This window comes from Electrona antarctica, assembly GCF_951216825.1.
Source record: "Electrona antarctica genome assembly, chromosome: 17".
NCBI classification, from domain to species: Eukaryota; Metazoa; Chordata; class Actinopteri; order Myctophiformes; family Myctophidae; genus Electrona; species Electrona antarctica.
Window position 1 is genome coordinate 14,676,758 of NC_136798.1, and position 243,793 is coordinate 14,920,550.

At 41.4% G+C, this 243,793-nt stretch overlaps 12 protein-coding genes across 20 annotated transcripts in view; 9 read left to right on the forward strand and 3 right to left on the reverse strand.

Annotated features, from left to right (window-relative positions):
- Window positions 1-13,586, forward strand: part of LOC306940988 (uncharacterized protein) — a gene marked incomplete at both ends in the record, with an annotated part of 15,199 nt that extends 1,613 nt beyond the window's left edge. Inside the window, 3 exons of the mRNA XM_079526289.1 lie at window positions 4,866-5,849; window positions 7,081-7,191; window positions 13,510-13,586. Coding sequence (XP_079382415.1) covers window positions 4,866-5,849; window positions 7,081-7,191; window positions 13,510-13,586 — 1,172 coding nt within the window. The remainder of the gene's footprint in view (window positions 1-4,865; window positions 5,850-7,080; window positions 7,192-13,509) is intronic.
- Window positions 13,587-20,532: 6,946 nt separating this feature from the next.
- Window positions 20,533-22,056, reverse strand: LOC306940989 (voltage-gated potassium channel regulatory subunit KCNF1-like; the record flags this gene model as incomplete). Its single annotated transcript, XM_079526290.1, has 1 exon — window positions 20,533-22,056. One exon carries the CDS (start codon window positions 22,054-22,056, stop codon window positions 20,533-20,535), a length of 1,524 nt encoding a protein of 507 aa, XP_079382416.1.
- A 3,000-nt stretch (window positions 22,057-25,056) lies between these two features.
- Window positions 25,057-33,578, forward strand: pdia6 (protein disulfide isomerase family A, member 6). Its single transcript, XM_079526899.1, has 13 exons — window positions 25,057-25,180; window positions 25,562-25,703; window positions 26,257-26,314; window positions 26,427-26,553; window positions 26,752-26,858; window positions 27,176-27,315; window positions 28,330-28,444; window positions 29,554-29,694; window positions 29,868-29,952; window positions 30,369-30,441; window positions 31,017-31,175; window positions 31,295-31,391; window positions 32,580-33,578. Exons 1-13 carry the CDS (start codon window positions 25,123-25,125, stop codon window positions 32,655-32,657), a joined length of 1,380 nt encoding a protein of 459 aa, XP_079383025.1. The 5' UTR covers window positions 25,057-25,122; the 3' UTR covers window positions 32,658-33,578.
- Window positions 33,038-45,887, reverse strand: hpcal1 (hippocalcin-like 1). Its single transcript, XM_079526900.1, has 4 exons — window positions 45,576-45,887; window positions 39,301-39,805; window positions 36,876-36,981; window positions 33,038-34,270 (listed from the first exon to the last, which is right to left on the reverse strand). Exons 2-4 carry the CDS (start codon window positions 39,676-39,678, stop codon window positions 34,173-34,175), a joined length of 582 nt encoding a protein of 193 aa, XP_079383026.1. The 5' UTR covers window positions 39,679-39,805; window positions 45,576-45,887; the 3' UTR covers window positions 33,038-34,172.
- Window positions 35,510-76,639, forward strand: apobb.1 (apolipoprotein Bb, tandem duplicate 1). The gene is made up of 31 exons (XM_079526898.1): window positions 35,510-35,749; window positions 46,587-46,670; window positions 60,013-60,186; window positions 60,926-60,958; window positions 61,366-61,478; window positions 61,609-61,757; window positions 61,900-62,047; window positions 62,211-62,363; window positions 62,452-62,570; window positions 62,668-62,753; window positions 62,848-63,295; window positions 63,526-63,640; window positions 63,731-63,877; window positions 63,987-64,198; window positions 64,324-64,519; window positions 64,612-64,791; window positions 64,910-65,113; window positions 65,231-65,398; window positions 65,497-65,702; window positions 65,787-65,969; window positions 66,319-66,449; window positions 66,781-66,994; window positions 67,148-67,320; window positions 67,671-67,834; window positions 67,920-68,029; window positions 68,131-68,498; window positions 68,677-74,673; window positions 74,769-74,880; window positions 74,975-74,998; window positions 75,142-75,328; window positions 75,438-76,639. Exons 3-31 carry the CDS (start codon window positions 60,132-60,134, stop codon window positions 76,431-76,433), a joined length of 11,391 nt encoding a protein of 3,796 aa, XP_079383024.1. The 5' UTR covers window positions 35,510-35,749; window positions 46,587-46,670; window positions 60,013-60,131; the 3' UTR covers window positions 76,434-76,639.
- An 11,873-nt stretch (window positions 76,640-88,512) lies between these two features.
- Window positions 88,513-104,506, forward strand: LOC306940990 (apolipoprotein B-100-like; the record flags this gene model as incomplete). Its single annotated transcript, XM_079526291.1, has 31 exons — window positions 88,513-88,564; window positions 88,799-89,060; window positions 89,386-89,451; window positions 89,604-89,629; window positions 89,877-89,903; window positions 90,176-90,288; window positions 90,399-90,544; window positions 90,702-90,849; window positions 91,001-91,153; window positions 91,250-91,374; window positions 91,470-91,555; window positions 91,665-92,112; window positions 92,232-92,340; window positions 92,556-92,702; window positions 92,798-93,009; window positions 93,117-93,312; window positions 93,420-93,599; window positions 93,699-93,902; window positions 94,294-94,461; window positions 94,569-94,774; window positions 94,868-95,047; window positions 95,162-95,280; window positions 95,694-95,898; window positions 96,029-96,201; window positions 96,390-96,553; window positions 96,636-96,745; window positions 96,852-97,216; window positions 97,305-102,683; window positions 102,795-102,906; window positions 103,123-103,309; window positions 103,535-104,506. 31 exons carry the CDS (start codon window positions 88,513-88,515, stop codon window positions 104,504-104,506), a joined length of 11,040 nt encoding a protein of 3,679 aa, XP_079382417.1.
- A 12,396-nt stretch (window positions 104,507-116,902) lies between these two features.
- LOC306940991 (apolipoprotein B-100-like) lies at window positions 116,903-132,061 on the forward strand (the record flags this gene model as incomplete). The annotated part of the gene is made up of 28 exons (XM_079526292.1): window positions 116,903-116,954; window positions 117,424-117,536; window positions 117,667-117,809; window positions 117,960-118,107; window positions 118,217-118,369; window positions 118,486-118,610; window positions 118,734-118,819; window positions 118,911-119,358; window positions 119,476-119,584; window positions 119,687-119,833; window positions 119,934-120,145; window positions 120,259-120,454; window positions 120,590-120,769; window positions 120,867-121,070; window positions 121,480-121,647; window positions 121,755-121,960; window positions 122,052-122,231; window positions 122,342-122,463; window positions 122,899-123,103; window positions 123,325-123,497; window positions 123,680-123,843; window positions 123,941-124,050; window positions 124,164-124,528; window positions 124,636-130,014; window positions 130,144-130,255; window positions 130,379-130,405; window positions 130,493-130,679; window positions 130,919-132,061. 28 exons carry the CDS (start codon window positions 116,903-116,905, stop codon window positions 132,059-132,061), a joined length of 10,857 nt encoding a protein of 3,618 aa, XP_079382418.1.
- Window positions 132,062-143,297: 11,236 nt separating this feature from the next.
- LOC306940993 (apolipoprotein B-100-like) lies at window positions 143,298-158,936 on the forward strand (the record flags this gene model as incomplete). Its single annotated transcript, XM_079526297.1, has 29 exons — window positions 143,298-143,349; window positions 143,630-143,656; window positions 144,082-144,194; window positions 144,354-144,499; window positions 144,661-144,808; window positions 144,974-145,126; window positions 145,253-145,377; window positions 145,473-145,558; window positions 145,668-146,115; window positions 146,235-146,343; window positions 146,559-146,705; window positions 146,801-147,012; window positions 147,120-147,315; window positions 147,423-147,602; window positions 147,703-147,906; window positions 148,366-148,533; window positions 148,641-148,846; window positions 148,940-149,119; window positions 149,234-149,352; window positions 149,752-149,956; window positions 150,087-150,259; window positions 150,489-150,652; window positions 150,741-150,850; window positions 150,969-151,333; window positions 151,441-156,828; window positions 156,936-157,050; window positions 157,161-157,184; window positions 157,267-157,453; window positions 157,704-158,936. 29 exons carry the CDS (start codon window positions 143,298-143,300, stop codon window positions 158,862-158,864), a joined length of 10,911 nt encoding a protein of 3,636 aa, XP_079382423.1. The 3' UTR covers window positions 158,865-158,936.
- Window positions 158,937-167,011: 8,075 nt separating this feature from the next.
- On the forward strand, window positions 167,012-185,792 carry LOC306940994 (apolipoprotein B-100-like; the record flags this gene model as incomplete). Its single annotated transcript, XM_079526298.1, has 26 exons — window positions 167,012-167,069; window positions 168,229-168,273; window positions 168,549-168,661; window positions 168,763-168,908; window positions 169,101-169,248; window positions 169,937-170,089; window positions 171,250-171,374; window positions 172,566-172,651; window positions 172,760-173,210; window positions 173,352-173,469; window positions 173,569-173,715; window positions 173,808-174,019; window positions 174,202-174,427; window positions 174,725-174,904; window positions 175,028-175,231; window positions 175,323-175,490; window positions 175,733-175,938; window positions 176,207-176,392; window positions 176,938-177,074; window positions 177,171-177,357; window positions 177,491-177,663; window positions 177,774-177,949; window positions 178,039-178,154; window positions 178,344-178,717; window positions 178,943-183,588; window positions 184,659-185,792. 26 exons carry the CDS (start codon window positions 167,012-167,014, stop codon window positions 185,790-185,792), a joined length of 9,915 nt encoding a protein of 3,304 aa, XP_079382424.1.
- A 2,531-nt stretch (window positions 185,793-188,323) lies between these two features.
- Window positions 188,324-189,825, reverse strand: LOC306941291 (rho-related GTP-binding protein RhoB). Its single transcript, XM_079526670.1, has one exon. The coding sequence runs from the start codon at window positions 189,628-189,630 to the stop codon at window positions 189,037-189,039; it is 594 nt and encodes a 197-aa protein (XP_079382796.1). The 5' UTR covers window positions 189,631-189,825; the 3' UTR covers window positions 188,324-189,036.
- A 115-nt stretch (window positions 189,826-189,940) lies between these two features.
- Window positions 189,941-216,455, forward strand: pum2 (pumilio RNA-binding family member 2). Of its 7 annotated transcripts, none has more exons than XM_079526624.1 (23): window positions 189,941-190,078; window positions 192,901-193,264; window positions 197,195-197,263; window positions 198,033-198,138; window positions 199,603-199,790; window positions 199,884-200,056; window positions 200,485-200,845; window positions 200,944-201,049; window positions 201,190-201,297; window positions 202,106-202,251; window positions 203,999-204,119; window positions 205,691-205,831; window positions 206,310-206,612; window positions 206,765-206,992; window positions 207,484-207,751; window positions 208,099-208,228; window positions 208,664-208,798; window positions 209,994-210,131; window positions 210,230-210,355; window positions 210,682-210,753; window positions 211,792-211,913; window positions 212,237-212,429; window positions 213,862-216,455. In XM_079526624.1, exons 2-23 carry the CDS (start codon window positions 192,914-192,916, stop codon window positions 213,991-213,993), a joined length of 3,717 nt encoding a protein of 1,238 aa, XP_079382750.1. In that variant the 5' UTR covers window positions 189,941-190,078; window positions 192,901-192,913; the 3' UTR covers window positions 213,994-216,455. The 7 variants fall into 7 exon arrangements, with proteins under 7 accessions (XP_079382750.1, XP_079382749.1, XP_079382751.1 ...); XM_079526623.1 differs by lacking the exon at window positions 189,941-190,078 and adding an exon at window positions 191,049-191,277; XM_079526625.1 differs by lacking the exon at window positions 189,941-190,078 and adding an exon at window positions 191,049-191,277 and having other exon boundaries at window positions 208,664-208,792.
- Window positions 216,456-217,800: 1,345 nt separating this feature from the next.
- LOC306941361 (scaffold attachment factor B1-like) lies at window positions 217,801-242,278 on the forward strand. Of its 3 annotated transcripts, XR_013792126.1 has the most exons (26): window positions 217,801-218,109; window positions 220,878-220,956; window positions 222,634-222,698; window positions 222,789-222,998; window positions 224,136-224,195; window positions 224,285-224,327; window positions 226,526-226,937; window positions 227,146-227,192; window positions 227,935-228,044; window positions 228,627-228,773; window positions 229,162-229,211; window positions 229,639-229,667; window positions 229,749-229,789; window positions 230,593-230,696; window positions 230,801-231,058; window positions 231,533-231,680; window positions 233,150-233,223; window positions 233,533-233,591; window positions 234,503-234,836; window positions 236,536-236,665; window positions 237,109-237,243; window positions 238,114-238,293; window positions 239,625-239,746; window positions 240,263-240,455; window positions 241,527-241,711; window positions 242,055-242,278. XR_013792126.1 is itself a non-coding variant. In XM_079526791.1 (25 exons), the coding sequence occupies exons 1-25, from the start codon at window positions 217,957-217,959 to the stop codon at window positions 241,596-241,598; spliced, it is 3,255 nt and encodes a 1,084-aa protein (XP_079382917.1). In that variant the 5' UTR covers window positions 217,801-217,956; the 3' UTR covers window positions 241,599-242,278. The 3 variants fall into 3 exon arrangements, 2 of the variants coding, with proteins under 2 accessions (XP_079382917.1, XP_079382918.1); XM_079526791.1 differs by having other exon boundaries at window positions 241,527-242,278; XM_079526792.1 differs by having other exon boundaries at window positions 241,533-242,278.
- The last annotated feature ends 1,515 nt before the right edge of the window (window positions 242,279-243,793 follow it).

The window sequence follows — 243,793 nt, forward strand, 5'->3', positions numbered from 1 at the left end:
TACATATATGTATACATAGGGGCATTACCTTTAATCCACCCGACACTGAAACATTACATCATTACGTCACCATCGATAACCAATTATACCCTGGCATTGGTACATATCTTCATCACGTCATATGCTCATATGCTGCTACGGGACATACGCATCGTAGCACCTGACGAAAAACATTACTTGCACACTCTGCAATTATTGCCAGATTTTCTCTTCTCATAATGACATTCCTTAACACTTAGTAGTAGTAGTAGTAGTAGTAATTATTGTATTTCTTTGGGGAAGGTCCTTCAGAAAGCTTACCATGGCCATATCAATGATCCATCCCTGGAATGTCAGTAGTTTCAGTCCGCCTACAAACCTGGAGGAAATATTTAAAGGCTACAACAGAGTCTGTAAATGTTAACACATTGATGCGATTAATTATGAGCTAGTAGCTAGTAGATTTTTGTAGTAGATTTTCACAATTTTTGCTTCTTTTTTTAATCTTTGAAAATATTCGCCTACAGCATATAAGACATGCCCAAATAGAGACAAAGTAGATAAATGGAGCAGAGGATACAGTACACTGTAGATTAGGCCCGTTCTTAAGCTTCCATTGTAGTTGAGGATGAGAAACAGCATTATGGTGTCTGAAACAAATAGAAGAGGCCTAAGTTTAATTTAGCACACTCGAGCTGTTGTAAGAACACTAGCATCACAGTATATGATATTGCTCAGATGTCAAAGCACACATAATACAGACATGAAAATACTCATGGTAGGCTACCTTGCAAAATGAGTGCTGGGAATTCCGCATATGAGGAGATTGGAGTGTCATGGTACAGCTGATAGGTAGTAAACACAATGTATCTGCAATGACAATAGAATTACACCTGGTGGAATTATTATTACAATATCCTACTACAGTAATTTAATTTAAAGTTAATTGCAAATGTTTTGTTAATTGACATTTCTTGTTACATTACACAGTAAACTCCTTCGTTTTAATTTAACACTGATTTAAGTCTCTTCTGACTTTAAAAAAAAATTAATAACTGGTATTTTATCCTTGCATGGTCTCTTTGAAAGGGGCTGATATGGCAGCCTGACTGCAATAACCAACCAACCAATTTAGTGATGCTCTTGAATGTTGTGACCATCTCCTTTCTTTTATAAGAATGGTTGCTAATGGATTGCCTTAAGCTTATTATTACCAGACCGTATAAATCTAGACTCAATAGAGCGTCGCAGTCCCACCCCCCGGCGACAGGCCCGGAAGAGAATTCCCCAGTTCATTTTTCCCATAGACATTTCAAAAAGTATTTATTTAAAGACCTTTTAAGCATCGGACAAAGCCAATTCTTGTTGTGACAAATCATGACAATAAACACAATGTTTTGTGAGGATCAAAGAATTATAAGAAAAAAAAGTGCAGGTGTTTTTCTTCTTTCTAATTATTTGATCGGCCCAAAACATTGTGTTTATTGTCATGATTTGTCACAACCAGAGTTAGCTTTGTCCGAGGGTTAAATGTCTTTAAATAAATACTTTTTGAAACATCTATGGGAAAAATGAATGGGGAATTCTCTTCCGGGCCTGTCGTCGTCATGAAAGGGGGCGGGACTGCAACGCTCTATAGGGGGGAAATTCAGGTCCAGTACAGTGCATGCAACATCTCATCTCTAACAGACTGGTACTGTACATACAGTTAGAGTCAGACGTCCTTTGAGGATTGCACAAGGCCGTCATCTGAAGCCTATACTGTCCAATCACTCTTCATCTCTCCTGCCACTTCACCACTCAGACAGTCCATAGTTACAGTATGCTGACCTTTACTGCTCCAGCATATGGAAATGTCAGAGTTACAGGACCCCACAGCTGCTGGGCTATACTGAGAGCAGTATAGATATATAGATTTTGACTTTTCCCTACCCGCAGTCTTTTGATGTACATATACTGCAGTATAGTGTCAAATAGCTACGTTCTGTGACATCCCAAATCATGTAAACAACCTGACAATAAAAAAACTAAGCAAAAACATTTAGAAAATGCTATTTGGTTTTTTTACATTTACAAGGCAAGGCATTTACAAGGCAATAACAGGTTGAATCAACTCACAGAAGAAACAATGAAAGGTAACTGAAATTCTTTGAGGTACCATTACAGCTGTTGAATGATTAAGGTCAGCCATTTGCTACACTGATAGTATGACACCGGTTAGTTACACCTGTTGTTTTTTAAATTGTAAAAAAACAAAACGAGGCTAATCATTGCCTATTATTTTCAAGTATACAACAGTTCAAAAACACATTAGACAGATGATCGTGCGACAACAGGCTATTCAGCATTGATATCTGAGAAGAAGATGAATTGATCTGGTCTCCCTTACCCTGCCAGCTCCAGTAGTAAGCCCCTCAAGCTGAGACCCTCGGATGACTTCGCTCTTGTCAGAATAAGTATCTGTGGGAGTTTGTTTATCAAACAAATAAAGAATGTGCTATAATTGGCAAAGCTTAAAAAAATACTCAGTCCATCCATTTTTTCAAATATGGGAAAGCGCCTTGAGGAGAAGGGTCCGCTTGACGAGCGACAGCTTAGTTCCAGAAGGGACTCGGGCATACTGTCAGACTCCTGACAGGCGACGGGAATCCTCAGAAACATGAGAACTAAGATGCTAGGGGGTCAGTCTTGGAGAAAGTGTGATATAAGCCATCCAGTTTAAGGAAAATGAAACCGGCTTTTCAGGAATAGAAAGCCTGCAGTTTCTATTAGCTTGGATTCCCCATCGATGATGTCACTGGTAGACTGAACTGACCACAGCCCTCCCATGAGACAGAGTAGAAAAAAATTGTGGCATTTTATCATGAACATTAGTGAGGACCAATTATATGAAGGTACAGTAGGTTGAAAAGTGGTCCTTTAAGCTTAGTTCTCTATATATTAAATAATTAGCAGTTGGTAGTTTGTTTTCAAAGCCTCTTCTTTCTCAAGACTAAGGAAAGTGAGTGGGCTCAAGTGCAATAATGTACACCTTTTAAAATGGCCTGAAGCAAATTGGCACTCACCATACCTAAAGGTTATGGCCCATGAATCATAATTCACTTTAATATTCTACATAATGTTTTGGTAACATACTTGCCCTAGTTAGGCCTAGTACATTGTGAAAGTAGAATATATAGCAACCCACTACGACAGTGTATAGACCCGAACTTAACTTGGAAACAATTTTCTAAAGTGATTTAATTGGTACAAACTCATCTCAGTATCTGCACACACACACACACACAACAGGTATAATAGCCTAATCTTAATTCTTAGTTGTCACAAGTAGTTAATATCTATCAAGAATATAGGCTAGGATACTGTCTTCGTCTCATGCCACCATAAGCAGTATGATAGGTTGTCATGCTGTGGGACATGGGCCATAGTATTGAGAACTTGGCTTGTAGAATGTGTCCTAGATGTGGTGCTGATCTGTTCAGAGGTTTGTGAGATGAGCCCCAGACATTGATTGATTGACTGAATATTTTATTGATTTTTAAAGTACAGCAGTACACAGAGTTAAAACGCCCAAATGGATGAGATACAAAAAAAGCCAAAGAATTGTTTCCATTGTCGTCCATATTATAAACATGGACCACAAACAACTGTGAATACAGTGCCACAATTGATACAGACAATAAATATCAACTCAAGATATATAGTTTTAAAACAATTCATGAAAATAATATAAAAAGGTGGTTTGGGGCCAGAGATACGAATGTGTAGGATGCTACTCACAAGTCACAAGAGATATTATTGCCTGCATGTCCTGCAAAGCCATGCATGACATAATCTGATCCAGAACACAGAGACTGACTGGTGTCAGTGAATCATTCCACAGTATGCAAACCAGGCTTTTATCATCATAAGATAACTCATCATAATTGCATGTACCCCTTGGCTTGTTCTGTTCTTGTTTGATGTGCCATTTCAGATTGGATATAGATCTCTTGTTGAATGATTCATGACAGGATTTGAGTTGGATTTCATAGACTCTGTGGCAAAATATTTGCTCTACTGATAGAGGCCACATCATGCTGCATGACAACTAATCACTAATCCCAGTTTTACAAAAACAGACATAAAGTTAAAACGTCTCCGCTTGTTATAAAATGTCAATGCACATATCGAAAACGATTCAAATACCCTGCTGATTCAGTTATTACATTAGGCTCTCTCTCTCTCTGCCCCTTATTTCCCTCATTATGTTAGCAAGAAAATCCAAAGTACAAAGCAAGGTAAACACATAGCTTATCATAAGCGAGTAAACAAATAACATTAGACATTAATTTAACTTCCAAAAGTCTAGACTTCAACCCATTTCAGAAGCAAGCAGTATTTCATTGCATCATATCTTAGCATCACAACTTTTGTTAGTCAGTAAAGCACAGTAGCAAAACATAGATTACCAAATGATGGACTTTCCCTGCAGGAAAGTGGCATAAGTATGTGTTCTGGAACTGTTTGTCCTTGACTGTGTGATGACTCATCTTTGTTTATTCATTAAACAGTTACTAAATTTGAGGAAACCTGCTCCCAAAAAAGGACAAAGCATTTGTCAGTTAGGACTACAGGGATTGAATATAAGGATTCATTTATGATCAACTCATTCAGTTTTTACCTTTGAAACGACAGTAAGTTGCAGTTTATTACTCACTTTATTGACTCTGCATGAGCTGAAAATATTATCAGTCAACGTTTGTTTAATTTCTTGTCAATTATATTTGCATGAATGTAGATTGTACCATGGAAAAAAATTCAGTCAAATCATGTTGAATGTCAAGTGTTTTGATGTATTTTTTCCTCACATTGAATATTTCAAATTTCTTTTCTGTTTCTTCTAGTAATGACAGTCTGGTTCACCCTCGCTCTCACTCTACTCTGCTTGGCATGCTGTTGCCATGGCACCATGTCTTGTCCAACACTTTGCAAATGCTACCCCAGAAGAGCTGAGGTGGTCTGTAGCGAGGTTCCCCTCACGCAATTCCCATCGGAGGGTCTCCCGGAGAACACGACTCTCCTGACAATACAATACACGAACATCACCTCCATCACTGAGGAAGACCTCAAGGCCATACCCCTCCTGGAAGGTCTACACTTATACAGTAACAACTTGAAGAATCTTTCCTCTGATCTTCTCAGAGGTGTTCCTCGACTGAACACCCTGGATCTCACGGGTAACAAATTGGCCTATCTGCCTCCGAATGTCTTCAGCCACGCTCCCCTTCAGACTCTGGTGCTGAAAAACAATATGTTCGAAAAGGTGCACGGAGAGTGGTTTTCTCACAGCAGCAACCTGACCTGGTTGGACATATCGGGGAATCGTTTAACTACAGTCCCTTCAGCCCTGCTTCAGAAAGTGCCCCATCTGGAGAATCTAGACCTCGCCCACAATCGTCTGGAGAAGATCTCCCTTAATTCACTGGACGGCTTGACCAAACTTGAAAGACTTAATCTGCAGAACAACAAGCTAAGCAGCTTGGATGCCTCTATATTCAACAACAACCGTAACTTAACTTATCTCTTTGTCTCTGAAAACCAGTTGGAAAAGCTCCCTGCAACCATTTTACGGGGCCTTACTAAACTCCAAGGTGTGAGTCTGGACGACAACAAGCTGACCCATATCCCCCCAGGTCTGCTAGACCAGCTGCCATCCTTACACGACGAAGGACTGGACCTGACCACCAACCCCTGGCTGTGTGATGGGAAGGTAGAGTATCTCTGGAGATGGCTTCAGAAGAACAAGGCCAAGGCTTTCACAGCCGAGAACATTGTATGTGCTAAACCACTGTCTCTACAGGGACGCTCAGTGTTGGCACTGAAAGAGGGTGAACTCAAATCTTAGTCTTATATTCTATTGTTCCTTTAATTATGGTGAAAAGATATACTGACATTTGTCAGTCTGCCTTCCTTCTTTAGTTGCTTGTTAAGTGCTTAATTATTTTCATAACACAATACAGTGTTGTAGTTTTGTTCCTACTATGTAGATGTGATTAAATAAACATGATTTCCTCAATGTCAAATGTTTGCAAAAAGTACTACATTGAAGTTGTTTGTGCACACAATCAAGGACTTTCATATCATATCATATCACCCTTTTAAAAATAAAATTACTCGAAAGAGACACAGCCTGTCCTCAAATGATTAGCTTAGGAATGCGACAAAACAATCCATGAATTCAATGTGGTGAGTAATTGATAGAAGACAAGTATTTTTGGGGGATGAAATGCCGTATTGTGCCGAATATAAGACGACTCTGATTAAAAGATGCCCCCCATTTTTGTGGAAAAAGAAAATGTAATGTAAAATAGTCTAGTCCCTGATTATAATACGACCCCGTTTGTTAGGATATTTCAATTGGAAAAAAACGTAGTCTTATATTCAGGCCAATAGGGTACTCCTTTAATGATGTTGGAACTTGTGTGTGGGACAAAGGGGGGGGGGGGGAGAGAAAAGATAGTACAGTGTTATAATCATTCACTGATGGACAAGCTGGTGTGTTTGCTTGGTTTTGTTTATCATTTTGCAACATTTCTGATTACCAAAACCACACAGGGATAATCTAAAAAAGGAGGCACACACACACACATGACACAAGTCACAACTTGACAAGTCACAATCAAGGTACAAAGTAACAGGGAACACTGCTGTGTGTGTGTGTGTGTGTGTGTGTGTGTGTGTGTGTGTGTGTGTGTGTGTGTGTGTGTGTGTGTGTGTGTGTGTGTGTGTGTGTGTGTGTGTGTGTGTGTGTGTGTGTGTGTGTGTGTGTGTGTGTGTGTGTGTGTGTGTGTGTGTGTGTGTGTGTGTGTGTGTGTCAGTCAACCAGACACACTGAGGAGTCTCAACGTTCACAAACGCCCACAAACTGTTCCTGCAGGAAAATCTGTTATGTGAACTTCCTCCAACACTTCTGCAAATTAGCCTTCAGCTCTTGTTACTCCCATCATAACCAGCTTCAGCACCCCATGCATGCCTTCTGGACTACTGGATACCATCCACCAGGGGGGACAGGAGCTCCTTCTGTGAGGTAGTCTTAACCCTAGGGTGTGTGACGTGAAGAGACAGAGTACTTTTGGAGGTGGCTAATGCATCCCCAGAATGTGCTCTTTCTGGAGGAGGTGCCGTGTGCCAGCCCTGAGGTTCTTAAAAACCAACAGGTGGTGTCTTTAAGTAAGAATGTGCTAGGTCTTCGAAAATGAAACGAGGCTTAAAATAATTGAGATACTAACCCAAACCCTGTTTGGGTCTGGAACTGCTGTGATTACATTTGTTACATTTGTGCTTATATGAAATTAATACAATTCACCTCTTTATTCCTCTCTTCATCTTCTTTTGGATATCGTCCAGTCCACAGGGTGCTGAGGGTGGTGTACCATGCATGCTTGTTAAATGTTCAAAGTAGGAAACTGAATAGACTGATTCTCATTGTAAAATGGTCTTGCATAGGTAGGCTACTACTTACAACCACGGCTGTGATTTGTGCAAATTTTGTAATTCATCCAAATATCTTTTTTTCTTATGTGGACTCAATAGATCTTATCTTATTTGTTATATTGCATACGCATTATCTAGCCATCTCATAAAATATCAGGATACAAAAAACACATTTTATTACCATCTCAGAGTTTTACTTTTCAGAATGGTCATGATTTTACACAGTAAAAATAAAACACCATTATGATAAATAAACATAATGGTATAGCTAAAAACTATATAAACTACATTCATTCGTATTAGATGCAGGTTACATTACGTTTCAGTGTTCCCATCTGGCTTTTAATAATTTGTGCGTGGGCAGTAGGCCTACTGTACACTTGTTGAATTTTGCCACCAAATGTGTGTGCGTGAACGTGCATACTCGCGATGCCCACAGACTTTATCCTCAGGAATCCTTTATCACTGTGAGTGCGATGAAATGTATGACCCTTTTAAAACGTAAAACATCACTGCCTCCAGTTACTTATGAAAATTAAACCTTGTTCATAAATACTTTCCAAATAATAAAAGACCTCAGACACTGTCTGTTGTGGAGGACATTCTATTATCTCATGAGTCATGACCTCAAGTCTACAGCAGGGGTGTTTTCAACTGATTGTGAACCAGCTAGGGACCACCACCCTGACTAAGAATCAACCTGGGGACCATTGTGTGTTGGGAGGGGCTGAGATTGGTGCTTTAGCACTAATCTTATTAAACTCACTTTAACTTAACTGATATATTGATTTGTATCTTATGTATGAGTGAGCAGACAGCCAGACACATGTGATTATATGGGCACATTTCCTAATAATGATGACGCAATGATGCAATTTGGTATTGATTGATTGAAATATTTATTAACAGTTTGCAGAATTACAGTACATTTCAAGCACAAACTCAATACAAAGACTGTTAACTGTGAGTGGACGACCCAATTAAGCATTACACTTGTTTACAAGAGGGTCCACCTTGTTCAATTTATCAAAACATTTAGAGACGTACAAATAGACACTTCTATATAGTCAAAGAACAGAACAGGAATTCATCATAAGGGAGGTAAAAAGGGAAAAGAAACATATACAGTGAGGGGAAAGGGGTACACTTCCCCTTCTTGAGATTTTAACTCCCATTTCTGTGGAATGTCTTGACTTCTGACTTTCCAGTAACTGACAACATTGACGCATTACTATAATTACTTGAAAGTGAATAAAGTGAGGGGCCTAGAATCAGGCCAATGAGAGAACAACTGCCATGCACCACATGAAAGTTTAGAACCACCACAAACCGACACAGATTGTTTACACCTTCTCCTTTGAACAGGGGCATAGTTTCTAGGCTAGACAGCATTCAGAGGGTGGCTTCCTGGACCGTGGCAAGGGCATGCATGGGAAGAGGAGCTGGCAATTGAATTCAAGGTTTTACAGATGACATACAGTTGGGTGCCACCGATATTGTCCCTTATCATTTGACCCATTTAGGCCTGACCTCAAAATTTAAAAAAATCCTTCTAAATCCTCCAGTTTTCTGAAATAAATATTTTCACGATTTTTCAAAAATAGCAGACCTACAAGCTCGTAGCGCGCCACTCGGTGGCGCGCTATGAGCTTGTAGATCTGCTATTTTTCAATAGCTAAATTATAACATAATGTTTAAAACACCAAAAGGGGTTCCCGCCCAAAATGGGTTAACTGTCCTTTTGCGCAGATCACGCAAACCTCAGCAAAAAGAAAAGGACAATATCGATGGCCTCCAACTGTATAGCCTATCTCTGAGTAGACTAGACACATTTTATCCAGACTCAGATCCAGCCTGCAGTGTCAGGTGTGATCAGGAAACAGCTATGCTTAGCCACATGTTTTGGACAGTGCCCCAGACTGAATGCATTTTAGATGGAGATATTTAATACCTTTTCATATATTTGTAACTCAACTATAGACCCCAATCCAATGACGCCGTTGTTTGGTGCTTTCCCAGAGGGAATAATATACCGACTCATCAGGCTGAAGCTATAGCATTCTCCTCTTTACTTGCTAGATGCCTGATATTGTTTAGTTGGAAAAAAGCAGCACTGCCATCTCACAAACGCTGGGTGGAGGAATGTTACTGTACTGTATGTAACATATCAAACTTAAATATACAATCAGGGGCTCCACCCAGAAATATATTAATGTTTGGCTGTTTCTATCCTACTTGGGGTAGTATTTTCTACTTAACCATTGGCCATCCCCCCCCCTCTTTTTCCCTGATCCTCCCCGCCCCCCTTTTTATCTCAGTTATAGTTGATTTTCTTTATCATCTATTCTACAGTTTTTGGTTTTTGACATTACATTTTATTTGTGTATGTACTGGAGTACTGGAGACTGTTGTTTTGTAGCTGTTGTCTGTCTCTGTTTTTCTATATTTTCTTGTGGAAAATTTCAATACAAATATTTGAATAATAATTCGCCTTCTCCTTGAGGCACCAGCCACACCATAAACATGCCTGGAAGTCTGCCAAGGTTGATATTTCCTGTACAAAAGTGCACAATGTTGGCCCAAAGCAAAGAACAAAAATATAAAGCCCAGTTAGATTATATAAATAAAACGAGCATTTAAACAAGCAAACATAGGCCTATACTTAATGTACTCATGCACAAATGTGTAATATTATATTCATATAACTAACCCTAAGAAATGTTAGCCAAGTGCCCCTGCCCCCCAGAGAAAGAAAGGATGAAGGATATCTAGCCTATTCAGAATATCTTCATAATATAATTAATAATAATTATTCCATCATTCATTTAAAGGTAGTGTAAGTGATTTTCTTTAGTTAAAATAAGTGTTAAAAAGCTCTATATAGTGTTTGTTGCAGTAACAGGAGTCTCCATGTTTATCCAGTTTTTTTTTAACACCCTGCGAGACCCGGATATATTTCTACTTGCAAAAAAGAGATTTCAACCTTACTATACTACTTTGTACTACTAGTACTTTGCAGAGGAAAATATAATGTTTAAGAAAAAAGCTTTATGCAAAGTTTATACACATTTATAATAATTATTAAAATAATAATAATAAATTAATCATTTACATTTGGGGGATATCTTTCACAATAATAAATGTAAATGTTCTAGACATTCTAATGATCACAGAAAATATATATTACAGGTGTTTTACTTACTTTCTTCAGGGAGTCCAGAGATTTTTAAGTAATTCCTGCCTCTGTCGGGGGTATTTATATGCAAATATCATGACCAATGGCATTGTAAGACTAAACAATGAACATAAGGATGATGTTTAGGTGAATTTATTTTATTTAAACTCTGATTTTGATAAAATATAAATTTGTAATAGTACAACCGTGGGTCTTGCAAAGAAATACATTTTCAGAAACCGAAACTGAAACTGGGATACAAATTTTATCCAATCAGGATAGAGAACGCAAACCAGTGGAATTGTAAGTGATGACATCCTAGAAATGAGCAGACAAAATTGGAACTGGAACACTATAAAAAATTAAGCTCATAAATAGCTACTCTCTCCTGATTGGCTGAAAATGTGTCACCAATAGAGCGTCGCAGCCCGCCCCCTCGAGAGACCCGGAAAATAAATCCTGTTCATTTTCCTCATAGATTTTTCAGAAAGTATTTATTTAAAGACGTTTACGCCACGGACAAAGCCAACTCTTGTTGTGACAAATCATGACAATAAACACAATGTTTTGGGCCAAACAAAGATTTAGAAAGTAGAACAAAAACGGCAGTTTACAACACTTTTTTTGTTGTTTTTCTTCTTTGTAATTATTTGTTTGGTTGTCATGATTTGTCACAACTCGAGTTGGCTTCGTACGGCGCTTAAAAGGTCTTTTAAATACTTTTTGAAATGTCTATGGGAAAAATGCATTGGGATTCATTTCCTGGGCCTGGCGTCGTCATGAAAGGGGGCGGGACTGCGACGCTCCATACTGTACCTGAAAATATATTGTCTGTTTATTAAAGAGATGGAGAGACAGTTCACTCACACTCACCTTCTGTCTATTGGATCAGTTGGAAGTAAAGACGGAAGAATGTCAGACTCATTAAATTTAAAACCCTACCTCCAGCTGGGTGAGATGAGTCAGAGAGAGGCCTTCAGTGGCTCTGAGGCATTATCATGCATAGAGTTAACGACAGACAGCAGAGCCCTCACTGCGGTCCACCCACACTTCCTGGCCCGGGACTGAGATGCCACACACACACACACACACACACACACACACACACACACACACACACACACACCGGTGTACGATGGAGCATCAATTTGGCCACATGATGTTGTTTACAGCAGTGGCTCTCAAACATGTTCACGTCAGGTACCCACACATTGAATTAATTAATATGTATTTGGCTGCAGACCCACATTTGAAAATATGTTGTGCCAGGAACTTTTTATTTTCTTTCATCAGAGACAGTAGACCGTGACTCCCACAGAGTTCTTAAGCTACTCATTTTCAGCTGTAGTCTCTGAAAGGTGCAATAGAATACATTATTTAAAGTATTAATGCATGCAACTGCCTGCAACACCCTGCAGTTATATGCCCCTATGATGGCTATCTATCTCCTTCAAACAATAACAGTGTTTTGGAAATGTGTTTTTGTCGTCGTAGTGTCTGATCTCATTATTGGCGAGAAGTGAGGGCAGGCCGCTTCCCCATGTGATTGGTTGGTTTTGGTAAATGACCTCCTATGCTCCCTGGGGGAATGAGCTAATAGCTCTTCCATGATGGACGTTGTTAACAATGTGCCTCAACAACTAAACTGTTATTCCCTATAAAAGCTTTAATGGACAACAGCCTCAGAGATATATAGGCCTACATTGACATGAACACATTAACTCTATACAAATACCTGTAACAGCTATTCATCCTACTTGCTGGCTGCCCCCAACAGTCAACACGCACACACGCACACACGCTTTGGAAAGTATGCTTTGGAAAATGATCTGAAATAATAATGTATACTTGATTTGTATACCATTATCAGACCAAATTATTTTACATTCTTTTTTTATTTTGGGTTGCAAATAGCCAATTTAACATCGAGGAGTCCACCACTCTTCTGGTTATCTGCTGGTTATCTTCTTACAGACAGACAGACAGACAGACAGACAGACGGGTGATCGCTTGATTTATCATTAATAGTGTTAAATTGTGGGAAGCTAATGCCACACATTATTTCCATTAGCTTTCTCACAGGAAACAGAACTTAATCACCATTAGCCAACCCACGAGAAACACATGACTGCTGATCAAGTAACAGAAAAGTAAAGCCCTTGCTCTCGCTCCCTTTCTCTCTCTCTTGTCCGTTGGTATCCTGAAAGCTGAACCAGGAATGACTGGCTCATCATCCCTAACCTTGAACAGGATGCTATAGGAATTAAACACAAGCAACAACTGCCAAAGAAGATAGACAGGTCTCACCTTTCTGTCTGAGAAGTGCTGCAGGTGCATTTGACCTTTCAGGTGACCTACAGGAAATAGAACGGCATGACTCACAATTACAGAAAACAAACCCAAACTACTGTTCTCTCTCACACACATTGACATCTGCAGAGCAGGAGCAAGTTATTAGTAAACCTGTTCTTCCTTCCTAACCTCAGCCATTCCAATTAGAGCAGACATTGTGCCACAGGTCTTTTCTCCAGTAGGCCTATATCTGTTCTCTTCTTGCAATGGTTGTATAAAGTCTACACTGCAGAGCCCCATCTTTTATATCATCACAGTCAGGCAGAAATCTCTTATCTGCATATTCTAACTCTAACTATTTTTTTTTTTTTTTTTAAATTAACGCCCTGCTTGATCATACTACAGGCGGGTCACACAAAATAATCAAAAGTAGCAGATCTGCAAGCTTAAAACGTAATGCAGTGTCACGTTTTGTGGTTGTAGATCTGCTACTTTTGTGTTTTTCAATTTGAATCCAAAAGTTTTGGTCGGACATATGCCATGTTGCCAATATTCGCCTTTGTGTCTCTAATTTCTTTTCTTCACAGGACCATCAATCGTCGTCCTTGTTCCTCCATGGGGATCACGAAGGCAGATTGATTTCCACATTGGCGTCCATCTGTAATCACCCACACAGGGACGAGGCACAAGGTTGAGGCAGTTTAATTACTTCACAGCACAAAAGCAAGGACACTGTGCAGTGCGCACTCTAGTAACCGTGAGGACTAAATCCTTCCTATGACTTCTCATTTCAATTGGAGGCTTCTCTTCTAAATCTGTTTGGTATCTGTTTGGTACTGTTTGGTTCTCTGGCCGATGTCAACTCGCTCTGGTCTCACATGAGACCATCATCCTCTGGGATCTCTGCAAAATTCATCTGGCTCCAATTTTCCTGGAGGGCTTTATATGGCTGCTGTTAATGGGCCTCTCAGCTGTTGTTACTTAGCATGGTCAATGTAGTGCCCAGTCTGCCCACTAGGCTTTCAAATGGGCTTTAGAAAGCCTGTTAGAAGGCAGGCGCAAGATCAAGGTTATGCAGGATACAGGATCCTGTATCACTGGCAGTAAGAAAGGCTAGTTGTTCCTGAGGGCGAGGTGAGATAGTATGATGAAGAGGAACTTGTCTGAGACATCTTTCTTGGGCCGAGGCAGTCATCATTTGTTGACATTAGTCCCTCAGATGTCTATACTAGGGGCTCCATTTTCGTCACCGCTAAACCCCTTTATCTCTAAACTTATTTGCCTTTTTTTACTATTTTGCAAAACATTTTTGAATAGTTAAAATGGCCATGCAGTCGACAAGCTCACAACGTGTCAATGTAGATTGGCTAGTTGAACTATTCAAAAATGTTTTTCAAGATAGTAAAAAAGGCAAAGAAGTTTAGGGATAAGGGGTTTAGCGGTGACGAAAATGGAGCCCTATACCTCCTACCCTTTTCCCTCTTCACCAAAACAGCGCCAGGAATCAATTGCAGAGTAGCAGTCACACTTTTCCAATGATTTATTGTTCATTTTTAAATGAAACTCTTCACTTGGGAGTGTTGCATTAGCCCATGGCAAAAGCCTGGCACGGCCCATTTTAATAATGCAGAGCTGTCATACTTTGACATATTGTAAAGGCATGTTTGGAAAATTCTGACATGAATAAATGTCCCCATAGATGAATAAACTAGATGACAATATTGTTTTTATGACCTCACTCCACTCCCTAAATTAATTGCAATTATTGTAGCACTGTAGCCACTGTAGGAGAAGGATGTTCCACTCCATGAAATATAATTGTTTTTGGATGAGATAATCAGCCGTGGCAAGATCATCGACAACCAGAGGAGATGTCTTTCAAGGCCAATTGCCTCAATTAGATGTCCATACATTTATCAGCAGTGTTGCAACTCTCAAGGCCAATATAACATGTCTAGTGCAGTTAAATGTGTGTATTTTTTCTGTGTGGTATAATAATGGTAATAATCGCTAATTTGAAATTAACTTTGTTTTTAACTAAATAATTAACTAAGGCTTTAACTAAGTTATATGAATTACTGAGAGAAGAAAGAAAGAAAGAAAGAAAGAAAGAAATGCAGCTGCAAACATATTTGCTACTTGAGCTGACTACATAATTAACTCAAGCATGGCCATTTCCATATGTCTTTATCATATCAATCATTATAAATCCTTGAATAATGGACAAAATATTCAATATTGAATTTTTATTTAGAAAACATACATTATGGTACAATCAGACACAATTACATGACTCAATTATGCACTTGAGTGCTTGAGGAAATGTTGGACTGAATATAATTAGTTTGTTCAATTTACGCTGTATGAGTCTGCGACTGCCTGGAGGGCGAAGCTGAAACTCCTGGAGTGCATTGGAATAAAGTGAAATGGTTCTCCTGTCCTGTGTAAAGATGGTCTCTTCAAACATGGACTAAAGAGAAAGGTGCTGACTCACACCTGTGACCTTTGGAACTGTATATACCAGACACACTTTGTAAGTGTAAGTGTGGTTGCTGAAATGGAAATGCTATATCCACCCCCAAGATTTATTTTCTTAATTTCACAGAAAACATGCTGCCACCTCAATACACCCACAGTTGTTCTTCTCCCTCACTTATCTGTATGCAGCAACAAATGCATGGCACCGTTAATCCCTGATCTAAACTGCCAAATAACAAATAAATAATTAGTGATAGCTATTTTCCAATTACAAACACCATAGATTTTCTCTCAGTGGTAGTTTATGTGGCATCAATATCTGCAGTCCTAAAATGTTCATGAGCATATAACAGTATAACACTATCAGCAGAGGAATGCTAAGGTCCAGAGAACAGCCTTACCTGCATTCTGGTTTTTTTTTGAGTGGTGCAACCACTCCTATAGACAGCTATGTGTGTCCCTGGGTCCCTGGTTGGGTCCGTCCCTGGCTGGCTGTATCCGGGGACCCCCTGGGGACCCCCACACATTAACTCTATCATTTCTCAACCGTTTCGGGCGTGGAGCAGCTCGCCGGAACCGGCCCGGCCCCCTGTGGGTCTGGAACTTCCGGGGACCCCCTGGGGACCCCCATACGGAGTTGCACCACTCACTTCACACGGGTGTGATTTTTTCTTATCGCCAGGATTTGACAAGTTTCCCATAGGGTTGCAGTCAGTGTCATACAGTATGTTATTTCATGTGTAGCCTACATTGCTATTAAGTGTCACTATTGTATTTTAAAATCACCAGCTCTGCTCAGCTCAGTTGATACTGTACATAATGGATAAAATTACTGTTCGGAAAGGTCTAGCCCCTCCTATATACAGGTTTAATGTTTGTTTTTAGTTCAATGTTTGTTTTAAAAATGCCATAATGAAGAGAAAATGTACGTCATCTTGTCCCTAACACAAACATTAAATGCCATTAACAATAAAGAGAATTTAATGTTTGTTTTGTCACCGTTTGTTTTACATGGCCATTACATTACCTAATCACACATTAATCATGTTACCAAGATTGCTTTTTTTCACCTTAGAAATATTGCACGAATCAGAGCCTATTTGTCATTGGACGATGCAAAAACGCTAATCCACGCCTTTGTTTTTTCTCGGCTTGATTACTGCAATGCACTTTTTTCTGGACTGCCTAAGAAAACAACTGACAGATTACAACTTGTCCAAAATGCAGCAGCCAGAGTTTTAACTAGAACTAAGATGAGAGAACATATTACTCCAGTTTTGGCTTCACTGCACTGGCTTCCGGTTGTTTTTAGGATTGATTTTTAAATTATTTTACTTGTTTATAAAGCTCTCAATGGTCTCGCACCTTCCTACCTACATGACTGCCTGCCTAAATATGTCCCAAACCGACCCCTAAGGTCTTCCACTGCGGGCCTGCTCGCTTTGCCTAAAGAAATGGCAACTAAAAAATACGGGGAAGCAGCGTTTTGCTTCTACGGGCCGACGGCGTGGAACAAACTCCCACTGTACCTTCGACAGGCAGCCTCTGTAGACTGTAGACATTTTTAAAGCGCAGCTCAAGACTCACTTCTACACTCTTGCTTTTAATTGATCTTTTAATTTTTTTGTTATTCATGTCCTCACTGTATTGCATTACTGCACTTTTTAATGTTTATGCCTTGCTCTTCCTTTTTTTTCTCCGTTGCTCTGTAAAGCACTTTGAGCTGCATTTCATGTCATGAAAGGTGCTATACAAATAAAGTTGTATTATTATTATTATTAATCAACATGAGTTAGACTTTAATATATTAGCGTCCCTCACTTCACACGGGTGTGATTTTTCTTCTACTAATGCAAAGACATTCCAAAAGAAAGCATATTAAAATGGTAGGGAAACGGTTTCCCTGTGAGATGAGTGCATCAGACTATTCGGCTATTTTCTAGAAGGTCATATTTAATGTGTGTAATTGTCATGCCATTACATTACATGCAGCTCTATTGGCAGAGTAAAATTGCTCCAGCTTGGTGCACCTTCACACAGGCTTTTACATTTTCATGTCGGGAGGAATAAGAAAGATTCTGCACATTATAATGTAGCACTCTAGCACTATACAGTATTACCTATATTTCTAAATATGCCATTATAGAGGAAGGGATTACTTTTCCCATTCGTGCAGCTGAGAATATCTATCAAACAGAGATATGGGGATGAACAGCTATAGGCACAATAGCATTTTAAGCGTTGGAATTCTTATTTAAATTAATGCAAGTGACCATCTTCAGTTCAATTTGAATCCCCCATTAAAATAGATGATCTGAGGTCAATACACAGAGACATACTCAACTACGTTATATCTGCTAGCTGAGTGCCTTATTTTGTATTTGTTTGTTTTGTTTTAAATAGTTCTGGTTTTGATTGTGTGCACTTCACACGATGCAGTGATCTAAATGCATATTCATACTCCAGTTTAGGTGATAAGGTGACCACAGAAACGGTGGTTAGTAAAAACAGATTGATGTGTTCGGGTGAGCGGTGAGTCGCTTATCACCGCTACGTGACATCATGTTGTAGTTTTCCCAACCACCGCGGTGGTCACCTTTTCACCTAAACTGGAGTATGAATAGGCCTTAAAGGTCTAAAGATCTAAATCATATTAATACAAATCTGGGAATCCAAAACAAATATTGCCCTGCAAATCTCGAGCTCCTCAATGGTCAACAGTAAACAATTAAGAACAGTACTCTGATTTATATCCTCAGACCAGCAGTGATACTTTGACTCTCTCATAACAACTATACCACTGTGGTAGCCTTGGTTCCAGGCTTACTCATCTGCGAAGAGAAAAGCCTGGTCACAACCTAAGGCATAGACGGTATTGGCGGAAGTGTCGTCCGGAACATCCGTCAGATGCATTTTCTCCGGATACGATATTCTTTCGACCTAACACTTGTTTCATAGACAGAGAATGTAAACTGATTTGTAAAGCGTCGACGTCATTTCCTTGAGTGGTACTTCCACCGAAATTCCGCAACTTCCGCCCAAAACAAATGATACTGTCTACAGCGTAGGTCTTTCCCAGCGTGCCACTGTGGTGAGTCAGGAACTTGTCCTTCAACCCTGCCAGTCGAACTGCTCAGTGGTCAACAGATGTCTGTGATTGTACTGGGTTTCAATATGTACAAAATAAAAAACAATCTATTTACACGTATTTACATAGCATATATTTCAAACTTGGTTCTCAAAATGGGAACTTCGGGGTCCCCAGCAAAAGTATAGTTAAACATAACATTGTGAATAATTTTAAGATGACCTTTTCAGATGGGGGTCTGCGGACTGATACATTTGCAGGTCCTTGAAATGAAACAGTTTGAGAAGCACTGCACAGGTCATCATCAGGACATACCCATGTTCAATTAATGGTTGTGGGCTGTCCATCCACCTACTGTATGTTTTTTAAGGAAAACATATGTTTTCTTTGTTTTCCAAACTATAATTTTGTATACAGGATGAATATGGATGCCCTATTTTTAGGAAAGTCCCCGCCCCCCACCCGTCTGTTGCATGCTGCTGTCATCAAAATGGTTTGGGTAACTCAATACTGATGTATGCATCTGTGTCACAAGGAAACAATCAGTACAAGTCAGCAGGTTGGAACACGTGAATTACTCCTCACTAGATCCATGTGCCTTCACCTGTTTCTGGGTGCACTGCATACGATATCAAACACAGAGGAATAAATCTGCATTGTAAATAAATTGTTCACCCACCCTAGCAGTGTATGTGCACTGCGGAATGGTAGGCTGAATCTGAAAACATTTGTCACTGACAGAGACTGCAAACAACGGATGAATAATAAATAATCCATATGGATTTGTCACCGGTAAATATTGGATTAGTCATAAACTGTTTGATATCAGTAAGAGGTGATATCATGGGGAGTGACAATGTCTGAAATAGATACTGGGGATAAATGAGAAACATACCAAAAGGTTCATATGACAAACAATTGGAACATCTGCCCCTTTGTTCAACAGTTCGTCTATTGAACTATTGCCCTATATTATAACATAACATGGACATTGCAGTGTACATGACAAAGTCAACCTAGATAGTTCCATCAACCACACAAATTTAGTTTGTGTTTAGGCAACTTTTATCAACTACTACTAGGTAACACAACCAAGATTGTAAGAGAAGAATTGTCTATTCATACAGAGATTGTAGCGACAATATGTACAAAATGGATGAATGGCTCAGATCACTTCCAGTTTTTTGGGTGTAAGGATTAGGAGGCTTTACTGTAAATAATAATAATAATAATAATAATAAACTTTGAATGAAATGCCTGTTGGGCAACGGGTAAGAAATTGTTGGCGCAGAAGAGGTGTGTGTGTGTGTGTGTGTGTGTGTGTGTGTGTGTGTGTGTGTGTGTGTGTGTGTGTGTGTGTGTGCGCGCGCAGTGTGTGTGTGTGTGTGTGTGTGTGTGTGTGAGTGAGTGTTTGTGAGCATGAGTGGGTGGTGCATGGTATTTGTATAAGCCTGTGTGCGCGCCCTTGCAAATCTAGATTTGCATTGAGCAAGCCAGAGAAACATTGTTCCGCAGCACAATGTGCGCCTTTTACATTCCAGCTCCACCTGTTGGGTTGGACAAAAGGCTTCCCCTTGGCTTTGACATGTGTGAGTCTGTTGCTGGGGCCTGTCCGGAGAGATAGCAGGAAGATGCGTGGGACGTGTGTGGGTGGACAGCCTGACCTGTTGCTAACCCTCCATCACAGCCTCCCTTATCCTCGCCTATGCAAGCCCAAGTCAGTGGTCAAGTATGCCACACCATCTCTTTAGGGGAATATCATGTTGCAGCCAATGCAATTTCTTTGGCAGGCAACTCTGAGTTTCTGGTTACTGAGGCCTAAGTTATTGCACATTATTATTTCTAAATTTGTATATGTACAATTACCAATTTCTACAATTATCCATTCTGAGCAGTTTTATAGTTTAATATAAACCCACTATAGTGGGTCAAACATAGCAACATTAGGTATTTAGATGCGAACAGTCGAACACTTAAAGTAAATATTCTTGTTAATATTTTTACCTCAGTTATGTGGTGGTTCACATAACTGAGGTTCCGTGGTTCATTTACAAGATAATATGCTATGTTCAGTGACCTCCTCTAAACGTGTCTCCATGGGGCTCTGTATGCCTGCACTTATTGAGGGGGTCTTCAGAAGAGGCATGAAAGCGTCACTGTCAGAAGGGCAGGCGTTGTCCCAAACCCCAGCTCCACCAGCAGCAGCAGCAGCAGCAGCACACCTGTGAGAGTCCGGCGAAGTCATCCTCAAGTTGTCATCATCACTTGAGCGCAGGGCCATCAGCTCGATCTCGTGCTTGGCCGCGGTCTCTAGCACCTGCTGCTTGTTATAAAAAATGACAAAATTGTTGATGATGGGATGTATCGGCAGGGCGATGGCGATCACTCCGCAGAGAAAGCTAACGGCCGCGTTGCATCGACCCAAAGTGGTCTTGGGGTAGACGTCTCCGTAGCCCACCGTCGTCATGGTGATGACTGCCCACCAGAAGGACTGCGGGATGCTGGTGAACAACGTCTCCGGGTGGTTCTGCTCCATGGTGTAGCCCAGCGCGGAGAACAGGAACACTCCCACGCCCATGTACATCAGCAGCAGACCCAGCTCCTTCAAGCTGCTCGTTAAGGCTGATGTGAGAGTCTGCAGACCCGCGGAGTGGCGTGCCAGTTTGAAAATGCGCGCAATGCGCATGATGCGCAAAGCCTGCACCGCCTGCTGCACATTAGCCAGCTCCATCATCGCTGCGCCGAGGAATGTCAAAGTCAGCACCACGTAAAAGGGCATAATTGCCATGAAGTCGATAATGTTCATGAAAGATAGGATAAATTGTACCTTGTTCGGGGAGGATATCAGACGCAAGACATATTCCATCGTAAACCATCCGATGCATACGGTCTCGATTACCTCCAGAGTCGGATGCTCTGAAAGGTTACCTTCTGAGTCTTTCACTTGCAGTTCTGGAATAGTCCCTATGCACATCACCACAGAGGAGAGGAGAATGAAGAGGAACGAAGTGATGGCAACGGTGCGCGCAGGGAGCGAGGACTCCGGCTTCTCCATAAATCTCCACAGATGCATCTGGAATCGCTGAAACCCCCTAGCCGACGGATCCCCTTCTCGGTCCACCAAAATAGTTTTCACTTTCTCGGCAATCTCTTCGAGCTCAATCTCCACCTCATTCAGGTTGATTTTGCAACATTCGTCAAGGAGTTCTGGGTCGATTTTCCAGTACTCCATTTCCTTCATGAAACAAATTGGACAAATTCCTCTCTTCATATGTACCTCTCCATAATAATACAACTCCAATATACATTTAAATGCTTCAGGGTCTCTGTCAAAATAAAACTCCCCTGTGTCGGGGTCATAGTCGTCACAAAGTGACGGCAGGTCCTCCGAAGTTGCCGATGAGCATTTTAGCAGTTCTGCTAAACGTGTCTCAGGGTAACGATTCAAAATGTCTCCATACAGCAATTGCTTTACGCCTCCAATATTAACAACAATCTCTGTCTCTGTCTCTGCACTTGCTTCAGAACCATTGCAATCCGCATATCTTGTCCTTGGAAAACCCCACATTCTGTTCCGGACCGAGGTTCACTAATGCTAGTCAGTGAAATTGATATTGTTGCAAAAGTTCATACACAGCGGTAGATATAAGTTAGATCTCCAACGCTCTCTCTCTCTCTCTCTCTGGTGCCTATTTAGTCAAAACAAAACATCTTTGCTTGACGATCACTCAGACTCAGACTCGTTTGGTATTCCTCGCTGCAATGACTTGTCTTCTCTGCGCGCGTCTTTTTGGCAGTGCATGGTGCGTGCTCTGAAAGTTGGCGTTGAAGTACGCGCAGCGTCGCGGGACGCGCACGAGAACAAATCTGCACGGCATTGGACGAACTAGCAAGCAAACAACATGGGTGGATGAAAAACAGAAACGCGTGGGGAGGGAGAGGCGAATTACAACGGATCAGGCCCGGGCATCTTCTTTATGTTATCGATCACAGAATAATAACACCAGTAGCCTACAAAGCAACCAAAAATAATGGATGTCTTGGTAAAAAGGGGGAGAAGAAGGCAAACTTGTTTCTTTTGAAATTGTTTAGCCTACATGTAACGATGTATACATTCACATTGTAACATAATAATGTACATGAAGTAGATAGCAATGTGCAGCCAGTGTGCGTTTATAGAATTGGGAACACATCTTTTTTGATTATGGCATATACATGTCTCCACCTAGCGATGATAAGCAAACATTGCAGCCAAGGAATTTCTGAGATTTTGTCTCACACGCACGCACGCGCGCGCGCACACACACACACACACACACACACACACACACACACACACACACACACACACACACACACACACACACACACACACACACACACACACACACACGCTCCCATACATTTATGGGATACATTTATCAGTCACCTGGGGCACTTTGTGCGATATTACATACATTACACAGCGGGAGTGACTGATATTTCCAGCACCATGGACAGTTCCAGGCCGCACAACAAATTAGGCTAATGAATTGAGACAGTTAATTTTGTTTGTTTTGTACACAACAGTACACTATACATGAATTATTCATTTAATGATTCATTTAATTCACAATTAGAAGATTTAGTATGAAAAGGAAGTAAAACGTCCTGAGAACAGTATTAGCCTATATATTTAATTGAAACCCATCATCCAGAATGATGGATTTAATTGTAGACCTGTATAACAATGTATTTTAATTAGTCTTGGTTAATTCATTTGGAAATGTATATATTTATAATAGGCCGCCGCCTATATGAATAACGTGTATACCGGTATATATATTTATTTGTAAAACGTATAATTAAAATGTTGTTGGGATATCTATAGCCTACTTCTGCAGACTCTGAACCCCTGTTGGCCCTACTCGATGCATCGTAGTCATAGGGCCAAGGGAGTGTTACTGCCCTGCTGTCACTGACCTTTCAGGCTGACACTGCCACCCCCAGGTTTTCTTGAGGAGCTATAGGCCTCCGTGGTGGTAGGCAGGGCATATTCTGGCAAGGCAAGTTAGGCAACCACCGCTTCCCACTGCCAAACATGCCCGGATATGCGACCTGGTGCTCACAGACTAACTGTAACTGAGGAGCAGGTCCCAGGATGGATTGTGCAGTCCGGGTAGGGAATGAGGCATTACCCCAGGTGAAGGAGTTCAAGTATCTCGGGGTCTTGTTCACGAGTGAGGGGAGGACGGAGAAGGAGATCAGCCGGAGAATCGGAGCGGCAGGGGCGGTATTGCAGTCGCTGTACCGCACTGTTGTGACGAAAAGAGAGTTGAGCCAGAAGGCAAAGCTCTCTGTCTACCGAGCAATCTTCGTTCCTATACTCTCACCTATGGTCATGAAGTGTGGGTCATGACCGAAAGAATAAGGTCGCGAATACAAGCGGCCGAAATTAGTTTTCTTCGACGGGAGAAAACTAGGGAGGTCCTCGACGCACGTCCCACTGGGAGGAGACCCCGGGGCAGACCAAGGCGCAGTTGGAGGAAATACATCGACTCACTGGCCTTGGAACGTCTCGGAATCCCCCAGGAGGAAGTCACTAATGTTGCTCTGGAGAGGGAAGTCTGGAGCTCTCTGGTGGAGCTGTTGCCCCCGCGACCTGACTACGGATAAGCGGTTGAAGATGGATGGATGGATGGATGGATGGGTCCCCATAGCGGTGGCCTGTAAGACTTTGCACCATTTAGGTCTGGCTGGCTAACATCCAAGATATAGATGACCCCTACATGGGGAGCCACTGTGGATGTAATCAGGGCCTGCTACTAGTTGGCTCAGAAAATGTAACCCTCCAGCATCACTGAGAGAGAAGACCTGTGCCAATATTCAGCTTTGGGCACAGTAGTCGGTGTTCCCATTCCATTCCTGTCAGCTGCAGCCAGAGAGAACACTTCTATATGGCCCGGCCTAGCACTCATGAACACTCATCTTTTACTTTCTCTAATAACAACCTAAAACATGAAACTTTGTTGGGAAAAAAAAAGTTGTCCTTTAAAGTCAGCCCTGGGAATCCGATTTTAGCTTTCCTTTGTGCAGCAGTTACACTATAATTGGTGACCTGTCTAATTCTGAATTCGAGGTCGTTGTGAAAACAATGTTTGGTGATTTTTATTTTTTTATTGTTTTTTTGGGGGGGCATTTTGTTTATTTGTTTGTCTCTTGTTGACATTTAGGGCATACAAAAATAAATACATAAAGTATGTTTATAAACTATATAAAAGTTTGAAATTGCCTACCCTTTTCAGTGCTAAAATATCCAGACGTTTTCATTGTTTAAAACGTGTTAATATGATGTCATGCTGCACTATAAATCCCGAACATTTATCTTGGAAAAGTTAATGAAAATGAATGAAATGCTTAGTATGAAATGCTAAATGCTGGAGTCACAGAATTCAATAGGTCACCAATGTCGGTGGAACATCTGTTTCCCACCCTGCGTTGGTCAGTGATCTACACGGCGCACGGTGATTGGTCAGTGATCTACACGGCGCACGGTGATTGGACGAGGCACAACGTTGTCACCAGGCCACCAATCAACGTGGGCCACGGTAAGATTTTGCTGTGTACTTTTTTAAGCGGCGCGCTGCGTCAGTCAATGTGTGTGTATTGGAAGCGGATGAGACCTGAAGTAGCGATGGGACCGATTTTACTAGGTAAATGTATTACAATTTGATCTTTCTGTGATTCTGTCCATTATGTACAATGCCAGTAGGCTGTTAATCGCAATAATGCATTCCGTTAAAAATAAATCCGGATAGCTAATGGCTATACGTGTGTATAGTCAGTGGCAAAGCACTCACATGGGCCTCTGATAGTTGAATGGGTTGATGATAGTTTTATATTCATTGTTCATAGTTAAAAAACATGTCCTAATGTTGTTTTGCTCGCTTATTCCTTTGTGCATTTGAGCTGCATCTATACGTCTTTTGTTGGGTATCCTTGTTGTTTTTCTGTAAACAGAGACGACCCAAGACAAGAGGCCCAGATTGAAGTTAATTTATTTGTGATGATTTGTGATTTGTTATGTATTCTAGGTGTGTTGGTCTGTTCCCTGGTCCTGGCAGTCCAAGGGTTCTACTCGGCTAGTGATGATGTTGTTGAGCTCAATCCCTCCAATTTCCAGCGGGAGGTGATCCAGAGTGACAGCCTGTGGCTAGTTGAGTTCTATGCGCCATGGTGAGTGGATCATCTGCCGTGGGAAAAGTTGATTATGAGACCCAGACACACGATAAGCACACATGCAACATTGCATACAATATCTTAACTTCAGTGAATACAGACTTGATTTGTATTTGTGTTTTTGCATTTGCTTAATACTTTTATTTTAAAAAGTGCCTGATCGGTCTGAACCATATGGACAATAATCAGTTATTTAGAAAGAAGTTGACTTGTGTATGACTTTCAGAAGTTGACTTTTCATTTTAAAGGTGTGGTGTTACCTATTTGATGAGGTCTGAAGTATGTTTTAATAGCTTTAAAAAAAAAAAAAAGTTGTATTTGACATTAGTCTTCTTTACCTGTACCTTAAATGACACATTTACCCTATGCTTCTCAACTGTTTATCCATTGTTTTTTGGGGTTTTATTTTTTTTATAACTACAACATTTTTAAGCTTTTGAGATAGTTGGGTATTTGTGGGCTTTAATTTCTACATGTATATATTTTGCATGTCAATATGAATGCAGTATGTCACTAAACTACACATACCGCCACTGTTTAATCTTCACAGGTGTGGCCACTGTCAAAGCCTGACTGCTGATTGGAAGAAAACAGCCACAGCCCTGAAGGTAAATTCGATGCAAACATCAGTAATTGTACGATACTCACTATAAGGTGTGAAGCGTTTCTATAGATTATGGAAAATACTCTGCTCCAGTCACATGTTGTGTGATTCGACAGGGTATTGTCAAGGTTGGTGCCGTAGACGCAGACCAGCACAAGTCCTTGGGTGGACAGTATGGTGTCAGGGGCTTCCCCACCATCAAGATCTTTGGAGCTAACAAGAACAAGCCAGATGATTTCCAAGGTAACGTTAAAATCCTTTGCTCTGAAAAGCCAGACCTAGCTAGTTAGCGTCTGCCACTGCATCGTCATTGATGGTGCATTATTATTGAATTCTGGAACTGTGCATTTTTATTGAATTCTGGAACTGACCGCAGTGAGAGATCCTGCTGCTTGGTTAAATATACGGTAAGGTAACCCTTGCAATCCTTTCCTCCATCAGGTGGACGCACTAGCCAGGCTATTGTGGATGGAGCCCTGAATGCTGTCCGCGCACTGGTTAAGGACAGGCTCAGTGGCAGATCTGGAGGCTCTGACTACAGCAAACAAGTACACAAACTATTCAACCTCAGCATTGCCTTGTTTGACAAGGACCTATAGCTAAGCCCCTCCCCAAACTGCTATGGTCCATACAGCTAAGCATAACATGGGTTAGAGTAGACCAACCTCTCCACCAATAGTTTTCCTATATGATAAAACATTGTTTAAAAAAACAATGTTCCAAAAATGAACCAGTATTTAATGTGTAAAATCCATGAGATTTACATTGGAATGAATGAGCCCGGCTGGAAAGTGTCAAAGTGGGAGAGGGTGGGGCTTAGCTAAAGGTGAATTAACACTGCTGGGTGACTTATGTATTTTTCCAGAGTGGTGGTGGTGGTGGTGGCGGTGGCAGCAAGGACGCTGTTGTGGAGCTCACCGATGACAACTTTGACAAAATGGTGCTTGATAGCGGTGACGTGTGGCTGGTGGAGTTCTTTGCGCCCTGGTGTGGACATTGCAAGAAGTGAGTTTCACATGATGTAACTGTGTGTAGTGTAGTTCAGTGTTAAGATGTGAATCGCATCATAACATTGAACTACAGTGTAGTTCAACACTGATCCACATATCACACATCTAGATTCTACCCGCTCACAAAATAACAGGTTATGAGGTTTCCTTCCATATAGCCGCAATTTGCAACTCTAGATGTTTTTATAATGGGATGAATCTAGAGTTGCAATACCCTCCATTGACTCCCTACTCATCCAAATTGCGTTTGCGATCTGCTTGTATTAAACAACGTTAAACTCACCATCATTGCAGCTCTAGGCCAAGCTTGAATTATGCTCTTTCAATCTGCCAAGCTTTTGTTTCATAAAAATCCACCGTAGACATGTTATGAGCTACTTTCTGTCAAGACATTCTAAGCATGTGATTCTTTTTCTAAGTGTTGCAGTTTGGAAGCACTCGTTTTTATTAACGGGTCGCGCTGCTGCCTCCTGCATTATGTGTAAATTCGAAACAGTTGGTACACAGGGCCGTCCAGTGACTTACGACGAGTGCTTCCAAACTCCAGCCCTTAGAAAAAGAATCACCTGCACAGAATTTCTTGACAGGATTTTTATGAAACAAAAGCACGGCAGATTGAAAGAGGATAATTCAAGCTTGGCCTAGAGCTGCAATGATGGTGAGTTTAACGTTGTTTAATACAAGCAGATCGCAAACGCAATTTGGATGAGTAGGGAGTCAATGGAGGGTATTGCAACTCTAGATTCATCCCATTATAAAAACATCTAGAGTTGCAAATTGCGGTTACCTTCCATAGTACTGCTTTTTCGTGTTTAGAACATTAGTACTATTTGCTGTATACTCAACTCAACATAATATTTATCTTTTGCAAACAAAGGACATCAGTTTGTTAATTGATTTGTAACTGTACTAGTAACCATACTAGTCTTTTCTTTCAAATAATGAGCATTTCATTTTGTTAACGTCCATGTCCATTTTCTGATCATCAAATCATGTCTTTTGTCATTAGCCTTGAGCCTGAGTGGGCAGCTGCAGCCTCAACTGTAAAGGATCAGACTAAAGGCAAAATTCACCTGGGAGCTGTGGATGCTACCGTTCACCAGGGCCTTGCTAGCCGCTATGGGGTAAGCAAGAATCTTTTTGAACGCCTATTGTGGGAATTTATAGGAACCAGCAGTGCAGCATAAGTCTAACATAGAGATGTACTACATATAGATGGACTAGAACAGGGATCTTCAATGTTTTTCAGGCCAAGGACCCCTTAGCTGAGAGAGAGATGAAGCAGGGACCCCCTACATATTGTGTTAATATGTATTTTTTTTTTTAGACATTTAACAATACGTGACCTTTTGGTCAGTACTTGGTCTGCTCTTTTCTTCCAATGTGCAGTGTACTGTACACCAAAACCCTTTGCCGAAAGTAGCCGATCTACAAGCTCAAAACGGGTTGCATTGTGAGCTTGTAGATCTGCAATGTTTCAGCTAATGTTACCCCCAGCATAGGGATACGAGGGACAAGGGTTTAAGTGGTTATTGTAAAAAATAAAATTCCCTATTACAGTCCCTATCACATAATGATTTAGCAGCCCCCATACAGGACCCCTTGTTGAAGACTCCTGGACTAACAGGTGTAACACAGCAGGAGTCTGTATAGGACAAGGTATATTGATATTCTATTGCCCATTCCACAAAGTGCAAGTGTTTAACATCAACATGCTACATTGAGATGGCATGTGTTCATGGAAATTCCTCTACCAAGCACCAGTAAAGTATTTTGCCAGATGGAAGCATAACTGATTTCATCTCCCTGTGTGGTTGGCCAAATTAATGTAAAACCTGTAACACCTGTGCAACCCTACTGCAGACAGCCCTATGTTTATTATCTTAATATCTCAATTATCTTGTCTTTTGATCAGACAGCTGGGCTTTCTGAGTTTTCTTTTACTCAGTCTGGACTCTGAAGTCATTTCTTTAGCAGGAAGCTGCAGCATTTTAGTAGGTTAGTGCAATATGTCAGGACTGAAGATATGTAGCGAGCTGGCTGTTATAGTAACTCATTTTACTGTTGGTAAGCATCTTTGTACAAATACAAGACAGACATAGTGGAGTTAAACTTGACAGCAGCAAAGATCCAAATGCTGATTAGATTTTAGCGATGGCTGCTTCAAAAGGCTACTGTGTAATTGTCAGTTTGATTAAAATGTTTAATTCTTGAATAACCGTTCTGTGTCCAGATCCGTGGATTCCCCTCCATCAAGATCTTCCGTAAAGGGGAGGCGCCTCAGGACTACCAAGGCGGCCGGACCCGTTCTGACATTGTTGCTGCGGCAATGGATCTATTCACTGACAATGCTCCCCCCCCTGAGCTGCTGGAGGTTAGTGCTGCTGTGTACACAGTAACACTACAGGACAGATTATTTGTGCACACTAAGGAATACAAATAAAAACTACAACCCGGCATCAAATAATAATTTCACCATGTTAAGGAATAGCTGGTCCATTGCTTTATTGTGTGTTCTCTCATAAAATGTCTTTGTGTGTGTCTCAGATCCTTAATGGAGACGTCTTGAAGAACACTTGTGAAGACAGCCCGCTATGTGTCATTTCTGTACTTCCCCACATCCTGGACACTGGTGAGGTCACACTCTTGGGCTCTGTGGTGTGGGTGATGGCTGATTTGGGTAGTCACACCTGGCCTAGGTCAAACTGAGCTGGTATGACTACTACACATCCATTAGAATGGATCTAATCGATGCATGCAGGATAATAGTACGGTCACACGTGCACGTCTGAAGCAGTCATATCCTGTTAACCCATTCAGGACGGGAACCCCTTTTGGTGTTTTAAGCATTGTTATGCTTTAGCTGTTGAAAAATATCAGATCTACAAGCTCATAGCGTGGCAGCAAGTACCGTGCTACGAGCCTTTTCTACAGGGTCCAAAAAGCCTCCCCTCTAGTCGAAGTGTAGAGAACCACTTGTCACTTGGAGATTTAAAGGGAGACTAGTCAAAGCTTTCAATCCTTCATCCTTGTATTTTGAACCAACAGGTGCTGCTGGTAGAAATGGCTACCTGGAGGTCTTGATGAAGATGGCTGAGAAGAACAAGAAGATGATGTGGGGGTAAGAGTTCTATTTGTGAGGGATGATTATGATCAGAGACTGAGTAAATAAAATGTGTACTGTGAGGCCTAGTTCACACGTACACAACAAATGTTCGGTCCGTGTGTGATGTCTGATTGCTGTTTGATTGCTGCTCCAATTCATTTTCAATGGGAGTCACATGGTTTGACCAAACATTTTTGTTTGATGAGGGGGGAGCAATCAGCAATCAGCGATCAAACACAAATGTTTGATCAAACCATGTGACTCCCATTGGAAAAGCATTGTGGTGGCCCAAAAAAACGACCAAACACCAATCAAGCAATGTTTGGTTGTTTTTTTGTTTTTTTGGGCCACCGCAATGCTTTTCCAATGGGAGTCACATGGTTTGATCAAACATTTGTGTTTGATCGCTGATTGCTGATTGCTCCCCCCTCATCAAACAAATGTTTGGTCAAACCATGTGACTCCCATTGAAAATGAATTGGAGCAGCAATCAAAAAGCAATCAGGCATCACACACGGACCGAACATTTGTTGTGTAGGTGTGAACTAGGCCCGAGTAATCTCCCAACTTCTTTCAACATTGATTCTCAGGTGGCTGTGGACAGAGGCTGGAGCCCAGATGGATCTGGAGACCTCTCTGGGTATTGGTGGGTTTGGCTACCCTGCTATGGCCGCCATCAACACCCGCAAGATGAAGTTTGCTCTTCTCCGAGGCTCCTTCAGCGAGACCGGCATTAATGACTTCCTCAGGTAGAGGGCGATACCTAAATGTTGTTATAAATGAAATTGGTATAACGGGGTGTCACTGGGTACACACATTGTGATATGTGTCTGATCTTATTGAATGCTATTGTGGCTCCCATTTATAGGGATTTGTCTGTGGGCCGCGGCTCTACAGCTACAATTGGAGGTGGCGCCTTCCCCAAGATCAGCAAAGTAGACGCCTGGGATGGGAAAGATGGAGAGGTAGGTTGGAAGACTGTAATAAGTTAAAGATGGAGTGTCGTGATTTTTGTACTTTTTCTGTTTTGTATGCGTCTATGGAGTTAACATTGCTCTAATAGCTAGACCCCCAGGTGTGGTTAGAATATTTAAATGTCTTCCCTGTGTATTTTTGGTTTCTTCCTGAAAGCCTTTGAGTCAAAAGGCCCAATCAAAATACACCACGTTAGTGACATCACAATATCAACTCCTCCCCCTTATCATACAACAGCTGTGGGTGTGGCTTCAGTTCAGGTGGATCGCCACGTGTGGTCACGGCATTCCATCTTTAGAGGGAGTGCTGTGATTTCTTTCCACCCTAAAACATGATCATCAGGTATTATTATATAAGGAGGACGATTTTGTTTAAAAAAAAGTGTACGGTATTTGTTAAAATTACATTTTTATGTGGACATGCCCACCAGTTCATTAAGTATGGGTAGTGATCCACCTGAACTGAAGCCGCACCCACGACTGTTGTTTGTTAAAGGGGGGAGGGGTTATGGGAGGAGATGATATTGTAATGTCACCATATCACTGTTTCTTTTTTCATTGGCATGTTTGACTGTCAAGGTTTCAGCCTCTAGGAAGAAACCTTAAATACAAAGGGAATACGTCATTTTAAGTACTGTCACCTCATAAAAAGCATGGAAAAACTGGACAAAATACAAAAATCATGGCACTCCATGTTTAAAGTGTTGGCTGGTGTCTAGAGACCCTGCCATGAACATAAGGTTCACAGATTAGATCCCAGCCACGTCCAGTGTGTCTTAAGTTAAACCGTACCTTAACTACTTAAAAAAAAAAATATATATATATATATATATATATATATATACACACATACTCTGTCAAGAATGGGATGTTCTCCAATATTTTGTCTTCATTTAAGAAGAGTCCTGTTTCTGGCATACAGTATGAGCACTGTAAATTATTTAAAGTCATATCTATATAGTCTGTATGTCTTAATGCCAGTTGGCTGTACTATATTTACAGTAAATATTATGTTTTGTCTTGACTGTAGATACTAGCCATATATGTAGACTTAAAATGTTCAAAATCTTTTTGCTAATCTAAAAATGTTTTTTGACAAGAATCTATGAGCAGGGAAGTGTGTATGCTACCCTTATTTGTGTATCTGTAGTTTCATCTTGTGCCATTTGTCCTTCACAGCTTCCTGTTGAGGAGGACTACGACCTCAGCGACGTGGACCTCGACGACGATGAACTTGGCGGCAGGATTGAATTATGAGCCAAAACGGGGGCTGGGGCTGATCCAGACTGGCCTGGTTTGTTCCGGTCTGGACCGGCCAGACCCTGTGTGCAACGTGCCTCTCCTCTCCTGTGGATGAATGGGAGGCCAGGTCGCTCAGTTACTGAAATACTCCAGAAGAGTCAACCTGAAGAGTCTTAACATCTTTCTTGTCAGTCAGAGGGGGGGGTTGGGGGGTTGTGGCCTCCAGAGAACTCTGCTCACAGACCTGCTGAATGTTAGATGCTGCACAGTTCTACTGGTCCCCGCCCTCTGGGGGAGAGAGGGGGTGGGAGGAGTTCAGTTGAAGTTGTTTTCAGACATCGTTCTCTGTTTTCTCGTTTAGCCTTCCCCCGTGTCGGCCAGCTTTATTGTGGTCATTTTCAGTAAGGCTGCACAATTAACTGAAAAGTAACAGATTTTTTTTTATTATATATATATATATATATATATATATATATATATATATATAAACAACATATTTGACACACACAGCCTTGTGCAACCCATCTCCCCATCCTTCAGGCAAAATGAAATCTCAACCAATTGTCCAAAGAGATACAGTATGGCACTGATGGGCACAATAAGCTACAAAGGTATTAGGAAAATTATTTAAAAATATATATATTATCGTTAATCATTAAAAAATTACGCAAACTAATCAAGAGCCATAGCCCAATTGTGCAGCCTTAATGTTCAGAAACTCTTAACATGCCCAACCTGATGTGACTTATGTAATGTTTATAATTCAATTGTTTGGTTTTTAATTCAGTGGTTGGTGGTTTTGCAGCGTGACTGTCCAGGACAAGGGGAGAGAATACAGTTTGGAGTTTTTGTGTAGATTTTTCTTACACAACTTTATTTCAATTGCGTGAAAACAATGACATTTTTGTTACAAAAAATAAAAAGGAATAAAAATAATCACTGCCTTCTTATTCATGTAAACTGTGTTACAATATCAGAAATATAAAGATTACGGAGTGCATGCGATACGAAAGGCATATTGAGAGTACTTTTATAGAATTTTTACCAAGTAACATTTAAGTTTATTTTCTCTTAGAGTGACATAGTACAAAGATAACACCTGCAAATATAATGCTATTGGTACAAATATGGCACTTGACAAAGTAAAAACACTTTAAAGTATATACAGAATGGCTTAATTGAAGAACATCATCCACTGGGCAGTGACAGGAGGGAGCCATATCCATGCAACATGGAGAACTTTGATAATGTAAACATTACGACATTTAGTGAATATGAAAACACCAAGTTGTCAGGCGTGATGAACAGAACCATGGTCAAGTTAACACCATTAGCTGTATGCATGCAGGTGTGGGTTTTGTCTGTATTTGGATGAATGATTTAACAAGATGACAATTAACCATGCTTAGTTGACTGGAACCCCCTAGTATAGGGCTCTAAACTATCAATGGAATGAATAGATGCATACTTGGGGGGAGAGAGATAGCGATAATGTCTATTTCAGCATCCATCTGTCCCGGTCTTTTATTCTTAGAACTGACGAGATGTGCCCTGGTCAGATTGCAGTAGCCTGACAATGGAGGGGTCACTTTTGGCACCTCTAATGAACTCTTCCAGTGACAGCCTGCCTGTGGAAGAAGAACACATTACATATACATCTGGTGGAGTCATGGCTTAAGCCAGCAGGTGATGCTGTTGCATCAATTTAACTTCTTAGCCAAGAATTCAAGTGCTAGATTATGGTCTTTTGACTCTTTCCTAGGTGACACCCATTAGTAATAGTATACTGTATAAACCATACTATACACCATTTGATGGCGGTCCCCAGCAAAATGAGGAACAGTTTAAACAGTTCAAACACTATTTTTTCAGCTATTTGAAAATAGCCGATCTACATGTTCACAACGCATTGTGATTCTTTTATGAGCTTGTGTAGATTGAAAAATGCTGATAAATCTTCTCTTATGGAGATCCCTGCCACACAATCTTTTCAAATGGAGGTCTGACATCTGATTTTAGGGTCCTTAACATCAACGTGTTTGAGAACACTTCATACACAAATAAATCAGTTTGGGGTTGAAAGTTTCAAGCGCATTGCACTTCTGACCACTATGACCCCGCCCTCTCTCTCTCTCTCTCTCTCTCTCTCTTGTGCTTTCATGTGAAATGTACCCATTGTGCAAACTGTTAATACATACTTCAATCAATCAATCAATGCCTAATCGTATTAGTCAATTTTTAAAACATTTTAAAATAATGAAAATCGGCGATCTACAAGCACACGTGCCGGTGCAAATCGCCTATTTTCACCATTTTAAAAATGTTTCTCAAAATAATAAAAAATACTTTATATGATTAGGCGTAAGGGATAAGGCACCAGTTGCCACTATAGTTGCTGAATAGGCAACTGTGTTTCCTCTTAGCAGAATTGTCATAAGTTGAAGGTGACATTGAAGTGTTTATTCCAGAAATGTGAATAAACACTAACACTAAATTAGATCTGTTATTTTGTTATTTTCAATAAATTGAAATATTTTGAATATGTTTTGCACAAAATATTTTCAGATGGATATCCGTTGACAATTACATATTAATCTGGGGGTCCTTGACGTGACACATTTGGGAACAAAAGCACTGGTTTAAACAACATAACAACAAGCCCAAATAAGCAACTACACTTTAGAAACAAGCCCAAACACAACCAGCAACTACCAATATTTACAATATATTATCGCTTATAATAAGCAGACATGGCAACACTGACTGTGACAACTGAATAGGAAGTGTCAGTGTGGAAGAAGTGAAGCAAAAGCACACATTCACTTCCTGTTGTCCCCCCCCCCCCCCCCCCAGTAAGCTCCTTGGGAAACAGGTGAATTACACTGGGTCTACTTCTGGGCAGTTAATGTGAGCGCCTAATGTGTACACTGTAAACAGCCATGACTACAGTAGCTGAAAACTTCCCCCAGATACCCCATCCAGGGTGGATTGATGAGAAAGTGTTCAAAACTAGCTGGAGAATCAAGCAAGAGAGGAGTCACAAATTGAAGAGCATCTCTCCATGGTGGCAGAAGAGCACCAAAGCTGCATGACTTCAGCTAATTCAGGTTAGTTCATGGGTGTTTGGCTCTGGCTGGCAGGTGTAACATCTTCAAATTACAATCTAGCCTAGTTTGGATGGATGTTTCCTGTTTATGCTGTGTATTTGTTCTGCTTGTCTGTTCCCTGGTTGCTGTGGAAACTAGTTAGCGCTCACTCCTAGCCTCAATTTGCAACACTAGGTTGTTTTATAATGTGATGAATCTAGAGTTGCAATACGCTACATTCTTCCCTACACTCTCCCAAAAATGGTGTTTTGCGGTTCTTCAGTGGTTCTTTGGGATAGCAGAGGACGTGCTTAGCCGCAATTTGCAACTCTAGATTTTTTTATAATGGGATGAATCTAGAGTTGCAATACCCTCCATTGACTCCCCACTCATCCAATTTGGTTTGCGATCTGCTTGTCTTAAACAACGTTAAACTCACCAACATTGCAGCTGTAGTCCAAGCTTGAATTATCCTCTTTCAATCTGCCGAGCTTGTTTTTCATAAAAATCCACCGTAGAGATGTTATGAGATACTTTCTGTCAAGACATCCTCTGCAGGTGATTCTTTTTCTAAGTGTTGCAGTTTGGAAGCACTCGTTTTTGTTAACGGGTCGCGCTGCTGCCTCCTGCATTATGTGCAAATTCGAAACAGGTGGTACGCAGGGCCGTTCGGTGACATACGACGAGTGCTTCCAAACTCCAGCACTTAGAAAAAGAATCACCTGCACAGAATTTCTTGACAGAAAGTAGCTCATAACATGTCTACAGTGGATCTTTATGAAAAACAAGCTCGGCAGATTGAAAGAGGATAATTCAAGCGTGGACTACAGCTGCAATGTTGGTGAGTTTAACGTTGTTTAAGACAAGCAGATCGCAAACCAAATTGGATGAGTGGGGAGTCAATGGAGGGTATTGCAACTCTAGATTCATCCCATTATAAAAAAATCTAGAGTTGCAAATTGCGGCTAAGGACGTGCTGTATAGCACCTGAGTCTTCAGTGGTTCTTTGGGATAGCAGAGGACGTGCTGTATAGCACCTGAGTCTTCAGTGGTTATTTGGGATGGTTCTGGTGCTATATACTGTAGCACCTCAGGGTATTTCAGTGGTTTCACAATGACTACAAACATTTAGATGCGTGTCTCTTACCATCATTGTCAATATCCATCTGTCTGAAGATCTTGTCTGTCCTTTTCTCTGGTGTTGATTCATCTTCAGGCATCTTCATCACTGATGACACCATCTTGTATATTGCCTGTAGAGGATGGGGGATAAGTGAGCATGTATAGCAGGGGTCTTCAATGTCTTTCAGGCCCCTTTAGCTGAGAGATTAAGCAGGGAGTGGGACCACCTCCCCTACTATTCTACTCTACTATTTCATAGATAGCTTCATAGACTTGTAACAGGTCGTCATTTGGCTTGCTGGGAGTGCAAACAAGTCACTTGATCAATATTGTAAAAAATATTGTTCTTCAGTTTTCAGATTCTATTAATATGTTGTGATTAATATGATTCATCTTAATGCGTATTGTCAGACATTTAACCACTTAAACCTTCAATTCAACCCTAAAAACTTTAGTAGACCTTAATTGGCTCTGTACTTAGTCTGCTCTCTTTTCCCTCAGCACCAAATCGAAGAGGTATTAATAGCAGTGCATTCTTTAACCAGGGTAGATCACATTTTTATCTCTTTTTCAAGTGGGCAATGCTTCATACACATGTTACTTGTACACACATTCACACCTGGAAGCTGGCCATTTACAAACACACTGTTTACGCTTATAAGCGACTTGGGCTTGTTTGTAGTTCCTTCCTAATGTTGTTTATATCAGTGGTTATATAAGTGTGTGTGTGTGGGGATAGAAGGATCATCATCATCATCATAGACTTAGGTGTCTTGCTCAAGGGCAGTTTTAATGTTGCATATACAATTTCAGAAGGATTATGTTGCTAGTGCTAATGCTAAAAATGATTTTCTCTCCTGTTTTTTCAGTTAAAAGTAGATTATAATGTTCAATGTTTTGTTATGCTACAAAAATTGCAAATGGTATATAATGCATAGTAAGGAGTATTACATAAATAATAATAAAAGCATCTAGTCAGGGCTACTTTGACCACGGGGGGATGTGTTTTTTTGACATTCATTTTTGTGTCCTCCCAAACCTAGTGGACTGAGCTAATATTGATATGGCCCAGGCAGCCGTTCAGTTAACCATGTCGGAAGAGTAAATATAGCCACTTTGATAAGAGGAATATAAATAGAAATGGCAGCCTGTATCCACAATGAAAATATCATGACTTTAGATTTAGAAAAGGAACAATAAACAGCTATAGAAACCAATAAGAAACCTTATATATTGTTAATGTTTATTATTGACATATTAGGAGGCGGTGGCGCACAGCCAAGTACTGTAGAAAATGAAGAATATGAATGTCTCTCCACAAGAAGAGAGAGGGAAAGACATCTTCATGCAGCTGATAAAATATTCTCAGATAGCCTATTACCGTATTTACTACCTCTCATAACTTAACGTAGGGCCTAACGCAGTAACGGCCATGCACTGCGTTTGGACACCTTGTTTCAATGTTTAGGAGAGTTTTTGTTTCAGCCACGTCTCCTGATATGATTATATCACATTATCAATAATGCTCCCAATAGATTTTAAGCTTGTGTGTTTTCACTTTATGCACGAGGACATTGGTTTTGTTGCTAGAAACTTATTCTGCACGTCTTCCACTCCAGATAGGAATGCACCTCATGCCAGGGGCGCACTTTTCACCATAGGCTGGTCAATCTAAGGTTTGACCCAAAATAAATTGCAATAGTAATCGTTCAAGGTTTTTTATGATCCTTAGGGTCATCCAAATTATATATTAAAAATCGTTGTATTGGAAAATTGTGGATCATGGTAAAATCTGGGATTGAAGGTTGGGGTACACATTTGGGCGTGGCTATATGGCTGAATTTAGTGAGTGTGAGCTGAGTGTTTTTCATGCAAAACTAATGCTTGGAATGGATTCAGAATCATGCAAACCCCCTAGTTTGGCACGTCACATGCTACTTAAAGCATAATTCAATTTTGAAATTTTTGCTTTATAGATTTTTAATGGTACCAAAGTTCAACCCCTGAATTTACCATGATCCACACTTTTTCAAAACATCAATTTTTAATATAATTTGGATGACCCTATGGATTATAAAAAACCTTGAACGATTACTATTCCAATTTATTTTGGGTCACGCCCCTTTTTAGCTTAGATTGACTGGCCTACCAGGGGCACAAGCTGGTTCTTAAAGGTGATGGCACCTGACACTCTGGTTTAATTAATGTAACACCCCAAACACACCATGACTAATTCATGGCCCTTTTACGCTGATCGCAGACACATGGCACCCACGTTTAGCATCCTCTGACTACAATTGCACTGGACACACCCCCACGGCAGAAATTAAGACCATGCAGCATTAAAATAGTTAATAATTTAACTCCAAATCGTGTTTTTGGTTTCATTTTTCACTCTTTAGAGTTACAGTAAATTAACAACGTTATTGAAAAACACAACATTTCCCCACCTGCACGATCTCCAGCATCTCTGCACGGCTGATGTATCCATTACCATCCAGGTCATACATGCTGAAGGCCCAGCGCAGCTTCTGTTCCAGGCCGCCCCGAGATGTCACACTCAATGCAATGATGAATTCCCGGAAGTCTATGGTGGCATCGCCGTTGGTGTCAAAGGTGCGGAAGACGTGCTCTGCAAACTTTGATGCGTCTCCGTATGGGAAAAAGTTAGCATAAATCTTCTTGAATTCCTCAACGGTGAGGTGCCCCGTAGGGCAATCCTTGAGGAAGCCGCGGTACCACTCCTGCAGCTCATGGTCCGAGAATTCAGTGTTTTCCCTCAGGTCGGTCAGGACCTCAGGACGGAGTTTGCTGTTTTGTTTTCCCATGATGCAATGCTCTTTCACAGACAGACAGACCTGGTCCCCCTACAATACTTCTCTACTCTATGGACCTGGTCCCCTACAATGTCTGCTCTACTCCCCGACGTCCCCGGCTGCCTGTTTTCCTCCGATCCTGTGGGAGAGATGAACAATTTTCTCATTAGTATCCTTGTGTGAATTACATAAATGATTAATTGGCTCAATAACTCCTCACCGTATGCAGTGTTTTATAATAAAACTTGTGTGAAAGATTAATTGTGGTGCCAAGTGGTGATTTCAACTGAGGGGCATTTTATATGAAGCAAAAGGATAAGATTAAAGACTACAATATATCCCAATGCCCATCTCTGAGAACTGGTCTCTGTATGGTTGCAGTTTTAATCGTCTGGCATTGATAATTTATCGACCATTCACAGCATGGTGGATGGATGTATGTCTTAAACTAGCATAGCAAGTCTCAGAAAAGATAGTTTCTCAAAGGTCAGAGGGATACAGGTGACCGTTACTCTATGAGCTACATTGATTAAACGTAAGGAGATCAGCACATGTACATACTAAAATGTGTAGTCAAGTTTTGATGAATTGAACAAGGTGGACCCTCTTGTAAACAAGTGTAATGCTTTATTGGGTCGTCCACTCACAGTTAACAGTCTTTGTATTGAGTTGTGCTTGAAATGTACTGTAATTCTGCAAACTGTTAATAAATATTTCAATCAATCAATCAATCAATGGTGACTTCAACTTGGTATGTGAAGGCTATCATTCATCAAGAAATACAAAGGGGATATGGTCATGATGTGTGGAATCTTGTAGACAATGTATTCCTTTTGCCTTTGGTTTATGTGGCTTATGTAAATTCTGTCTCCATGGTAACATTTCGAAAATTGTGTTTATTTGTGTATACAGATACATTCAGGATTGGGACTTGAGGGTGCACATAAACAGCTTATCCTGAAGAAGAAACATAACCAGGATATTAACTGTTGGGTAGAAAATCACTGTGCATGCATCACACTCATTGAAGTGCAGGTGTGTGTGTGTCTGGGGTGGGTGTGTGCACGCTGTGCTTTCGGTTGGAATTTCTCATGGGAGTAGTGGCAGTGGGAAGATTAACCATTTTTCCAGCCAATTTTCCTCAATGAGCAATAGCGACAGCCAGAGGGATTGATACTGTGAAATATCGCATTAGTAGGAGCCATTAAAAATAACATCAGAGCTGTGCAGGCGCAGCTGCAGTAATTTGAAGCCATGGTGAACAACATGGAGGTAATGCCACCCAGAATCAGGTTTATTCGTCACATCACAGGTTTACAGGTGTAAATAATGTGTACTGTGATAATTGGTATATACAGTATATGGTGTGTAGGACATTGGCATCATAATGACTTACAGCCCAAAGCAAAGCGTTTAGCCTATTGCTTATTTTCCCTTTCCCTTTCCTTTCCCTTTCTCCTCTCCCCAAGGCAGCATTCTTTAAAGATGTGTGCTGGAACTGGGTGGGACAATAAAGAGAGACGTGGGAGTACGAATGATGGAGTAATAGTACTGGAAATCGTTCCTGGTTATACTAAACCGGCTGCTCTTCCCTTTTGCACACAGAGTTTAATGACATATTGATCCAATCTGAATAACTTCTTCTATCTCACTTATCTCTGTTACCATAGGTCAGGCGCTCATTGGAGAGAGATAGTCTCTCTTTTCGTCTTTTGTTACTGTTCCAATTATTGAAAAGCTATTGGCACCAGAATGAGCTACCAAAGATGGAGTCTTTTATGTGCACCTCATTTCTCATACAGCCGTGTGGATGTAATTTCCGGCAATTTCATTAATCAGAATTGTAGCATGCTGTGGAGATTAGAGGGATGGGCAGGTTTAGGAGAACATTGACTGATTCAAATCCTGGACAATTTTCTCTAAGGCTTTCAATCATTGAAAGCAATGCCCCCCCCCCCCCCCCCCCCCCCACAACCCACCCCCACACACATACACACACAAGGGACGTTAATAGTTAATCAATTAATCGCTGTTAAGAAATGATTCAATTAAACTTAAAGGACCACTCCACCACTTTTCAACCTATCTTCATATACAGTAATTGGTACCCACTAATGATCATGATAAAATAGTAAAAATACCACAATTTTTTCCTACTCAGTCTGTGTCTCATAGGAGGGCTGTGGACAGTTCAGAAACCAGTGACATCGATGGGGAACCCAAGCTAATAGAAACTGCAGGCTTTCTATTCCTGAAAAGTTGCATTACGAAAATGGAAGCCATCGTTCTCACGGCAATAGAAATCTAAATATATATTTTAAAATACTGTTAAAAAAATACTGTTCTATGATCCTTCTATCCACACACACACACACACACACACACACACACACACACACACACACACACATACACAATTTAACCATTTATTTATGTCCACACAAAGGACACAAATATTGTGTGTGTGTGTGTGTGTGTGTGTGTGTGTGTGTGTGTGTGTGTGTGTGTGTGTGTGTGTGTGTGTGTGTGTGTGTGTGTGTGTGTGTGTGTGTGTGTGTGTGTGTGTGTGTGTGTGTGTGTGTGTGTGTGTGTGTGTGTGTGTGTGTGTGTGTGTGCGCGCGCGCAGTACACATACTATTTACCCAGGGTGTGCGTGTGTCTACGATGTGTAGCCATCCATTACTACATGATGTGAAGGGCACAATACTGGGTTTAAAAACACAGCGGAAACATGAAGTGGAGGCTGTCTTGCAATTTCCTTCTTCCCATTGCACTGCAACATAGCTAGGCTGAGCCGCCCAAAGGGCGGCGAAATTCTAGTATATGACGGCTGCCAAGCAGACACCACAATACTTTGCCAGCCTTTTTGCCTCCTTTTTGGGCATCCCAAATTGTTGGAACCCTCTAACAACCAGTCTGTGCGTATGCCCTAGGCTGCCAAATATAAAGAGTCTGCACAAATAGTCTGCACCTATAGCCCAGCTCTGAGATGTTATGTAGAAGTGGTTGGTATTTTATGACCTTAGTTATAAAGGCTTCCTCTAGGCTATGGTCAACACACACACACACACACACACACACACCTCTCTTCCGTCCTAGCATGCAACAGGATGTGGAGTAGGCAGTGTGACCCCCTCCACAGGACGGGGTCACATGGACTTTTCCAGGACAGCTCACTGCGCTGCTGGCAGAGCTGGACCAGACATAAATACAGGCGTTGCTATTTATTGCACACAAAACCACATGAAGCACTACAAAAAAAATCCATGCTGGAAGACTGAAAAGTGCTGTGTTGATGTTGTACTGGGCCTGTGTCATGTTCCCAAAAGGACATAGTATAAATAGTTGTTCTTACAAAACTGAAAAATATAATCAAATGGATAAACTATCACTTCTCCGTGGGTTGACTAAACATACTGGATCTTTTCAAGTAATGTCTTCCCTCCCCCAGAATGTTTTCATATTATTTTGTGAATTGTGCGTTTCAGGAGTACACTATATGATAAAGAGATGGGAGGATAGTTATGGCAGTCATTCACATGGTGGACGTTTAGGCAGGTCTAATGGATAATGGTTGCCTCCACATTGCTAATTACATAACACGGCACATATAGCTGCCAGGAAAATAATATTGATATAATTATCCTTACACACACACACACACACACACACACACACACACACGTGTGGTTGTGTTTGCAGGGCAGAATAACATTTTACGAGTGTTTCCACAGCTGGGGTATTTATAGGCGAATGTTGAGCTTCCATGTGAATTGTGTGCGTGTGGTTAGAAAGAGAGAGGTGCGTGTGTGTGTGTGTGTGTGCATTAACCCATGCATTGAATATGTGACATTGTCAAGTGTGCACAGACTTGGAGCGCTGCTCGACGTACAACAGCCCATTGGGAATTATCCAACACCAAGTTGAGTCTTTGCAGTTCTCCACAATTACACAGCAACAGGCTCTCCCTTGTCACTCTGGTCACTATACGCTGCCTTGCTGCAACCCCCCACAACCTCCATGCATGGCTGCACGTTCCACTTCTTCCACTGGGCCCCAGCCCGCTTTATACTGTTAAGGATGAAGCATCCCTTAGCTAATGAGACTGTTTCACATGGGCTTCGAGCTCATGCCTCCCTTCACTCTCACATGTGGTAGTGTGTGTGTGTGTGTGTGTGTGTGGTGGTGGTGTGTGTGTGGGGGGAGATCTCATCCTTTGGTCCATTCTTTCCCCTATACTGGATAGCTGATCACTATAAAAGCAACTGCAGCCCGTTTTAACCATTTGGACAATTCCCAGTCTCCTCCCAGAATAGAATTGGCAGGGCATCTTGTGTCACAGGGTCACAATTTCCCATCACTGAGAAAATATTATTCTGTCCGTCTGTATTGCAGCTCCTTTTTGATAGGAACGCAAATTGAATAAACTGACATGCTCATGGTGGTTGGAGTGGAAACAGACATTCATTTCACGTGTCAGGGAGGCACATTGTGCACAGGATGAGCCACGCTGCATGTGCTGCAGTCAGCCCAGCTCGGTGCTCGTCTGTCTGCCGGTGCAAATCCATAGTAGCGTGGGTAAAGAGTTTGGTCTGATGTAGGGCTGTTGTCCCGATCCTGATCGGAATTCGTGGCCGAACACGTCATTTTCAAATGATCGGAATCGGATCGGGAGCAAAAAAACGTGATCGTGATCGGGACATCCCTAGTATCAATATTATATCCATTATGATATTAGACTGGATATTGTCTGTGGTTTTAGATATTGTACTATTGTGATATGGCATAAGTGTTCTATAAAAATATAAATATCTGATCGGGAAAAATCGGTATCGGCAGATACTCAAAATCTGCAAAAACCCCTGATCGGGACATCCCTATATAGTCTGTGTATACTATACATGCAGGAGAAAGGGCGAGAAAATGAGCTTTCCAGGCATTCTCGCTTTGGCAAGTTTTTCATAGCAGTCTTTCTCTGAACTGCTGTATGCCATACATACTACATGCATAGTGTAAGGATTGAGTCCCTTGGCACACCAGTAGCCAAGGCAACAGGGTAGTAGTGCTATAAGGCTCAAGAGAGAGGGAGGCGGTGTAACTAGTGATCACAGGACAGGAGCTGTGTGCAGACCAACATGAATACTGTACATGTTGTCTTGACTCTTGTGTATTAATAACCAATCATAATAATCATTATATTATCTACAAACAGGATCCTGGTACATATTTGTGAATAAAACAATGTTATGTATTGTTTTTGTCTCTCGGAATGAAGTAGCAATTAAAAATCCACAAATTATTTTGAATGTGCAAATGTTAACCACCCAAGACCTATTTAATATGTCATACTTGTACAAGATATTTAAGCTCACAGATCTTTCTCTCTTTTTTTGAAAATAAATACATAAATTAAAATTATGAAAAATTAGGAAACCTCAAGTCAGGTGAAACTGGTCAACTGAATAATAGGCATAGATAGCCTATAGACTACTGCACTTTGTATAGGCCTATCTGAGAACATTTTGGTTGAAAATGACGAATTATGACAAGAAAGTAGCTTTTTTGTATTTTTTTTCCGCGCATCACTTTGTGACTTATGTTTAGAAAAGTGATCAATGAATAAAGTTAATATAAAGAACATGTCCCATAGGCAAATTAGTTACCCTGCCTGGCTGGCCGCACCTTGTCCTTTAAGTTATTTACCAATAGGTTTCTCCAAATAATATGTATATCACTTCAGCATGACAGCATCTCTTCCATATGAAGTCTAAGCCCCTGCAGCAGTTTTGCGCGAATGGAGGCTAATAAAGAAAGTTTACTGTCTTTTCTTGTGGTCTACCACCGTATAAGTATTAGAAGTAGAACACATTTGTTTAGGGGGAAAAGCGAAAAATGTTAATGGAACTTACCGTTTTACGAACTGTATGAGCGTCGGTGGATGGTCTGGTAAGCCCACTCCTCGGCTTTAGAAATTGACTCACGATTAAGTTCGCTTCACGTCTACTCATGAAACTCAAATACAAAAACACTTTCAGATGGTCGAGTAGGCTAGTTGCCTCAGGCTGCCGCTACACAGAGAGTGTCAGAGTTGCTTTAAACAGGTTTTGGTTTGTTTAATAAGATACGTTTTCTTTTTAAATAGGCTATAACATATAATGTATGTTAAATCGTTAAAGATTAGGCCTATAATTGCTAGGGCTGGGGCAGCGGCAAGTTGTATCATTTTGTAGGATGTGGCATAGATGTTTTCATTCGACTCGCCCAATTTCATGTGGGGGTTTTACATTTCGAGTAAATGTTATTATACACTTTGGTGTATAATGTATTTTGATTTCCCGGCATAATTTGGTTATGAAAGCGTAGCCTGTATTGAAATGCCTGAATAAATGCAGCCGTATTAGTTAAATGCATTTTCTACTTTGTGGCAAACAATCCTCTGATCCCCTACACACGCAGAGTAGAACATTCCATAGCCTATTCGCTCCCGAGATCCGCTCATAGGATCCGCTCCTCCTCGTAACTTCGCGTGTCATGGAAATGTGGAAAACGAAACGATTTATTCATCTTACCGTTACCGTAACATCTTTAGGCACAGTCAGATATCTCTATCATCTTCCCCACATTTACACCATTCAAAAAAAATCATGCTGTTTTTTTATTTTGTTTTTCATGCTAGCAGGCCATAGGGCAGGCAGTCAGCTATAATAACTGAATAGTATTAGTCAGTCATAAACATTGCCTAATTAAATTATAGCAATATTGCAAAAATATAGGCTACTTTTATGTCAGTGGAAGATAAGAAACAAATAGGCTATTATTACACAAACATTTCTGTGTGGATTGTGGATGGACTTTCCAAAGCAAATGGATTAATCAGAATTTCTTTCTTTCTTTTTTCTTTTTCCCCCTAAATTTCCCAGGACGGAGAGGGTTATCGAGTGTTCAATTGAGGATATCAGTGACAGAATGACTTCCCATGGCGAAGTGACGTTGCAGACAGGGTGGTATGTATGTCAGCACTTGTAGAGCGTTGATAAATAATTAACTCTCTCTCTCTCTCTCTCTCTCTCTCTCTCTCTCTCTGACTCTCTGAAGCCTGACACCTGTGTTTTTAACACATGGAGTGGAGTGTTTATGTCCTCCGAATAGCTAGTGAGCACAACAGCTTTGGAGGGGGAGGGAGTATTCCTGACACTAATATAACACTCACCAACACTATTGATTGACAGCTGTGACCGTCTACTAAAATCAGTTTCTCGTGTGCTGTAGGCCTATAGCCTAGCTGTATTATAATGTTGCTTTATTATTATGCTCCATTGTACCAGAGTACATTTGAAGAAAAAAGGGAATAGAATAGATAATAAAAACTACTATTTAATATTTAATTTAGTCTTCAACAGATTGGTAGCCTACATCATTTGCACTAGCATGATGTGGCAGCTCTTGTTCTTTCTCAGAATCCTAATTATCCACTGGAGGGCACTAAAGCAAATCCACTCTCATTGTACAATATAGGTTTGACCACGGCCATAGATGTTGTATTGATGATGTATTCAAAAATAAACAATCTTTTACAAACACATGTTAACCAAAGATATTTGGTGTGTAGAGGGACAAAGCTAGGGGCCCGCTATAGAGCCCTGGGGGACTCACTCCGGTCAGGGAAGTTTAGAGTTAGAGTTTGGGTGAGAAATTGATAAAGCACAGAGTAGTGGGTCTGGAAAACTTTATCTGGAAGAAGACGGGTTTGGTCAAGAATCATTTCTGAGGATTTAGCTCTGAATCCCTTCAGAGCTTTTGGACAAAGGAACCTGCTGTGGCCTCCTGACTTGAAGGTTGGGTGAAGAATATATTTTTTCACGTTTTGAGCAATGCATTTCCTTTGTATTTTTCTGACTATGGATTACTTGATTTTTACTCGTAAAATAGAAGATCTACAATGTTTGGTTTGATTACCTTTGGATTACTTTCGGGATTACTTTTTGATACTTGACTCAATTGGAGACATTTAAAGGAACTTTGCGTTGCGGGACTTAACATTTTGATTGTTCATTTGATTCGAATTATTATTTTGTTTGATCGGTTGATCCAGTTTAAGACAGCTATAGATATTGCAATTTAATTTCAAAAGCAAAAACTGTTTTTCTTTTGGTCTGCAATACAGTTGGGTTACAGTATAAATAATGATAATAATGATGATTTCTTGTTATTGTTATTCTGCTGTCAGGTAATTTTTTCTCACTAAAGAGTTTGAAAACAAAAGCAATGGGCATTTCACAGAAACGAACCCTCACCTCATAACATTGATGGCTCGATCTGACCAGTTCATTTGTAAACAGTAGTAGGGGTGTTCATTGGCACAATCCCTGGCCAGCCAATTATTGACGAGGTTGTTCCTTCGTACGATTTACAGAGTGTTATGTTCGGTCAGTTATTCTTTCAGCTTGTTTTTCTTTAGGTTTTGTTTGCCACACGCGCGCGCACCACACACACACACACACACACACGCACGCACGCACGCACGCACGCACGCACGCACGCACGCACGCGCGCGCGCACGCGCGCGCGCGCGCGCACACACACACGACGCATCAGTGCAGATTTAATTTCTTCCATTATTTTCAACCCATGTTGTCCTCCCAGTATACTACTTGCAAGAAACATGCCAGCAGGATCAATATTTATCCTACGCTTCTTATGATCCTTCATTGATGCATTTTAATTTTCAATTTTATTTTCATCTGTTCTCTTGCCATCTGAAGCTATATAACAAGTTTTATTAGTATGCTTTTGGAGTCAATAGTCATGTTTTCAGATTGACAAAAAGCAAACAACTTAACTGGTCACCTCTTGTGAGGTCAGGCTCTGTTCAGACTGGCAGGCCGATTCTTGGCATATCCAGATCAAGCTCAAAATACATCACATCGCGGGTTCGACTCCCAATCCCGACGACTTTAGCTGCGTGTCACTCCCCATCTCTCTCCCCGAATTTCCTGTCAGCTTACTGTAGGCCTACACTATCAAATAAAGGCAGAAAAAGCCTGTCCACTGAATAATAATGTGTGCATAGTCAGTCCATAATATTAATAAACTTTATTTATATAGTTTATTAAAAAATATCAGATTTGAGAAACACATTGGATATGCCTGCAGTCTCAACAAAAGCATCCTGCAGTGGATGCCTTTGTGCATTGCTCCTTACCATATAATAGCTACTCTATTTAATTTAGTTGACCCTGTGGAAATGTAAACCTTAACCCTGATAATTGTCTTTACTCATGATACAGTGGACCACTATTTACACTGCCTGTTTGGTTATGTAGCCTACTGTATGTGTCTATGTGTATGTGTATTTGTGTTATATGACCTTCTGTACTATATTATAATTGTGAAATATGCACTCTTGAGAAATAGTGTGTAAATGCTATTATGACCTCTGCTCTGCAACCACACTGGTTCACATAACATACACACTAACATTTAGTACTGTATATAGATCCAACCCGGTCTCAACCAACACAGTGAAATAGCACGGATTGGCAATTCCGTACATACACTCCTAGAAAACCCCAAAATCTGTATATATTACAATGAAATCCTCCCCATAGACCATGACGGAGGGGTGCCGTCTCTACCAAATTTGAGCCACGAGAGACACCGACATGTCGAACGTTGCGAAGTTCGGTAGAGCCGACTCAGCCCCGTCCGAGTTATAACCCAATAGCATAGAATCGTAAATGTCAAACCCGATCTCACCCAAACACGGTGAAATAGCACGGATTGGCAACTCCGTACATACACTACTAGCTAAAGTCCGGTCAAAACAGTAGTAGTATAGAGCACCAAAGTCCCGACGTCACTGCCCTCTACTGTCAGTAGAGGGCGTCAGTCCACAGGTTCATGTACTTTTTATTTGCATTGTAATCTCCATAGGGGGATTTTAGATCGCCTCATATAAGAACTGTGTTTGAAAAATAAACCGATCACCCAGGCCTTTTCACTCATAGGGATATGAAGCATCGACTGAAGGTGGAAATGTACAAATATACCCAAAGAGTGACAAAATAAGCGTTAGAAACGAGTCAAACAACCCAGAGACTACATTTCCGGGTATGCGGGTGGCTGCACCGTCGCACAACAGAAACTGAATGTCAATTACGTTTATTTTTATTTTATTGATATTTAATGTTTCAGTCACCACCAGCTGAGCTTACGTCAACGAGGAATCTCAGGAACGCAATGTGTTGACAGCTGGGCGTGACGTATATTAGCAGCGACATTGCCTTCATATGTAGTTTCAAGGCTTTTGCGGCCACATTAATTCCATTTTCTCCAGAAACTGAATGGACATCATTAACGACGCACAGCCACTCCCCTGACAGAAAGGCCGGGGTGGTCGGTTTATTTTTCAAACACAGTTCTTATATGAAGCGACCTAAAATCGCCCTATGGAGATTTCAATGCAAATAAAAAAAGACATGAACCTGTGTGTTGGTGCCCTCTACTGAAAGTGACGTCAGACTTCGGTGCTCTATAATATATACGGATTTGGAGGTTTTCTAGGCGGGTATGACCACAAGCTCAGTGGGCTTGTGGTAGACTGTCATATAAGTCTATAAAAGTCTATAGTCTATAAAAATGGGACCCAATGCTCCCCTTCTTAGCATGCAGTATCAACTGTTGGATTAGGGATAAGTCCCAGTGACATAGTAGTGTCATGTCCTGCCGGGGAATGTACTTGTACATCAAGCCGCCTCATGCTTCAGAAACCATATGGCCATGTGGCCACATGGCTTAGGAACTGTTGGTTTCCAATACTACAGTACATAGACAGTGGTATGTGACATGCACTCATAGCAGCAGGATGCACACATCTAATATTGATCTCTCTGTCTATGCCTTAAACAGACATGTGGGGCAATGTTCTCACATAGTGTCCTATAGCCCTGTCAATATTTAGGAACACATGGCATTGAAATCAAGGTTTAACTTTAGATAGTGGTGCATGTCTCTTTATTTTCAACATGTGCAATTTGCACACATGCAGCATTTCCTAATAGGAGCAATGGAATGGAATTAACACTCATGCTCCCCCAAAAGCAGTGAAAAGGTTTATATAATTATAATATATTCAACTGCACCGCCATGCAGATATGCTGATACATATCTCATGAAATGTGAGTGAGTAGGCTAAAAATAGTCATCACGGTCCATCATCAGGCATGACCCCTAATCCCCTATATGTTCTGTTGTTGGGATGACTGACTCTTACTTGACTGCTTGATATTCAGTTCTACATTAATTGTGGATACTTTATATACTGTAGGCTACAGTCCTTGTATTCAGTGTTGATAGATTGTACATTATCCAGATATTCACTGTTGAAAGGTCTGCTGTGCTAATTAGTGCTTTTAACATTCGTTTAAACAGGGAATGAGGGCGGTGAATACCGGTATGTGACTGGTGTGTTGCGCAAACGACTTCCAAAACGTATACCCTTGTATAAAAGGCACTAATGAGCTAATCAGTGAAAGAACAAAGGTTGGATCCAACACAAATGTGCTGATCAATGTCCAGAGAGAGAGAGAGAGAGACCCCATGGCATGGGTTATTGTACTGTAGTGTATTATTATTATTAAGTTAAGAAATCACGTAGCATTTGTTTTCATCAAACAGAGATGAGTTCACACCATAGAGGAGGATCTCATCAGAGAAGAAGTTTCATGCAGAATGGAGAACCATGTAGAATTGTAGATAGACCTGCTGATCAATAAGATGTGTGTATGTGTGCGAGTGTGTGTGCGCATGGCCGCATGCCTATGTATGTCCGTGCATAACAAAGTAGCTGCTGTACGTGTTTCTACAAATTATTACGAGAGTATCTCTGCACATATACAGTACAGTACATTCTGTACACAGACATCATCCTGCATCCTGTTAAAGGTAGGGTAAGTGATATTTTGTTTTGTTAAAACAAGTGTTAAATAGCTCTGTATTCTGATAGTACTACTCATTGCTATAGAGTGTTTGTTCAGTAACAGGGGTCTCCATGTCTCTTTATTAAGCAGAAAATGCTTTTTCTGATCAGGATACCAATTTGAAACAATCAGGATAGAGAACTCACACAGATACAGATTAAAGAAGTGAATTTGGAAGTGGTGACACGAATAAATGAGCAGACAAAATTGGAACTGGAATACTGTAAAATTGAAGCTGATGAATGGGTACTCTCTCCTGATTGGCTGGAATTCTGTATGTGAAAATGTATGTTCTGTTTATTAAAGAGCCGGGGAGACCGGGAGACTCCTGTTACTGAACAAATGCTCTAGTCTATAACAATGATTACTATCAGAATATAGTGCTTTAACCTTTTAACAAAAAACTTTTGTTTTAACCAAAGAATATCACTTACCCTACCTTTAATCAATGTCATGAGTATACTACACACTCAAGCTTTTACACCTGGGGATGAATGCGTACATAAATGTGATGCGTGAGAAACCTTGATGTGCCTTTATTAGTGAAGTATGATCATTTTTGATACAAATTGCAATCTCATTCCTTTGATAATGGCAGTGGACCAATCATATACTGGGAATGGACACACACTGGTTTACGACACACTGTCACACACTGACATACTTTTTGAAAACCCTTTCCCTATCAGATTGGTTATTATAGGTCAGTAATCAGTGGGCGAAGATATTATATGGTTTTAAAGAGTGTTACTACATTATTATGTACAGTAAAGGTTATTGGGAAAGAGCACTTACTTTTTGTAAGCAGGCCCCACTGCGCCAGTCATTTTGTTGTTTGTTACGTACTGTGTCAGTTTTGGAAGTTATAATTAGGAAGTTATAATTAGAAAGCTCTCAATCCATTGTTTCTGGAAAAATATACAGTAAGTCCTTCATGCTTAAAAGTCCATAAACTAAACCAATGAAATGGTAAACTATGCATTTGCAGTATATAGCGCCTTTAAATGTGCATTACATTCACCCATGCATACACACGCACGCACAAACGGCGAAGGGAACCATTCAAGGCACCCATCTGCTCTTCGGGAACAGTGAGGACTTATATATGTCTTTGTTCATGGATACTTTGACATGAAGCAAGGCGGGGCTAGGGATCGACCTGATTGCAAGATGGCCACACATTAAATACCACATAAAATAAAAACAAATGTTTAGCTGTCATATAATGTTTGCTCCTAGGTCAATAGCAAAGTCGATCAGTGTGAAAGTGGCTTATCTCTCACAAAACAAGGTCAGTCAGTAGATAGATGATAGTGGCTGCATATTCAATCATCTAAATGAGTTTTTATCTTCAGTTTGTTTTTCTTTTCTTTTTTTCCCTAAGAATACTATATATTGTGCTTTTACAGATGTGATAGTTTCTTGGTAGCATATCGTCATTTTCATACCTGTAATTAATTTAAAACAAGACCATTTCAAAATTATATGATGGCTGGCTGCTATTCAGTGATTTCACTTAGTTCAAATATCACTTCTTTTTTTGTTTTGTTGTGATAATCCTCCCTACTATAGAGTTAACCCCTGGGGTAAAAAAACCTAGTTTTTGGCTAGGTGGCCCAGCCGTCATCCAATCATGATAGAAAGGGGCCTTCCGGCAAATATGATCGAGCGGGGGCGGGCCTTGGTGTGCGTGCTGTTGGCCTTTTGCGTGTCCCCCCACTGTAGTGCGTGCATATGCACATCTTGTTACCGGGGGGGGGACCAGGGTTTTTTCCAAATGACCCAAATCACTGAATGCTCCTTTAATTATGCATGAAACAAAACTGAACTCTATCGCATTTATTTTTTACAACTGTCTGTCTGTCATAACTCGGTGCTGTCTGACAGTTTGGCTTCATACTTGCCGTGTGTTACAGATAACACCTGAGGATATGCAGTGATTAAGTCATTGCGTAAGATTAATACAGTAGAATGAGGATGAAATGTTCTTTTCTTTTTAAAAGTTAGCTCAAATAAATAATATGCAGAATATGAGTATTTTGTCAACATTGAGTATAGCATGTAATCTTCCACACATGGTCATTTTTACCTGCTAAGAGTTAAATGAACTCTTTGTACTGTATGTTACTGTGTATGTTTGAATCTTGCACAAGATGCATGATTTTATCAGTTGGCAGTTTGCATGAATTTCAAACTTTAGGCCTTTTGACCCCAAACCCACTGAACTGTCTGGCATCCCTGTCACCACCAAGGTATATGAAAAAGAAGGTAAAGACACTGACGTCATTTTTGCTATCGAGCAATTCCAGGCGGCAGATTTGTCACACCGCATGGGAGCCAAACTACACCCGGACGTTTGGTGGAATGCATTGGAGTCGATGAGAGCCCAGTGACCAGCTCATGAACAAACACTATTCGCTTCTGGAAAATAACAGAAGACATAACACATTATTGTCTGCCATGTGTTGCTTTTCGATGTGTATACTGTGACATTTTCTAGAGGTATAAGAGCACAAAGTACGTTTCTGAACGTACCAAGTATTGCGAGACTGTCCACCGTTTTCTGTCTGGCAGCCAAATCCTGCGATACCTCCAAGACAGAAATGATACCTGCCGCTGTTTAGATCCTCAAATTAAATTATGTACTGTGCACGTCGAAAAGCAAGTGATTAGAAAACAACCTGTGATATGTCTTCTTTTATATTCCTGAACCGATTAAATTACAAAGGTCGCAATTGTTCAGAAATAATGTTTGTTCACGAGCTGGTCCAGCCGGCTCCATTCACTGCCATGTGTTCATGAAACTTCCGGTGTGAGGTTTGCCACCCATGAAAATGGACAATTACAAGCTCACAACATGTTGCAATGCATCTGCTATTTTTTAAACATTTTGGAATGTCTTCTATTCTGGGGGTCCCTGGCACTAAATATTTGCAGATGTAGGTCCTCAGCTAAAAGCCAAATGCCTATCATCAGAGTTTATACAGAACTATCATATGTGACTATCGCCAGGATAAGTAATCAAATTTGTATTACGTTATAAGGAATGTGTCTAAGATTTTGAGCTGTTCCTGCTAAATTAAACGCTTTTAAATATTAAAACATCACATGTAGCCTACTGTATCAACAATTATACTAGTGTGATACCTGTCAGCTTGATTAATAGAGATGGTATTATTGATTGAATGTTAAAGTAGGAGCATTCAAAGGTCCGCTGATAACATAGTCGATGCCTGCAGAGTTTGAGTAATTCTCAGCATGACCATATTGACTAGTAGACTACATGACCATACTAGAAAGTCATGTCTGGACTGGCAAATATATATTATTTTCTTTTACTTATTTGCACAATAATATGAGAATAATGATTGTTCTCAGGTTATTGTGCAAATACCGGTAAGTTAACCCACATAAGCCCAATTTTATACTTAGTCGTACGATGTTGTCATATGAAAATAGCCGGTCTATGTGAAGCATTTTGACTGAACTTGTGAAAATAGAAACACCATAGGCCTAATGTTGTGCACACCGCAAAGGTGATGGGCTTCTCAAAAGATTGAGGATATCATGAGACATCTCAAATTATTATACGAAACTGCTCCATGCTTACATAATTGATCTTCTCTTTCCTCTGCTATACGACAACTGAATTTCCCTGGTGGGATCAATAAAGGTCTATCTATAGCGCAACCGATACACCGGCTGGCCTTTACCCTTTCGCCTTGTTGATGAAGCAAGAGTGCCTAAAAGCTCCACTGGGGGAGACTAGACATATCTGTTTGCTCCTGTGTGCAGCATGCACTTCACACACTCTTATGGGCCTCATTATGTCATGTTCTTCTAGCAATAATGCCTGTGGATAAAAAGGGCAGTAAGTTATATGTTATCCACATGATCACATCCCACAGCAACTGTCACATTGTCTTCTTGACAAAAGTAAATATGGAAAGAATAATAAACCTTTGTCAGAATAAAGTGGAAGATGTTTTGGTCACACTGTTGAATTTTGACGATCAAAATGTTAATAAGCTACACCAAAATGTTGACTGATTTCCCCATGCACAATAGCAAAGTGGTCTAAAATCTTTCAATTGTTGCTTTTGCTTGCCAAAGTAGACAATAAATTAGGCAATGGAATAATTCTATTATGTTTGTGGAAGAAAGTAAAGATGGCTTCCCACAATTATGTTGCTTGTAGTAGATCAAAGTGCAAATCGCTGTAAAAGCAACAGTGGTACATTTATGAAAGAATAATGCATTGCACTAAACAGGAATCAAGTGCAGTACATTTGTACATCATTGCTAAACCTTTATCCTTTTGTAACCCTTTCTTTCAAAGTCACTCCTTCCACCCCCACACACAATTTATCATTTGCTCTATAGGTTGTCTATGAGATCAATGACCATTCTCCAAGAGTGTACAGATCATACATTGATCTAATTTGAACCTTGGACGCAAGTGCTGTGGGTCTTAGGATCATCAAGTGGACATAGCCTTCCACATGTACACAGTAAAATCCTCAATGTTAACCACTTTTCCAATTTGTCATGCTTGCTGTGAAAACTGGTCTACACGCTCATGATTGCAGCATCACAACAGTTTGTGAACATGTATACGCTATTTTTGGATTACATTTCCAGTGGTTCCCAAACCTTTTAGCTCAAGACCCAAAAGAGAAATTTGTTTGCCTGGGACCCAAACTGGTGAAAATAGCAGATCTACAAGATTGTAGAATTACTGAAAATTACTGTACAGATTAGTGAAAAAAATAATAGACATCTGTTTTTTTAGATAGGTTTCATAGGTTTTTAAATAATAATTAAAAATCACACCTGTGTGAAGTGAGGGGCACTCATTTCATCTTACATCATCGAGGAGGGAATTCGGTATAGATTGGAGCAGCTATAAATGTTACTTTATTCAAAGTATGTTGCTATGATTAGGTGATGTAATGAAGGGTGTCAAAACAATTCTCTTTATTGTTAATGGCATTTAATGTTTGTGTTAGGGACAAGATGACAAAGTTTCCCTTGGCGTTTTTAAATGATTGAACTAAACACAAACATTACACCTGTATATAGGAGGGGCTAGCGCCCCTCAAAAACGAAATGTAAGAAACAAAAATTGAAGGGCGCTCGTATCATACATCATCCAATAAAAAAATGAATATACTATTGGAATATACTATTACAAAAAAATGGGTCAGTTAAGAGGAAGATATAGGCATATACTGCATATACTGAAGACATCAGAGCTCTCAATCCCAATCTTCCGCCATAGTCTGAAAACCCACCTCTTCAGACTCCATTTTAGCCTGTAGCACTTGCCCTAGCCTCGACGACCTTACAGGCATATGCAAGGGCTCAACTTATGTAACGTAGATGCATAGTTTCATAGATATTCCACTGTTAGGTTCTTAGCTTATGGTATGATTCATGATGACTATTTTTATGTATATCGATGTATTACCATGTTTTTGTTCTTGCTTACTGTAAGTGACTCTGGATTAAGAGCGTCTGCTAAATGCCTACATTGTAAATCTCCAAATTCAGTATATGCCCATATCGACTTTTAAACCGACAGATATGCGACAGATATGCCCATATGGTATATGGGCAAATATATCTTCAAATTGAGTGCGTGCATCAGCGAGGACTTGAGGGAGCCAGTGCCTGCTGTCGAGCCGTTTGGGTACATATACAGATGACATATAAAGAGATCTCCATATATGGGCACAAAAGGGACACAGACAGATGGAGACGGGTACAACGGGTACTCTCTGACAATTGGTTCAAGAGGTATTGCATAAGGTGAGGCATGCATTCTTAATTACCATCGTTCCCGAGTAGATCGGTGCCCCAGTCTAGTGTATTCTAACTACTGCATGATTAAATACTACATTTTGTTTCATCACACAACCCTTTTGCTACACAAACATGAAATGTGTAGTTCTTTCTTTCTCATTGAAATGGCGAATCAACGGTATACAATACATGCCAAAGTTTCAGCTATTAATGTCAAAAATGTTAATTCAATTCAAAATCTAACTACTGCCATGATGTAACCACTGACGGACAAGGTTCAAGACCCCTTTGGACTGACACTGTGCATGTGCTTGTTTGCAAGGGCTATGCAGTAAGCACAACATTGAGTGCTAATCTAGACACTGGTGATATCATTTTGAGTTCAGGGCACTGAACTGGTAATGTATATCTTGTATATCTTGTATATCTTTACAGGAGAAGGTTTGTTGGGTCATTATTACACAACATGAACTATATAACAGGGGTGTTAGCTCTGAGTGTAAAGAAAGAAAGGTCAATCTCATAAAATTAAGTAAATAGACATACTGTAATGTTACTCTTTAGTGATGAAAAAGTCTTTCATCAAAATCTTATAGGAGAATACATGTAGCAAGCAAATACATAAATAAAGTCACTGAGAGGTTACCAACTGTATTTATGTATTGCTCTTGAATCACAAATTACAGCATTTATGAAGCAAAGCAAAGCAAAGTTACTATATTTACCCAAGGTAACTGGACTAAGCATCAGATACTTGTTTACAGCCAGGCCCTGCTCATAGAACATTTCATGGTAGTGGTTCAATGCCTTGCTCAAGGGCACTTGAAACTTTGTATTGTCCACAATATTAAATTGACACACACATTCATACACCGATGGCGGAAGTAACCATGCAAGACACCAACCACATCAAGAGCAATTAGGGTTTCAGAGTCTTGCTCAAGGACACTTCGGCACGGACTCTGGGGGAGCCAGGGATCCACCTGGGAACCTCGCGGTACCCATCCGGCCGCTCTACCGGCCACTCTACCCCTGAGCCACTGCCCCCCCCCCCCCCCCAAAATAAACATACATACAGTACATACGTACATACTACACACACACACACACACACACACACACACACACACACACACACACACACACACACACACACACACACACACATACACATACATACAGCAACGAACCATGTACAACCCAGATTCGGCACAAACAAGGGACTAAATTATTTTCGCTCCTATGCCACCAAAATGTGGAACGCCCTACCAACAGTCATTAAGACATGCGAATCCCTTGACTCCTTCAAAACCGCTCTCAAAGGGCACCTACGGATGGCTGCAATTCGAAACTGGCCCCCGTAAAATCTGAATCCCCCCCCACCGCCCCCCCCCCCCTTTTTCCCTCACTGTATATGTTTCTTTTCCCTTTTTACCTCCATTATGATGAATTCCTGTTCTGTCCCTTGTCTATATAGAAGTGTCTATTTGTACGTCTCTAAATGTTTTTGATGAATTGAACATGGTGGACCCTATTGGAAACAAGTGTAATGCTTAATTGGGTCGTCCACTCACAGTTAACAGCCTTTGTATTGAGTTTGTGCTTGAAATGTACTGTAATTCTGCAAACTGTTAATAAATATTTCAATCAATCAAGCAATGGTACATGTCTAAGATTCTTTTTTTACCATTATACTAAATGTCTAAATCAACATTCAGTTTTTCATTCTGACCATAACTGACCTCAGATCAAAATTCTAGTATATGCCTACATTTTGAAACATACATACGTTTACTTTTACATTGCTATACATTGTTGGATTGTTTGCTGGGCATGGTGAAAGAAGGAAACATTGTTAGTGTCAGTGACTCCAGCAGCAAGGACTTTGTCTTTGGAGCAGCCCTTGATCACCCAGCACTCATTAGGAACCATAATACTTACTGTACTTACAGTATGAATGACCTGGTTTAAACCATTGGTTGTAAAATTACCCCGGAATGAGAATATTACAATATTACAACTCCCTAGAACTGTGAGATGTAAATTAATAGCTGTTCATCTGGCATCAATATTGTAATTGGTGATCATGTAAAATACAAGCAATATTTATTTGAATATATGTAAAATAGACTGCCAACATTATAGGGTATGACTATAAAGTCTAACTATTGCCATTTTCTATCACATCACTTACTCTAATTATTATTATCATATCAAAATCTCAACAAAGGGGCCTTTATATAGGGCTTATAACTTATATAACGTAAATGTAAAGTTGGCTAATGGGGAACTCAAACAGTCGTTAGTGAAATATGTGTTTGAAAAGAATATTTGAATTATGTCTTTTTGATGTTTGAAATATTTTTTAAACAAAGTGCACACATTTCCCTTAATGCTACCTCAAGGGAAGAAACCTGTACCTACTTATATGTAGAACAGCATTGGCTAGTTTGGTAACTGTGTGTGGTCCATGCATAGCCTCTCTAAACCCTTTGCCTTTGGCCCTCCACTTGGGAGGGTAGAGTGGACTTTGAGACTTTAAAGTACTGTCTGTGCTGTCCAGTCCCTCTGCAGGAGCCCAACTGGGGGTATAAAAGTCCCGTACAAAGACCAAAGGCCTTAGTCTCGTCGTTCGTCGGAGTACTCGCCAACCACAAAGGAGAGAGCTTCAAAGAACCCATCATGGGTGTCTCAAAGCTCTGCCTGTTCTTGCTCCTAAGCACTTTTGCTTTAGCTTGTGAGTACATCTTACACATTGTTCTGCTGAGTTTATTTTGGTTATTTGTGTTTCGTTTAACCTATAGTGAAGTTATCGATTGAGGAATATTATATTTAAAGTTGTATTAATTGACTTTTCTTTTGTAAAAAACAAAGTGTTAAATAGCTCTTTACTCTGATTCAGAACAACCCTAACCCTGCTAGTTTGTTCAGTATCCGGGGTCTCCTTGTCTCTCTAATTCTTTAGTAACCAGAAAAATGCATTTTCAGGCTCGGATAACAATTTAATCTAATCAGGAAAGATAACTCATACAGTATACACAGAATAAACAATTTCAATTGGAAGATATGACACAAAGACATGAGCAGGTCAAATTGGAATTGGAAAAATATAACATTGAAGCTGATTTTCTGTCTATTAAAGAGCTGGATCGAGAATAGAAATCAGAATACAAGCTTTACCTTTAACAATAAACAAACGTTTTTGTTTTAACCAGAATATATCACTTAGAACTGTAAACTACTACTTTGTAGTCTTGAACAATAGTTTTAAAAGTTGCAGATTGACATTTCTTTGTTAAATGACATCAAAAATCAATCAAATGAATCACTCAAATCAAGAATCAAAATGTTATCAATAAAAAGTGAGAGGAAATGTCTTCAGTTTCAGTTTGATCTTAATATTAGAATAAAAGGTTATTAAATGTGACGTTCATTTATTTTCCTGGATAATACTGAATACGTATTTGTTTTGACAGTTGCGCAAGATGAAGAAGAGCCAACATGTTTGTGTAAGTTTCAAGTCAATATTTACTTATGCATCACATGCTGTTTGTCACTGAACAAAGCAATGTCCTATTCCTTGTCAAAAAATCACACCCGTGTGAACTGAGTGGTGTAATGTCTTATATAGACTGATCAGCTGTGGTCTGACGTAATGTCTGACGTAATGAAATCACACCCGTGTGAACTGGGTGACCATAGCAACCATGCTCATTTTTTGGTACGAACAGACAGACAGACAGACAAACTAACAAAGCCAGTTGTAGGAGTGGTTTACACCACTCAAAAAGTAAAATACATTGCAATTTTATTATAGTAGACTTTAATAAGATTAGCTTCTGGCTTTGTGGTCTTAGGGTTAGGACAAATTTGATCACTACTAGACCCCTTACTGGTGTTTGTTTTTCTATTCTAGTGGCAAAAAGGTACAAGGCCCTACACAAGTATGAATACCTATATGAAGCTGAGTCCATGAATTCCATCAATGGTGCCTCAACGATGACAAATGGACCCAAGGGCTCTTGCAAGGTATAAGCCAAGATATTTCAACACCGTCTTTACCTGATCAACATTTATGGCTGTCACAAACAACATTTTAGTTGATGATGAATTAGTCATTCAAATACTTGTGAATAAACATTTGCCTTCTGTCTTACAGGTCGAGATTGAAGTGCCTCAGTCTTGCAGCTTTGTCATCCGCACCAGGGAATGTACCCTGAGCGAGGTGGCCAGCTTTGACTTTGAGGAGGACACCCCTGTCTTTAGACCTGCAGTCGGCTCTGAGGCCTTTGCTTCTGAAATGGAGAAGTACGTTGCACTGTCAGAATCATTTAAAATCAATCCATCTCAATATTATGTGATTTACATCGCTGAGCTCATAAATTCATATTCATAAAACTAAGAGGAAAAAACACACCCTGAAAATGCCCCCTCTATGCTGTTTCCTTAGATATCCTCTGAAGGTTGTGGTTGAGGGTGAGTACGATGTCAAACTGTACCCTGAGGAGGGTGAGACGACAACAATCTTGAACTTCAAGAGAGGTATCATCTCTGCCCTGGCCGTGCCTCTGCTGGAGGAGGAAAATAACAAGAACATGGTACATTAAACTGCTCTTTAATTTATACAGTACCTACACTGCAGGCATCCACATGTGTATTCTTGTATTTACCAGTAAAGTATGATGAAAATGTTAATTCTGAAATTTGAGGAAAAGGTTAAACTTATGATGAATATGAATAGTGATTTATCTTCCATTTCAGCCCACCATCCATGGCAAATGCAGGACCTCCTACTCTGTTGACGTAAGAGAGGACATTGCTACTGACGTCAGCCTCACCAGGGATCTGTCCAAATGTGACAAGTTTGTCCCTATGAGAGACCACACCAGCCCCCTGGCTCTGATCTCTGGCATGGTAAGACATCCAAATGATACTGTTAAATAATGCCAAATAATCATGAGTAACAAACGACAACAAATAACAAATAATTATCTACTTGCAGCCTCTTGCCCAGCTGGTCAGGAGCTCCCAGACCTGCAACTACAAGTTTGACAATGAGAACATGCACATGACCTCTGGTGCCTGCACTGAGAACCACATCCTGATACCTTTCTCTCACAAGTAAGTCAAAACTTGTACTCTTATCTTGTAATATCTTTGATTCTATGAAGTCAATGTATCCATCTATTGTCTTAACCAAAATGTTGTCTGCCCATAGGGGAGAATATGGTGTTACCAATGTTGGCAAGCAGTCTCTGACTTTGCTGGAGGTTTCTGCTCACAACGACAGAGTCTTTGAATTTAGTAAGGAGTTCTTTGCATTTGTCATTTTCTTCCAAGCATGTTTTTATGTTGTCATTGACAATACCATTTTAACTGTTTACTCTGCTTATTATAGATGAAGCCAATGTCAAGGGTCTGAACATGGATACTCCTGCTGACAAGAATGTTATCCAGGATAAGGATGCTGGTCTGGCTCTCCTGGGAGAACTGGTTAATCTGCCTGAGAACGAAGGCGAGAGGAGGGCCCACCTCTTCCATAAGCTGGTGAACATGGTCCGTGGAATGAAGACAGAGACCCTGAGCAATTCAGTTGCTGAGGCTCTTGTGGTGTCCCCTGCCCTGACCTACCAGGTTCTGGCCCAGTGCGGTACCCCCGAGTGTAGCAGTGCCATCATGCAGATCCTGAGGACCTTTGACAGTTCCTCTCTTGAAGTTGATGCCACTGTCTTTGCTTTGGGACTAGTGTCCAACCCCTCTCCCCTTCTGATCAGGGACATGCTGCAGATGGCTCAGTACAAGCCCAGCAAGCCCATCATGTATGCCCTCAGCAATGTTGTCAAAAGGTGAGCAAACTGTATTCCTCCTTGCAGAGTCTGTGTGTGTGTGGGTGTCAACCACATCTAACATATCTTGAATAATACATTTCTACAAAAAGGCAAGAATAGTAAAACCACAACCTTTATTCTTTATATGGTATTTTATTCAATGTTATTTATCCTTAAATTAATTTGTATGCCTTACATAAATCACTTGTGAAATTCACTATACCAATACATTTCCTTTGCCCTAAAAGGTTCTACAAGACTGAAGGTGAACTCATCCCTGAGATCTACGATGTTGCAGAGTTCATGGCTACCCAGCTGGGTGACTGCAGTGGAGACAAGGACACCACTTTCATGACTTTGAGGGTGAGTATGTTATTCCGAAATCTTGGGAAATCAAAGGATTTTCAAGGTTGGAAAGAAGAAAAATAATCGTCTTCTCTGCTGTGACATTAGGTTATTGGAAACATGGGTGCAGTCATGGGCGCTGCCAGTCCTGCCCTGAAGAGTGCTGTGATCCTGTGTGTGAACCAGCCTGCTGCTTCCCCCATTGTTCAGCAAGCTGCCATCCAGGCTTTCAGGCTGACCCCTGTCCCTGAGGAGGCAAGTCAACTGATTTTATTGTTACTTCTTAGATGTTAAGAGAAATTATCCAGAGAGGGATTGCTTTGTTTATCTTTTTCTTAATGATGGTTGTATTTCTCTGTCACAGGGCAGAGAGATTCTCATGCAGGTGATTCTGGACAGTGCCAGCCCCCTGCAGAAGCGCGTTGCTGCCTACCTGGTGCTGATGAAAGACCCCCAGCCAAGTGAACTCGCCCAGCTGGCTGCTGCCCTGCCTAATGAACCTGACCAGCAAGCCAAGAGCTTTGTCATCTCATATATTACCAACATCTTGTCTTCAACTCAGCCAGAAACCCAAGAGTAAGTGAAGAATGTAAAGGTGACATAAATTACATGTTTAGATTATAATATATTATAAGTAATATGGTGAATATGCATAACTCTTAATGGTATTTTCTTGTAATAACTATCTGCGTTTCAAACAGGCTCAGAGAGAAGATCCTCGATGCCCTGCAAGGTAATGAGATTGGCACTGTCATGGACCCAACCAAATTCTCCCGCAACTACAAGATGGGATCCGTGGAGGGCAACATGATCTTTGAAGGTACCAGCTACCTGCCCAAGGAGGTCATGCTTGAGATGACCCTGAAGGCTTTTGGCTTGGACATCGACATGATGGAGGTAAAAGCCATTTTCTTTAGTCAGAAAACAGATTTGTATCCGTGTTTTTCGTATAGATAACAATCATTTCAATTTGCTCCATTACCATTAAGATCGGCATGGAGGGGAAAGGACTTGAGCCTACTGTTGAAGCCCTGTTTGGAGAGAACGGATTCTTCCCTGACACCACTCTGAGGACAATGTACTTCATCTCCGACAACATGCCAACCGGGATCAGTAACCTCTTGAAGACCATGCTGCCAACTCTGAGGAATGATAGGAGGAAGAGACAGGTATTCAATGATACAAATTGTTGTGCTTTTGTTCATTATTTGAAGATGCTTGTAATGGTGTGGATTAATTTGAGCATTATGTAGAATGTTATATTAAGACAAGTGTGGTTATCAACAGGCTTCACATAGCCTGCTGAAGGAAATTGGACGTAACTTCAATAAACTGGCGAGAGATCTAACGGCCCAAGAGTCTCCTGAGGCAATGGTTTACCTGAGACTGCTAGGTAACGAGCTTGGATACCTCAGAACCAATGACATGGAGGAGATGGCCTACTCTGCTGCCATGATGATTGACAGCATGCTCAAAATGTTCCCTGTGGACGTAAGTACACAGACGAATCTACTCACACATTTCACTAGCAGACAACATTATTTAATGAAAATGAACATGCATTTGTACCACTTGTGCATACATATGTGTATCTTTCATCTACCACAGGTTATGAAGGGATTGATGACTAAAGCTGACAACAAAATCTTCGCCCACTACATCTTTATGGACAATGAGTTCTTCCTGCCCACTGCTACTGGTGTGCCTCTGAGGATTGCCCTGTCTGGTACCTTCACTCCTGGTATCAAGGGTGGACTCAACATTGCTCGTGACATGGTAAAAACTTCTTCTAATTTTCACAAAGATGCAAAATGTTGAAATGTGCCATTCCGTAATGGTATCTCTCTCTTATCTCATCCACTGTTTCCCCATAGAGCGAGATTGCCTTCATGCCCTCTGCTGGCATTGAGTTTACGACTCAGATTGGCTCTTTCATTCCCGAATACGTCAACTCTGGACTGGAGATGCACACCAACCTCTTCCATGAGAGTGGACTGAGTGCCAAGATCTCCATGGAAAGCGACCAAATCAAACTCACCATCCCTGCACCTAAGAACCCCACCAAGCTCATCAGCATTACGTAAGCTCAGGAGCACCTCTCATATCTAATGGATTGAATATCTGTAATGGCATTCATCTTAATTTTCATCCATCTCACTTGCAGCAATAACCTGGTGGCAGTGATTGGCACAGAGACACACACCATCCCCTCTAGAGGTCTGGACAGGGTTGATAACAATGAGTGCACTCCCTTCTTCACTGGAATGACCTATTGCACGACCCTGATGTACACTGATGCTTACAATGAGGAGACTCTCCCCTACTTCCCCTTCACTGGAGACAGCAAGTAAGTGCAAAACCTTCTAAACCACTTTCAAAGTGGGGTCCGGGAACCCCCAGGCCAGGGCTCCTTGAGGGGGTTCCAGGGGGGTCACCAGCAAAACATATAATAATTAAGAACCAAATGGACCCTTAAGTGCCTGTAACTCAAGAAGTGGACTAATGGAACTGGTCCATTTGGTTTCATTTGTACATTGTGAGAGTTAAGTTTGGATTTTATTGTGTAAATCGGGATCCCAGCGATAAAGAAAATATATTACATATATATTAACTGTGATAAACCACACACCTTCTAGTATTTGTAATGGTATAAAAATGCAATTAAAAACATTGATGAAAATCAATTGGTTTACTAGGTTTATTGTGGAGCTCCGTCCCACTGGTGAAGTCACAGAGTACACTGCCGCTATTGCCTATGAACTTCTCAAGGAGGGTGAAGAGGGCCGTCAGAAGGTTGACTCTGTGAAGATGATCCTGAGTGCTGAAGGTAATCCCAGGTTATGATATATATTTTAAGGAACATGACAGTACAGTATCACTCGATAAAAGTGATGTATTTTCAATTGCTTATTTTAATTTAATCAATTATCAAATTTGAACTAATTAAGCTCTATTTTATAGTGTCGTGCAGCGGAAATAGTCGATCTACAAGCTCACGATGCTATGCCTTGTGAGCTTGTAGCTTGGCTATTTTTGGATTTTTTTTGCCTATAAAGACATGCCCAAAATAGGGACACCAGTTAGACAGTGGTTAAATTAGCTGTCAAAAACAGAATGGATCTTGTGGAGACTTTAAGTTGTATTTGTTATTTCAACAGGGGAGGACCTGAGGACTGAGGCCGTTGCGACTGTGAAGTACAACAGGAAAAAGCACGTCCTCACTACTGACCTCCAGATCCCTGACTTTGACGTGGATGCTGGATTCAGGCTGGGTGTCGTCGATGGCAACACCAAGGGCAAGGGAACTCACTCCATCTCCCTTGACCTGATCAACAAGAACGTCCCTCAGCTCTCCCTGGTTGGCCGTGCCAAGTAAGAAATCAAACAAATCACATCCACAAGAAATCAAAATAAATACTACCATAACATTTACCTCATTCAAGAAAAAGTAAGAAAACTCTAAGAAAAGTTCACAAAGAAATGTCTCTTCCACTTTAGATACACTAATAGCTTTCCTCCTCACAGGGTGGCTGCTATGAACGATGCTACTCTGCAGCTCCAGCTTCTTGTCCCCTTCTTTGACCTTGATTCCTCCGTCACAGCCAACCTAAAGCGTGGCGAGGACTTGGAAGTTGAACTTGAGAGTAACATCAAACTCCCAGTGATCACCTCTGAGCATAAAATCGCACTGAAATATGGTAACATACTAATTACCGTATTTACTCTTTTCACAGTTAAAACATTTGTGGCTTGTCATTTAACACATTCTTCATTGTATGTCAAATAGCGGAAATAGCTGATTTACAAGCTCACAACGTGTCACAACAGACTCACATGAGCTTGTAGATTGCAATGCAACGTGTTGTGAGCTTGCCTTGCAGATCGGCTATTTTTGCAGAATGTTTGCCTATTATGACTATGACTATTATGACTGAATAGGGATGCTATGAAATGCTATCAAATCAGATGTTTATGAAATCAAGTCAATATTTTCTCTTTAAAATTGCTCACTCCACTGCACCTCATATCTTTCATATTTTTGTAATAGATGGCAGCAAGATAGAGGCAGAGGTTAAGTCTGACACAGACTCTAAGATCATGGAATATCTTCCTCAACACGATATGATTGAAAAATATGGGAATGATCTTCTTGACATGGAAGTGGGAGAGCATGGCATGAAAGTCCGTCACATACTCACCAAATCCGTGGAGGTATGTCATTTTTTCTCCATCATCTAAACAAACAGATTCCCCTTTGAATTATGCAAAACATATAAACAATGTATTTGTTCCCCAGGCAGCAAATGACTACATGGAGAAGTATGCAGCTGATATTCCTTACATTCATAACTTCAGAGTCCCTGATATGCCTGAGATTTCACTGCCAGAGAAACTCTTCCTGAATGCGTAAGTTTCACAACTACAGGAAATATATAATTTGAGGAAATTTCTTTTCTTTTCTTATTAAAAGGAAATAATAATGGCAATTTCCATTTTCTTTTCTTCAGTGAAGCAAAGGTGGCCTACTACTTCAACGATGAGCGCTTCACCATTGTTGTCCCTATCCCAATGGGAGGAAAGTCAACAGAGGAGCTAAATTTCCCACCTGCCTTGACCACCCCACACATGCATCTGCTTGGGCTAGAGATTGTCTCCATCGAGATTCCAATCCCTGAGCTTTTTGTTCCTGAGAGCGTGACACTATCTGTGCCTCTTTTCGGTAAAGCTGAGGTTTCAGCTGAGGTGAAGTGTAACCTCTATGACTTGGAGATCTCAGGAGCAGCTGGAAAAGATGTTGTGGAGACACCTAGCTACTCAGCCAAGTTTGATATGATTGGAACATCCCCATTGGATATCCTTTCCTTCAAGATTGAAGGTATATTGATAGAGCATAGAAAGAGAGAGAACAAACCTGTTGAATTTGCCAAATAAGTTGTATTGTTTGATTTGACTAGTATGTTAATTTCTCACATCTGGAATCTGGAATATAGAGATTATGTGTGCATTACTTTAGTTTACTATCAATTAAGTTTTATTCTTCTATTTTCACACAGGCTCTGGATTGCTGGCCAGCTCTGATTCTGCTAAGGCAGAATTGAAAAGCTCTTTGGTCCATAAGTTCCTTGAAGCCAGTTTAAACATCATTGAAGATGTAACCATCACAGACAAAATAAGTGTAAAATCCAGCAGCAAGATTGACGCAACAAGTCCCCTTGGACTCAATATTGCACTTCAGCACACTGGCATGGTTGACTTCAAATTTGAAGAAATCTCTGTTGATAGCAATCTTGAAGGAACAGTCAAAGCAGGGCCCATCTATGGTAACACCATCTGTACCCAGTCTTTTGTCATTTTACCATTCAAACCAGAAGCAAAGATTGATTCTTCTCTAAAGATTGACTCCACCATTCTTCAGGCTCAAAACACAATTGCAGCCACTTTTGCCAATGGTGAGCTCAGTGTTGTGTCAAACAGTAATGCTTTTGAGGACATCCTGATCCAAGCTGCAGAGCTTTCCTTCAAGGAAAACAAACTGGCCCTGAAATGCGATACCAGTAGCATACTTATCCTAGGCATGAAGGTCCGTAACCTGGCTGAGGCCTCTGCTGGTGCCGGTGAAGTCATCATCAAGATAGAAACCAATGCTGAGCACTCTGAAAACCGTGTCTACTCCTTACTTAGTGCCAATCTTGATGTCAATGGCCTGGCTCTAAACAGTGATGCCACTGTGAAATTCCTTGAGAACGAGGCTGTTCACAAAGCTACTCTGACAATGAACAAGGATGGTTTGGCCACAAGTGGATCAACCACCCTCCAGAGCCCCCTGAACCTGCAGAACACCTTCAGTGCTGAACTTGATGCATCCAAGGCTATACTGTCCATTAACAACAAGGCTGGACTGCTTGACATCAAGGTTGATAATGCCAACACTCTGACCATCACTCTCTCTAGCCTTGACTTCAACACTAAGGCCGAGGCCATCGTCAGTGAGCATGCCACTTATACCCATGACATCACCATTGACCTGAAACCCTACACCGCTTCTGCAAATGTGAATAACAACCTGAAACTGCTGGCAGCCGACATCATCAATGAGGCTCAGTTGAAGGCAGAGCTTTACAAGATGGACCTGACTGGAAGCCTGAAAGCCACCTATGGTGAAGAGGAGATCAAGCACACTTATGAGGTGAATTATGCTGACATGACTGCCAATGCTAAGTGCAGCACTACTGGAAAAGTATTTGGAACCCACATGAGCCAGAACACCGAGCTTGAAGTTCTTGGTCTTGCCGCAAGGATCACCAATGATGCCCGCTTCAACTCTCAGCCCGTGCGCTATGATCACGCCATCCGTTCTAGCATCATTCCTTTCGACTTCAACCTTGATGCCATGTTCAATGCTGATGGTGACCTGACCCTGTATGGAAAGCAGAGCGGCCAGCTCTATGGCAAATTCCTTCTTAGAGCACAGCCCCTGGCTCTCGCCACATCACATGAATGCAGAGCCTCTGTGACCCAGCAGCTGAACAACGGACTGTCCATTGAGACCACTGTTGACAACAAAATGGACACTGTTCTGTCTCCTGTGGAACAAAAGATTAGTCTTAGGATGAAGTCCAAAATGAATGACCATACCTTCAATCAGGACATGAGTGCTTACAACACAGCTGAGAAAATGGGAATGGAGGTTTCCAGCACCATCTTCACAAATATGCTCAACATTGACTCACCAGATAATCAGGAATTCACAATTGCTAGCTTCCTAAAGTATGATAAGAACACAAACAGTCGTATGATTCAACTCCCTCTATTTGGAAATGTGCACGCCCTCCTGGAAAGTATTAAGGTGGTTATTGTGAACATTGCGGAGATCCTGCAGAACTACATTAATGATGAGCAAGTTAGGGCCAGGCTTGAGGCACTTCCACAGCAAGTCAATGACTTTATTGTTCAACTCAACATTGAAGACAAAGCCAGTCAGCTGAAGCAATTCCTAACCGACTTTACCCAAGAATATACTATCACTGCTGAAGAACTGGAAGCCTATCTGTTGAAAGTGAAGGTTGCTGTTGAGAAACTGCTGGAAGATATCACTATTTACATCCAAGGCTATGTTGATATAATGAGGGTTATGATTTCTGATGGCACACTGTTTGAAACTGTCACTCAGAAGATCTCTGAAGTACTCAATGCCATCAATGAGGATTATAATATCAAGAACATGATTGTTGCTGTGATTGATACAATAAGAGAGCTGATCAAGCAGATTGACCTGGAAAGCCTAAAGGACAGCAGCCTTGCTTTTCTACATGATATTGATGCCAACTTGCCAGCTAAAGTTGAGATGATTTTGACTTACTTGAGAGAGGTAATTGAGAACTTTGACTTTGCCCTATTTGTTGCAAACTTGAAGAGCTACATTCCATCAATTGTGAACTTGGAAGATTACATCAAGGAACTCATGGCTCAGATTCCCACAGACTTCAGCAAACCAATTGAGTTTGTTCAGGAAATGATCCAGGATCTCAACATCGTTGAAAACTTTAATACATTCAGTGGTAAACTGAGAGAATTGTTGGTCCATTTTGAGGTTGATAGAAAAATTGAGGTCATTCTGGGGAGCTTTGTGGAACTAATCAAACGGTTCAGAATTGATGACACCATCCAAGCTGTAGTGAACAGACTGAAGGAAATTGACATCCCTGCCAAGGTTATGCAAGTCATGGAAGGAACTGTCAGCTACTTGAAAACAACTGAGATTAAGCAGATTATTGAGGATCTGAGTGTATATATTGACACTATTGTCCAGAGCCTGAAGTCATTGGATTATAACGCCTTTGTAGATCAGGTCAATCAAATGATTGCAGAGTACACTGCCTCTGTGAATGAGCTGGTCAGAGCACTTGAAATTCCTCAGAAACTTGAGGCCACAAGAGATTTTGTCAATTTTATTTTCTCATCGTTTAAGAGCGTCTTCGACCAACTAAGAGAAATCAAAGTTGCAGAGATGATCAACAATGTGAAGGAAATTGTTAACCATAACATACTTAATGAACTGGAGGGATATCTGGGAGTTGATGTCAAAGCTGCGATTGCAACATATCTGGGACTGGCAAGCAAATATTACACCAAGCTTGTGACAATCATCACAGATATTTTCACCAATGTGGTTGAAGTAATCCAGAAGGTAGTTCCTGAACAAAAGATCTTTGAAGAGATTAAGCAGATCCTTGAGGGGCTCACCACTGGACTGAAGACAGCAGAGCTGGACATTCCATCATTCACCTTCCCTCTCACTGACTTGGTCATACCTTCAATGAAGATCAGTATGGACAGCCTACAGGAGCTTGAAATCCCAACACAACTTGATATTCCAGAGTTTACCATTTTGGGCTTCCACACTGTGCCAGCCTTTACCATCTCCTTTGATGACATTAAGCAGAGAATCGTTGAATTAATTGATTTCATTCATTCGATCAAGATGCTTGACATGGAGGCTTTCTTTGGAGACCTTACGTTGAACTACCTTCCTCCTATGCCTGAGATAACCTTCCCTGTGTTTGCCCTTTCAGATATTTCACTCCCTACCATACCCCAGGTCCCCATTGAGAAGCTTGTTGAGACACTCCAGATACCTGATTTTAAGCTGCCAACTATCCCTACTGAAATTATGATCCCCAGTTTTGGCAAGCTGTATGGTGAGATCAAATTAATTTCTCCCATCTACACCATCAAGACAACTGTTGAGTTCCAAAATTCTACTGAAAATGAAATGACGCCTCAATTCACTGGATTCCTGACTTCAAGGACCACATCTACTACTTTTGAGATGCTTACTTACAATCTGGATGCTACAGCTCGCGTTGCTATCCCCAAGATGAACCGTGTTGTCTTTGCAGAGACCTTGAAGTTTAATACTCCTGCTCTTGGAGTTGAACATCAAGCATCTTTAACCTTTTACGGTCAAGCAGCCCAGGCCCAAGCCAAGACTACAATGAAAGTCATCACTGAACCCTACACTGCTGATATTGCGAACACAGCATTTATTGCTATTGGGGGTGGAATGACTTCCTCTCTGGAAACAACTTACAATCACAGAGTAAACCTCCCTATCGTCAGTTTCACTAGTGATGCCACTCTATCCCAGAAAGCTGTTGTTCGCCAGGATGGCCTTGCCCTCACCGTAACAGCTGACAATATAGGTAAAGCCAAATTCAATGATGATGAGACCAATCACAAGAGCAACTTGCTTTTCAACCTCAATCCCAGCGAGGCCAAGCTAACTTTCACAGGTGACACAGACTCTGGAATTCTGAACATGAAACAGCAAATTACTGCTGAATCTGCCTTATTTAGCTACGTCAAGTTCAATGCCCGCTGCGACTCAGAGGGCCCTGCAATTAAGAACAGTGTTATTGTAGCATCAGGACAAGCTAACCTTTATGATATGAAGCTTGAGTTGAAGGTAAACCATGACACAGAGCTGGTTGGTACAGTCAGTGGAGACCTGTCCAATTTGGTCAATGTTGTTATTCGACCCACTGAGGTTGTCTTTGACTTCCAGAACAAGGGAAACACCAGGATGAATGTCTTTGAATCTCTGACTGCTAAGATTGATCTCCAGAATGATTACTCTGTCATCATCAAGCCTGACACCCAACAGATCAACACAGTGGCTCTGGCACGTCTCAATCAGTACAAGGTCTCCTACAACTTCACCATTGACAACAATAAGAATGAAGCTGGTATCTTTGTCGCTGTAGATGGTGAGGCTAATCTTGACTTCCTGACTAGCCCCATCAGTATCCCTGAGTTTGACTTGCCTTTTGTTGACTTCCGCACCCCAGGCATCAGTGATCTGAATTTATATGAGACCTTCAGGTTGGAGCAAATCCTGACCACCCCTGAGCAGAATGTCGATGTAAATGCCAAGATTGTTTACCAGAAGAACAAAGGTACCCCCCTTGTTGATGTGATGGGTCTGGTCCAGATTCCCTCTGTGGGTAACCTGATCACAGAGCTGTCCTTTAAGTCTGCCATTATCAACCTGAGTCTTAATGCTGGACTGTACAATGAGGATGATATTGTGTTCCGTCTGGGAGCAACAACCGCCTCTGTGTTTGAGAGCCTGAAGACTAAGCTTGATGGCACCACCAGCCTGACCACCAGAAGAGGAATTAAGCTGGCCAACTCCCTGTCCCTTGAGAACCCCCATATTGAGGGTACCCATGACAGCACCATCAGTCTGAGTACTGAGACTTTTGAAGCTGGCATCTCTGTAGCTACTATTGCAAAGATTTCCCTGCCCATCCTCAACCTGGAAGCCAACCAGAACCTGGTTGTAGACACCAAGACCAAGGCAAATGCTGTCTCCAACTTGAAGCTGAAGGGTAATTTCAATGTGCCCATCATTAAGGCTGTTGGAGAAGCAGAGGCAGACCATAGCCTGAAGTTGGAGGGAACATTTGAATATGCTTCTATGGAGACAACCACCAAAGCAAACATTGAAGGCACAGTACTTGAGCAGTATGCTCTTTTGGGAATTTTGGACAATGAGGCCACTCTGTACTTCAATGTTGATGGCCTACGTACCACATCCAAAGTAACTGCTGATGCCAAACTCACCAATGGGGAAACCAAAGTCCTTACCATGGATGTGAATGAGAACCTGGCTGTTGAGGCCTCCCTCAGTCGTGTGTATGCAGTGCTGAAGTTTGCCTTTAACAACGAAGCAAATGTGATGAACTTTAATACCAAGGGAAGTCATGTTGTCCAGGCAACTATAGATCTAGCCCCAATGTCTTCCTTGACTGCTGATATTGAGATCAATATGTCTCAGCCAAGTGACCTCGGCGACCTCAACCTCTTTGAGAAGGCTATTGTTGAGTTGACAGTGCCAACGCAGAAGATCTCTGTCAATGCCAAGGTTGTGACTCCAGTGTACACCACTGGCATGGTAGTTGAAGTGGAAGGACAAGTCCCTGTCTTCAAGGTCATTCTTAAGTCATCTGCTACCTCTGCCATTGTCTTCCTGGAGTATGACTTGGATGGTGAGTTTAGCATCTCCCAGAAATATACTGTATGAACATTATTGAGCATCGTTTTACAGAATGCATAAATAATTACATGAATATTCTCTCAATAGCTTCTACCACGGCAGACTTGGGAAATGACGCTCTGAGCATGATCAGCAAGGCTGTCTTGACTCATACTGACCTGACCTTGGACATCCACCACATTATTTCCCAGGCTTTAAGGTAACATATCTTGTACACCATGTTTCACATGCAATTTTTCATAATATATATTTTTTAAGCTTTAATGTAACTATTCCTCATTTTTATATTTAAGGAGGAAACGGCAGGTGGACGACAGGTAAATATTGAATACATTTTATACAATTATACATTCTTGTTTCCCTGCAAAGTGTTATACAATGTCCGTCAGAATGTTTCATATTGAACAGGTTAAGAATGCGTTTACAGTGATTTCTCATCTACAATTTCATTACTTTCCAGCATATCTCGTCATACCCTCAATGTGGACATCATCAGCCCTACTTTCACTGATGTGAACTTCCGCTATGCTGCTCGTAGAGATGGAATCAGTGCATCTGTCTCCACCCCATCAACTGGCTTCCTAGGTCTCCAGTTCCAGGCCAGGGCCCCATCTCAGATGAATGCTAGGCTCTATAGCCGTTATGTTGTGAGTATTGTTAGTGTTTCTGAATTAATATGGTGCCTCCATAAGACTAGTAAAGGAAAATCTCTCTGATCTAAAAACTAAATACATTTATTTTTCCTCTGTCCAACAGTCTGCTCCTGAGGAGGATGTTGATATCCTAGTCGTCAGAGCTTCTGCTAAGGATACAGATAAGATGAACCTTCAGATTGCCTACAACATGGAAGCACCCAGAGATATGCTCCTTGGACTCAAGGAGAGACTCCCTTCCATTACCTCCACACTGACCATGTTTGCTGATAAGTACCTAATAACATCCCTTGTGGAGGATCTGAAGAGTGCACTTGTGAAATTTGTCGATGAGGTCTATAATGCTCCCATGCACTTTGATGAGCAAATGGGCCAGCTCTCCCTCCTCTTCAGAATCACAGTTGTCCAGTACCAGAAGGCTGTCCAGGTCTTCCTGGATTCCGCTGTCAAGTTCCTGAGGGAGACCCAGTTCAAACTGCCTGGCTCTGACGAGGTGACCACTATCCCTGAGGTCCTCAAGCAGCTGACTAGCAGCATCGGTGCTATGCTTGAGAAGGCCCTTGAGATTATCTCTGAGAGTACAGCGGTCTATGGTAACTTTATACTTGACCAATTAAGCAGTGTTAAAATCAGCATGCCAGTCGGTGATGGAATTACTGTAAGTCAAATGTATGATGACTTGAAGGTAACTTTGAAGTACATCTATGATGAAGCTGTGGACCTTGTGCAAAAGATGGAGAGCATTGACATGATGCTAGAGAAGCTGGGTGAGACCCTGAAGGCCATTGTTGAGAAAACACAGGAATTAGTTGACTCTCTTGACTCTACCTACTTGGACGCAGTGCTCGTCAATTTCAATGTCCTCTACAGCAACGTTTTAACTGCCATTAAGAATGTCTTGAATGAGACGCCTACACTAAATATGGAGCAGCTGCAGAATGCTGCCGAATACATTATGGACATGTTCGTCACTGCGATTAACCAGTTCAACACCACTGTTTCTGATTTTCTGCAACAAGCTTCTGAGGAGGTCCACGAGTACATGAAAGTTAGCACAGGAAAGCTTGAGATCAACCTCCCCTTCCCCTTCCAGCAGTGAGAGGCTTTCACAGAGTCTATACACTACCATCTGTCTAAAAACAGCATAGGAAGAAACATGGATGTTTAGTGTTTTAGAATATATTTATAGCTGTCTGTTTAACACAAAGACCTTGTTAAATAGATGTTGTTTTATTATTTTAATTTAAATGACTTATTGTTTACCCACATTGAAATGGAAATTTATTGATTCTCATGCCCTTTTGTTTTTGACTCAGTATTTACTGTAAAGAGAGAAGAGTATCAATAAAGACCAGTTATACAAAACTGTATCATTGAAATGCCTTATTTATTATATTAGGATATACATAATCACATCATGATTAATATAAAAAATTGTGACAGCTTTAGAGGGATATCTTTCCAGTTTTTTATACCCTTATTAACATGGGACTGGAAAAATATGCTAGCTTTATGCAAAAGTATGTTTATTTATTATTGGAAAACAATTAACAAATAGCTGAAAGCAGCTGACCGGATGAAGCCCCAAATGAAAAAAGCTATATGCAATATACACAATGATCTATATTATAAGTAATACAGAGAGGTGTGTAATACAGAGCAGTGGCGTATCCAGGAATTACGTTTTGGGCAGGCAAGATCATGTGTTAATTGTCGTCTCCCCGCGCACAATCGTAGTACTAAAGGTTTTCAAAGAGATATACCTGCCAGACGAGTAGGATACAAAGGCTGAAAGGCATGCATTTACATTCCAATGGGTGATTGAGGGTCGCGCTCTACCGCAACGGCCAATCAGCTGTCCATTAATAGTTCTCAGGTCTTGTTTTTGTCTTCTTTTTTTTCCTCTTGTTCCATTGTATGGATTTTGGCCAGGCCAGAAATGGATTTGGACAGGCGGACGCCTGCCCTCGCCTTATTGTAGATACGCCTCTGATACAGAGAGGCGTGATGTCATCCAAAGACGTCATACTATCGTCTTACAAATGAGGCATTTCTGCCTGTTTTTTTTAAAAGAATATATAGATTAATTAAACATAAAGGCGTTCTACATTAAATAACGAACAATATGGGATTTGTAGCTGTTCTTGGGTTTGTGATGTGTCCCCGACAGCATGGCCATGCTGAAAGCGACAATCAGTTCTGGGCTAGTGTCAGCTTTTTTTGTTATGCTGATTGGCTGAAGAGGTTGTCGTGTCAATGCTGTAGTCCCGTAACCAAGAGTCAAGACTCCATCCGTGTGAATGGAAATGCGATTTCAAGGGGAGTGGTTACCAAGGCCACGAAATTCTTTGACGTCGCTTTTTTGACGTCCGAAAAAACTGCCAAAACTGCTAAAAATTCTTGCTGAAACAATAAGGGGTCTATGCCCTCTGGGCTTGACCCCTAAATATTCTCCAGAAACCATCAAATGCCATTGGCATAAAAGCATGCTGAAGCAGATGGGTAAAATTATCTGCAAAATTTACTTAGTAATTAGTAGGTCTACTATAGTGACTGTAGTGTCCATCTTTATGCTTATAAAGGTTCGCTAAAATATATATGCCTATATTTTGTACAGTAACACTAAATGATGGACCTCATAGAGGATTCTACAAAATAAAACAAAAATAAATTGAGCAGAGGGCATTTAGCAGCCTTTTGAAAGTAACTGAATTTGAATTCAGTAACTGATTATGACCATGGAAATCCACAACACATACCAGCAAAACATAAGGAGCAGGCTTAACCTTTGAATGGTCAAGGTACAATCGAGTTTGTAGCAGCTACTGTATATATGAACAGTCTGATTCAAAGTTTGCTTTCACTTGCATTGCAAAATACAGGGTGGAATGGATGGAGAATAATGTTGGGAGTGATTTGTGACAGAAGGTGCCAGCAATAAAGGCAGAAGATGGTATGGTAGTGAGACCAGCTATGCTGTATGGCTTGGAAACTGTGGCACTGACAAAAGAGACAGGAGACGTAGCTAGAAGAGACAGAACTGAAGAAGCTACAATTCTCATTAGGAGTGACAAGGAGGGACAAGATCAGGAATGACCATTAGACGGACAGCCCAGGTTAGAAGGTTTGGGGATAAAGTAATAGATGCGAGTTTGCGTGTGCGTGTGTGTCCACCCAGTCATCATGTATTTGATTGGTCCCTTTGTTCCCTTTAGGATTCTCAAGATTCCCCTCTTCCTCACCTTTGTGTGTGCTTAGTGCCTGTACAAATAATTGAGGTTGATGGAGGCCAACCTCACTTTGTAAAATTGTACGTTCGTCTGTGCCAGTGCCTCTCTCATTGTAACCCCATTTTGATAAACTATTGATGAAAACGTCTAGGGCAGAGTTTTCTTTTAGGAAGGGGGGTGTTACATCGTCCAGCCGTATTAGTATTTGTTTGTTTGTGTTTAGCTATAAGGTTTGTATTTGTGTTCTGTTAGTTGGATTAGGTTTTCCTTTGTTTGTATTTTTTGTGTATTTTTGTCACTATTCCTAATTTTGGTGTAATAAATATTCATTTTTAATTGCCAATTGTCCTTTTTTATTGTATGTTGCTTCCCCTAACTCTAGACATGTGTGTGTATAGGCTTCCACTAGGTTTCCTTCCTAAGATGAAACCTATAGTGGAAAGCTGCCTGAACAGTCACTCCCGTGGCTTCGGTGTGTGAGGTTGGACTGGCCAGCATGATCTGGGCTTCTGGGCTGAAGTTACCTTGGAGTGGGTAGGGTCTAGAGGTTGTGGCTGTCTCAGAGGATGTTAAATCTGACACCAGCATCTCTGTGAGAGATATGACTAGTGTGCAGGGACTAATTATTTTCATGATCCTCATGGGGGCCCGTTCACCCCCCGCAGCCCCTGGTTTCCAAGCTCTCATCCTCATCACTGAATACATCATTGTCTTGAACAAATAGCTGAAACCATGTCCCACATCTTAAATGGTTGCCATATACTGTAAAGGGGCCTCTATATAAGTAGACAATGGTAATGACAGAATAGTGGATTTGATATTAAAAGATATCTCTAAATATCTTCAGGTCCTCCATCATGCTGTATAAGCATTATACTGTGAAGCCGAACATGTTTAGCCTGTGTAATGACTTGATCTGTTCTCCAAAATTACATTATAGGAAGCTGCTCAATTTGGAGGAGGAGCTGTTTCCTTTATATCCATGATTAATGTCTGCTGTGTCTGACAATGATGTCTACTGTTAGCCTAATTTATCCTCTGTACTTCCAGATCCTCAGGTCGTTTCCTGGTTTAACCACATCCACGGCCACAGGTATTCAGTGGGAGCCAAGCTATATTGAGTTTGACAGTTTTGGTATTTTATTCTATTTTAGTCATTTTGCTATATTTTGTATAATGTAATGAATTTGTATTGAGAGGTAACCAGATGTATTATGTGATCTACTAGGAGGACAACTAACCTACAACCTTTCACTGTTTTCCCACCGTGCCATATCATATTTGATTTGAGACTGGGCTTTGTCAGTTTGTTGGGCCATGTGCCATAGTGGTGTTGGACATGGGCAATTGGGCATATACTGAGCTGAGATTATTTTAAATACTTTATTTACTTTATTTGCTTGCAAATTTATATAGATTTGATTTGTTTATTTGCTGTGTATGATTAGTTTTTGAGGACCCAGTTGGCCCTGAAACCTTCACCCTATATTACCTTCCCTTGGTTGGGCTCAGTCCCACTTTAAGCATCATGATTTCCCAGCTATAACCCCAATTGCTTTACCTTGTTCAGTTACATTGTCCAATGCTAATGTGTTTGTAGGATATCCCTCTCCTATTTTGTTAGGGTGGTGTAGTCATTTCATAACATAGCTCTGCTACATACGGTAACAATGTTCTGTCCTATTTGAATGAATTGAATGAATGGTTTATTTCGATCTATTCAGTTAGACATTACAAAAACATTTTCTTTTTTTAACGCGATCGAAAAGGAATAGGCAGAAGCTTATAGCTTCTGCCTATTCCTATTGTCTGACTGCTTTGGCAACGTTTTGTCCTTTGTAGGCCTACAAGGCAAACACATCCCACTCACAGGCACCATACTTTATAAAGGCACAGTGCGCTATGACTATTATAGTTTACTTTTTCCTTGTTCAATTATTGTCTCCACCAGGCCAAAGGCATGGGTAGAGACTAGAGAGTAGATGTTTTGCACTCCGTCCGTCCGTGTGTCCGTCCGTTTTGCACTCCGTCCGTCTGTCCGTCCGTCCGTCTGTGGACAGCTAATGTCTGGCACCGTTGGCTTGCTCACAGCCAAACTCTGCACACACACTCCCTGGATGTCAGAGCTGAACCTCTGCCTCACATTTTCCACATGGGCCTATTATAGCGCCACCAGGAGGCCGACTATTGCAAAACACATTTTTTGACAGTACACCTACAGATTCTGTCCAAACATCACGCAAATTGGTACACAGTCTCTCTATAACCATGAAACGAGTCTTTCAGAATTTTCATACTCCATCTTGATTGGCTAAGATTGTCTTCCAAAGTTTGCAGGTGTGCTCCGTTTTGAACAAAATGCCGCAAATCATGAACACATCGTGTGATTTACGTGAAATCTTGCACGCACATTCCCACTAGGCCGAGGAAGAAATGCCACTTGAACATTTTCAAATCAGCCTCATGGTGGCGCTATAACTTAATTGGCCTATTTGTGTTTTACCTGTAACTGCACCGATCTGTATAAAACTTTGTATGCACACTCCCTAGAAAAACCTTTGCCCCGCATCTTTCACATGTGCCCTTTATAGCGCCACCAGAATGCCAACTTTTGTAAAACATTTTCTTTTTAATTACTCCTTCAGATTTTGTCCAAAATTCACACGAATCGGTACACTACTACACATGATCTCTATAATCATGTGAACAAGACGAGTCTGTTTGATTTCTCATATTCCATCCTGATTGACTATAGATTGACTTCCACATTTTCAGGAGTGGCCCGTTTTGTACAAAATGCCGCAAAAAAAATCTGTGAAACTGTGCATGCATATTCCAACTATTGCTGTTCTTTTTCATTTATCTTTTTACTACAATTAAATGTTGAGGAGCTGAAACCAATTAATTTGAATCCTGTTCGCCATGGGTTATAACAAATACAATCTTGAATTTTGAACACCAAATAACAATTATAATAGCCGTTAGCCTAGCATCGCCCATGTCATATTTTGGTCTCGAACCAGTGAAGACAAGGTGCAGAAAGAGTTCAGAGGGTGTCACATGGCCATCAATGTTTAATCTATTCAAAATATATAACAGTTTGGCAATTTCCTTCGGAAGGGAGTATATATATAGTGCTTATGTGCAGAGCACTCTTTAAGAGAAAGGCATAATTCACCTTTTGTCAAGTCCCGCCCGTGGTTCTGCCCCTCTTCGCACAAATTGGTTGCCGTTTCGTGGTTGGACAAAAATCCTTTCTTTCCATCCACTACCATTGAAATTATGTGTTTTTCAGTTGCTTTGTATTGATAGTCTGTGCATTCAATTCTTATTTTAAAGTTGGTGTCAGTAAAAAGGAACATCAGCATGGTGACTACATGGGCATATCATGTTTTTTTTATTTTTTCCCCCCAAAAATTATGTTTTTAGCTCAACATAAACAAGGCGGAACAAGGCAGAAAGAGCCTGCTGGTTAGTCAGTCAGGGTCCAATATATGTAACCCCCAGCTTGGAGCTGGCCTAAAATGTAACTAGAAGATGAAAGAGTAATGCTAAACATGAATTTAAATGGTGGTAACATAACCAGATATACAGCAAGTGACTTAACTTACACTTTGGCATTCCGTTCAGTGTTGCTCTTTGCACTTGTTGTCCTGATGTCAAATCTCATTCATTGTGGCTTTGAATTGGTAGTAGATTTTGATTCCCTATTGTGTCCCTGTGGTAAAGACAGAGACTGCTTTTCCCACATATATTTTCAGTTATGTTTTGTTTTTCTTTCCTGTTTATTATGGCATATACTGATGACATCAGGCCCAGGGAACTCCTTATGAGCATAAAGGGATATTGGCACATATAGAGATCTCCATATGGGCATAAAAGGGACATACAGTATCTTTCTTGGCCATTTCTCATCTTGCTAACTGGCAGTGTGGATATTGTACCCTTATTGGGGAGCAAGTGTAACCCTAGCCTCGGTACCCAGGCTTCTATTTCCGTTTGCGTTCGGCTAGTGTACTGTGTACCCAATAAAGCTCTGTTACAAATTCAGTCCCACATTCTTCTTCTTTTTTTCCCCCTTCTTTTTTTAAACTTGACCTACTTCTCTTCCTCTTTGCTTATTCTTCTCTGTTTTAAGTATTGTGTGTCTGATAATTGATGATTGTACACCCACATCTATTATGACTGCATTTGCATTATGACAATCATCAAAAGGTCCACATGTAATTTTCTGGATTTTTGTTAGTAATATCGATGTGTTTCCATACAGTATGTATTTTCTTAAAATTAAAATGTGTCCTGGGGAAAAACAAATGTGAAAACCCAGCTATAATAAAGCATCAATTAATCAAATACACAAGCAGAATTAACGGTAACGCAATATCAATGCCAGTGTAAGTAGGTCTATATTGCCCTGTTGATATATAAAATACACTCCTGTTTGCTACCTGGTCTCTATCTGGGGATTGCCATCTGGTGGTGAAAGGAAATATGTCAGATATGAATAATTCTATATTACCATCCATGCTTGTATTGACATTGTCTGCTGAATTTCCAGAGTGGGATCAATAAAGGTTAAAGGACAACTTTAGTTTTTTTCAACCAAGGTTCATGTTTTAGGTTGTTAGAGAAAGTACTGTATAAGATGAGTGTTCTTTTTTTTCGAACATTTCGAACATGCATTTCCAACATTTCAACACTAAATATGTATTTTTTTTACAAAGTTTTATAGCGATTTATTATTTACTATAGTCCAACTAGACCCCAGGAAATTACATCTGGCCACAAAAGATCACTGAATGTGAAGGGGTGACAAACTGACCTGTTGAGTCATGAACAACAACACGCAGCCCCCTATAGTACCCCCTTCACATTCAGTAGATCCTGTGATCCCATGGCCAGATGTAATTTCCTGGGGTCTAGTAGGACTATAGTAAATAATAAAAAAAGAAATCGCTATACAATTTTGTAAAAAAATACATATTTAGCCCCATGTTCGAATGCCCCCACCCCCTGTCAAAAATAGCTAAAATCGCTAAAACGAAAGAAAGCAGCAAATGAAAAAAACTAAAGTTGCCCTTTATTAAGGTCCAATTAACAATGAAAAAAGAAGAAAAGGCTGCACACTCATAGCCACGATGCTGGAAGTTTATTAACAGAAACCAACGTTTCGACCTGTAAGGGTCCAATTAAGGTCCATTTAACAAAATGGTACACTATGAGTAGGCCTATATGCATGTCATCCAGTTTAGGGTTTACCTGTCTTTTGAAGACTATCCATTTCTTCAACTTTTAGTCCAGTACTATCTTTGAATACCCCACTTTAAAAAAAATAAAAAGTTATGTTTATTCCCAGTATATAATAAAAATTGCCTTTTTAAAATTGGTTCCAGTTGTGACAACTGTTGGTCTTCCCGCAGACATAGTCAAAGTCATGGAGCAATTAAGTCCTCTCAATTTACAATTTAGGCATTTAGCAGACTCTTAATCCAGATTCCAGAGCGACTCTCAGTACATGGTCACATCAGCCTCTGCTCCAGCCTCTGGGTTTGTCAAGGCTTTTACAATCTGCTTTGCCTCCACCTACCAGCAGATTTATCATAAGAACACTAGTTAATTTGTCACTGGCCCTGTCTCTCTAGGTCGTCCTCAGACGACTGTGATGCATAGACCTATACATCTTGGGACTAAAGTGTATATAAATCCCAATAAAAGAAAAAATATTTCATGTTAAGCAAACAGTTTTCAATTTCATGAGGTATATAGACCATTGTAGTTTAGAGATTGATCATTCTAATGGTGTAAGAGTTCTATTAAAATGCTACATGTAGGCTTATGTAAACTGTATACATAAACTATTAATTAGGAAATAAATCAATGCCCAAATTTCATCATCTAATATTTCTCAGATATATAGTTGTGCCATACTCAATTTTTCTGAAAACCAGAAATCACTGCTATCCTTTAAATTGCCATAATGTTGATTATTTGTAAGCTATGTTTACGACAATTTATTTGTATAAATGGTTGTCACTTTTTCAAACACTGGTTATTTGATTTAGTTCAACCTCTTAAATATAAATTTGAAACTGACTTGGGAAGGCCTACTGTACCATATAAATTCATCCAAGAGCACCAAGTGCTTCTATGAAAAAAGCAATGGCTAATGGAAGGTATGATTCAAGCCATATCAGCCATGCATCTCAAACATTTTTTGCAATAAAAGAGTCTGATCAATAATTTATTGCTACACGACACGTGCCATGTCAAAGAACATGTAAAAAAAACCTCAATGTAAGCACGTTCATGTGTACACAAGGATAGAGACTGTAGTCCAATTGATGATAACGAGCAGACTTGTGAGGACAACCCAGAGAGAGATGTAATTACTCCCTATCAATGCCCAGGGACAAAAGTCCCAGTTCATGTGTCGCAAATGTATGCCATACAAAGCCAAAGTGCAGTAACTACTGGGGAAAATGGACTGATAAAAAGTGTTTCAACTGATCAGCTCAATGAGATATCTAATAGCTAATTTTAACTTTTGATACATACACAAATAAGTCTGTGTGTCTTATCTTTATATGATTAATTTCATAGTCTGCTTTTACTAGATGGTTCTGAACATCACCAATATAATGTATAATGTGTTGAATATTCAACTTTATGCTCAATCCTTTTGTTGTGTTATACTTGCCAATGAACCTTATTCCAGACACATACCTTTCGCTTACGGCTTAAATATTCAGCGTACAATCATCTTGCGCAGACGACCATTACTATAGAAGCCTAGATTTTAATAAAGCCTGCGTGTGTAATAAATTCACCAAAGTGTTCTCACAAATTGTTTAGCTCCCTTGTGATGTACAGACCTATATATCCATGTTAATTTTAATTTGACTATAATGTCAGTTATTTGAAAGGCAAGATAGCACATTTCTATTGATTAAAAAGAAGAAGAAACCGTATTTACAAAGATGCTTTAAAAAGAAAAAATGGCATATTAGACACATTTTAAATATAATATATTGTCGCTGTTTTTTAAAAAAAATAAATCAATGATATTGAACAGGCTTTACATCTGTTGGTTGTTCATTGGTTAAAAAAATATTGAACCAATGAATTGAACCATTAAGAAGTGCTTCGGACAAAACCTCTTAACTCCTTTTAATACTTTTCATTGGTTCAATATATTTTTAACCAACACACAGATATAAAGGGTGTTCAATAGCACTGATTTATTTAAAAAAAAAAAGATGGCTAAACGGGTGGAGTTAGGTGGTTTGGCAGATACTTTGAGGATCCAATGGAGTTAGGTGGTTTTCGCCAAAGCACTTTTTAATACTTTCCATTGGTTCAATATTTTCGAAACAACACAGACATGTTCAGACAGACAGTAGCATTGATCTATGCCAACAAACCCACAACCATGACCCTTTAGCTGTTGCTACATGCCTTGACTTGCCTTGACTGCACAAATGGATATTGAATTGTTTCAGCACCCTTATTGAAAGCTACTCCCCAATGTGTCATTTGAAAATAGAACTAAATATTATTGCATTATGAAACAGATTTGTGGTGTATAAAACCTACATATGACCTTATCAGCCATCTTTTAAGGAAAAGGGGGTGTTTGATAACTAAGTTTAATGTAATTACTCCTTATCAATGCCATTGGACAAAAACCTCATAGTTTCTTGGTTGTGTCTGATTTTACTGCAGTATATGGATAATGGATATGAACATTTACCAAGTAAAGTGGGGATTCTACTGTAGCTGTTTTTTGGTAATTTGTTGAATATTCCACTTAATGCAACATAGACATTCTATACACAGACTCGCATACATCACTATATACTTTGGCTTTTGGTTTAACATCAATATATAAGTACAATAATCTCGCTTTGCCCATACATAAAGTGCCCAGATTTTAATACAGCTTGTTTAATGCACCAAAAGATCCTCACAAATTGTTCATCACCATTGTGATGTATGCGCATGCATAAAGTGAGTGTCAAAGTGAGTTTAACATCGTTTAATGCAATCAATCAGTATTTTTTTCCCACTCAGTATTAGGCGTTCCCGCATAACTTCCGGGTATGATGATGATGTCGCATACCCTCTATTGATGTCAATTTACATTACTGTGTGACATGCAACTAGTAACTGCAATGTTGTGAATTTGATTATTAAAGGGATGTTTCACTAGAACATTTCTGGCATAAATATAACATTTCTGTTTGTGTGCAGGAGTAGAGTAGAAGTGGAGTCGGAGTAGAGTCGCTACTTCTTCGCTTGGAAAGGAGCCAGCTTAAGTGGTTCCTGCATCTGGTTAGGATGCCTCTTGGGCGTCTCTCTAGGGAGGTCCTCGAGGCATGTCCCACTGGGAGGAGACCGGGGCAGACCAAGGCGCAGTTGGAGGAATCGCATCAACTCACTGGCCTTGGAACACATCGGGATCCCTCAGGAGGAAGTTACTAAATGTTGCTCTGGAGAGGGAAGTCTGGAGCTCTCTGGTGGAGCCGTTGCCCCCGCGTCCCGACTACGTATAAGCAGTTGAAGATGGATGGATGAATATCTTTGTGAGCAGAATGTGCACCAATGTTTTGGGCCCCCCATAGCTCGTGTGCGTGCAGATTTCGTGTTTTTATCAAATTTTTTACCTAAATTTAACAAAATCGATAGCCAATAAAGGTCCCCATGAGCTCTTGTCAGGTGCTCAAACCCCACTGGCCACAGCCCCACTGGCCCAATGGCTAATTTGGCCCTGCTTTTAATGGGTGAGGGCAATATAAGTCACCAGAACCTGGGATATGTACTGTTTTCAATGAGTCTAACATGGTTAAAATTGAGTTTTAAGTTCAATGGGTTTATATAGTATATTATAGGAGGGGAGTGTGTCTGTTAAAATGAATATCAAATACTGAATCAATTAACTTAAAAACTGTCTGGGATGCACAAAAAGCCAGAGTAGACATTAAAATGACCCCAAAAACGTTTAAAATGAAATATCCCTTTCACCCATTCAGGATGGGAACCCCTTTGGGGTTTTTACCCTTCAAGACAGGAAGGAACCCCTTATGAGGTTCTTGTTGCTATGTACAGTATGTAGCAACATAACATTTTTGTCATTTTTGACTAAATAGGCCTACTTGAAATTTCTCAGAACACTTAGGTCGGGATTTAGAAGGTGTTTTTAGAAACGGCCTCAGTCCTAAACGGGTTAAGCCAGTTATTTGCATATAAGATTACACATGAGTAAATATATAAATAAATACATAAATAAGATAAATTAAATACTTTGTGTATTAGTCAGAATTTAAACATACAGTTTGACATAACCTATGCAGATCTGAACTGAACTCAATGACCTAGCTGGTAGCTGTTGCTATACTGTAGATGCATTGACTATGAGCAATGGTATGAATCATAAACTTGAACCAACAGGAGAGATCCCCTTACTAAATTTGAATGAAATATTATGTATTACATTATGAAAGTAGACCAGATTTATGCAATAAGACCAAAGCAGGTCATGGGCCTTAATAATACGTTATGTTTTCTCATCACTGCCATAATGTTCAACATAGTGACTTAACCACTCAAACAGGCATTGTAATATTACCGTGTGTATCAGAATTATTATTTCATGTTAAAATGGTATATAAACATAGTCTTAGCGGTCAAGTGCTGTCTACACAATGCTGAACATATATGTGCAGGCTTGATCAGCCTAAAATGAAACTTATGAAACTTTGCCTTTGTCCCTCCAGAGTCCACACGTATGGAGGGGACTTTGGAGCTGGAACAGCACTGTCTGTACAGCGACTCCCACGTTCCCTTCATATGGAAAACCATGGGTATAAAAGACCTCTGCTGAGACCAAGGCTTCAGTCTCAGTCTCGAGTACTCAGCATCTCATAAGGAGAGAGCTTCAACGATCTCATCATGGGGAACTCAAAGCTCTGCCTGGTGCTTTTAACCACACTTGCCTTGGCTTGTAAGTATTTTTGTAATTGCATTAAATATTGCAGTTAATGCCAAATTGATTCACTGATTGTACTAGTAAAACTAGAAGTTAAAAGTTTAATTTTGAGTTCAAACTTCATCAAATCAACAGATTTTCTTGAGGTAACTATATAGGCCTACTGTAAATGATGGAAATGGAAAATTGTAACAAATTCTAAATCTTTAAAAGAAAAAAAAACATACAAATGTATCGTCCGCACCACAGGCTGTAGCCTGAGTGAGGTGGTCGACATGGATGCCGATGGCCATGCTGAGGTGGTCGACATGGCTGCCGAGGGCCATGCTGAGGTGGTCGACATGGCTGCCGAGGGCCATGCTGAGGTGGTCGACATGGCTGCCGAGGGCCATGCTGAGGTGGTCGACATGGCTGCCGAGGGCAATGCTGAGGTGGTCGACATGGATGCCGAGGGCAATGCTGCGGTCGTCCCTGCACCCAGCTCTGAGGCCTTTTCTGCTGAAATGGAGAAGTAAGTTATGCCACCAGCACATACATGTTTTTATGTGACTGAACACATGATTGCGTTATGAACGATGTTAAACTCAAAGTGAGTTTAACATTGTTTAATGCAATCAATCAGATAGGACTTTTCTGTTTGGATGTACAGTATGGGCTGTCAAGGCCAGAAAGTATTTTTTTCCACTCAGTATTAGGCGTTCCCACATAACTTCCGGGTATGATGATGATGTTGCATACCCTCTATTGATTCAATCAGTCAATGATGATTCAATTCAGTCAATTTACATTACTGTGTGACAATGCAACTAGTAACTGTAATGTTGTGAATTTGATAGCCTGAGTGAGGTGGTCGACATGGATGCCGATGGCCATGCTGCGGTTGTCCCTGCACCCAGCTCTGAGTAAGTTATGCCACTGCACATGTTTTTATGTGACTGAACACATGATTGCAATTAAAATAAGAACTGTGGTACAACACTTTTAAAGCAATACAATTGTTTTCAAGTTATTCTTGATAGTAAGTCCTCTTGTATGTTTTTCTTTTCTTTCTTAGATATCCTCTGAAGGTTGTGGTTGAGGGTGAGTACGATGTCAAACTGTAAACTAGTAAAACTAGAAGTTAAAAGTTTAATTTTGAGTTCAAACTTCATCAAATCAACAGATTTTCTTGAGGTAACTATATACTGTAAATGATGGAAATGGAAAATTGTAACAAATTCTAAATCTTTAAAAGAAAAAAAACATAAATGTACTTAGTTATTTTACTTAATTGTGTTAAACTTTATTCATTCATTATTCATTTAAACTTCTTGTGTTTTCCTTATAGATGCCCAAGAGGAGGGATCATGCCTGTGTACGTTCCTATATTTATTAAACATATTCCACATAGATTTCACACATAGATTTTTATAGACATATTGTTGACTTAACAATAAAACCAGGACCCCCTTGAAAATGAGATTCTACATCGTAAAGGGCCTATCCATTCGGACAAATTAATTCTGACAAATGACATCTGCGAATAATTTAACCAGTCATACAACTATGACCCTATTGAATTGCTGAAAATACTTGTACGTACAGTAATTAATATTATATAATAATAAAATAATCTATTTTTAACAGTGAACAAAAGGTACAAAGCATTCAACAAATATGAATACCTCTATGAAGCCGAATCCTTGAACGCCATCAACGGTGCTTCAAATCTTCGCAATGGACCCAAGGGCTCTTGCAAGGTACACGATGCATATATATATAGTAAATATTACTTAAGCATAAGTACACATTTTTGTTCATGTATATCTTTCCTCGTAATATCCTGAAAGCTAAAATGACACCTGCACAGGTGGAGATTGAAGTGCCCCAGATGTGCAAGTTCATCGTCCGCACCACAGGCTGTAGCCTGAGTGAGGTGGTCGACATGGATGCCGATGGCAATGCTGTAGTCGTCCCTGCACCCAGCTCTGAGGCCTTTGCTGCTGAAATGGAGAAGTAAGTTATGCCACCAGCACATACTGTACATGTTTTTATGTGACTGAATACATGATTGCAATTAAAATAAGTCGTACAACACTTTTAAAGCAATACAATTGTTTTCAAGTTATTCTTGATAGTAAGTCCTCTTGTATGTTTTTCTTTTTTTTCTTAGATATCCTCTGAAGGTTGTGGTTGAGGGTGAGTACGATGTCAAACTGTACCCTGAGGAGGGTGAGACGTCCACAATCTTGAACATCAAGAGAGGTATCATCTCTGCCCTGGCCGTGCCTCTGCTGGAAGAGGAAAAGAACAAGAACATGGTACATTAAACTGCTCTTTAATTTATACCTCACTGCTGGCATCCACATGTGTATTCTTGTATAGCCTACACTACCAGCATGAAGAATTCTTTTTATACTTTATATTTGAGGGAAGAATTATCAAATTTGTATTTCTCTGCATTCTTCCTAGCCCACCATCCATGGCAAATGCAGTACCTCTTACTCTGTCAATGAAAGAGAGGACATTGCTACTGATATCAGCCTCACCAGGGATCTGTCCAAATGTGACAAGTTTGTCCCCATGAGAGACCACACCAGCCCCCTGGCTCTGATCTCTGGCATGGTAAGACATCCAAGCAATGTGGTTGTTTGCTTGTTTGTAAAATGCCATACTGTGAGTCTGAGAAATAGGCTAATACAAATAACTATCTACTTGCAGCACTACCCTCTTGCCCAGCTGGTCAGAAGCTCCCAGACCTGTAACTACAAGTTTGACAATGAGAACATGCACATGACCTCTGGTGCCTGCACTGAGAACCACATCCTGATTCCTTTCTCTCACAAGTAAGTCAACCATATACACGGTTATCTCACAGTATACATGATTTCGCATGCATCTATTATGTAATAGATCTTAACTACGTGTTGTTTGCCCATAGGGGAGAATATGGTGTTACCAATGTTGGCAAGCAGTCTCTGACTTTGCTGGAGGTTTCTGCTTACAACGACAGAGTCTTTGACTTTGGTAAGGAGATCTTTGCATTTATCTTTTTTCCTATGGATGTTCTTTGTTTTCTTTGACTTTCTTTTTTTCATCAATTCATTTTCAACTGTTTACTCTCTGTTTACTATAGATGCAGCCACTGTCAAGGGTCTGAACATGGAGACTCCTGTTGACAAGAGTGTTATCCAGGATAAGGATGCTGGTCTGGTTCTCCTGAGAGAACTGGCTCATCTGCCTGAGACCGAGGGTCAGAGGAGGGCCCATCTCTTCCACGTGCTGGTTGATGTGGTCCGTGAAATGAAGATGGAGACCCTGAGCGCTGCCCTTCCCGAGGCTCTTGAGGTGTCCCGTTCACTCAGCTACCAGGTTCTGGCTCAGTGTGGTACTCCTGAGTGTAGCAGTGCCATCATGCAGATCCTGAGGACCTACGACAGCTCCGCTGTTGAGGTTGATGCCACCGTGTTTGGTCTAGGACTGGTGTCCAACCCCTCTCCCCTCCTGATCAATGACATGCTGGAGATGGCTCAGTACAAGCCCAGCAAAACCATCATGTATGCCCTCAGCAATGTTGTCAAGAGGTGAGGAAACAAGTCTTGAACTTACTTACTAGTACTGTTAGTACTAGCTTATTTTGTGTTACACAATAGATAACTCAACTGCCACATTCATGTTCAATTCAATGTTATTTCCTTAATAGGTTCTACAAAGCTGAAGGCAAACTAACCCCTGAAATCCATGCTGTTGCTCATTTCATGGGCTCCCAGCTGGGTGACTGCACTGGTGACAATGCCTTCATGACTCTGAGGGTGAGTGGTTATCTCTAACAGACTTATACTTAATAATAATAATCGTTATTATCCCAAAGGATATTCGTCTTCACAGTCTGTTCAAACAACCACTTAAAAAAACAACACATAGGCCTAGTACATTTGTTTAATGTTGCGTTGGCTGAGGGAACAAAACTTTACTTCACAAGGTAGTAGATAACAGAACAAACTCATCAATGGTTTCATGACTTTAGGTTATTGGAAACATGGCTGCAGCCATGGGCGCTGCCGGCCCTGCCCTGAGGACTGCTGTGATCGAGTGTGTGAACCAGCCTGCTGCATCCCTTGCTGTTCAGCAAGCTGCCATCCAGGCCTTCAGGCTGACCCCTGTCCCTGAGGAGGCAAGTCATACATACATTATCACGGTTATTAAGACTTTACAGAAGTAATAGAGATTATTTTTTATTTCAATGATGGATGTATTTCTCTGTCACAGGGCAGAGAGATTCTCATGCAGGTGCTTCTGGACAGCGCCAGCCCCCTGCAGAAGCGTGTTGCTGCCTACCTGGTGCTAATGAAAGACCCCCAGCCAAGTGAACTCGCCCAGCTGGCTGCTGCCCTGCCTATTGAACCTGACCAGCAAGCCAGGAGCTTTGTCATCTCCCATATTACCAACATCTTGTCTTCAACTGAGCCCGAGACAGAAGAGTAAGTAAAGCCTTTTAATATTAAATATGCATCATGAGCTGTGGGTAAGAGGATTTCATCTTTCATTTAATGCTTAACTCTAATTAGTATATCTAACTTTCTTATAGGCTGAGACAGAAGATCCTCGATGCCCTGCAAGGTAATGAGATTGGAACTGTCATGGACCCAACCAAGTTCTCCCGCAACTACAAGGTTGGATCTGTGGAGGGCAACATGATCTTTGAGGGTGCCAGCTATCTGCCCAAGGAGGTCATGCTTGAGATGACCCTGAAAGCCTTTGGCTATGACATTGACATGATGGAGGTAAATAAAACCGATTGTTTCCTTGTAAGATGTAATAATGGATTGCTCAGTTATTCAAACTCACCTTTCAATTGTCACACTAACAACGAACATTCATACATTTCCAGTTCGGCATGGAGGGCACCGGACTTGAGCCAACTGTTGAGGCCCTGTTTGGAGAGCACGGATTCTTCCCAGACACAGTGCTGAAGACAATGTACTTTGTCTCTGACAAAATGCCCCAGGAGGTCAGCCTGGTCCTGAAGAACCTGCTCCCCGCTCTAAGGAACGACAGACGAAAGAGACAGGTAAGTTACAAAGGTGTTTGGATGTTAATTTACTACTTACATACTTTATTATAATTTCTATACTCATAAGTCATCATCTCATTATTTGTATATATTTAGGCCACCCAGAACATCATGAGAGAAATCGGACGCAACCTTAACAAACTGGTGACTGAACTGAAAGCCCAGCAGACCCCTGAGGCTATGGTTTACCTGAGACTTTTGGGAAATGAGCTGGGATATCTCAAGACCAGTGACATGGAGGAGATGGCCTACTCTGCTGCCATGATGATTGATAACATGCTCAAGATGCTCCCCATGGATGTAAGTAAACTTACATCCATGTAGACTTCGCTGCTACATGACGAGGTGGCAGCCAAGTATATGAACTTTTAATGTTTGTTTTAAACATGCCTACCCGGGGCGTCATGTGTGGGGTGGCGTGCCCCCCAGGCATTCTTGGCGTTTTTTCGGGGCATGAATAAGATCCTAGCTTGTTTCTTGTATGAAACAAAATTAGTTACAAGAGGTATTTATATCGACCACAATGTCTTACGTTCACATTTAAAAACAAACATTAAACAAACCCTAAACAAACATTAAAGTCCATAGACTTGGCTGGCAAACGATTTACATCATAAGTGCTCTAAATTAAAAAATCCCATATGACGTATTCTTCAAAAGCCATGCTGAACTGACTTCTATTTCCTGACAGTTGATGAAGGGATTGATGACTAAAGCTGACAATGAAGTCTTCGCTCACTACATCTTCATGGACAATGAGTTCTTCCTGCCCACTGCTACTGGTGTGCCTCTGAGGATTGCCCTGTCTGGTACCTTCACTCCTGGTATCAAGGGTGGACTCAACATTGCCCGTGACATGGTAAAAATATTCTCATTTTCACAAAGATGAATAATATTGAGATGTACCATTACATATGGTATCTCTCTCATAACCCATCGCTGGCTGACCACTTTTTTCCCCCCTAGAGCGAGATTGCCTTCATGCCCTCTGCTGGCATTGAGTTTACGACTCGGATCGGCTCTTTCATTCCTGAGTACATCAACACTGGACTGGAGATGCACACCAACCTCTTCCATGAGAGCGGACTGAGCGCGAAGATCTCCATGGGAAGTAGTGAAATTAAGTTCACCATGCCTGCTCCTAAGAATCCTACCAAGCTCATCAGCATTACGTAAGCCTCAACTGACTATGTACGCAAACTGTCTATATGGAATCTAATTCCTGTAAATGCAACAATCCAAACTTTCTTCTTTCTCAATTACAGAAACACATTTGTAGCAGTGAATGGTGCTGAGATTAAAACTATCCCCCCTATGGTGGAGGACAAGGTTGATGTCAGTGAGTGCACTCCCTTCTTCGCTGGAATGAAGTACTGCACTTCCCTGATGTACACTGATGCTTACAATTATGAAACCCCCTACTTCCCCTTCACCGGAGACAGCAAGTAAGTGAAAGCCCTGAAACTTGTAAAATGCTAGAACAGCATTCGTGAATGGAATGCCTTTTAAATTGTATTGTATTTAAGTCAAATTAATCGTAAAATGGATCTATCTCTCAGGTTGGCTGTGGAGCTCCATCCTACTGGCGAGGTGACTGAATACTCTGCTACCATCACTTATGAGCTCGTCACAGAGGATGAGAAGGTTGACATCGTGAAAATGGTCTTGACGGCGGAAGGTAACAAGATTCAGCAAATAATGATTTCAAAGCTATAAAACAGCTTATTAATAAGTGGAGGTAATGGCATTTCTCTTACATTGGAGCTGTTCTTATTGTCACATTTATTATACACAAACATGTTTGTTTGTGGGGGCTTACACTGCAGGCACAGTTTTGAACTGGAACAAAACTCATATAGAAAAGAATATTCCACTAGGATTTCCCTTACTATTACGTCAACATAGTTTTGTTACAGTAATATACCTTTAGTCAACATAGTCAAACCTAAAACAAGCAATTTGCTACTATGGTAGTCTTTGCAACTGATATTGAATTATGGTCGTTAGGTAAATACTCCACACATTTTGTCATGAACTTATTTATGACTGCATAATAGTGTAAACAGCTGAAGGCATTTTTTCCTTTACCAGGTGCAGGTGAGGCTACAGCAACTGTGAAGTACAACAGGGCGAAGAATGTCCTCACTACTGACTTCCAGATCCCTGACTACGACCTGGAGGCTGGATTCAGGCTGGGTGTCGTTGACGCCAACACCAAGGGCAATGGAGCTTACGCAGTCTCCCTTGACCTGATCAACAAGAACATCCCTCAGCTCTCCCTGGTTGCCCGTGCCAAGTATGAAATCAATCAAAACATGAGTAAATATTAGAAACAAATATCAGTATACTTGTATACTGTATTTGTATCTGTATACTTCATCAATGTTTGGTATGAGACCATTAACTCATAGATTTCCCCTTCTTAGGGTGGCAACGGTGGAGGAAGCTATGCTGCAGCTCCAGTTGCTGGTTCCCTTGATGAAGGCTGATGCCAGCTTCACGGCCAACCTGAAGCGTGGTGAGACACTGGAATTAGAGCTCACAAGTGACATCAAGCTCCCAGAAACCACCTCACTGCAGAAGATTGCCTTGAAATATGGTATGATATAAATAATATTCCCCTTATCTTTTACACAACATTATTGCACCCAGTCCCCATTCATCACATCAGTTAGCTTGGGTACATAAAAAAAATACCCCCAATTATTAAAGATTAATTCATCACTTTACTGCAAAAGGATACTTGCATATATTCTATGTGGAACTAACATAAATAACTTTTTGTAGATGACAGCAAGATTGAGGCTGAGGTCAAGTCTGAGATGAACTCTCAGATCCAGAAACTGCTCCCCAATGCTGAGGCATATGAAAGGATTATCAATGAAGTTCTTGATATACAGGTTGGACAGACTGACATGAAGGTCCGTCAAATCATCACCATGTCTGTGGAGGTAAAACCATACCCATATGTCACTTTATGCTTCACTTCATCATGAATGGATATCTAAAAACTGTACTAATGTGTCCTTTTAGGCAACCAACAACTACATGGACAAATATGTTTCTGATATCCCATACATGACCTACATGAGGATACCTGCCATGCCTGAAATTACAATGCCAGAAAAACTTTTCTTCAATGCGTAAGTAAAATGTTTTGGGCAAAAAATTGCTAGCCATGAGGGTAGGAATAAAGAGTATTACAAAATATGTGTTCCTATAATGTTATTTATTATATTATTTTGGCAGCGAGGCAAAGGCTGCTTACAACTTCAACAATGAACGCTTCCTCATCACTCTGCCTTTTGGAGGAAAGTCAACAACAGCAGACCTGAACTTCCCACCTGCCTTGGCCACCCCAAGCCTGTCACTGCCCCAGTTTGGCCTGGAGGTTGCCTCCATTGAAATTCCCCTCCCAGAGCTGTTTGTCCCTGAGACCATTTCTGTTCCTGTCTTTGGAAAGGCTGAGGTTATAGCTAAAGCAAGCACCAACCTGTATGAATTAGAGGTTTCTGCAGCTCTCGGCAAAGACGCTGCTGATACGCCAACCTACTCAGCCAAGTTTGAAATGGAGGGAACTTCCCCAGTAGACATCTTGTCCCTCAAGATTGAAGGTAACATTTTCTGCAGCAGTAACAGTAATCAATTAAAGATTTTCAGTTTTGTCTAAAACTCACAAATGCACTGTATTCCCTGTTTCAGGCTCTGGATTGCTGGTTGGCACTCCATCTGATTCTCTCAAGGCAGACATGAAAGCTACTGTGACCCATAAACTTCTTGAAGCCAGTGTGAGCATCATGGAACTTGGAACCTTCACTGATACGATCAGTGTCAAGTCCAGCAGCAAGATTGTAGCAACAAGTCCTCTTGGCCTGCTAATTGAGCTATTACACACTGGCACGGTTGGCTTCAATGCTGAAGAACTTTCTGCTGATAGCAACCTTGAGGGATCCATCAAAGCTGGACCCATCTATGGCAACACCATTTCTACCCAAGCTTTTGCAGTTTTCCCATTCAAACCAGAAGCAAAGATCGACTCCTCTCTGAAGATTGACTCCACCATTCTTAAGGCTCAGAACACCATTGCAGCCACATTTATCAATGGTGAGCTCCATGTTGCCTCAAACACTAATGCTTTTGAGGACATGCTGACCCAAGCTGCAGAGCTTTCCTTCAAGGAGAACAAACTTGCCCTGACATGCGATACAAATACTATTGTATTTGGCATGAAGGTACGTAACCAGGCTGAGGTCTCTGCTGCCACAGATGAAGTCATCATCAAGATGGAAACCAATGCTGACCAATCTGAAAGCCGCATCTTCTCCTTGCTTACTTCCACTCTTGATGTCAATGGTCTGGTTCTAAGCAGTGATGCTGCTGTGAAAATTAGTGAAAATGAGGCTGTTCAGAAAACAACTCTAAAAATAAACAAGGAGGGTTTGGCTGAGCTGTCCATTATCAACAAGGCTGAAGTGAGTGACATCAAGGTTGATAATGCCAACACTCTGACCATCACTCTCTCTAGCCTTGACTTCGACACCAAGGCTGAGGCCATCGTCAGTGAGTATGCCACTTATACCCATGACATCACCATTGCCCTGAAGCCCTACACCGCTTCTGCAAATGTGAATAACAACCTGAAAATGCTGGCTGCCAACATCATCAATGAGGCTGAGTTGAAGGCAGAGCTTTACAAGATTGACCTGACTGGAAGCCTGAAAGCCACCTATGGTGAAGAGGAGATCAAGCACACTTATGAGATCAATTATGCTGACGTGACTGCCAGTGCTAAGTGCAGCACTACTGGAAAGGTCTTTGGAACCAATATGAACCAGAACACCGAACTTGAAGTTGTTGGACTTGCTGCCAGGCTCACCAATGATGCCCGCTTCAACTCTCAGCCCATGCGCTATGATCACACCGTCCGCACTAGCATCATTCCTTTCGACTTCAACCTTGATGCCATGTTCAATGCTGATGGCGACCTGACCCTTTATGGCAAGCAGAGCGGCCAGCTCTATGGCAAGTTCCTCCTTAGAGCACAGCCCCTGGCCCTTGTCACCTCAAATGAATGCAGAGCCTCAGTGACCCAGCAGCTGGATGATGGTTTCTCCATTGAGACCACTGTTGACAACAAGATGGAAGCATTGCTGACTCCTCAGGAACAGAAGGCCACAATGATGCTGAAATCTAAGATGAACAACCATGTGATGAGCCAGGAAGTTAATGCCTACAACAATGCTGAGAGGCTTGGACTGGAGATGTCCAACACCCTCATTACTAGCCTTCTCAACACTGATTCCAGTGAAAACCAGGAGTTTTCCATCTCTGGCTTCCTTAAATATGATAAGAGCACTGAGAGCCACATGATTATGTTGCCTTTCATTGAGAATTTCCCAGCTCTCCTTGAAAACATCAAGGTCGTGTTTGTGAGCATGGCAGAAGCACTGCAAAACTACATCAACAATGAAGACATAAAGGCTAAGATCGAGGCTATTCCTCAGTATGTGAGTGACTTTGTTTCTCAACTGAATATTGAAGGCAAAGCAGTGCAGCTCAAGCAGACCCTGATTGATTTCACACAGGAATATGTTATCACCATTGAAGAACTGGAGGCCTCCCTGATGAACCTGAAGGATGTTCTTGAGAAAATGCTTACAGAAATTGCTTCCCGCATGCAGGAAATTATTTCTTATACCAAGGAAATGATTGCAAGTGGCACCTTGTCTGAGAATGTCATCAATAGACTGAACCAGGAGCTGAATACTTTCCTTGACGAGTATAATATCAGGGATATGATTGTTGCCATGGTTGATGCCATTGAAGAGGTCATCAAACAGATTGACTTGCAGAAGCTAAGTGAAAGTAGCCTTTCCTTCCTTCGTGATCTGGATGTTCAGTTTGATGTCAAGGCTAAGCTAGAAATGGTTGTCAGCAAGTTGAAGGAGTTCATTGCCAGCTTTGACATTACTGTGTTTGCTGAACAGCTGAAAACCTACATTTCATCCCTCAACCTGGATGCCTACATTCAAGAACTGATGGCACAGTTTCCAACAAACCTCTTTGGTACAACAGTTGAAACTCTCAAAGAATTGATCCAACAGTTTGACATCATTGGAAAATTAAACACAATTGTTGCTAAACTCAGAGAGTTGATCGTCAAGTTTGAAGTTGAACAGAAGGTAGAGGCTATCTTAGAAAAGGTTGTGGAGCTCATCAAGCAGTTCAAGATTGATGAAACTGTCCAAGTTCTAGCTAACAACCTGAAGGCCATTGACATGCCTGTTATGATCATGCAGGTACTGGAAAATGCCATCAACTATCTGAAAGCCACAGAAATTAAACAAGTGGTTGAGCAAATTAATGAGTACCTTGACAACATTGTACAGTACCTTAAATCTTTCAACTACAATGCTTTTGCTGATGAGGTCAACCAGATGATTTCTGCTTATTCCGCTAAAGTAAATGAGCTGATCAAGGCACTCGAAATCCCCCAGAAACTTGAAGCCATCAGAGAGTTTGTCAACTTTGTCATGAACTACCTGGAGCAGCTGAACATGCACTACCTGCCTGTGATTTCACTCCCTGAGATCACCCTTCCAGAGATTTCATTCCCTGTCATCCCTGCAGTCCCCTTTGAGAAGCTCATTGAGACTCTCCAGATGCCTGAGTTCAAGCTGCCAAACATCCCTACTGAATTCATGGTGCCAGCATTTGGAAAACTGTATGGTGAGATCAGAATCAACTCCCCCATCTACACTATCAGAAATGTTGCTGAGCTGCAGAGTTCCGTTGATGGTGAGAATGCTCCTCAGGTGACAGCATTTGTGACCTCCCAGGCAACATCTCCCAGCTTTGACATCCTCAATTTCAACCTGGATTCTACAGCCCGCATTGCTGTCCCTGAGGCGCATAATGTGATTGTTGCTGAGACCCTTAAGTTTACTCACTCTGTCCTTGAGCTTGAGCACCAGGCATCTGTAACTCTTAAAGACCTCTCAGCCCAGGCCTCAGCTAAGACCACAGTGAAGGCCACCACTTCACCTTACACTGCAGAGCTTGTGAATGAAGCCTTCTTTGCCACTGCAGGTGGCCTGTCTGTCACAATTGACACCACATACTCTCACATGCTTAACATCCCAATCATTGCCATCACCAGTGAAACTTCTCTGACCCAAAAGGTTGTTGCACGCCAGGAGGGGACCACCGTTACCCTGACTGTTGGAAATGGAGGCACTGCCAAGTTCAACTCTCATGATGGAGTCCACAAGAGTGACCTGCTCTTCACCATCAATCCCAACATTGCCAAGCTGACTTTCACTAGTGATACAGACACAGCTCTTCTGAAGATGAAACAGACCCTGAACGCTGACTCTGTCATCTTCAGCTATTTCAAGTTTGATGCCCGCTCTGAGGCAGAGGGCCCAGCTGTCAAGAACAGCCTTCTGGTAGCATCTGGAAATGTCAACCTTTATGATTCGAAGATTGAGTTGAAGGCAACCCACGACACAGAGCTGGTTGGCACACTCAGCGGAGTTCTCTCTAATGCAGTCAACATTGTCATCCGTCCCATTGAAGTTGTCCTTGATTTCCAGAACAAGGGGAACACAGTGTTAAGCTTCACTGATAGTCTGATTGCCAAACTGGATCTCCAGAATGATTACTCAGCTCATTTCAAACCTGACACCCAACAGATCAACACTGTTGCTCTGGCACGTCTCAATCAGTACAAATTGTTCTACAATGTCACCATTAACAACAATGAGAAGGAGTTTGGTATCTTCGCTGATGTAGATGGTGAGGGTAATCTTGACATCCTGGCGACCCCCATCAGCATACCTGAGCTTAATCTGCCATTTGTTGACATCCGCACCCCAGCCATCAGTGATCTGAACTTATATGAACTTACAGGCCTGAAGAACATCTTGACTACCACAGAGCATAATGTTGCTGTAGCAACCAAGATTGTGTACCAGAAGAGCAAGTATGCCCCTCTTGTTGATGTGATGGGTATGATTCAGATTCCCTCTGTGGGTAACCTGATCACAGAGCTGTCCTTTAAGTCTGCCATTATCAACCTCAAACTTAAAGCTGGACTGTACAATGAGGATGATATTGTGTTCCGTCTGGGAGCAACAACCGCCTCTGTGTTTGAGAGCCTGAAGGCTAAGCTTGATGGCACCACCAGCCTGACGACCAGAAGAGGAATCAAGCTGGCCAACTCTCTGTCCCTTGAGAACCTCCATATTGAGGGTACCCATGAGAGTACAATCACTGTGAATCCCGAGACCTTCGAAGCTGCTGTCTCTGTAGCCACTGTTGGCAAATTAGCCCTACCCATTCTCAACCTGGAAGCCAACCAGAACCTGGTTGCGGACATCAAGACCAAGGCAAATGCCGTCTCCACCTTGAAGCTGAAGGGTGATTTAAATTTGCCCATTATCAAGGCTGTTGGAAAGGCAGAGGCAGACCTCAGTCTGAAGCTGGAGGGAACATTTGAGGATGTTTCTGTGGAGACAACCAACATGGTAAATATTGAGGGCACAGTGTTTGAAGAATATCCACTTTTGGCAGCTCTTAATAATGAGGCTAATCTGTACCTGAACGCTGATGGCCTGCGCTCCACAATCAAGGTTCTTGCTAACACCAGACTCAACCAGGGTGAAATCAAGCTCCTGGAGATGGATCTGGATCAAAGCCTGGCTATTGAGGCCTCCCTTAGCCGTGTGTATGCAGTGCTGAAGATTGCTAGCAACAACGAGGCAAATGTCATGGACTTCAACACCAATGGAAAGCATATTATCCAGGCTACAATGGACCTTGCACCTACCTCTTCCTTGACCGCTGATATTGAGATTGATATGTCTCAGCCAAGCAGCCTGGGTGAACTCACCATCTTTGAGAAGACCATTGTTGAGCTGACAGCCCCAAAGCAAAAGATCTCTGCCAATGCCAAGATTGTAACTCCAGTGTACACCACAAGCCTAGTAGCTGAGTTGGAGGGTGATGCCCCTGTCTTCAAAGTGACATTCAAGTCCACTGCTACCTCAGTCTTTGTCATCTTGGATTATGACCTTGATTGTGAGTGCCTATTTTGTCTTCATAAAACTAAATGCCACTGCTGTCTTCTATTAAATACATACATAATATTTCAAATGTAGTTATTCATTTTAAAACAATTTGCTTCCATAGCTGCCGTCACTGTAAGCCTTGAAAATGCTGCCCTGTCCCTGACTGGCAAGGCTGTATTGACCCATGCTGACCTTACCATGGACATTCAGCACGTTCTGTCCCAGTCTATGAGGTACCCACTTTTGTCTGAAGCATCCCAACTGATTTAGTTTTTATATTGACCATTTCCGGTGTTCTTAGGCAATTCAGACACTGACATTCCTGTTTTTTTCTCCATATCAGGAAGAGACGCGAAACTGACGGAAGGTAAATATTACTTGTAAAAAAGTAATTATCTATCCATATGGATAATCTTGTGTTAGTTTCTAATGGTTATTTCTCTATTCAGTGACGGCCGCCTCACCTTGAACATGGACATCACCAGTCCCACCTTCACCGATGTGAGCTTCCGCTATGCTGCCAGCAGAGATGGTGTCACTGCTTCTCTCTCCACCCCATCAACTGGCGTCCTTGGTCTTCAGGTCCAGGGCAGGGTGCTATCTCAGATGAATGGCAGACTTTATGGACGTTATGCTGTGAGTATTTTACATTCATATTTTGTCTAAACAATTTACAATGTAAGCATTTAGCAGGCTCTCATCCAGAGTGATTAAGGGAATAAGCTACTAAATAAACTTAAAATAAACTAGGATACCAGGTAAACAACAAACTTTGAAATGTATTATTTTAAACTACAAATGTGATCATCAAATTATGATGATTAAAGACCGCTCAATTTGTTCTTCTGTTCTTTTTACCAGTCTGCGCCAGAGGATGATGTGGACATCTTCATCATTAGAGCTTCTGCAAAGGAAGGCGATAAGATGAATCTGTATGTTGCCTTCAACATGGAGGCCCCTGAAATTGTGATCAACGGACTAAAGGAGAGGCTCCCCGCCATCGTCTCTACCCTGAACGACTTTGGTGAGAAGTATCAGCTCATTGGACACGTCACCGGACTTAAGAGTGCCATCGTCAATCTGGTTGAGGAGACTTACACCACCGTCAACAACCAGGCTGCAGAGCTCAGCCAGCTTTCCATTCTCTTCAGAAACACCGTCGTTCAGTACCAGAAGATTGCCCAGGTCTTCCTGGATGCTGCTGTGAAATTCCTGAGGGAAACCCAGTTCAAGCTGCCTGGCTCTGATGAGATGACCACTCTCCCAGAGGTCCTCAAGAAACTGACCGGTACCATTGCCGCTGTACTAGATAAGGCCATCCAGATGATGCTTGTTAATGCTGAGCTCACTTTCAACACCATGGTTGACATGTTGAGCAACGTTCAAGTCACCATGCCCATCGGAGATGTCATGTCCGGAGCTCAGATGATTGATCGACTAAGAGATACAGTGAAGGCCATCCTTAACCAGGTTGTGGATCTTGTTAAGAACGTGGAAAGCCTGGACATGATCTTGGAGAAGCTGGGCGAGACCTTGAAGGTCATTGTTGACAAAGCTCAGGACTTTGTTGATAACACCCTGAAGTCTGACATCCTTGATGCCGTTGCCATTTACATCAATGCTTTCTATGGCAACCTTGTCACTCTTCTGAAGAATGTCATGGATCAGGCCAACACTGTTGTGGATATGGAGTATTTGAATACCACCATTGATTACATCATGGAGGTTGTTAGATCTGTGGTGGGCCTGTTAAGCAACGTCGAGTTCCAGGAGTACGTGAAGGTTGAGGGTGGAAGGCTTGAGATTGACCTTCCATTCTACCTCCGCCAGTGAGCGATTGTCAAGGACTAAAACACTACCTTCTAATAACAATTTCGGACATTCAGCTATATTTATATATGTATCAACAGATATGGTATTCTATCCTACTTATCTACCTTTCTGCAATATTAGTATGAAATAAAACCAGTTTACTATTTAATTTTGTATGGCTCTTTTATTATTATCCAAATGTGTCAAGTAATTATTGAATCAGAACTTTACATTTTGCCTAACGTAGGTTTCGCTATATGCAGGCAGGTTGCACTTTCCTGGGTTTCTCTACCTCTGCCAACACATATGCCTGCATACACGTACTGCTTACAGCAGTGGTTCCCAAAGTGGGGTCCGGGGACCCCCAGGGGTCCTTGAGGGAGTTCCAGGGGGTCCCCAGCTAAATGATAGTTTGGAACCAAATGAATACTTATGGGTCTGTAACTCTGAGAGTGTACAAATGGAACCAAATGGACCCTAACGGGTGCATTTGGTTCCATTTGTACACTCTCAGAGTTAAATTTACATTGATTTTACAATATAAATTGGGGTCCCAGAGATAGAATTGGCATTAAATGGGGGTCTGTAGATTAATATGTCAAACTGGAGGTCCTTGAAATGAAACTGGTTGAGAATCACTGCTAGAGCCGTAAAAATATTCTCTCTGGCATATCTTTTCAAATGGGGGTCCGTGGGATAATTGGTGTCAATTTGGGGGTCCTGGGCGTGAAAAAGTTTGGGAACCACTGGTTTACAGTATGCTGAGAGCAAGTCTTTTCCTGGTTTAAATTGTAATGTGTAGCCTATCTATCATATTTATAATGTTAATTCCCTAACATTATTGCACTTCTCATTTCAGTACTTAACATGTTGGTTGTTTTCAGTAGCCTACTTCGAACAACTGGCAGTGTGCGGGATCACCCACCTACCTATTGTTTATATGAATGTGTAGTTGAGAAAACTGTGACACAAGCTAGGTCATTCTGGCACTATTTGATTGACCATAATTATAATGGTATTCAGACTTTCTTGGCTTGAATTCAGAGATGTTTTGTTGTATTCCTCTTCTAATATTCCAATCTTATTAAGAGCAAGATAGTTGTTTTGGAGTTTATACATTACTCTTTATATTGTTTTACCATGGCCTATTTACTTAAATTAATCAAATATTGTAATATTGAATCAGGAATGCGACAAAAACCAAAAAGTCTGTTAATTCAAGGCTTCACACTGTGATTAATTGATAGAAAAAAATGTTTTTGGGGGTGAACTACCCTGGTGAACTACTGTCTGTCTGTCTGCACAGACAGACAGGTTAGTGCAGGGGCCAACACTGATATTTTCTGGTACCAACTACCAGTAAGGTGACTGTACATTTTTTTGAGTGGTGTAAACCACTCCTACAACTGGCTTTGTTAGTTTACGTGTCTGTTCGTACCAAAAAAAATCACACCCGTGTGAACTGAGTGGTGTAAGGTCTCATATAGCCTCATCAGCTGTGGTCTGACGTAATGTCTGACGTAATGAAATCACACCCGGGTGAACTGGGTGACCGTAGCAACCATGCTCATTTTTTGAGCACAGACAGACAGACAGACACGTAAACTAACAAAGCCAGTCGTAGGAGTGGTTTACACCACTAAAAAATGACCATAGCATGCGGGTTGCTATGGTCACCCAGTTCACACGGGTGTGATTTCATTACGTCAGACATGATTTCATTACGTCAGACAGGCTATATTACACCACTCAGTTCACACGGGTGTGATTTTTTGTATAATGTTTGTCTTTAGTTCAATGTTTGTTTTGTAAACACCATTGACAATGAAGGGAACATTTACATCATAATGTGCCTCATTACATCATATTGTCTCTTTATTGTTAATGGCGTTTAATGTTTGTGTTTGCACTGTTTGTTGTACATGATCTAAACATGAGTTAGACTTTAATATATTAGCGCCCCTCACTTCACAAGGGTGTGATTTTTGTATTCCTTTCCTACATGTCGCTAGTTTATATTTTGGTATGATACAGAGATACATCTTTCAATTCAGTAGCTTAATGCCAGTTATCGCCAGTTATATGTGACCATATATACCATTAACAATCTATAGGCCTATAAGGCAAAAACATCTGACTAGGGGACGTGTCAAACTAGGGGGTTCAGGGGGCACGGTGGCACAGTCGGTAGTGCTGTCGCCTCACAGCTAGAAGGTCCTGGGTTCGATTCCCGCTGGGGATGCTGTGGGCGCTGGGGGCGTGCTCCCTCCCCCGCGTCATCAGTGCCCACACCCGAGGCGGGGTTGGCAAAAGGGCCTCTCTGTGTGGAGTTTGCATGTTCTCCCCATGTCCCCTAGGGTAGGTACCCTCACAAAAACATGCAGTAATCCTGGTCTCCAAACTACCTCCCCCTGGCCAGCCGGGGCGCCTGATGGAGGGGAAAGGAACTGGTCGGAATAACGTGTTCCTTCCACGTGCTACGTCCAGCCGGGGAAACTCTCCCCTGTCAGGTGAAAAGAAGCAGCTTGGACTCCTCATGCATAGAAGGAGGCATGAGGTCAGTCCGCTGCCCCCCCAGGTTGGCAGAGGAAGTGTAGCGCCCATGATTACATTAGATACTTGACACTGGGTGAAAAGAATGGGTTAAAAAATCATGGGATAAAAATTTAGAAAAAAACAAACAAACTAGGGGGTCCATGAATCCATTCCAAGCATTAGTTTTGCACGAAAAACACTCCTTGGGCTAAATTTTGCCATAACCTGGAACAGGGCTAGACTGAGACAAAAAGATACTCTTTTCGGGTCGTGGCCCATACAAATACTTGAAATACAAGCCCTTAACACCACCACATTTACAATACATCAATGATACACAACCAACAGACAAGTAATTTAACATTTGGCCCAGACCGGCCCACCAGAGGGTCGGCTCACCGGGCATATGCGTGGTCCTGTGGCCAATCCACCCCTGGCCTGGAAGCCCAAATGTGATGACCTCATAACATTTGGATGGCTATGGCTGTTTTTAGCCCAAGGATTGTTTTTCATGCAAAACTAATGCTTGCAAAGTTGCAATGGATTCAGAATCATGAAAACCCCCTAGTTTGACCCCCCTAGTTTGACATGCTACTTAAAGCATAATGAAAATTGTATTTATTTATTTATATATAGGTTGTTAATGGTATGGTCACATATAACTGGCGATAACTAGCAGTAAGCTACTGAATTGGTGTAAACTAGAGACATGTAGGAATACAAAAATCACACCTGTGTGAAGTGAGGGGCGCTAATATATTAAAGTCTAACTCATGTTGATTAGGTGATGTAATGGTGATGTAAAACAAACGGTGCCAACACAAACATTAAATTATCTTTATTGTTAATGGCATTTAATGTTTGTGTTAGTTACAAGATGATGTAAATTTTCCCTTCATTGTCAATGGCATTTTTAAAACAAACATTGAACTAAAACATTAAACCTGTATATAGGAGGGGCTAGCGCCCCTCAAAAATACAAATATGTTATGGTCACCTTACGTGGTACCAAAATCTGGCTAAGTGGCGTAACGTTCCCCAGCACACTGCACACACAAGGACTGACATTTAGGGTACTGCATTTCCAGCACACAGACAGACAGGTGGGATACTTTGTCCACATCTTGTTGGGAAAGGGAAACTGCATGGTTGCAGCGGCTTTCTAAAGTTTTCAAAGGAACTGTTCCTTGATGATTTTAAATAAGCTCCAACAAACGCCAATAGCAGTGATGTAAATAGGTTTTCAATGTAATGGGTCCAGCTGTATTCGTCTACATAACCACAAGGTATAGCAATCTATTTGTTTTCAGCACATTTTCTTCATGGATACAAACATTTCATTGTCTCACCTAAGCCAGGTAGTCCGGCAGCTGACAGGCTTCTGTGGGAAATTTGGTACAGTATATAGTATTTTTTATTGGCCTACAATATTGTCTTTATACATACATTTACTTGCTGACCAGCTGTCGGCATTGAGCTTTTTTTTTTTAATAGGGGTTTATATGTGACCATACAATTAACATCCTATTTTTCATGATTCTGAATCCATTTCAAGCACAAAAAACACTCCTTGGTCTAAAAACGCCCATAGCCACTTGCCCAAATGTGCTTACATTTCCCAAAATGTGCTGACATCATCACATTTTGTGATGATTGCAATGGCCGTTTTTAGCACAAGGAGTGTTTTGTGCAAAACAAATTGGAATGGATTCATAATCATGAAAAAAACCCTAGTTTGACATGTCACATGCTCTGTGTTTTTATTTTCTTTATTGCACAGCTTGCTCTCAACTTGTAGTCTTTTGTATTGTTCTTAATGAACTTTTAATCTGCTTAATCAATGACACCTTCCATACAGGAAAGGATTCCAAATAAGCCAGCTGGCTTCTTCCTTTCCTTGCATTGTATGTTTGTTCTTTGATATTTAAGTGGTCTATTTTAAGTGGTGCAACCACTTCCTTAAGTGACTATGTATGTGGGTGGGTGGCTGGCTGGGTGGGTGGCTGGCTGGGTGCGTCTGAGCACGAAAACAGCATGGTTGTTTTTCAGCACCTGTGCGTAACCTAACACACACACAAACACACACGCACATATTAACTGTACTTAAAGCATAAGGAAAGTTTGTCATTTTTGACATTTTTGCCTTGTAGGATGTCAATGGTAAAAATAATTGCTCAATACCGACAGCCGGTCAGCAAGTGGATTCATGAAGGTATAGTTACAATATTTTAGGCCAATAGAAACTATTGGCCTAAAATACTATACTAAATTTCCCACCCCACAACCCTGGCTGCTGGACTAACGTCATAATTTCCCCACTCAAACACATTTAAGATAGCTGCTCTAATTCTTTGTCATCCTGAAAATGTTGCAAACGCAGTGTAAATAAGTTAAACCTCTATTTTGTTGTATATAATCAAGAAGGCCTATATGATAAATTATCAATTAAAAAAACAACAACAAAAAAGATGACACTCTTAGCCCCCGGAGGCTTTTTACCCCTTTGTTCTAAAATTCAGGTTTTAAGACTGAAATACTTTAAATGGCCAATATAACACAAATAAAACCATTTTTACCCCAAAATGTGGAATTTGGGTCAAATTTATCATGGGGGGCTTTTTGCCCCATAGAGGGGGGCCATTTTATTTATTTGTATTTTTGTACTATAACATCAAATGTATCTACTGTTTCAACATGGTGCCCATGTGTATTTGGCAAAGCATTGCTAACATGCAGAATTTATATCATACAATAGACGATATCCTTATGGGGAGCCTTTTCCCCCACTGTACAAAAAGCAGGATGTTTATACTGTAGCGACTCTTCCTGCACTTTACTTAAAATGAGGGTAATTTAATCCTACAAGGGAAATGTTCTCACACTCAACAACATGTATAAATGTACCCGTTTATTTGTACCAGCTAGGTTGCTTGTTACGCCAGCAGATGTCAGTGTTACTCAACTTTAGTTTAGCCATCTTACATGAAGTCCACTAGCTGTGCTTCTCGAAGAAGTATGCCATTAAACAATAATGTCTTGCCATGTAATATTAAAAATCCTTCTGCCAACATAATTTGAGACATTCAAACCGTGAATGAAGCCTGTATACCGCTTATGTATTCATAAAACCTTAATCCTTGTCAGGTAATTGTCCACCAGGCCGAAGGCATTGGTAGAGAGTATGTTTTGCACTCTGTTTTTTTTTTTAATTGAAATATTTATTAACAGTTTGCAGAATTACAGTACATTTCAAGCACAACTCAATAGAAAGACTGTTAACTGTGAGTGGACGACCCAATAAAGCATTACACTTGTTTACAAGAGGGTCCACCTTCATCAAAACATTTAGAGACATACAGATAGACACTTCTATATAGCCAAAGAACAGAACAGGAATTCATCATAAAAGAGGTAAAAAGGGAAAAGAAAGGGATTTGCATGTCTTAATGACTGTTGGTAGGGCGTTCCACATTTTGGTGGCATAGGAGCGAAAATAATTTAGTCCCTTGTTTGTACCGAATCTGGGTTGCACATGGTTTGTTGCACTCCCTCTGGTGTTGTAGGTGTGGACTTTGTTAACATAGGGGAATACCACTCATTTTCAACATTTTACCATGTCAATACCTTAGAGGTGTTGTGTGGAAACAATAAAAAAAAGTCCCCCCCCATTCTGTGTTTCCTAGAAAAATCATTAACAAAAAAATCATTAACATGGTGAATCACATCTTGATGACATCATCAAGATGTGATTCACCATGTTAATGATTTTTTTCAGACCTCCAGTTCTAGGAAACACAGAATGGGGGGGACTTTTTTATTATTTCTACACAACAGCTCTAAGGTATATTAATGACATAGTAAAATGTTGAAAATGAGTGGAATGCCCCTTTAAGGGAGTATTTAGACAGGTACATGGGTATCTTGGTGGTGTATCGAATCTTGTGGACCAGACCCATTGCAAGATGCTGTACTCGACCCTAAGCCATTCCAGCCTGTCAAAGCGGGCAGGTCATCCCTGCCCGGTGGGTTCGGGGGGTGAGGCCGAGTAGGAGCCTGACCGGTTTGTTTTGGGAAGTCTGGAGCCTTGTTTTAAGGGCCTTTGAGGTGCTGTGGTACCAAGAGGTGGCCTCATTCACACGTATCAAACACAGATCAATCAAATGTTTGGTAATTTTTTAGGCCACTACAATGCTTTTACAATGGCAGTCACATGGTTTGACCAAACATTTTTGTTTGATGGGGGGAGGGGTAGAAAACCACCAGAAATCAAACACAAATGTTTGGTCAAACCATGTGACTCCCATTGGAAAAGCATTGTGGTGGCCTAAAAAAACAAAAGAAATGACCAAACATTTGTTTGATAGGTGTGAATGAGGCCTGTGTGTGTGTGTGTGTGTGTGTGTGTGTGTGTGTGTGTGTGTGTGTGTGTGTGTGTGTGTGTGTGTTTAGGAAGCCGCTCAATTTGGAGGAGGCGTTGTTTCCTTTATCCATGATTTATGTCTGCTGCCCTGTGTCCGACATGTCAGCTGTACTGTATGTAACGATGCTTTGCCGTCCATGCACGTTGTAACTGGCTGCTCTCCCACTGTCAAACTGCACTGGCAGTGTTTATGTCCTTTGTACAAGGTATTCCTGTGCGTGCGTGCGTCCGTCCGTCCGTCCGTCCGTCCGTCCGTCCGTCCGTCCGCTACCAGCTAATCTCCGGCACCGTTAACCCGGTCGGTGCCACATTTTGCCAACGATGAACTCATCTGCTCCAAATTGTCCAGAATGGCCTGTTCTGCACCACCTGGATGCCGACTTTTGAAGAAGAAAAAAAATTGAGTGGTGCAAACCACTCCAACAACCAGCTTTGTCTGTATCTATGTGTCTATGTGTCTATGTATGTGTGTACCTGTATGTGGGGCCCAAAAAAATGAGCATGGTTACTATGGTCACTGACATTACGTCAGACCACAGCTGATCAGGCTATATAAGACCTTGCACCACTCAGTTCACACGGGTGTGATTTTTTATATTAGGCCTACTCCTCCAGATCCTCCAGCAAGGGTCAAAAAATCCCGCAAATCGTTACACACTATCTCTATAGTCATTTGTTCAAGACGGATCTGTCCACTATTTCATATTCTATCCTAATTGGCTTAACATTGGCTTTCAAAGTTTGCAGGATTGGCCCGTTTTGAACAAAAAGCCTCAAATCATGAACGCAGCGTGCAATCTACGTGAAATCTTTCATGGACTTTCCTACTAGGCTGAGGAATATATTCCACCCTTTTCACATTGGCCTGTTATAGCGCCACCAACAGGTGGATTTTTGCAAAACACATTTTTGGAAGAAAATGTCTCAAATCATCCAATTGCCATCCAAGGCGTAAGAAGAAATGGTATCCTTTTCACATTGTCCTTTTTTAGCGTCACCAGGAGGCCACAACCTGACCTGCCCTGGTGTAGACCTGTGCCCTGAGGGGCACTTTATCTAGTTGTTTTTTTTTTAACCACAGTTTTAATTTAATGTTCTATATCAGGTAGACTATATATTTGACCTTTAATTGTTCAAATGGCATCAACATTTGACCCTCATACAAATCCCCCAAATAAACAATTCCTAATTTAACCCGTGTCCATGAATGGTTTCTTACATATGTCGGTTATTCTCTTAAACCAGATAGAACCTTTAAGTGTTAATCCCAGGTCAAGTTTTGTAAAAATATGTGTTATGCTCCATGATTCCATTGAAAACTCCAGAAAGGGATTTTTCAGTGGTGCAACCATGCACTCCTATACGGAGCTTTGTGTGTCCCTGACTGTGTCCCTGGGTCCCTGGCTGGCTGTGTCCGTCCCTGGCTGGCTGTGTCCGAACACGAAAATAGTGTTTGGTTGGTTTTCATCACCAAGTGTCACTCTTGTGCAGCCTAATACACACACACATATTAACTGTATAGTGACAGTACAGTACAGTACAGTACAGTACAGTACAGTACAGTACAGTACAGTACAGTACAGTACAGTACAGTACAGTACAGTACAGGGACCCCGTGGGGACCCCCACACGGTAACTTCTGAGTCATTTCTCAACCGTTTTGGATGCGGGGTGGCTCACCGGAACCGTCCCGACCCCCTGGGCACGTTTCTGGGGGTCTGGATGTTCCGGGGACCCCCCCGAGGGCCCCGGGGACCCCCGCGCAGTAACTGTCATTTCTCGACCGTTTGGAACCGGGCCGGCACCCTGGGCTCATTCCTGTGGGTATGGAAGTTCCGGGGACCCCCTGGGGACCCCCACACGGAGTTGCACCACTCACTTCACACAGGTGTGATTTTCAAATTATACTTACACAACCAGATTGTGTTAAAAAGGCCTCAAGTGGGAATGGTGTTTATTTGGTCCTCCACTATGCTATCCCACACACAGGTGCTGGTCAGAGGTCAAATTCAACTTATAGACAGTGGGAGAGTGAGAATTGAGAAAGCACAATGATACCAGTCTATTTTTTCGCAGGAGTGCTCAGTCTCAAACAAAATGCTGCAAATCATGAATTTCCGTGAAATTGTGCACGCACATTCCCACTAGGCCGAGGAAGAAATGCCACATGAACATTTTCAACTCAGCCTCATGGTGGCGCTATAACTGGCCAAAAAGTGTTTTACCTCTAACTGCACGGATATGTGGATAACTTTGTATGCCAACTCCCTAGAGGCCAAGGAAAAACCTCTGCTCTTTATAGCGCCACCAGGAGGCCGACATATGTAAAACACATTTTCTGATATTAATATTAAATTTCACGCAAATCGGTACACATGCTCTTCAGTCATGTGATCAAGACGGGTTTGTTTGATTTCTCATAATCCACCCTCATTGGCTACGATTGGCTTCTGAACTTTTCAGGAGTAGCCCGCTTAGTACCCGTTTTGTACAACGCCACAACTACTCAACGCAGCGTCCGAGTGTGGTGAAACTGTGCATGCATATTCCCACTAGGCTTTGGAAGAAATGCCACTTGACAGTTTTCAAATCAGCCTCATGGTGGCGCTACAACAGGCCAAGCCGCGTCACACACACACGTTTATATTGCTCCTAAAGATTTTGCCAAACATCACACATACACTCCTATCCTCCTGGTGGAGACCTGTGCCCAGAAGGGCACTTTTTCTAGTTTGCACTCCGTCCGTCCGTCCGTCCGTGTGTGTGTGTGTGTCCGTCCGTCTGTCCGTCCGTCCGTCTGTGAACAGCTAATCTCCGGCACCGTTAACCCGGTCGATGTCAAATTTTGCACACACACTCCCTGGATGCCAACGATGAACCTCTGCCCCAGAATTTCCAGAACGGCCTGTTATAGCGCCACCAGGAGGCCGCTTTGTGCAAAACAAGTTTTTGGACAGTACACCTACATTGTGTGATTTCCGTGAAATTGTGCATGCACATTCCCACTAGGCAGAGGAAGAAATGCCACGTGAACATTTTCAACTCAGCCTCATGGTGGCGCTATAACTCGCCGAAAAGTGTTTTTACCTCTAACTGCACAGATCTGTGGATAACTTTGTATGCCAACTCCTAGAGGCCAAGGAAAAACCTTTGCCTGGAATTTTTCACATCTGCTCTTTATAGCGCCACCAGGAGGCCGACATATGTAAAACACATTTTCTAATATTACTCCTTATGTCACGCAAATCCGTACACATGCTCTCCATAGTCATGTGATCAAGACGCATTTGTTTGATTTCTCATAATCCACCTTCATTGCCTACGATTGGCTTCTAAACCTTTCAGGAGTATCCCGCTTTGTACCCGTTTTGTACAAATTTCCACAACTACTCAACGCAGCGTCCGATTGCGGTGAAACTGTGCATGCATATTCCCACTAGGCTGAGGAAGAAATGCCACTTGACAGTTTTCAAATCAGCCTCATGGTGGCGCTACAACAGTCCAAGCCGCGTCTCACACACACACACACACACACAGACACACACACACACACACACACACACACACACACACACACACACACACACAAAACATGATTATATTACTCTTAAACATTTTGCCAAACATCACACACAGTACTCCTATCCTCCTGGTGGAGACCTGTGCCCAGAAGGGCACTTTTTCTAGTTCAAGTCTGCTGCAGCCAAAACAATCTGGAAAACACAATCAAACCTCAAAATGGAAGATTTTATTCCAAATTCAGTTGCTTTGCCTGTATTGTCTTAGTGCTTGTTTTATTGTTGTATTACCTGATGTCTGCTAGCTACATGCCCGATGATTGTGTGCTAGATTGCCTGTGATTTATGTAACGCTTGTCACATGTAATGCTTGCACTGTTATGTTTATGGGTGTGGTGGAAATGTGTGTGTGTATATATATATATATATATATATATATATATATATATATATATATATACATACACACGTGTATATATATATACACACATGTGTGTGTGTGTGTGTGTGTGTGTGTGTGTGTGTGTGTGTGTGTGTGTGTGTGTGCTAGGGTTATCAAGAGTTTGCTTTAATCCCAAATGACACATGACAATGCTAATAATAATTCATGCTGCACGTGCTATGTCAAAGAACATGAAAAAGAACTTGATGTAAGCAAGATCATGCATACACAGAGACTGTAGTCCAATAGTCCTGATGATAACAAAAATACGTTCAATGTAATTACACCTTATCAATGCCCTGCAGGGGGAATAGACCCACAGTTTCTGGGTTGCTAATTCATATACATTTAATTTATACCAGGTAAAGTCCCCACTTTACTTGGTACTGGTTTTAAGGGATTGGTAATTTGTTGAATGTATGCAACAGAATAATTTTATGGTCTTTATCCTTGCCCATGGACCTTATGTACAGACGCCACATACATCATAGGGTTTGGCCTTTGGATGAGGCCATATACTGTATATTCAAAGTACATACATCTTGCGTTGCCCATTCCTAGAAGCTGCCTAGATACAACCCGTGCAATAAATGAAATGCACCAATACTTTCTCACAAATTGTTAATCTCCCGAGTGAAGACCAATGCATATTGTATGTAGGCCTATCATTTATTGACAAAAATCACTTGGGACTCCTTTGACAAAAAGCCAGGAAGATTAAACCCAAACAGCCGCTATAGGCCCAAAACAGTAAACACGCTTGCTAACCTAACCTCGGTAAAACAAAAACAAGAATACAAGGGCCGCTGGTGGCGAGCGGTCTTTGAAATAAATGGGGGCGAGTGTGTTTTGAGGCGAGGTTTCCGGTTACCCATCCTGAGCCACTGCCACCCTACTACTCATTGCATGTAGCTGTCTTCAGGCTGGGAATGTTAGGAGGAGTTTGCATGTGTAAGTAAGTATGACGCCAGTAAAATTGCACAAATTCATAATAGCTGACTTCCTGTTTGGGTTATCACTAAGGCTGTGTTTTTGTTTGTTGTTTAAGTCAGGGAAGGATACATGTGTCTACTATACATCTAGGTTAAATGCAAGTCTGGGGCTTACATACTACAGGGCCTTTGCATCATCGACTTCGGTGCTTGAATGTTCCCATGCCATTTGTGCATTATACTATGATTGATTATACCTTCTGCAATTGTGTCATTTAAAAATGGAAGCCTACAGTATATACATTTTAGTCCTAGATGTACACAATAATGCTGTTTGAACATAATTATTATGTGCAGCTTTCACAGAAAAATGAAACTTATGAAACTCCTTGCCTTTGTCCCTCCACATATGGAGAGGACTTTGGAGCTGTAACAGTACTGTCTGTACAGTAACTTTCCACCTCCTCTTCGTATGGAACAACATGGGTATAAAAGACCTCTGCTGAGACCAAGGCCTCAGTCTCACTGAGTACTCAGCAATCCCTAAAGGAGAGCTTCAACGAACCCATCATGGGGGACTCAAAGCTCTGTCTGCTGCTTTTAAGCACACTTGCCTTGGCTTGTAAGTATTTTTGTAATATTGCTTCCATCAATGCAGTCAAATGTATTAATTGTTAAATGTTAACATTAATTAATACAATACAATTAAATCAATTAGATATGGATTTTAGTTCTAGATGTAGATTTTTTAATATTAAAAACATGTATTTAATAGATATTTGACTGATTCTAATGTACCATTTTTCTTATAGATGCCCAAGAAGAGGGATCATGCCTGTGTAAGTTCCAATATTTTCTAATATAACAATTCAATACACATAGATTTTATTACATTGTTGAGTGAGTTTAGAACAGTAAAAAGAATGTGTAATGCCAATCACACAACCATGTATAGCCACATTATATAATTTCTTATATTTTTTCCCAACATGTTTGACCAAATCTATTGCTGTACTTTGAACATATTGATCAAAGTCCAGCAATAGCAATTACTGTAACTGTTATTTGAAACCATAATCTTTTTTTAACAGTAAATCAAAGGTACAAAGCCTTCAACAAATATGAATACCTCTATGAAGCCGAATCCCTGAATGCCATCAACGGTGCCTCAAATCTTCGCAATGGACCCAAGGCCTCTTGCAAGGTACATTGCATGCCACACCAATAGCAAATAATACTAACTTATATTTTCCAATGTGTTTTTAGTTTTCATGTAAATACAGTATTTCAGTAATCAGTATAATATCCTAAAAGATAAAATGACACCTGTACAGGTCGAGATTGAAGTGCCCCAGATGTGCCACTTCATCGTCCGCACCACAGGCTGTAGCCTGAGTGTGGTCGACATGGATGCAGATGGCAATGTTGTGGTTGTCCCTGCACCGAGCTCTGAGGCCTTTTCTGCTGAAATGGAGAAGTAGGTTATGCCACCAGCACATCCTTTCTTTTTTTTCTTTTTTTTTTTACATACCATAAGTGAAAACCTGTTCAGGTTACATTAAAACAAGACAAAACCTTTAGTATTTTTCAAGTTAGACTTGATAGCAAGTTCCTCTTTTCTTTTTAGATATCCTCTGAAGGTTGTGGTTGAGGGTGAGTACGATGTCAAACTGTACCCTGAGGAGGATGAGACGTCCACAATCTTGAACATCAAGAGAGGTATCATCTCTGCCCTGGCCGTGCCTCTGCTGGAGGAGGAGAAGAACAAGATCATGGTACATTTTTATACAGCAGTATGTAACTGGTGAAAGTATTACTTCTGAAAGCAGAGGAAAATTATACACTTGTGATGACTGAATTTTGCTCTAAAATCATGCATTTCAGCCCACCATCCATGGCAAATGCAGCACCTCCTACTCTGTCAACGCAAGAGAGGACATTGCTACTGACATCAGCCTCACCAGGGATCTGTCCAAATGTGACAAATTCATCCCCATGAGAGACCAGACCAGCCCCCTGGCTCTGATCTCTGGCATGGTAAGACACCTAAGCAACGTGGTTGTTGGCTTGATTATTAAATGCAGTGCTCGCATGCACTGTGGATTTCAAACAATACCATACTGTGAGTCTGATAAATTACTATCTACTTGCAGCATTACCCTCTTGCCCAGCTGATCAGGAGCTCCCAGACCTGCAACTACAAGTTTGACAATGAGAACATGCACATGACCTCTGGTGCCTGCACTGAGAACCACATCCTGATTCCTTTCTCTCACAAGTAAGTAAAACCATCTACACACAGTTATCTCATAATATACTGTACATGATTTTGTATGCGACTATGCGTATGGAAATTATATATATCTTTATTAGGTCTTATTCAATTGTTGTCTGCCCATAGGGGAGAATATGGTGTTACCAATGTGGGCAAGCAGTCTCTGACTTTGCTGGGAGTTTCTGCTCTGGAAGAAGGAGTTTTTGAGTTTGGTAAGGAGCTCTTTGAATTTCCTTTTATATAGCAATGTTATTTTATTTTAATTGACAATGACATTTTTACTGTTTACTCTGCTTATTATAGATGCAGCCAATGTCAAGGGTCTGAACATGGAGACTCCTGTTGACAAGAATGTTATCCAGGATAAGGATGTTGGTCTGGGTCTCCTAAGAGAACTGGCTAATCTGCCTGAGACCGAGGGTCAGAGGAGGGCCCACCTCTTCCACGTGCTGGTGGATGTGGTCCGTGAAATGAAGATGGAGACCCTAAGCGCTGCCCTTCCCGAGGCTCTTGAGGTGTCCCGATCACTCAGCTACCAGGTTCTGGCCCAGTGTGGTACCCCTGAGTGTAGCAGTGCCATCATGCAGATCCTGAGGACCTACGACAGCTCCGCTGTTGAGGTTGATGCCACCGTGTTTGGTCTGGGACTGGTGTCCAACCCCTCTCCCCTCCTGATCCATGACATGCTGGAGATGGCTCAGTACAAGCCCAGCAAGCCCATCATGTATGCCCTCAGCAATGTTGTCAAGAGGTGAGCAACTGCAACTTGAATATTTACTCTGCTCTAGATATCTAGAAGCCTAAGTGTTACACGGTTGACGACTCAACTGCCACATTAATATTCACTACGATGTGATTTCCTTAATAGGTTCTACAAAGCTGAAGGCAAACTGGCCCCTGAAATCCATGCTGTTGCTCGTTTCATGGGCTCCCAGCTGGGTGACTGCACTGGTGACAATGCCTTCATGACTCTGAGGGTGAGGGGTTATCTCTAACAGACTTAATACTTTACAAGATAGTAGATACTTTACAAGATAGTAGATAACAGATCAAACTCATCAATGGTTTTACGACTTTAGGTTATTGGAAACATGGCTGCAGCCATGGGCGCTGCCAGCCCTGCCCTGAGGACTGCTGTGATCGAGTGTGTGAACCAGCCTGCTGCATCCCTTGCTGTTCAGCAAGCTGCCATCCAGGCCTTCAGGCTGACCCCTGTCCCTGAGGAGGCAAGTCAAACTGTTATCAAAATACTTTTTTAAGACTTTACAGAAGTAATCGAAACAATTATTTTTTTAATTCAATGATGGATGTATTTCTCTGTCACAGGGCAGAGAGATTCTCATGCAGGTGCTTCTGGACAGCTCCAGCCCCCTGCAGAAGCGCGTTGCTGCCTACCTGGTGCTAATGAAAGACCCCCAGCCAAGTGAACTCGACCAGCTGGCTGCTGCCCTGCCTAATGAACCTGACCAGCAAGCCAAGAGCTTTGTCATCTCCCATATTACCAACATCTTGTCTTCAACTGAGCCCAAGACAGAAGAGTAAGTTAAGCCTTTAATTATTAGTATGCACTGTGCAGCATGAGCTGTGGATAAAAGGATTTCACCTTTCATTTAATGCTTATCTCTAATTAGTACATCTAACTTTCTTATAGGCTGAGACAGAAGATCCTCGATGCCCTGCAAGGTAATGAGATTGGAACTGTCATGGACCCAACCAAGTTCTCCCGCAACTACAAGGTTGGATCTGTGGAGAGCAACATGATCTTTGAGGGTGCCAGCTATCTGCCCAAGGAGGTCATGCTTGAGATGACCCTGAAAGCCTTTGGCTATGACATTGACATGATGGAGGTAAATATAACGTGTGTGTATATATATATATATATATATATATATATATATTGTAAGATATAAAAATGGATTGCTCAGTTATTCAAACTCACCTTTCAATTGTCACACTAACAACGAACATTCATACATTTTCAGATCGGCATGGAGGGCACCGGACTTGAGCCAACTGTTGAGGCCCTGTTTGGAGAGCACGGATTCTTCCCAGACACAGTGCTGAAGACAATGTACTTTGTCTCTGACAAAATGCCCCAGGAGGTCAGCCTGGTCCTGAAGAACCTGCTCCCCGCTCTAAGGAACGACAGACGAAAGAGACAGGTAAGTTACAAAGGTGTTTGGATGTTAATTTACTACTTACATAATAATTTCTACAAAGTACTCATAAGTCATCATCTCATTATTTGTATATATTTAGGCCACCCAGAACATCATGAGAGAAATCGGACGCAACCTTAACAAACTGGTGACTGAACTGAAAGCCCAGCAGACCCCTGAGGCTATGGTTTACCTGAGACTTTTGGGAAATGAGCTGGGATATCTCAAGACCAGTGACATGGAGGAGATGGCCTACTCTGCTGCCATGATGATTGATAACATGCTCAAGATGCTCCCCATGGATGTAAGTAAAAAATAATCAGACTTTGGTTTTTTGGGGGGTCCATAGACTTTGCTGCTACATGACGAGGTGGCAGCCAAGTATATGAACTTTTAATGTTTGTTTTAAGCATGCCTACCCGGGGCGTCATGTGTGGGGTGGCGTGCCCCCCAGCCATTCTGATCCTAGCTTGTTTGTTGTATGAAACAAAATTAGTTACAAGAGGTATTTATATGTCTTACATTCACATCTAGTGCCCTAAACAAACATTAAAGTCCATAGACTTGGCTGGCAAACGATTTACATCATAAGTGCTCTAAATTTAAAAATCCCATACACTTGGCTGCCATATGACGTATTCTTCAAAAGCTATAAAGAATTGTCATTTACTTACTGATTTTTGACAGTTGAACTGACTTCTATTTCCTGACAGTTGATGAAGGGACTGATGACTAAAGCTGACAATGAAGTCTTCGCTCACTACATCTTCATGGACAATGAGTTCTTCCTGCCCACTGCTACTGGTGTGCCTCTGAGGATTGCCTTGTCTGGTACCTTCACTCCTGGTATCAAGGGTGGACTCAACATTGCCCGTGACATGGTAAAAATCTTCTCATTTTCACAAAGATACAAAATAATAAAATATGTACCATTCAATTATGGTATCTCATCATAACCCATCGCTGGCTCTCCACTTTTTCCCCCTAGAGCGAGATTGCCTTCATGCCCTCTGCTGGCATTGAGTTCACGACTCAGATTGGCTCTTTCATTCCTGAGTATGTCAACACTAGACTGGAGATGCACAACAACCTCTTCCATGAGAGCGGACTGAGTGCCAAGATCTCCATGGGAAGTAGTGAAATGAAGTTCACCATGCCTGCTCCTAAGAATCCTACCAAGCTCATCAGCATTACGTAAGCCTCAACTGACTATGTATGCAAATAGTCTTTGGAATGTAATATCTATAAATGCAACAATAAAAACTTTCTTCTTTGTCAATTGCAGAAACACCTTTGTGGCAGTGAATGGTGCTGAGGTTAAAACTATCCCCCCTATGGTGGAGGAGAAGGTTGATGTCAGCGAGTGCACTCCCTTATTCGCTGGAATGAAGTACTGCACTTCCCTGGTGTACACTGATGCTTACAATTATGAGACCCCCTACTTCCCTTTCACTGGAGACAGCAAGTAAGTGAAAGCCCTGAAACTTGTGCTAGGACAGCATTCATGAATGGAATGCCTTTTAAATTGTATTGTATTTAAGTCAAATCTAATCGTAAAATGGATCTACCTCTCAGGTTGGCTGTGGAGCTCCATCCTACTGGCGAGGTGACTGAATACTCTGCTACCATCACCTATGAGCTCGTCACAGAGGAGGAGGAGAAGGTTGACACCGTGAAAATGATCCTGACGGCGGAAGGTAACAAGATTTAGCAAATAATTATTTCAAAGCTACATTACAAAGTCGATATGGAATTTCTCTGACATTGGAGATGGCAGAGAATTGGTATTGTACTGTTGTCACATACATTTATACACAAACATGTTTGTTGGGGCTAAAATGTGGGGCTTACAGCAATCTGTAATAACACTGAGAATATTCATAGAAAACAAACAAACTATTACGTCAATGTCAACATAGTTTTGTTAGTGCAGTTTATCTTTAGTCTTCATCGACATAGTCAAACCTAAAACAAGAAATGTATTACTTCTTTGCTACTACCGCAATCATTGCAATTGATATTGAATGTTGATTGTTAGGTACATATACAGTAATCTATACATTTTATCATGAACTTAATTCTAACTGCATAATACTAGTGTAAACAGCTGAAGTCATTTTTTCCTTTACCAGGTGCTGGTGAGGCCACAGCAACTGTGAAGTACAACAGGGCGAAGAATGTCCTCACTACTGACTTCCAGATCCCTGACTATGACCTGGAGGCTGGATTCAGGCTGGGTGTCGTTGACGCCAACACCAAGGGCAATGGAGCTTACTCAGTCTCCCTTGACCTGATCAACAAGAACATCCCTCAGCTCTCCCTGGTTGCCCATGCCAAGTATGAAATAAATCAAAACATGAGCTTGTTGAAATCAAACAAAACGTATCATGTTCACTGTTCAGAAATGTAAATTGTTAGACACATTTACCCCTTTGGTCTCCAAATATTAGATATAATATTAGAAACAAATATCAGTGTACTTGTATACTGTATTTGTATCAGTACACTGTATCTATGTTTGGTATGAGACCATTAACTCATAGGTTTCCCCTTCATAGGGTGGCAACAATGGAGGAAGCTATGCTGCAGCTCCAGTTGCTGGTTCCCTTGATGAAGGCTGATGCCAGCCTCACGGCCAACCTAAAGCGTGGTGAGACACTGGAATTAGAGCTCACAAGTGACATCAAGCTCCCAGAGACCACCTCACTGCAGAAGATTGCCTTGAAATATGGTAGGATATGAATGTTTAATTTATTTCCCTCCTTTATGTGCCACCATGGCACCCAAATATATTTCCAATCCTCATTCACACACCCCAAATATAAATATATTATTATCTGCAAAATTAATTTTGCATCTTCTTTTTAACAACTGACATTATTCTGTGAAACTAACATAGACAACTTTTTGTAGATGACAGCAAGATTGAGGCTGAGGTTAAGTCTGAGATGAATTCTCAGATCCAGAAACTGCTCCACAATGCTGAGGCAGTTGAAAGGATTATCAATGAAGTTCTTGATATGCATGTTGGACAGACTGACATGAAGGTCCGTCAAATCATCACCATGTCTGTGGAGGTAAAACCATACACATATGTCACTTTATGCTTCACTTCAACATGAATGGAAATTTATTGTACTAACATTACAATTAACATTGTACTAATCATTTTAGGCAACTAACAACTACATGGACAAATATGTTTCTGGTATCCCTTACATCACTTACATGAGGATACCTGCCATGCCTGAAATTACAATGCCAGAGAAACTTTTCTTCAATGCGTAAGTAAAATGTTTTTGGCAAAACATACACATTGCTACATTATAATAGCCAGCCAGGAGGGTATGAATAAAGATGTGTTCATATAATGTTAAATATAATTTTATTTTGGCAGTGAGGCAAAGGCTGCTTACAACTTCAACAATGAACGCTTCCTCATCTCTCTGCCTCTTGGAGGAAAGTCAACAACAGCAGACCTGCACTTCCCACTTGCCTTGGCCACCCCAAGCCTGTCACTGCCCCAGTTTGGCCTGGAGGTTGCCTCCATTGAAATTCCCCTCCCAGAGCTGGTTGTCCCTGAGACCATTTCTGTTCCTCTCTTTGGAAAGGCTGAGGTTGTAGCTAAAGCAAGCACTAACCTGTACGAATTAGAGGTATCTGCGGCTCTGGGAAAAGACGCTGCGGATGCACCAAGCTACTCAGCCAAGTTTGAAATGGAGGGAACTTCCCCGGTAGACATCTTGGCCCTCAAGATTGAAGGTAAAATGTTCTTTAAAAAGTATTACAATCAGCAATAAAACATAACTTAAAGCTTTATTTTCAAGTGTTGACTGAACCTCACAAATGCACTGTATTCCCTGTTTCAGGCTCTGGATTGCTGGTTGGCACTCCATCTGATTCTCTCAAGGCCCACGTGAAAGCTGCTGTGACCCATAAACTTCTTGAAGCCAGTGTGAGCATCATGGAGGTTGGAACCTTCACTGACACAATCAGTGTCAAGTCCAGCAGCAAGATTGTAGCAACAAGTCCTCTTGGCCTGCTAATTGAGCTAGAACACACCGGCACGGTTGGCTTCAATGCTGAAGAACTTTCTGCTGATAGCAACCTTGAGGGATCCATCAAAGCAGGACCCATCTATGGCAACACCATTTCTACCCAGGCTTTCGCCATCTTCCCATTCAGGCCAGAAGCAAAGATTGACTCCTCTCTGAAGATTGATACCACCATTCTTAAGGCTCAGAACACCATTGCCGCCACATTTGTCAATGGTGAGCTCCATGTTGTGTCAAACACTAATGCTTTTGACGACCACCTGACCCATGCTGCGGAGCTTTCCTTCAAGGAGAACAAACTGGCCCTGACATTCGATACAAATGCTATGGTATTTGGCATGAAGGTACATAACCAGGCTGAGGCCTCTGCTGCCACCGATGAAGTCATCATCAAGATGGAGACCAGTGCTGACCATTCTGAAAACCGCATCTCCTCCTTGCTTACTGCCACTCTTGATGTCAATGGTCTGGCTCTAAGCAGTGATGCTGCTGTGAAGCTCCTTGAGAATGAGGCTGTTCAGAAAACAACTCTGAAAATAAACAAGGAGGGTTTGGCTGAGCTGTCCATTATCAACAAGGCTGAAGTGCGTGACATCAAGGTTGATAATGCCAACATTCTGACCATCACTCTCTATAGCCTTGACTTCGACACCAAGGCTGAGGCCATCGTCAGTGAGTATGCCACTTATACCCATGACATCACCATTGCCCTGAAGCCCTACACAGCTTCTGCACATGTGAATAACAACCTGAAACTGCTGGCAGCCAACATCATCAATGAGGCTCAGTTGAAGGCAGAGCTTTACAAGATTGACCTGACTGGAAGCCTGAAAGCCACCTATGGTGAAGAGGAGATCAAGCACACTTATGAGATCAATTATGCTGACGTGACTGCCAGTGCTAAGTGCAGCACTACTGGAAAGGTCTTTGGAACCAATATGAACCAGAACACCGAACTTGAAGTTGTTGGACTTGCTGCCAGGCTCACCAATGATGCCCGCTTCAACTCTCAGCCCATGCGCTATGATCACACCGTCCGCACTAGCATCATTCCTTTCGACTTCAACCTTGATGCCATGTTCAATGCTGATGGCGACCTGACCCTGTATGGCAAGCAGAGCGGCCAGCTCTATGGCAAGTTCCTTCTTAGAGCACAGCCCCTGGCCGTTGTCACCTCAAATGAATGGAGAGCTTCAATAACCCAGCAGCTTAATGATGGTTTCTCCCTTGAGACCACTGTTGACAACAAGATGGAAGCATTGCTGACTCCTCAGGAACAGAAGGCCACAATGATGCTGAAATCTAAGATGAACAACCACATGTTGAGCCAGGAAGTTAATGCCTACAACAATGCTGAGAGGCTTGGACTGGAGATGTCCAACACCCTCCTTACTAGCCTTCTCAACACTGATTCCAGTGAAAACCAGGAGTTTTCCATCTCTGGCTTCCTTAAATATGATAAGAGCACTGAGAGCCACATGATTATGTTGCCTTTCATTGAGAATTTCCCAGCTCTCCTTGAAAACATCAAGGTCGTGTTTGTGAGCATGGCAGAAGCACTGCAAAACTACATCAACAATGAAGACATAAAGGCTAAGATCGAGGCTATTCCTCAGTATGTGAGTGACTTTGTTTCTCAACTGAATATTGAAGGCAAAGCAGTGCAGCTCAAGCAGACCCTGATTGATTTCACACAGGAATATGTTATCACCATTGAAGAACTGGAGGCCTCCCTGATGAACCTGAAGGATGTTCTTGAGAAAATGCTTACAGAAATTGCTTCCCGCATGCAGGAAATTATTTCTTATACCAAGGAAATGATTGCAAGTGGCACCTTGTCTGAGAATGTCATCAATAGACTGAACCAGGAGCTGAATACTTTCCTTGACGAGTATAATATCAGGGATATGATTGTTGCCATGGTTGATGCCATTGAAGAGGTCATCAAACAGATTGACTTGCAGAAGCTAAGTGAAAGTAGCCTTTCCTTCCTTCGTGATCTGGATGTTCAGTTTGATGTCAAGGCTAAGCTAGAAATGGTTGTCAGCAAGTTGAAGGAGTTCATTGCCAGCTTTGACATTACTGTGTTTGCTGAACAGCTGAAAACCTACATTTCATCCCTCAACCTGGATGCCTACATTCAAGAACTGATGGCACAGTTTCCAACAAACCTCTTTGGTACAACAGTTGAAACTCTCAAAGAATTGATCCAACAGTTTGACATCATTGGAAAATTCAACACAATTGTTGCTAAACTCAGAGAGTTGATCGTCAAGTTTGAAGTTGACCAGAAGGTAGAGGCCATCTTGGAAAAGGTTGTGGAGCTCATCAAGCAGTTCAAGATTGATGAAACTGTCCAAGTTCTAGCTAACAACCTGAAAGCCATTCACATGCCTGTTAAGATCATGCAGGTACTGGAAAATGCCATCAACTATCTGAAAGCCACAGAAATTAAACAAGTGGTTGAGCAAATTAATGAGTACCTTGACAACATTGTACAGTACCTTAAATCTTTCAACTACAATGCTTTTGCTGATGAGGTCAACCAGATGATTTCTGCTTATTCCGCTCAAGTAAATGAGCTGATCAAGGCACTCGAAATCCCCCAGAAACTCGAAGCCATCAGAGAGTTTGTCAACTTTGCTCTTTCTACTGTCATGAACTACCTGGAGCAGCTGAACATGAACTACCTGCCTGTGATTTCACTCCCTGAGATCACCCTTCCAGAGATTTCATTCCCTGTCATCCCTGCAGTTCCCGTTGAGAAGCTCATTGAGACTCTCCAGATCCCTGCGTTCAAGCTGCCAAACATCCCTACTGAATTCATGGTGCCAGCATTTGGAAAACTGTATGGTGAGATCAGAATCAACTCCCCCATCTACACTATCAGAAATGTTGCTGAGCTGCAGAGTTCTGTTGATGGTGAGAATGCTCCTCAGGTGACAGCATTCGTGACCTCCCAGGCAATATCTCCCAGCTTTGAGATCCTCAATTTCAACCTGGATTCTACAGCCCGCATTGCTGTCCCTGAGGCGCATAATGTGATTGTTGCTGAGACCCTTAAGTTTACTCACTCTGTTCTTGAGCTTGAGCACCAGGCATCTGTAACTCTTAAAGACCTCTCAGCCCAGGCCTCAGCTAAGACCACAGTGAAGGCCACCACTTCACCTTACACTGCAGAGCTTGTGAATGAAGCCTTCTTTGCCACTGCAGGTGGCCTGTCTGTCACAATTGACACCACATACTCTCACATGCTTAACATCCCAATCATTGGCATCACCAGTGAAACGTCTCTGACCCAAAAGGCTGTTGCACGCCAGGAGGGGAAAACCGTTACCCTGACTGTTGGAAATGAAGGCACTGCCAAGTTCAACTCTCATGATGGAGTCCACAAGAGTGACCTGCTCTTCACCATCAATCCCAACATTGCCAAGCTGACTTTCACTAGCGATACAGACACAGCTCTTCTGAAGATGAAACAGACCCTGAACGCTGACTCTGTCACTCTCAGCTATTTCAAGTTTGATGCTCGCTCTGAGGCAGAGGGCCCAGCTGTCAAGAACAGCCTTCTGGTAGCATCTGGAAAGGTCAACCTTTATGATATGAAGATTGAGCTGAAGGCGACCCACGACACAGAGCTGGTTGGCACACTCAGTGGAGTTCTGTCTAATGCAGTCAACATTGTCATCCGTCCAGTTGAGGTTGTCTTTGATTTCCAAAACAAGGGAAACACTGTGCTGGGATCGATTGCCAAAATTGATCTCCAGAATGATTACTCAGCTACCTTCAAACCTGAAACCCAAAAGATCAACACTGTTGCTCTGGCACGTCTCAATCAGTACAAACTGTCCTACCATGTCACCATTAACAACAATGAGAAGGAGTTTGGTGTCTTTGCTGATGTAGATGGTGAGGCTAATCTTGACATCCTTGCAACCCCCATCAGCATACCTGAGCTTAATCTGCCATTTGTTGAAATCCGCATCCCAGCCATCAGTGGACTGAATTTATATGAACTTACTGGTCTGAAGAACATCTTGACCACCACAGAGCAGAATGTTGCTGTAGCAACCAAGATTGTGTACCAGAAGAGTATGTATGCCCCTCTTGTTGATGTGATGGGTCTGATCCAGATTCCCTCTGTGGGTAACCTGATCACAGAGCTGTCCTTTAAGTCTGCCATTATCAACCTGAATCTTAATGCTGGACTGTACAATGAGGATGATATTGTGTTCCGTCTGGGAGCAACAACCGCCTCTGTCTTTGAGAGCCTGAAGGCTAAGCTTGATGGCACCACCAGCCTGACCACCAGAAGAGGAATCAAGCTGGCCAACTCCCTGTCCCTTGAGAACCCCCATATTGAGGGTACCCATGACAGCACCATCAGTGTGAATCCTGAGACCTTCGAAGCTGCTGTCTCTGTAGCTACTGTAGGCAAGATTGCCCTGCCCATCCTCCATCTGGAAGCCAACCAGAACCTGGTTGCAGACACCAAGACCAAGGCACATGCCGTCTCTACCTTGAAGCTGAAGGGTGAATTCAATGTGCCCATCATCAAGGCTGTTGGAAAGGCAGAAGCAGAGCAGAGCCTGAAGCTGGAGGCAACATTTGAGGATGCTTCTCTGGAAACAACCACAATGGCAAATATTGAAGGCACAGTGTTGGAAGAATATCCACTTTTGGCAGCTCTTAACAATGAGGCAAATCTGTACCTGAACGCTGATGGCCTGCGCTCCACAATCAAGGTTCTTGCTAACACCAGACTCAACCAGGGTGACATCAAGCTCCTGGAGATGGATCTGGATCAAAGCCTGGCTATTGAGGCCTCCCTTAGCCGTGTGTATGCAGTGCTGAAGATTGCCAGCAACAACGAGGCAAATGTCATGGACTTCAACACCCATGGAAAGCATATTATCCAGGCTACAATGGACCTTGCACCTACCTCTTCCTTGACCGCTGATATTGAGATTGATATGTCTCAGCCAAGCAGCCTGGGTGAACTCACCATCTTTGAGAAGACCATTGTTGAGCTGACAGCCCCAAAGCAAAAAATATCTGCCACTGCCAAGATTGTAACTCCAGTGTACACCACAAGCCTAGCAGCTGAGTTGGAGGGTGATGCCCCTGTCTTCAAAGTGACATTCAAGTCCACTGCTACCTCAGTCTTTGTCATCTTGGATTATGACCTTGATTGTGAGTGCCTATTTTGTCTTCATAAAACTAGATGCCACTGCATGCATTGTGTTGTATTAAATACACTGTTGTATAAATACATATTATTTCAAATTGAGTTGTTAATTTTAAAACAATTTCCTTCCATAGCTGCCATCACTGTAAGCCTTGAAAATGCTGCCCTGTCCCTGACTGGCAAGGCTGTATTGACCCATGCTGACCTTACCATGGACATTCAGCATGTTCTGTCCCAGTCTATGAGGTACCCACTTTTGTCTGAAGCATCCCATCTGATTTAGTTTATATAATTAAGTAATTGACAACTTCCAGTGTTCTTTGACAATTCAGACACTGACTTTCATGTTTTCTTTGTTCCGCATATCAGGAAGAGACGCGAAACTGCAGACGCAAGGTAAATATTATATACTTGGAAAAAAAGTAATTATCTATCCATATGGATAATCTTGTGTTAGTTTCTAATGGTTATTTCTCTATTCAGTGACGGCCGCCTCACCTTGAACATGGACATCACCAGTCCCACCTTCACCGATGTGAGCTTCCGCTATGCTGCCAGCAGAGATGGTGTCACTGCTTCTCTCTCCACCCCATCAACTGGCTTCCTTGGTCTTCAGGTCCAGGGCAGGATGCTATCTCAGTTGAATGGCAGACTTTATGGACGTTATGCTGTGAGTATTTTACATTCATATTTTGTCTATTAAACAATAATTAAACAATTTACAATTTAGGCATTTAACAGACAATACAACAAACTTAGCATCTGTCTAAACAACATAACTTTGAAATGTATTATTTGAAACTATAAATACAATCATCAAATTGTGATTATTGCCTCGCTTAACTCTGCATATTAAGGGTATAAGTCAATGAGAAAGCACTCAATTTGTTCTTCTGTTCTTTTTGCCAGTCTGCGCCAGAGGATAATGTGGACATCTTCATCATTAGAGCTTCTGCAAAGGATCTGAATGTTGCCTTCAACATGGAGGCCCCTGAAATCATGATCAACGGACTAAAGGAGAGGCTCCCAGCCATCGTCTCTACCCTGAACGACTTTGGTGAGAAGTATCAGCTCATTGGATACGCCACCGGATTTAAGAGTGCCATCGTCAATCTGGTTGAGGAGACTTACACCACCATCAACAACGAGGCTCCAGAGCTCAGCCAGCTTTCCATTCTCTTCAGAAACACTGTTGTTCAGTACCAGAAGATTGTTCAGGTCTTCCTGGATACTGCTGTGAAATTCCTGAGGGAAACCCAGTTCAAGCTGCCTGGCTCTGATGAGATGACCACTCTCCCAAAGGTCCTCAAGAAACTGACCGGCACCATTGCCACTGTACTAGAGAAGGCCATCCAGATGATGCTTCTTAATGCTGAGCTCACTTTCAACGCCATGGTTGACATGCTGAGCAACATTCAGGTCACCATGCCCATCGGAGATGTCATGTCCGGAGCTCAGATGATTGATCGACTAAGAGATACAGTGAAGGGCTTCCTTAACCAGGTTGTGGATCTTGTTAAGCATCTGGAGAGCCTGGACATGATCTTGGAGAAGCTGGGCGAGACCTTGAAGGTCATTGTTGACAAAGCTCAGGAGTTTGTCGATAAGAGCCTGAAGTCTGACACCCTTGATGCCGTTGCCATTTACATCAATGCTTTCTATGGCAACCTTGTCACTCTGCTGAAGAATGTCATGGATCAGGCCAACACTGTTGTGGATATGGAGTATTTGAATACCAAAATTGATTACATCATGGAGGTTGTTAGATCTGTGGTGAGCCTGTTAAGCAATACCATCTCTGAATTAATGCAGAAGGCTCCCGCTGAGTTCCAGGAGTACGTGAAGGTTGAGGGAGGAAGGCTTGACATCAACCTTCCATTCTTCCCCCGCCAGACTACAATGGACCTTGCACCTACCTCTCCCTTGGCCGCTGAAATTGAGATTGCACCTACCTCTCCCTTGGCCGCTGAAATTGAGATTGCACCTACCTCTCCCTTGGCCGCTGAAATTGAGATTGATATGTCTCAGCCAAGTAGCCTGGGTGAAGAGTAAAACACTTCATTCTAGCAAGAATGTTGGACATTTACAGTAGCTGTATTTAAGCATTATACATTCCACTTGTATGTCAATTTAACAACCTGTACTGTATATAACATCAACAGTTCCACTTATCTACCTTTCTGCAATATGAGTGAAATAAAATCTGTTTACTATTTAATATTGTGTGGTTCTTTTACTGACATCCAAAGGTCTTCAGTATTGAATCTGACTACTGGTATTTACATTTTGTGTAGGTTCAGCTATCAAGCCAGATGTATCTTTCTTGGTTTTCTATCAACACTATGCTTGTCTAAACACAATTACATTTGAACATAATCAAATGTATACCCTATATTGTGTATCTATCTAACATTTGAATTCAAGGGAGCTTTATTGGCATGATAATACATACGTTTACATTACAAAGCAAGTGTCAAAATATAATAAAAACTGTTGAAAATGGGGAAAGTGTATACAGTTCGACAGGGTAGCGTTGTGTAAACAGAGCTATGTCACATTGCGTCCTTGTTATACAGGGTATAAAGCTTTTTTGAAACAAACAGCATTTTTTTGCAGTCACATTGGGACAAATAGCAGAATTTGACTATTTAAATAGTAAATAGTTTAATGTGTTTAAAGGTAGCAGCTCTGTTTACATGTGCAGTAGGTCTAGCGGTCTACTCGATATAGATTGTACTTCCATTGGCTAACCTTCTGACAGTAACAATTTAAGTCTTTTTAATACCTAAAAATCACACCCGTGTGAAGTGAGGGGCGCTCTTGTCGTTGTCAATGGCAAATGTGAGACGTGACGGGACAAACAGCTGTATAATGTAATAATAACATATTAACATATTATAACAATGTTTAATTGATGTTAGATTTCGGGGGAAGACACTTCATCATTTCATCATTTCACCATGATGATGTAAGATGTGAGATTCCCCTAAAAAAAAGTCATCTTTTCACCATGAACAACTGCATTTATGTGATTGGTTAGCCAATTTGCTCTTCTATGACATTGTCAATGGCATTTAATGGTTGTGTTGCCACAAATCTACGTCATATTTCTTTGTCAATGGCAAATGTGAGACGTGAAGGGGATGGAAGCTAGGAGGGGCTAGCACCCCTCAAAAAAAAGAGAAAGAAAAGAAAAAAATCACACCCGTGTGAACTGAGGGGCGATGTTTTCATCGTACATCATCATACATCATCTCATTCCGGCCAAGCAGAATTTGCGTCCTCACCTTCGTCTTCAATGTTTGTGTTATGCAATGTTTGTGTTTACACTAACTCAAAATTGTCCATTCATTTTCATTGTCAATGGGATTTAATGTTTGTGTAGGACAAAGCCCCAATACCATTACTGCATCAAAAGTAATCAACAAACATTCAAACAATGCTATAAAGATTACACTCGTAATCACATTCCGTGCTCAGCCAATCAAATCGTTATGTGGTACACACATTTGCTCAGCCAATCAAATCATTGCTATGGGGTACACACAGACACACAAAGCTGCATGGGCATATAGGGGGCGCCCCTAAAAAACAGTCAAACATTGGCCAAATTGTCAAATTATATAAGAAAGGCAAAAAAAAAGAAAATAGCTGATTTACAAGCTCTATATTTATCTGTAGGAACTGAGTCAAACTAAATGCAATGCCTCAACTCCTACAATTCAAAGTGCCTGTCAGGGTGGGATCCCCAGTTAAAATATGATTACGGTATTTTGGGGGGTCACCAGTTCAAATATGTGGGTCCCGGCCGGGGGTCACGGCCTGAAAAGGTTGTGAACCAGCTGGTTTACACAATAGGGGCAGGATCAACCACCTATAGCGTGGGACCCATAGAAGAAGTTGAAGAAGGGTGGTTGTCATGTTGAATTTCTTTTCTGGTGACTTTTAGAAGCCCTTATATATTTGAATGCTCATTTCACGCTATGTAAGAAGGTAGCAGGTAGACCTGTTACTATGGCAGCATCAGCCAGGTGCTCCTTGTTTCAAATTAAGGGTGGGTTTATTGGCAGACAGGGTTTAAAAGGGCTGGGCTGCATTGATTCAGGGGATCCCCTAGCTTGCTGTAAGGTTGGCGTATCTGAGGAGGACAAGAGTTTGAAGGCATGGCTTTCCTAAATGTATCAGCATACTGGCTGCCTGGTGAATTAGTATGTAGAAATGCCCTTATTCCATGCTGCTGTGCTCCTCCTCCGGTGCACCAGCCAAATGTATGGTACAGACCTATGTCTTGGTTGTTTATATGATGTTGAGTTGTAATATGAGTATTTTAAAAGAATAACTACTTTGTGTACAAAAGGAAAAGAGAATAAAATGCCTTGTTTGAAATCTCTGTCTTATTTCCATGCTCAACCTTGGTCACACAAACCTGTGCTTTCTATTGTTAAAGAGGACCTTCCCTCTAGAAAAAGGTGGCGTACAAAGGCATTAAGTATATTTTATTATTATTCCCTCAAAAGTCCCTGCTGCTACATTTGGCATAGTCAGCAGGACCAAGGGCCCGAGCATGGAAATTGAGTGTTAAAAAAAAAAAAAAAGTTTGTGTAGAGTAAACGTATGATAGGCCTATTGATGTATTTTTGGATCTGATTACGTTTATTTGATACTGTCAATGGAGTGGTTCTGTCCTAGAGTGATTGAGGAGCCAAGCATCTGGGACTGCGTCATGGGACCGTGGGAGCTCGAGAGTGCGTTTGCTGTCATGGCTGCATTCTTCACTACTGCTGCTGCTTCCCCTCAGAGGAACTGTATGAAGAGCATGTGTGGAGGTCCAGAGCTGAAGGTCAATCTATGGAGTGTGGGCATATCGGAGGCTGCACTCCTGTCAACCTCGATCAGCTACCATCTTGTGTGAATTGCTGAGGAGCCGTGCCAAAGGTCCCCTCCTGGGCCTCAGTACTGTGCTGTGTAACGTGTCAACGGAATGACTGACTACTGTGTGTGTGTGTGTATACTCCTGAGGTGGACTGTCTAGCATGATTCCCAAATGGTGATGTCCCATGATGTGTCTGCACCCACCAGATTGATGAGAGAGCCCTGACTGGGGGGGCCAGGATGACAGACCTATGGACATGGCTGAGGGAAGTAGGGGTGCTGGGGGGGCTGTAGCACCCCCAACCCCCAGGCACAGCCCCCCCTCGAACAGGAGGGGAAGAAGAAAAAAAAGAATAAAATATGCTGTATCACAGTATTGGCACCTTATCCTGGTTAATTGCCTGTGTCAGTTCGTTCATATAACTTGCGTGTGGAGAGGGAAAGTAAAGGCCACGTTTGCGCGTGAAAATGCGCGTGCATGATTTTTGCGGCGCGCGCTACGCGCGCGCACCCCCTACTAGACGCTCAGCCCCTGCGAGTGTAAAGTACTTCCCGCGGGCCTGCCTATGGACTGGTGATGACCCCCACATGTTTTAGTGTGGTTTAGTCACCTCACTGAATTGAATGTTTTTGTTTCATTGAGTTTAATAGCTTTTTGTGTTTTTTTTGTTTTGCAATATGTGAGGACACATTTTAAAACTTTGTGGGGAGATATGTAACCAGGTAGACCTGTTACTATGGCAGCATCAGCCAGGTGCTCCTTGTTTCAAATTAAGGGTGGCGTATCTGAGGAGGACAAGAGTTTGAAGGCATGGCTTTCCTAAATGTATCAGCATACTGGCTGCCTGGTGAATTAGTATGTAGAAATGCCCTTATTCCACACTACTTTGTGTACAAAAGGAAAAGAGAATAAAATGCCTTGTTTGAAATCTCAATATGTATTCTTTCCATGCTCAACCTTGGTCACACGAACCTGTGCTTTCTATTGTTAAAGAGGACCTTCCCTCTAGAAAAAGGTGGTGTAGGGGCATTCCACTCATTTTCAACATTTTACTATGTCATTAATATACCTTAGCGCTGTTGTGTAGAAATAATAAAAAGGTCCCCCTATTCTGTTTCCTAGAACTGGAGGTCTGTACAAAATCATTATGTTAATGATTTTTTTTGTTAATGATTTTTCTAGGAAACACAGAATGGGGGGGACCTTTTTATTGTTTCCACACAACACCTCTAAGGTATATTAATGACATGGTAAAATGTTGAAAATGAGTGGTATTCCCCTTAAGTATATTTTATTATTCCCTCAAAAGTCCCTGCTGATTATTCTTTACTTTGAAATGTATTTTTGGTATTTTATATTACATTTCATAGATATATATGGACAGTTAATTCTGAATGTTGTTGTAATAGATTTGCAAATATTATGGTCAAAGTTACATTTCAAGCAACTTTAGATGCCTGAAAGTATACAAATTATACAATGCAAAACATACATCACACTAAAAGGGATAACATACAGCAGGTCTAAGACAAGACTGAAAATAAGAACATTCACAACAGTCAATTTGTTCTTCTAAATAAACAAAACAATACACACTGAACATAACTCTCAATAATAATGTGGCTAACTTGACGGCCAGAGTCACATTTGACTAGTCTTAATTGACTAATAATTAACCGGCCATCACTACTTAACGATGATTGGCCTGGCAATCTCCTGAGTCCCTGCTCAGGAATGAAGTTGCCACAGGTGTGTCACACACTAGAAGTTTCAGTTTGTGTATGCTGGCAGCAGCTCTCAAGGACAGTATTGTCCAGCTCTCTACTCCTCATTCTGTCCCTGATGTTTTTTTAAGTTATCATCTAATGGCTTGTGTTGGAGAAAGTTAGCTAAACAAACTATATAGTTCACTAACTGTGGAAGCAGGCCTGCAGATTGTCAAGCTCCACTGTGTTTGTAATCCAGGGAGAATTGGAGCTGAGAAGTGAATCTTTGGAGCAGGAGTTGTCCTTCAGGATTTTCTTGGATTTCCTTGTGTTTGAAGTTAACCATATACACGACACCTAAGGAACACAGGTACCCAATGGGAGGTTGGTGAGGGGTGCGTTAAGACGACCGGATTTTTTTTTCTTTTAATAATTTTATCCCATAATTTTGTAACCCATTTTCACAGGGCTGTGTCAATTATCTAATGTGATCCTGGGCTCTACACACCCTCCGCCAACCTGAGGAGAGCAACGGACATGAACTCATGCTTCCTAATTCCATATGGAATCTACTTGACTGAGAGCAAGTGGAGTAATTTCTTTCCATTTCTAAAACAGCAAGAAGATATTTTCCATTAACTTTGAGCATTGAAGGGGATCTCTTATTTGTTTTATTTGAATTGAACTTTGATTTATTTGAAAAAGACTAACTTTGCTTTATTTTTCAAAAGGTTGAATTTGAAGGTTGAAGGTTTTGAGTTGATTTAAAACGTATATTTTGTTTTAGGGGTTTATTGTTTTAAGTGAATTGCAACTGAATTTGAATAGGCTACTATTTACATTGGTTGATGCTTTTTGTTATTTTCAGTGAATTCAAATATTATGTTGTAACCAAACCCACCGCTGGTTCTAACTTCAATACAAAGACTGTTCCAAGACATTTAAGGGTTCTTTATCTTGAGTCCTTTCGTTTTCCTTGACACCACCTGGCTACACAAAGAGGAGAGTTCCTCTCTGGTAGGTACACGCCTGCCTGGCAGGCTGGCACCCCAAATAAGCTACTGAGGAAACCGTTACAAACTGTACATGGGTATTATCGTAACAGTAATGGGAATATGTGTAATCAGTAAATAAGAAGCACGCTGCAGTCTGGTAAGGTCAAATCATTTGAAAACTAATAAAATGTATGTAATAACAGTGAAATGTAAAGTATATAACGTATGTGTACTTAACACAACTGTCAGTTCCACTAGAGAGGCACTACTCACTAAGGTGTATGTCAAATGAGTTTTTGCACCAAGCTCCACGGGCACATCCACATGCTCCACTGCAGTAAATCCTTTTCGACAGAGACAATGCCTGCTACTGCAGTAACTGCACTGGTTTCCACTTTCCTTGCATCAACAGATTGTCAGTTACAAGCCTCTGGCCTGTAGAGGTTCTTCAGTTGAAAGCTTGAGGACCAACCTGCCTTCTACCATGTGCCATCCACAATTGATTGATGAGGGTAGCTGTGGATGGGTCACTAGTGACTGTTTCCAAACCCTTGTTTGATATTGGGCCCTAATTATGCGCAGGGCATCACTTGTTGGTCCCCGGCCTCCTCACTGTGTGGCATTAGTTCTGTAATGGGTGATTCTGTGATTATACATGTGATTTATGGATTGTACTATATGTGGTAGTTCTGTTATGGGTATCTGTGATTATAGTGTGTTTTATGGATTGTATTATGATCATGTGATATGTTCAGTATCTATGTGCTGTATCTATGTACATGGAATCAATGCATTGAAAGTTATGTTGTTGATGTAATGTATGTTACAGTATGCTCTGCTCTGTGGTTTGTTGTCGATATCAGAGCTGTGTCTCGGTGCACAGATAATCTGAGATATCAAATGTGATATGATATCAGATGATATGATATCACATGAGCAGAGCCACACCGCCATACTAAATGCAATAGCTTTGCAATAAGTGGTTAATGGTCATTCTGAGCTGAAGTGTTTCAATGAATTATATTGTCTGTGCCATGTAATGGTAGCTCTGGGACTCTTTCACATATAAAAAAAATATAAAGTTAATCAAGTCTCTACAGTCCCCTCATAAAAGACTGGTGGATATTCCGCTGTGAAACAATCTTTAAATCAGTGTTTTGATAGCCTGCGTTGAATATAACATGGAAGCGCGTACCTGGTCTGCTGCTGAGGGGGAGGTCACAGATCTAGGTTCAAGGATCTTTACTTAAATCTTAAATCGTGTGTACAGGTACAATAGAGGCATGTCGGACATTGCACCAGCAGCGCATAGTAGTAACATGATAAACAGCAATAGTGGTATAGGAAAACAGAAGAATAAACAAGCAGTAAATACTACTACTGTACATACAATAGTCAATGTTTTAATGTATTGGTAATATTTAAAATTACAATAATAAATTAGACATTTAGCACTTTTCACTTTAAGTATATTGATCTAGTTATACTGTATATTGCAAATTACAATTAGTTTAGACATTTTGCAGAAGCTGTCATGGACAAATGTCCATGGTTGGACTATTAAGCTTGCATTAATGCCTGTTTGACACATTTGAGTCCAGGGGCCAGGCCCTCAGGAGGTTTTACAGCTACCTTTTTTTTTCGCTATTATTTCCTGTTTGCCTATACCTGGGACCATCACAAGTTGATACTGAACACCCCCAAGTTGGTACTGAACACTCCCAACTCAGGGCCGTTTCAAAACGGAATCTATGAAAACGTAGCCTATAAGGTTTACCCATTAACTCTGAAGGGATTTTGTGTTAATTGATGGCACACAAGGTTTGTAGGTGTACTGAACTAATCTCTGCTATATACAAACACTCGACACTCGACACCCCCAAGTTGATAATGAATACCCCCAACTATGGTCCGTTTCAAAACTGAATGTATTAAAATGTAAGGGTTCCCTGTTAACCCAGAAGGCTAATTGTGTTAATTGATCACACGGGGGTACTGAAACTGAACTAATCTCTGCTGTAGTGTAGGCCATTGACCATATGCACATGGTGGCCATTTTGTCATATAAGTTAATGGCAGGGTGGTGGTAACTAGGTGCAATTTCCCATTGACAGCCCATACGTCCAAACAGAAAAGTCCTATCTGATTCGGTCGCAGATACTATAACTTTAAACCTTGCGTTTTTGTCACTCACAACAATCCCCGTCACTAAGTGTCACCTAACTCAAATCCCTGTCGCTCACCCCAGGCAAGCCCCCAGGTCATCGTGACATCAGCCCCCTGGTCACCCCAGGCAAGCCCCCAGGTGCCCAGGTCATCGTGACATCATCATGACATCAACGACCATATAAGATAGCTCGAACCAGTGCTGGTTGTCTCGTTAGATCCCGCTGCAGTGGTGTCCGATTTGAACTTAACCGGGATGCAGACATTTCTAACCCAACAATATCCGGTTTGTAAAGCCAGATATCATATCACTGAGGACATTTGGGTTGTAAGGCCAAATATCCTGTCTCGTCCGGAAGGCAATGGAGTCTTGTGAGGAGCATAGCAAATGCTGCTAGCTCCCTAAACCTCGGATTCTTCTTATATATGGTTCACTAGATGCATGTCATGATGACTATGCCAGCCAACTGAGTATCACCATGATGATGCCAGGCGTGTATATCCATATATGAGGTTTCTAGTCTGATGTCAGCGCTGGATATCACTGTTGTCTCCATACATGGAGCTATAGGTTGTCTCCATATATGGAGCTCTAGGTGAAATAACGAAGGCTTTCACCTTGAGCTCCATATATGGAGACAACCTCTATCTATAGCTGATGCCCCCCATGCCAAAGCGCCAGCGCTCACCCAGCAGTCTGCCGTCAACGAGGCGGATGCGTGCACGCAAACTCGCCCAAAGGGCCCCAGAGCGTTTTTTTTTATTTTTAATTCCACATCTTTGCAGTGACACATTGCATAATACATACATAGGTACATGGTACATATATATATATATTTACCAGTAGGTGCGTTTCATGGTAGTCATTGCATGTATGTGGATTTTTCTCTTAAAAAAAAAGAAAAGAAAACCCCACCAGTATTCCCCCTACTCCCAAGTACCCCCCCCCCCCTCCCACCCATAGAAAGAAGAGTAGCCGATAGAGGGAAAAAGAGAAGAAGAATTAAAAAAAGAAAAAAGAGGGCGTCTTACTGGTATTAAACAACGTCAAACTCTCCAACATCGCAGCTGTACGAAAAACTTTAATTTATCCTCTTTCTATCGGCGTGTGTTTGATTCATAAATCCACTGTAGACAATCACATGTCATGAGCTACTTTTTGTCCTTTTCTAAGTGTTGGGGTTTGGAAGTACTCGTTGGATATATCACTCAACGGCACATGCGTACAACCTGTTTTGAATTTGCGCATAATGCAGCAGGCAGCAGGACGATGCTTTACTGAAAACGAGTGCTTCCAAACTCTGATGGCAAGATGGCCACGGTCTGCAAATGGTCAATACATGCAAACACATATTTGAAAAACAAAGTGAGGAAACTACAACCTGTTTCTGGATCTTATTTGGTGTCAAATTGTCCATCACTAAAGACGCATTTTAGCAATAAGTAGGATATATGAGTTTCAAGCTGTCTCTTCATAAATAGTTAGATCAGAATATGGTATTGGATTCCCCATATATATAAATCTACAACAGCACATTTAATGTGACTAAACAAAAGTATTGTTTGACCCAGTATTTGTATTTTGCATTCAAATACTTTTCAATGAATTTTCGTCCGTCTCTGAGACAAAGTAAACAGTAACTCCAGCACCTGAACTACATCATGAAGTGTGAGTGCGTGCGTGTTGCTTCCATAGGAACATATAGCATTTTACAACCTCATTGCTCGATTTAGGTCTGGTGGTTATGAGATTTTAGCTAATTTAAAAAATCCTCTATGCAGAATATCAATGTGTTTTAGTTCTGAGAACTCACGTGACTGTGAGTGTGTGTGCGTGCGTGCATGCAAGTGTGTGTGCGTTGAGTGTGTGCATGCACTTGAATTAAGTTGTCTATTGTCAAAACTGGTAAAAACACTACTATAGTGTAGATCTCACAAGCCTCAGCCATAAATCTGAGACGCTGATCCATTTACATAATACAGTATATGGCCTGCTGCAAGTTCTTAGCATTATCTGGTCTTTGCCCCTTTACCCCAAATGACACATGCTGATAAGATAGTCAAAGGGGCTTTGCCCTCAATGCCCTCATACCTGACTAATTGCTTCTCCAAAGTGAGTGTGACACCCACAGCCACATCCACCAAAATGTGGAATACCCTGACCCCATCCCTTATATAATGTAGATCACTGGCTTCTTTCAAAACGGGCCTAAAAATCCATCTTTCAGGAGACCACAATGGCATTCAAGTACATAAATTGTTTCTTGTTTCCCTATTTTTTTGTACATATAGTGTTTAATATTTGTTGATATGTATCTTTTTGTGTTAATGCTATACTATGTTGATGAATTAAATACATAGGACCACAAGTCCCCGGGACCTTTGTGTGTTGTCCTTTTAGCCCAAATGTCTGACTGTACATCGTGCTATTTACATTTCTGTCTATCAGTGACAATGTAAGTTCACGTACACAAAGAACAGCTGAGACATGTGTCCTCAGAGAGGACACATGTTCAATGTAATTACTCTCCTTATCAATGCCCAGCAACAAAAGCCCAACGGTTTCTTGGCTGCTAATGTATATATCTTGAAATAACAATTTTCACAGTCTGATTTTGCTAGATGGTTCTGAACATATCCATATACCAAGTAAAGTTTGGATATATGATTTGGAGAGATTATAGCTGTTCTTGCCAATTTGTTGAAAATGTCTCTTTATGCAACAAAATCATTTTATGGTCCTTGACTCCTTGCCTATGGACCTTCTGTACACTGATTGCACATACATCACTGTGTTTTGGCCTTTGGTTTATGCCGTCACTATTCAAAGTGCAATCATCTTGTTCTATTCCTGTCTTGAACAAAAATGTTCTCATTATTGTTTATCTTGTGTGAATTTCAATCAATTTATATGACTTTATGAAAATTCAACTAAAGTCAGTTTCTTGCTAACAAAGATTTACATTTTCAATTGATAAACAAAATGAAGCATTCCACTACATAGATTATTGACAAACATCAAGTAGATATTGCTGTTTTTAGCAAATAAGATTACGGCTGTACTCCATGACCTGTTTTCTGTTGCCATATGCTTTGATTACATCAATGGTGACAATCATAATCTTAAACCAACTGGACAGAATCCAGTGCTGCACAGATTTAATTGAGTTAATAGTTCAACGTAGTAATCATTGCTATTTAAAGTGTTTGTTCAGTAACAGGGGTCTCCCTGTCTCTCTTCTCTCTTTGAAGTTTATATAAAACTTCAAAATAATTTCTTCTCCCACAATAAAATAACAGATTATGGTCAAAAGTGTGCGTGCGTGCGTGCGTGCACGCACGTGTGTGTGTGTGTGTGTGAGAGAGAGAATAATGTACTCATTGCCCCTCCACATATACGTATAGCGTGGACTTTGGAGCTGGAACAGTATGTAACTCCCTTCACTTCATATGGAAAACCATGGGTATAAAAGACCTCTGCTGAGACCAAGGCCTCAGTCTCGTAGAGTACTCGGCAATCCCTAAAGGAGAGCTTCAACGAACCCATCATGGGGGACTCAAAGCTCTGTCTGCTGCTTTTAAGCACACTTGCCTTGGCTTGTAAGTATTTTTGTAATTTCTTCAAACACTGCAGTAAATGTCACTTTTATTCATAGTGAATTGTTAAGAGTTTCATTTTGAGTTTTCATAGTTCAAAATACTATTATATCAACAAATCCTCTTCTCTTCTTTAAATTGGTTTTCTATATGTTAACAGATGTTTTTGTTCTTAAAAATAACAATATCTTCGATTGTTTTCTTCTAAAAGGGATATATTAATTCAAATACTCATTTGACTTATGCCACATTATCAATTAAACTTTTTTTGTTTTCCTTATAGATGCCCAAGATGAGGGATCATGCGTGTGTAAGTTCCAATATTTTCAACAAGATTCACATAGATTTACCCACTTATACCCTTTACAATTGACATGAGTCCTGCCGGAGTCTATACTTGGCTCCCTCCTTTTTCCAAAATAGCTGATCTACAAGCTCACAATGCATCATTGTGATCTTGAAGATCTGCTATTTTTGCAGAATGTTTGACCCAGAATAGGGCACAAAGGTTCATGTGATTGACTATGTGTAAATTTAAAATGGTACAAAATGTGCCATGTAATCTGTTTCAACTGGTGAACTATACAACCATGTGAAGCCCTGTAATATGATTTCTTTTCAGTCTGCATTCTTTCAACATGTCTGAAGAAACCTCTTACTGCACATTGAATATATATGATTACTGAAATGTATTGCCAGTGCTCTAGACTGTTTTTTATCGTAATCTTTTAACAGTAAACCAAAGGTACAAAGCCTTCAACAAATATGAATACCTGTATGAAGCTGAATCCCTGAATGCCATCAACGGCGCCTCAAATCTTCGCAATGGACCCAAGGGCTCTTGCAAGGTACATTACATGCCGAAAGCAAATTAATACTCACTTTTATTTATGCAATAATGTTTAAGTTTCTCCAAGTAACCATTTTAGTGTTCATGTTGTAGTTTCCATGTAGCTAATTAGTGTATTTCAGCATAATATACTAAAAGCTAAATCACACCTGCACAGGTGGAGATTGAAGTGCCCCAGATGTGCAACTTCATCGTCCGCACCACAGGCTGTACCCTGAGTGAGGTGGTCGACATGGATGCCGATGGCAATGCTGTGGTTGTCCCTGCACCCAGCTCTGAGGCCTTTGCTGCTGAAATGGAGAAGTAGGTTATGTCAGCAGCACATACTTTTTTACGTGAATGAAAACTTGATTGTTATTCAAGTTAAATTAAGAGACTATGTGATACAAAACTTGTAAAGAGCTAGTTTTTCAAGTTTTCAAGTTAGACATCATAGCTGATTTCTTTTTTTTAATCTTTCTTAGATATGCTCTGAAGGTTGTGGTTGAGGGTGAGTACGATGTCAAACTGTACCCTGAGGAGGATGAGACGTCGACAATCTTGAACTTCAAGAGAGGTATCATCTCTGCCCTGGCCGTGCCTCTGCTGGAGGAGGAGAAGAACAAGAACATGGTACATTAAACTGCTCTTTAATTTATACCTACACTGCAGGCATCCACATGTGTTTTTCTTTTGTATACATTATGTCACTGGTGAAAGTATTACTTTTGAAAAAAAGGAAAATTATAAACTTATGATGAATGAATATAAATATTTCTCTACAATCATTCATTTCAGCCCACCATCCACGGAAAATGCAGCACCTCCTACTCTGTCAACGCACGAGAGGACATTGCTACTGACATCAGCCTCACCAGGGATCTGTCCAAATGTGACAAATTCATCCCCATGAGAGACCAGACCAGCCCCCTGGCTCTGATCTCCGGCATGGTAAGACATCCAGGCAATGTGGTTTGGTGGCTTGTTTATAAAATGCATGGATGGCATGCACCTTGAATTTCAAACAATAGCATACTGTGAGTCTGAGAAGTAACACAAATAACTATCTACTTGCAGCACTACCCTCTTGCCCAGCTGGTCAGAAGCTCCCAGACCTGTAACTACAAGTTTGACAATGAGAACATGCACATGACCTCTGGTGCCTGCACTGAGAACCACATCCTGATTCCTTTCTCTCACAAGTAAGTCAACCATATACACGGTTATCTCACAGTATACATGATTTCGCATGCATCTATTATGTAATAGATCTTAACTACGTGTTGTTGGCCCATAGGGGAGAATATGGTGTTACCAATGTTGGCAAGCAGTCTCTGACTTTGCTGGAGGTTTCTGCTTACAACGACAGAGTCTTTGACTTTGGTAAGGAGATCTTTGCATTTATCTTTTTTCCTATGGATGTTCTTTGTTTTCTTTGACTTTCTTTTTTTCATCAATTCATTTTCAACTGTTTACTCTCTGTTTACTATAGATGCAGCCACTGTCAAGGGTCTGAACATGGAGACTCCTGTTGACAAGAGTGTTATCCAGGATAAGGATGCTGGTCTGGTTCTCCTGAGAGAACTGGCTCATCTGCCTGAGACCGAGGGTCAGAGGAGGGCCCATCTCTTCCACGTGCTGGTTGATGTGGTCCGTGAAATGAAGATGGAGACGCTGAGCGCTGCCCTTCCCGAGGCTCTTGAGGTGTCCCGTTCACTCAGCTACCAGGTTCTGGCCCAGTGTGGTACTCCTGAGTGTAGCAGTGCCATCATGCAGATCCTGAGGACCTACGACAGCTCCGCTGTTGAGGTTGATGCCACCGTGTTTGGTCTAGGACTGGTGTCCAACCCCTCTCCCCTCCTGATCAATGACATGCTGGAGATGGCTCAGTACAAGCCCAGCAAAACCATCATGTATGCCCTCAGCAATGTTGTCAAGAGGTGAGGAAACAAGTCTTGAACTTACTTACTAGTACTGTTAGTACTAGCTTATTTTGTGTTACACAATAGATAACTCAACTGCCACATTCATGTTCAATTCAATGTTATTTCCTTAATAGGTTCTACAAAGCTGAAGGCAAACTGACCCCTGAAATCCATGCTGTTGCTCGTTTCATGGGCTCCCAGCTGGGTGACTGCACTGGTGACAATGCCTTCATGACTCTGAGGGTGAGTGGTTATCTCTAACAGACTTATACTTAATAATAATAATCGTTATTATCCCGAAGGATATTCGTCTTCACAGTCTGTTCAAACAACCACTTAAAAAAACAACACATAGGCCTAGTACATTTGTTTAATGTTGCGTTGGCTGAGGGAACAAAACTTTACTTCACAAGGTAGTAGATAACAGATCAAACTCATCAATGGTTTCATGATTTTAGGTTATTGGAAACATGGCTGCAGCCATGGGCGCTGCCGGCCCTGCCCTGAGGACTGCTGTGATCGAGTGTGTGAACCAGCCTGCTGCATCTCTTGCTGTTCAGCAAGCTGCCATCCAGGCCTTCAGGCTGACCCCTGTCCCTGAGGAGGCAAGTCATACATACATTATCACAGTTATTAAGACTTTACAGAAGTAATAGAGATTATTTTTTAATTCAATGATGGATGTATTTCTCTGTCACAGGGCAGAGAGATTCTCATGCAGGTGCTTCTGGACAGCGCCAGCCCCCTGCAGAAGCGTGTTGCTGCCTACCTGGTGCTAATGAAAGACCCCCAGCCAAGTGAACTCGCCCAGCTGGCTGCTGCCCTGCCTATTGAACCTGACCAGCAAGCCAGGAGCTTTGTCATCTCCCATATTACCAACATCTTGTCTTCAACTGAGCCCGAGACAGAAGAGTAAGTAAAGCCTTTTAATATTAAATATGCATCATGAGCTGTGGGTAAGAGGATTTCATATTTCATTCAATGCTTAACTCTAATTAGTACATCTAACTTTCTTATAGGCTGAGACAGAAGATCCTCGATGCCCTGCAAGGTAATGAGATTGGAACTGTCATGGACCCAACCAAGTTCTCCCGCAACTACAAGGTTGGATCTGTGGAGGGCAACATGATCTTTGAGGGTGCCAGCTATCTGCCCAAAGAGGTCATGCTTGAGATGACCCTGAAAGCCTTTGGCTATGACATTGACATGATGGAGGTAAATAAAACCGATTGTTTCCTTGTAAGATGTAATAATGAATTGCTCAGTTATTCAAACTCACCTTTCAATTGTCACACTAACAACGAACATTCATACATTTCCAGTTTGGCATGGAGGGCACCGGACTTGAGCCAACTGTTGAGGCCCTGTTTGGAGAGCACGGATTCTTCCCAGACACAGTGCTGAAGACAATGTACTTTGTCTCTGACAAAATGCCCCAGGAGGTCAGCCTGGTCCTGAAGAACCTGCTCCCCGCTCTAAGGAACGACAGACGAAAGAGACAGGTAAGTTACAAAGGTGTTTGGATGTTAATTTACTACTTACTTTATTATAATTTCTACAAAGTACTCATAAGTCATCATCTCATTATTTGTATATATTTAGGCCACCCAGAACATCATGAGGGAAATCGGACGCAACCTTAACAAACTGGTGACTGAACTGAAAGCCCAGCAGACCCCTGAGGCTATGGTCTACCTGAGACTTTTGGGAAATGAGCTGGGATATCTCAAGACCAGTGACATGGAGGAGATGGCCTACTCTGCTGCCATGATGATTGATAACATGCTCAAGATGCTCCCCATGGATGTAAGTAAAAATAATCAAACTTTAGTTTTTTGCTTTTGTACACCACGGGGGTCCATAGACTTCGCTGCTACATGGCGAGGTGGCAGCCAAGTATATGAACTTTTAATGTTTGTTTTAATGCCTACCCGGGGCGTCATGTGTGAGGTGGCGTGCCCCCCAGCCATTCATGGTGTTTTTTCGGGGCATGAATAAGATCCTAGCTTGTTTCTTGTATGAAACAAAATGAGTTACAAGAAGTATTTATATCGACCACAATGTCTTATGTTCACATTTAGAGCCCTAAACAAACATTAAAGTCCATAGACTTGGCTGGCAAACGATTTACATCATAAGTGCTCTAAATTAAAAAATCCCATAGACTTGGCTGCCATATGACGTATTCTTCAAAAGCCATGCCAAAAAATGCTATAAAGAATTGTCATTTTTGACACAGTTGAACTGACTTCTATTTCCTGACAGTTGATGAAGGGATTGATGACTAAAGCTGACAATGAAGTCTTCGCTCACTACATCTTCATGGACAATGAGTTCTTCCTGCCCACTGCTACTGGTGTGCCTCTGAGGATTGCCTTGTCTGGTACCTTCACTCCTGGTATCAAGGGTGGACTCAACATTGCCCGTGACATGGTAAAAATCTTCTCATTTTCACAAAGATGAATAATATTGAGATGTACCATTACATATGGTATCTCTCTCATAACTCATCGCTGGCTGACCACTTTTTTCCCCCCTAGAGCGAGATTGCCTTCATGCCCTCTGCTGGCATTGAGTTTACGACTCAGATCGGCTCTTTCATTCCTGAGTACATCAACACTGGACTGGAGATGCACACCAACCTCTTCCATGAGAGCGGACTGAGCGCGAAGATCTCCATGGGAAGTAGTGAAATTAAGTTCACCATGCCTGCTCCTAAGAATCCTACCAAGCTCATCAGCATTACGTAAGCCTCAACTGACTATGTACGCAAACTGTCTATATGGAATCTAATTCCTGTAAATGCAACAATCCAAACTTTCTTCTTTCTCAATTACAGAAACACATTTATAGCAGTGAATGGTGCTGAGATTAAAACTATCCCCCCTATGGTGGAGGACAAGGTTGATGTCAGTGAGTGTAATGCCTTATTCGCTGGAATGAAGTACTGCACTTCCCTGGTGTACACTGATGCTTACAATTATGAGACCCCCTACTTCCCCTTCACCGGAGACAGCAAGTAAGTGAAAGCCCTGAAACTTGTAAGATGCTAGAACAGAATTCGTGAATGGAATGCCTTTTAAATTGTATTGTATTTAAGTCAAATCAATCGTAAAATGGATCTATCTCTCAGGTTGGCTGTGGAGCTCCATCCTACTGGCGAGGTGACTGAATACTCTGCTACCATCACTTATGAGCTCGTCACAGAGGATGAGAAGGTTGACATCGTGAAAATGGTCCTGACGGCGGAAGGTAACAAGATTCAGCAAATAATTATTTCAAAGCTACATTACGGAGGTGATGGAATTTCTCTTACATTGGAGCTGATCTTATTATCACATTTATTATACACAAACATGTGTGTTTGTGGGGGCTTACACTGCAGGCACAGTTTTGAATTGGAACAAAACTCATATAGAAAATAATATTTCACCCAGGTTTTCCCTTACTATTACGTCAACATAGTTTTGTTAGAGTAATATACCTTTAGTCAACATAGTCAAACCTAAAACAAGCAATTTGCTACTATGGTAGTCTTTGCAACTGATATTGAATTCTGGTCGTTAGGTACATACTCCACATATTTTGTCATTAACTTATTTATGACTGCATAATAGTGTAAACAGCTGAAGGCATTTTTTCCTTTACCAGGTGCTGGTGAGGCTACAGCAACTGTGAAGTACAACAGGGCGAAGAATGTCCTCACTACTGACTTCCAGATCCCTGACTACGACCTGGAGGCTGGATTCAGGCTGGGTGTCGTTGACGCCAACACCAAGGGCAATGGAGCTTACGTAGTCTCCCTTGACCTGATCAACAAGCACATCCCTCAGCTCTCCCTGGTTGCCCATGCCAAGTATGAAATCAATCAAAACATGAGTAAATATTAGAAACAAATATCAGTATACTTGTATACTGTATTTGTATCTGTATACTTCATCAATGTTTGGTATGAGACCATTAACTCATAGATTTCCCCTTCTTAGGGTGGCAACGATGGAGGAAGCTATGCTGCAGCTCCAGTTGCTGGTTCCCTTGATGAAGGCTGATGCCAGCCTCACGGCCAACCTGAAGCGTGGTGAGACACTGGAATTAGAGCTCACAAGTGACATCAAGCTCCCAGAGACCCACTCACTGCAGAAGATTGCCTTGAAATATGGTAGGATATGAATATTACATTCCCCTGTGTTATAGAACCCTCCATTATGTGCTACTATTGCATCCAAATACATTTCCCATTAATCACAGCAGTTAGCTTGATTTTACCAATTTGGCATTCCTCATTCACACAGCCCCATTTTTAAATGTATTATTATCTGCGGAATTCATCTTGCATCTTACAACATTATTTATTATTCTGTGAAACTAACATAAATAACTTTTTGTAGATGACAGCAAGATTGAGGCTGAGGTCAAGTCTGAGATGAACTCTCAGATCCAGAAACTGCTCCCCAATGCTGAGGCAGTTGAAAGGATTATCAATGAAGTTCTTGATATGCATGTTGGACAGACTGACATGAAGGTCCGTCAAATCATCACCATGTCTGTGGAGGTAAAACCATACCCATATGTCACTTTATGCTTCACTTCATCATGAATGGATCATTCAGTCTAAAAACTGTACTAATTTGTCCTTTAAGGCAACCAACAACTACATGGACAAATATGTTTCTGATATCCCATACATCACTTACATGAGGTTACCTGCCATGCCTGAAATTACAATGCCGGAGAAACTTTTCTTCAATGCGTAAGTTAAATGTTTTGGTCAAAACATACACATTGCTAAATAGCCAGCCAGGAGGATATGTGATATGTGTAAAGAATAAAGATGTGTTCATATATTGTTAAATATATTTTTTTGGCAGTGAGGCAAAGGCTGCTTACAACTTCAACAATGAACGCTTCCTCATCACTCTGCCTCTTGGAGGAAAGTCAACAACAGCAGACCTGAACTTCCCACCTGCCTTGGCCACCCCAAGCCTGTCACTGCCCCAGTTTGGCCTGGAGGTTGCCTCCATTGAAATTCCCCTCCCAGAGCTGGTTGTCCCTGAGACCATTTCTGTTCCTCTCTTTGGAAAGGCAGAGGTTGTAGCTAAAGCAAGCACTAACCTGTACGAATTAGAGGTATCTGCGGCTCTGGGAAAAGATGCTGCGGATGCACCAAGCTACTCAGCCAAGTTTGAAATGGAGGGAACTTCCCCGGTAGACATCTTGGCCCTCAAGATTGAAGGTAAAATGTTCTTTAAAAAGTATTACAATCAGCAATAAAACATAACTTAAAGCTTTATTTTCAAGTGTTGACTGAACCTCACAAATGCACTGTATTCCCTGTTTCAGGCTCTGGATTGCTGGTTGGCACTCCATCTGATTCTCTCAAGGCCCACGTGAAAGCTGCTGTGACCCATAAACTTCTTGAAGCCAGTGTGAGCATCATGGAGGTTGGAACCTTCACTGACACAATCAGTGTCAAGTCCAGCAGCAAGATTGTAGCAACAAGTCCTCTTGGCCTGCTAATTGAGCTAGAACACACCGGCACGGTTGGCTTCAATGCTGAAGAACTTTCTGCTGATAGCAACCTTGAGGGATCCATCAAAGCAGGACCCATCTATGGCAACACCATTTCTACCCAGGCTTTCGCCATCTTCCCATTCAGGCCAGAAGCAAAGATTGACTCCTCTCTGAAGATTGATACCACCATTCTTAAGGCTCAGAACACCATTGCCGCCACATTTGTCAATGGTGAGCTCCATGTTGTGTCAAACACTAATGCTTTTGACGACCACCTGACCCATGCTGCGGAGCTTTCCTTCAAGGAGAACAAACTGGCCCTGACATTCGATACAAATGCTATGGTATTTGGCATGAAGGTACATAACCAGGCTGAGGCCTCTGCTGCCACCGATGAAGTCATCATCAAGATGGAGACCAATGCTGACCACTCTGAAAACCGCATCTACTCATTGCTTACTGCCACTCTTGATGTCAATGGCCTGGCTCTAAGCAGTGATGCTACTTTGAAACTCCATGAAAATGAGGCTGTTCAGAAAACTACTCTGAAAATAAACAAAGAGGGTTTGGCTGAGCTGTCCATTATCAACAAGGCTGAAGTGCGTGACATCAAGGTTGATAATGCCAACACTCTGACCATCACTCTCTCTAGTCTTGACTTCGACACCAAGGCTGAGGCCATCGTCAGTGAGTATGCTACTTATTCTCATGACATCACCATTGCCCTGAAGCCCTACACCGCTTCTGCACATGTGAATAACAACCTGAAACTGCTGGCAGCCAACATCATCAATGAGGCTCAGTTGAAGGCAGAGCTTTACAAAATGGACCTGACTGGAAGCCTGAAAGCCACCTATGGTGAAGAGGAATTCAAGCACACTTATGAGATCAATTATGCTGATGTGACTGCCAGTGCTAAGTGCAGCACTACTGGAAAGGTCTTTGGAACCCACATGAGCCAGAACAGTGAACTTGAAGTTGTTGGTCTTGCCGCCAGGATCACCAATGATGCCCGCTTCAACTCTCAGCCCATGCGCTATGACCACTCCATCCGCACTAGCTTCATTCCTTTCGACTTCAACCTTGATGCCATGTTCAATGCTGATGGTGACCTCACCCTGTACGGCAAGCAGAGCGGCCAGCTCTATGGCAAGTTCCTCCTTAGAGCACAGCCCCTGGCTCTTGTAACCTCACATGAATGCAGAGCCTCAGTTACCCAGCAGCTGGACAATGGATTCTCCCTTGAGACCACTGTTGACAACAAGGTGGATGCATTGCTGACTCCTCAGGAACAGAAGGCCACAATGATGCTGAAATCTAAGATGAACAACCATGTGTTGAGCCAGGAAGTTAATGCCTACAACAATGCTGAGAGGCTTGGACTAGAGATGTCTAACACCCTCCTAACTAGCCTTCTCAACACTGATTCCAGTGAAAACCAGGAGTTTTCCATCTCTGGCTTCCTTAAATATGATAAGAGCACTGAGAGCCACATGATTATGTTGCCTTTCATTGAGAATTTCCCAGCTCTCCTTGAAAACATCAAAGTTGTGTTTGTGAGCATGGCAGAAGCACTGCAAAACTACATCAACAATGAAGACATAAAGGCTAAGATCGAGGCTATTCCTCAGTATGTGAGTGACTTTGTTTCCCACCTGAATATTGAAGGCAAAGCAGCGCAGCTCAAGCAGACCCTGATTGATTTCACCCAGGAATATGTTATCACCATTGAAGAACTGGAGGCCTCCCTGATGAACCTGAAGGATGTTCTTGAGAAAATGCTTACCGAAATTGCTTCCCGCATGCAGGAAATTATTTCTTCTTTCAAGGAAATGATTGCAAGTGGCACCTTGTCTGAGAATGTCATCAATAGACTGAACCAGGAGCTGAATACCTTCCTTGACGAGTATAATATCAGGGATATGATTGTTGCCATTGTTGATGCCATTGAAGAGGTCATCAAACAGATTGACTTGCAGAAGCTAAGTGAAAGTAGCCTTTCCTTCCTTCGTGATCTGGATGTTCAGTTTGATGTCAAGGCTAAGCTAGAAATGGTTGTCAGCAAGTTGAAGGAGTTCATTGCCAGCTTTGACATTACTGAGTTTGCTGAACAGCTGAAAACGTATATTTCATCCCTCAACTTGGATGCCTACATTCAAGAACTGATGGCACAGTTTCCAACAAACCTCTTTGGTACAACAGTTGAAAATCTCAAAGAATTGATCCAACAGTTTGACATCATTGGAAAATTCAACACAATTGTTGCTAAACTCAGAGAGTTGATTGTCAAGTTTGAAGTTGAGCAGAAGGTAGAGGCTATCTTAGAAAAGGTTGTGGAGCTCATCAAGCAGTTCAAGATTGATGAAACTGTACAAGTTCTAGCTAACAACCTGAAAGCCATTGACATGCCTGTTAAGATCATGCAAGTACTGGAAAATTCCATCAACTATCTGAAGGCCACAGAAATTAAACAGGTGATTGAGCAAATAAATGTCTACCTTGACAACATTGTAAAGCAGCTAAAATCTTTCGACTACAATGCTTTCGCTGATGAGGTCAACCAGATGATTGCTGCTTATTCTGCTCAAGTAAATGAGCTGATCAAGGCACTCGAAATCCCCCAGAAACTTGAAGCCATCAGAGAGTTTGTCAACTTTGCTCTTTCTACTGTCATGAACTACCTGGAGCAGCTGAACCTGAACTACCTCCCTATCCTACCTGTGATTTCATTCCCTGAGATCACCCTCCCAGAGATTTCATTCCCTGTCATTCCTGCAGTTCCCGTTGAGAAGCTCATTGAGACTCTCCAGATCCCTGAGTTCAAGTTGCCAAACATCCCTACTGAGTTCATGGTGCCAGCATTTGGAAAACTCTATGGTGAGATGAGAGTCAACTCTCCCATCTACAGTATCAGACATGTTGCTGAGCTGCAGAGTTCTGTTGATGCTGAGAATGCTCCTCAGGTGACAGCGGTTGTGACCTCTCAGGCAACATCTCCCAGCTTTGAGATACTCAACTTCAAACTGGATTCTACAGCCCGTATTGCTGTCCCTGAGGCGCACAATGTGATTGTTGCTGAGACCCTTAAGTTTACTCACTCTGTCCTTGAGCTTGAGCACCAGGCATCTGTAACTCTTAAAGACCTCTCAGCCCAGGCCACAGCTAAGACCACAGTGAAGGCCACCACTTCACCTTACACTGCAGAGCTTGTGAATGAAGCCTTCTTTGCCACTGCAGGTGGCTTGTCTGGCACTATTGACACCACATACTCTCACATGCTTAACTTCCCAATCATTGGCATCACCAGTGAAACGTCTCTGACCCAAAAAGCTGTTGCACGCCAGGAGGGAACCACCATTACCCTGACTGTTGGAAATGAAGGCACTGCCAAGTTCAACTCTCATGATGGAGTCCACAAGAGTGACCTGCTCTTCACCATCAATCCCAACATTGCTAAGCTGACTTTCACTAGCGATACAGACACAGCTCTTCTGAAGATGAAACAGGCCCTGAATGCTGACTCTGTCACTCTCAGCTATTTCAAGTTTGATGCCCGCTCTGAGGCAGAGGGCCCAGCTGTCAAGAACAGTCTTCTGGTAGCATCTGGAAATGTCAACCTTTATGATACGAAGATTGAGCTGAAGGCAACCCACGACACAGAGCTGGTTGGCACACTCAGTGGAGTTCTGTCTAATGCAGTCAACATTGTCATCCGTCCCGTTGAGGTTTTCTTTGATTTCCACAACAAAGGAAACACTGTGCTGGGATCGATTGCCAAAATTGATCTCCAGAATGATTACTCAGCTACCTTCAAACCTGACACCCAAAAGATCAACACTGTTGCTCTGGCACGTCTCAATCAGTACAAACTGTTCTACAACGTCACCATTAACCACAATGAGAAGGAGTTTGGTATCTTCGCTGATGTAGATGGTGAGGCTAATCTTGACATCCTTGCAACCCCCATCAGCATACCTGAGCTTAATCTGCCATTTGTTGAAATCCGCACCCCAGCCATCAGTGATCTGAACTTATATGAACTTACTGGTCTGAAGAACATCTTGACCACCACGGAGCAGCATGTTGCTGTAGCAACCAAGATTGTGTACCAGAAGAGCATGTATGCCCCTCTTGTTGATGTGATGGATCTGATCCAGATTCCCTCTGTAGGTAACCTGATCACAGAGCTGTCCTTTAAGTCTTCCATTATCAACCTGAATCTTAATGCTGGACTGTACAATGAGGATGATATTGTGTTCCGTCTGGGAGCAACAACCGCCTCTGTGTTTGAGAGCCTGAAGGCTAAGCTTGATGGCACCACCAGCCTGACCACCAGAAGAGGAATCAAGTTGGCCAACTCCCTGTCCCTTGAGAACCCCCATATTGAGGGTACCCATGAGAGCACCATCAGTGTGTATCCTGAGACCTTCGAAGCAGCTGTTTCTGTAGCTACTGTAGGCAAGATTTCCCTGCCCATCCTCCATCTGGAAGCCAACCAGAACCTGGTTGCAGACACCAAGACCAAGGCAAATGCTGTCTCTACCTTGAAGCTGAAGGGTGAATTCAATGTGCCCATCATCAAGGCTGTTGGAAAGGCAGAAGCAGAGCAGAGCCTGAAGCTGGAGGCAACATTTGAGGATGCTTCTCTGGAAACAACCACAATGGCAAATATTGAAGGCACAGTGTTGGAAGAATATCCACTTTTGGCAGCTCTTAACAATGAGGCAAATCTGTACCTGAATGCTGATGGCCTGCGCTCCACAATCAAGGTTCTTGCTAACACCAGACTCAACCAGGGTGACATCAAGCTCCTGGAGATGGATCTGGATCAAAGCCTGGCTATTGAGGCCTCCCTTAGCCGTGTGTATGCAGTGCTGAAGATTGCCAGCAACAACGAGGCAAATGTCATGGACTTCAACACCCATGGAAAGCATATTATCCAGGCTACAATGGACCTTGCACCTACCTCTTCCTTGACCGCTGATATTGAGATTGATATGTCTCAGCCAAGCAGCCTGGGTGAACTCACCATCTTTGAGAAGACCATTGTTGAGCTGACAGCCCCAAAGCAAAAAATGTCTGCCAATGCCAAGATTGTAACTCCAGTGTACACCACAAGCCTAGCAGCTGAGTTGGAGGGTGATGCCCCTGTCTTCAAAGTGACATTCAAGTCCACTGCTACCTCAGTCTTTGTCATCTTGGATTATGACCTTGATTGTGAGTGCCTATTTTGTCTTCATAAAACTAAATGCCACTGCTGTGTTCTATTAAATACATAATATTTAAAATGTAGTTATTCATTTTAAAACAATTTGCTTCCATAGCTGCCATCACTGTAGGCCTTGAAAATGATGCCCTGTCCCTGACTGGCAAGGCTGTATTGACCCATGCTGACCTTACCATGGACATTCAGCATGTTCTGACGTCCCAGTCTATGAGGTACCCACTTTTGTCTGAAGCATCCCAACTGATTTAGTTTTTATATTGACCATTTCCGGTGTTCTTAGGCAATTCAGACACTGACATTCCTGTTTTTTTCTCCATATCAGGAAGAGACGCGAAACTGACGGAAGGTAAATATTACTTGTAAAAAAGTAATTATCTATCCATATGGATAATCTTGTGTTAGTTTCTAATGGTTATTTCTCTATTCAGTGACGGCCGCCTCACCTTGAACATGGACATCACCAGTCCCACCTTCACCGATGTGAGCTTCCGCTATGCTGCCAGCAGAGATGGTGTCACTGCTTCTCTCTCCACCCCATCAACTGGCTTCCTTGGTCTTCAGGTCCAGGGCAGGGTGCTATCTCAGATGAATGGCAGACTTTATGGACATTATGCTGTGAGTATTTTACATTCATATTTTGTCTAACCAATTTTCAATGTAGGCATTTAGCAGGCTCTCATCCAGAGTGATTAGGGGAATAAGCTACTAAATAAATTTAAGATAAACTAGGATACCAGGTAAACAACAAAATTAACATCTGTCTAAACAACATCACTTTGAAATGTATTATTTTAAACTACAAATGTGATCATCAAATGATGATGATTAAAGACCGCTCAATTTGTTCTTCTGTTCTTTTTACCAGTCTGGTTCATCAGAGGATGATGTGGACATCTTCATCATTAGAGCTTCTGCAAAGGAAGGCGATAAGATGAATCTGCATGTTGCCTTCAACATGGAGGCCCCTGAAATCATGATCAACGGACTAAAGGAGAGGCTCCCCGCCATCGTCTCTACCCTGAACGACTTTGGTGAGAAGTATCAGCTCATTGGACACGTCACCGGACTTAAGAGTGCCATCGTCAATCTGGTTGAGGAGACTTACACCACCGTCAACAACCAGGCTGCAGAGCTCAGCCAGCTTTCCATTCTCTTCAGAAACACCGTCGTTCAGTACCAGAAGATTGCCCAGGTCTTCCTGGATGCTGCTGTGAAATTCCTGAGGGAAACCCAGTTCAAGCTGCCTGGCTCTGATGAGATGACCACTCTCCCAGAGGTCCTCAAGAAACTGACCGGTACCATTGCCGCTGTACTAGAGAAGGCCATCCAGATTATGCTTGTTAATGCTGAGCTCACTTTCAACACCATGGTTGACATGTTGAGCAAAATTCAGGTCACCATGCCCATCGGAGATGTCATGTCCGGAGCCCAGATGATTGATCGACTAAGAGATACAGCGAAGGCCTTCCTTAAACAGGTTGTGGATCTTGTTAAGCATCTGGAGAGCCTGGACATGATCTTGGAGAAGCTGGGCGAAACCCTGAAGGTCATTGTTGACAAAGCTCAGGAGTTTGTTGATAAGAGTCTGAAGTCTGACATCCTTGATGCCGTTGCCATTTACATCAATGCTTTCTATGGCAACCTTGTCACTCTTCTGAAGAATGTCATGGATCAGGCCAACACAGTTGTGGATATGGAGTATTTGAATGGCACCATTGATTACATCATGGAGGTTGTTAGATCTGTGGTGGGCCTGTTAAGCAAAACCGTCTCTGAATTCCTGCAGAAGGCTCCCGCTGAGTTCCAGGAGTACGTGAAGGTTGAGGGTGGAAGGCTTGACATCAACCTTCCATTCTTCCCCCGCCAGACTACAATGGACCTTGCACCTACCTCTCCCTTGGCCGCTGAAATTGAGATTGCACCTACCTCTCCCTTGGCCGCTGAAATTGAGATTGCACCTACCTCTCCCTTGGCCGCTGAAATTGAGATTGATATGTCTCAGCCAAGTAGCCTGGGTGAAGAGTAAAACACTTCATTCTAGCAAGAATGTTGGACATTTACAGTAGCTGTATTTAAGCATATACATTCCACTTGTATGTCGACCTTCCATTCTACCTCCGCCAGTGAGCGAGTGTAAAGGACTAAAACACCATCATTCTAACAAGAATTTTGGCAATTCAGCTGTATTTAATAACAATTTTTTAAAGTATATTCTAATGGTACTAATGCTGAGTATATGAAGTATAAGAACATGTATATAACATCAAACGAAGTGATAAAATTGTCCCACATGTACCTATCTATTATGAGTATGAAATAAAGACTGTTTGCTATTTAATTTTGTATCGTGGGTCTTTTATTGTAATCCTTTTCAGTAATTATTGAACCAGACTAAATAAAATGTTGCATTTTAGGTTTTAGCTATGCAGCTAGATTAATCTCTTCTTGGGTTTTTGTACAATGCCAACAGTACTGTATTTGTATGCTTGATTATATTTAGTTTAACAAAGGTAGACAATCCATCATTATACCAGTAATAATCCACATCATTTGCACATATTTTGCACTTAAGTAATGTTTTGTAGTGCAATATGTAAACTGCATTGTTTCTCAGTTTCCAACTTTGCACAGTAAGGGGCAGCATCACACACCTAAATATTGTTTTATAACATTGTGTTGTTGAACAAACTATGACACAGTCATAAAGTCATAAAGTAATTCTGAGATTCTGTTCCTGACATATAATTGACTCCAAAGACTATTTAAATTCAAGTTGTACCCTTTAAACTGGAAAGTCAAAACCAAGGTTATGACTCAAATCATTGGTGTATTTGTCAAATGAAATATCTATCCAATCTAAGATGGTCAATCTTGAATCTCATTTATTTAGCCAATGAGGTTGAGGTTTAGGTAATGAGGTTACATTGAAATGATTACTTATATAAAACAATTAACAATCCACTTCAATGCAGTATCAACTTTTAAATTAGCATACTAATCTAGCCTACATCTTGTCAGATGTCCGATGAACAACTTCATAGGTGACTGATGATTACAGTGCATTATGTTATAAATTTGGACTTATGGCTGACTGTTTCACAACTCTAAATAGCTCATCTTTACCATTATGTGAGTCAAACGCAAAGCAGAATGTACTCAAATTGTGGATCTTAATTCATATTAATTGGAATTGAGTTTCCCTCAAAATCAAGGTTCGGACTTGCGAGGTGCACCGTTGCCCCGAGCCGCACCAAACTTTGCACCAACACTTGGCACCAACACTGGTCAGGGGTCTGCCACCAGAATAGCCACACCAGGGATCGCGTGTGGCAGCCATGCATGCAGGCCTGCAGGGTCCCCCTCTGTGTTACTATTGACTGGGGTTTAAACAGCCATAACTTTCAACACATTTTCAAACAGTTTGGCTTGTTATAAATGTCAGAGACGTCAGTATACTTATGGACTATGATATAAAAAAGAACATTAAGAAGATAAGCATCCTGAATCATAGCCACGTTGATAACGTTTGTAATAAACCAAACCGTTTGTAAATCCGTCAAGATTTGAGTAAGCCTATATATGTTTTTAGCTGATCACCATAGAACGTACCAGAAACGTTCACTGTAGCATTGAAGCAAGATGGCCGGTGCACAGACGCCAGAGACTCCGCCTTGCGCCATCTAGCCATGATATGTTTATGGATGCCCCAATCCCTCTGTGTTCCTATTGGCTGGGGTTTAAACAGACATAACTCCAATTCCCAGCATGCTAAAGACGCCAAACTTGGTAGGTGCTCTTAGACGGCCAATAGGGATGGGTTGTAATTTACTGATGCCTCGATCCCTCTGTGTTCCTATTGACTGGGGTTTAAACAGCCATAACTACATGCAGTTCCCAGCATGCTACAAACTCCAAACTTGGTGGGTGGTCCGATAGACTTCCAATTAAAATGACCACTTCCCTTTTTTCCGTCCGACTTCTGGTTTGTCGGATTGCCTTGAAACTTCACACACCTAGATATAAAAAAAATAGATGCCTCATTGGCCACTGCAGTTCATTGGAGCGACGTGTCTCCTTTGAAGGCAGGAAGTCAAGCGGAAGTGCTGCTGAAGGCATTTGCTGAAGGCACGCTGCGTTGCTGCCCAATTAAGTCAAGTGACGTCACTCATGCGACTCCTCGGGCTCTCGCTGCCACTCAAGTGACTACTGGCTAAACACAGCACGTCTTTTCCGGGACTTCTGTTACGTTCATGCTTCCGCTATGCTTCGCAAAGAATCTCGGGAAAATTGTGCCTTCAATTTTGACACGCGCCCCAGAGCCGGAAGAGCAAGCTGATCACCATTTTATGTCTATGACCCACACACTCTCCGGGGAGTATGGAGTTCAATGGTGCAATGTCAATTGTCAAACTGTGTCCTAGTGTTATGGAGATGATATCCAAAGCGCCCTCTGTGTGTGTGTGTGGACACTGGCCCTAAATGAAAGTCCTTTATAAGTTTGCAGCGTCTGTGTTTTCTGCTGTAGTCTGTGTGTGGGCGTGCGTGCGTGCGTGTGTAATTCTGTGTGTGTGTGTGTGTGTGTGTGTGTGTGTGTGTGTGTGTGTGTGTGTGTGTGTGTGTGTGTGTGTGTGTGTGTGTGTGTGTGTGTGTGTGTGTGTGTGTGTGTGTGTGTGTGTGTGTGTGTGTGTGTGTGTGTCACTGTGTGTGTGTGTGTCACTGTGTGTGTGTGTGTGTGTGTGTGTGTGTGTGTGTGTGTGTGTGTGTGTGTGTGTGTGTGTGTGTGTGTGTGTGTGTGTGTGTGTGTGTGTTAGCCAAGTGTAGCCCTGCGGGGCTGTAATCGTGACAACAGATCCCATAGCCCGAACTCTGACCAGAGCTAATAAAAAGCTTACCTTTTGGTATGAAAAACAGGGATATATATTCCAGAATTAGGCCATTCCAAAATTGCAGGTACATTTTGCGTACCAGTCCAAAATGAAAAATCTGCATTGAATGACATAATTAGATTGAACTTTCAAACTAATAATTATGCTTGATGTATATTTTACATATTTTATATTTTACACTTTCTATGTAAAATATTGATTAAATGACTCCAACACAACCATTTTGCCTGGCTCCAGATTAATACATTCAACTTGAATTCAAATTCAATAATCAAATGTAATATTATTTTTTGTGCACACTTTATTAACACTTGAATTTTCTGTATTATATTATATTTAATCATTAAAATGTTGTTGTCGAAGTGTTCTTTTTTTTTTTTGTCATCAAAGTTTTTTAATGATTTTACAATAAAGCATACAAAATACACATGACTTACACAAAAGAAAGAGACAAGAAAAACACACAAAAAACAAAAAACAAAACTAGCAGTCAAAAAAGAAAAACCCCAATGGACAACACCCCTCCACATTCTGTTGTTGACAATAGTGATTATATCCGTAATGTATTACCAATTACAAATTGTTAATGCAACAATCCTTTAATATACAAATAAAAGTAGTCCCATATTTCATGGAACTTCCCTTTGACATTGTTCCTCCTGGCAATTGAGTATTCGAAGGATGCAGTTTCCGTCATAAGTTGAGTCCAGTCTGTGATCTCTGGCGTAACAGAGCTCTTCCATTTTCTCAAAATCAACCTGGCTGCAGTAATAAGACCTGCAGTCACTAATGCATGTTGTGCCTTGGTGACCCCCGTCGAAGTGTTCTTGAGCAAGATAGACACTGAACCCCTAATTGCTCCTGATGTGCAGGTTGGTGCCTTGCATGGTTCCCTCAACCACCGGTGTATGAATAATGTGTGTGAATGAGTGAATGCAATGCACAATCTATGCTATATAAATGCACCATTTACCATTTTATAATGTTTTTTTTAAATGTTCAAAATCAAGCAGACAATTGTATTTTTTTCTTTTATTTTTTTTTAACTTCTGGATATTATTCAGATAAACTCTCTTCTCATCACTGTCAATTCTGTTTTTATGGTTTGACAATCATTGGATGAAGTCAAAACTAGCACTCTTACTATGACATTTCAAAGCAAAAGCCATGCATTATTGCTTTTGACCCAAAGAGTCTTACATTTTTTCAGTTTGTACAGCAATTTCCATGATAATTATATGTCTAAGATCAGCAAATACTTAAAATGTTCGATTTTAAGTGTGTGAAATCTCGATTGTATACTCATTAAAAGCAAATCTACCGTACGGTCTCTTCCTCTATATAATGGATACTGATATAGCCAACATCAGGGCAGCAATTTCATGAATGCCATGGCCACTGTGCCCCTCAGTTTGGCCTTCTGCCCTTCCAAAAACGGTATGCCTTGCCCACACTGCCCCAGCTGATTATATTTTTGCCGATATTTTGTGAAATAATCAGCTTATAGATTTATTTCACTGTTAGTTATACCAGAATGTATTAACAAATTTTTCTAATAAAAAACATAATTATTTAAATCATTGTTTTATTTGATGGCCTTTGGCATTTGGCTTCATCCCATGAAGGGCTTAAAGGACAAGTTTTTTTCAACCAAGGTTCATGTTTTAGGATGTTATTAGAGAAACTAAAAGATGAGTGTTATTCTTTTTTCATTTGCTGCTTTCTTTCGTTTTAGGGATTTTAGCTGTTTTTGACAGGGGGGCGGGGGCATTCGAGCATGGGGCTAAATATGTATTTTTTTACAACATTTTATAGCGATTTATTTTTTAATTATTTACTATAGTCCTAATAAACCCCAGGAAATTTCATCTGGCCACAAAACATCACGAGATCTACTGAATGTGTCAAACTGACATTGAGCCTATGACACACAGTGTGGCTTCCCCCCAGTAGGCTACCTTCACATTCAGTAGATCCTGTGATTTATTTGTGGCCAGATGTAATTTCCTGGGGTTTATTAGGACTATAGTAAATAATAAAAAAATAAATCGCCATAATATTTTGTAAAAAAATACATATTTAGCCCCATGCTCGAATGCCCCCGCCTCCCTGTAAAAAACAGCTACAATCCCTAAAACAAAAGAAAGCAGCAAATGAAAAAAAAAATAACACTCATCTTTTACTTTCTCTAATAACATCCTAAAACATGAACCTTGGTTGAAAAAAACTAAAGTTGTCCTTTAATGAAGATTTGTTTTATGTTAAATTAACATTGATAGGCAAATGTTTGGCTACACACAAAATAGACATTGTGTTGTTTTAAGAGATATAAACAAACAAGAACTGATCAATTATCAGTTAATTACCAGCGGCTGCCTTATATCTCCAGAATTGTGCTATGAAATGTAAATATCTGTCTGTCTGTCTGTGTGTGGAAACAAGTTAACACCCAGTGCCACGTGACGCCTCCTGACACCTTTCTTTAATGTATCCCGTTGGCACTGACGCCTTTAAATATATATATATATATATATATATATATATATATATATATATATATATTTTATATATATTATTATTATTATTTTTATTTTTTAATCTAATCCGGTGTGCACGTGATGATGTGCACATGACATGCACAACGGATTTGAATTGTCTTGTATTTGTCACAATGGCCAAAAATGGCACAACCTCTACACTTCAACCAGGTGGCACTGAATGAGTTAAGGAATATTTAAGGAATATATACTTAGTTCATATTTGAACGGCCTGATTCACGTCTTGTTTTGTGGCTATGTGCGTGCGTGCTTGCGCAAAGGCCCTCGAGTCAATGTTCAGAAGGGGCTTTCGGGTCCATGATGGCTGTAACCCATGACTTAGTAGTGATTGTAATAATACTGAATTAGTAATGGTAACAAAAAAAAGCTCTCAAACTGATGTTCATATACTGTATACACTACAGTGTATTTACTTAAGTGCTGTACAATGTACTTTATTCTCCTCCGTTCACTCTCATATTCACACACCAAGGTGTGTCTCTTGGCGGGGGAAAATACAAACACCTTTATTGTTTTTGCATTTAACACTATTTATAAGTGCACTGTAATCAACTTGCCACTGCAACTGTAGTCTTCTAGATTAGTAAGCCATGTTCTGTGTTTGTTTTTCATGAAGTTCTTGCGGATATAAACTTACATACATCATGTGCTGTATTTGGCCTAGTTTAAGATTCTCAACGCTTGTGTCTAGAGCCCTTTGAAGCCCCAATGACACATTTTCTATAGATAATTGGAGTCCTCAGTCCTTTTGTTACTCTTATGCAATGTCATGCTCTGTTCTTGTTCCTGATTAACTTATCTTTTTACTTTAGGTCATTACATTGACAGAGTTCACTTCTGTTGTAATCATGTGTTGTTTTATTTTTTTACACATTTCTCCAAGGAGGTGAAAGGTAAACCAAGAGTATTCACATTTCAAACTTTTATTCAACACATAAATATCTCAGGAAGATAGATTACATTTATAAATAATATTACACCAAAGAGTAGATAGAAATTAAGCTGTTTACCATTAATACATTTGACCTGGTCAACTTACACGGACAACAAACATGTGGGCAGCAATGACTATAAATTAAGCAAAATGAGCAGGCCTTCATATGGGTTTCTGAAAACACAGGTATAAGAATGAATTAGCCTCTGATTGTGTTTACATCTGGACTGTCAAGAATTTTGATATTCTAATCGGACTCAAATGTCTAAGGTTTCCTGAAAACCCTGCCACACGTCTTCACAGACAGAGAGTCCAGTTAGCTATAGTGCGGAAGGAGAAGAAATGAATGGCTGAGGAGAACGGATCCTCGTTTTCGAGGCTGCCATGATGTACAGTATATTGCACTTACTGTACTGTGTTGTCCCAGTGGTCCAGTACACTTCATGAAATACAAGCAAACAGCCCCAGAGGTTCTTGAGCAGGTTCCAGGAGGTCCCCATTAAAATTGTCTTTAAATTAATATAGCATCAAATTCAGTTTAGCCAGTTTTTACTACAATGTGTTGCATGAGCTTGTAAGATCTGCTATTTTCAAAAAATGTTAAATACCATGTGGAAAAATTAGGACCCACAAATCTTGTGGGTCCCTGTCACAACCTCTTTTCAGATGGGGGGCCTATGGCCAAATAAGTATCAATTTGGAGGTTCTTGACATTAAATATTAATAAAAGCATTAATTAAAAATGTCCAAAACAGGAAAGAGTCCATTTGAAATGCTCTGTTGTATTGACCTTTTGTTGTTACTTTAATGAAAATCCTGTGTTAATGTGCCTTTAACCGTAGGACTAAGGTGCTGTGAAGCACATGCATAGGCCATTATAACATTGACATTGACTAACAACATTAATTTAAAGCTAAACTTGCTAACTTGGAGGCTTCATTTAAAACCATATTTAGTCCCTAGCTATCTTCACATATACAATCTGTACTTTAAACAATTTAATATCCAGAATACAAGATCTATTGTTATGAAAAGCTATATCTACTGTGTGAGCTGGTTTGACAGTTCACCTTAAAGGGTTATTTTAGTACAAGACTTACTGTAACTTACAGTATGTTCTGGGACTTGACCTTATGTGTAAATAACCTGCACCTGGTTGTGTTATTACTGTATGAATATGACGGTTGATATGATCCTATTTATGTTGATAACAACCGACCTTTGTTCTTTTTTATAATAGGTCACCTACTGTACATTTAGTTGGTCTCTATATATTGAGCAAACATTACAGGCAAGTTAAAAGCTGCGGTTGGAGATGATCTCAAGTAGACTATATACTTTATTTTATTTAACACATTGTTATGCATTTCCCCTAAAAATACATCGCATGGATGCTTGATGAATACAACTTGAATAATGACTCAAACTTGGGTCAACATAATTCCCTTAAATCAATAAATCAATACCTGTTTGACTAACAAACACAAACAAACATGCCACATCTCCTTAAGAATCACTCAGGGGTTGAATCAGAAAGTAATTAAATGTAATCAGAGAATCCCATCCCAACCAGTGCTGACAGACAAGTCTTTGGATAGTTTGTTAAACAGCTTCACCTTTGGCCTGCCACAAGGACTGCTTAGACTTTGGAACCTGGGCAACACATTTGCAAGTGAACTCATACAGCAAAGTGTGACAAGTATAAAAGCCATTACGTTAAAGCACAGGTTTAGTCTTCACTGAAAGAGGAGGACTCGCCTATCCTTAAGGATTCCGGAGCTTCTTCAAACCCATCATGGGGGGTACAAAGCTCTGCCTCTTGCTGCTGTTGCAAACAGCCTACACGTTAGCCCGTAAGTATCCATATTTAACCACTTAAACCCTCTAGTCTAGACTAGTTGTTCCAAAACTTTTTAGAGAAATGTTATGTCTCCCTGGAATCCAAACAAAAAAAAATAGCAGATCCACAAGATCACAACTTGTCGCTTTGCACTGTGTTGTGAGCTTGTAGATCGGCTATTTTCACTACTACTTAACCAAATTGTTTTCTAATTTATGGAATCTTTGAGATTTATCTTTTATTTCTTCATGAAATGAATGAAAAGAAAATTTATTTATTTTTAATTCATGAAAAATGTGGCTTTTTTGGGAATGTTTTTTGAAAATGTCCTGAAATTTAAGTAAATGTTTTGAGTATCTCTACTTAGTTATTATTACTTTTTCAAGACAATTATTATCCAAAACATGTCTATGAAGGGTTACTTTTAAGCATTGATTTGAAGTCAGCCATTGAAGTTTAAATAGTTTGACCAAACTGAGAATTCTCACCTGTTACCATGAGACCTGTTTAATCTAATTTACTATGGACAGTACAGTGGAAGTCATTATCAACAAATTGTTTACTTCTTTTTGGATTAAAAAAAATAGCGGAAGTCACCTTAAAGTAAAAACCTACTGTGGTTCATTCAAAAGCTTTGTTTGGTTGTGTAGCATTTTATAAATGAGTCAGTGAGTGTCTGTTTCTATAGGGATATATATATATATATAATGTGTGTGTGTGTGTGTGTGTGTGTGTGTGTGTGTGTGTGTGTGTGTGTGTGTGTGTGTGTGTGTGTGTGTGTGTGTGTGCGTGCGTGCGTGCGTGCGTGCGTGCGTGCGTGCGTGCGTGCGTGCGTGCGTGCGTGCGTGCGTGCGCGCAGCAGGCTGTCCATTGTTGTCCATTGTTGACATACGTTGTTTAACTTTAAAAGTCATCCATAATAGTTGTATATGTATAGTGTGATAGTATAGCTATTATATAAATATTGGTTAGTATATTGTTGATGAGTAAATGAAACACACAATCTAAGCACTGTGAAATGGAATACTGTGTTAAGTAATTTTCTAATTAATTGCATTAAAATAATTAAGTAATGTGTATAATATGGAATTGATTTATTTTACAATGAAGATATTTATGCTACTAGATATTTGAACTATTAAATAACATTCTGCCTTTCTCTACTAATACAGAACAAGATGTGGGAAATGCGGAGGGACAATCCCCAACATGTTTATGTAAGTTACATAATTTGTATACCGTATTTACCATCATTATAATGTTTGGAAGTATTAATAAAGACATTAGTGTGTGAATCACCTATAAAGTTATGAGCTGCTATACTGTATGTAGCTGACCACTTAACCAGCAGCCTTTTGGCTGCCGTGTTATGTGGTCAGATATGTGGGCCACAAACCTTTTGGAGATTTTCAAGTGGGCCCTGGTCCAGAAAAGATTAAGAACCAATAGTCCATAGTATCTATCAACATTCTAACTTTTAATTATTTTCTAGTGGCCAGAAGGTTCAAGAACTTCAGGAGGTTTGTGTACGACTATGAAGCCGAAACCCTTAACGGAGTGAATGGAGCCACTAATCTGAAAAATGGCCCCAAAGTCTCCTGTAAGGTAGGTTATGACAGCCTTGATCAGTTCTGCCAATATAACACTATCTTCAACTTTACAGAAAATGGAAAGTTCTAAGAACATTATTTTGATCTGTTGCCTAGGTTGAAATTGAGGTGCCCCAGACCTGTAGCTTCATCCTGCGCACAACAGAGTGCTCTCTGAGCGAGGCTGTTGATGTGGATGAAGAGGGCACCCCAGTGTTTGAGCCTGCCCCAGGTGCTGAAACATTCAACGCTGCCATGGCAAAGTGAGTAGGCCTAAAGCCCTGAGCAAGATATGACAGGGTGTGGTGACATGAACACATGAAATGATAACAGATAAGAAGGCTTAGCCTTATAGCAGAACACCCAGTGATGCAGGAAGAGAGGATGCAAAGTGACATAACATAAATTGCAGGCTATAGGCTCAATATTAAATGGTGGTCTGCCCCCCTTCATAGATACGCATTGAAGATCACTGTTGAGGGACAGACAGATGTCCAACTGTTCCCTGAGGAGGATGAACCCATCAACATCCTGAACATCAAGAGAGGAATCATCTCTGCGCTTCTTGTGCCTGTGATGGAGGAGGAGAGGAACAAAGAAATGGTGAGAGATCCTCAAACACAACACACACAGCCAAACAGGTCCAGTCCAAGTAATCAACAACGAGCTTGCTCCTCTTTGTGCTACAGTATCTGTGGTCATGCAAAAGATAAAGTTGTGCAATGGAAAGATAAGCCGGGGGTGGCTTATCACAGGTGATAAATACCATCATATTCTCCAATTGACAATAATTTGTTGCAGGTCAAAGTCCCAGATAAGATTATCTTGGTTGATGACCTCACCGGTCATTTAATGAAAGCTAATGATTTTAGGTCGATAAACAAGATTGTTAGAATGAATAAATCTTGTTTATGCGTATTATAGACCTAACAAATCATTTTGAGCTTTCGTTTCTGTTGTGGTGGAGTTATTTTACTAAGACAATTCACACCATGTAAATTAAGTTAATTCATTTTTAGCTATAGTTGAGTGTCGGACATTTCAGGCCCCTATTGATTTCTTTAAACGTTGTGGCAAGCCCCAAATATCTGACCTCAAAGTGCTTTGCAAATATTAAGTAAGTGTGGTATTTGCAGTGGTAGTATAAAAAAATACAGATAGGCTACTCAACTAAACATATAGGCCTACATAATAGATACTACAGATATAGACTTCTGAAAAGAACGTTACAAATGAGGCAAACATTTTGTCTCTTATTTACCAAACTAACATTCTCTCTCTCCATTTTAAGGCCACTGTGCATGGAATCTGCAGCACTGAATTCACTGTCAACTCCAGAGAAGACATTGCTACTGATGTGACTGTCACTAGGGACTTGTCTAAATGTGACAGTTTCAGCGCCCAGCGAGACCACACCAGTCCCCTGGCTCTCATCTCTGGAATGGTAAGACCATAATGATGTCCTGATGTAATAGTCACTAGTACACATGATTTTCAACCAGTGGTCCTTGAGGGAATTCCAGGTGGTCCCCCAGCTAAATTATCTTTAACTCTTGAGAACTCTTGAGAGCGTAAAATGAAACCAAAAGGACCCGGAAGGGTCCATTTGGTTTCATTTTTGTTTTATTTTTTCCCGGGTCCATTTGGTTTCATTTAAGTTCTCAAGTGTTAAATTATTGTTAAACATCTGCATTACTTAATTTACAAGAAGTCTACACAATTAGAAAATGTAGAAGAATTGTTATTTTGATTGCCTGTGCTATCTCTCCTAATGGTACCAACATCAATACAGCATGGAATTGTGGACAAAATCTTATCCAACGATAACAAAATATTCTTTAGTTTTGGGTCGGAGAGGCTAAATGTCATCAAATGGAGGTCCGTGGCTCAAATTCTGAAAACATAATTGGCCTTAATTGATATGAAAAGGGTTGAAAATGACTGCACTAGTAAATGGCTTTGAAGTATCTAGATTCTGTGTGGGTTGGATGATTGGCTTCGATGGCATGGCTGTAATGGCTGTGATGTGTTGCTCAACAAAAATAAAGTTTCTAATAAGGCATAAATCAAGCTTACAAAGTCCATTTCAACACTAATCCTTTAGTACAGCGGTTCCCAAACCTTTTTGGCCGTGCACCCCCTGTTACCTCCCGACCCAGCTGACGCACCTGTTTATCCACATATATGCACAAAGGAACCTGAATATGGCATATATATATATATATATATATATATATGCAGCATATGCTATATTCTGCATATACTTGCCGTATATTGGCATAATATGGTAATATATTTCAAATTAAACCATAGCACCACCATTAGCCTTTTCATGTCACACACCCCCTGGCCTAGAAGGTGCTCACAAGCATCACAAGGGGTGCACGCACCACAGTTCGAGAACCACTGCTTTAGTAGAAGACAATGCATCCACAACAGAAATATAATTCTGCCTATATATTTACTAAAACGCTATTTGTCAGAGGGTGACCAATCGCACTATATTAAAGCTACAGTCATGTGTCATATAATGATTTATTTAGTATCTGACAGTTTCTCCTTTGATAATCTCTCTAAAACATGGATTTGTCTTTCTACCATCAGCACTATCCCCTGTCCAAGATGATCAGCAGCACCCAGAATTGCAACTACAAGTTTGACAACCAGAAGAAACACATGACTTTTGGAACCTGCACAGAAAAACACATCTTCCTGCCTTTCTCTCATCAGTAAGTATAATACACAAAAGAATAATCGGGAAAGGCCCAACTTATATAAACTATTTTATTTACAAACTCATCTGTCTGTCTGCATTTGGCATAATGGGCTCTATTTTCGTCCATGCTAAACCCTTTATCCCTAAACTACTTTGCCTTTTTTATTTTTACTATTTTGAAAAACATTTTTGCATAGTTAAAATAGCCAATCTAAAAGCTCACACCGTGGTGATGTAGATCGGCTAGTTGAACTATTCAAAAATTAGAAAGTAGAGCTCAATGTGTGCACACTGCACAGTGACAACATACTTTTGATTTGTATCCAACACTGGCATCCAGCTTGCCCTCACAGCAAGTGAACCCCTTTGCCTGTGTTTGGGGGAGGGAAGCTGGGTGGGGAGGGCAGGGATCTGGCACCTGTCAAATAGAGGTGGGGACGGGTTGTAGGAAGGAGGTGCTAGGTACTCCTGGTGGGGGGTCCTCACCGTCATGCATGTGAGCAAGTAGGGTACTATAGCAGTGGCAACACATAAATTAATGGGGGAGGTTAACTGATGAAACTAAATTGGGAGAAAAGAATCACACCTGTGTGAAGTGAGGGGCGCTCTTATCAGCGTACATCATGACGTAAATTCGCCATTCATTGTCAATGGGAATTGTGTAGGACAAGAATAGCCGATTTGCTCGTCCACATATGACGGAAATTCTCCATTCATTGTTAATGGGAATTTAATGTTTGTGTAATACGAAAATCTACAATAATAGCTGAATATAGGAGGGGCTAGTGCCCCTCAAAAATAAGTAAAATGTTTTTCTACTCTAAAACAAATCACACCCGTGTGAAGTGAGGGGCGCTCTTATCATCATCCGTCATCATACATCATCTCATTCTGGCCAATCACAATTTGCGTCCTCACTTTTGTCTTCAATGTTTGTGTTTACACAGACCCTAAACCTGGATATAGGAGGGGCTAGCTCCCCTCAACAACAAAAAAAGGAATTATATATATATATATACAGTATATATATATATATATATATATATACTGTATATATATATATATATATATAATTCCTTTTATATATATATATATATATATATATATATATATATATATATATATATATATATATATATATATATATATATATATGGTATAGGTAATTTGCTGACATCTTCTCTTGTTCTGGCTTGTTAAACAGGAATGAATATGGAGTTTCCACCTTGGTGAAGCAGACTCTTTCTCTGCAGGAGACCAGCAAGATCAATGATAGAGTCTTTGACCACAGTGAGTGTTCATGTCCTGACCTTGGATATAGCTTGCTGCAATGTCTTGAATATGGAATGCATGTGAAATTTCCAAGTCTCACTCCCTCTATGTTATTATCCTTTTAAGATGAGTTAAACGTTAAGTTCCTGCCCATGGAGGTAGCTGAGGACAAGGCCCCAGTTCAGACCAAAGATGCTGCCATTGCCACTTTGAGGGAGCTGATCAACCTGGGTCAGACCAACCAGGGCCACCAGCGTGCCAGCACCTTTCAGAGGTTTGTATCTGAGCTCCGTGGCCTGAAGACGGACATCCTGAATCCTGCTGCCGACGAGATGATGACCATGGACACAGCCCTGACATGGCAAGCTCTGATGCAGTGTGGTACCCCAGAATGTAGCAGTGCCATGTTGGCTCTGCTTCGGACCTTTCAGCTTCCTGCTTTTGAGGCTGATGTTGCCGCCTACATCCTGGGAATGCTGCCCAACCCCTCCCGTCTAATGGTTAAGGATATGTTGTTAATGGCTCAGAACCATAAGAGCAAGCCCATCATGTATGGCCTCAGCAATGTTGTCAGAAAGTAAGTAAGATTGAGAATGGGATTTTTGTATTATTATTATTATCATCAAGAAAAGAAGAAAATCCTAACTCAGTCATAATTAATAGTGGTCTGTGCTGTTTGTACGTAAAGGTTGTAGTTACAAAATGTCTTGTTTATTAGGCTTTACCAGGCTGAGGGCAAAGTCACTCCTGAGATTGCTGATGTGTCTGAGTTCATGACTGAAATTCTGGGTGTGGACTGCGCTGGCGAGAAAGAGCTGACCTTCCTGGCATTGAGGGTAGGTAAATGGCTGTAAACTCAGCTCTGAATCACCCATTGTATCATTAAATGTATGCCAATTTCAAGTTTCTGACATCCTATTCCATGCGAATTACAGGTTATTGGTAACATGGGAGAAGCAATGGAAGCTGCAGATCCGTCTATAAAGTCCACCTTGGTGAAGTGCATGAGACAGCCTCAAACCACATTGAATGTCCAGCTGGCTGCTATTCAGGCTTTCAGACGCATGTCTGTAACAGATGAGGTACATAACATGTTTATGTCAAATGACAAAAACTGTTTTAAAGGTCATAAGGTGAAGTATGGATTAAACCACCTGACTTTGTTCCTCTTCAGGTGCGCAATAACATCCAGAGGGTCAGCCAGTATGCCAAGGGTGCTGTGCAAAAGCGCCTAGCAGCCTACTTGATTTTGATGAGGAAGCCTGAGGACAGTGATGTGGAACTGGTGAAGAAGCTGCTCACTCAGGAGCAGAACATGCAGATGAAGGCCTTTGTGACCTCTCACATCTACAACATAATTTCCTCCAAGGATCCTGAGACCCACGCGTAAGAACAGAGTTGCAGTCCTATTAGACATAATAGAAGTGCATTGAATGGATATAAACTATTGTTTTACGTGAAACCTTTCTGTATTAAACAATATACATTAGATTTGACAAACCAAAAATACTGATTTACCAACCAAATTAATATCTATTTAAATGTTAATGTTGTCTGCCCCCCCCAAGTCTGCGTGAGAAGATCTTGGAAGCACTGCAGCCGGATGAAATAGATGTCGCAACCCACACTGAATATACCACAATGTCTCGCAACTACAAGCTGGGAATGGAACAGGAAAGCATGCAGGCCAACATTCGTGGCAACGTTGTCTTTGATCCCACCAGCCAACTGCCCAGGGAGGTCCTGCTGGAAACTACTCTGAAAGCTTTTGGCTATAATATGGACATGTGGGAGGTATGTAATAAAACCTTTAGACCTATTATTAAACAAATTGTAATAATTTAATTTCTTAATTGTGATTTTATGACACTTGGATCTGGTCACATAAAACATGTAAATACTTACATCTGCATGTATTAACCTGCTTGAAATGATAGATTAATTTGACAACTCAGATAACTCAGTACAAAATTGTCAATAGCAAATAAGTATACTTTTCTAATTGCTATTTGTATATGGTAGAAGTCTGCCTCTATCACATCAAACCCTACTGTAAATATTACTGAATGTTACTGACTTATTGGCCCATAGATTGGCATGGAAGGAAAGGGGCTTGAGCCAACCATTGAGACTCTCTTTGGCAAGAATGGGTTCTTCCCTGACACTGTGTCCAAAGCTATGTACTGGGTTGGAGATAAGATGCCAAACAAGATCAATGAGGTTCTGGAGAAATTGGCCACTTCAATAAGACCAGAGGGAATGAAGAAACAGGTAATTTATTTTATTTTTTTCTTCTTTTTTAATGAATAGTACAATATTGATCTATTCGTATCTTACATATATTCTTTGTATTTTATTTAATCAATCTATGACATTACCACTCTTTCACTCAAGGTGCCCGAGAACCTCATCAGGGAAATTGTCCGTAATTTCAACAAACTGGCAAAGGATCTGCAAGCCCAGGAATCACCAGAAGCCATGGCCTACATTAGGCTCATGGGAGCTGAGCTTGGCTACATCAAGCCCGGTGACCTGAAGGGAATTGCCCAATATGCAACAATGTTTGCTGAGATGTTCCTGGTGACTATTCCTAGAGAGGTACCACTTGCACAAGTACATTTTACATCCTTTATTTTCTACAGTCAAGAAAGTTTTTATATTTAACCATGGCATTTAATCTCTTTGTCAGATCACAAAGAGCCTCATGTCCAAAACCAACAATGAGGTCTTTGCCCATTACATTTTCATGGACAACAAGTTCACCATGTCAACAGCATCTGGCTTGCCTTTGAAGTTTGCTCTGTCAGGCACATTTGCTCCTGGTGCAACAGGAGGAGTTCGCTTTTCGCCAAACATGGTAAGTATCCCACTCTAATGTCACCTTGACTTCATGATATTGTAGTGCGTGCGTGTGTTTGGAGGATGTATTGAGTTTGTTTGTATAGTTACACTATTTTCTTGCTTACTACTCTTAGCATTAATTTTCTGATAGTGTCTTTGAGGTTCAATTTCTCCCAAGTTGTTTGGTCTTTTTATTATTATTTTTTACCTCATTGTGCACTGAAAATGTATGTACTCATCAATTTCATGTGTTTACAGCAGGAATTATCTTTCATGCCTGCTGTGGGAATTGAGTTTGTGACTGAGATGGGAGTCCATGTCCCTGAGTTTGTAGTCTCTGCAATTGAGATGCACACTAACTTGTACCATGAGAGTGCTCTCAACGCTAAGATCACCTTTGGAGAGAACGAGGTCAAACTGTCCATTCCTGCCCCACAGAGTACCACCCAGCTCTTCAGAATCAGGTATCAAATAATAATATCCATTAATGTTAATTTACCTCCAAATTGATATATTCACATGATCTTTTAGGAACTTGTGTATTTCAATGTATTGCCATGTACTACTACTACTAATAATAATAATAATAAGGGTAATAATAATAGTGCTACTCGAGCCCACAATAATGATATCACTAGTAGACAGGCACTTGTGCAACAGGGAGTGGCAAATGATAAATAAATGATATTCACATATTGGACTTTCTATTTCACTGTTCTCTCTTTGAAATAGCAACAGAATGCTGAGTTTAACTTCAGGCCAGGCCAGTCTGATTCCACCCATGGATGAGGGACACAGGACTAATGTTGTGAGCTGTGCTCCTCTCTTCTCTGGAGTCAAGTATTGCACCACAGCCCGCTATTCTGTTGCTGGAGTTAACACCGCAGCTCCTTACTTCCCCCTCAATGGAGATACCAAGTAAGTTATTAATCGATGGATACCTTGTTGGTGTTAATTAGATTATATAATCTATTACTAGTGTCGTTTATAATATAGGTAGGGTAGTCATAGCACCATATTCTGATAGTAATAATCATTGATATAGTTTTTTCAGTAACAAGCTCTCCTTGTCTCTCCAGCTCTTTAATAAACATAAAATACATTTTCAGGGGGTTGCCAATTTCAGCCAGTACCCATTACCCAGTATTTATCAGCTTCAGTTTGATAGTGTTCCAGTACCAAATTTGTCAGCTCATTTAATTGTGTCATCACTTCCACATTCTCTTGTTTACCCTGTATCCTGTGTGAGTTCACTCTCCTGAATAGTGATTGGATAAAATTGGTGTCCCGACCAGAAAATGCAATTTCTGTTTACTAAAGAGCTGGAGAGACCAGGAGACTTCTGTTACTGAACAAACACTCAATATCAATGAGTACTATCAGAATATAGAGCTAACACTTATTTGAACAAACAAATATCACTTTCCCCATGAGTGATTTTATTTTGCGGTCTTACCCTCTAGGTTTGCAGTGGACATCCAGCCCACTGGAGAAGTCAGTGAATACACAGCCACCATCGCCTATGAGCTCCTCAGTGAGGGCAAAGAGGGACGTCAGAAGGTTGACTCTCTGAAGATGATTCTCAGAGCAGAGGGTATGTGTGTGTTGGTCTGCTTTATGTGCATTAAAACAATTAAAAAATAAAAACTATATTCATTAAACTGCTAATTGTACTATTTCTCGTACTTAATTTTAGGCACTGAATCTGAGGCCACAGCCACCATGAAATACAACAGGAACAGGAATGTCCTCACCGCCAACATTCAGATCCCTGACTACGATGTGGAGACTGCCATAAGATTGGGCTTGACCAAGGGCAACGCCCTTAGCCTTGAGGTCTCCAGCCATAATGTGCCCCTGCTGTCTCTGGCAGCCCGTGCCCAGTAAGTTAAGCCAGCATCTGTCCCAATCTGTCACAATGGCAGTCAACTTTTTATTCAAACACTTTCAAAAACCTGCATGATTTACACAGTATTTAAGGTGATAGTTACCTTCTTGTGGTTTTGTTGACCACAGGCTTCAGGGAATGGCTGATGGAAAGCTGCAGCTTCAACTGGTGATCCCCTCGCTCAAGACTGATGCTGCCCTAACCGCCACAATGAGGAATGCTGAGGACCTCACTTTGGAGCTCAAGAGTGAAGTCCAACTCCCTCAGACCACTTCTATTCAGACTGTCACTTTCAAATACGGTATGTTGATCTGCCAAGCATTAATGTTTATGGATGTGGGTATGGTTATGGTTTGAATTTCACAGGTTTCATGAATGTTGACAGGTAAAACAATGTTTTTGTTTTCTCAGGTGAGGAGCTGGCTGAAGTTCAGCTGATGTCCAATATGAACGCTGATGTCCAGATGTTTGTACCTTACACGGATGCCCTCCAGGCCAGTCTGAAGCAGCTGGTGACGGACATCTTGGACCAGCGTGTGGTTAAAACTGATATGAAATTGAGTCACATCTTGTCCAAAGCTTTTGAGGTAAAACCACAAACAAATATACATCTTAAAATATTTATTAGCAGACTGAATTCTTTACTTCTTCTAAACTTCAATGTGTTTTTAAACAGGCAAGCGATATGTGGATTGACAAGATCGCCACTGATGTTCCATTCGTAGAGATGCTAAGGAACAGTGTAGCAGACATGTCCATGCCCTCCATGCCTGACAACCTGTTCATGAACCTGTAAGTAACACTTGAAAATCATCAGTTTCACGTCCTGCTTCTGAAACTAAGAACTGTAGATCTATTATGAAAACTTCTCAACTGTAATTTTGTCATATATAATAAAACACCGCTAAAAATGGCTAAATTAAGTTGGTCTGCCATTTGTATATGGTCCTATCTAATAACGGACCTTATCCATTTGACCAGTGAAAGCACATTCAGATACCGGTTCAACAAGGACAGAATGACCATCACCATTCCTCTGCCTTTTGGAGGAAAGTCATCTGAGGAACTGAGGATTCCACCTGTGCTCACCATACCAAAGATGTCTTTGCCAGGGTTTGGCCTAGAGCTTGAATCCAGGCAGATCCCCATCCAAACCTTCACCGTCCCATCTGAGTACGATCTTACTGTGCCACTCATGGGAATGGTGGACGTGGCCGCTAAAGTCAACAGCAACTATTACAACTGGGAGGGAATGGCCACTGCCGGGAACAACACCATTGATTCTCCTATCTATCTGGTCAAGTTCAAATTCATGGCTGACAGCCCCATTGAACTCCTGTCTTTCACATCTGAGGGTAACTTGGCCTTTTTTCATCAATTTAGTCATAAATATTTGATAATTGATTTTCATCAACATATAAACACTGTGTAAACATAAATACGAATCAACTGTAGTATTTATTTCATAATTTCTTAACTATTATAAAGGCAATGAACTACGTGTTTTTTATTCTGTATTATGCATGTCTTATAATGTGTTCAAGTCTCATATAGTAAGTATGAATTTGCCTGTTTTACAGGAGTTGCAGAGATAAGTGACTCACCACAGGAGGTCCTGAAATTCACTATTGATAGTTCCCTGAAGCACAAGCTCATTGACACAAGCTTTGAAGTTCTGGAAACCATTGTTATATCAGACAAAGTCTTGACAACAAGCAGCTACAAGATCCAAGCCTTGAGCACTCTGGGCCTGCAATCATCTTTGCACGTGACCTCCCAATGCTCCCTTGCCTCAGATATGCTCACTGGAGATGTCAATGTGGATGGAAGTATGACTGTTGGATCCATGTCTGCCAGCACCACCTATTCCCAGTCTTTCACTGCTGAGCCAACGAAGAAAGAAGCAAGAACAGAGTCCACACTGACAATGACCTCTGGGATCCTGGATGTTGTGAACAAGATGAAGGCAGAGTATGCTAATGAGCAGCTCCTGATTGAGTCCACCACCAACATGAATACCGACCCAATCAAGCACACCACCAAGGTTACCATTGGCTATAAAGAGGACCAGTTTACCATCCAGACTGACTCTGTTACCAAGGCTGAAAATAAGATGCTCCGTAGTCAGTTAGATATCGCTGCTTCCAGAGCAGAGGTTAGCATCAGGGTAGAGAACCAGGCTGATGACACAGAAAACCGTGCCTATTATTTGATTTCTGGGTCCATGAACCCATCTGGCCTGGAGATCAATGGTGATGCATCCATAAACATCTTTGAAAGCCGTGCCTCCCATAAAGGAACTCTGACCCTGAACACAAATGGCCTGACCACCAGCTGCACTACAACTGCACAGAGCAGCCCAATGACCTTTGAGAATGTTTTGCATGGTGGAGTTGACACTGCTGGAGCTGTGATGTCCATCACCACCAAAGGAGGTATCAACGACAACAAAGCTGAGCTCAACATTGAGGGGAAATTGGCAACTTCAGAGGTATATCTGAACAGCATGTTCAAGGGTAACCTCTTTGATGCTGATGCCAGAAACAGAGTGAACTTCAGAGTGAATGAAGATGGCTTGAGCTTCTCCAACAACCTGGTTGGATCTCTTAACAACATGAAAACTGACAATACACACTCCATGACCCTTACTCTGACATCTCTGGCCTTACACTCTAAGAGTGACAATTTCCTTAATGAGAGAAACACCTACAAACATGACATCACAGTTGACATGGAACTCTTCGCTGGCTCAATAATTGTCAGCAATGCCTTGAAGATAATGGATGCCAGCTTTTTGAATGAAGGCCAGTTCAAGGTAGAGCCTTACAGAATTGACCTGACTGGAACAATGATGGGAGTTGTCTCGGAGGAAGAGCTGAAACATACCTATGAAATCACATTCTTTGACATGGTCCTCTCTGCAAAGAGCAACACCAATGGAAAATTCCTGGGCTCTCAAGTGACACATGCCATTGATATGGAGGTTGCTGGTCTTTCCATGAAGTTTAACAACATGGCTAACTTAAATTCCCCATACCTCCGCCTGGACAGCACTGTCAAAGCTGTTGCTGAGCCCTTCACTCTGAACATTGATGCCATTTTCAACACAAATGGTGCAGTGTATTTGTATGGACCACAGAGTGGTGAACTGTACAGCAAATTCCTCCTGAAGGCAGAGCCCCTGGCTTTCACACAGTCATTTGAGTACAGAGCCTCAAGCACTCATGAACTGACAAATGGCCTCACCATCAACACCAACATGAACAACAAAATGAACAGCCTGATTACACTCCAGGAGCAAAGCATCACATTGAAGATCACATCCAAACTGAACAATCATGAGCTTGATCACGAAGTGAATGCTTACAACAATGCAGAGAGAATGGGACTAGAGTTGGCGGGAGCTGTCTCCACAAACTTCTTAAAGCAGGCCAGCGAAAACCACGACTATTCCATCTCTGGGTTTGTGAAGTATGATAAGAACAGTGACAGCCACTTGATCCAGATTCCATTCATTGAGCATCTGCCAACAGTTCTAGACGCAGTGAAGACTACAGTGATCAGGATGGTGGACAACACCATCAACATGTTCAAGGATATGGATACTCAGTTTGATATCAGTGCCAGGTTACATGAGAAGGTTTCTGAGCTGAAAGAGGTAATTGAGACCTTCGACTTTAATATGTTTGTCCAAGACTTGAAGGTCTTCCTCAACACCATGGAAAATCACATAACCAACCTGATGGCCAAGCTCCCCACAATGCAAATCATTGATATGCTGAAAGGAGCCATGGACACTATCATGGTTTGGATCAAGAAACTCAACATTCCTAACAAGATCAATGCTATTTATAATGCAATTGAACAACTCTTGTCAAAATATGAGGTTGAAGAGATAATTGAGCGCATCATGGATGAGGCTGTTGAAAGTATGAAACAGTATCAAATCAGGGAAAAGATTCAGTCTGCAGTGGCTGCTCTTAAGTCCATTGACCTAGAGCCTCTGGTTAACAAAGTCTTGGCACCTTTGAAGGAGTTGGTGAATCAACTTTATATGTTTGACTTCAAGCAAATGGTTAATGACATGAGTGCCTACTTTAACAGAATGGTTCAGAAAATCACGTCTTTTGATTATGAAACTCTTGCTATGGAGCTGAATGAAAAGATCACAGAAATTAGCAAGGTTCCTTGCTTTGGAAAACTGTATGGGGAGTTCAGAATCATCTCACCTGATTACAGCCTCAGGACCACCGCTGAGCTGCAAAACACCACCACTACCCCAGTCACACCAGAGTTCACAATGAACATGAACTCACAGGCCACTTCTACTCTTGACCTCCTTGAACACACTCTGGATGCCAGTGCCCACATTGCCGTGCCCAAGATGAGCCGCCTGTCCCTCTCTGAGAACATCAAAGCTACGCACACATCGTTCACTCTTGACCACCAGGGAACAGTGGCTTTCTATGGCCTGTCAGCTCAGGCATCTGCTAAAACTACTGCCAAAGCTACAACTGAGCCCTACAAAGCAGAGCTGGTTAGTGATGCATTCTTTGCCATGGAAAATGGAGTTTCTGCAAACATGAAGACTGGCTACAAACATGAAGTCAACATGCCTCTCCTCAACATCTTCAGTGACGCCTCCTTCGACCAGACAGCTGTTGTACAGCTTGAAGATGGATCTGTTCGTCTGACCATTAATAACGAGGGCAAGGGCAAATATGCTTTGCAGGACTTCTCTGATGAGGCAGTCCACAAAAGTGACATGGAGGTTGTCACAGGTATCTGCAGCCTCAAAGTGTCTTTCACCGGCACAACAGAATCCAACCATCTCAGAATGAATCAAAATATGGATGTTGATGTATGCTTGCCTAACCATGTTAAAATTAATGGCAAGGTTGAGACAGACACAGACTTCATGAAGAACAGTGTTGCAGAGCTGAAATTCCAAGCTATTGTTGAAGACCTAAAAATTGATGTTACTGCTTCTCATAATGCTGAGTTGATCGGAACAGTTGAAGGAATTATCGCAAACTCTGTCCTTGCAAAGCTCACTCCCTTTGAGATTATGTTTGAATCCAAGAATAAAGGAAACACCAAGGTTGCCTTTCCATTCCAGCTATCCGGAAAGGTAGATCTCCAGAACGACATTGTTATTAACCTGAACTCTGAGGTACAACAAGCTTCCTGGACAGGTCTGGCTAGATGCAACCAGTACAAATACTCCCATGACTTCTCTGTGGATAATGGTGAGAGGGAAGTTGGCTTCTTTGCACAGATGAAAGGAGAAGCCAACCTTGACATTCTGAACGAGCCTTTCAACATACCGGCAATGACAGTTCCATTCTTAGGTGTGGAGACCCCTGAAGTGAAAGAATACAGTCTGTGGCAAGACACTGGCCTGAGCAGGTTCCTGATCACTACCCAGCAGACCATTGATATGGATGCCAAGCTGAAGTACACCAAGAACCCTGAAATGATCACCATTGACATTGACATTGAACCAGTCGTTGATGCCCTTAATGGACTAACTAAATTGTATGACGATGCAAAGGCAAAGTATGACATGGACATGGACATGCCTACAACAATTACTTTCCCTGCATACAAACTCCCAGTGGTGAATGTTGAGGTGTCTTCTTTCATTGTGCCTTTGCCGGACCTCAGTCTCATTTCAATGCCTGCTTTGCATGTTCGATCTGCCCTTAGTAAGCTAACTTTCCCCAAAATCACTCTTCCCAAAATGCAGAGAGGCATCATGATCCCTGTCCTGGGTGACATTACGTATGAGTTATCCTTGAAGACAGCCATTATCACACTCAAGGCTGATGCTGGTCTCATCAACCAGGGCGATATTGTCATGAGACTTGATGCCTCCTCGTCCTCTGAGTTTGAGGTTCTGAATGGTCAAATTGAGGGCACCAGCACCATGAACAGGGACAATGGAATGAAACTAGCCTCTGTTCTGTCCGTGAAACACATGATGGTTGAGGGTAACCACGAAAGCTCCATCACTGTCAATAATGAAGCCATTGATGCTTCCATCACAAACTCAGCCAAGCTTAATCTCCCAGTGCTAACTATGGAAATCAACCAGGAGATGTTTGGAAATCCTCAGGAAGGCCTTATTGTCTCTGTGTCCTCTCCATCTGCTGGACTCATTGGACTCCAGGTGCAGACTAAGCGTCCCGCCCAGGTGAAAGGAAGACTCTATGGTCGTTATCCGGTAAGACATTGAAAATTGCATATTTTTATTTTAAAGGACAACTTTGGTTTTGTTCAACCAAGGTTCATGTTTTCGGTTGTTATTAGATAAAGTAAAACATGAGTGTTGTTGTTGTTGTTATTATTATTATTATTACTATTATTTTTTATTTATTTACTGCGTTCTTTCATTTTAGCGATTTTAGCTATTTTTGACAATCGAACAAGTGGCTAAATATGTCTTTACAAAATGTCTTTGTTATTTACTAGGGGTTCCTGGGGTCTAGCCCCAGGAACTGTCCACAAAAGATCATGGGATCTACCGAATGTGAAGGGGGATACTAGGATGCCATACTGTGTGTCATAGGCTCAATATTTTGTTTGTCACCGGCCCCTTCACATTCAATAGATCCCGTGATCTTTTTTGGCCAGATGTAATTTCCTGGGGTCTAGTAGGACTATAGTAAATAATAATAAAGAAATCAAATTTACAATTTTTTGTAAAAATTTAAATAAAAATCACACCCGTGTGAAGTCCAACTCATGTTGATTAGGTGATAATGGTGGTAAAACAAACAGTGCCAACATTAAATGCCATTAACAATAAAGAGACAATATGACGTAATGAGTTACAACATTTTCCCTTCATTGTCAATGGCGTTTATTAAACAAACATTGAAGTAAAGACAAACAGGCCCCTCAAAAATAAAAAGCCACTTGTTCGAATGCCCCGTCCTCTGACTCAAATAGCTATAATCGTTAACAAGAAAGAAAGCAGCAAATGAAAAAATATAACACTCATCTTTTACTTTCTCTAATAACCTAAAACATGAAACTTGGTTGAAAAAAGAACAAAGTTGTCCTTTAAATCTTAGGTGTGTCTCTATACTTACCAGTTACATGTAGCCTATATATATCCTGTGCATGTATCTGTCAATATTATTTAATTGTATCTATCATCCATTGATCCATCCTTCCTTCATTTGTTTATTTCAATTACTAGCCCAACTTGTCCATGTCCATGTGACTGAAAATTCTGATACTACTATTACCTGATTTTAATATTTCTCCTTTTTGTATTGTTTCACACAGTCTGAGCCCACAAGTGATGTTGACATTGTGGCTGTGAAGATGTCTGTGATGAACTTGGAGAAGCTGAGCCTTCAGACAACTTGGAATACAGAGATTCCCTATGAAATGTTGCTGGGTTTGAAGCAGAGTGTGCCTACAGTCATGTCAGCCTTCCAGGGAATGGTGTCTGATCCCATTAGCAACACCTACAATGAAATTTCCAAATTGGTTGTCATCCTCAAAGGTTATTTTGAGCAGGCTAAAGAGCAGGGTAATGTTATGTTCAAGAGAGCTGCTGACAAAATAGCAGCATTTGACTTTTCTGAAATAACCAGGCCTAAGTTTTTCGAGAGTGCAATGTTTATCCTCAGGGAATACCAAAAGAACATCCAAATTATACTTGATGCTACTATCAATTTCCTGAGGGAGACTAAGTTCCAGATACCTGGATTTGAAGAGAAGATGTCTGGACTTGAAGTCTACCAAACAATTAGCACCTTTGTTGCCGATGTGTCTGAGGAAGCTATCACAAAAATTCCAGAGTACGTTAGCTTCACCTTCAAAATGCTAATTGATTATTTCAGAGGCATTGAATTCACTTTCCCTGGCTCAAGCTATATTATGAGGGGAGGGGAAATCTTAGATGACTTGTCACTAACATTGCAGAAAATCCAGACCCAAGTGATTGTGATAGTGAAGAAATTGGGGGATATCCAGCTTGAAGACATCCTAACAAGGCTGTCTGAATTAACCCAGGTTAGCATTGAGAAAACAGAGAAACTCTTCAACTTCCTAAACTCTTGGGATGCAGATAATGTCTCTTCTTGGTTAAGTGATGTATACACGGATGCCATCAACTCCCGTATTGTGGTTGATATCACCAAGCAGGTGGAGGATGCCAGGAGAACTGTGGTTGAATACATCAGCATTGTGTATTCTAAACTCCAGGATCTTCTTGCAGACATGTCCATTGAGCAGCTTCAAGCTGACATACAGGCCTGGATTGACTCAATGGTAAAACGCTTGAATTCTTTCCACAACACGATCATTGAGCTTCTTAAAGAGAGCACCAAAAAGTTTGAGCCTTATGTGAGAATGAGTGAGAGACAGATGGATATTGACATTCCTTTTCAATTCATTCCCAAATTTGCCTAAATGACAGAAAATATTTCACTTTCGTATGCCTCCAAAATGTTTGAGAGAATGTTTTTGTGTGTGTCTGTAAACAGCAAGACATGGCAATATTAAATTATTGTTTTAATACTACAGAATGTATGCAAGTCCTTAGAAAGGCCATTACGTTGTTTACCCTACCGTATTTTGCAAATGATCAATGTTCTTTATTATTTCAATGTAGATGTTCATCTTTTCTGGTTATACTTTATGTTTTATTCTATTTAAAAACAAACTTTATGAAGACTCAATAAAGACCATTTGTACTGCATACAATATCTCTGTGTCTTCTGTACATGTAATTTTAAGAAACTATTTAACATCTTAACACTCAACGTCTAAGTTTTATTATAATGCAAGTTGATGGTTATCGTAGGCTAGATACTCTCATTGCACAATGGTAATACTGCACCCATCCATTATATTAGTCAGGGTTTCCTGCGAGTATAATTGAGACACAAATAACTTCTGTGACTCACAATCCCTTGATAAATGGGGTTGGGTTGTTTGGGTTATCCTTTATTTCACATTATTCACTATGGTGTACATGTAATCAAGAGCCTATGCTCCTATGTTTATATTAATTACATTAAAACAGAAAAGTTCAAGTGAAGGAATTTTGGGAAACAGGCACACTGTTGTAGGATAGAATAACAATTACATATAAGCTGTTTGTGTTTTGGAACTAAAATATGTATAATATAATGACTTTTTTGGGGGGTGTGAAAAACAAATCTAATGATGGAGACACAAGTTGATTGATTCATTGATTGTCCCAAAGATCCTTATGTTCTGTATTTCTGTTTTGCCATTAGAAAACACTTTCCAGTTGATTCTTTATATAGGTGTACAAATTTCACATTGTATAGTTGAATTGTTACTTTCATTCAACTATACAATGCAATATTTTATTATGTGTCCTAATTTAATAAACCTGGCAAAGCAATTGTATTCACTCAACAATTCAAGTCTGGTGACGCGAGGTTAACAATTCTTCCATTTATTTATTTTTTTTCACTATTCAGAAGAAAAACAAAAACTATATTGTCTGGCAGATGCACTGAGTAGCCTAAACAAGCAATGTGAAATGTAGAGGGAGGGGTTGGAAGGGGGGTGACTAGTTTGGAACATTAGCGGCCAGTACAATGTGTTCCTGTTCTGTAAGGCAGCACAGATAGAGCCCAGCAACAGAGTTAAGCAAAGAATGTGACTTTTACCCTGTTGTAACTCTTGCAGGATTTACACGGTCTCATGCTCTTAACTCTTTCTGATATTCCATTGGCTGTCTACACAAGGGATCTGCTTTTTCCCATTTGTATAGCTGTTAAAAATGTCTCATAGTTCACTCTAGTGAAATAACCCTATCAAAGACTAACTACCAATGCCTGCAATAGTGCTGTTTCAGAACTCTCATTTGAACCAGCACTCCCATGCACCAGTTACATAATAATGAATGAATGAACACAGAGGAAAACATTAGTTGATATAAGGATGCCATAATGAAGTTAAGTGGATGTTTGATTACATAGGCCTACATTTAACTCACACTCCGTAATGTTCAATAACTTCAATTATTTCCTGACCATTTGGCTAGATGTCCCAAAATAATTGCTAATCAGTGCTGAATTTTTTGTGCTCCATATAATGAACTGTTCATTCCCACATTATATAAACAAAGTTCAGCAGCGATATTAAATCACACAAATGCAGAGTTATGCATTTTAACTGTAAATTGTAGTTAAAACATTGACCAAGACCAGGTTACATTACAGATTGCAGCTTTAAAAATTGAGTGATTTCAGTCCCTCTAGTAGTACTATACACACTAAACAAAAGCATTTATTTTGGAACCCCTTTTGGTTATACCTAATCTTTGCTTAAAGGTAGGCTACTCTACCTTAGAAGAACCATATAAGGACTTAAACAGATCTTTGTACAGCAGCAGTGCTATACCTGTATACCGGTCCGCTCCATAACCAAAAAGGCAATTCAAGTTTGTGTGCCATCTATAAATAGCTCTACCACAATCCCTACAGCCCATGATCATTGGTGTTGTGTGGGAATGCATTTTTTTGTTATTGTAATGCATTTGTATATTCTAGGTACTGATGTTTTTACCGTTGTATACTAGCTGCCCTGCAGGGTGCCAAACAGCCAAAGGCAAATTTCAATTTGTGTTTAATGAACGTTTTCTTTATTATTATTATTATTGGACCTCAGCCATCCCAGAGCCTGAGCCATCCCAAAGAACCACTATTTTGTGTCTACTAGATCATGGCATTTAGTGTGTAGAAAACTGTAGGTCATGTTTAGGCCTACTCGAGTTATGCCCCCCCCTCCCAAAAATAATTTCCTCTTTCCATTGTGTGAACCACAACATTCAGACACACTCAGAGTCAACATTCAAATGTGGTCCATTATAGGCAGGCATTTATATAGTAGTATATTTAAAACCCATACATGTATTTTGAAGTCGTCTTGCTGCCTAAATTCAGTGAAGCTTATACAGCCAGTGCATTTGAGTTGGGTCTTTATTTTAACACCTGACACAACTTAACGTAAAGAACATACAAAATATATTGCACCATGTATTCTCTTGTCTTTTGACATCATACACAAGTGTAATATCTGTTAGCTGGATGCTGCTGTCCCCAGCTGCTGAAGGACCCGACAGGCACACAGTAATTTTAGAATACATTACAAACGTTACAAAAACAAATGCAGTGCAAGTTTTACAGCCTTTGTGATGGCAATCAGCTTGGCAGAAATGTTTGAGGCAAAAGTATATGCAGACGGCGATATATCATAATTAATAATACAATTCGGTAATTGTGCAATTGAAACCTCGGCTTGAAGGCTAGGCTTTTAGTGTCAGTTCGTCACATAAATAAATCACAGCCATTTGTAAAGCGGCCATTGAAATCAGAGGATAGGGTAGTGTGTTGTTGTCCTTCAGTGGGTATGGCTACTTTCAGGCTTCAGCACTTTCGCAAGTTGTAAAATTAGGATCAACGGACCCACCAAGAATGTTCATCAACCGGTTCGTGTAACTAATTAGTCAATAGTCGGGCTGTTAGAACGAAATGAGTTTTGCTTCAAACAACTTCAAATCAGAGGATCCAAACATGTCCGGACAAGTTTCCCACTGGCGAAAGGGTCTTTTCCACCACTACACGACGACAGAGCTCAGACAGTCTCATCATAACGGACAATGTTCATTCACAAATCACAACACAACGCAGCATTTGACACAACTGCTGGGGTGGGGTGGTCGTCGCTTCTGCAGGGAGGCTCGTGTTGCGGTCTCGAACACTTCCCATATTCCGTCCTTAGTTTTAGCGGAACATTCCAAATAGTCATATGCACCGATGCGCGTGGCCATGGCCCGCCCGTCCTCTGCTCTCACCGGCTCTTGTTTCAATCTGGACAGCTCGTTCCTTACATGCTCGTCGTTGCGCAAATCTTTTTTGTTGGCAACCAAAATTAGAGGTACATTCGGACAAAAGTGTTTGACTTCAGGAACCCACTTTTCGGGGATGTTTTCAAGAGAGTCCGGGCTGTCCACCGAGAAGCACATTAGGATGACATCAGTGTCCGGATAGGACAGGGGACGCAGGCGGTCGTAGTCCTCCTGGCCCGCCGTGTCCCATAGCGCTAGTTGGACTTGTTTGGAATCCACTTCTATGTCGGCAACATAAGTCTCGAACACAGTCGGAACATATACCTCTGGAAATTCGTCTTTGCTGAACACGATCAGTAAACATGTTTTCCCACACGCACCGTCGCCCACAACGACAAGTTTTTTACGTATATCTGCCATTTCGTAACTTCTCCCAACGCGTCACTCAAAAAAGCCTCAAAATGTAAACCTCAGAACGAACGAAGCACCCAATCCGTGTTACATCGATGATCGAATGATCTTATACACACAATATATAGACAGCAATGTTCCAGGAACAGTTATCTCGAGTCCCAAAGTTATCATAGCATAGCAGCAGTCACTGCGCCTCTTTCTTTATAAAGCAGAGGGCCGCTTTCTTAATATAGCAACCCAATCGGAAATAGGGAGGTGAGGTCACTTTTTGTAAAGGGGGAGGTGATTGGACCTCAACATTTCCCCATGATGTAGAGGAGGGCAATGTACTACGACCAACCAAACCAACCGTAGCTGGGGGGAAATTCGTGAAAATCGTGCAAGTTTAACATGTTTTGTCTTGCTTTCGACAAGCATCTTGCGAAGGGAAGACTGGATTGATTTACCATTTCAGGTGAGAATTAGCTGTGGATGAGGGTTCATGCCACAGGCTCTGTCTGTTGTCAGTGAGGTGGAATGTCAGGCGGAGGTGAATTTCAGTGTAATTTCTTGGAAATAAGGTCCTTATTCATTATTATTAATTATTTGGGGTTTCAACCATGAACCATATACTGATCTAGGATTCATTGCAAACAGACCACTAGGGGGCGAGCCCAACTCGTTTGCGATGGTTTTCGAAAACCTTATAACCATACCCAACACCATGCAAAAAAAATCAAACCTTGTGTGCATAATTGTTTAGATTTTTTACATATTAAATCCCATTATTATAGTATTTTAAGCTCCTGGCAGCCATCGTGGACACCAGAAAAATGTTTGGTTTCCAGAACTTTGGATTCAATCCCAAGTGGACAATCTTGATGATTTTGACGAATCCCCTCCCAGCTATCGACCCCAGATCATCTCCTCCACACAAGGCCAAACGGCGTGATGATGACATACATACAGATACATACATACAGACAGACAGACAGACAGACAGACCTTTATTGATTCTACTTTATTGAGGGAAATCCAGTTTCATATAGGCTACAGTACAGAGTACAGTAGACTGAAGGCAATTCGTATTCACCCAACCTATTTGTGTCGTTAAAGAGACAAATGCCCGCCCTATTCATATATTCACGCATATTGCTATAACTGTTTTGAAGCAGCATCCAACATAAACGGATGTACTAATATAGCCCACAGCTACCAGTATTTAGTGAGATGCTGGTTTTACTTGTATAATGGACACATTATAAAAACAAAGAAACATTGTAATCTGTTATTTTTGTGCTTTTTATATTCAAACTAGGTGTTCCCTGTGGTCAAATAATTTCAGAAATTGTCCTGCGCAAGTCTACGTAGTTCACGTTATACCCTTCATTAATTAATTACTGTACTCTCGCGCGGCTGCTGTAGTTGGAGACGGGACACAAGTCTCCAATAGAGACGGAGGTCTGGCTACGCGAGATTATACTGTAAAATATACTAGGTGGGAGGGGGCAGGGGCACTAGCGTTAGTAGCGTATGCAAACTGTTAGCTTTGGAGGCTACACGTTCAAAACCTTGCTGCTAAATCACCGCTCTCTCCACGGAAACAAAACAAGACAGATTTTGGGGCTTGACTGTGCAACAAGCATAGATAGACCCTAACACGACAGCGTGTCAGTGAGTATCTCGTATTAATCTTAATCACACAAATCGAATAGCTACAGCACGTTTGCAGACCAGTTATTTAGAACATGATGATTCCCTTGGTGTGTGTGTGTCAGTGTGTATTTCCCCTTTTGTTTAGCGGTTTAGGCCCCTGTGTTTGGGACCTGGAGAGGGGCCATGTTGTTTTAGCCACAGAGTGTTTGCTTGATGTTTAAGCTCGTGGTTTGTTTCATACTCGTCGCAGGAACGTCTCGCTCGACAAAAACGACCCATCTTTTAGCCGAAAAAGGTGTTTTGCAGCGTCACGTCGACACCCTTTACAATTTAAAACGTGTGCTTTTTGGCGAAAACATGTCATGTTTTTGTCGAGCGACCAAGTATATAAATGAAAAAGCCTGTAACGTAGCAACAGAGGCTTGCTTTTGCTAACTAGTCAGGTGTCTTTGCTAGCCGACCCGACTGGTTAGTTCACGTAAGATAGAAACGGAGCGCAGTTGGACATTCACAACAAGTAGGCTTAAATTGGTCTGTCTCACTGGTAATAATAAACATGAAAGAATAAGAGGCCTGCTAACTGCTTACATTACAGCTGGCTATGGCTAACCGTGCGCCCTATATAAGTAAACCTGGTCAACTTGGTTAACACCAAATTACTTGACTGTAAAGCAAACAGCACCGGTTATTTATATCTGTTACATGTAGTCAAAGTGACCACAATGCTAACTGGGATAGGGAGAATGCGGACCTCCTAGATGAGCTAACGTGTTAGCTAGCTAGCATGTTTAGGGCTGGAACGCGTCCATTTGCAGGAACAGGGCAAAAAAACAATGATCACAGACATCTGTACACGAGTCTCAAGCTCTGCTGTGAAGTATTAGCAAAATGTATGGCCGATCAACGATCATCGACGACCATTACTTTATAGGTTCATCAGTTAAATGTAGGCTAATATCATTTGAGGCATCATCATTGACAGCCACTTGTTTTTGTCTTCGCTGCAAGTAGTACTCGCGTAACCACAGCCTACCCTGCTAGCTTTGCAGCGATCAAAATAACAACTAATCACACCATTCAGGATTATTATTTATTAAAAATTGAGACACCAGAACCATGTCAACAACGGTGCCAAAAATATGGGGTTCGTGGCACGGGTTCATGGTTGAATGTCCCGGGGATTAGTCAGATCCCGTCAAGGAAAGGGTTTCACCGATGAACGACGTTCTCTTGACATTGTAAAAACTGACCGATTTGTCAGTTAAATTGGCGTGATGAATTTCGCCTTTGCTGTAAACATTCTATGCAATCTAACAAATCAAAGTGAAGCGAAAGCATGTCCAGGCTTAAAGATATGAAAAGGAGAACATTGGGCCTGGCCCTGGCATAGAAAATGTATTTTTGGACAAAGAAAATAAAAATACCATAATGCTTTAACGACTTATGCCCTGTTGTCACATTGTCAAAATAGCTTATGTACAAACTCATGATTGATGTTGCAAGCTTGTAGATCTGCTATTTTCTTTCTGACAATTTTAGCCTATGTAATGGCATGCCCAGAATAGGGATAGCAGGTTCAAAGTTAATGAGGCCAAATCATTTTCTACGTTATAAAAATGTGTCTTTGTCTGTTTCATGTAGGCTTTCCCGTGGAATGAGCGTTCCATGCAGCATCCTAGGTATGAATGACGTGGGCTGGCAGGAGACAAGAGGTGGGATGCTGCATGCAAATGGTGCTCCTGAAACTGGGGGTGTCCGAGTTCATGGAGGAGGACCTCTAGCTACAGTTGGGGGAGCTGGACAAACACCTGGAGGACCACATTTACAGGGTATGGACAGGGGCGTCAACCCTACCCCAGGGACCCCACAGCCTCCACTGAGTGGGCGATCTCAGGACGATGCCACTGTGGGCTACTTCTTTCAGAGGCAACCAGGGGAACAACTTGGAGGCTGTGTACCCAGCAAGCACCGCTGGCCAACTGGAGATGGCAATCACGTTGATCAGGTACAAATGTTTGTTAAAGATTTCACACCTGACTAACAATTTATTTGCAGGCCAGATGGAAGGATTGGTAGCTATTTCAAGATGCATCAAGTGTGGGATCCAATGAGTTATCTCATTCACTGCCAGATTAAATTCATAAATAATCAAATGCATAAATGATCCACCCATGATTGACATTTCTGTCATTGTTATAGAGGAGCAAAAGTATGTATTTCTCAAACATTGTGTTATAACTGTTAAGGACAAAGTGGACTGTATGAGCAGTTGCCTTCAACTGTATCACAGTAAATGTTGACAAGACCACAGCATCATATCTTTACTATACAGTTATTGATATGCAGCATGTTGTGACAACTGAATCTTAACTGCACTGCAGTTAAAGTGGCTTTAGACTGGATCTGAAATGTACACTGCATGTATATTTATTTAAATTACTTTCAGGATAGTTATATGACTATAATGTAATAATGCAGTCCCACTTACACATTCCACAGAAAGTTAATCCTCACATTTGTTCTGAGCGGAGTTGAATCATTTAACATTTGATTTATTTGTTTAGCACAATTTAAAAAGTCAGTACAAAAATGTATGCACAAGAAATACAAAGGGACAGTGCCAGTAGGAGGCAAGAAACCCATATGGGCTTATGTGAGGCCTCTACTTGTGTATAACAATCTTCAGTATATATAAAAATGTACTTAAAAGGTAAAAAAGAGGGACATTATATGATTAAAAAAAAAATCATATAATGTAGGTTTAGCCCGCTACAAAGGTACATTCACGGAGGAGGCGAAGATGCGTACGGTTAACGATTGAATTAATTTCAGCTCTTCTCATGTTCGCTAAAGTTGAAATATTCCAACTTGAGTGAAGTTAACCTCACCGCTGCTGTCTAACCGGATATATTTTTTCACCGACCCTATAGCCAACAGCTCACTCCGCCAGCTGGCCATGCCATATTCGATCACGAATATAAACCCATATGGTTATGGTGAAAATAAATTGCTTAACACCCCGAACGCCTGGGGTTATTTAATCCATTAAATCATAGCGCCCAGTGATTTATAGCAGCGGAGCACATTTAGCGACGGACCGGATGTTATCCAGGATGTGGCTGAAGTAGCTTGAAAACACTCGAGGCGATCGACAACAACGGTCGCGACTAGCGGCGGGCCCGTGTTGGGCCCGTCGATTAACACAATCTTTTCTTCGAATTGGACGGAATCACATTTTAAGATTTTCGATCTCGTCGGCTAAAATGGGGGGGAACATTTTCGATGACGTCCCACCGGAAAATAACATTGAATGTTGTGCAACAGACGCTCCCAGCCTGTGGAGCGATGCGATCGGTTTTGATATCAATAATCTCCGTCCTTTTGATCAATCAATCTCCGTCCTGAGTGCTGGGCGTTACTAATTGAAAGTGCAGAGAACTCCGTCCTGTGCGCTCAGGGTGTTAAAGACACAGTGAAATTAAGTGTTTTTCACTTTTAGAGCATACCCGTGGTCATAACTGGCAACAATAGATGCCAACACAATGGGGACATTTCTATTTGTGTGTATTTTTATATCAAAAGTCCATAAAAATCCAATTTTAATTACTTCCTTTGAATGAAAACGTGATACCTGACGTGTCGAGGCCTGCATGATTAAAAATGAATCTTGATTTCATTCACCGTTCGATTCCCATATCTGCATGTTCCTCCAAACACTCCAAGCTGATTTTTTTATTACAGAACTACTGTTTTTAATCTCATTCAAGATGACATCCAGACAGTGTATTGCTAATTTTAAACATAATCGGCACGCTAAAATATGTATCTAAAAACATTATAGGAAGAAATAAGCCATGTAGTAGAAAACATGCAGCTTGTCTTGCCTAGCAGGAGCTCCTCCTTGATCATACCGGGCAGAAGAGCTCTCAGTGGGGGGGAGACAAACAGTCGGTGTGCGTCTCTTAGTGCAATTGTAACGGTCAAGACATAAACTATGTAGTTGCTCACTCTTGACCTAATTTCAAGCATACAACTACTAGTTTATAATCTTTATTAAAATGTTAAACTGTCATATGTTTACTGTAATTGACAGGCTAGCATGTGAGAATAGGCGAACACATAATTAAACACATTTGTCCCAGCGACCAAAATCACATGAATTAATCATGTGAAAGACAAGCCTGACAAGTAGTGATTTTCACTCTTGTCTTCATCTTTAAAATAGCGCATCATATTAGATTTTCTTCTTTTTTTCGTTCACTGTAAACAGTTGCAGTTGTCTGGCTGGCTGACTGTGATTCCCACTAGGCTGAGAAAGAAATGCCACTTAAAAAAATGTAATCCGCCTCATGGTGACTATAACGGGTCAATTCATGTTCTTACCCATAACTGCACCAATCTGTGTACAACTTGAATGAATACACTGTTACGCGTTATATATTTATTTGTATTGCCCTGTTATACAACCACCAGACGACAGATTATTACATTATACATATACACTCCTATACTACTATTACTCCTACACATTTTGTCCAAACATCACAAATGCTATTATCCTGGAAGAGACTTGTGCCCCAAGGGGCACAATTTTGGATGGCGGTACCCTAGCCGGGCCCGGTACCCTCGCTGGTTATTCCACTCTCCATAGTTCTAGTTTGTGGTCTAAATTAGTTGGTGTCCCTTTTTTGCATCACAGATAAGCCACATTAGCTTTATTGAAAGAACAGCATAACATGTAAGATTTGATGGCCATTGGTGTTAGACTGATTTAGTATGATGAACATCGCTGTTCCAGTTCTAAATGTCTGAAAGAATCTAAATGTGATGTCAGGCTGATCGGTTTATCCTCTAACATGAACAACAAACGTCTGTACATCTTACACATACGTTTATTTGTGATATTATATATATAAAAAGTGTACAACACAACACAGACTTTCAGTGGTGTGTGCTGTGCTGCTTGCAGGGCTCCTTTTTAGTTGGTTCAAGTTGCACCTAATGTTTTCCTATAGGTGCACCAGCATATAATTTAGGTCCACCCACACATAGACACACCTATACAGAATCTAGATCTTCTAAATGTAAGGTGGACTGATGCCATGAAAATGTTTAGTTGCATCCCCATTTATGGGATGTGCGTCCAAAATAGGTGCACTCCTGAGCCTAGCCTCTTTCGGGACCCTCGGTTACCTTTTCTGAATTTTGGACGGCGGTACCCTAGGGTCCCTCACTGGTTATTCCACTCTCTCACCTTTACCTACTGTCTGTTCACAGAGACCTGCATGGTCGCTTGAGTGTTGGTGAGATGTTTCAAAGATGCATACAACAGCTTTAGGAGACCGCGGAAACGTGTGCGAAACGGCGCTAATCGGCGTTACAAATTTTGCTTCGCTGAACGTCTCTCTCCTCTCTTTAGTGACTTCCTTGTTGACTTCCCATTGTACCGCCTCCCGCACCGAGACTGGCTAGCTGCCCGTCCTAGTTACTGCCTCTGATGGTCGCGTACATGCAGGATGTTTATAATGCTGGAGGCGGGACATGGGAAGTGAGGAAGAGAGAATTTCAGCGAAGCAAAACTTTAAAAATACTTAACGGCATCGCCGATTAGCGCCGTTTCGCACACGTTTCCGTGGTCTCCTAAAGCTGTTGTATGCATCTTTGAAACATCTCACCAACACTCAAAGCAACCGCGCGGGTCTCCGTGAACAGACAGTAGGTAAAGCTGTGTCCTATGGAGAGTGGAATAACCAGCAAGGGTATCGGCTAGGGTACCGCCATCCAAAATTTTGAAAAGGTAACCGAGGGTCCCGAAAGGGGCTATCCTGAGCCCTGCCTTAAGTTGAATTCACTGCCTAAAATCCTACCACTAACTCTGTCTTAATTATAATGTTGTATATAATAATATGATATGTTTCCCCTATGCTGATCTCAGGTCCGTGCAGCTGATGAGATGAACTATGACTTTCAAGCTCTTGCTTTGGAGTCCAGAGGCATGGGAGAGGTAAGGGCTTTGCGTGTGTCTGTGTTATTTTTAGGGTGACTTTTTAACTTGGACATTCCATCATCATTTTTCAACCTTGGTCGAGATCATGGATTTCACAAGGAGAGACATTTATTTTCCATATATTCACTTCTGCCAGTCGACAGTCAATTTCACCTCATCAAATGCCGGTTTGGGCCCTCATGGAAAAACAGGATACATGTAAGACGTGGACATGTGTAGTTTTCTCAAACATTGACTGCCACGTATTCATTAATTGAATTCCTTAATTCGGGGGGAAAAGAGGTCTTTTCAGCTGTTGATTATTCAAGGGGAATAACTGACTAGGTCTGTGAACCAGAAGTTAAAGCCGCCCATGTTAAATCTATATAATCACATTTCTCAGTCACCCGAAAGCTAATTTTGATTAGAATCGGGGATTAGAATCCGAGATAAAAGCATGTGAAAAACGTAAACAGACAATGAGTCAATGGCCATCTTGAATCTCGGGTCGGAGTCTGTTTACATCGCGCTAACATTCCAGAGCTAACCAGATGTGGCTTACGACCGCGGCCAACCTTAATCAATATAAAACATTAAAAGACAGAGATCTCCGTCCATGGCACTAAGATTAGATTAGTGGCCACCTTATTTCAGGTGGGCTTTCACACTGTATTTAATATATGTAAACATATTTGCACTCTAGTGATCATTTATGTAAACCAATCCTTTAACATCTGCAGCACTAGAGTATCATTAGGATGCTGATTTGTTTTTCTTTTTCTTATAGCTTCTGCCAGCAAAGAAGCTCTGGGATTCTGATGAATTGACCAAGGATGGAAGGAAAGGGATGCTTCTTGGAGAGGAGTGGAGGGACAATGCATGGGGAACATCCCGTGAGTGTCACTTATGTTTGTGTACGATTGGAAATATCTGGAAATCTCTGGCTCCTGTTATGTCTTGTGACCTTCTAAACTAAACAGCTGGGAAACGGCCGCAAACAAACCAACGTCTGCTGCTTTGAAAACAAATCCTTGTCCCAATTAGAGATGTGGGCAGATATACGGATAAAAGGTGCTGCCCCTACTAAACGTTTACTAAATAAAATGTGGTTATTCTATTAAAGCTGCACTATCAACTTGGGCAACACATATAGGCTGTGATCAGGCTGTGCAGCGTAGCAGAGGCACGCGTGAAGTGCCGGCCATAAGCACCAACGGGGCGCTGCTGCACGGCTACCAGCTTTGTAGTAAAAACAAAATCACTTTCACCGCACAGCAACGCCTGGAAATAGAACAGTGGCGCATCAGAGCGCCGGGCGAGGCATGAGCACGCGTCTGCCATCGCCGGTGTGGGATAGGTCCATTGAAAATAATGTAGGCGGTTGTTTTGATGCGAGCTGTTTGCAGCCTGTGTGTGTTGCCCTTAACTTTCCTTCCTCTTCTACACCCCGTTTCCTGTGCAAGTCCTTTTTCTTATTTTTTTCCCTTTTTTTAATACCATTGAGTTATTAGTGCTCAGAGATAAGACTTGCTCAGGGATTACCTTTAATATTTGTCAGATCCTGTGTCTAGGTGAGACATGACCTTTGACACCATCAAATGTCTCAGTAGAAGAATAGGGAGACAAAATTCAACCACCCCAATTTTAGAACTTATAACATTCTCTACCTAACAGAACAAAAAAATTGTTTAAATATGTTTTTAATTGGCTTCTGGGACGGGTGCATTCGGTTTGAAAAATAGAGCAAAGAGTACTTTGTTGGGAAAGCGTTCCAAATTGCATCCAATATAAACACCTGGATGTGAATCGACCATGTAACCGTATACTGCCCGCTGCCTCTCTGGACTTTGAATGGGAGCTGATCAGTCACCAGTGGTCCACGGACCACCTGTTGAAAACCCCTGGCCTAATGCATATCAAACTGGGGGTTCTTTAAATCAAATGGGTTGAGAATAATTTATAATTGTATGCCTTCAATAGACTTAATTGTTGTCAAGTTCAAAGTGGCTACTAGTTGTAGCTGATGCACTCACTGGGAACCCCAATCACTCACTGTTTGACTGTGCTTTTTCTTTTGAGGTGGTTTGTGAAATATATTTGTAGCCTGCTGAATACTGCACAGCCAGAACCATTTGGCTCTTACAGTATACTTTGTCATAATAGGAGCCAGTGGGAAAGGGCCAACACCAAACAGTCTTGTTCTTGTTGGCACCAGTAAAGCCATACTAAAGCATTACTTTATTCCACAGTTATTACTGTGGTTTGACCAAATTATAAACTCAAGCCTTTGTGTTGCTGAGACGTGTGTGCATAATTATGCGATAATTTAATAATCCCTCCACCAAATTGTCATTCAGATCATTCAGTGTCCCAGCCAATCATGGTGCAGCGGCGACCAGGCCAGAGTTTCCACGGGAACGGAGATGCAAACTCTGTTCTGTCACCTCGCTCTGAAGGAGGAGGACTGGGAGTGAGCATGGTGGAGTATGTCCTGAGCTCTTCTCCTGGAGACAAAATGGATGGCCGCTACAGGAATGGTGGTTATGTAAGTTTCTTTCTTTCCAGGGACACATCATAGTGCAAACAGTTGGTCTTGGATTTTAGTGGTAGTCCGAAACTTAACATTATTTGCTCACAGGGTGGAGGAGATGCTGACCCAGATGGTAGAGAAAAGAGTGACACCCAAGAGAAGGTATCTCCTTTTGAGGAGGACAAAAGCCAAGAGATGAAGGTGGGAGAGGAAAGCGATGCTTCTAAAGCGAACGGAAGAGGCCTGCTCAATGGCATGGACAGAGACTGCAAAGACTTTAAGTATGTTATCTTTTTTGCACATATTTACTACTCATACATACCTACACCCAAAGCCACACGTTGGGAGAGGATAGCACCGCTCTAATACTGAGGTTGAAATGGAACAAACCATAACAATGAGTAATGTTAGTCTAAAAAAAGTAGGCTACATGCCATTAAGAAAACAGTATGTGATGCAAATTAATCGGAATGGAGTGGACTTCCAACCATCTAAATGTTTCAATGTCAAAATATTTATAGCTAAATGTCTAAATATTTATAATTAACTGTGTATAGCTGTGTGGTCACATTTCCCATGGATATTCAGCCACTGCAAAGCTTTGAGGTTAGCAGCCCTGTATGTGGGACAGACTGTGGCAGAGGTCTATACTAAATTAATGAAACATGAGGGATCGTGCTTGAATGACAACACTTTCTTGCTCCTCCAGTCCAACCCCTGGAAGTCGCCAAGCTTCCCCCACTGAGGCTGTAGAGAGAATGGGCCCCAGCCAAGCTGGTTTAGAGATGATGGGCCAGCACCACCCGCACCAGCACCAACATCAACACCAACACCCCCAGCACCACCCCCAGCACCACCCCCAGCACCACCCCCATGCCCTCCAGCAACAAAATCCTGCCCAGAATAAGGCCCCTACTGAGGACTTCCAGAACCAGGAGGCCCAGAACATGGGGGGTATGGAGCAACAAGCTGGCGTCGAGTCCCTGCAGTTTGACTATGCTGGAAACCAGATCCAGGTGGACTCCTCTGGGACCCCTATGAGCCTGTTTGACTACCAGTCCCAGCAGCAGGTTTGTTGAATTCTAACGTCTAACTAGGGGTTCCATTGGATGCGTGTTCAGCCTGTTCAGCTAACATACATTATTTTGATTTTGTTTTTTCATTGCAGTTGTTCCAGAGATCAAATCATTTGACTGTTCAGCAGCTCACTGCTGCCCAGCAACAACAATATGCGCTTGCTGCAGCCCAGCAGCAGCACCTCGGTATGTTTACATGTATGTCTATGGCGGTTAGGTTTGTGTGTGTAATTTTGATACAATTGCTTTGTAGGAATCGAGTTGAATTGTGGGCATCATACATTTATTGTCATTATGTAAACCTGAACTGGTATTTGTTTTATTCTTCTAATACCCAGCTGGCCTTGGTCCTGCTTTTGTGCCAAACCCTTACATCATCAACGCTGCCCCACCTGGAACTGACCCCTACACTGCTGCTGGGTTAGCAGCAGCAGCCACACTTGCAGGTTAGCTCGCCCCATTGCATCAGGCTTTAAAGTAAGAGATATTCTTTGAGGGGCCCCTCCTATGCCCAGCTTTCCGAGTTAGTGTGAACACAAATATTGCCGTGTGATTGGCTGATCACCCCATAGCGATGATTTGATTGGCTGAGCAAAGTACATATTGAAGATAAAAGTGAGGGTAGAAAAGTGGAGACCCTAAAAGTGATTGGCCTGAATGACATTTGTGGTGATTTGCTTGGTTGAGCACAAAATGTGATGTATGATGATAAGAGCACCCCTCACTTCACACAGGTGTGATTTTTGTTAAATATCAGATCAGAAACTCTTACAGGATACAGGAACAAGTGAAATTGGATGTGATGAACAAACGAGTAGATTTGATTTGATTTATTTATTAGATCCCCATTAGCTTGCTGTGAGACACAGCAGCTATTCTTCCTGGGGTCTTAAAACATATCATCATTACATTATTTCTTTTATATTATTACATACATTTACATACAACATTCATCCAACACACAATACAACACAAAACTCATGATCCGTCTACTACATTGATAGCTAGCTCCAAGTACAATTAAATCTTCAACATTGATAATAAAGTAAATATACATTTAGACACAATTGGAACTGGAACACAAGCTGATAAATGGATCTTTGTGAGGTTCTCTGTCTCTCTTGATTTGATTACATTTTTAACCCGCCTGAACATTGATTGAACAACACTATATGGGGAGACCCCTGTTAGATTACTATTTTATTTTAATTAATTTTAGCGATCATATATGTATAACTTAATGTCTTCCCTAAGGGCCTACAGTGGTTCCACCGCAGTACTATGGTGTTCCCTGGGGTGTGTACCCGGCCAACCTCTTCCAACAGCAGGCTGCAGCTAATGCCAATCACTCAGCTAATCAACAAGCATCCAATCAGGGACAAGGACCTGGCCAACAGCAGGTAGATGTTATAGTTGGTTATTTGTCTGTTTTCTTTTAATGAAAGCTAACCTCTCGTACTCGTACTATCAGAAGATTGGAGGAGATCTCCTACTAATGGTAATTTAGATATTAAAAAATGTCAGACAAACAGATTGATTTGAGTTTAATTTTCTTTCACATCTGGAATTCCAGATGTATGATCATTAGACTCAGAGCAATAACGGTACACCCAGACCTAGGCGACAAGGCGCGATGTGTACACTGTGTAATTTTATAGAGGTATCTAAAGAGCAAAAAGTACGTTTCTGAACGTGCCAAATATCGCAAGACTGTCCACCGTTTCCTGTCTGGCAGCCAAATCTCGCGATACCCCCGGAACAGAAACGAAATGATGTACTGTGCACTCTGTGCACATCGAAAACAGATTAGAAAACAAACTGTGATATGTCTTCTTTTATATGCCTGAACCGATTTATATGACACAGGTCTCAATGGTTCATAAATAATGTTTGTTATGAGCTGGTCAAGCTTGCTCCATTCACTGCTTTGTATTCATGTAACTTCCGGTGTGAGATTTGGCTCCCATGAAAGTGTCATAGCACAGCACAGCGACTCACGTGACCATGACACTTCCTTCTCTAAGCTTCCTTGCTAAAATCCAAGGAAGCTTTGAGAAGGAAGAGAAGTGGTCACGTGAGTCGCTGCGCCATGACACTTTCATGGACGCTTTCATGGGAGCCAAACTCACACCGGAAGTTCAATGAATACATGGCAGTGAATGGAGCCGGCTGGACCAGCACATAACAATCGGTTCAGGAATATAAAAGAAGACATATCACAGGTTGTTTTCTAATCACTTATTTTTCGATGTGCACAGAGTGCACATTATATCATTTTATTTGAGGATCTAAACAGCACAGGTATCGTTTCTGGCTCCGAAGTATCGCGACAGGAAACGGTGGGAAGTCTCGCGATACTTGGTACACTCAGAAAGGTACTTTGTGCTCTTTAGATACCATACCTCTATAAATATTACAGTGTACACATCTTCTGATATTTTCCAGAAGTGATTACTTTACAAAAGGTCTCAGTCATTCTTAAATAATGTTTGTTCATGAGCTCTCATTGACTCCAGTGCATTCTGCCAAACTTCCGGGTAGTTTGGCTCCCATGAAAGTGTCATGGCGCAGCCCAGTCACGTGACCACTTCTCTTCCTTCTCAAAGCTTCCTTGCTAAAATCCAGGAAGAGACTCCTGCCATGAGGGATTTTCTTTGTCGCGCCTAGGTCTGGGTGTACTGTGATAACCCACCTATTTCCCTCCCCAGTCAGAGTTAGGAGTTTGAATGAAGGGACTTAATTTAACCGAGTAAACCTTTTTGAATATTTTAAAAGAAAAACCTCTCTCACACTTGACAATGGAAGCGAAGGGATTGTCCTCTGTCTCTAGTTGAACATGGCATTTGTGCAATGTGAGTAAACAATAGCTGGCCTTGGGTTTGATATTCACGTCAAAATCTGAATTTAATCATGTGCATAATAGTCACAAAACGAGATCCCGAGTTGCAGACATTCCAATTGTTTAGTAGAATGTAGAAGACTTTCAGCTCATTGAAACACTGGATTTTAGTGGGCTTTATTTTTTCTATCTTTAAGTAGATTAATTATAAATCATCTTCACAAATCCCATTTCAGATATTGTGTCCATACAAGAACATGCTATATTGTGCCAGCCAGTATCATAAATAACCTTGCATCTCTTTCTAGGTGATGCGCACAGGGAACAACCAACGCCCCCTTACACCTGGTCAGGGTCAGCAGAGTCAACAGGAGTCCCTTGCAGCAGCAGCTGCTGCTAACCCAGCCTTGGCTTACGCAGGCATGTCAGGTCAGTTCACTAATATTCCAACAGGGCAGCCATCAACTACACTGAGCATCAGTGCATTTAACTATTTTTATGCAGTTTTGGTTATCTAAATAAAACAAACACTCAAGCTATACTATTGCGCTAATCTTAATGTATTGTCAGCCCAAGAAACACTGGATGTTCATATCGTTGCTGGTGGGTGGAAAACATGTCCAAAACCCTTACTTTTCAGAAATTGAGGGGAAAAAAGAAAAACATATGTTCCAATGGCTCCAATGTAGTTATTATTTAGTCATAAGCTAAGCTATTGTCAACTTTTCATCGGTTCAATATCTTCTATACTTTGAAGCCAGGCCCCAGCAGCCCGTATGTGTGTCTACTCATTCCATGTTTACCTCTAATAATAAATGTTTTAATTTAGTCACAGTTACTCACACCTTCTACTGCGCGTGCACCGTACTTGCGCTGCGCACAGAACAAACGGCAATCAGCCATATAATCTATATAATATAACATCTGTAAAAGGTGTGGTCCTTAATTACATCTGACCTCAAACCCTTTTCACATTGCAGCTCTAAACTTTCACAAGCCTCTCCAACCCGGAGCTAACACAGCTTAGACAGAATTACCGTGTATCCCAATGATATGTTTGTGACGTCATCCCAACAACTAGGCCGCTAGAAGGCTACATACGGGATTCGGGAGTGATTTTGTAACGTCACAGATGATCCTTGGTTCATTGGTTAGGCTTCAATGCAGAGGTGCAGACAGACGGACAGGGATATGCGCCTGTTCTCTGCTGCCTGAGTCACGGAAGCCAAGGCCCGACCAATCCGCATAGACTTTAGTTTAGGCTTAGCCCTACCCTAATGTCGAGTTCGGGCAGAATTTTAGAACTCTAACTTGTTTGTTTCTGTGCATTCCACTTCATGACGTGTGGCAAGCCAGTAATTCAAATCAAGTTTATATTCCTTTATTTGTCTGAAAACATTCCATTGGGCATATCTCTCTTAAGTCTCTTGACTCTGTGCTGCTGGAAGGGAGCGGCGGTTCTTGAGCCGTATCAACATCCTGTCAGCTGTACACTAGAGGAAAAATAATTCTACTAATAATTAAAACAATAATGAATGGACAGATGAGCAATAATTACCGAAAGGAAGTTCGCAAAGGTTGGAACTTTTAGGACAGCTGTGTTAATTGTTTACTGAATGAAATCTCAATCAAGTGTATTTTCAGCAAGGCTTTGTTTTAGTGAACGCTTGTGGAAGAATTAAGAATCAAATGTTGATTTGTCAAGTGGCAAAATACTAGTGTGGCAAGGTCTGCAAGACTGATAACAATAACACAACAAGAACAATAATGTTGGTTATGATATGAGAAAAATAATGCAAAGGAAAATAAGATGATCTAATTAAAAAACGAAAAACACCTTTGAGATTAAATTGTAATGATAGTGTTTGGCACGAAACACCACAGCCACTAAATATGACGCAAGTAACCAGTGTTTACTAAAAGTACTTATTGAAAAAAGTTGTTCTTGAACACAACTCAGATTATAATCTCCACTAACCTCTCTTTCTTAATCTTTTTAGGTTATCAGGTGTTGGCCCCTGCAGCATACTATGACCAGACTGGAACTCTTGTGATGGGCCCCGGGGCACGTGCAGGCCTGGGTGGACCTGTCCGACTGGTTCAAACCCCACTCCTCATTAACCCTGCTGCAGCACAGGCTGGTGAGCATGCTACCTCACAATGTAGATATATTGTGGGTGTTTCCCATACATTTTTACTTTATTGTGACCAGATGTAAAGCTTGCACTGAATTTAAATTACTTTCCAATAGGCTCTGTGCATAACTGCAGTCCCGGGTTCCCAAAACTTTGCATGCCCGTTTCCTGTTATAAATTCGTTTTAAGTTCAGCTTCCAATAGCTTCAAATTAAGCAATTGGAGAACTTAAACAGGAAACCAGGTATGCCACCTTCGGTAAACTCTGGGCTACAGTTGTGCACAGAGCCATGGCATCTTATTAGTTTTATATAGTATTAGTAACCAAACCTTAAAGTGAATTAAGAGTCGGGCAATCAAGTAACAGTGTGGCTTGACTGTGCTTGGGCAAAATCTGTGCTGTACTGGACCACATTCTCCTGGTTTAACCACATCTTTGCCTCCAACCACCTCTTCTTTCTCACCCTCACCGTCTCTCTGCTAGCGGCCGCAGCATCGGCGTCTGGCTCTGGAAACAACATGTCCGGTCAAGCCAATGGGATGTATCGTTCCATGCCTCAGCAGCAGCAACAGCAGCAGCAGCAGCAACAGCAGCAGCAGGCCAGCAGCGGCATGCCCTCCAGCTCGTTCTACGGCTCTGGCTCAGTCACCGCCACCTCCCAGAGCAGCTCCCTGTTCTCCCACACCTCTGCAGCCCCGCCACCCAGCTCCTCTCTAGGCTTCAGTAACACTGGGGGCTCCCTTGGCGTTGGTCTTGGCTCTGCTCTCGGGGGCTTTGGCTCCTCTGGTTAGTGATTAAAACTCTTCTCTCTCTTTCTTAACGTTGTGTCCCCAATTGCTTTCACAATTTAGTTGTTTTGAAATCTAAAGCTCTTTCTGGGCATTTGTATTTACGTATTTGAATTTATTTTCTTTCCTCGCTCTTTTTTTCTCTTGCAGTGTCCAGCTCCAACAGTAGCGGTGTATCTCGCAGGGATTCCCTGTTGGCCAGTTCTGACCTGTACAAGCGAGGTGGCAGCAGTCTAACTCCCATTGGTCAGCCTTTTTACAACAGCCTGGGCTACTCTTCCTCCCCCAGCCCCATTGGCCTGACACCAGGCCATTCCCCACTCACCCCCCCACCTTCCCTGCCTTCCTCACATGGGTCCTCCTCTAGCCTTCACCTAGGTAAGATGGTCTCCTGTTATTCATTGGCATGTTATTCCCATGGACATTTGAATTTAAATAAATCTTTGCTCCAAGAACTATTGATGATATTCAGACCGCGGCCACCTTGCCAGCAAGGTGCTAACTAGGTGCAACTTCCCATAGACAGCCCATTCATCCAAACAGAAAAGTCCTATCTAATTGTATTAAACAACATCAAACTCACAAACATTGCAGCTGTACAGAAAGCTTGAATTATCCTCTTTCAATCTGTAAAGTTTTGTTTCATAAAAATCCACCGTAGACATTATGAGCTACTTGCTGGCAAGATGGCCGCGGTCTGAATATCGTCAATTACGATAGCTGTACTTCCCATGTGTATCTAGAAAGGGTAGCCAAAAAGTGACACATTTCAACTAGCACAAGCCTAAAGAAAAACAAACACACAAAATTGTTCTTAGGACATCTCCCAGCAGGATGTCCGGTTGCTACATTTCTCTTGTCAATACCAGGTGGCCTGACGAACGGCAGCGGGCGCTACATCTCTGCAGCGCCGGGAGCTGAGGCCAAGTACCGCAGCGCCGGCAGCACGTCCAGCCTGTTCAACTCCAGCAGCCAGCTGTTTCCTCCATCTCGCCCACGCTACAGCCGCTCTGATGTTATGCCCTCCGGTCGTAGCCGCCTGCTGGAAGATTTCCGCAACAACCGCTTCCCCAACCTCCAGCTCCGTGACCTGCCGGGACACATGGTGGAGTTCTCTCAGGATCAGCATGGATCCAGGTTGGTGGAGGACGCACCTTCTGCACACGCTGTCAAAATCATGAGGATTTGTTGTGCTTTTTGTTTGCGTATTCTTGCCATATTTGCATGTATAAAAAAAATAGTTTTTCTTATATCTGATTTCAAGATAAATTGGAACTGTTTCAAATATGTCTCGTCTTTAAAAAACATTGAATCGAACTGGGTATGTTGCAAAAGACTAAATACTAACTTTAGTCTGCTACTGAGAGCATGATTCTCCCCTCATCCAGAGCAGTCTTCAGAGCAAGGCATAGTTAATGAATTCTCATTTGATAATTCCTGTACCTGTACTGTTGTACTGTACTGATCTTGTCCTTTTCTGCTAGGTTTATACAACAGAAGCTGGAGAGAGCTACTCCGGCTGAGAGGCAGATGGTGTTTGGAGAGATTCTACAGGCAGCATACCAGCTGATGACAGATGTGTTTGGGAATTACGTAATCCAGAAGTTCTTTGAGGTTAGAAGTTCTAGATCAGTGCCTGTTTGCATTCAACTTTTAGGTTTTTATCTTTAAGATTTCTCTTAAGGTGTTGATTTCCACTTACCTAATCGTCATTATAATTAAGGATTTTGCAAGAAACCTCTCAAATAAGGTAATATGTTTTTATGAAGATGATTAATCCATTGAGACCTGGAACGCATCCATGTCACGTTAGCGTTAGCGTTTTAAACATTATGTTATAATTTAGCTATTGAAAAATAGCAGATCTACAAGCTCATAGCTTGTAGGTCTGCTATTTTTGAAAAATCGTTAAAATGTGCCTCAAATCTTTCCGAAAATTGTCGTGATTTAGAAAACCTTTTTTTTTTTTTAAATTTTGACGTCAGGCCTGAATGGGTTAAAAAGTATCATCCAGTCTGAAGCAATGCCCTCGTATGTTCTGTCCCACAGTTTGGGAGTGCTGATCAGAAGCTGGCCTTAGCCACACGTATCCGTGGACACGTCCTGCCCTTAGCTCTGCAGATGTACGGTTGTCGGGTGATCCAGAAAGCCTTGGAGTCCATCTCTTCTGACCAGCAGGTAATTGTAAGTGAGCTTTCACTTCCTTTTGTTTTCCAAAATATATAAATAACCGGTTTAGCTTTAAAGGGACACAATTTCCAACATTATGTCAAAATCTTTGTTGTAGGGGCTAACGTTGATTGTGGACATAGAACTGAATTCTCTGCGTTATGTCAAAAATATTTGTTGTATTCTCTGCATCTCTGACACGTTGCCCGTGGCAAGTAAAAAGAATATTGCTCGGATTGGCAAGTGGGTTTTGACCTAACCTATTTTTATTATTATTGTTTTTAATTTCCCTGGAAAAAGTTCTAGGGTCTCTTCTCCCCTTGTCCCTTTCCTTTTGGTCTCATTTTTATTCTTTGACAAAAAAATCAATATATTTAGTCATTTGTCGTAGTTTGTGGTTTTTGTCAACAACTCGACACAACACAAATCATGCAGCGTGTTGTAAAAGCCTAGTATATAGTAAGACTAGTGTGTTGCTTGCCGAAAAGATAAAACGACTATGAACGTAATTGGTATCACCACCTCTATTATGTAACTGCTAGTACAGTGGTTTACGGTCTACTGACCGCATGTACTGAATTGGACACCGTTTTTTTTTTTTTTTAAAGATATTTTTTTTGCGGCTTACGCCTTTTATTGGTTTTTGAAGGGACAGACAGTAGGCTGACAGGAAACGGGAGAGAGATGGGGGAAGACATGCAGTAAAGGCCGTGTCGGGCTCGGGAGTCGAACCCGCGGCACACTGCGACTGGATTACCAGTCGGGTGCCCAGACGGTTACGCCACTGCCTGGGCCAATTGGACACCGTTTAATGTATTGTGTATTGACACAATTTGACAGTATAGCCTACATTGTGTTTAAACACGAGAGTATGCTTTACTGTCATTATTGACTAGACAGTGATGTGATCAGGGTGTCAACCACTACAATACGCTAAGAACTTTGATTCTGTGAATGTGAAAACTACAACCTTTTACTTAATGTTTTTTGACTGGTAAAATATGAACCAGTTTTATGTCATGTCGGCCATAGACCATAGTATGTGTATGGCAAGCCTGTGTTAATTGCGAGGAAAAATGCCCTGCATAAAGGCTGAAACAGACGGGCATTATTCCCTTGAATACCCTTTTTCTTCCGCCTTTACTTAACTGCTGAACATATGCAATCCCAATAATTCCGGCAACATCCACACATCCCATTTCCATTTCAGAGTGACATCGTCCGTGAGTTGGACGGCCATGTGCTCAAGTGTGTGAAGGACCAGAATGGCAACCACGTTGTGCAGAAGTGCATAGAGTGCGTCCAGCCTCAGGCCCTACAGTTCATTATCGATGCCTTCCAGGGACAGGTGGGGACCTCGTTATGAGTGATGCTTAATATGTCATCTTAATACCTAATCTTACCAGTCCAGACAAAGCTGACATCTGTTTAAAATTTCTTTCCTAGGTGTTTGTACTCTCAACACACCCTTACGGCTGCAGGGTAATCCAGAGGATTTTGGAGCATTGCACCCAGGAGCAGACGCTGCCCATCCTCGAGGAACTGCATCAGCACTCTGAACAGCTTGGCCAGGTAAGCATGTCCTTGCTAGCGTCTGCTCTCATCTCCAGGCCCCCAAAGCCACAAATGCCATGTAGCACTCATGTCTCCCCAGACATGAGTGGATTTGTAAATTATGCTCGTCTTGTGTATGTGCATGTCTCCATGTCTCCTTTTTTTATTTTTTTTGCATTTCATGGTGTTTTTTTAATGTGTCATTGTTTGCTGTCTAGTATTTTGTCTGCTAGAATAAATGTGTAAGGATAATTTAAAGATGATGTAATTCTACTGCCAATTGACCTATGACTTGACTATTGAAACATCCACCCCCCTCCTCCCCCTCCACCTATTCCATCTAGAAATATCAAGGCGTATCATTGGAGATGACACCCAAAACATATTATACAGTGTCCAGCGATGCACTGTTCAAGGTCAGAGCAATTTGCCTCCCTCTTCGCGGATGTCCCTGTCTCTCTTCCCCTTTCTCCTTCCTGTATCACTTCTTGTATGTCTGTCCTAACCCGTAGCAACGTCTCCAGCTCCCCAAGGTCTGCAGGGCTTCTAACTCACTTCAAAATCCATCCTTTCCTCCTCCTCTCCTCGCCGCCTCCTCCCTCTTCCTACTCTTTCCCTTCTTGCTTTGCCTTAAAAAACAAAACAATGAGGCTGCCTCTTCCCACAGACTATTGACACCGCACTCGCTTCTCTGCTCTCCAACAATCTTACGTTTTGGGCCTAAAGTGTCTCCCCTGATCAATCTGTTTTGCTTTTGTCCTCGTAAATGTAGCTGTAATTGCTAGCAAGAAGCACGCCAGGAGCGTTTTGATACATTGGAGCACTAAAAACGCTGCTCTCATTAGTTTAACTTGACCTTGAGTCAGGCACTTAAATAAGTGTAGACATTTTCCAGGCATTTCCATCAAAGCAGATTGACAGGAAATTGATTACAAGGCAAATCATTCACATTGGTCCAAATGGAATGCAACTATAACTACATTGAAAATGTTTCTAAGATACTGTATCTCAATTCAAGAGTGGTATTATGTATTACCTGGACAGGTGAGTTGAAGTTTTGTTTAATCTTTTTGTGTCTACCGCTACACTGCTTCAGGTGTAAGTTATTCACTAAAATCACACCCATAACTGTTTACCACCAATTTCTGAAGGGGCAAAGATTCTATTTGTTGTTTTTGCCTAGTTGGCTATATAAGCCTAGACCAGCAGTGTCTGTTTTGTCTAACCTTCCGCAGTGATAATGTTACAACTACACATGGGGCTATCGTGCACACATAGCTGTCACTAGCAATGCATGATGATTTCACATCAATTAGGACCGATGAGGTTGGGGAGTAGTGCATGAACAGCAATGAGACAAAGGGGTGTCAGGCTTGTTCTCTCTTGATACATGAATGTCACACACCCAAATCACTGATGCCTCACGCCTGATGCCTCTCTGTCACCCCCTGCAGGATCAGTATGGCAACTACGTAATCCAGCATGTGTTGGAGCACGGCAGGCCAGAGGACAAAAGCAAGATTGTTGCTGAGGTTCGCGGGAAGGTCCTTATCTTGAGCCAACACAAATTTGCAAGGTATGCCAAATTCTAACAGTATTTACCAGGCAGGTTCACGAAAACCACCTCTCTGGTGGGCTGTATTTTTCTACAAAGAATGTGTGTCATCGTTGTAAGCATAGCATATTCTTACAGGGGAAACTAATTTATTGTATTGTTTATAAACGGATACTCAAACGATGATGACAATATAAATAAATGATAGACAGAAGTAAACTGGGCTCATAACATCTGGGCCTGCAGAACATGAAAGCTTGAGTAGGCCAACGCCTACAACCTGGAGCTCAATAATCAACTTGTATGTTTAATGGACCTCCCTTCTCTGTCTCTGTCAACCTCAGTAATGTGGTTGAAAAATGCGTGATCCACTCTTCGCGTGCAGAGAGGGCCCTACTGATAGATGAGGTTTGCTGTCAGAAAGATGGCCCCCATAGCGCCCTGTACACCATGATGAAGGACCAGTATGCCAACTATGTTGTCCAGAGGATGATTGACATGGCAGAACCAGCTCAGCGCAAAATCATCATGCACAAGGTAAGGGTGTGTGTGTGTGTGTGTTCTCATAAGGCCTGAAAATGAAGGCCCAGCCCTACCCTAACTGGGTCAGCCAGAGGCTCGGCCCGACCCTAATAATTACCATAATGTTAGGCCTGAAAACCTGAAAAAGCCAGAGTGAAAAAAAAGAAACGCCTCGGCGCCCCGCACCGTGGTTCAAATTTTATACGAGTGAGTGTGTGAGAGAACGGACCAATTGTCGCCAAAATAAAGGATTTATGTAACTCACGTTGGCTGTTAATGTTCCATTTCCACTATTCTAATGGATTTCAGGGGTGAGTAAACATCTGAATCTGAAGTAGCAGCGATCCTCTGAAGTGACGCAGTTATGTCTAATATTGTCCCCGTTCGCAAAGTGCAACTTTTTCATCATTCACCGTTGTGCAACAGTGAACAGTCCCGAACAGAGCTACAATATTATAACTACCAACTTGACTATAATCTACTAGGCTACTGTATAGTTTACATTAATCATTGCCTCTCAAACCCACATGGCACGCGTAATGTGCGTTGCATATCCAGAAGAACAGACCTACAAGCCTATGTCGCTCATGGCGTGTCAACGGCTTGCAGATCTGTTATTTTGGCCACACAAAGAGGCACGCCACAAGACGATGGACGTCTGCTACAATACTGTAACAACTGTGGTCATCATGTAACTTGCTTGTATCTTACGTGTATGCAGTGAACATTAACATTAGCGTTTACAGTTATATGGAGCATTTACCGTGGTGATGTTGATTAGGTTATTCACCCAGCTGGGTTTAATGAGACCGCAGTGTCTCGTTAAACCCCGGCTTTTCCAAAATGAGCTATCGCAGATGAATCGATGGTCTTATAAAACATTTAAGCATATGGCAAGTAGGTTCTCATGTTCTCCCTGCATCTCCTAGGGTAGGTACCCTCACAAAAAACATGCAGTAATCCTGGTCTCTAAACTACCTAAGGAACTGGTCGGAATAACGTGTTCCTTCCACGCGCTACGTCCGGCCGGGGAAACTCTCCCGTCAGGTGAAAAGAAGCAGCTTGGACTCTTCCTCATGCATAGAAAAAAGCATGAGGCCAGTCTGCTGCTAACTTTCAACTCTGTGATAACACCTTTACATCTTTGACAGCTAATACACAAGATTTTTGTGGTTGATGAGTCCACAGAAGTCTGTATTTGAGATAGCCTGCACCTTTGACCATAGCCAAGCCGGCTGTTTCCCAAACACTATGTAGGTTGTCACGTGTCAAGAAATGGATATTCAAGGCAAGAAATATGACACATTGCGATGCAGTCTGTTGTTACCTTGATCTATTCTGCATCGCTTCAAATTCTTTAAGTCTTTAAGTTAAGAAATAGACTTTTGATGAGGTAAAACGAGAATGACTTTGAGCTTGCTTAATTTTGCCCTCTCTTCCTTTTCAGATTCGGCCTCATATCGCCACCTTACGCAAGTACACCTATGGGAAGCACATTCTGGCCAAGCTAGAAAAGTACTACATGAAGAGTGGCTCTGATCTGGGTCCAATCGGCGGCCCCACAAATGGCCTCATGTAATCCTCCTGGCGACCCCTAAACAATTCCACAGTTGGAGCCCTCCTTCATAATCCCCCCCTCTTTTGCCCCATTTTCTGTAAGAGATGCTCCCTTAGCCATAGGGGTTCACCATAACACCCTCTGTTGTCCCATTTTTGGGGAATTACCAAAAAAGATGATTAAATTTTTCGCCTACGAATGCTGTGACGTCTGACCCCTGCCACTGTGTGTCCCCTAGTGCAGTTCCCTTTGCATGGTCACCAGAGGACACACAGCCCGCAGGCCGTGTTTCCTGGGTAAAGCACAAACCCATTGTTTATTATGTAATTGATGTAACTGACTGGTTTTCATATTAATCTTGTACATTTCGTTTTTTTACCTTGTAAATTCTCTGTAGAAAAAATATACACATTTGCTGCAATTTGCAATTCTTACAATTACACCAGCAAGTGACTTTATATGGCCAAACTGAGTGATCCTTTTAAGAAAAATGATTTCCACTTGTTTTTGTACCCAGACTTGTATCAGCTATTCTAACTAAAAGCCAGGCATTTGAATATTTGACCTTTTATGTTAACCCATGCACAGTCAGTGTGGTGCCCATGCCAAAGCAGCTGATTGGTTCTTTTTGAATAGCACTATGTAGTATGGCTAGATAGAAGCTCCTCATCTGTCTATTCAGATGATTACTGTGTCTTGTATCAATGATTTAGGCATCCCTACACAGTACATTTTTACACTTTCAGAGTTAAATTAACACTCCGGATTTTACTGTGTAGGTCCTCAAGACCTGTTTGTGTGCTTGTCACAGAGCTGTGCTTTAGTTTTGGGTAGTGTCGTCCAATGATGGCTTTTTGTTGCCTTTTCTCCTTTTAAATCCCCTCCTCTTTACTCTGCCCTTAACCCTGTTGACTAGCAGCCAGTAGTTTGCGTGATTTAACTATTTGAATAATGTTGGTACTGAGCAGTACAGATTGACAGCAATGTTTCCACTGAGCCTCAACATGGCTGTCTTAATCTAAATCCAGTGGTCGCTCTGGGCTTATGCCAGGTAAAGAGCAACCATCAATAGAACTCTTTGTAGCAGAGCATGAGGTTTGGTTGTATAGCAGGTGTGTAACCTGGTGTAATCTTAAAAAGAAATGACCGTAGTGGGGGCTTCTTGGGGGGAGGGTAGTGGGTGGGACTGGGTTTATGCATTGGCATGCTGTGGCAAGTTGTTTTAAAACTTGGAATGATTTTTTTCTTTAACATGTTTTGTGCAACATCTTACCTGTCTTGTAGTTTTGAGATGAACACTGCCCTAGAACATGGTATCTTTATGTACTGAATATCATCTCTTGCATAGAAGTAGTTTAGCAATGTATAGCATCTTTATGTACAAGTAAATTGTTGCTTTTGGGTACGGGGGCTTGCAGCAGTGATGGTACCCCCACCGCCTGTATGAGCTGAGTAGCAGGATATAGTGGTTGAGAAGTGGTGCTTATCCCAGGTTTGTACATCTGAAAGAAAAAAGTGAAAGAAACGGATCTTGCAGGAATCTCTTCTGGTTCTGTGATTATTTTTTTTTTTAAATATATATATAATTATCCCCCTTTAGATTGGGTATGTAAGTGTGTCGGTGGAGGTTGGTGGGGCTATCAAAAGCTATACAATTCACCTGTAGTGCTAGTAGTGATGGCTTTTTTTTTTGCTTCATATGAATAATTGTAGAATACATGTAGTATATGTGCAGTTAATAAGTGTAAGTTTATTAGTTTATAAATGAAATGTCTAGTTGTGGTGTTTGACAGGCCTTGCTAAATTTGTAGTGATGCTTTTATTTCGTCTGTACAGTTGTACATTTGTAAACGTTGACGCTGTAAATGGGATGTCTTTTACACTTTGGGGGCGGGGAGTGGGGGGAGGGGGGGAGAAAAATAAGGCAAATGTGCATTTTGATGTGTGTATATTCATCACTCCTTCCCCCTGAATATAATGTATACAGTTTATTTGATCAAGCATTTTAAAAAAAGAACTTTTTATGGCTTCACAATCTGGCATGATTTTTGTTTTTAATCTGTAATGGGGAAAGGCCAGCCCTCTATTTGTACTGGAGCTGTAACATCCTCTGTTTATAGTCTTTATTATGTGTGACAGTTTAAAAGAAAAAAAAATAAGAAAAGGAAAAGTCCACCAATGCTCTGTACTTAAAACGAGGCTGCATTTCAGTCCTCTGCTACCATGGAATCTTCACAGGATATGACGAGAATTATTTTTGTACAGAAGAGCGCTGTATTTTGAAACAGCTGCTACCTTGTAAGCAAAAGCAATGTAAAATATTGTCAATTATATAAATATGAACATATGAGTTTTGTCACACTGTCAAAGTCATGTACATTTTCAGGTGGCCTTATGTACATTTCCAGATGTTAGATGAAGAAAAATAACTCATTTTTGGAAGCAGAATTGTGACTATGTATGATTAAACTGTTCTTCTAACATTTGATGAGTGTGCTGTGCTTTCTTTTAAACCTGTGTGTATGGTGAAGTTGTCTGAGTAGTCTTTATCCTTATGTCACAATGTGGTACTCTAGCGTTGAAATTTGTTGGCATATAAACCCAAATTAATAAAAATCACACCCGTTTGAAGTGAGGAGTGCTAATATATTAAAGTCTAACTCGTGTTGCTATGATTAGGTGATGTAATGGTGATGTAAAGAAACTGTCAAAACAAACATTAAATTCTCTTTGTTAATGGCATTTAATGTTTGTTAGGGACAAGATGGTGTAAATTTCCCTTCATTGTCAATGGCGTTTTTAAAACAAACATTGAACTAGCGCCCCTCAAATGTGATGGAACTACTTCGCTGGTGAAATAAACCATTAAAGGTCTTTGTCCTTTACTCCTTTCTTTGATAGGTTTGTATTCAATTCAAAATCACACCCGTGTGAACTGAGTGGTGCAGTGACGTCACACTAACCATAGCAACCGTGCTCATCTGTACGTGGCCCCACGTACAGTCAGCAGGTACACACATATACAGATTGATACAGACAAAGCTGGTTGTTGGAGAAGTCTTCTGGGGAAGTAATGCCTTTAGATTAGCCCAAACATTTAGACTCTCGTAGAGGTTTTTTTCGATTCTGACGAATCTCTCAACGAGAGTCTAAACGACGAGGTCCCCTTTAAGAGGGCACGGGTTTACGTGTCTGCCTCAAAATCACTCTTACCTTGTACAAATGCAAAATCTAAAAATAGAAAAAGATTGCCCCACATGTCCGGTGGGTGTGCGGGAAACAATTACTTCCGTAGCGACCGTAGTTTTCAATAAAAAAAAATATTGTAATCCACTCCGTCCATACTAAAGTCCATACTCTGTCTCGGAATCTGGCTGCCATCTTGGTTTTCTCTCCATTGTAAATGCGCAACAGAACCCTGGCCACTAGGGGCGCGGCCAATGTTCTGTTGCGCATTTACAATGGAGGAGTATGGACGGAGTGGATTACAATATTTTTTTTATTGAAAACTACGGTCGCTACGGAAGTAATTGTTTCCCGCACACCCACCGGACATGTGGGGCAATCTTTTTCTATTTTTAGATTTTGCATTTGTACAAGGTAAGAGTGATTTTGAGGCAGACACGTAAACCCGTGCCCTCTTAAAGGGGACCTCGTCGTTTAGACTCTCGTTGAGAGATTCGTCAGAATCGAAAAAAACCTCTACGAGAGTCTAAATGTTTGGGCTACCTTTAGATATATATATATATATGCCTTAAATATGGCACTGAGTGTAAGTGCCCCTATTTAAACACAGGGTGGCGGTAATGCAACGGCTATGATTGCCAACCGCGCCAATGCAACTCCGAAGAAGACTGGGGAGGTTTGGGTTTGCGAACAAGCAGCTCGTTTTTTATCTTTGCGACTCTGTTTTGTTTTCGTGCTCTCTCCCTCTCTTTGCGATTTATCTGAACTGTATAAATAAGCATTCCAAAAAGAAAAAACATGACCGATACTTCCGCAGACATGGATTTCCCAGAGGGCGTGGAGATTCGCAAATTATCGGAGCTGGGAGTCGTTGATTTGAAGGCCGAGTTGAAGGAACGAAACCTGGCCGTGACGGGCAACAAGAGCGTGCTGGCGCAGCGGCTGAAAAAGGTCCCATTATTATTATACATCAACACAGTCAACACCACTGTAGCCTACTGTTCAATAGGACGCTGGTTCTCAAACGTTATATTTCCATTAGACCCCTATACAATAGATAAATCTGAGCGTGTACAAATGGACGCCGTCCATTCGGTTCCATTTGTACAAGCTCAGAGGTACAGGCCGCGACCATTTGGAACCCCCCCAAGGAACCCTGGCTGAGGGTCCCTGCCGGCGGACCCCTTTGAGAACCACTGCTTACTTATTCACTGATTTGATTTGTTGAGCTCTATGCATTTAGTCTGTCGATTCAAGTGGACAGTGGACACGCTTTACGTGCGCATGTAAATTCATCTACGTTGATGCTTAATTCATGATGAACTCATACTTAATAACTCATTCATCATGATTGAGTGTATCATGACATGAACGCAGCATTCATTCCTGGTCCCCACCTTTAACTAACACAGTAACTTTGCCCTGTGTTTACATAGTAAAACAAAACATTTATACCAACAGTTATCGTTATCAGCCAATTGCAACGCGTGGTTGTGTTAATTACTGTTTAATACCTGCAGAAACACACTTTTGGTGGTAACTCCAAAAACATCCCAATCTACCAAAACAAGGAGTAGAAAATAATATATAAAAAATACAATGGGGGAGAACGGGGTAAGATGAGCCACCTTTTGCTTAAGTTGTCCTGGAAGCAAGGCAAAATGAGATGGCAGTAAAATCTAAAGATCTACCCTTATTTCAGGATGCCTTCTACCAATTGAAATGAGTAAGCATCTATGACAAAGGGTCATGACAATATGACTTGTGTATATATATATATATATATATATATATATATATATATATATATATAATTTTTAAGTGGTCATGTGGCTCAATTTGTCCCAGGTAAGGGTTAAGTTGATCCAAGTCAAGGGGTCAGTTTAGCTCATCTCGGGACCCCCTCGGTTAAGCTCTTTTCATCGCTTCCCTGTAGGGTACCTGATCAGTTAGCACTCAATAGGACGCAGCTGTACATACACTCCGTTCGCGCCGCTCTGCGCTCTGCTTGAGTGGTGGTGAGATGTTTCAAAGATGCATAAAACGGCTATAGGAGACAATGGAAACGTGGGAGAAAATGCATTAAGCGCAGATGCCGTTAAGTATTTTTAATCTTTGTTGGACGTTTTGGCTGCTCTGAAATTCTCTCTTCCTCACTTCCTTGACTTCCTTATTGACTTCCCATTGTACCGCCTCCCGCACCGAGACTGGCTAGCTGCGCGTCCCTACGTTCCTGCCTCTGATCTGCTCTGTCGCAGCTAGCCAATCTCGGTGCGGGAGGCGGTACAATGGAAAGTCAATAAGGAAGTCAAGGAAGTGAGGAAGAGAGAATTTTAGAGCAGCCAAAACGTCCAACAAAGGCATCTGCGCTTAATGTGTTTTCTCCCACGTTTCCGTTGTCTCCGACTCCTATAGCCGTTTTATGCATCTTTGAAACATCTCACCACCACTCAAGCGGAGCGCAGAGCGTCGCGAACGGAGCGTATGTACAGCTGCGTCCTATTGAGTGCTTACGAACTGATCAGGGACCCTACGGGGAAGCGATGAAAAGAGCTTAACCGAGGGGGTCCAGAGAGGGGCTAGGGGTCAGTTGAACCACATGATATTTTAATGTTAACAGTTTAAACTTTGAACAGATAATGTATTCAATTCACTTATCCAAAATAATGTAATACACTTTTCCCTTTTGCAAATAGTCTTATTTGTTTGTTTATTATTTAAACAATATAAAGACAATTAAATAAAGTTTGTTATTCAGAACCTTGTACTATTTGCAATTGTTAATACAATATTACAAACTTATCTTAAATGAGTATGTACATCCAAATTAAAGGTCACCAGTGATGCAAATAGCCTGCATCCTTAGACTCAATAAATTGAGAAAGTATGCAATCATGTCACCCACTGGGGTCCTGGGATGCAATACTGTACGTAGAGTACAGTATTGCATCCCAGGACCCCAGTGGGTGACACTCTGTACTCTAATATCGTTGAAGTAGGACTCATAGATAAAGTGGGTGGTTCAACTTACTCGCTGTCATCTTACCCCGTTCTCCTACACCAAGAGGGCAATGTGCACAGTTGCACACACTATTAGAGGGAAATGATGGGTATTTATTTGTTGTTTTGCAGGGCAAAGTTACATACTATGCTTTTATGGATGTTTTGCACAGTTCCACTTATATGCCCAGGATGAGCACTCCTAGGCGGATAGCAGTAGCGAGGAGGGTGAGTCTCTGACTGGTGGTCATTCAGAGATGCTTATGAGCACTCATACTGGGCATAGAAGTGGAACTGCGGAATAACATAACATCCTTAACTAATTAATTATATTACACTTGGTTAATAATAGGTTTCTGACTTCACCGTTAGTTATTAATGGTGAGGAGGACCAGGAATTAATGATGAATCAATGAAAGTATGAGTTCATTCGTCATTAAGTGTTAATTGTGTATGAATTTGCATGCTTAAATAAAGAGTGACCACAAATCATGCTCTAGTCTAGCTAAACAGTTAAAAAAAAGCCCATAAGAAATGTCACTGGGTGCTAACTAACACGCTAGCAAAGCATTAGCTCAAATGGTCAATATGTGCCTGAAATGAAAACACATGATAGGTTATATAATATAAACATGCTGTCAAATAAAAGTGTTGTCCTGTAGCCAACATATTCAAGGCTACTTTACAGTATCCGTCTCTGAATGTCTTTCTGTGTGCAGGCAATAGAGGAAGAGGGAGGCAATCCGGATGAGATCGTTGTCATTGCGAAGAACGCTACACCAACATCGACAGTCAAAGGTAAAACAGACAGACAGCATATGGATTAATGCAGCAGTTCCGCTGCTGTCAATTAAACTATGCCTAACCCTAACCTCAGTAAAACTATGCCACAGTGGACATTTGGTTTCAGCTCAAACCAGCTGATCGCTGCCCACTAGGGGAGCAGTTAGGGTTTTAGGTGTCTGGCTCAAGGACACATTGCTGACCAGGCCTAGAATCGTACCTTGGACATCTGGGGACTGTGGTTCCCAAGGCAGGCTCTCTCACCACTCAGTTATGCCACCCCTTCTCAAGTGCCCACTCTTCTGCATAGCAAATGGACACATTTAGTTCTGACACCTGTTTCATCTATCCTCAATGCTAATAAAGTTATTTTACTTGTGTATAAAGCTCTAAAAGGTCTTGCACCTTCCTACCTCCACGACTGCCTGCCTAGTTATGTTCCAGGCCGCCCTCTTAGGTCCTCAAGTGTTTGCCTGCTCGAGGTTCCTAAAAAGATGGCGACCAAGAAATATGGTGAGGTAGCCTTCTGCTTTTATGGCACGACGGCCTGGAATAAACATCCGCTACAGATCAGACAGGCTCCCTCGGTAGACATTTTTAAAGCACAGCTCAAGACTCACCTTTTCACTATTGTTATTAATTCTTATTCATGTACTCACCGGTTTTATGATCTATCTATGCTATTGTTTTATTTACATATTGCATTGCTTGATTTGCTGCCAGTTCTATGCCCTTTGCTATTGTTTAATTGCCTCAACGTTATTCTGTTTCCGTTTGTTTTACTGATATGTATATACAGTATACAATATAGAATATTGTGTAAAAGTTCATTTTCTTCCGTAATATAATTCAAAAAGTGAAACTTTCGTATATTCTCAATTCATTGTGCATAAAGTGAAGTATTTTAAACCTTTTTGTTTTAATCTTGATGATTTTGGCGTATAGCTCATGAAAATCAAAAAATAATAATTATAATAATAATGTCAACAAATAAGAATATTTTACGAGACCACTAAAAAAATTATTTATTAAACGAGAAATGTCGACCATCTGAAAAGTATATTAATGTATGCAGTCAATACTTGGTCTGGGCTACTTTTGAACAAATTATTTCATCAATGTGGCATGGCCTGGAGGTGATCAGCCTTTGTCACTGTTTAGGTGTTATGGAAGCCCAGGTTTGCTTTGATAACGGCCGTAAATGCATTTGTATTGTCGAGTCGTATGTCTCACACCTTCCTCTTGACAATACAACCTAGATTATCTGTGGGGGTCAGGCCAGTTAGCTTGTCAGTTAAACACAGTAATACCATGGTCAGTACACCAGTTACTAGTAGTTTTGGCACTGTGGGCAGGTGCCAATTAAAAAGATGGCTGTGTTGAAACCATTGTTAAGTTTTCATATATATCGTATATTTCGCATAGCCTAGGCTATCTATGTAAAGCGCCTTGGATAAAGGCGCTATATAAATGCACCATTTACCTAGGCCTTAGTTAGAGTGAGCTACACAAAATTAATACTGAGGATTTTCACTGTGTAATCTGATCTCTCCCCGCAAAAATGTGCCACATGCATATCTGGCAATATGTCCCAGAAAACTGAATATGTCTGCTACATCTGTTCTTTTTAATCAAAGTTGATATGAGGACTTTTCTGTTTGTGCTACACAATAAACTTATATTGTTTTACAGCTACAAGGCAAGACAATGATGGACCAGAGGACAACCTTAATGAGGACGATGGTTGTGATGTTCCGGTGAGTCCAATACCTTATGGCTTCTGTGAAGCTATTATAGGACACTAGTATTATTTTCTGTTTCCTCTATTTCTCCTGAACTTTGTGCAGGAAGAGCATCAAGGTGAGCAAAATAACATGCAGGAGATGGATGTCCTGGATGCAGAGAATAACGGAATAACTGCAGACACAGATGAGGAAGAGAAGTGCTTAACTTTTCCCCCCATGGAAGGCAACGAAGCAAACATAAATGCAGCCATGAAAGATGAAGAACAGGACAATGGAACAATGGAGACAGAGGCTGAATCCAATCTTGAAGAGGTGAGAGAGTGGTATGGGTCATATCAAGCCCTAGCCTCACATACCACTACTGTACGGTTAAAACAATGTTAGGAAATACGTTTTTGGTACATTATGAGTATGAGACCTATCACAATAATTACATAATCGCTAGGGATGTCCCGATCACGTTTTTCCTCCCGATCCGATTCCGATCATTTGATTTAATTTAGAGTATCTGCCGATACTGACTTTTCCCAATCTGATATTTATATTTTTATAGAACACGTATGCCATATCAGAATAGTACAATATCCAAAATCACAGACAATATCCAGTCTAATATCATGATATGGATATAATCTTGGTCTCGCGCTTCTATCACGGCATCCTGCACGTACGTGAATTGGAATAAAAAACAAATTATGTAGCCTATATGTATCGGGCCTGGATCGCAATCATCGCATCTTGGTGAACTCTTGCAGGGTGTTATCCCTAGTCGGTGACTAATCGTTTAGTGTGAAAGCCACAAAGATATAATGACAGCCGATTTCAAAAACAGACTCCTGTAGCGTGAAATGCATACAACGATCTGATGACTCGCCAACAACTTTAAAACTTCTACAGTGTGTAGGGGCCATAACCTGGGCATTTCCCAGAGTATAATTTGTCAGGATTCCTTTTTCCTTGTTGTCTCATTCTGAAGGGGTCAAATGTAGCCAGACCTTGCACGTCTGGCACACCTAACACCTAAGACCATTGATATTAAATGATGATAGTTGCATCGTTTAAATGCAATGCATATGTAGGCCTATGTGACTTTGTAATAGTCCAAAGGCACATTATGTCAGTCGAGGAGATGTAGTTGGCCCTTGGGTGTTTTAATATTTTCTAATAATGGTCTCCTTTGAAAAAAGTTTGGGCACACCTGGCTTAAAGGTTACAAGTAGGGAGAAGTTTCAGTGGATTTAGTCAGGATCTGACTAAGACTGGTATTATACACCGCATGTAATGTTTGGAATAAACCAGTCTTGTACTTAATGTACTATTTTGCTTACTTGCTTTAGTAATTAATTTCAATAAAACTTATATGTATAAATGAACAATGTGGTTGCACATTTTGGATAGTTTTTATTGTATAATTGATTATTCCTCTTGATACAATTTATGTTTAAACAGATGACAGTGTCGAAGTTCATAGATAAAGATGAAGACCAGACACACTTATCATCCAATGAGGTACAATTTCCCACAGATGCTTTATGTGCAAATCTGCTAATGCAAGTAATAAAATGTAATATGACCTAATAAAATGTATTTTTTTTTAGGCACATGAGAATTACCCTGATGCCAAGGACAAAGAAGAAGCAGGTACTATTGAAAATGGGTTAGAAATTCATTTGAATGCAGGCATGGCATCTTTTTACATACATAATCATTTAGTTTAGTGTAAATTCAAACAGGAAGGGAGACTGGAAACCCAAAGGGAATTGCTGTAATTGTGTTGAAAGTTGGTCAGCCATACTTTAATTTCAGCACAGAAAAACACACTGTAGCCAAAATTATATTTAGCAACTTTAATCAAAATGGTGTTGAACAACTTGATGCACAATGTCGGCAATCAAATGTCAATGTCAGGAAGGTTGTAGTTGTTGTAGATGATTTCAGTGTTTCTAGGTTCCCACTCGAAGACCAAGATGATGGACAACTGTCAAGGTTCATCAATGAACAATAGCCTTTTTTAAAGACTGGATTGAATATGAATTCACTGGATATGAACGTAATGGAATCGATTCACTGTACTTCACATCGACTGTCAAGGCTCATCAATGAACAATTGCCTTTTAAAAGACTGGATTATGAATTCACTGGATATGATCACAATGGAATTGATGCACTGTACTTTAAAGCAACGGGCGAGGCTCGTCAATGACAATGAACAATTGCTTTTTAAAAGACTGGATCATGAATTCACTGGATATTAACCTAATGGAGTTGATTCAGTGGACTTGATATCAGACTCTAATGTTCTCAACATGAGTGGACACTCGAGTCAAACTGAAAGAAGGCAGACCATCTATGAGCCTCCACTACGTACTGATCTTTTGTCTCTCTTCTGCACTGAACTCTTTAGGTTGTTTGCACCCCCAACTCAGCCTTTGGGTTCACTTTCCAGTCTCCCATTAGGGTGATGATTTGAACTAAGAGCACAGTCCAGGGTTCAATGGGCCTCATTCACCAATATCTCTTTTCTTTTAAATTACTTAAGTGAATTCCTAAAAGAAGTTGAGTCAGATTCGTGAAACGTTCTTAAAAGGCAGAATTGTTTGTAACTACAGTATGTTGTTGATGATGATGAATCCCAAACCTTGTAACTTGAAGGGGTGTGCCAGTTGATTCTAGTTATCATCAGTAGACTCCCCAACTATCCTAATTAGCATTAGTAATTACCATAGGGAGCCGCCCAACCAATCCCCATATTAGGTCATGACTGCATGGCCCTGCCTGCAGTCAGACCTTCTGTTTTCATTTCTGCTCACAGAAATTTGTGATTTCTAGAATGCCTAAACTAAAATCTAAATATGGTGGAACAACAGACTCTAAAGTCCAGACATGTGACACACAGCAAAGGCCGTCGGAATCGGGATTCGAACCCATGAGTTAAAGCTCTTGTCAGGCTGTATTGGAGATATAGGTGCCCGGACTTCTAGGCCAGTGGTCTGGGCCCATAATTCATGTTCAGGAGTAGTGTTAGTAATGGATATTACTGAAAGCTGGTTGTGGGTATGGAGGGGGTGTGCTTTAAGTATGGTATGGAAATGGGGGTGGGAGTGGGTGGCTTTCAGGTAGGAAGTGGACAGGAAAATGGGGGTGTGGTGTGCCGGCTGTCAGGGATATGGGGGTCCTGGGAGTGGGGGGTGATGAGGGTGGGGGGTTATGGGGTGGGTATGGGTCTTGGGCTTCAACTCAACTGCGTTGGGTTGGATTGTAATTTTCACAACTGTTAAACGCAGTGCTTCTCAAACATTTTCTTGTCGACCCCCCAAATTGCATGCATTTGGCTGCAGACTAACAATCTGAAAACAGATTTGTGCATTTTTCAAAACATTTCAAGATTCATCAAAATGTTTCGAAAGTAGCCGATCTACAACGGGCAGTAATTTGATGCGTTGTGATCTTGTAGATCAGCTATCCCAAACAAAGTATATAATTGGGTTAAAGTGGTACTGTTACTTTGTTTTACTGTGGACCCACTAGAACCCCCCCTCAAGGACCCATTGGGGTCCCCAGACCACACTTTGAGAACCACTGCAATTATTTTGCGCAACCATATCGGCACTCAAATGTGCCTAGTGCTCTTGAGCATGCGTACCCAAGAAACAATCTCAGCTAAGAAAACCTTAGTGTATGCCAAACTCTTCTTGAAATCTGCGTACGTGGGTCCTAAGAACAATTTTCCTCTTAAGAACAGTTGGTGAATGAGGCCCAATGACTTGCTCAGTTCCTCGTTAACCATTACTGTTTCAGAAGTGATTAAACTTTGCCATTCTATTCCTGTTAAATCGTAGAAAATGACAAAGTAGCCGGGTCTTGTATATCTGAGCCGCGTAACGAAGAACGGCAGCCGAGCCAGGAAACGGCTGTTGAAGAAGAGCATGTTGCCACTACTGACGGAGGGGAAGAAACTGTCAGTGACATTGGCACCAAAGGTGACAGTGAGGACACTGGATTTATGATTAACAAGGACGGTATGGAGACTGATAAGAAAGAGTCTGGGGACACGCAAAATGTACCCGAAGAAACAGTTGAAAGTCAAAGCATTGCGGCTATTATTGAAAGCGAACAGAGCCCTGAGAGCAAAATGGTCAATTCAGAAACAAGCTCTGAGAAAGAAGAGAAGATCAAAGACAAAGCTGCTGCAGATTCATCCTCGGCACCGAAAGAGTCCGCTTCTGTTGATGGTGATGATCAGAAAAAGAGGTTCGTTGTTTTCTGTCTACCGGAAACCAAAATGGTTATCTCTGTTGCATTGGCTCCTGTGTACTAGCAAAATTTGGATGCTCTATTTGAGGCATAAAGTACTATGTAAAAGAATTAAGAAAAAACAAAACAACAACTTGGTAAGTATAATAGTTCTGAGCTATCTTCACTGCTGTAGGTTTATTGTTTTTTTTCTTTGTTTCTACAGTAGCGCTGAAGAGAAAGCTTGCGATGCTGACTCAAAAGACAGAAACGGTAAGTGTAGGCCAGGGAATGCTTACAGTTTAATAAACAAACGAGCTGCACGGATCGGCTCTGATGGTGCCCAAATGTGTACACACAATCCATCCGCCATCCAACCAAATTCATTCGTCAATGTGATTATTTTGGGGGGGGTGGCAGGCGCGGAAAGTTCTTATAACGGCAGTGCGGGAGCGCACTCTCCTATTAGTTTGCATTGCTCAGTGCACTATTTCAGAACGCGCGCCCATTGTGTCAGTGGGTGCTTCAGCCCTCAAGCACCCCCGGACTCGATGCCGCTGGGTCACGGCCTTTAAAGGTTGAGACCCACTGTTGTAGATGACATGACGATGAGCAAAGAAATCTGTTGGACTTGCACTTCAAATAATGAAAATAAGACCCAATTTCATATTTTGTGTATTAATTTAACCACTGCAAATGATCTGCGGACCCTGTGGTTAATACATGAATGACATTCTGATATTGCCCCCCCCAGGTTCCAGGGGGTCCCCATTAAAATGAGTTATGACTATAGAATCAACCTATGAAGGAAATATAAGCTCACAGCGCTCCATGATGCGATGTGTTCTGAGCTTGTAGATCTGCTTTTTTCCAAAAATCTTGTATGGGGGTCCCTCGCACAGAATATTTTCCAATGGGAGTTTGTGGCCAAATACATGTTAGTTCAGGGGTCCTTGACATGAAAATGTTTGAGAACCACTTGTAGACAATTTCTCACTGTGTGTTTCGTGTGTAGCCTCTGGAGGCAGTGGTGCTGCTAGCTGCAACAAGAATCTGTGTGTCGGTGGTCTGTCCTCCTCCACTAGAGCCATTGACTTGAAGACCCACTTCAGCAAGTATGGCAAGGTTAGTTACCAACACGGTAATGATTATGCCTACATATTAGGCCTGTCATAAATAAACACTCGCCGTGAGCTTGTAGATCAGCTATTTCCACTAGTTCCTTGAACATTTTGAAAGTATAAAGTGGTTACACATGTCAGTCATTCCTTTGTATATTCATTCATTTGTCATATTTGCCCTGTGGAATTTTGGTTTATTAAATGCCAAAAACACAATTAAATCATTAATCAGCATTATTTGTGTGACAATTAATCAAGTAAAATTGCATGATCGTAACAGACCCAATTATGCCTATATATTGTTACTTTCCCCTATTTACATTTTGTGCAGTTAAATCTGCTTTGACGTTACATACATTCACAGGTTGCTCAGGATCACTAGCAACCAACTGAATGCAACAGTAAAAGCCACAGTGCCCTGCCACTAGATGTAGCAGATATTCACCTGTTCCGTTATTTGTGCATGATGGGGATGTGGTTGCAAAAGAAACAAAGTTGCATAAAGTTGTCTTCATTGTTCTAACTCATCTTTTTTGTAGTACTCCCTGCTCTTACTGGCTTCCCTCTCTACCCCTGCTTGGTTCAGGTTGTTGGAGCCAAGGTGGTGACCACTGCCAAAAGCCCTGGGTCTTGCTTTGGCTTTGTCGCTATGTCCTCCACAGAGGAGGCCACCCTGTGTATTAGTCGCCTTCATAAGACGGAGCTGCATGGGAATGTGATCTCTGTGGATTGGGTTGGTGGTGTTGACTTTTTATTTATTTTGATTTTAGTTGCATAGTTGGATTCAGAGAATGTAGACCTATTCCATTGTCTGTATTCAGTGCGGCTGTCTGTTTTTGTGCTAGGTTTAATTAAGAAATATTACATGAGGGGGTGTGCTACTGTGCTTTTACTGCTCCACAAGCATCACTGAAACATTGCAAGTATCACTGAAATGATGGGCAGTAGAGCTAACTATTACATTGGACATCACGACTTAAAGATTAGTATTAATGAATGCATAAAAGAAAAATGTAATTATATTTGTAGTAGTGTTTAAAACAACATTGTGAAAAGTATTTGTGCTCATGTCATGAGTTATTCATATTAATAATCAATACCTCCATTCCCTGAATGTGCAGGTCAAAAATGAGTCCACTGAGAAGAAGCCAGCAGACTCCACAGACTCCAAGTAAGGTCATCTAAAGGCTGAGAAACTAATCATAGTCAGCATATTTAGTTAGCATTTATAGACGTTTTAAGGAATTATTATAAATTGTGGTTGCCCCAACGCAAGTCGTGGTTTGCAGCCACCTTGACCTCAGGAATAAAATAGCATTTGTACAACATACGGTTACATTTTCGCATCTTGTGTGTGTGTGTGTGTGTAGAGGCCCCTCAACATGAGATTCAAATAGGGGTCTGAATTTACTTGGTAATGGTATGGAATATGAAAAGGTTGCTTAACCCTCATTGTCTGTTAAATATGTTTGTTTTTGTTTGTTGGTTTTTACTTTTTCTATGACATTATGTAAACAAACCAAAACCAGACTCTATATATATATATAGAAAAAGGAAATTCCTCCGAAATGTAATTGTGTTGTTGTGACCTCATCCAGGTCTGAGGGTGAAGGAAGAAATGGCAAAGGTGAGTCAATGAATGGATTATAACTGGATCACCAAATGTGACGTGTAGCTTCCTGAGTATGACCTGTGGTTGTTTTTGTAGGGCGTAATGAGAGGTCTGTCGAGAAGGATGGCAGGGAGCGAGTAAGTCACTAAATATTACACACACAAACACATAAATGGTCGACACAATCTCTGCTGATTACCCTTGAACATTGATTAGATTTTTTTAGCACATTTTCTTTTACAGCACTAAATGTATGCACAGCATTAAAAGTTAAACCCAAAGGGCTTAATATTAAGGCATCTTGCTCCCCTGAACTTTTACTGTTGCAGCATGTTTGCTTCTCTCCATTTCTTCTCTCTGCTAATCAGCTTGACAGAAGGAACTGCACACTAGAGCAGCATGCTGATCCAAAATGATCAAATCACATGAACTTTCACAACAAGAGTATATCCAGCATTATGAAATGAATATGATGTCAATGATGACGTTCTTTCGGCAGAATTGAGTGTGTTCCATAGACTGTAAAACTGTTCGAATCCACGTGTTAGTTGCCACTTCTCATGGTTGAGGGTGGCAACGATTCCACGTCAGGTCATAACTGACTGGGCTGTCACACACACACCACACCACACACCAATATGATTAAATCACTGTCGAACACTTTAACTATTCATACCGAGCCCATAACCCAAACGTCGCATATGGTTTGGTTGCGCACATCTCCGGGTATGGACTAGTTAATAGATATTAACAGGTTAAAGGTTATGATTTAGCAACAGCCTTTTCATCTCTGCTCAGGTCAATCTAAAATAATATGAAATATCAGTTGCCATACATACTGCTCTTATTCAAAGATTAGCACAGACTAGCACAACACCCAAAGATTGAACATATAGTGATACACGTCTTATGTATGCTTTCTCCTCTTCTCTCCATCTAGAGTCGCGATCGCAATTCGCTCGGTGAGGAGAAGAAAGACATCCTGTCATTTGACCAGATCAAGGAGCGGCAAGGAAGGCGAGGAATGAGATATAGATACTATGGGTACGTAGAATGTAGGTGCTTCTGGTAAATGATTATTATACTTTGTGTGTGTAACATTTTAGCCACTGAATGTATCGTCTTTGTTGTGTCATTGTTCCTCCCAGAGACGGGGACCGTCGCACGAGAAGCCGTAGTCGCGACAGTAGCAATATCAGTCAGGATCGCATGAGTCTAGAGAGGGACTATCTAGACGACGGCGACTGCTTGGATCCGGAGTTCCTAGAGCGTGAGACGTTGAGAATAGAGGACGAACGCAGGCGCGAACAGGAGAACATCCGCAGGGAGAGAGAGGAGCTGCGGCGCCTGGAGGGCCAGCTGCACCACAAACGGGACCGCTACGTTGGGAAGAGACCTTATGACCGGTAAAGAAAGAGCAGCCTAATTGAGGCTCATCAGGACATCACTATAGGATTGAGGGGTGCTAGCTCCTCTAATGCATGGCTTTTGAAGTCATATGGCAGCCAAGTCTATGGGACTTGTTTGTTTAGAGCACGTAAATCATTGCCAGCCAAGTCTATGGACTTTAATGTTTAGGGCACTAAATGACAACATGAGACATAATGTGGCCGATAATAATATGGCCGATATAAATACATCTTGTAACTAATTTTGTTTCATACAAGAATCAAGCTTCATGCCTTCATGAATAAAGGAATGAAACTGTACAACTGTAACCAATGTGGAAAAACCTTCACAAGAAACAGTAAATTGAAACTGCACAGGGGAATTCATTCATAGAAGAATGGAGCCAAACGTACAAAAGCTAAACAAGGTGTGCCCCTCACTTCACACAAGTGTGATGTTTACGTTGTTTGCTGCTGCCTGTTGCTGTGCAGGAAAGATGAGTGGCCAGAGAAGCGGGTGGCCATGGATGACCGGTACACTCGATACCAAGACGTTGACTACCACAGCCGTGGTCGTTACCAAGACGACTGGACGTCGGACAGACGGGACACCGTCCACAGTGGAGAAAGACATAACCAGGTTCGAGACTACAAACCATATATGGGTCATCAGTATATGGCACGGCCCCTTTTGTGCCTATAGATGGAGCTGACTGATTTGCTTGCTCCTGGTTTCATGACGAGTCTTGACAACATGTTGAGTTTAGACAACACACCATATTTGGGCTTAGCTTCATTGGGAAGTCCAAAATGGGGTCGTGGTATAAAAAAATCACACTATATGTGAACTGAGGGGTGAAGTGTTAAGTTTGAGAACCTCTGTTCTAGTTGGTAATTATGCTCAAACGTTTTTTTCTTTTTGACAGATTAGCAAGAACATTGCTGTACATTTACATGATAAGAAACTTATCATTGACCGCCAACACCACCATCTGGTGGCTGAAATGTGTACTATTCCATTCATTTTAAATAGTGGACACCTTTAGTTTCAAAGCAGTTTCAGTCTGAAACCGAGAGTCAGGAAGTGATTAATCGCTATGTAATGGGTCCCACAAATGTTATTTATTTCACCCAAAACAGACATTTTGTAACCGGAGATCATATCGTTTAGAGAAATGAGGCGCAAATCAAGCTTGTTTTGAGCCAAAAAGAAGAATCCGAGGTACGATTTCTAAAAACTGCGTTCCCATAGACAGCATAATTTTCTTTTCCGGATTTCTTCTGGGGTTTTTTTCATCGCACTCGAACCAGAGTCTTACGAGCGTGTTGAGAACACAGTTGTGAACCCTAAACAATTCATATTAAAATAGGCATCAAAAGGCGAACTCGGGGGGGGGGGGGGGGGGGCACGGTGGCACAGTCGGTAGTGCTGTCGCCTCACAGCTAGGTCCTGGGTTCGATTCCCACTCGGGACGCTGTGGGCGCTGGCGGCGTGTCCTCTCTTCCGCGTCATCAGTGCCCATACCCGAGGTGGGGTTGGCGAAAGGGCCTTTCTGTGTGGAGTTTGCATGTTCTCCCCGTGTCCCCTAGGGTAGGTACCCTCACAAAAAACATGCAGTAATCCTGGTCTCTAAACTGCCTCCCCCTGGCCAGCCGGGGTGCCTGATGGAGGGGAAAGGAACTGGTTGGAATAACGTGTTCTTTCCACACGCTACATCCGGCCAGGGAAACTACCCCCTGTCAGGTGTAAAGGAGCGACTTGGACACTCATGGACTGAGTTCAAGGCCGTTGCTCTCCCCAGGTTGGCGGAGGGTGTGTAGAGCCCAGGATCACACTAGATAATTGACACAGGAGGTGAAAAATGGGCTACAAAATCGTGGGATAAAAATAATTATTAAAAAAAGGCGAACTCAGTGCACAGGGCATTCGGACCAGGAGGCGTCAAAAGGCGATTTCGGTGGTAAATGAGTTAACAATAGTATCATTTGAACATTGTTGCTGAGAAGTATGTGTCAGTGTCATGAAAGTCTACAAATTATGAGCTAGCCATCCTTATTAGCTGTTGCCATGCTTTAGTTTGACCCTGTTCTGTATTCTTCCCCCTGTAGCACTTCTCAGACAGATCAGACAAATACAGCAGAGGCACCTGGAAAACGGGCTACAACAAGCATTTCAATTCAAGGTTAGTTCTTAGTTCTTTCCTGCATTTAATGGAACATCAATCCCAAACAAATCCGTGTGAACTGTGAAGCCTGACACCTTTCAAAAAGCAAGGTTCTCTCTGCTATTTGCTGGTTTTGGTGCCAGGTGATGTCACCCTGAATAATGACATCACCCGGCAGCACTACATATTTGTGGCTGTGAATAAGTTCATGTGCATGTTGCCTATAATATTCTGTACAGTTGGGGCTTGTTTGGATTCAAGCACTGAGACACAAGTGTGTGGGATATCAGAAGCAATATATATAGATCCATCTCTGTCATCTCTTAGAGGAGGAGGTCGCGACTGGGAGTCTGGGCGGAAGAAGGACAGAGACAGACCATGGCACAGTAAGAATGTGTTTGTGTTGCAGTGATACTAGTTGGTGTGATATACCGGGTTCCCACGTTCATGGAAATATTTAAGTTTTAAAAAACGTTTCCAAGCTTGGGAAATTTGTGGAATTCATCAAATGTTTGGAAAATGTTCGTCTATGTATTTTCTTTTCCCACTGACCCTGTGTTTTCCGTGATGGGCAGTGTTGTTGTTGTTTCTCAGTGAATGTTGTGTGTCCACTGTCCGTGTATATTCTCAGGCCATCGCATCACAGAAAGGGAAACCACAGAGCTGGGTTGAAAACGCAGGGGGTCGGTGACGTAGCACGGGCGTAGGCGGTGGTTCCGCATGCTCTGCATGCATCACAGTCTATGACTTGCCCACATGAATTGCGCTCACAACTTGTTACCGTCTCAACCGTCTCATGTGTGTATATATAGATAAGATGTAATGCTGCGCTGCGTGAGTGCTGCCTATTGTATACAGGAAGGATGTGACAAAAATAACAGATATACAATCCAACAATATGTTGCACTGTGATGCAAGTGTGTAGATCTGCTATTCTTGTCATGTGATGCCGTCGCTCGAGTATAAATCAATCTGTGGGGATATTTACAAGGAGCGCAGCCAAGAAGTAAGCCTTCCACTCCGATGTGCTATGCCCTAGGATAGGTGAAGAAACAAAAATGTGTCACGGAATTTATTGAATTATCCACTAATAATGTGTAGCCACAAGGGTAGACCATTCTATATTCTATGCGTCCTTTTTTGTGAACCATAACACTAACACATTAAGGGTAACCCTTGGGGCATAGCACAATGAAGTAAGTCACTTTTGTGCTGTTGCTATAGTGTGTGTATATAGGCCTGGAAATGCGGTCAAATGTGGGAAAAGTTATGTACTACATCTGTGGGGTCCCCGCAGAGATGTCCCAGCAGCAGAGCAGAGCAGAGGCCAGCACGTCTAGTCTGTACAGCTCCAGCAGACAGCTGTCCCCTCCACCTCGCGCACGCTACAGCCCCTCTGAGAGCTCCAGCAGACAGCTGTCCCCTCCACCTCGCGCACGCTACAGCCCCTCTGACAGCTCCAGCAGACAGCTGTCCCCTCCACCTCGCGCACGCTACAGCCCCTCTGACATCGCGGCCACTGGTCGTAGCCGCCTGCTGCAAGAATTCCAAGACCAGTACTTACCCAACCTCCAGCTCCGCGACCTGGAGGGACACGTGGTGGAGTTCGCTCAGCACCCGAATGGATCCAGGTTGTTGAAGATTCTGCATGCACTGTTGCTTTTGTCATATTTTACATATCTTGCCATTGTTATGAATATTATTACAATAATCAAGGCACTCTGCTATATGACATGTCAAAAAATACATTCAGCTTAGCATTATATTTATGTCAGATACAGGCATAGTGTGTGTGCTGGGCCAATACCTGGCCAATTTGCTCGCCTAGTGTGACATCCCCTATGACATGTTCATTGCGGGCGCACCACATAACCATTTATTACATGGCTTGGTTGAATGCTTGATTCTGATTGGTCATTCGCTGAATTCAGCGGTGAGTTATGTGTTAATAATGACTGCTCCGCTCTATAACAGACCTCTGCCTAATCAACCCTGCAGCTGGCCAGACGCAGCGAGCGTGAATACTTTTTTTGTTGTGTTTTGGGTCAATGTATTAATCTATGTTAGGTAGCCATGTAATAAGCGGGATAATATCTGGCTAGGTGGTCATTGTCGGAATGTCGGGAGATAACCTTCAGGGAGTTTAACCACCTCTGCTTCGCCTCGGTGGTTAAACTCCCTGTCGGTGAATTATCTCCCGACAATGACCACCTAGCCAGATATTATCCCTTACATAATACAGTTTTTAAGAGAGTAGTAGTAGTAGTAGGTGACCTATTCCTGCAAAGGCCACCTGGACATTGTACACATCAGATCGGAGTAGTAAATACAAATAAATAAATGGAAAACAAAATGCAGCTTCTCCCTCTCAAATCCCAACCGTTTATCAAAACATCATAGCCCATTGACACCAGAGCAGAAAAAACACACATTTATCTAAAAGCTCAAAGGGCTCTAACATCGTTAAATGTAATTGCTGCCCCGACACATGATTCCATGTCGTTACGTTCAGCAAGCATGAATTATTACACCACTTAAAGGGGGTAAAGCCCACTTACGCTTTGAAATATGGAAACTTCCAGGCGGTCGGGAATAAGGAAAAGAAAAAGTTACTCCAATATTGTCCAATAATCGATCCACACAGGCTGGGGGGGAGGGGAAGTGTTCATCAGTTTAATCCAGATAAGGAGAGAAGAATAATCAGGGGTACAGAGGCGTGCAGCCTCCACGTAAACATTGTCCATGTGTGTAATTACATGTGGGTGGCACGCACGAAGTGGGGACGAAAAGTCTAGTCATAGAGGGGGAGAGAGGCATCTATTTATCGGGTCTAATTCACCAGGTAGGCTATTTATGTAAGAAAGCGCCTGCTTGTGATCCCTGAAAAACTTCAGCCCATCTTTGGTCTTGAACATCAGGGTTGCGGGGTAATTCACACAACACCTGATTTTGTGACGGTCAAAAAGCAACTGTCAGCACTGACACATTACACTATATTTTCACGAACGTGTCCCTTGGTGTGAATATGTCGGAATGTGAAAAACGTGTAGTGTGACCAGTATCAAGAGAAAGACTTGAAGACTTTTGAAGACTTGCACTCTGCACTAAGATTTACTATGCTCTGTCGCAGCTGGATTACATTATACTAGTCTGGTGATGGTAGCTCATGTGCCCATGATGTTGTTTCCCATATCCAGTGTTTTACATCTGTTTTCAAGATAAATGTAGATAAATCGATAATTCTTTCAGTGTTTGTGAATAAACTGTTTCAATTTGATATTTTTTATTTAATGTATTGCACCATTCCCTATACTTGTCTTTTCCTCCTAGGTTTATCCAAAAAAAGCTGCGCTACTGTGCTCCAACAGATCTAGAGATGGTGCTTGAAGAGATTCTGCGGGTGGGATACCCACTAATGATGGATACATTTGCGAATTACATCATCCAGAGGTTGCTTGAGGTTGGAAGTTACTAGAAACGTGCACTGATCTGTTTAGAGATCTTGTTCATATTCCCTTACCTGTGTTGTGACATTAAAGAGAAGATAATGTTAAACTGAAAACATGATGCTGTTCTTGTCACCAAGAAACAGACTTTTAAAAGGCAGCCTGTTTGAATAGACGTAGATGGAGTAAACAACATATTGATGAGCATGGCAGATAACCTCTAAACCTTTAAAACATGTCTGCTGAGGATCTTTAAGGATAATTTCTAATTAGGTTAAATATTTGCTCCTTATCTATTTAATAAAACCCAATGCTTTATGTAACAAGGTACAAGATTAAAAAGAATGTTATAGACTAATACCAGCAGAGGATGATTTAGTCTTATTGCCTTATTTATGCAGCTCCCAAAAGAGTGTGAAAGAGAGTACCTTTAACTTGTATTATTCTGTTGTCACAGATTGGAAGTGCTGATCAGAGGGTGGCCTTATCGACGCCTATCCTTGGACACGTCCTGGCCTTAATTCAGCATAAAGCTGGCTGTCAAGTAATCCAGAAAGCCCTGGAGTTCATCCCTTCTGACCAGCAGATCATTGTAAGTGAGCTTTGACTTCCTTTTGTTTTCCAGAATATAACGGGGTTTAGCTTTAACCCATTTCAGGCGGGAACCCCTTTTGGTGTTTTAAGCATTCTGCTCTACTTTAGCTATTGAAAAATAGCTAAACATTTTAAATTATAACAAGCTCATAGCGTGGCACCGAGTGGGCTGTATAACGCATAATCTTTTCTTAGAATTGGACGGAATGATTTAGATCAAGAGTTATTCACGTTTTAAGATTTTCGATCTCGTCGGCTAAAATGGGGGGGAACATTTTCGATGACGTCCCACCGGAAAATAACATTGAGTGTTGCGCAACAGACGCTCCCAGCCTGTGGAGCGATGTGATCGGTTTTGATATCAATAATCTCCGTCCTTTTGATCAATCTCCGTCTTGAGTGCTGGACGTTACTAATTTGATAGGGCGGAGAACTCCGTCCGGTGTTAAAAGAACACTTCACCCATTTCCAATCTTATATTCAAATTTGTGCTCACTAATGCTCATTGTAAGATTGCAGCATGGCACTATATGGATGTGGCAGGCCTGGGCCGTGAGAAAAGGCCAAATCAGACAGACGGCGCCTTTTTTGTCTGTAGCCTATGTATTGCATTCCCCATATTTACTTGAAAAAGACCGAAAGGATTCAAACGTCGTATCTGCTGTTTGTTGCAATTAAAAATGTGGTCCATTCAGAAGTGAGTTGTGAGCCCCGTTTTGTTTTGCGTTTGCGTTTTTGCAGTTTGATTCAGCACCAAGAAACGCATTCTTTGAATGTATTCCCTTTGCCCCTTTGTTTTTTCCTTTCCTTTTAACGTATGCTATCCTAATACTCAAGCAACATCTTCACACCCTCTTTCCATTTCTAGAGTGACATCGTACGAGAGCTTGCCGACCACGTGCTCGCATGTGTGTGGGAGCGGAGTGGGCGTCTTGTGCATAACCCCAACGGCTGCAGGGTACTCCAGAGGATTTTGGAGCATTGCACACATGAGCAGACGGCGCCCATCCTCGAGGAACTGCATAAGCACACTGAAGAGCTCATCTATGTAAGTCTTTGCACATGTTTGATCTCGTCTCTGGCCGCAAATACCATGTAGCACTCATGTTTCCCCAGAGGTGATTAGATAATTAAGGTTGGCATAGCTCATGAACCGTTTGACCGTCGGCAATAAAACTTCGATACACATATGAGTCTCCTCATGCTGAACAACTTTCGTTTTGACCTCTGACCTTTTAGATCACCCACCATTTTGAATTACCGGTATATGAAAAACAGTTCAAATCTATCTCCTCCCGGGATCGTTGATCGAAGTGCATGAAGATTTCTACACGTGAACTTTGGACCTATACAGACAAAAAAATCAGGAGTACATTACAACAAATGTAGCTTTTATGAGCCAATGAAAAACTATTCTGCTACTAATACATACATGCAGAGTCAAATGTTTATGAAACTACAGTATGGTAAAGGGTCATGCCAAATGTCTTACTTTTTCCTTTTCTGATAAGCAACACGCTACTGTATATGATGCTTAGATGATTTATATTTAATATTTATATTAGGATTAATTTGCGCGACTGTAAAGATGAAATGGGGAGGAGGCTCCACTTCCGCTTTATCGCTTACTCATGATAGAACTTCCGTTGCTCCAGACTGTATGACGGAAGCATTTGAAAATTGCGAGAGGCAACAGTCTGGCAACACGAGACTAGTTTGGGGTCTGTTTGGGGTAACGGCTGCAATAACGCTTGGTGATCTAAAGTGGCAATGTTGAGCAGCCTAAAAGGGCCTATAACTATAACTGCAACCACTGCTCAGTTCACACAGGTGTGCTTTTTCTTATTGTTTGGCCCTCTCTTATACCTGCTTGCAGCTATATTTTATCAATTGTGCTTGTCTTTTGTGTTATAGGCATGTGTCCATGTCAGATCTTTGTTTTGATTTGGTATTTGAAATGAAATGAAATGAAATGAAATCTATATTTACCCAGGGTATCTGGGCTAAGCTCAAGAACTTGTTTCCAGCCAGGCCCTGCTCATAGAACACATTTCATCGTAGTGGTTCAATGCCTTGTTCAAGGGCACTTCAGCGGTGGTAATTTTTAACGTGTCGGACGGCTGATTCGAACTAGGAACCTTCCGGTATCAAGACCGCGCCGCTATCCGTTCGGCCACCGCTGCCACATTTCGTGTTTGCTTTTATTGTTTGCTGTGTATTCTGCAGACCTGCCAAGTGCCAACATGTATGCATTTTGCATTGCAGGCAGGCAATTTTACCTCACATTGCTCTGGTACAATTGGTCCCTCCAAAGTATACAAATAATTTCTCTCACACACCCTAAATCACTGTCCGATGCCTCTCTGTCGCCTCCCACAGGATCAGTGCGGCAATTACGTCATCCAGCATGTGTTGGAGCATGGCAGGCCAGAGGACAAGAGCAGGATTATTGAGGAGGTTCGCGGGAAGGTTTTTGCAATGAGCCAGCACATATATTCAAGGTACACTCATTTCTGACATAATCAACTGGGTTGTACACTTTCTACTGCCATTTAGTGCATTTTCATTATCCGCCAGATACGCTTTCTTCATTAGGTCACTCGTATGCATTTCTTTTTTCATTCTTGGGTATTACAAAGATGAACACATTTCTTGTATTTACATAACACATTTATTGTATTTACATGACATTTACATGACATAGACATAACCGGCAATGAATTCCTTACTCTATGTCAATATACGTATATATTGACTTTTATTGTTTATTTGTTAGTACCTATGCTGCTACCTACATCTATGCATTCTATCACTCTTTCTGCATTGGATTGATGTCTTAGAGATAATTCTGTCGTACACTTATTGTTGAATTCAAAATGAAATTATCCATCCATCAATCCAAATAAATAAAACTGGGCTCATAACATCTCAGCTGGGCTTGCAGAATATGAAGGCTTGACTAGGACAATCACTAATCAACGTATGTTTAATGGAGCTTCTTTCTGTGTCAACCTCAGTCGCGTGGTTTCCAGGTGTGTCATCCACTCTTCGCCTGCGGAGAGAGCCTCGCTGATAGACGAGGTGTGCACCCAGATGGATGGCCGCCACAACGCTGTGTACAGCATGATGAAGGACAAGTACGGCAGTTATGTGGTCCAGAAGATGCTTCACAAGGCAGACCATGTTCAGCGTGAAATCATCCTTCAAAAGGTTAGTGGACTCTTCATAGACGCATGTGTGTATTAGAGGTGCACAGGTCAGTTATATCCACAGATCCCGCGGATATAACCACAAGATATAATCGTTGAAGTGAAAGATTATCATTAGTAAACTGTCCAAAATTAATGAATGAACATTTTACTGTCTGATGGATTCAAGTTCTCTGTCGTGACGACTGATTTTTGTTATTTGGAATCCATTTAGGGCAGACCACATATGAGATCTGTGTAAATACAAGCGGTGTAGTTCTAATGGCGAGAGAAGAGGTGATTGAATGGCGGTTCAGCCCAAAGCAACACCTTATGACTGACAAGGGGGTGGCACCCTGCTGACATGGGATGAATGTTACTTTGAGCTGGCCATTACATTTTTGAGTGTCCCCAGGTCCCCACTGTTACCCATAAGTGTGCAAACTGTGCATACCTCTATATAAGTTATGAGTTTATTAGTTGGTGGGAGAAATCTCCACACCATGGCAACCCTACCCATGATTTACAGTCCTCGCTAGGCAACCCAGTCTGGCTAGAGATATGCACTCCGCGGAGGGGCACCTTTCTTGTTGAATTTGAGGATCTACCAGAATTTTCCACATTGTATATTTGTGAGTATTAGGTGGCTCAAATCTAGAACCAAGTGGGGTGATACAATAGGTTGAAAACAAAAGGTTTAACTCATTATTTATTTCATCTTGTTACTGTAGTCCTCTTGGCAAATCTCTGTAATGTAGAAAGTAGAAACTATCTCTGTAATGTACTAGAAACGCTTGTTTTGGAGGAATGAGTCTCCATAGTTCTTGTGGTGGATACCAGACTACTATTATAAACCAAAATGATGCATGGAAATCATTTTCAAATGTCATGGATTTGCTCCTCAGATGAATGAAAAGGTGTGAAATAATGTAGTCAAATCAGATCTAGTCGTTTTAATTCCAGTCATGTTTTTCCTTTCCCTCTTGTCTGATGGATGTTGGACTCGGTGAGATGAGTATTGTATTGACTTGATGACATCAAACGAGAATGAATTTGAACTTTCTTATACCTTTTGCTCTATCTTTATTTTTAGATGCAGCCTGATACCGCTGACGACGACGATGACGTCGACGACGTATGTGAAGAAGACAGTATGAAGAGTTAGGTGAAGCATGAAGAGTGGATCTGATTTGTGTCCAGGCGGCAGCCCCACAAATGGCCACAAAATGCCAGCCCTCTCTTTGTACTGTACAATAGTCTTTATTATGATGTGTGGCAGTTTAACCCATTCAGGACGGAAACCCCTTTTGGTGTTTTAAGCATTACGTTATACTTTAGCTATTGAAAAATAGCTAAAATAGCCAAATTTTTGAAAAATGAAAATGTGGCGCAAATCTTTTAATTTATATTCTTTCAGAGCAAATGTTTTGAACTCAAATCTTTGCTTCTGGGGGGTCCCTGGAAAAACATATTTTCAGATGGGCGCCCGCGGCAAATTACAATTCTAGGGGTCCTTGACATGAAAAAGGTTGAGCACCACTGACATAGAAACAGGTTTTTCAGAAAAAGTCAGGATTTAGAAGACAATTGTAGAATCTGGTCTGTCATAAATGGGTTAAAGCCTTAAAGGAAAAACATGAGAGCTAGCTGCTAGCTTCTAACCGTTGCGATGTAAAATAATGCTGATTATAAATATGTTTTGTCATTGTTGTCATAGTCATGTGCATTTGCAGGTCACCTTATGTATCGTACATTTCCACATTGGATGAAAAAAAAACCACATTTTTGGAGACAGACTTTTGAACTAATTACAGTGTGTATTATTAAACAGGTCTTTTAACATTTGATGTGTTCTGTTCTTTCAAGTCTGTGCATAATGGTTAAGTAGTCTCACTACTCAAATCCTTACTTATGTTGTTATGGTAGCAGATATGGCATTAATACTGTAAAATAGAATACAACATACATACATGCAATCAAAACACATTCTCCTAAACAATTTCCACCTAAAAGAAAAAGAGAACATGGAATCGACAAAAATGGGTACAGTGCATGAGATCTGCTTCAACTCAAAATAAATGATGGTTTCTAATGACTTCCAGATGCCATCCAGTGAGCTCTTTGTGGAGGATTTAAGTTAACAATAGAACGAATTGGCCCATGGAGCTCCCTCTGGTGGAATTAATGTACTTATCTCTGACTTAAAAAAGTCTGAACGATTCTTTTAAGACATTTCAGCCAATAAGCAAAAAAGAAAGATTTCCACTTGTTTTTTAACCCAGACTTGTATAAACTATTCTAACTAAAAGCCAGCCATCTTTGGTTTCCAGGTGTGTACATGTAGTCATGTGCATCTGAACGGAATAAGTGAGTGAAATAGATGGAGCGAGAATCTCTTCTGTGAGATTTGTTGTATTTTGCTTTTTTCCCCTTCGATCAGATATAGTGGCGAGTTGTTACAGTACCTGTTACTGTCACCTGTGGGTGTGGTCTTTGTGACGTACGGTATCTGAATGCTCACCGTCTATCAAAGTACCTGTAAACAACCCCCGAGAGGAAAGACTACAATAGGAAGACTCCACTCCAATTCAGCAATATGAGGATATTGCTGATTACTTCTATATTAGCTTTGGATTTACCATCACTATATATGGCGGTAAGTACCGTAATTCAATTTAATGGGCCAAGCAATTTAGCCTGGACTTTGTATGTACAGTAGAACTGCAGACGTGACTCAAGCCGACCCTTTGCACGTCTGTATAATATTAACCCAATCTCTCTTCTAACAGTGCTTGAATGCCTGTGTGAATATTATATCAAGGTGCAACTTTGTGTATCAGAGGTAAAGTGCTATTTTAGGCCAAAAACTACAACATTCAGACACATAATAGACTCACAGTCTCAGCTAGCAGTTCTATTTTTGGGTCGGTTTCTACTAAAATCCCTTGGTATAAAAATAGCAGCACATTGTGAGACATTTATTCTTCTACAAGAGTGCCATAATTGGACACAACCTGGGAGCTGTCCAGTGCAACCATGCATTTCTGTAAATTTCTAGCTGTTTTACTCAAATCTAAACTTTGTGCACATACTCTGAACTAAAATGAGCATTTGAACTTTGTTTAGATCTACAGATATCCCACTTCATGGCACCAGAAATATTTTTAAAATATTTATAAACAACCATATCTTATTCTAGGTTTAAATTCTTATTGAATATGGTCGCCCTGAAACACTAGCCCCTGGTGCAAATCCGGCGACCTCGGAATGGTCTCTACCTTGTATTCTTAAACGTAACCTCAGTAAACTATGCCTAAACCTAACCTTATTTCTAACTTTAACCTCAGTAAAACGGTGCCA

Coding starts and splice junctions, on each gene's coding strand:
- pdia6 (XM_079526899.1), top strand. CDS start 25,123: ATGTGTGTGTATTGGAAGCGGATGAGACCTGAAGTAGCGATGGGACCG. Junction 26,554..26,751: donor CAAGCCAGATGATTTCCAAG/GTAACGTTAAAA, acceptor TTCCTCCATCAG/GTGGACGCACTAGCCAGGCT. Junction 26,859..27,175: donor GCTCTGACTACAGCAAACAA/GTACACAAACTA, acceptor GTATTTTTCCAG/AGTGGTGGTGGTGGTGGTGG.
- hpcal1 (XM_079526900.1), bottom strand. CDS start 39,678: ATGGGAAAACAAAACAGCAAACTCCGTCCTGAGGTCCTGACCGACCTG. Junction 36,982..39,300: donor AGATGCTGGAGATCGTGCAG/GTGGGGAAATGT, acceptor CATCCTCTACAG/GCAATATACAAGATGGTGTC. Junction 34,271..36,875: donor GATGGATATTGACAATGATG/GTAAGAGACACG, acceptor CTTCTTCCACAG/GCAGGCTGTCACTGGAAGAG.
- apobb.1 (XM_079526898.1), top strand. CDS start 60,132: ATGGGTGTCTCAAAGCTCTGCCTGTTCTTGCTCCTAAGCACTTTTGCT. Junction 66,450..66,780: donor GATGATCCTGAGTGCTGAAG/GTAATCCCAGGT, acceptor TTATTTCAACAG/GGGAGGACCTGAGGACTGAG. Junction 66,995..67,147: donor TCCCTGGTTGGCCGTGCCAA/GTAAGAAATCAA, acceptor TCCTCCTCACAG/GGTGGCTGCTATGAACGATG.
- LOC306941291 (XM_079526670.1), bottom strand. CDS start 189,630: ATGGCAGATATACGTAAAAAACTTGTCGTTGTGGGCGACGGTGCGTGT.
- pum2 (XM_079526624.1), top strand. CDS start 192,914: ATGAGCGTTCCATGCAGCATCCTAGGTATGAATGACGTGGGCTGGCAG. Junction 208,229..208,663: donor TAATCCAGAAGTTCTTTGAG/GTTAGAAGTTCT, acceptor TCTGTCCCACAG/TTTGGGAGTGCTGATCAGAA. Junction 212,430..213,861: donor GCAAAATCATCATGCACAAG/GTAAGGGTGTGT, acceptor CTTCCTTTTCAG/ATTCGGCCTCATATCGCCAC.
- LOC306941361 (XM_079526791.1), top strand. CDS start 217,957: ATGACCGATACTTCCGCAGACATGGATTTCCCAGAGGGCGTGGAGATT. Junction 222,699..222,788: donor ACGATGGTTGTGATGTTCCG/GTGAGTCCAATA, acceptor AACTTTGTGCAG/GAAGAGCATCAAGGTGAGCA. Junction 234,837..236,535: donor CAGCACCCGAATGGATCCAG/GTTGTTGAAGAT, acceptor TTTTCCTCCTAG/GTTTATCCAAAAAAAGCTGC.